Here is a 214,070-nt window from a genome sequence, read left to right as displayed (position 1 = left end):
ACAACAAAGCTTGGGACAGGGTGGGGAGGGGGACGGAGGAGGGAATCAGTGGGGGAAAAAGGAGAAACATCTGTAACAAAAATAAATTAATTAATAAAATTAAATAAAGAAAAATAAAAAATACAGTCTATTAAAATGTTTTTAAAAAAGAAATGATATATGTATTTGCCATTACTTTTTCCCAATAAATTTAAACTTTGTATGGCAGTTGTGTTTGTTACGTACTTAAAATTAAGTCCAACAATTTGTAAGTACATATAAATTTTTTAAATATCTAACAGGAAGCACAGAGTTAAATTCTGCCACCAGAGTTACTTTAACTCCTAGGATGGAGTTAACTCCTAGCTCCTAGCTGCTCTTTTTCAGCTTTCAATGGCCCTGTTTCATTATCTGAGGTGTTGTGATATAATAATAAATACATATTTGGTGTTCGCCCTGGTTCTGAGGTAGGCAGTTAGACAAGATCAGAGCAAGGACGATAGGCCAGGTACAGAACCTCACCAGTAGGAAATCCTTGGGTACCTAGCAGATGGCAACACTGAGAAAGTAAGGACATCGCCCCTAGCATTACCTCCCCTAGAATTTCGCTGTGGTTTACACCCCCTGACCTTTCATATCACTGGTCATGCGGTTCGGACCCTCCCCTGACCTTTTCTCCCACGTTGCTAGTCATGCGCATTAGATCCCCTTCGAGGGGAAACCAACAAGGGAGCCAGAGAATTGCCCTTAAGCATTAAGCCCCCAGGTCATTGAGGTTCTGACCTACATCAAATACATCTAGGCCTCAATTGTACTTCGGCTCCAGGTCCAGAAAAGCAACAAAATCAGACAAGGACCCCATGGCTGACCTCAGGACCAGCTGCATTGACTAATGACACCTTGCTCTGGCACCCACCAATCGCTGGGGACCACAAACTTGAAATGACACACCTAGAAAGCTGATGAATATTCCATTGAGATCCTCGCCTGGGACCTCCCCTAAAATCCCTGCCCTTAAAGCCCTTAGGATGGAGGACCACTTGTTCTCCCTCCTGGGGAGATGTATTTGATGCAGGTCAGAACCTCAGTGACCTGGGGGCTTAATCTTCAGGGCTATTCTCTGGGAGCAATCCTGTGCCTTTCCCCTCCCCCACCTCTTCCCGCCCAGGCACAGTTTCTTTGCTTCTGTCTTTCTCCAAACTCCAAGGGCCCTGCTTTTGCCTCTGTAAATTGTTTCCTGGGCCCATTTCTTCTACTACTACTCACTTCTTCTACCTCTGTGGCTTTCTAAATAAACTTTCTCTTATAGTTTGAGTCTTGGCTCTGAATTCTTTCCTGGCCAGAACTCAAGGACTGAGGTTGCTGAACAGAAGTCCTGTCTGACCCCACCAGTCTAGCACCTGGTGTTGTTTTCTCGCTGACAACAAGTCCTGGCACAGAGCTCCTAATCCCTTGTAATTTCCTGAATGCTAAGGGTGAGAGGAGGAGCATCTTTTGTTATTCATAAGAAGCCCCTTTCAACCATACCTGAGTTTAGGTTAATGAGGTCACTCTTGAGGAGGCCTAGATAGCTCCTCCCTGGGGTTGGTTGGCAGAGGAAAGAACTCCATCACAGAGGCCTGACTATGACTACTCGCTTTCAATAAAATTTTATAGTCGAAATGAACCTAACCACATCCTTAAAAGAAAGAATGTAGCACAATAGCATCCTTTCTTAACATCATGTTCTGCAAAATAGTTGTTTTGTTAATTAAAAGGTAATGAGAATATTTGCTCAGGCATTAATTCACAGGCCCTTTGAGGGGTCCAGTGGCCATGGAAAACATGTTGTGACGACCCCAGAATCAACTGCCACCAGATGTTGATCATGGGGCAACTGACCTCATCCTTATTCCCAAGTCCTACACCCACCCTAAGGCCCCCATGTACACCATCCCATCCACAAGAACCCCTTAGGGAGCTCAACTTCTCTTTTCTGGTCGACCAGTTTCTTGTGCACAAACTCTTTGGATAAACTCCATCTGCTTGATCTTGTACCGAGTTCAGTGTTTATTTCTATGACATTGAGACTCAAGAACCTGGCATCCAAGGTCCAGTAACACACGAGCCAGGAGGATGGTGGTCTGGAGAGGGCATGGAAGCTCTTTGCCCCTTCCCGCATGTGTTGACCTCTCCATCTCTTACACTGGCTGTGTCTGAATTGTACCCCTTCCAATAAACTGGTACTAGTAAGTATTTCCCTGAATTCTGTAGCCATTCTAGCAAGTATTGAACCTAAAGAGACAATTGCGGGAACCCCTGATTTATAGCTGGTCAGTCAGAAGGACCAGTTGACAATCTGGGGCTTGTGACTGGTGTCTGAAGTGGGAGAAGTCTTATGGGACTGAGTCTAACTTGTGGGTCTGCACTAACTTCCGGCAGCTGGTGTCATAACAGTCTAATCATAGGACACCCAGCCTGTGTCTGTAGAGACGGGGAAGATTACTAGGTACAGAAACCCCACACATTCGGTGTCAGAAGTGTAAAATAGTTAGACATCAAGTTTTATTATTCTTATTTTATCATTTGTTGATGTTTTTCTCAAGTCCATTTTGGAAAGAAGCAGAGCTAAAGTAAATTCAATAAAAAGATAAAATGATCGTCTCCCAACTATTAATATTTAGGCTTGATCTAAAAGCTGTGGTTCAGTTGTTTGTTGTTTTAGTATTTTGCATCAAGGTTTTTTTGTTTTCTGCTTCTAACATTGAGTTCTGTTCTCCAGAAAACCTTGAAATTTCTAATGGTACTATTTTTCCTATATATATTTAATTTGCATTCTTTTTTATCCTCACCCGAGGACTTTTTTTCCCCAGTTTTTGTTCAGACAGAGTAGAAGAGAGAGAGAGAGAGGAAGAGAGAGGGATGGAGAGAGAAACAGCGACATGAAACAGACACCTCGAGTGGCTGCCTCCCCCATGATCCCAACCAGGGCCAGGGACGAACCACTACCAAGGTACATGCCCTTGGCCAGAATCGTACCCACGACTCATTGGTCTGGTCCATGGGGCTGAAGCTCTAACCGCTGAGCAAAACTGGCCAGGGCTTAATTTACATTCTTTATGACAGTTCACTTCCGCCTCCTCTGTTCAAACAATAAAAAGCATGTCCCATAGAATAGCCTTTTCTTAAATGAAGATGCGAAATATAATTCCAAGACCTCACAACTCCTTGTTGGAAAGTTTCTAATGTATAAGTTAAATCAGTTAAGACTACATTTACTTGTTTTGTCCCAGGTAGAAAAACAAAACCTCACACTATATAGAGCTTAAGTTATATGTTTTACTGAACGGGCAAGGCCTTGCTTCCCACTGCAGATAACCTGAAATGTGAAAATGCTTTGAAATTGGACAGTTGGAGGATATTGGTAGATTAATGTGTTTGATTATAGAGAGTCTTCAACTCTGATAAATGTGCATATTAACTAAAATTGATCTGCAAAATAATCCTACAAGAAATTAAATCACGTTAGAAGTATTATCTCATTTTTGTAAATGCATGTCTAGGGATACAGCATGATTTGGAAGAATTTAGGTGTCAGTCAGACTTCAAATTTAATTCCACTCTGATAAATACCATCTGAGCTCTGATCAAATCTCCCTGAACCTCAGTTTCCATTTCTGTTATACAGGAATACTAATGTATTATGTAATATAATTTTCTATATATTATGATGTTTGGAATTATAAAAAACATCTTGCTGGAGAGAGTCTACTCCCTCCTGGGCTAGATGATTCTCAAAGCAAAGGGCCCAGCCTGGGGCAAGATTTTGATATGCAAATTAACCAATCCCGAGCCAGATCTCTTCTATCAGGCCTGTGCATCTCAGAGGCAATACTCCTCTGTCTTCATTATCCCAGGGTCAGGGGGCAGACAACTAGGGAACAGTGCTATAGGACAAGGACAAAAAAGCACACAACAAAAAAGATACAAAGTAGCCAATCCTAAACTATTTACCCTGCCCTGCCTTGCCTTTCCCAGGGAAACCTGTGCCCTCCACCCACCCCACCTGTATCCTGCCTCCTGCCCACCCTGTTGTTCTCCTCGTAGCCCTCCATGGTGTGTGTGCCTCTGTCGTTAGGAACTATGAGTATAATAAACTTTGTTACTTTCTGAGTTTCTCCTCCGACTCCTCTTATGGCCACATCCAACCGATCATCTCATAAAAGGACATAAAACAACCAACATGTGCCTTGAAGAGTCACTATGAAATATAGCGAGTTAAAATATAATGCCATCATTATAGTGCCTGGTATGAAGAAAACATTCCGGTAATGGCATTTGTTAGGAAAAGTAAATCTAACTTAAGAGGAGGTATAACTCCAGCATTTATGATTCGGGTAGCAGCCCATGTTCTGGTGTATCTGCATATAGAGCTTTGGAGTGTCTGTACCTCTGTCTCTTTCTGCAGCATCTGAGATAGGAAGGAATGCTGGACCATTGCTGTGTTCTTACGAACAATTTTTTTTTGCCAGAGGGATTTCCTGCCTCTTACTGTGATAGAGGCTGGAAGCAGAGATTCCCATCTTTTGTCGGCAGGTAAGAATTCTGCCAACAGAAGAGCCAATTATAGCTTCTAGAGAGGGTGGGATTCACCTGGACTCGAGACATAAAGAGTTTATTATTTTTAATGAAATAAAGATGAAAGTGACACAAGCCAACTCAAAAGAAGGAAAAGGAACCCCTGACTGGGTTGATGCCGAGGGAGCAGTCTGATTTCTGGGAGCAGTGCCAAGGGCTCCCGGTCCAGTGGGAGGCGAGTCCTCAGCTCAAGTCAACCCTCAGTGCAATCAGCTCAGATTTCTTTACAGACTAGAAGAGAGATTTACTTCTTTCCATAAATAATTTAACAGGTATCTGTTGCATAACTCTATGTTTTTTGTACCGTATGACATCTCAGTCCTAGTCAACCTTCCCAGCTGTGATTAAAGCCAATGTCAGCCCTTGTAGTCATTTAATTTGCTTTGGTTTCTTTTATTTTTTAAAAAATATATTTTTATTGATTTTTTAGAGAGAGAGGAAGGGAGAAAGAGATAGAAACGTTGATGTCAGAGAGATACATCAACGGGCTGCCTCCTGCACGCCCCCTACTGGGGATGGAGCCTGCAAGCCCCAGTATGTGCCCTGACCAGGAATCAAACCAGGACCTCTCAGTTCATGGGACGGTGCTCAATCCACTGAGCCACACTGGCTGGGCTGGTTTTGGTTTCTTAAAAACAAAACATAAAACAGATTATTGTCACCTTGCAACTTTGCAGTTGCCTTTTTAAGGGTAATGAATCAATCTTTTTCACTTATCAAAAGTAACCCTAGGATGGGCTGGAAGAAAGGAGATAAAAGTTCCAAAATAAAGGCTCCCAAAGATTATAGAAACATCCTGGAAACTGAAGGGTCACTGAAAAGATTCCTCAAAGTATTGATAATATGATCTATAACATGAAAGAATATGTTGGCCTTGCCATCTGTGGTCAAGATTTGGAACTCCGTAGAGACTGACCTTTCCCACTGACCTACCCGTGTCTTTAAAACCCATTTTCCCACTAAAAGTTTGCTTTGCAATCTCTTTGAAAATCACTTATTTCTATAGAAATCTGCGTGCTGTTTAAAATCTGAAAAGTAAGGTCATCAGATATACAACAGAAACATGGGCAAGAGTTCTGCTTCTAGAGATGATGGATGTGGATATTTTGAACTAACCCTCTCGTTGAGAACCAGAAAAGCTAGCTAGGTGGTAAGAAACTGGGTTCGTGGGTACCAGATGTGGAAACACAGGGGAGCCCAAAGAAGTGAGCCTGAAATTGTGCTGCTTTTCTTCTTCAGGAAACTGCCAATCTAAACGTGGGGCCGAGGGGTAGGATCCTGAGCAGAGCTTTCAACAGATGGGTCAGGGGAAGGACAAGTAAAGTCCAGAGTGTGCCCAGGAGGATGGGACCTGGTAGACTCCGCAGGGGTTCAGCTGGAGTCCTAAGGGGGTAAGCCCAAGGAGGAAGAGCCTGCTGGACACGGACCAGCCCTATGAACACCAGGGCCCGATGACCTGTGCCTGCTACTGCTCTAGCCCAGCTGCTTGTCACCGGCAGAACGAACGCTCGCTGAAGGAAGGCGCCATCACCTGTGGCCACAAATGATCTCTGAGTGTTTTATATCAAAGTCTGGCAATCAGTTAAAAAGTTTTGAGCACATAAAATGAAACTGAAAGGAAAACAGGATAATAGAAACAGGCTCATAGGGAATTTAGATACTGGGGTTATTTCAACAAAATTTTTAGAAGTTATGATTAATACATTTAAGAAATCAGAAGTCAAGACTGAGAATTTGGGCAGAGAATAGGAAATTAAAATTTAAAAGAATAAAAATGAATTTCTAGAATTGAAAGCAACTAATATTAGAAATTCAATGAATGGTTTTTTTTTTTAATTTTTTTTCTGTTTATTAATATTAGAGAGTGAGAGGAAGGGCAAGGGAGAGAGAGATAGAAACATCCATGCGAGAGAACATGTATTGGCCGCCTCCTGCATGCCCCTCACTGGGGATCAGGCCTACAACCTGGGCATGTGTCCTGACCGGGGTTCAAACCAGCGACCTCTCGGTGCCTGGCTCAATGCTCAACCACTGAGCCACACCAGCGGGGCCAATGAATGGGTTTAAAGCAGATTAAACACAGTTGAAAAAGAATCAGGTTAAGTCAGAATAATATATCTAGGTTGAATCATGCAGAGGCAAAAAACAAACAAACAAACAAGAAAACACAAAAGAGTGTAAGATACACATGGGACAGGTGAAAACACCTAATATATATGTAAGTGTAAAAGGGAGTGATCAAGACAGAGAAAATGGGACATAAGAAAGGTATAAAGAAATAACGACTGAGAATTTTCCAAAATTTTTGAAAAATATTAAACCACTAATTTAAAAAGCATCATGAACCCAAGCAAGATGTCTACAGAGAAAACCACACCTAGACAATACTGGGAAAACCGAAAACAAAACCTTAGAGCAAGCAAAAGAAAAAGACAAAAACTGTTGGCTCGTCCCCTCCCTTTGCCAGAGGAGGGAAGTGTTGGGTGGGAACCTGTGTAGAACACGGGCAATCGGACTGGCGTTTGCTTTACTCTGCATGTCTGTCTATTGCCAGTTACTTTGGGGATATTGAGGCAGCATTCCTTATTTTCAAAATACTTAGAGCATTTACTTAATGACAATATGTATTCATGTGGTACTTAAGCCTCCTATGCACTGTATACATAACTAACTGAGTGCTTGTGATATGGTAGGCCATTACTGTGCCCAACTTTAGATAAGCAAGGCAAAGGCTTCGAGAGGTTGAATAATTTGGCTGAGGTCATGAGGCTAGTAGGAACTAAAGCCTGACTTCATGGCATTGCTTCTGACCCTCTGTCATCCAGTGGACATTATCTGCCTGTGGAAGAATTGTGACTCAACTTTCTACCAACCCTCCTACTGCCAAGCCTAATGCCTAGAGACTTGCTCAAATAATACAAACAACACAACCCTAACAATAACAGCTGACTTTACGGAGCACATATAATATATCAGGACTCATTACTTTACACATCCTTCTTGTGAGGTTGGGACTCGTCTTATTCCATTTTTACATATTAAAACACTGAGGCACAGAGAGGTTAAGAAACTTGCAAGGTCACACAGCTTTTAAGCGATGGAGCTGGAATCCAACAGTAGGCAGTTTGGTTTCAGAACCTGTTTGTAGCCATCACATTCATGGCTCTTGCTCTATTATTGTTCATTAACAGGAGAGATCAAGGGAGAGAGAGTGGTCTGTGTCCTCCAGGACAAGCTTGTGACTGTTAAACAGCACACACCTTGGCTATGAAAGACCATATTGATAGAGATGCCAGGAAAAGGCAAATGATCACATAGGAAATTTTGAACTATTCCATTTGGCTCTAAGGACATTTTTCAGAACCTATACAGTCCCTTGCCCCCCGCCCCCCAAGGTAAATTCCTAACTCCTCTATTTACCCCATTGCTTTTACCAGATATTTTTCATTACCCTATTTTTGCATCCCGTCAAATTCATTGTGTGCTTTCCTTATTCCTTAGGTAACAAGGTAAACGAATTGGCTTTATATCAGAAATAGCCCTTTGCTGGGTCCCACAAAAGTCGACGCTTGGCAAAAATGCGAAAGTCACCAGAGCTTGTTTAGCCAAGTTTAGGAGAGAAGCCCCGTGAAAAGTACAGGCCTCCTGCTGGGGGGAGGTGGTAAGTGTCAACACATGCCAGAAAGAAAGTAGAGCTCTTCAACTGCTACTATACTTTTTCAGCAAGAAAACGAAGCATCTTCACATTGAAAAGAGTAGGCTGAATGTTAAACGAGTCATAAATCTTACAACTCACTCTCTACAAAGGAATTGAATTACAAAATATGATGGTCTGACTTTCTCTAAGGCCATATATATCTAATCCAATACTGTAATTAACACCCGGTTTTAAATGTCGGTAGTCTCCGAAGAATGAATCCACAAATCTTGGTGGCAGTATTTCAAAGATGACATTATCAACTACTTCCTTGCTTTGAATGGAATTAAACATGTAGAATTTCTAAAAAAAAAAAATATATATATATATATATATATATATATATATATAGTTTCACTCTGCCTATGGCTCATTCAGTTATAAGAAGCAGAAATCCACTCTGGATACTTCCAGTAAAAGAGGATTTAATGATACAGTAGCTCCTCGTTGAATCCAAGAGAGGAAGGACAGCCAAGTCCCACGGGAAATTAACCTGGAAACTGAAAAGTCTTCAGGAGCTACTCAGCTTTTTTCTGGGGCTGCATGTTCTCTTGTGTACATGATTCCATGTTCCCTGCCTTGTTAGCTCCCCCACCCCGCAGAAGGACTGTCTTTGTGCTCTCACATGGGTGGCCATCAATAGCTGTCACAGTCTCTTGTTCTACAGAACCTTGCAGCTCTAGGAACCACCACCACCTGACTCATAGCCTATGTCTCTCAGTTAAAATCTCAAGAGAAAAATAATCAGATTGGTCTGGTTTATGGATCCAGTGTCCACCTTTTTTTCTAATTAGGAGGGTTGGGGTGTTTGGTATAAACATGGGAAGCAGGACTCACACCTAATGCTCAAGTCAGGCGAAGGAGAAGGGTGTTCTTGAAAAAAAGAAAACTGGGAAGAAATCTGGACCCAGTTCTTCAGTGTCCTGGAATTTTCAGAATATCTTAAATAATTACCGAGGACAAGTTCAAATACTAGACAGACTTTGGGAGAAAGCCATTAAAAGGAAAAAATGGACAGTTAATATACATGTAAATTATACTCTACTCAGTAAGGTCGAAGCTCATAAATTACTCTTCACCAATGAAGTGAAATTCAAAAACTGAAGTAAAAACTTTTAGCAACACATTTGAACATTAACCAAAGATTTTTTAGGGCAAACACCAATAAAGTTGCATCTAAGATCATAATGCAATACATTAGCCAGAGAATACTCAATTCAGGTATATGCAATAAATAATTATCAATACATGATTTTAAAGCAAAATGCCTCTTTATTGTGTTGTAGCTTGACTGAGACAGTATGAAAAATTTCAGGAGAGTCAGCAGAGAAGTAGCATTTTACATTTTTTTCTCTGACACATTCACCTAACTGGGTTAGAATTGGCTTCTAAATCGAAGCAGGTTCTAGATCAAGTTTCTAGATATCCAAGAAGGCAATAGCTGGATGTTAAACCCAGTTCATCCCGGGGAGAAACTAGAATTACAACTAAAATATAGAACAAACAACCTGAGTAACCAACTGAAGACTCGCTGAACGAAAGTCTTATAGCCAAGGATTTGCAGAAGAAGCCACATTGAGACAGACAGAAAGGGTGAAGATGTGAAAAGGGTTGGACCAGCTCCCCACAGGCAGTAGCTGAAATTCCACAGGGATATCTCAGCTGCAAAGACTCCCCGAAAGGAGCATGGGATCTCAACCCCAAGCCAGGCTCCCCAGCCCAGAGCACCAGAGCTGACAAAAGGCACCCAAACAACACCTGATTGTGAAAAGCAGTGGAAATTCTGTCCACCAGAAAGAGATGGGAATCTTCGGGAGAAACAGGTGCTCTCTTAAAGGGGCAACAGACAACATCTTGTTCAAAGCCACTCACCCTGAGCTCCGGCAGAGGGAAGACAGAGTGTACTAGAGTCATGTGAGGAAAGACTGGGGCTTGTGGCTCTGGAAAGAGAGCTGAAGGGACAGCTGCCAGAATTCCCGTGGATCACTTGCCTCCACGAGGCATCAGCCTGGGGGAATGCAATAGCCTCACCCTCTGGACTTCCTGTCACCCCACCCTGTGGAGCTCGCACCCTGCTGAGGAGTCAGCTGCCTGGTCCAGGGCATAGAGGTTCCAGAAGACTCAGTTGCTGTCAGTGACTAAGTTGTGTAGCTTTGGAGTGGGGCCATTCCCCCTACTTCACCATGACCCTGCCTGGTGGTGCCTCCTTTGAACAGGAGATCTACTAGCCCCACCCTCCTGACTCCTAGCACCCTGCCCTGCTGAGCTCAGGCTCCCAGCAGAATCTGAGACAGACTGATTGTGTGGCTCTAGGACAGGGGCCATTATTGCTTTGCATACCTCACCAGAGCAAACCTCCCTTCACATGGCCAAATCTTGGTCTGTTTTGGCCTGATAAACTCTGCTGACCTCACCCTGATGACTCCCTCAGACTCTGTCCCACCACAAAGGTCTGTGGGCACTGGGCAGGAGGCAACTAAGATTGGTATACACTGGGACTTTGGCTGAGTGGCCTGAGACCCAGCACTGGCATCAAGTTTGAACCTGTATGAAGCTAGTGAACACTATTCACCCCTACCTGGTGACTCACTGAGAACCTATCTCATGCAAGTCGAGTACTGCCAGAGATGCTTTTGTCAGCTGAGACTAACAGGCAACCTGCAAGAGAAGGCAGACAGAGGTGGATCTCAGGTGCCTTGGGCCTTTTGCTGACTAGCCTCGAGGCTCTCTGCTGGTAGAGTTGGCCTTAGTGTGTAGCTTGGTCCTTCGCAAGCACTCAGGCCCAGCAGAGGGCCAGTCATGGGCAGCGTCTGACATTGACCTGCACCCTCCCAAGACACCCCAGAACAGCGGACAGCTTTAGACAACATCAGAGCAGGATCCAATTAGCTTCACCGGTGGCATATTATAAAGGAGATCTTGGCAGGCTGACCAGACCCTGCTGGGGCAAAATCCACTCTGTGTGGTCAGCACCTGCAAAGCAGCTCATACACTGTGGTTGGAGTTGATCCTCACGGTCAACCAGCCTGAGGGTCCTCCCCACAAACAAATGGGCCAATAGCAACCAAAACTCAATTACAATAGCGGGGCTCACATAAACCGCCTGAGGGACGTTCCTGGAGCACCCAGCTCAGGTGATCAAAGAGACTGCTCCACTGGGACCCACAGGACACCTACTATGTAAGGCCATCCTACCAAGACTGGGAGACATAACAGATGTACCTAATACATAGAAACAAACACAAAGAGGCAGCTAACATGGGGAGACAAGAAATATGATCCAAATGAAAGAACAGGAGAAATCTCAGGAAAAGAGCTAAATGAAATGGAGGCAAGCAATTTATCAGATACAGAGTTCAAACAAGATCAAAGCTTGGAACCAAATCCTCACTCTGTTCAGATTTTGGAGCCAGACAGAGGTAGTGTCAAGGGTTGTAATCAACTGGCTTGACTTTACCTTTCGAGGGCTATCTTTCCAGGATTAGAATTTATCTCTGGCAGTGGAATCGTTTAATAGCAAAATATTCTCATTTTCATAAAATATTGAGATATTTTAATAGTTAATTTTTAAATGAAAATGTAGGCTATGCAAAGTTTTAAATATTAGAATATTTACATCAATTTTTTTCATGTTTATTTTTTTTATTTTTTTATTTTTTTTAAAATCCTCACCCGAGGACATTTTTCCATTTTTTGTTCAGATAGAGCAGGAGGGAGAGAGAGGAAGAGAGAGAGAGAGAAACATCGATGTGAAGGGACACATCGAGTGGCCGCCACCCGCACGACCAACCAGGGCCGGGGACAAACTGCAACCGAGGTACGCGCCCTTAGCGGAACCGAACCCGGGTCTCTCTGTACCGCAGGCTGACGCTCTAACCGCTGAGCCAAACCGGCCATGGCTCATGTTTATTTTTAAATCCTTACCCAAAGACATGATTTTTTAAATTTATTTTTTATTGATTTGAGAGAGAGAGAAAGAGAGAAGAACATCGATGTGAGATAGAAATATCTATCAGCTGCCTCCCATCTGTGCCCCAAGCCAGGATTGAACCTGCAACCTAGGTCAGTGCCCTGACCTGGAATCCCACCTGCAGCCTCTTGGTGTACTTGACGACACTCCAACCAGCCACACTTGCCAGAGCTGTTTACATCAATTTTAAAAATAAATGGTATTTAACCTATTCAAGAAAAAAAATCATTTGTTTGATTACATAGTCGCAAATATTTTTTGAAGGTTTTGAAATTTGGATTTTTTTTCGTTAGTTTCTCAGGTGTAATTAAAACTAAAATTTTAATGTTTGCTGTTATTTTGATTAAGTATTCTGTCTGAAGCATGTGCTTTGTGTTTTTTCTTTTGAAATCCAGTTTCCATGTCACTACGTCACTGTATTGTTTTAAGTTTGAATCCTTTAATGTTAAACTTTTGTACTTGATTGTCATTTTAAGCAAAAAGTTAAAAAATAGATATTTTATATGGTTCCCAAACTTGAGGATATCTTTTTTAAATCTAACTATAGTTTTTAGTTAAAGACAAAATTTTTCAAGAGGGGAAAGAAAATGTATCTGTAATTGATTGGACATTAACACTTAGCATACACTTATTCCTTGGCTTTTATTTGCACAGGTCAAGAAACTTGGACAAATAAGCAGCATTTTTCATTTGCTTTTCCAGGAAAAACAACAACCCCAGTAAGTCAGTATTATTTCTGGTTTTCAGATGAGGAACCTGAGACCTAGAAAGGTTAAGTAGCTCACCCGAGGTCACACACAGTCTGGTAAGGGCAGAGTCTGGTTTCTAGTTCAGGTATGTCTGATGCCCAAATCCATGTGTTTGTCACACCCCATCACCTGACGGTTTCACAGACTAGGTTTACAGCATGTATCACCAGGCCAGAAGAAAATGTTTGTTAGAATTAGTTATAGTGCAATTCAACTTAATAGCTGCATTTTGAGGAGCAGTCTGGGATGCTGGGTGGGGAAAGAGATTATCTCACCCTGTCATTACAAAATTATACTCTCTGTTACTTTATAACAACCCACTTTCTCCTGTAAAAGAGGAGAAAGCAGCTGATAATATATGGGTGACAGAGCCTTGTGCACTAAACTCTCATGAGATTTGAATTATTATAGCTAAAGGAGACACATAGATGTTGTGTGATTACATGATTGTAGCAACATAAAGGCTATTATTTTACTTCTCCGTGTTCTAAGGTTGGTATTATTAAAGTTATGATAAAAGAAGCACTGTTTTATATGTAGGGGATCTTGGAAATTTTACTGGGAAAAGGCCTCAAAGTCATTTATTAGTCAGCTGACCAGGTAAAGACAGAAGCTAAGAATAGATATGTTACAGCATCTCCTATAAGTTAAGGTAAAGAGTCATGACTGGAACTAGGTAAAATCAGAACAGTCAAATGGCTTCTCAACCACAATGTAACATGTAAGTCACAATGAATAGTGTGAGATCCAGGGCTGACGTCAGGAGATGCCTTGCACCTTGCGGTGGGCACAGAAAGGCTCTGGAACTGGAGAACCAGGTTCTCCTTTCTGATCTCACCTCAGAGCCTAGCTCCCGGTTCTCTCCCTTACCTTCTTCCTCTCAAGTAAAATCCCCCAGAGAGAGAGAGAGCACATGTACATCTGCTTTTAGAGGACAAAACATGGCTTTAAAGATGATGAAGACGCTGATGTAGCTGCTGTGTTGGAAGAGTTTAAATCATTCTTTTCCTTTAATGTTGACAAACATAAATGTTTCAAAGTTAATCTATAATTTTAGATTTGTGATTTTTAAGTAGCGAGGGTATCTGAATTAATAAATCAAATATTCTAAATGTATTTTTAGCTATTTTCATCTAAATCCCTAGAAGTTTATTGGTACAAGTGGGAAGAAGAAGAAGAAGAAGAAGAAGAAGAAGGAGAAGGAGAAGGAGAAGGAGAAGGAGAAGGAGAAGGAGAAGGAGAAGGAGAAGGAGAAGGAGAAGGAGAAGGAGAAGGAGAAGGAGAAGGAGAAGGAGAAGGAGAAGGAGAAGGAGAAGAAGAAGAAGAAGAAGAAGAAGAAGAAGAAGAAGAAGAAGAAGAAGAAGAAGAATCTCATGGAAACATGGGATCTCATTATTTGTCATTAAATGATTGATTTTTAAAATCTATTTGTTCAAATGTTTGCTTCTATCAGTAAATCTTAGGGAGGGAATAATATGATGAGAAGGGTCTCTAAGAAAGATGATTACGAGTGTAAATAAATGAATTGGAGAAGTGGAGATCTGGAAGGAAGGGTAGTGTGGTACATGGAATTTTTAAAAATGTGAGGTTTTCAGGAACTTTAGCCAAGAAAAACTCAACGGGTCTTGGTGATGAGAGCGGTGTGGAGGATGGCATTATAAGTCCATGAAGAAAGTGTGACCCTGGATTTGGGGATTGTCCCGAGAAGGTTCGCAGGGGTGGGTACAAAGACCCACTGAGCTCTAACTGTCTTGACCCTGGTTCTTGGCTGCGGGTCTGACTGACACCGCTGATGAGGACGGGTGTCCGCTGTTCGTGATGGTTTGTCTTCTCCATGCGGTGGTGTCACGGTGCCAACTTCTGCTTAATTCCTTTACCCTCACACAAGGGGGACGAGCAGCCCGAGACATTCCGGCTCTAAGGAGACCTGGGAAGGAGATGGGGGATTCCCTGGCAAGCCCCGGCTCCAGAAATCCCGCACCAACACATCCCGAATGAGCACTGTAACCTTTCCCATCAGGGACCGTCGTTACATCGGTGGTAGAGCATCGACTGGGTTGTACGAAGATAACGGTCCTTTTAGGAGGAAGCTCAGCACATCAGCCGACGTTCTCTGGCGCCTCCGCCCTGCTTCCCCGTCGCGGTCAACAGGTCTACGCGGAGCAGTGGCTCCCGACTAGGTCAGCGGCTGGGGAAGCGGCTCTTCGTCCTCCCAGCTGCCGGGGCGCAGCCGCGGACCGCAGGGCGCACGCGGGGGCCCCACACGCTGCTGGTGGGGCTCATCCGACCCTTACATTGTTCGCGAGGCGCATGAATAACGTGAGAAGAAACATTTGACGTTAAAATTCAAAATTAGCTAACTGCTCGAATATTCCCAGTGACGGTATATACGAATGTATATTGGTGGAAAGAGTACCTGGGTGTGAACTGGGGCTGATGGGTTAAGGTAATACGGGAAATAGTATGGCTCGTAGCCCTCCTCAGGGAATATAGCAGTTTTTCAGAAATGCAATTTAAAATGAAATTAGTTGCCTTATAATTTGGAAAGCATTGCTTATGTATCGTAAAACAAATTAAAGCAGCACTAAAAGATACACAATTAAAAGGAAGACACTCTTCTCTCTTCCTTCAGTGCACCCTCAGTCCACTCCCCAGAAGTGACTGTCAGTCATGAGTGCTTTGCCTACAACTTACCAAGAACCCCCACTAATGGTGGCAATTGTTAATTTACACGAAGTTCAAAGGTTGGTGTTGTCACGTTGGTTCTGTGGTTTGAACATAATCCAGAAGCCACCCTCCGTGGACAACATGCAGCAGTGTCACACCTCATGTTCACAAGGCAGCTAACAGCTCTCGGCAGTACATTTTGAAATAAAAGGTCCCGAAGCTGGAGGAAAAGAGGTACGCGCAAAAAGAGCTTTCCCCTCATGCACATCTTTACCTTCTGGGAAGGGAAAGCCCCCCAGAGTACTAGGCAGACTTCCTTGATCTCTCATTTCTCAGGCAAGAACTGAATTTGATCCCTAGCCCCACCACGGGCAAAGGAGAATGCGACTGTCATGACTGGTTTAGTAGATCATAACTCATCCGCTGGGGCCAGGCATGTGGCTGCCTAAACAAAACGAGTGTTCTGTTGGCGGGAATGGCTATGGGTTGGCAACCGCCAGTGATGGACATGATAAAAATGAGTAACTCTGTCTTAATGAGTGCCCAGAAATTTTCTGTATATACTTAAGTAAATGTATAGTACTATTAAATGTATCATATACATTGATATGCCATATATATGCTCAAATTATGTATACATGCAAATACACACAGGTATTCACACATGCTACTTGACTAAGCATATTTTTTTAGATAAATAAAGTACTGTGTGCATAATGCTCAGCACATAACCACCACATAGTAAGTTTTTTTTTATCAATGCTAATTGCCATTATTATTTTGTTATAATTATTATTTCAGTCTGTGAGACAGGATACACCATTTTTAAAAAAGAATGAGGATCATTTTCTAGCAGATACTGTACCAATACTTTAAAAAATTATGCCAGCAGTTTTATATTGGGCTATTGAATACTCTTGAAAATACTGGCTTCATAACTCCTTTAAAGAGAGATAAGAATTACTGTGGTCAGCATTAAATTCCATTTAAACATAGTGAAATAATTTTGTGAATAACAGCTAGGTGACTAAATGTTTACTTTCTGATGACTATCTAGCCACAAATATTTTCTAATCATGTTAATATGCAGGCAGAAGGAAGAAGGTTAGGTATTAAACATTTTTGGTGTGTTTGGACAAAATATCATGTTAGCAAGAGAATTTTATATTATTGACAGACTTTTTAGAAGAAAAAATAACTTCTCTACTCTTTGCCTAATTTATGCTGCACAGAGAAGATGAGGGTTGTTTGAGAAATTCCCCTGGAAGAGAAGACCAATACAGATATTTCAAGTAGAAGCAATGCACTTTTCTCAAGTATTTGACATAATTGGATAAAAGCTGGTGGGAGAGAAAGGGGGTGAAGGAGGGAAGTCCCTTTAGTTATCCCTGAAATAGGATTGGGACAAGGGTCTAAGGTAGGTGACTGTCCAGGTAAGTCTGCTTCAGATTGCCTCTCAGCCTATGTGAGCTGACCTCTCATAGTCCTTACAGCCAAGCTGTAAAATGGCTTGTCTTTAAGGTAAAAACTCTATCTTTTAGTCCCCCCTTCTATTGTTACTCATCATTTGTCCTAAAATGTGGTGCTAAATATGAAAATATTAGGATTATATACAAGTTATTTAATCTCTCAAACTTCATGTTCTTCCATTTTTAACACAAGTGGGTTCAATTTGATGATGGCTCAAGTTTCCAGATCTAAAATTCTAACATAAAGATCAGTGTTTACAGAAGTGATTAGTCATCAGCATTACCTGGAGACACTTCTAAAAATAGTTTCCCGAACCCGACTCATTCTGATTCATTCATTCAACTAATGATTACTGAGGAACTTTCGTTGGAGTCTGAGTATACAGTGGACCAAAACAGACATAATCCCATCCTACCCCAGCCTCTACAGGACCGAGAGTGAACCCAGTAATGTGTTCTTGACTCTCAAGGCAATTTTGATAACTAGACAGTTCAGAGAAACAATATTTTAGACCAAATGCAAACATGAGACATTTCTGAGGGACAGCTTTCATTTCACTTGGGATGAACACAGCTTTACATTCTACAAATGCATCTGTTTTTCACTGAAAAAAATTTTAAATAGCTTCTCTAAATCATACACAGGGTGGGGAAAAGTAGGTTTGTAGTTGTTTGTATGGAAAATAATACAATAATTAACAAATAGTACAAGAAAAATAAGTGGCTCAGTGATTAGAGCGTCAGCCTTCAGAACAGAGTCTAGGGTTCAATTGCGGCCAAGGGCACGTACCTCAGTTGTGGTTTATCCCCTGCTCTGCTTGGGGTCATATGGGAGGCAACCAATTGGTGTGTCTGTCTCACATCGATGTTTATCTCTTTCTTCCTCCCTCCCACTCTATCTGAAGATAAATGGAAAAATATCCTCGAGTGAGGATTAAAAAAAAAAAAACAAAAGAATAAATTGTTTTGTGTACTCACAACTGTAAACCTACTTTTGTCCCACCTCATATATATGTGCATATATATATATATATATATATATATATACACACACACATTTCTGTGTATGTAAACCAGACACTCTCTCAAAAGACAATTTGTATAACACTCTCTAGGTCCCTCTATGCTGTCAAAGAAAGTATCACATGATCTCACTTATATGTGGAAGCTAATGAACAAAATAAACTGATGAACAAAATAGACCCAGAGACTCGGAAGCAAGGGAACCTCAGAGGGAAGGAGGAGGGGGGACCAGAAGAGATAAACCAAAGAACTTATATGCATGTATGCATTACCCATGGATACAGAAAATAGTGGGGTGAAGGTGGGGGTGGGGTAGGGCTGTAAGAGTGGATTGGAGGGGTCAATGGGAGAAAAAAAGGAGGGTCATCTGTAATACTTCAACAATAAAGATAAATTTAAATTTAATTTAATTTTAAAAAGACAATTTGTAGTGGGCTTTTAAAACTATGCTCCATTCTTTATACAGAGACTATATAATTTGTGGATCCATGACTATTTTCAAATCTAAACTCTGTTTTTGGTTGCAAACAAGTTTTAATTTTCTATGTTTTTACTAAATTCTAGCTGCAAGAATTATGTGCTTTTCTGATGTCTCCTCCTCCTCCAATCAGTTCTTATAATAAGAGTAGTAAATTGTAAGCAAGGAGCCAAATCTAATACTAAAAAAAGATATTTGGGATTAGCTGTGAATTGCTCCTCGACTTTAATAAGGATAATCCAGAATTTGACTCAGTGATTAAAATAATAGGATTAAAAGAGGATTCAGCTTATTCGCGCATTCCCTCTCGTTCCGGGAGCTGGCTGTGTAGTTACAGGACCTCTATCATTAGCGTGGGTGTGGGTGGGAGTCAACACTCGCATGGCAGCTGGTCTTCTTGAATACTTGGGTAATTGAAAATGCCAAAATGCATTTCATAAATTCAGCAAGAAAAAGAGTAATCGTTGTCAATGCTGCTGAAAAACTGGAGGAATAGTTGGCTCTGAGGTGCCGACTATGAAGAAGATAGCAGCTCAGATTTCATGGGCGAAAGGAGGACACCAGTGTGAGGCTACCTGCCGTTCACGTTCGTGTGATTTCACAGCCGGTCACCCAGAAGGGATGTCACCCACTACAAGACGCACAAATGCTCTTGCCAGGTCCTTACATTTTTCAAATACAGTGATACAAAAGGACCAAAGGCAATTTGACCCAGAGTGATAGATTGAGCATCGTGTGAATGATTTGTATATCCAGAGAGCAGAATGCCTTTGCCAAGAAAAACACTTGAAAAGAGAGCGTTGGAACATCCGTATCACGAAGAGATACACTAGTGAGTAGTTTTCCAAGGGTGCTTACTAAGTTCATGGCTTTACAGTAGAAGAGCTAAATTTTCCAATTTTCATTTATTTTTCTCACATGTAAAAGTCAGCAAAGGTGTAAGCAGAGGATGGACAGTAAGAAAGTCCATTCAATTCCATTATATTTGCAAGTTACAATTTAAGGTAAATGTTGGCGATTTGTATATTTGTTATTATTTTCAAGTAATGTAAGTAAACTTTATTTTATAATAATTTCAGCATTAAGTTTGGGTAGTCTGAGGATTAAGAAGAGACTGTTTATTGAAACGGAGTGTAAAATATGCCCCATTAGGTTCCTCCTCTGCCCTTACCATCCCTGATGCCTAATGAAGTCCCCAGGTCCAGGCAGGGATATTGATTCCCTAATCTGTTTTACTAGTTTTAATTGGCTTCCAGCCACCTATTCCAGCCACAGATGGCAAGATCTCTGGAAACACCGGGACAACGTGGGAGGTAGGCTACCCCTACTCTGCTGTGAGATGGCCAAGTCTTGATTCTAGGTTTGCAGCGAATACACAGGAGTTTCCTATTTGTTTAAACAAGGTTTCCATTGTCACTCTCCTCTACAAAGATCCGAATGGCTTCTCGCTGCCAGTGAGACTGCAGCAAGATACTACTTTTAGAATCTCATCTGTGGTTTGCTTTTGGTTCCCTTTACCCCTCTAGCCACCTCCATGTGATGCCCTCCTCACTCACCCCGAGCTAGCTTTTTGTTTGTTTGTTTGTTTTCTTTTTTGGCATCAGGGTCTAATCATGGTCTAAAACAGAAGCAACTTGAAAACAAACCTCTGTCTTTTTTGAAAGTCTGAAGTCATTGCTAAGGCAAGGGTATGTATCAAGAACAGGAAGGAAAGAGAAAGGGATTACTTTGAGGAAGTCATCAGTGAGAGGAAAATTTCCCCCAGACTGAAGAAAGTCATGAATTATTTATTTATTTTTATTTAGATTTTTTTTAAATACTCACCCAAGGACATTTTTGCATTTATCTTCAGATAGAGTGGGAGGGAGACAGGAAGGAAGAGAGAGAGAAACATCGATGTGAGAGAGACACATCAAGTGGCTGCCACCCACACAACCCCAACCAGGGCCGGGGCTGGGGACAAACTGCATCCGTGGTATGTGCCCACAGAGGGAACTGAACCCGGGACTCTCTGGACTGCAGTCCGGTGCTCTAACCACTGAGAAAACCGGCCAGGGCAGGTCATGAATTCTTTGAAGAGAGGAGCCCCATACTCCCCTGTGTGGAGGTACCCGAGTTCGGAGGGAGGAGCTGTGCAACGTGCCTTGTGAGAATGGACCTTGAGCACTGGTGCTCCAGTGGAGCAGCAACGGAAGGTTTTCCTCCATTTAAAACTGACATGAAGTTCTTGAATTACACATCATAGACAGCTTCTGGTAACTTGTGAGTCTTCGGGAGGAGGGTGTGCGATGCACGGTCTTTGGATTTGCACTCCACTTCAATTCTTGACAATTGTTAGCTATTGTTTAGGAGGGATGATGGCTCCTCAATGAGCCTTATTTCATGCATCTCTAAAATCAGGGGTTAATATCCATCAAGCAGTGTTGTAAAAATAAGACATATGAACAATATGTGACACACAGTCAATGGAAATAAATGACTTGAAGTTAACTCTGGAGAGTTATACGATATTTTCACACACAAAGACTTCCCTTAGCAACAGTATTTACCAACTTTCCCATCCTTTCAAAAAAAAAAAAAAAACCAAAACAAAACCCTTTGGGTCAATATTCTTTGTTTGTTTTTTAAATTGTGGTGAGATCACAAACTGAAATCTGTCCTTTTAACAAATATTAAGTACACAACACAATATTAAGTATAAGCACAATATTCTGCAGCGGATCTCTAGAGCTTATTTATCCTGTATAATCGAAACGTTGTACCTGTTGAATAGTAACACCCCTCTCTCCCTTGCCCCAGCCCCTGACAACCACCATTCTGCTTTCTGTTTCTGTGAGTTTGACTATTTTAGAGACCCATATAAGTGGAATCTTTCAGTATTTCTCCTCTTGTGACTGGCTTGTTTCCACTTAGCACAGTGTCATGAGATCCATCACATCACAAATCACAAGTTTTCCTTCTTTTTTAAGACTGAATTATATGCCATTATATATACACTACATCTTCTATATTCATTCATAGTGCTATTTTAATTTTTTGAGGAACCACTGCACTGTTTCCCATAAGGGCTGAATCATTTTACATTTCCACCAATAGTGTACAAGGGTTTCAATTTTTCCACATCTTCTCCGACACATCTTTTCTCTCTCTCTCTTTTTTTTAACAATGACCATTCTAACAGGTATGGTGTGATATCTCATGGTGTTAGGTATGTTTTGTAAACTGTTTATTCTTCTAACAGTCCAGTGGTTCTCAACCTTCCTAATGCCATAACCCTTTAATACAGTTCCTCATGTTGTGGTGACCCCCAACCATAAAATTATTTTCATTTCTACTTCATAACTGTAATTTTGCTACTGTTATGTCTTAGGCGACCCCTGTGAAAGGGTCATTCGACCCACAAAGGGGTTGCAACCCACAGGTTGAGAACCTCTGTAACCCATTCCACAAGTCTTTAAAAGAGCAATAAAGGGTATTCACCTAAAACATTAGTTCTTAACACGTTTTGGGTCACAATACCCATTGGAGAATCTAATAAAAGCCAGGGAACTCTCCTACCAGTAAAATGTATACACACAATATATAACACAAATTGTTTCCTGGAATGATGGACCCCATATGCCTATTTTAAGATGACTTGCCCTAGATCAAGCTATTCTTGCCACCCACTGATTTAATTCAGGGATTGGCAAGCTTTTTCTGTAAAAAGCAAGACAGCACATATTTTCATTCTGTGGGCCAGACTATCAAAACCACAACTCTGCATTTGTAGCACAAAACCAGCCATAGAAAATAACATTTAGAAAAATGAGCATGGCTATGTTCCAATAAAACTTTATTTGCAAAAATAGGCTGCAGGCTGGCTTTGGCCCTTGGGCTATAGTTTGGCAATCCATGAATTAATTCTTTCAAAAGGATTAAGTGGATTGCAGTAGTTATGAACTTGGAAACTTGCGCGTACACACACACACACAGACACACACATTATGACGGCCCTACAAATCTACTGTAAAGGGGTAGCAGCTCTTAGATCTCCTTTCCTATGGAATGCCTGGGATGAGAAACCATGGAGATAATCCTTCCCCGCCCATCACATGTGATAATAATCTTTTAATTTGCATTTGATGTCTTTTGTCAGCTGTTTTAGGACCTCGTCAGAGCCATCCATTAGTGCTTCTTACCAGTGACATAAATTTATAGTGCATTTTAATTTATGCCTGGGAAGAGAGGGAAACACTCAGGATGCAGTATGCATTTCTCTGTACTTACATTCCATCATGTCTTCTTTTTTTTTCTTTTAAGTTTTTTTTTATTTTTTATTTTTATTGATTTTTAGAGAGAGGAGAAGGGAGAGAGATAGAAACAGCAATGAGAGACAACATCGATTGGCCGCCTCCTGCATGCCCCCCACCAGGGATCAGGCCCACAACCTGGGCAGTGCCCTGACTGGGATTTGAACCAGCAACCTTTTGATGCACAGGTGGATGCTCAGCCACCGAGCCATACTGGCCGGGCCCACCATGTCTTCTTTAGAACAACATGCCTCCTTAAAGAACCTGTTCAAGGTTCCATCTATTGTTTATTTTCTATTACTGTGCTTCTAAAGTTTGTTCTTAGAAAGCACACTTGATGGTATTCACAGTAAAAACTTCCAAAAACTACAGCAATATAAGTATAAATTCTATGTAGTAAATGTGTGTACATTTAAAAATGATTAGAAAAAAAACAACAACAACTTTCAAGCACCTTGCTGATAGCTGCCAGCAAGTTTTCATGAAGAATAAACACTGTCAGACTAACCTGATTTATTAGGATAAAAGTCCCAGGCAGATCAAGAAAATGAGTCCTAATTTATCTGGGTCTAGGAAGGTGAGACGATTCAGTTATATGAGGCTATAAATTCAGAAAACATGGTCCAGACAGTATAATTTTTAGGTGAGAATAAAAATTGCCAGAGGGTCAAAAAATAATACAAGGTGTTTTTCAAAGTCAGTTAGGAGCCTAGATTAAAAAAAAAAAAAAGTTTTTATCACCAGCTCAGATAAAGAAATAAAAAAGTCAACCCAGACAATGCCTTAGAAAAATACACCTTAGAAAAGCAATTCAAGAAGAAATAGAGAATCTGAATATACCGATAATTATCAAAGATGTTTAATAAGCAGCCTAAAATTGAACTATTGCCCTGTCCCCAAATATACTACATGGTTTAACAGGCCAGTGAACCAAGCATTTGAGAAAGACAGTTTCTGTCTTATAAAAACAGTTTGAGAGAATGGAAAAAAACAGTTTTCATGTTGTCAGCATAAGTAGCTAGTTAGTTATAAAGGAAGAGAGCAATAGAATTGGACATTGGTCCGTTCACAGGCTCCTCAGGGGGGCAGCTGCAGCCTCCATGGACAGGACCTAATCCCTGAAGAGGGCAGGAAGAATCAGTGGCCGGTCATTAGCCGGATTACCGGATTTCTGGATTTCCGAGGGAGAGACTACCATCAGAAGAAATGCCTCTGCCCAGGCATGCCCAGTGGGAGCTAAAATGGCAACCATAAAGGGGAAGGGCCTAATCTGGGAAAAGGATCAAACTGGATAAGGGACAAAGAACCCCAGACGATCTAGGAAATGGATTGGTTAGGGCGGGCCCAGCACAAGCTCTCCAAGGACTGGGAGAGAGATTGGTTAGTCCAAACGTCCAAGGTGATATAATCAAAGCTTAACACGTTTGGTAGCACACGCTCACCCTTTCTTCGTCCATTCTCTCTGTGTCACAGCCATGGGGGTCCAAGTGTGGGTCTTGTTGTAACCCAGGAGAGTCATCCTCACTCAGACATCAAGTAATTTTGAATATTAGGAGCTTTATTACCTGCGCAGGGACTGCAGCCAACCTACACAGAGGAGACCTGCAGCCCCGAGCTCAGGGGAAGGGTTGCTTATATAGGACAGGGGTTACTCAAGAGTTTAGCAGAGCAAGCAAGTCACGTGTACAGAAGCAGATATCAGCAGTTAGTAACTGCACAAGTTGTTTGTTTTGTATTTCTTAACATTTACTAAACCCTAGCCTTGAATGCCTCATCGCCCCGTCTGGCATCTCCTGATTAGTTAAGCTCATGGTCAATACCCTTGTGGTCATGGCTGATGCATACCTTCCTCTTCAAGAATTTTTGCAAAAACAACTCGGGTTCAAGGAACCCAGGAGAAGTTCCTTCTTCTAGCAGATGGAGAATTACTGGGTTATAACATTGTTAGGACAATCCAGCACTGGAACAGAGACTAAGCCAGCCGGAGGGGAACAGAGACTGAGCTTGCCTAAGCTCTGGCACGGACGGAACTGAACAACGCCCTGCCAATGCTGGCCCATGGCACAGGATGTCCGGACCCTGGCCCTACTTCTGGGCTTGGGGAAGACAAGACCAGATGTCTTCCACGGGGGGACAGAACTGAGCCATCTGGTTGTGAATGAAACGCGGAGCACCTGGATGCAGTCATGTATTTCTACCCCAATACATCCTACCACTACACCTCGTCCTCGCATGTGTGGGTCCCAGAAATCCTTTTCTTGTTACTCCATGGAAGAACCCCATTCCCACTGGCAACATCGTCAGTGAATGGTGCTGGAATAGTCTGGATCTTGATCCCTAAATCAGATGAGGGTAAGTTCAGAAAGTGACAATCACAGGACAATAACACTTATGAACAAAGATGATAAAATAAAAATAAAACATGAGTATCTAGAAAAAAAAAACTTACCTTGAGCAATTTAAGTTTTTCCCAGGAATACAGTATAAGGACATTTTAACATTAGAAAATATATTAATGTAATTAGCCTCATTAAAATATAAAAAGAGAAAAACTAAGTGATCACCTCTGGATGTAGAAAAAGCTTTTGCTAAAATCAGCAATCTATACATGATAAAGTTGGAATTGCAGGGAACTACGTAGTTCACATACACCATGTTCAGGAATAAAAGTGATACCATTGTAATAACCTGGTTATTGAGCACCAGGAAAGGAGTAAGGGAAGGCCAGTTCGTACAGGCACGCCATTTGTGCCAGGAAGCTGCAGCTTGATTCTCTCCAGGTCTATTCCCAGATCCGTGGGGGAAGGGCCTGGACAGAGGCAGTTTAGATGTGTGCCCAGGATGGTCTGGGTGGCATGGGAAGATGCTTACCTGTCAGTCACACCTGGAAGCAAGTCATTGGCCACCGCAAGCATGGGAAATATGAGGTACTTAAACTCCTAAACAAAGGCAGTTCTCCCCTTTTTTTTTGCTCTCTTGCTGCTCACGCCGGGCTCCTGGCTTGCGGGCTCTCATGCTCTGCACTCACCCACACGGCTCACAGCTGTGGGGACCCCACACAACAGATCAATGAACTGCAACTAGTCTGATGCTACCAGGACCCAGCTCCACCATGGAATGGAAACTTTGGACACTGGCTTTGCTTCCAGTTCCTCTAAACCCCCAACTGCATACTTTCCAGGACTAGTTTAAGTGAAATGGAACTTTGCAAACCGAGAGATACAACTTCACACAAATGAAGCTTTTTACCACATCTCATCCTTCTGTGGGGGCCTCCAGAAAGCCTTGGTCCAGTGGCTCCCCAAAATCCCACCTCCACTAGCAATGGAGAAAGGTCATCCACGCAATTTTCCAATAACAAAAGGACTGGAAACATTGTTGAAATGTTACTTCTTCCCTAAGTGACCTCTCAATTCAATGCAGCTCCAATAAAGGATTTTTCATGGAACATGACAAGGAGATCTTAACTTTTAGATGGAAGAGTAAAAGAACAGGAATAGCCAAGGCTGTTTTCAGGGTGAACGAGGTAGTCTTCTCTCTGCCAGACATAAAAACTTAGAGTGCTTTAAGTAATTAAGAGTAATTGGCATTAATTATTCTGTTCAGATCACTCACTTCTCTCATGCATCCATGATTACGGCCCAGGAGGGGGTGGGAATTGGGCTAGGTTTGGAAGGGAGTCTTAGAAATATAGAAAGACTTAGGAAATAAGACTCAAAAGGTTATATTAGAAGTCTTCAGTCTGATGATAATTCTAACAATACTATATAAACAATCATAAAGAAAACACTGGTTAAAAGTAATACTTTTGCAGTTCATTCTAACTGAAAACAAGAAAAGTCCATTCATAGCTGTTGTTCCCTTTCGCTGACATAAGCACCTGAGATGCATTTTATTTATTATTAAAATAAATTTTTTTTGCCTTTATTGATTTTTAGAGAGAGAGGAAGGGACAGGGAGAGAGAGATAGAAACATTGATGAGAGAGAACATCGATTGGCTGCCTTCTGCATGCTCCCCACTGGGGATAGGGCCCACAACCTGGACATGTGCCCTTACCCGGTAACCAACTGGCTGGCAACCTCTTGGTGCATGGGTCGATGCTCAACCACTAAGCCACATTGGCCTGGTGAGATGCATTTTAAATGTAGCATGAAAAACCCGGCCGGTGTGGCTCACTAACCCTGACAAGCTCGGGGGAGGCCTGAATGGCAGCCTTACCAATCAGAGAGCTATAGCAACTACACAGAATGGTCTGAAATAAAAACTTTCTAGCTAAAGGCAGGTCATGGTGGGTAATCATGTCCTCAGCTAGAATCTTATATGACAAAAGTCCACCTTTATCTTAACTGAGCCCGTCTGTTGTCTTTTTGCATCTAGGATAACATACCTTTGGAATGTCAAGGCAATTTCCCTTTTTTTCCAGACCCCTCACTGCAGGAGAGCAGAGACCACAAAACCCCTCATTGTTACAGTTATCGTGTTGGTGACTGTTAGCTATCCTATACCCACCAATGTAAAGATGCATGTGCCTTTGTTTTACTCTCTATCCAATCCCAGAGATTTCCCCAGTTTGCTTTCTCCCGCCTCCCTAGTCTGTCACCAGTGGATTTCATGTAAGCCCCTTCTGTCTTCCTTTTTGACTGTGACATATAAAACAAGGTGCAAAACTGCCACTTTCTGGAGCATTTTCTCAATCCGTTGTGATTTTGCTTCCCAGCAATTGTCCTTAGTTTGGCTCAAATAAACTCATAAAAACTCATAGGTTTAAACGTTTCTTATGTGGACAAATCCTAGAAAAACTGTGAAGATGCTCTCTTATGGTGAAACCAAGGTGGAAAACGAGCTATATTAATTTATATGCATTGTTATCTCTCTCTGCACAACCGTCTTTCACTTTCCCAAACACACACAGATGCTGTCCCAAAGTAACTGTCTGCTCTTAATTCAGCAGCAAACATGCCAAACATGTAGTCAGTTAAAAGCCTACTCAGAGTACCCTTGTCATCACTCTGGGTTGTGGTCATTCTAAACTCAAAATACAACAAGGGAAGAACAGTTGCCATTTACCCAGGAATGTACTTATGTATTTTTAGTCTCATTGAATGCAAAGGAAATTGTGGAATGATGTATGAAGGATCTAATACAAATGATGGGTTTGAATAAAAGACATAACTGAGAAGACTATTTAAAATTTGCAGTGACATCAATGTGATCATGAATCAAATTCACCTTTATTACTACTATAGGTATATAGTCTCCTCCTACTTGGTTATTTGTATAAACCATGTTTTTTTTCCTAATTACTGAGAACATCTTCAGGGATATGATTGTTGCTCTCAATGAAATGTGTGTTGCATTTCAAAATGACACTGAGCTCTCTATCACTATTCTCAGATAATTGAGCTAGTTTATGCAAAGAAGAAAGCAACATACAGGAAACAGAGTCTGCGGGACTCCGGGGCTCTGCACACGCTCCCCTCCTGACGGAAATGCAGGCAGATGGTGGGAAATGGCCTGTGGCTGGGCCCAGTTGTCAGACATGTGAAGAGCAAGCTTTTCTTTCCTCACTGAAGCAGCTCTGGTGACAGAAAAATGGAAACTTCCTATGGATTGCACCTTCTACAATCATTTCTTTAACTGTCATTCAGGGTCAATTATTCAACAGATTATTTATTAAGCACCTCATCTGAGCCATGCTCTACACTGGGACAAGTGTGCAATGGTAGATATCAAACTAACATTTGTTGAGTACATTCTTTTCTTACTCTCACTTAAGCATTTTGCCCTTTCCTCCATGAAAAGGAACAATCATTTGCCATTACTGTCTTCATGAGAACTATTTAGCCTGGCTGGTATGGCTCAGTGGTTGAGCATCGACCAATGTATCAAGAGGTCGCTGGTTCGATTCCCAGTCAGGGCACATGTCCAGGTTGTGGGCCAAATCCCCAGTGGGGGGCATGCAGGAGGTGGCCAATCAATGTCCTCTCTCATCAATGTTTCTATCTCTCTCCCTCTCCATTCCTCTGTCTCTAAAATCAATAAAGAAAAAAAAAATTAAAACAAACAAACAAACTACTCAGAGGACATAGGCAGTAACTGTCACATCTTAGTCTTCTTCAGCATTGGATTTGCTAAGTATATTTAAGAACATTAATCAAAATAAAAACAACAAAAACCTAAACAGTACAAAAATTCCACATGCTTGATACTTGAGTATATGTCTACAGAGGGAAAAGGGAACACTCATACGTATTTTTTCCCCACGTGGGAAGTGTTGAAATATATTATTAGCCCTGGCAGATGTGGTCCAGTGGTTAGAGTGTTGGCCTGAAATCCAAAGCATTGTGGGTTTGGTTCCTGGTCAAGGGCATGTACCTGGGTTGCAGGTTTGATCCCCAGCCCCAGTTGGGCACCTATGGAAGGCAATCAATTGATGTCTCTCTCTCACATTGATGTTTCTCTCTCTCTTATCCAACCCCCGCCCCCACCTCAACTGGATTAAGTACTGAAAGTGTAATGGAGGATAAAAGTCGGCTTGGAGCTTAAATTCTACTGAGGAACGTGTAATAAACACACACAAATGAATTGTGGGGAGAGACTAAGTCAGGTGCCACTTTAGTTGGGCAGAAGCCTTCTTCCTGGAGGTGACAGCCAACACTGAATCTGACTCATGAAGAAAATTTTCAGGAATGCAGATCAGTCATCCAGTAAATATTACCCTGTTTGCTGCTGAATTTTGCTTCCTTACTTGATAGTATACTGTTGTTATTTGATCAGATAAACTAGACCTTAAAGCAAACAAACACAATGAACAAAGCCTGGCTCCTTGTGAAAAAGGAGTGGTGCAAAAACAAATGCTCCTTCACTGTAAATATTAGAACAAGATCATAGTACTTGGCCAACTTTTTAGTGCAGAACATTGATTTCTACTACAATAGTTCCACTTTCTTCAGATCAGTGATACTTACTGTTACTCGGACTCATGGATTCTTTTGACAATCTAAACTATGGTCCCTCTCTAGAAAAATGCATGTCCATAGGAACAAGTGGAGACAATTTCAGGAGAGGTTTACACATTTTAAGTCTCAAGCCACAAACTTCTTACATTATTATAAAACATAAAAGTGACCCTGTTAGATGTCAAAATATATTTTAAAGCTGCAATAATTTAGCCTGACTATGATTCTGGTAAAACAATTCAACAGAACAGAATAAAAGTGAAGAAAGTCTCAAGTGTATTGAGTGTACTAAAGACATCTTAAATTAATGGGAAAAAGTTGAATTTTTATAATGATGTGGTAAAATAACTATGTGAAACAAATTTTAGATTTCTACTTCAAACCACCCACCAAGAAAAAAATTGTGCTGGGTTAAAGATTAAAATGTAAAAACTAAAACTATTAAAAATGTTAGAGGTGGCAGAGTGAATAGGAGCTACGCAGATGATCTCCCAGGGCCAAATAGAAATTACAACTAAAATAAAGACAAATCCTCAGGAAAAAAGCAACAGAAAAGCAGCAGGACAGGACCATATAACCAGAAACACTGGTAGGATCTGTGGAGGCATGAGAGGGTAGCGGGCTGGGAGCCCATGGACAGCAGCAGTCTTAGCTATGAGCAGCTACCTTGGGGAATAAAGACCAAGCCCACTCCACAGTGCAGAGAGCTGGGACAGAGCGCTGAAATAGCCACAGCCACTCACCTGGGGGCTACGGCAGAGGGAGGGAAGACTGGGCTGGAACTCTGTGGGAACACCCAGGATTTGGAGGGCACTCAGAGTTTTTGCTGAGTTGTGGCTACAAAGGACGGTGGCCAGTGTGCTCCTTCCCCAAGCTGTGGGGAAAAGCAGCAGCCACCTCCCCACCTCCGAGATTCAGCCTTTCCCAGGTGAGGCAAAGAAATGCAAATTGAGGCTCATTAACAACAAGCATCTATCCCACCCTCTGGAAATCCTCTTAGGCAGAACACCAGGGCTACATTCCAAGGCACTGTATAACTGAGACTACTAGCCACCAGGAAAAAGCTGGAGGATAACAGAACCTTTCCTGGCTTACAAATTTACCCAGGAAAGTAAGACTTGATAGTGGTGTTCAACGTGGGCCCACCCAGGCTCATCCAAACCCAGGAGAGGGAGCCACAAACAGCAGACCACCAACACCCACAGGGAATATCTGTCAGGCTCCAGAACCCACTGAGATAGCCAAAATGGTGAAACAAAAAAACAAATGCCAAATAAACGAACAAGAGAACTCTCTCAAAGATGAGATCAATGAAATGCAGCTAAGCAAATTATCAGAGGTAGAGTTTAGAGCCATGATCTTGAGGAAACTCAACAGCATGAGTAAGGACATCAGCACCATGAGTAAACATATAGAAACATTGAAAACCAGCCAAGTGGAAATGAAGAATGAAATAGAAATTAAGAATACATTGGAAGGACTAACAGGCAGAGTAGAGGAAGCTGAGGACTGGATCAGTGAATTAGAAGACAGGGTAGAAAAAAAAAACAACCAATCAGAAAACCAAAAGAAAAAAACAATTAAAAAAAGGAAGACAGCTTAAGAGAACTGTGGGACAACTGGAAACATAATAACATTGGCATCATGGGAGTCCCCGAAGAGGAAGAAAATGGGCAAGGGTTAGAGAATATATTTGAAGAAATAGTGACAGAAAACTTCCCTAACTTGGTGAAGGAAGAATGCATTCAAGTTCAAGAAGCACTGAGAGCCCCAAATAAGAAGAACCAAAACAGGCCCACACCAAGACACATAGTAATTGAAATGCCAAAAATTAAAGACAAAGAGAGAATCCTAAAGGCAGCAAGAAATAAGTAACAAGTTACCTACAAAGGAAACCCCATAAGGCTCTTAGCTGACTTCTCAATGGAAACACTACAGGCCAGAAGGGAGTGGGATGAAGTAATCAAGGTCATGAAAAACAAGAATCTGAATCCAAGACTACTCTATCTAGCAAGGCTATCATTCAAAATAGAGGGTCAGCCCTGGCCAGTTTGGCTCAGTGGTTAGAGCATTGGCCTGTGGTCTGGAGAGACCCGGCTTCAGTTCCGCTAAGGGCACGTACCTCAGTTGCAGTTAGTCCCTGGCCCTGGTTGGGTTGTGTGGGTGGCAACTACTCGATGTGTCCCTTTCATGTTGATGGCTCTCTCTCTCTCTCTCTCTTTCTCTCTTTCCCTCCCACTCTATCTGAACAAAATATCAGAAAAATGTCCTCAGGTGAGGATAAAAAAAAAAAAAAAAGGTCAAATAAAGAGCTTCCCAGACAAAAAAGGCTAAGGGAATATATTAACACCAAACCAGCACCGCAAGATATGCTAAAAGAACTGCTGTAACTAGTAGAAGAAATAGGAAGAAAAATAGAACCACACTAAACAAAAATGGCAATAAATAAGTACATATCAAATATCACCTTAAATGTGAATGGTATGAATGATCCGATAAAAAGACACAGAGTAGCTGACTGGATATGAAAGCATGACTCACATATATGTTGTTTATGAGAGATCCACCTCACAACAAAAGACTCACATAGGTTGAAAGTGAAGACATGGAAAAAAATCTTTCAATCAAATGAAAAGCAAAAAAAAAAAAAAGCTGGGGTAGCAATACTCACATCTGATAAAGTAGATTTCAAAATGAAGGACATAACTAGAGACAAAGAAGGCCACTATATAATATTCAAAGGGTCTATCCAACAGGAAGATGTAACCTTGGTAAACATATATACACCCAATATAGGAGCACAAACATATATTAAAAATCTTTTGGAGGACTTCACAGGAGAAATCAACAGCAGTACAATCATAGCAGGGGACTTCAATACACTGCTGACATCACTAGATAGATCTTCTAGAAAAAAAAATTAACAAGGAAACACAGACTCTAAATGAAGTGCTAGACCAAATGGATTTCATAGATATCTACAGAGAATTACACCCCAAAACTGCAGAATTCACATTCTCCTCAAGTGCACATGGGACATTCTCAAAGATAGACCAAATGTTAGGGCTCAAACTAAGTCTCTACAAGTTCAAGAAGATTGAAATCCTATCAAACATCTTCTCAGATCACAATGCCATGAAACTGGAAATCAATTGCAACAAGAACATGCAAAGACATTTGAAAATATGGAGGCTAAATAGCATGTTATTGAACAATGGATGGGTTACCGTGGAGATCAAGGAAGAAATTAAAACCTTCCTGGAGACTTCCGGTCAAGATGGTGGCGTAGGTAAACGCGGTATCGCGTCCTCCCACAACCACATCAAAGTTACAACTAAACTAAAGAACAACCTCATTCAAAACCGCCTGAAATCAAGCTGAATGGAAGTCGTACAACTACGGAACTAAGGGGAAAAAAAAGCAGCTACATCCAGACCGGTAGGACGGGCGGCAGCGAGAGGGGGGCGGCGGCGCGAGGGGGGCGGCGGTGCAGCGGCGGCGCAGCGGCGAGACGGGCTGGTCCCACACCCCAGCGTGGTGGATAAAAATCAGGAGGATCCCGCGGCTGGGAAGGTCCTTCCTGAGGACTGAGGGGTCCCCGTCCCACACCAGGTGCCCCGTTCAGGGTTCCAGTGCCAGGAAGAGAGTCCCCATAACTTCTGGCTGGAAAAACCAGCGGGAACAGAGGCTCAGGGAGGCTGAAGCGGCTGGAGCCCCAGGCAGCTCCCAAAAGGGCCCGCGCACGGACTTATCGGACTCTCTCCCTCTAAGCTTGGAGGGGAGGCAGCTCGAGGGGCACCAGAGACATACAGGGAAGAACTGAGCGGTTTGGCACTGGAGCGAGCGCTGGAGAGGGGGCTTCCTCGGGGACAAATGTGCTGTCAGAGGCCTTTGTTCCTTTGGTGAGCCCTTCTCAGGGGCGGCAGACAGAAGCCATATCTGGGACTCCAGCAACCTGGCTCACACTGGTAGCCACGCCCTGCTGACTCCCTGAGGCCCCGCCCCGCCCCACACAACTTTCAAGCTGTTGTCACTTGCTTAACCATAGGATTGGCCGGTCTTGGATCCTGCTTCAGGTTTTTTCTAAATTCTTTCAAACGAGCAGCACCGGGTCTCAGCGAGCCCCATACCTCTCATTAAGTAATACACAGAAACAAACACAGGGAGGCAGCCAAAATGAGGATACAAAGAAACGGGTCCCAAATGAAAGAACAGAACAAAACCCCAATAAAAGAACTAAGCGAAAGGGAGATCAGCAACCTAACAGATACTGAGTTCAAAATACTGCTTATAAGGATGCTCAGTGAACTTAGTGAGAACCTCAGTGAACTTAGGGAGGGCCTCAAGAGCATAAAAAAGTACCAGTTAGAAATCATGGATACACAGTTAGAATTAAAGGAGGCATTAACTGAAATAAAGAATAATTTACACAGCTTCAATAATAGAGTATGTAGATCCAAGGAGCAAACCATCGATTTGGAATATAAGGAAGCAAAAAATCCCCAATCAGAACAGCAAAAAGAAAAAAGAATCCAAAAAAATGAGGATAGAGTAAGGAGCCTCTGGGATAACTTCAAGCGTGCCAACATTCGCATCTTGGGGGTGCCCGAAGGAGAAGAGAGAGAATAAGAAATCGAAAACCTGTTTGAAACAATAATGGCAGAAAACTTTCGTAACTTGGTGAAGGAAACAGACATACAAGTCCAGGAAGCACAGAGACTCCCAAACAAGATGAACCCCAAGAGGCACACACCAAGACACATCATCATCAAAATGCAAAAGGTTCAAGACAAAGAGAGAATATTAAAAGCAGCAAGAGAAAGGCAGCTAGTTACCTACAAGGGAGTACCCATTAGGCTGTCAGCTGATTTCTCAAAAGAAACTTTGCAGGCCAGAAGGGAGTGGCAAGAAATATTCAGAGTGATGAAAACCAAGAACCTACAACCAAAATTACTCTATCCTGCAAAGCTGTCATTTAGAATCGATGGACATACAAAAACTTTCCCAGACAAGAAAAAGTTAAAGGAGTTCATCACCACCAAACCGTTATTATATGAAATGATGAAGGGTCTTTTTGAAGAAAAAGATAAAATGTATGAACAAACAAAATGGCAATGAATACATATCTATCAACAATGGAATCTACAAACAAAATGAACAGGAAGAACAGAAACATTCTCATAGATACAGAGAACATTTTGTTGGTTGCCAGTTGGGAAGGGGGTTGGGGGAATGGGTGAAAAAGGTGAAGGGATTAAGAAGCACAAATTCATTGCTAGACTGACAAACCTCAAAGGGAAAGGGGTTGGGGGGGGGGGAAGAAATAAACCAAAGAACTTATATGCATAACCAATGGACACGACAATAATGTGGGAAAAGGTGGGAGGGGGGCGGGAGCGGGGAGGAGGGGGTCAATGGGGGAAAAATGTGGAACATCTGTAATACATTTTACATCCAACAATAAAGATTTGGGGAAAAAAAAAAAAAAAAAAAACCTTCCTGGAAACCAATGAAAATGAACACACAACAATACAAAATCTATGGGATGCAGCGAAAGCAGTTTTGAGAGGTAAGGTCGTAGCACTACAGGCCTACCTCAAGAAGCAAGAAGAATTTCTAATAGACTATCTAACCTCACAACTTAAAGAACTAGAAAGCAAACAAAAAGAAAATAAATCCCAGAGCAAGTAGAAGGAAGGAAATAGTAAAGATCAGAGCAGAAATAAATGACATGGAGACCAAAAAAACAAACAAACAAACAAAACAATTCAAAAGATCAGTGAAACAAAGAGCTGGTTCTTTGAAAAGATAAACACGATTGATGGACCCTTAGCGAGACTCACCAAGAAATAAAAAGAGAGAACCCAAATACAGAAAATCAGACATGAAAGAGGAGAAATAATAACTGACACCACGGAAATACAAAGGGTTGTTAACAAATGTTATGAACAATGATACGGCAACAAATTTGACAATCTAAGCCAAATGGACAAATTTCTAGAAACACAGTCTCCCAAAACTGAACCAGGAAGAGATAGAAAACTTGAACAGACCAATAACAACAAAAGAAATTAAAGATGTAATCAAGAATCTCCCAGCAAACAAAAGCCCTGGCCTGGACAGCTTCACTGGGGAGTTTTACTGAACATTCAAAGAAGAACTAATACCCATTCTCCTTAAACTATTACAAAAAATTTAAAAAGAAGGAAGACTTGCAAACTCATTTTATGATGAGGCCAACATAATTCTAATTCCAAAACCAAAAAAAAGACACTACAAAGAAAGAAAACTACAGACCAATATCCCTGATGAACATAGATGCAAAAATCCTACACAAAATACTAGCAAATCGAATCCAGCAATACATCAAAAAAATGATTCACCATGACCAAGTGGAATTCATCTCAGGGATGCAAGGCTGGCACAATATTTGCAAATCAGTAAATGTGGTACACCACAAAACCAAAATGAAAGATAAAAATCATATGATCATATCAATAGATGCTGAAAAAGCATTCAACAAAATCCAGCACCCATTTCTGATAAAAACGCTTAGTAATCTGGGAATAGAGGGATCATATCTCAACATAATAAAGGCCATATATGAAAGACTTACAGCCAACAAGAATTAAAAGCATTTTCCTTAAGAACAGGAACAAGACAAGGATGCCTAACTTTGCCACTCTTATTTAACATAGTACTGGAAGTCTTAGCCACAGCAATCAGACAGGAACTAAAAATAAAAGAGATCCAAATTGGAAAGGAGGAAGTGAAACTGTCATTTTTTGCAGATGACATGATACTATACGTAGAAAACCCCAAAGACTCTATCAAAAATATGCTAGACTTAATAAATGAATTTGGCAATGTAGCAGGATACAAAATTAACGTCAAGAAATCGATGGCATTCTTATACACCAATGATGAACTCAGAAAGAGAAACTAACAAAACAATCCCATTTACCATCATGGCAAAAAAATTAAGATACCTAGAAATATACTTAACCAAAGAAATAAAGCACCTATTTGCAGAAAACTATAGGTCATTGACAAAAGAAATAGAGAAAGATATAAAAAAGTGAAAGTATATAACTTGTTCATGGATTAGAAGAATTAATATCATTAAAATGTCCATACTACCCAAAGCAATCTATAGATTCAAAGCAATTCCCATCAAAATACCAATGACATACTTCACAGAACTAGAGCAAATACTTCAAAAGTTCATATGGAACCAAAAAAGATCTCGAATAGCCACAGCAATCTTGAAAAAGAAGAACAAAGTTGGAGGGATCACATTACCAGATTTCAGGTTATACTACAAAGCCACTGAAATCAAAACAGCTTGGTACTGGCACAAGAACAGGAATATAGGCCAGTGGAAGAGAACAGAGATCCCAGATATGGACCCAAGGCAATATGCTCAATTAGTATTTGACAAAGGTGGCAAGAGCATACAGTAGAGTAAAGACAGCCTCTTTAATAAATGGTGTTGGGAAAATTGGACAGCTACATGCAAAAAGTGAAACTAGACCATCAACTTACACCATACCCAAGAATAAACTCAAAATGGATCAAATGTGGCTCATGAATCCATAAAAATCCTAGAAGAAAATGTAGGCAACAAAATTTCAGACATCATACGCAGCAGAATTTTCACTGATACATCACCTAAGGCAACAGAAACCAAGAAAATGAACACATGGGACTGCATGAAACTCAAAAGCTTCTGCACAGCAAAAGAAACAACCACCAACATGGAAAGGCAACCCACTGTATGGGAGAGCATAATTGACAATGATACATCAGATGAGGGGTTAATTTCCAAAATATATGGAGTGCTCATACAGCTCAACAAAAGGAAGACAAAGAACCCAATTAAAAAATGGGCTGAGGAACTAAATAGACACCTCTCCAAACAGGACATACAAATGGCTAAGAGACATATGAAGAAATGCTCAACATCACTAATCATCAGAGAGGTGCAAATTAAAACAACACTGAGGTATCACCTCACACCTGTCAGAATGGCTGCCATCAACAAATCATCAAGCAACAAGTGTTGGCGAGGGTGTGGAGAAAAGGGGACTGTAGTGCACTGCTGGTGGGAATGCAGACTGGAGCAGCCACTATGGAAACAATATGGTGTTACCTCAAAAAACTAAATATTGAACTGCCATTTGACCCAGTGATCCCACTTCTAGGAATATACCCTAAGAGTGCTGACACATCAATCAGAAGCAATATGTGTACCCCCATGTTTGTAGCAGCACTATTTACATTAGCTAAGATTTGGAAACAGCCCAAGTGTCCATCAGTAGACAAATGGATAAAAAAGTGTGATACATATACACAATGGAGTACTATGCAGCTGTAAGAAAGAAAGATCTCTTATCCTTTGAGACGACATGGGGGGACTGGGAAAGTATTATCCTAAGCGAAACAAGCCAAACAGAGAAAGACAAGTATCATATGATCTCACTTATTTGTGGAATATAATAAACATAACAGTCTGAGGAACGGGGTAGTTCCGGAGACGTGGAAGTGGGATACAGACTGACAATCCCCAGCAGAGGGTATGGTGGGGGAGAGATAAACCACAGAACTTATATGCATGTGTGCATAAACAATGGACATGGACAACAAAGCTGGGGACAGGGCAGGGTTGGGGGGAGGGGGAGATCAGTGGGGGGAAAAGGAGAACGATCTGTAACAAAAATAAGTAAATTAATTTAAAAGAAATAAAATTGGAACACCCAAACTATAGGTGAATTTTTTTTAGTCACTGGGTGGAAAAACAAATCTTTCCAAGCAGAAATCACAAGGAAAAGAGTAACATGTAGAATTAAATGTGTATTTTAAAGTTTGTAACAGCGAAAGAAAAACAATACCTTCCTTCATAGAATTCAACTTAAAAAAAAGTAATATAATTTTAAATAAAGTCTTCAATCCTTAAATAAAATTTCACTAATCTTTATATAAAAGACAAAATTACCAGATAAAAAATAAGTGAGAAATGTGAACATAATAAATGGCTTCAAAGCAAGGGCTCAGTAGAGGGATTGATTAGATGAATAAATTGATAGGCAATTCACAGAATATACATGGCCAATAAATAGATAAAAATGTAATCATATGCTTCACTTCAGAATGAATATCAAAACAAAATCAAATTCTTGCCCATGAGATTGGTGAAGATTTAAACAAAAACTTGAAAATGCCTGTATTGGTTAAGGGATGTAAATAATTATATATTCCTGATTATAAACACAGAGTTTCCGAAGGACTGTTTGTCATTACAGGTCAAGCACTTGGATCTATCAGGCAGAATTCGCCACTTTGAAACTCCATTTAATAGACGTTTCTCCAACCTTCTATAGTAATAAAAACACACCCTTTGAGTGTTTTTCTGGAAAATTTCTTTCCAAAAGTGTGAAAAGTCCACGGAGCAATGTCAGAAAATGGTTGTGGCACTTCCTTCCCTGTCTTTGATGAGTCCAATAAAATGCCCTACCCAGGACTTGAGCATTCAGAGTCTCCATTTCTAAACTGGAACAGCAGTGGCCATTTCTTTCTGCCCTCTTCTTCCTTCTCTTCCTCTCCTCTTCCATTTTTAACTACATTCCTGGTGGCATATTTTATTATTGCAATTATCTGCAACCCATTCCCCCAATGTGTGAAGTAGGGTTGATACCATTGTAATTAAACCAGTTATTAATAACAGGAAAGGAGCAAAGGGAAGGCCACATTTTATAGGCATGTCATGTGGGCGCCACCAGTCTATTCCCTGCAGATCGCTGGGGGAAGGACTGGACATGGGGAGAATAGATGCATGCCTAGTAGAGTTGCAGTGACATTGGGAAGGTACTTGCTAGTCAGTCACACCTGGGAACAGGTCATTGGCCAGAATGGATGCGGCCGCTACCAGTGCGTGGACATTGGGTGTACTTAACTTCCTGAACGAAGAAGTTGGCCCTCCGGGTTTCTCTGCACACGGTGTGTGACTTGGGCTTGCAGGGCTCTCTCACTCCTGCTTCCTGTATTCGCCCACAGGCCGTGGCCATGTGGACCCCCACGCACAGTGGACTGCAACTAGCCTGATGCTGCATTGGATCCAGCTCCAAAATGGAATGGAAACTGGACACTGGCTTTGCCTCTAGCCGTATTGAAACTCCAGCTACACGTTTATGATTGGAATGGGACTTTGAAAACCCAGGGATGTAATTCTAAACACAAATCACTCATCCTCCTATGTGAGTCTCAAAAAATTATTTTTCCCAAGATATCGTAAGGACCCCACCCCCAGCACTCAGTAGGGAAGAGGATATCCCAATTTCTCCAATAACAGACCAATAGCTAACTTGGATGGATATATATTGTATGAGTGAGAAAAATACATCTTTCTGTGTAGAACTTCAAAAGGCGCAGAGATTTTGTTACCATGGCATGTCCCATCAAGGCTGCTATTGAGCCTGAATTCAAATATTGGCTGTGGCAATTACTGGCTGAGTTCAGATCTGAGTCTGCTCTTTCTGTGAAACTTTGGCTTTCGTTTCTGTAAAATGAATTACCAATGGTATCCAGTTCTTAGGGACATTATGAGGATTCAATGGCTTAAAAGGGCTAAATGAGTTATTATTTATAAAGGGGTTAGAATAGTACCTAGCAAGTACTAAAAACTGTATTAGTGTTTGTTAAATAAATGCATGTGTGTGTTTGTGTGTATATTTTTATAGAACAAATTCTAGGAAAGTATACAAGAAAGTAGTAACAGTGACTTAAATCTCTTATTTTTTTAGCCACATATTCTAGTTTTTCTTCAACAGACATGTATTTCTGCTGCATTAAAAAAAAATCGATTAGCCCTGGCCGGTTTGGCTCAGCGGTTAGAGCGTCGGCCTGCGGTCCTGAGAGACCCGGGTTCGGTTCCCGCTAAGGGCGCGTACCTCGGTTGCAGTTTGTCCCCGGCCCTGGTCGGTTGTGCGGGTGGCAGCCACTCGATGTGTTCCTTTCACATCGATGTTTCTCTCTCTCTCTCTGTTCCTCTCTCTCCCTCCCACTCTACCTGAACAAAAAATAGAAAAATGTCCTCAGGTGAGGATTAAAAAAAAAAAAAAAAAATCGATTAAACAACTCAAGTACTTTGCACTGAGAGTCTGTTTTTGTTTTTGTTTTTTTAAATGTAATTTAAAAAATGTATTGCTGGTTTCTCTCAAATTTTATTAATTTTTGTTACAGATGTTTCTCCCTTTTCCCCCCCCAGACACCCTCCTCCCCATCCTGTCCCCCAACCCCCCAGCATTGTTGTCTATGTCTACTGGTTACACATACATGTATATAAGGTCTTTGGTTTATTATGATTTCATTATATCACTTCCACAGGAACATAACTGTAATTTTATTATAAAAGTCAATAGAAAAAAACAGGTAACAGTGTGTGGAAGTTCTATTAATGGCAATTTTCTTGAACCATGGAGTGGGTGACACATGTAGCCAAAATCTTGAGAATGAGATTGAATGTTTAATTATAATTATTCATATGTTATTTTGTATGTGTGCTCTGAAAACGTTTTGATTTCTAATATCACTGGAATTTGTCTCCCTAAATAAAATAAAGTTGTTTAGTCATTAATGATTACACCCTGCTTCTCTCGGCCAGGCTCAAAACTCAGTGAAAGATGAGCTCTGGCTCTAATATTACAGCCTTGGGGGAGCCAGACCAGGGAGGAGCAGCTTTGCTTTTGATGGACAAGGGTAGGGGTGAGACCAGGTCATTTGCTGGGACTGTTGTCATTGCAACAAACTTTTTGCTGTCTGCATCCGACACCTTTTATTTGCCCTGCTGGGAAGAAGCCTTGGCAAGGATTTACACAGAAAAACATGACCCAAGAGCAAGCAGTAACCTCTGTATCTGTGCCTAGCCATAGCCGCTACAGCTGGAGAACTCCATGCCTGAGAACCAGGACAGGAGAACAACGGGACATTTCCTTTTTTATTCTCTATACTCATCATATGGGCTTTTTGGGGTGGGGTTCTTTGAGTCACTTGGGGAGGATGCAGAAGACTCCTATGAATGGTGCAGATTCTATAACAAGGAGGTCAGAAAAGGCTTTCCCTAGGAGGTAAAGTCTAAAAACAAATGATTGAATGAAATTAAGCTTGTGTGTGTGTGTATGTGTGTGTGTGGGGGTGTGTGTGTGGAGGGGCTTATTCCGGATAGTGGAAACCGCATGCAAAAAAAGCTCAAAGTAATAGCATCAAAACTATCAAATAATAACAAATAAAAGATCTACACTGAAAATGATAAAACATTGCTGAGAATAATTAAAGAATTAAGTACATTGTAAGATATATCATGTTCATGGATTTTAAGATTCAATATTGTTACATTTACTAAATGTAAAAAGCTAGAACCATAAAGCTTCTAAAAGAAAACATAAGAATCTTCATAACCTTAGAGTGGGTAGAAATTTATTAGAGAGGACACACAAAATATTAACCATAAAAAAATATAAATTAGGCTTTATGAAAATTCAAAGATTCATTATGAAAATGAGTAGGTAAGCCACAGAATGAGAAAAACATTCTCAATGCATACATCTGACAAGGACTCAAAGCTAGAACATATAATGAACTCTTATAAATCAACAATAAAAAACCGCAATTGACCTAATTTTACAAATGAGCAAGACTTGACCAGAAACTTTATAAAATGATGCTTAACATCACTAGTCAGCAGAGAAATGAAAATTAAAACCATGACGGAACACCAATTCACACCCACAGAATGATTAAAATCAAAAAGACTGACAATATCAAATGCTAGAGAACTAGAACTTTCTTATATTGCTGGTGGGAATATAAAATAGTAAAGCCACTTTGAAAAACTGTTTGGCAACTGACATTCATTTATTTAATGACCCAGTAGTTCCACTACTAGGTATTTATTCAAGAGACATAAAAACAGATATCCACAAGAAAGACTATACAAGAATATTTGTAGGCCTCCTTTATAGTATCCTCAACATTGAAACATTCCAAATAAATACCAATAGGAGAATGGATAAACACATTTTGATATATTTATATAATGGAACACTATGTAGGTATAAGAAGAAACCTGATACCCATAACAATGAATATTTTTCGAAAAATTCTGTTTAGCAAAAGAAGCCAGACACAAAAGACTACATACTAAATGACTTGATTTATTTGAAGGACAAAAATAGGCCAGACAAATGTAGGGTGAAGGGTATTGAACTGAACGGGACATGAGGGGACTTTCTAGGCTGATGGAAATCTTCTATATCTCATTTCTGGTGGTGGTTGCATGGGTGTATACAGTGGTCAAAACCTCTCACACTGAACACTTCACTCTGTTATTTTATTGTCTGTAAATTATACCTTAATTTAAAAGCATGGTGTGTTTATAGGTGCAAATGACTAAAAGACTTAGGGCTGATCATTAATTCTTTTCTTATATTTTATCCCAGAAAACAAGAGTTCAACTCCGCCTCCCCCCCATTTTTCCTGCATTTTAATCCACAGTGATGAAAGAGTTATGTATTCAAATCCTTTCTCCTCATGGCATGTCATACAGGGTTGAAACCATCAAAATTGATTAAATAAATCTTATCTCAAATGGAATAACCTAGGATCTGTAAAAATCAACTTGCAGATCGTGAGAAAGAACATGCCATCTGTCTTTAAAAATTCTGGCTGATGGAATAAGAATCTGGGTAGAGGCAACTATTCAATCAGCTTATATAGTCTGTACTCCTCTTACCTCTGATTTACACTCAGTAAGTTATTACCCTCACAAAATATGACTAATATGTGAAAAACAAATCCTGTGACCATACGTTATATTATCATATAAAGAACTTAACTCATTCATTAATCCTTCTCTTCTGGCTGATTTCCTTTAGGCAAGGTGTCTATTGCAAATTCATCTTTGAATCCTTAGAAGAACCTGGGCCAGGGTCTTGAAAATAATGGATCCTCAATAATTATTTAATCAACGTATTTACTGATTAGCTGGAATTTATGTCCAAATTACATGTGCCCATAATGGGAACTATACCACAATTATTTTATAATGTCTTCATATAAAATGTTTGAGCCAGAGATGATCTCGTTAGGTGATTTATAGGAGGTATAGTTAAATGGACCACATGAAATATTACACAAGTCCAATTCACCCCAGCTTAAAAGTTTAACCATAATGTAATTACCCGATTAGATTTTTTTTAATGATAGAAAAAGTACAATTATTAGAAATATAAAAAACAAACAAACCCCACCGAGTCTAGTTTTGGTCCCCGCTTGGGTATCTCAATGATTATAAAGGCTGCAAGTACACTGTTTTGAATTGAACACATTGGCCAGATCAGAAAAGCTGTGAACTGAGAAGGAAATTGTTATTCTAGTGATGGAGCCTCAAGTAGAGAGTGTTACTCTGCTGGCAGCTGAGACTTCAGGAGATTCTCACTATGAAAACCAGTGGTCTTTTAATCACACATTATAAAAGCATTTGCAATGCGTTGCAGGCAGCCTGTCTTCAAAGATTTCCCTGCTGCTTTCCTTCCTGAGCACAATAGGTTCAAGATGGCTAATGCTGTTTCCTACTTTGCCAAGAACCTCCTAAATGCCACTGGGCTTTCATCATGAAGACAAATGGCAAAACAGCCAATGGGAGTATCTCATTCTAAATGGGGACTCCCACGATCATGTTATTTTTGGGAGAGCAGCTCTCGGGCTCCATGGATATCACTTGAACAGAGTAGCCACGTTCTTCCGCAGCTCTGGCTCGGTCCAGATCCACCAGACACATGCACTGTTTTCCTGAAAGAGAGTCAATGGCATCATGAGACACGGTTCAGCTAACAGTGTCATTTCAACTCGTTCAAGGGACTCTGTACGGTGACAAAATCGATAGGTCTACGGAGACTGCTGTTTGCCCCCGAGTCCTGTTTAGTGTCTTTCAATTTCATTCTTGATCAGTATGGAGAGGAAACAATTACAAATATATAATATTTCAAAGATTTGTTTCTGCTAATAATTTAAAGAATGTTAACCTCCTGAAATGTATTTGTCAACAAATCTCAAAACTACAGATTCTTTTTCCCACTTTGGTTGAAAATCCATGTAAAGACCTTTTCTCTTCATGCACTCTGAGAATACATTATCTGTAATATTGTGAAAAAAAATAATGTGTCTTTAGGAATATCTAAAATCACATGCAAACCAAGGGACACCTGCAAGAATGTTGCATTTTGCACCTGGAGTTTTCAGGACACTAGGAAGTGAGAAATAGAAAATATTTGTGAAAACTCTCCATTGTGTGCTGATTATTTCAGGGGAATGTGTAATGTTGTGTGTAAGACAGTCTTAATTTTCAGAGCTCCTTCACCCATATGAAACAGTGGTATTCAATTTCCTTTGTAATCTTCGGAAAACAAGAGAAAACCTGACTGGCAAGCAAAGCAGCAAATCTGTGTTTGTTTGGCCAACTTCTATTTCCAAAGCAGCTCAGGGAAAAAAAACGGCTTGGGGTTGAATGCATTCAAAGTTATGGCCTTTACACTTCCAATTTCTTTAAATTTAACATATAAACTTCTTCATTCTCTTGGAAAAGGGTTCCTGACTCCATAGAACTTCATTCATTCCATTTTCCTCAATAATTATGATAATACCTAAGCATTATTTCTCAGTGATTTATTTAAATATACAGCAGATACTGCTAAACAAACACAGCTTCAGAAGTGAAGACAGAACACTGAAATAGAAAAGTTCTTCTGTGGAAGAAGAATCCTCACAGAAAAACAGTGGAATGTGAAATCAGTAGGTGAGAGTTGGCAGAGAGACATTCAGATTTAAAATATTTTGTATATTTTCCTTCAAACGCTCATGCCAAAAAAAGATGAACTGTGTTAGAGTGATATAAAAAGAAGATGTCAAGAATTCCATTTAGGCTAAATCACCCTCTCTTCATCAACAGCCATATGGCTAACATTTTTTTCCCCCTTAAACTACTGTTCCTCCTTTAAGAAGTCTGCAAATGACCCCCCCACCCACACCCCCATCTACTTTTCAATTTAAAAGGAAACATTCTCTGTCAGATGGGATGCTCTACATTCCTTCAGTACCCACCCTGGGTTCACCCCACAGCTCATTTAGCCTTGGCTTTGATCCCAGTCCAGCTAATTTCTCCTTTTCCATTGTGCAGAAGAATCTCATGTTTTCACATGTTGAAGCAGTATCTTTACAACTGCAATCCAGTTGCGAGTCTACCTTTTGGGGTCTGGGAAGCTTCCTAAAATGTTCCCAGAACAAAAGCATGACCTGTGCTAAGCACAGATGTAGACACTTGATGAAGCCTCACTTTGAACCCAACGCCCTTCCTGCCAGTGATCCTACTGAAGGCTTCTCGGCCTCAACCTTCCAGCCACTCCTCCTGCTTCAAAGCCTGAAACATCAACCATGTGCACCCCTGTCCACCACACCAATTATGTCTTGGAGTCTAGGGCAGGGATAGCAATTGTAATTAGATGTATACGTAAATTATACCTCAGTATGTAAATTAGACTGTGCATCAAAGGTACATTCAACTAACTCAAAGTGTTGGGAATGGGAAGAGGAGGAGGAAGAGGGAAAGAGAATGAGAGAGAGAGAGAGAGAGAGGCAGAGAGAGAGAGAGAGAGAGAGAGAGAGAGAGAGAGGCGGCAGGCAGGAAGGAGCAAGCTTCTCCCATAAGTTAATGCCCCAGCGTGTGAGGAAGAGAAGGGAACCACTTGTTCCTTCAGCCTCAGGTCTCAAACGCCTCTCCAGTGTTAAGTATCTTGCTATGCTGACTTTGATTTTAGAGTTGAAAGGTAACTAGTTCTCATATAACATGGTCCCTGAATGAAAGCTAATGACTACATCTGGCGCTCAAAGAAACAGCAATCTGTTTTCCAGACCAGGATGGTTTCCAATGTGGGGCTTTTCTAAATAAGTTTTAAGACTAGTTTGGACTCCACTCTATGATATTAAGCCCTAATTTTGGGACCTAGTCTCCCAGTGGTGTGACTCTGTCACTGGCGGGCACTGCAAATGTAGGTAAGAGCTTCGTGTGTGGGATCAAATAATTAAGGTTCATAGTGTGACTGTCATCTACCAGCTGAAGGATCCTGGGCAAGTTTTTGTCCCAGTTCTTGTCTATAAAATATAAATACAGTAATAGTATGTTATTTATAACATAATGGTTATGTTATAAATAATACCCCATAAGTATTTTTATAAGAATTTACTGAGATAATGGGTGGAGGGCGTTCGGCTCAGTGTGTAAATGTTCACTGACTCTTAGCTGCTATTATCCTTCTAAATGGTATTTGTTTTTCTAACGCAACGTCTTGGATATATTTATTACTTAAACTTGAAATGCTATTGTAGTTTCAATTTAGGTAACTATGATTAATAATATACAAGTGTACTTTTTTCCAAGAAAGACATTATCATCCTTGTTTATACATTTTAATGCTTCAGTTTTGTCATGCATAGTTGATTTTCTCATCTTTATTATTTGTTTATGTGGCTTTTGATAGCACCTTCAGTTTGTTCACAATAGTAAGGAAGACCTAACCTAGTAATTCTACTCAATGTACAAATATTGAAGATGTGTTTAATTTGAAAGTATTGTTAACAAAAATGAGATAAAGTGTTGCAATTGTTACAAAGCCATTTTCAATATGAATTAAGTTTTCTGGGAAAAATAAACTTGAATTTCTTGTTGATAAATGAAGAAGTTTCCCTATACAGAGCCGCTCCGTTCATTCCTAGGTCTCTTGCACATAATCTACTCAACAGCTGCAGTGGAAACACATACCTATGAGCCTTCGTTGGGGTGGGAGCTGGACAGCTGTCTGATCTGCAAATCGGCACAGAATCATGTGTTCCTAAAAGAACAAGCAATAGAATGTGGGTTCGTTTTAATCTTTGGCTTCAAAATTAGAAAATTTTTTTTTAAATGACCTAATTTTCCTGGAGTCTATATTCTTTAATTGAGTAAAGTGCTGTACAAATAGTACTTTTGAAATGAGCAAATTTTCAGCAAATGGTGCTCAGTAACTTCTTCCCCTTCAAGTAGACAGCTCTTTAGACGTAGTTCTTACGAAGAGATGCACAAAAGATCCTCAAGGCCATTGAACAGTTGCTTTTAGCAGGGACGTAGTTGCAGTGGGTGATTCTAACATGGTAAACTCAAAGACCTCAAATTCATTTACATTTTTCCTTGAATAAAATTTGAATCCCAGAGATGTGGCTCCAAGAAGACATTCGAAGTGGCTCTTCTCCCCACTGTAGAGGATCACGGCGGTGCTCCTGTGGTTAGTTCTCTGGATACCCACAGAGAGCTGGCTCCTCCTGTCTTTCCCTGCTCTTCCCTTCGCTCAGTCCTTGCGAAGGAGGGGAAGCTGGCCCTCCTCTCCCTCCAAGAGACTGCCTAACAATGCTGGGGAAGGCTGCATTGATGAAAACAGAAGAAGGCTTTAAAGGGATGAGAGTGGACGAGTCTGCACGGCACTCTCGTATCCACAAGTAGCCGAAGGTGAGTGATTTGTTGTAGTGGTGATGCCTGCAGTGCTCCCATGACAACTGTTCATTCAGAACAGCTGCAGTTTCTAAGTGTGTACATGATCTCACCTGTCAGCTGAGCCACCGGGTTGAACTCAGCTTCATCACTTGTCTCCTTGGTTTGCTGCGCATTCAGTTTGCAGCTTCCATTTTCAATAAGGTAACTGCAATGAGTGTGCAGCGCTGGTTCTTTCTGAAGGGCCAGCTTTTCCTCACCTCCAGTGCGTTTAAACAATCACGTCAATGCTCACTATAAAATTTAGTGGCAATGTGAAGGGTACTAATAAAGTGGTTCAAATAAATAACTCATGTTATTTATTATGTTAAGCTTCCATAAATTGGTATCAAGAAGGGGCAGAAGAATAACTTAGAATTATATAATATGAAGAAAAGGCCTCATGGTGTTTGTAATTTAGATTCCTTTTAATACAGGTAATATTGAGGCAATCACAACTTCAGATAAAGTTGCTTCTCTTGTCCTAATAAATCCCACCCACAGAGAAATTATTGGAATTATCTGTGTATGTGTTTTCCCTTGTAGAAGTTAAATTCTGAGAGGGGGAGGCCCACAGTAGGTATTCAGTAAAGGTTTTCTGGCTACCTGAACATGGAGAAAAACATTTCCAAAGTGACTCTCATAATATCTGGGCACTAAATCCATGTAGTTCTGTCTGCCAGCCCACCCATCATGGTTAAGTGAGGAAATACTGAGAGCATCTTGCTGCAGTATTCAAGAAGACTTCTCTAGAGAGCATTTACATCTGAGACCTTCTAAAAGGCTGGTGGCCAAGCAGCTTTCGGGGGTGTGGGAGAAGGAGGAGGTAAAGATGAACTGGGTACCAGAGAGTTCTCTGTTCTCTGGAAGAGCCTGGGTGCCCCATCTCTTTTGACTTTAGAAATTTTTCTTTCTTTTCTAGGCAGTGAGACTACAGCACCCAACTTCATAACCTAGGTCTTTTCCATACATTCTCTCAGTTTGCTTTACCTAGCATCACTCAAGGAGGGATTAAAAACAAGGGTCCAGTTTTTGTTTATTTTTCAATTCATTTTCTATTTATTAGCAGGGCCTTGAGAGAGAAATGTGAGCTGTTTTGAATCTTACAAAAATAAAGTTCCTGGGATCCTAATGTTTCCCCCAAAACCTTGTAGTTCCCTAGGATATGAAAACTTAAATCCACTAGGCAAGGATGAGAAAAAGTTCTGACTCTGAATAAAAGCATGAACAGGGAAGTTTCTCTCCCCTCCACAGGTTCTGTCTGTTCATGGATGGGTGCAGGTCGGGGGTGGGGAGAGGTGAGAGGTGAGAGGTGCGAGGTGAGGGTAGGACACAGAATTGGAGCTGGGCATTTAAGAGGTAGAGGTGAAGGAGATGCAGGTGCCAAGGTGGTAGAATGAACATTTTTTTGGTCACTGTACCTATTCCACTGTTACAAAAAGAAGGTAAAATGCCTAGAAGGCAGGGGCTGGTATATAAAATAATACTATATATTTTTAGTGAGTCCATGCAAGAAGTCAAATTAACCAAACTAAAAATCCAATCTAATTTATTAATTTTTAATATAATTATTTATGTATTTCTCTCAAATATAATAATTTCTTAAGTCATTTCATGTCATTTTATTAGTCATTTAATTAGTTAATAGTGATGTTCAGAAAGCTGGAAACTGGGGATTCTGGTCAAGATGGTGACGTAGGTAAATGGGGTATTTGCACCTTCCTACAACCCCATCAAAATTACAACTAAACTGCAGAACAATGATCATTCAGAACCACCTGAAATCTAGCTGAATGAAAGCCTTAAAACTAAAGATATAAGAACAAGCCACATTGAGACTGGGAGGAGTGGCTGGTTCCATACCCACAGTGTGGTGGATAAAAGCTGAGAAGTGGGCACCATATCTGAGTCTCCATCAACCTGGCTATCGCTGTTCATCCTGCCCTGGTGAATGCCTGCGATATCCCCCACCGCCAACTTGTTTCCAGTGGCTTTTCCATAGGAATGGCCTGTCTTGGATCATGCTTCAGACTTTCCTAAAATCTCTCAAAACAGCAGCATCTGGCCTCAGTGTGCCCCATAGCTCTTGCTACATGGCCCCAGGTCAACAGGAGTAGCAGTCATCTGTAGATAGTTTTGTACCTCATGCCAGTGGCTCCAGAAAGAACACAGGTTGTTTCTGACCTTGGCCTGCTCCTCCTGGGGGACCCCAGAGCCAGTGTACCCTGTGAACAGTTTCAGACCATATTGAAGCACCATCCAACTGCCTCCACAAGCAACACACTTAAGAGGCAGACTCAGCAGGCACCAGAGCCTTGCTGAAGTAAGTGCTGCTCTGTGGGGCAAGCCCTTGAGCAGCTGATCCTCCACAGTGGTCACAGCCAGTCCTTGCAGTTAATTGCTTGGGGGTAAATTCCTCCCATTGATGTGCCAACAGTGATCAGGACTCAACAACAACAGAAGGGTATACAAAGCCCACATGGGGGTTCGAGGTACACCTGAAGTACCCAGCTTAGGTGAATGGGTAGGCTGTGCCACTGGACCCTACAGGAGACCTACTATATTAGGCCACTCTACCAAGCCTGGGAGATGATACATAGAAACAAACATGGGGAGGCTGCCAAAATGAGTAGACAAAGAAAAATGTGCCAAATAAAAGAACAGAACAAAATTCCAGAAAAAGAACTAAACAAAATGGAGACAAGCAATTTACTAGATACAGAGTTCAAAACACTGGTTATAAGGATGCTCAATGAATTTAGGGGAAGAGTAGATGAACTTAGAGATAAATTTAACAGCAATAAAAAAGATAAGGAAACCATAAAAAAGAACCAGTCAGAAATGAAGGATACACTAACTGAAATGGAGAATAATTTACAGGGAATCAACAGCCCCGAGTTGATGAAGTTGAGAAGCAAAACAGTGTGTTGAAATATAAGGAAGCAAAAAACACCCAGTGAGCAGCAAAAAAAAAAGAATAAAAAATAAATGAGGATAGTGTAAGGAGCTTCTGGGACAACTTCAAGTGTACCAATGTTTCCATTATGGGCATGATGAGATGAGAGAGAGTAAGAAATTAAAAACCTATTAAAAAAATAATAGAAAACTTCCCTAACCTGGTGAGGGAAATAAACATATAAGTCTAGGAAGTGCAGAGAGTCTCAAGCAAGATGAACTGAAAGAGGCCCACACCAAGACACATTGTTGTAACGTGTCAGCGAGATAATCAGAGACGCACAGTTGAATTGTAAAGGAGCACTTCATTGCACCGGTGGGCTGAGGGGGTACAGCTTCCCCAGATCCTCAGCCCCAATTCTTCTCGAACACATGGGGCAGCTATAACCTTAGGCAAAATTCCTTTACTTCTAGGGGTGATTAACCTATTATTGGAAAAATATTGAGGAAGGTCCATTAATGATAAAAATGGAGTAATTTAGTCGCCTTAGCCAAGAGGCCTACATAAGAATGGAATCTAGTCACCTTACCTTGGGGCCCAGGTCAACATCATAATTAAAATGAAAAAGGTTAAAGACAAAGAGAGAATCTTTTTTTTTTTTTTTTTTTTTTTTTAATCCTCACCCGAGGACACTTTTCCATTTTTTGTTCAGGTAGAGTGGGAGGGAGAGAGAGGAACAGAGAGAGAGAGAAACATCGATGTGAAAGGAACACATCGAGTGGCCGCCACCCGCACGACCGACCAGGGCCGGGGACAAACTGCAACCAAGGTACGTGCCCTTAGCGGGAACCGAACCCGGGTCTCTCCAGACCGCAGGCCGACGCTCTAACCGCTGAGCCAAACCGGCCAGGGCCAAAGAGAGAATCTTAAAAGCAGCAAGAGAAAAGCAGTTAGTTACCTACAATGGAGCTCCCATAAAACTGATTTCTCAAAAGAAACTTTTCAGGGCAGAAGGGAGTGGCAAGAAATATTCAAAGTGATGAAAAGCAAGGACTTACAACCAAGATTACTCTACCCAGCAAAGCTATTATTTAGAATCAAAGGACATATAAAGAGTTTCCCAGACAAATAAAAGCTAAAGGAGTTCATCACCACCAAACCACTTTATTAAACAATAAAGTGGCAATAAATACATATCTATCAACAATTGAATCTAAAAAACAAAATAAACAAGCAGAATAGAAACAGACTCATAGATACAGAGAACATTTTTGCAGTTGACAGACGAGACGGGTTGGGTGGTCGATAGGGTGAAAAAGTGAAGGAATTATGAAGTACAAATTGGTAGTAACAGCATAGTCATGGGGATGTAAAATACAGCACAAGGAATATAGTCAATAATATCCTAGTAACTGTTTATGGTGTTAGATGGGTACAAGATTTATCAGGATGATTATTTAGTAAGTTATATAATATCTAATCATGCAGTTGTACACCTGAAACTAATATAATATTGTATGTCAACTATAATTAAAAAATAAAATATGATAAAAAAAAAAAAAGAAAAGAAAGCTGAAAACTGTTTTGCTCATGTTGGCAACTGAAAACTGTATAATGTGCTGACTACACTGGGAGATCGTTCTCCGTGGGGCTCTTGTGTTTCTTCATTTCTGTGAGCAGAGACACCACCTTTGTTTCAGACCAGGGGCTGGCAAACTACAGCCCCCAGACCCAACCCAGCCTATGACCCGATTTTGCATGGCTCAAAAGTTAAGATTGTTTTTGCAGTTTTAAAGGGGTGTAAATCTACAACAAAGACAAAGACAATGTAGAATATGTGGGAGATTTGTTAAGTGGCAAAACGTAAAATATTTCCTATCTTACCTATTACTGAAAATGTTGCCTCTCTTCCAGATTATCCTCTCAAAGATGTTTGTATAGTCAACAGCTTTGGAAACTACATAGTGTCTCCCTCCGGAGCAAAGCGCAGGCATGCTTACTTAAAGATTAAATCTTAAAACATTTGGGTTTCCTAAGCTCAGGTTTCCTCTCCTGTAATGCATCTCGTTGAGTAAGTAGGTAGTGGCTCTTCTTGCGCTGCCCGGTGGGAACTGAGCCTCAGGAAGTCGGTGCAGAAATGAGAGTCTGGCTACTCCTATCACTGTGTTCATCTCACACAGGAGTCTCCTGCCTTCTGTCAGTATCCATGAAACTGTGGCAGGCTACCTAGTTGGCTTGCAAGTAGGGTAAATGCTCAGACCCTTTATAAAATCTTGACAACTACTTAAAGATTAATCTTGATGTCGAAAAGAAAATCCATATTAGATGTTCATGAGTAACTGAAATATAACTATATATATTCATACATCTGAGAGGAAAAAATATTTAGAAAAGAGATAAAAAGTATATTAAGAACATATCTGGATCTTTAAAGGTTACCTTGTATGATAAAGTTTTCTTAAATTGTTCACTGAAATAGAAAAGAAATAAGAATTCATCACCATTTTTTAAATACCAAATATTACGAGTAGAAATATTTATAATTTAGAAGAAGCTAAATTATCAACAAAAAATACGTATTTTATCTGGAGTATGTAATACTATCCCGAAGTAAAAACTACGCCAGTTTGAAATGTCTTTATAAAAAGACAAAAGCATGCCATCAATATGTTATCAATTAAAAAACAATTATTTCAAAGTGTTTACACTATTAGGGAAGCACAATCTTTTTTTTTTTTTTTGTCTTCCCTGCATCAGTGCACACAGATTCAATCTGTTTTAAAATGTAGGTTTTATTATTCAGGGGCAGAGGGCCCAACAAATCAGGAGGGGACTGCCATTAGAAAGTTTGTGCCCTGGCCAGTTTGGCTCAGCAGTTAGAGCGTGGGCCCAAGGTCTGAGGGGTCGCTAGTTTGGATTCCTGGTCACTTACCTGGGCACTTACCTGGGTTGCAGATTTGATCCCTTGCCCCAGTTGGGGTCATCTGGGAGGTAAGCAATCAATGTGTCTCTCTCTCATCGCTGTTTCTCTCTCTCTCCCTTCATTCTATCTAGAAATCAATGGAAAAATGTCCTCGAATGAAGACTCTAAAAAAAAAAAAGGCAGTTTGTTCCTCACAGACCCAAGAGGAGGGGCATGTGGTGCCAAGCAGGGCCACAGGAGGAAGCACCCGGGTCAGGAGGAGAGGGAGGCAGAGGGAGGCAGAGGGAGGCAGATCCCTGGGGAAGGCAGGGTGCACAAGCTTCGGGTTGGCTAGTAAGAATAATATGAGCAGTCTCTGGGGCATTGGGCCTGTCCTAGTTGTCTGGTACCTGTTCCTGGGATTCAGGCAGGGAGATAGTGACCCTGGAGATAGTTCCCCAAGGACAAAGGGGGCGAGTTTCAGTAAATCTAGAGATGTGATAAAGCTGGCAGATTTTATTTTATTTATTTATTTACTTTTTAAAATTTTTTTCCTTTATTGATTTTTTAGAGAGAGAGGAAGGGAAAGGGAGAGAGAGAGAGAGAGAGAGAAACATCGATGAGAGGAAACATCGACTGGCTGCCTCCTGCATGCTCCCCGCACTGGGGATCCAGGCCCACAACCTGGGCATGTGCCCCAACTGGGAATCAAACCAGCGACCTCTTGGTGCATGGGTCGACATTCAACCACTGAGCCACACTGGCTGGGCTGAAGCTGGCATATTTTAAATCAAGCTTTAAAATCAGTTAAGTGAGACTGCAGGCTGAATAACTCAAAATAGCATTCTTAAGAATCTTTCTTGTGCTAGACTTAAATTTCTTGGTGGGTTATAAAATATGTACTTTATCTAAATAGATTTAGAACAAAGTAAAATTTCAACTATTGAATAAGCCTCAAGTAATATTTTACTTTTGGCTTGTCTGTAGTTCCTTTGGTTTTTCTCTTACTAGTTGCAATTGTAGTAAAGAACAAAACAAGTCAAGACAAAGAATAAGACTATTATGTGTAGTAGTAACTTTAAGTTACTGAGATAGAAGCTTTTAAGTATAAATACTAATGAAGCATATGAAACATAAATTATAAGATTTCTTAGAAGTAATGATGGGAATGATCAAGAAGTCTTTTTTTTTTTATCCTCACCACCCGAGGACATTTTTCCATTTTTTGTACAGATAGAGTGGGAGGGAGAGAGAGGAAGAGAGAGAGAGGGAAACATCGATGTGAAAGGGACACATCGAGTGGCTGCCATCCGCACAACCAACCAGGGCCGGGGACAAACTGCAACCGAGGTACATGCCCTTAGCAGGAACCGAACCCGGGTCTCTCCGGATCGCAGGCGGACGCTCTAACCACTGAGCACACCGGCCAGGGCAAGAAGTCTTTTTTTTTAAAACACATTATAGGACATTATAGTTTTCCCAAACTAATGTATTTAATTTACTCTATAGTTAAAATGATCAGCACGATTCTCAATAACTATGGCTCAGAGAGTGAAATATCAGGTGAGTGGCCCTGCAGTGGGCTGAGTTAAAGTGATGAGAATTAAACTGTCACCCCCTTCTATGTGGGATAAGAAGGACAGTAAAAATGGCTGTCGAGCTTGCAGACTAATCATCACTACCACGGGCAGTCTTTAAATCTGCTACTACTGTAACTAGTTACTAAGTCTTAACTCTATGCCGCTTCTAAGGGCTTTACATATACATCATGCAATTTCCACAAAAACCTCGAGGTGATTTAGTATTATACCCCCATTCTGTAGACAAAAAGAGATTAGGTAAGTTGCTTGAGGTGAAACAACTTATAGAAGAATGCGGAGCCAATACCTGCACCTAGGAGAAATACTCCCGGATCCTAAGCCGTTAACTGCTATACCTGCTCCCTCTCATAGGGAGTGATTTCCGTTCAGAAGGTACACAGAGAAGTGCTGACACTGTTGACTTCTGGTTGTCTGACTCCCAGACAGACTTGCTTCTCAATTTCAGCAAGAGCTTGATCCAGGAGGAAAATCAAGGGCAGACATAGGGGAGATCCTCTCTTCCTTGTATAACTTATAAACAATACTTGCCATTGTGGAAAGAGGAAACGAGCTCAAAACTGTAATCTCACTGCAACTTTATATCAAAAGAGTTGTGTGCATTGGTTTAATCCCCACGTTGGTGCCTTAGGTAGAACACTGACTTTCACCTTTTTGGAAAGTTAAACTTGGAGGTGTTCTGAATGAAACCGTAACAGCAGGGACAGGAGACAAAGGAAGCCCGTGCTTCGATGCAGTGCTCAATCACCATGTCTGTTGCTACTCCACAAGCATGCAACGCCACCTGGAAAACAAGACCAGAGCTTAGCACTACATTCTTTCCTAACAGTGCTCTTTTTGTGCCCTTTTAAAAGATAATTTTTCTCGGGGACTGATCCCCAAGAGGTTTCAAGTTACCAGACTATTATTCCATAATAGTTTTCATTTGGACACACCAATGAACTAGAACCATTCATATTAATTAAGAAAATTAAGCAAGGTTGAAAAATTACAAAGGGAATATTGTAAATGAAGTATAAGATTCATCCGGTGGAAAATCTGAAGTGATGGAAAATACAATATGTATGCATGTTTAAACTTAGCGCTCTTGCTTTTGGGAATTTAGTTCAGTTGTAGCATTGTAATGAGAACACTAGATTGAAATCAGAATATTTTCTAGTCTAGAACTCTAGTAGGCTGTGTGACTCTGGGCCACTTAAAATTACATTTCTTGCCTGGCTGGTGTGGCTCAGTAGTTGAGCGTGAACCCATGCACCAAGAGGTCCCTGGTTCCACTCCTGGTCAGGGCACATGACCTGGTTTTAGGCTTGATCCCCAGTAGCGGGAGTGGAGGAGACAGCTGATCAGTGTTTCTCTCATCAATGTTTCTATCTCTCTCTCCCTTCCTCTCTAAGAATCAAATAAAAAAATCAAGTAAAAAAATCAATTTCGCCCTGACCGGTTTGGCTCAGTGGTTGGAGCGTCGGCCTGCGGTACACAGAGACCCAGGTTCGGTTCCCGCTAAGGGCACGTACCTCGGTTGCAGTTTGTCCCCGGCCCTGGTTGGTCGTGAGGGTGGCAGCCACTCGATGTGTCCCTTCACATCGATGTTTCTCTCTCTCTCTTCCTCTCTCTCCCTCCCGCTCTATCTGAACAAAAAATGGAAAAATGTCCTTGGGTGAGGATAAAAAATAAATAAAATAAAAAAATCAATTTCTTTGGGCCTTAGTATCCTCAGTTATGGTTATGACATATCATAATGCTGATGCAAGAATTAAATAGAAATATATTTTAAACATTTTTTCAAATGCTGCATAAATAATAATATAATCAGTGCAGTGTAAAACATATTGAATCATATTTATGTAGCATCTTTCCATATTCATATTATAACAGTTCTTAACACTGAATGATGAATTGCATAAACTACTTTCAATGGGTTTGTTGAAAATGAAACATACAATTACATATTAAAATCATGATTAAGGCTTCAATAATTCATGAAAAGAAAAATAACTTTAAAAATTTTTTTAACATTTTTTAAAAACAAATTCCTGAAGTATATCATACTGTATTATAACATAAAGTAGACAATTTTGAAAATTATTAGGCTAAACAAAGCAAAATAAGACTATATAAAAGAAAATCAGATGTAGGAATCTTGAAAGATAAAGCATTTTGTAAAAAAACCCAAAACAACACATTTCCACTTCATTCTGGACAGAGCAAATTGTATTACATTATAATTTCTTTTCTGGGGACATATCTCTCAACTGCAGGGTAGGCAGGGGTGTTTAGAGAAATATCATAAGCCAGATTCCTCTTTTGAATTGGAAAACCAAAAACCATGTTGTGTTAGGAAGAGAGAAGCAAGATCTTGCTCTTAATCCGTTACCTGAATTCGTCCTCCTTCTAAGCTTACATCAACTACGTACAAATCAACAATCCCTACGGTTGCTGTCAACCCACGTTTTCTGTTTCACTCCGAAAACAGAGCCCAGGAAGGCTGCCGTCTAGTGAAGGCAACAAAAACGACAGAGTAATTGGGAGAGTAAAAATCTTGATTTTCCATCTGCCCCTTTTATTTCATTAGCTTTGCAGAGCAAAAATAAGGCTAGTTCTTATTTTCAGGAGTAGCTGGAGAAATCTCATAGTAAAAATTATAGATGCATTTCTCCCTGAAGTAAGAGGAAGAGAACCAACACCCGCTGAGTGCCCTTTACGTACTGGCTCCATGCTGAGCGAGTGCACGCAAATCTTTCTGTGCCCGAAAGACTGTATTATCTCCATGTTAGAAGCAGGGAAACGGAGGCTCTGGAAGTTAAGACAGGGCCCACAACAAGCTCCTGAGGGGCTGGATCCTGACCCCATGGCATTAAGTACATCAGGCTGCTTCCCCACAAAATCCTTTTAAGGTTGTTAAAGAAAAGTTTAGACTATTTCCTTTTATATATCTCTCTTATGTTCACACCTCCATTGCTACATGCAAAAGAGTGCGTTTATTTCCCTCGTTTAAACAAAACAACTAAATCTAAGCACTATTTACATGATGGATTTTAGGTCCAAAAGGTTTTATTGCATCACATGCTCCTAATTTCCACTGCTGTCAAATGCAGGTCAGAAATAACAGGCAAATAATGAAGAGATATTGATCAATGGAACCATGTGAATATGGACATTTAGCATACAACAAAGGAGGCACTTCCTGCCACTAGGAGAAAGATGGACTTCTTAAAGAAGTGATGTTGTTGGGTTATCCTGATAGCTATAAAAAATAAAATTAGATCCTTTCCTTTCATTGCACATAATAAATTTCAAATAAATTAGAGTTTAAAATAAAATTTAAAAAAGATATGAATTCCTCTGTAACTTAGGGGAGTGTGAAATACTTTCCTAACTATGTCTGAAAATCCACATGCAACAGGAGGAAGGTTAATAAATTTGACAAAGTAAAAATTAAATTGAAAAAAAAACCCTCTTAAATGGCAAACCCAATAAGCTGACAGTAAAGTGGGCAAGAGATTTGGAGAGTTCACAAACAAAAATAGACAAATAGGCCTTAAACCAAAATAGTTAACTACTGCTCAAAATAAGAGAAATAAACTTTATTAAGATACTACTTATCACCTATTAAAATAACAAAAATCCTAAAAATTGATGCCAATCTATGGGCCAGGCTATGGAGAAACAAAAATGTCACAGCCCTATGGAGGAGGAATTCAGCAATATTCAGCAAAATTGCACATGTAATTTGCTCTCTCACTTCCAAAACTTTGTTCAAGGGACACATTGGCAAAAATATGAAAAAAGATTTATTTATTGAGGCAACATGTGAAATAACAACAAAATAGAAACTAGTCAATTTGCCACAAATGGAAGACTGATGAATAAAGTATTCTGCAGCTCTAAAAAGAAATGAGGAATATCTCTATACATGGCCGTGGAAGATCTTATTAAATGAAAAACAATGTTAAAAAATTCTCAAACTATTTTCAGTAATCATAGTGCTTTTTAAAAGAACTCTAATGGGTATATCGGGAGATAAAATATGAAATATACGTACATCATTAGGAATCAGATTTTATTTTAGCATAAAAGAAGAGATATATGAGATAAATGATGCTAAGTTCAAATCCCATCATCCTGAATTTAAATTGGAAGTATTAGTATGAACCCATGATGATTTTGTTAAAAAGAAAAAAAGTACTGCCTAGCTCAGACCACTGAGAAGCCTAGAAATAAAGGTCAAACCAGTATCAATGACCATTCCTAGTACCTAGAGTGTGGTAATCTTAATATTATTTTCCTTTCAAAGCATTTAGAGCTCCATGGACAAAGAGCTGATAAGGCAGGAAATACACAAGATGAGCTGGAACAGCCTGTTATTCGAAAGCATGGATGTTACAGGACTACTGAAGCCTTATCAAAAAGATTCAGGGCCCAACTCTAAGAGGCTCCCACTGAACAAAGACTGGAATATTTGGGTATCAATGACAATAACTGCAATGGATTGAAGTATTTGAAATATTAAATCGATGAGACAATAATCATACTGAATAAAACTCACTGGTTACTTTTGGTAGACAACCAACTCACTTTGAAAACTGGAAAATAAAAGAAACAATTTTATCTGGTATTTTCTTTCCGAACTACATCTCATTGTAACCAAATAGGGATTAAGCAAGCAAGCAAAAGAAAAAGCCTCATAGACACAGTCAACAGTATGGTGATTACCAGAGGAAAAAGGGGTTGGGGAAGGTAGAACAGGGTAATGGGGTGAAAAATGGTGATGGAAGGAGACTTGACTTGGGGTGGTGAACGCACGATACAATGATAGGTGATATGTTGTAGAATTGTGCACCTGAAACCTGTATAATTTTATTAAACAATGTCACCTCAATAAATTCAATTAAAAAAGTCAAAGAAGGCAGAATGATAAATTAGAATAGCATCATTTCATAATTCTTATTGAAATAATAGAGCTAGGGCCAATGGTCATGGGTGCTGCTGATGTCACACAGAGGCAGCCAGATGTAAGGGCCTGCAGACAGAACACACCACCACCTCTGAGGCAGCCTTACCCAAAAGTGATCCTGAGCTGATTATGCTGCTATAATCAAGATCTAACGTCCAATTCCTGGACAATATAAGGAACAAGGTAATATGCGAAGCAACACCAGGGGGATGTGATCAGCAAAATCCACACTGTGGAAAACTCTAAAGGAGAAATGGCACGGTTACAGAAACAAATAAACTGCAAGGAAAAATAAAAAGAGACAGGGATGGTGTGATAAGCAGAATGATCACTCAAAGATGTTCACATCCTAATACCTAGAACCTGTCAACATGGCAAAAAAGGATTTTTTGCAAATGTAATTAAGATTAAGCATCTTAAGATAGCAAGATTTTTCTGGATTACATGGGTAAACTCAAATCTAATCACGAGGCCACAGAATAGAGAACTTTCTCAGACAGGGAGAACGAGAGATGAGATAGAAGGAAAAGTCAGAGATTTGAAGCCTGAGAGAGACCTGACCCACCACTGCTGCCTCAGGGTGAGGAGGCCTGAGCCAGGGAACGCTGGTAGCGCTAAAGAAACTGACAAGGATCCCAGCTGAGCCAGCAAGGAACAGGGACCTTAGTCCCACAAGTGCTTGGAGGTGAGTTTTACCAATAATCTGAATGATCCTGGAAGTGGATTCTCTCTCCAGAAAAAAGCCAAACCAAGCCAATGCCTGACGTTGATCTAATGATGCCTGGAGCCAGAGACTAATTGAGCCCACCTGGATTTCTGACCTATAGAACTGTGAGATAATAAATTTGTGTTATTTTAAGCTGCCAAGTATTTGGTAATTTGTTACAACAGAAATAGAAAACTAATGCAGATAAAAACCTATACATTTTAAGCCTTAAAATTCATATTAGCACCCTGGCCAGTATGGCTCAGTTGGCTGGAGCATTGTCCATACACGAAAAGATGGTGGAGTCAAGTCACCGGCAGGACACACACCCAGGTTTCGGGTTCCATCCCCAGTCGGGCAAGTGCAGGAGGCCACCGATCATTGTTTCTCTCTCACACTGATGTTTCTCTCTCTCCTGCTCTCCTTCCCTTCCTGTCTCTAAGATTATTTTTTTTAAAGGTTCATATTAGCTATTTCAATTTTTGTATCTTATTTTAATTCTCATTAAAAGTAATATGCTATAAAAAAAATCATGAAATGCCTGCTTCTACAGGAACATGAATTTGAGTGATTTTGTTGAAGAATTTGTTATTCTTTCTCCTTAGTCACTAATGTCTATAATTACTACTTACAGTTCTAGAAGCTGCACAATTCATTCATTCATCATTCATTCTTTAATTCATTCAACAATCAGCGTGCATTTCCTATGTATCAGTATTATAGTAGTGGCTGGGATTACAAGTCAAAATACGGTTCCTTTTCTATGCTCTGTCAATAGTAACAACTGAATCCAAAGTATTTACTACATTATTAACTCAGTGTGGGAATCGTATATGTTTAAACAACTCAAAGTTATTTTATGTGTCTAAGGTGTGTGACTCACGGGGATATAAAGAAGAGTAAACCACTACATACCATTCTACTTTCTGCTTCTATGTGTATGACTAGCTTAGATACCTCATATAAATGGAATCATACAATATTCATCTTTTTGTGACTAGCTTATTTCTCTTACCATGTCTATAAGCTTCTTTCATGTTGTGGCATATGACGGTGTTTCCTTCCTTTTAAAGGCTGAATAATATCCATATGTCTACTACATTTTGTTTATCCATTCATCTGTCCGTGGACATTTGGGTTGTTCCCACCTCTAGGCACCTGTGCATAGTGCTGCTATAAACATGGGTGTGCAAGTATCTATTTTAAGATAAGGAAATTGAGGCCCAGAGAGGTTAAGTAACCTGTTCCAGCTCACACAACAAATTAATGATCCTAACTCAGACAGCGTGCGGCCTACGTCCTAAATAACTACTCTTCACAAATACACGCCCTCTCCTTTTATTCATCTCACGGGTCCAACTATCTTCTGACATTAAAGTCCCATAGGGAATGAGTAAGTATTCAGGATCTGTTAGTAGAAATTTTACATATTTTTTTTCTTGATTTCATCATTTAATTTTTTCCCCTTGATTTACTATTTCAAGTAGCTCTTATTATCTCCATTTGCAATAACATGTCCAAGGTCACCTAGCCAGCAAGCATTCCAAGTCTGGCTGCAAAGCTCACACTCTTCCCATCATGCCATGCATGCCATGACTTTCAACCAGCATCTTTGGAGCTGAAATGAACCTTGAGAACATCTTTTGTTAATGAAGGATTTCTGGATATCAGTCTTAGGATCAGCATTGACTTATGAGAAAAAGAAATGGAATATGTGCTGATCACACATAAAGGAAGTGACAAAGAAAAAAATAATAAAGATAAATACATTATTTTCTTAAAATATTCTTATCCAGAGTAATGTATGAAATCTAATTTCTAATTACATTTCAAGCATCTGTCCCAGAGAGTTTGTAATATAATGCACACATGATAGATTAATTAATAAGACACACCAGATAGATTTGACGACTGTATGAAGAACATCAAAACATCAACTATGAGTATCTAATGAAGACTAGTGTGATAGGGGAAAACACATTTAATCAATGTTTAGCTGACATCAGAGCAAACATGTATTTCACCGACTGACTCAAAAGAATTCGGAATTGTGGCCTCAAATAACGAATTTCTCAGTATCTACCCCTTTCTCTGTATGTCCACCAAATTCTAATAAAAGATAAAAATTGAAGCTATAAACTTATCGATTGGCCAAGGTCATGCATATTCCAAAGTAAATGTAAATATTTCCTATCCAAATACATGCTGCAGAATTCATGGACTATAAATTAAGGGCCTTCCTCTTACATTTTCTTCCTTCAATCAATCTCTACATCATAAAAGTTCTAAGTATAATAAAACTATCATGTAAGTTAGCAAAATAAAACTGAACAGCCAAGAAACTTCAATGCACATCTTTGCTATATGTAGTAGTAAATAAATGAAATTAATCATCACTCTTCTCATGTCTTTCAAGTGGCAGCCTCTAGACAAGGCAAAACTCTAGATAAATTGATACAATATCTTTTCATTCTTAGGGAATGCAAAAAATAGATGTTGATTATTCTCTAAGAGAATATATATATATTAATAAACATATTCTAAGGGAATATATGTTGACAATGAGTATATGCTATTTTTAATATAAGACCTTTTTAAGTATAATAGGCCTATTCTTTATTCATACCCAAAAAACAGCTTGTGTTAGACATATTTATGACTCTTTTTTGAGATCTAGTTAACATTTATTACCCTCTTCCTAGCCCAAAGCATGCACATAGGTGTTATTATTCCCCATTTCACAAACTGGCTAGGTGGCTGGTCCAAGGTCACAAGTGATGAAGCCAAGATTTACACTCAGTCTGTCTGACACCAAGCCTCATTCTAGTTATGTTCCCAATTACTCCTTTTGTTAGACGTGGGGAGTCAAAAGAAAGTCACTGGCTGGACTCTAGTGCCACCTCTCACATTGACTAGCTATGTTCCTGTTCCCCTCCTGGAGCCTCTGTTCTCTATCTGTACAATGAGAAGATTGAACTGAATGATTTCTAAATTTGCCCAGCTCAATCATGCTCTGAGCCCTTGCTTCTCAAAGGAAGATTCTTAACCAGATATCTGAGACAAAAGCAGGCCTGGTCCCAAGTGTGCAATCCTGTTCCTCCTCTTTAAAAACTTCCATGTAGCCCAGCCCCTGTGGCTCAGTGGTTGAGCATCAACCCATGCACCAAGAGGTCGCTGGTTCAATTCCTGGTCAGGGCACATGCCCAGGTTGTGGGCCAAATCCCCAGTGAGGGGCATGCAGGAGGCGGCCGATTGATGTTTTTGCACATCAATGTTTCTATTTTTCTCTCCCTCTCCCTTTCTCTCTCTCCAAAATCAATGAAGAAAAAACCCAAAAACTTTCATGTAATTATATTAGAGGTATTTGCCTTTAAAATTCAAATAACACTAAAAGGCATGTATAATTACAAAAAGGGTCTCTTGCTCTGTATGCACTCTTCTGTCCCTAAAAGAAAATCTGGTGACTGAAGCTAATGCTTTTCAATTCAGTTTTATTTCCTGAAATCCATCTGTTTTTCTACTATCATAAATATATATTTCTATCTCTTTGTTTATAAACATCAGACATTATTGATGTTTTGTAATGGGAAAAGAGGATTTTTTTTTGCACATTTATACACTCTTTTTCTTTTTTTTATTCCCTTAATATTACCATCTCTAATTTTTAGTTGTAGTCATGCAATGTTTTTATTGTTGTTTTGTATATACTGTTCACTACTGAGTTAAGTGTACTGTACCTTTTTTTTTTTTTAAATATCCAAAACTTTCCCTACCTCCTCTTGTATAGGATATCATTTACTCTCTTGAGGCAAATCTTCTAGTAGCTTCCTGGTGTACATCTTCTATTACTTTCATACATGATGGGCTGACTAGGTATAGAATATTAGACTGGAGATTTTCCTTTAGAGTTCTAGAGCCTCTGCCTCCCTCTTCCACATTGCTGTTGAGAACTGTGATGGCATTTTGATTGCAAATTGTTTGTATATGGACTTCTTCCCCTTCTCTGGACACTGTTAGGAACTACTTTTCACCCTTGGTGTTCTGAAATTTCACAACAGTTCGCCTTGGTATAGGTCATTTTTCAACTGAGCTTTTCAATCAAAAGAAACATATTATTTTTGCACCTTTTCTTCTATTAGTTCTTTGATATTTTCCTCCCCACCATTTTATCTGTTTTCTTTTTCTGGTTGTCCTACTTTTTTAGTTCGGTTAATATATGTTTAATTTCCAAGAAGTCTTCTGATGTTTCATTTCTCTCTCTCTCCCTTCCTCTCTCTCTCTGGTTAATCCTCACCCGAGGATATTTTTTCCATTGATTTTTAGACGGAGTGGAAGGAAGGGAAGGGGTGGGGAGAGCGAGAGGGAGAAACATTGATGTGAGAGAAATATGTCCATTGGTTGCCTCGCACATGTGCTCCCACCGGGGCAGGGATAGATCCCGCAATGCTCTACCCACTGAGCAATAACGGCCAGGGTGGTTCCTTTCTTTTTTATTTTATCCTTGTTTTATCAAAGGTGTTTTAAACACCTTTATCCTTGTTTTCTTGAATCAGATCCTTTGTCACGTTTGTTTTTTGGTTTCAGTATTCTATTGTGGAAGTTTTCCACGTTTTATATTCCTTGGCTGTCGGCTCTTACTAAAGAGCAAGTCGCTAAAAGCTGATTGGAAGGTCTGAACGGAAGGCTGGAAGGCTGGAGGGTGATTGGGTGATCAGCTGACCAGCTGGTTTTTGTTTGTTTGAATTACAGCTATGGTACCTGCAATTATTTTTTTCTGGGAACAGTTCTGACTCTGCAGAGGAGGATCTTTTAATCCCTTTGATTGAGGAGATGATTCTAGCTTCTGAAGTTCTGGAATGAAGGGCAAACGGCGGGTGGAGGAGGGAGAAGTTTTCCATCAGTCGGTATGCAGTCTCACTTAGTTCTTGTTCTCAGTGTGGCACGTCACCTTGCCCCCCTCTGTGCCTCACATCCCTACGCTTAGAGCGTCTCTGATTCAGTTTCTTCATCGGATACACTTCCAGTCTCTTGCAGGAGTCGGGGAAAAATAGTTACCTGGCCACACAAGATGGGGGTGAGAATCTGGGTCCCTAAATATTTTTAAATTACACATGATTTCAGCCCCTCTCTCTCTCCTCTCTGAGGTTTCTGGTAGCCCGAATTCCTAGTTTTCTGGGATTCTGTGAGAGCAAAGAGACATGCTTCCTGAGAGCCTCTTGCCAGTCCCTCTCCCCAGGCATTTGAGTTTGATCTTCCTCTTCTCTACTCAATGATTTATAATTTTTCTTCCATATGCTTGCTGCCTTCATATATTGTGGTTCAAGTTTACAGAATGCCGGACATAATTTCATTCATGATGGAGTACGATTTTTCTGGTTCTTGTTATTTGGGGTGTGATCTATCTTGGGGAGAAGGGGTTTGGAATACCTCTATCTGCCCTCTTCACATGAAAGTCTTCCATTTTGCCTTAATGATTTTTCTAAATTGTGTTTGTAGAATAATTTCTCAAGTTACTTATCTTTTAAAAAAAGATTATATAAATTACTTACCAAAATTGTTCCTGAATTACATTCTATAATTGCATTAGCATCTTTTAATTGTATATAAACATATAACTAGAAATGAGCTAGTAATTAAGCACTCAGCTCTGATAAATCATAATCATATTAAAATTTATGAGTTAAATAGAAAAAAAATCAGATAATTTGAAAATAACTTGTTCTGAGATTTTGATATATATTGACAAATAAAAAAGAATCACCCTACTGTTAAAAATCACTACCTTATTCCCTGGTTGAGATGACTGCATTTTATTTCTGGCATTATTCAGCTAAAACACTTTGGAGAGCAGGTTGCTTAGCATTGACAGTTTTTGTTTTTTAAATGTAAGTGTGTTTTTCCATAGTAATTGCCCTTTCAATAATATATATATATATTTTTTTTTCATCCTCACCCGGACATTTTTTTGTTTGTTTTTTGTTCAGATAGAGTGGGAGGGAGAGAGAGGAAGAGAGAGAGAGAAACATTGACATGAAAGGGACACATCGAGTGGCTGCCACCCGCACGACTCAACCAGGGCTGGGGACAAACTGCAACCGAGGTACGTGCCCTTAGCGGGAACTGAACCCGGGTCTCTCTGGACCGCAGGCCGATGCTCTAACCACTGAGAAAAACCGGCCAGGGCCAGTAATATTGTTTGACAACATTTCTGTTATACTGAGAGCAGAGCTATTAACTCACATTGTAAATTAGGTCTTAAAAATATAATTCAGTAAAATAAGTTTTCATAATAATGAGGATTATTTATCTCACAGTAGGCAAGAAGGCAATAATAAATCTTTTTTTTAAAAAAAGAGCCTTAAAAAGTCCACTTTTTTTTTTTTATCCCTCCACCCTCTGCTCCTCTGGCAACCATCAGTTTGTTCTATGTGTCTATGAATCTCTTTCTGTTTTGTTTTGTTAGTTCATTTATTTTGTTTTTTAGATTCCACATATAAGTCAAATCATATGGTATTTGACTTTCTCTGTCTGAATTATTTCACTTAGCATACCCCCTAGTTCCAACTGTGTTGTCACAAATGGCAAGATTTCATTCTTTTTTATAGCTGGATAATACTCCATTTTATATATACCAAATTTCTATCATTTCATCAATTGATGGACACTTAGGTTGCTTCCATGTCTTGACTATTGTAAATAATGCTGCAATAAATATAGATGTACATATATCTCTTTAAATTAGTGTTTTGGATTTCTTCAAATAAATGCCCGAAAGTGGGATTGCAGGATGGTATGGTAGTTCTATTTTCAGGTTTTTGAGGAATCTGCATACTGTTTTCCATAGTGGTTGTACCAATGTGCATTCCCAGCAACAGTGCATGAGTGTTAACTTTTCTCCACACCCTCACCAACACCGCTTATTTGTTGTCTTTTTTATAATAGCCAGTTGGACAGGAGTGAGGTAATATCTCATTGTGGTTTTGATTTGCATTTCTTTTATTTTTATCCTCATCCCAGGACACTTTTCTATTCTTGTTCAGATAGAGTGGGAGGGAGGGAGAGGAACAGAGAGAGAGAAAGAGAAACATCGACGTGAAAGGGACATATCAAGTGGCTGCCTCCTGCATGACCCCAACCAGGGCCAGGGACTAATTGCAACTGAGGTACGTGCCCTTGACCGGAATTGAACCCATGACTCATTGGTCATAGGGCTGACGCTCTAACCGCTGAGCCAAACCAGTCAGAGCTTGATTTGCATTTCCCTGATTAGTGATGTTCAGCATCTTTTTGCATACCTGTTGGTCATCTGTATGTTTTCTTTGGAGAAATGACTATTCAGGTTCTCTGCCCATTTTTTTAAATTGGATTGTTTATTTCTTTGATATTCAGTTGTACGAGCTCTTTATATATTTTGGATATTAACCCCTTATCTGATACATCTGTTGCAAATATCTTCTATTTAGTAGGTCGTCTTTTTGTTTTTGGTTTCCTTCACTGTGCAAAACAATTTAGTCTGATTTAGTCCCATTTGTTTATTTTTTTCTTTTGTTTCGCTTGCCTGAAAAGACAGATCCAAAATATACTGCTAAGTCCAATGTCAAAGTGTTTACAGTGTATGCTTTCTTCTACGAGTTTTATGACTTCTGGTCTCACATTTAAGCCTTTTTGAGTTTATTTTTGTACATTGTGTAAGAAGGTGCTCCAGTTTCATTCTTTTGCATGTAGCTGTCCAGTTTTCCCAGTACCACATAAAAAAAGATTGTCTTTTCCCCATTGTATATTCTTGACTCCGTTGTCATGGATTGATTGAGCATATAAGCATGGGTTTATACCTGAGCTCTCTATTCTCTCCCATCAATTTATGTGTCTGTATTTGTGCCAATATCATACTATTTTAATTACTCTTACTATATAGCATAGTTTAAAATCAGAAGGCATGATGCTTCTGGCTTTGTTCTTCTCACTCGAGATAACTTGATCTATTTAGAATCTTTGTGGTTCCATATAAATTTTAGGATTGTTTGTTCTAATTCTGTAAAAACTGTCATTGGTATTTTGATAAGAATTGCATTGAATCTGTAGATTGCTTTGTGGTATAGACATCTTAATAATATTAATTATTTTATTCCATGACCACAAGGTATATCTTTCCATTTATTTGTGTTGTGTTTAATTTCTTTAATCAATGTCTTATATTTTTCAGCGTACAGGTCTTTCACCTCCTTGGTTAAAGGGTTGTTGTACTAATGGAGACTCAACAAGTAATTAGTGTTTTTTTTCTCCTATATATATTATTTGTTTAAAGTTCCCAAAGATAGTTGGATCTAAGACTTTAAAATTCTCTCTTTAAAATTTTGTTTACATCATTAATTTTTATATCTAAAGAAAAATAGTAAAAAAAAAAAAAAAAAGCATTTACTAAACAAACATAAACATCAACTAAACCCTTATTTGAAATATCACAAAATCAGGGATTAATACAGCTTTAATGCCTTTCCAATACCTGGCTATTTCTGATTTTCTCCCTAGCTACATTACTTTCACTGGAATCAATCTAATACAAACACTGATGCATTTCGTTTGATATATCTAGTGATAATATAAATCTAATTTTGGTTTAATCCTCCCCCAAGTAACTTTAAATCATTTTCTATGTCTTGACAAAGGTAATTATAAAGGTTAAAAGAAAAACCATTATGGATATATTATTATGAAATGTAGAGAAAGTATCATCACTTCCAAATAGACATATACATTATTTAGTTGGTGTTAGTAAATTATGACCTTGGAAGTTACAAGAATATGCCACAATAATTTAGCACCTAAGCCTTAGAAGGATAAAGAGACATACGCGGATAGGCTCAGAATTTTGTGAACTGAGGGCGGAGTAAATGGGCAGCAATGTCTTGCTACCTTAAACATTCTGCCTGCTGCACTGGTAACATAGGCACTGTCTCAATGACTCATTTCATGGGAGAAGCTTTAATCTTTACCTCAACGTTTATGTACAATTTAAACTGCACATAAATATATATTTAATTTGAATTTACTGAATCAGATGTCTACATTACCCTGAATTTCCTTATGAACAGTTTTCTTAAAGTTTATTTCACTTTTTATAGGCTTGAGAGAACCAGTCTAGACTGTATCTGCAAAGGAAACAAATGGCATGCTTTTTAGGCTGTAAAAAATAACAACAAACCCCACAAATTTTCAGTAGTTGATATTTAAGAAATTACCATCATTGGAAAAAATTGGAAATACTACAAAATTGGACAAGAGTTCCACCTAGACAAGCCCATTGGGTATGTTATGAGAACATATACAGCTAGAAATACACAGTTGCACAACCTTCCTGGAAAGTAATTTGGCAAATGTATCAAAAGTCTAGACGTCTTGATGAATAAGATATTCATCATAGTAATAATTATATTACAACAACATGAAAAAAAAAGAAACATGATTAATTAGTAGGGAAAAGATTTGTGACAATGTTCAGTTAAAGCAGGATCAATGTAGTATAATCTCAATTATGTTAACATATGTGTAAATATACATTTGTGTGTGTGCATACATATAAAAAGAGTGAAGTTTTTAGCAAGTATTTATCTCTCAGTAATAGAAATACTGATGATTCTTCTTCTTATTATGTATTTTTCTCTATTGAGCATAGTCTTATAAAAATCAGGAAAAAATTATTTAAAACAAACACAAGAAATAGCAGCAACACTAACATCTTAATGAAATTCAAATTCCACTAGAGCACACAATCTTGGGTTTAAAAGAGCTGGTAGAATCACATAGCTTAGGTTTTTTTCTTCTTTATTGATATTAGAGAGAGAGATGAAAGAAGAGAGAGATAGAAACATCGATGAGTGAGAACATTGATTGGCCGCTTTCTGTATGCCCCCCACTGGGGATCGGGCCTACAATCTGGGCATGTGCCCTGACCGGAAATTGAACTGGTGACCTCTTAGTGCATGGGTTGATGCTCAAACACTGAGGTACACTGGCTGGGCTATCTAAGGTCTTTTTAGTAAAATCAAATAATAATTTAGTGTTAAGGTTTTACAAACATGAGCAATATATTTTCTGTCTCTTGGAAGCTAAAAATATATGTAGATATCAAATCCCAGCTAAAGTAAATATTACCTAAAAGTCACTTGAGAATTTATAGGTTACTAGCAAGCTATGATTTTCAATTATCTTCTTTGTTTTTTCTTTCTTTCATTATCTCCTAAAAATGTAGAATGAATCAAGGAAAGTCATCTTCATTAGAATTTACTCATTTTATTCATTCAAGTTATAGCTATTTTTAAGCATTTGCTGTGTGTTAAACATTGTTTTTAGGTACTGAGGATTCTGCAGTGAAGAAAAAGTTCTTATCTGGTTGAGAAGCAAACATTATCTCTATCATGTAGTGATAAAATATTATGAATAAAATAATATTCATTAGTATGCTATATTATATAGATAGAAGTTATAAATGTCTTCATTTAGCAAAGAATATAAAAGTATCTCCTTTATTTACTCTAAGGCATATAATTTTTTTTATTTATTTAACTAAAGAAATTGAAATGGTTTCATTACTTACCCCAATATTAAACATTCCTGTAAAATACTCCATATTTGCTTGAATAAACCAAATGTTGCTTAGACCTAGTTCATCGCTTCTCTTCTTAGCACGGATTAATGATAATTCCTTGTTTTCTATCAATGTAACCTAGATTTCATTCAGGAAACAAAGTATATTCAGGAACATAATTCAGACATTAGGACAAAGTATTAGGACTATATTTCATAGTTTTAATAATATAGAATATATATTGATCCTTATCTTGTGCCAGGAAGTAAGCCGGATAATATGGTACAAAAAGGACCGAGGTCCTTGAACTCTTGAAGCTTACAGTTGTTGTGATATAAGTGAAACTGGCAATTATAATACAGTGATAAGTGCTTACCAAAAAGCATATAATGTGTTATTAGAGCACCTAGACTTGATGACTAAGCAGGTTTTAGTCATTTAATATGAAAAAGTAACATATGAACTGAGGCCCGAACAATGAATAGAAATTAGCTGGGGCAATGCAGTAGTGTTTCAGGCAGAGGGAGAAACAGGTATGAAGGCCCAAGGTGAGACATATACTGCACGTGTGAAGAACTGAGAACACTGGTTTAGCTGGGCAGTGTGTGATGGTGATGGTGGGGGTGGAGGATGGAACTCGGGCTGGAGAGGCAACAGCAGCCAGAGCATGGGTGATGAAGTTTCGGTTGCTGTGATGTACAGTACGGATTGGTGGGGGGAGACAGAACAGTGCAACCACCTGGGAGTCTCCCAGTAATCTAAGCCAAGGAAGATGGGAGAGGATCAGGGGTTCGCATGGAGAAAAGTGGGCAGAATTAAGTCAGTTTCATCACTATCGTTCCTAGTTTTATGCTGATTTTTGTCCTCATGCTTGTCTTCATGGCAAAATGCTGGATCCCTTTGTATAAATAAACCTTTCAGTATTATTGGTGTCAAAGGTTTTCCGCTCTTTACTTTAGCCAAGACTTCCCATTTTCAAGTTAGATGTCTCTGTCCCAGGAGAACTGTTAGGGAGGGGGAAAAAAAGAGGCCACGTCCCTGACTCTTTTTCAGGATTTTCCCCTATGAACTGCCTTCTTCTTTTTTTTTTTTTTTTATCCTCACCCGAGGATATTTTTCCATTTTTTGTACAGATAGAATGGGAGGGAGAGAGCGGAAGGGAGAGAGAGAGAGAGAGAGAAACATCGACGTGAAGGGACACATCGAGTGGCTGCCACCTGCACGACCAACCAGGGCCGGGGACAAACTGCAACCGAGGTACATGCCCTTAGCGGGAACCGAACCCGGGTCTCTGGGGACCGCAGGCTGACGCTCTAACCGCTGAGCCAAACTGGCCAGGGCTGAACTGCCTTCTTCTTATTTCAACCATAAATTGTAGCTTTTCTAAATACTAAAACAGATCTCTGCCCGTTTCTCCCAGGAGCCTTATGTATTTTACTCCTTACTTACTAAGAAGGTAGAAGAATAATACCACCCCTCCAACTACCATCATTCTGTTATATGTCATCCATGCCAGTCTATGAGTTCTTCCACATTTTTTCCTTCTGGGAGTGGAATAATCACTGTAATTATTCTGCATCTTCTAGAGAGCTCACAAGCTAATTATATGCTCCAGTTCAACTGTATTTTTTGAAAAATGACATAAAATTCTACTTTTATGTTAAAAGATGGTCACTGTGAGGAAATGATTTAATATGGCAGAAAACTAAAAATAGCTCGCTGCTAATAAATGGTGGCAATGATTGCATAAATAATGGTACATGTTCTTAAAAACGTGAAGTCACATTTTAGTAATATTTTAATGAAAATATGTACAACTATTTGCAATAGGGAAAACATTTATGATATAATATTGAGTGAAAACAGATAACTAAAATTATATTTGCATTATTAGAATTTGCAACAATAAGCATCCTCAAGGACTTACTGAGACCATGGGGAGAAAATCTTTCATGGGTCAGTGTGCTAGATTGTTTTTTGTTTTTGTTTGTTCCTTAAAAAATTTTGTTATTGTTGTTACAATATGGATATGATGAACAAAAATCAAGTTACCAAAAGAATGTGCTCAACAAGTTTCATAAGCTAGTATTTCCTGAGTAAAATTATGTTGACACTTAAACCAGTTTTATGGCGGTTATATTTAGCAATGGGATATTTATTTATTTATTTATTTATTTATTTATTTATTTATTTATTTTTATCCTCACCTGAAGACATTTTTCCATTTTGTGTTCAGATAGGGGGTGGGGGAAGAGTGAGAGAGAGAGAGAGAGGGCGAGAGAAACATTGATGTGAAAGGGATACATCGAGTGGTTGCCACCCACACAGCTGAACCAGGGCCGGGGACAAACTGCAACCGAGGTACGTGCCCTTAGGAGGAACCGAACCCAGGTCTCTCTGGACTGTAGGTCAATGCTCTAACCACTGAGCAAAACCGGCCAGGGCTAGTTATTTATTTTTTAAATTATCTGAAAACATAACTCTTTTATAAAAGTTGAAAACGACTGTGGTCCTACTTTACATATTTTCCCTTAAGATTCTGAATCTCAGAAGTTTAGTTCAAAGAAAAAGAAAATGCTGGTGTCACATATTTGACCCCGGTGAATGATTATAAACTCGGAGAGCAAGGATAAGCAGACGCAGCTAACTGAGTCGTGTAGCTCTCCAGTGTGTCCTTTTGTCCACTGTTCAGACCTTACCTGGCACAATGGCAGCATGTGAGCAAGCACAATCCCAACGTGACCCTGAAAGAGACAGGAAGAAACAAGTTCAAGTTGGTCCCGAAGGCTTCAGCTCACCTGGAGATAACAATCTTGCCAAATAAAAGCATGCCCTTGAAGGTCTTACAAAGTCGCATGGTCTTGGGAAGGCTAAAGAGATGCATGAAGAGATAACATACCCCACCGCTGCAGAAATCCACAATTTTGTCCCCGGGTTTGGCCTGACTTGTCACCACATACACAAGGTTGTTTAACTGTTGCTGCTTCCTCAAAGCTCGATCACTGGACATTTTACCTGGGAAAGACAAGAGGTGAAGAAAATGAGAGGTGTATTGTGTGGGACTAAGAAGGCACCTAATAGAACAAACTACCAACATACAGGAGGAGAGGTGAATAGATAAATAAATTCCAAATTCCTTGTAATCCACTAGGAGAAGACTAGAGAACTGGAACCCTGAGATGAACTCTATTTTTACTTGTTTTTAATTTTAGTCTTATCCAACTTTTCTTTCAATAGCCACTGGCTAAAAATCTATGAAAAGAAAATGTCTTCTAAAGAGAGAAAATAGTAAATCGAAACATTAAGTTCAGAGTCATAAACAAAGCAATTATTCAATAAATACTTACTAGATGAGTCTCTTCCCTATATGCTTCTCAGAGACCTATTGTAAAAATTACCTAATTTCAGCACATTGCTTAAATCTCCTTGGAGAAAGGAGAGCACTAATAAATAATCACATTTTTTAATTTAACTGACACATCCTTCACCTCAATCCTTCTGGTTAGGACACTTGAAACATAGTTGTCACATTGTCTGAAATACGTCAGTCGTTATTATATTTAGAGAGAAATTGGATTTTCCCTTCTCTGCTTTGAAGCTTTTTCCTCATGAGTCAGACACAGAGATTTAATGCAACTAGAGATTAAAGATAGGGCACTTCCAAGTATGAAATGCCTTGGGCCTAGCGGCATGAAAACATCTGAACTCTGAAAAACCATTAGTCAAGCCCACAAATACATCTTCAGACGAATGAATGAAATTATTTGTTTTTACATGTTTCAGATGTACTTATTTTTTTTATAAGAGCAAGATTAAGAAAATGTAAGAGAGCAGATTTGAGTGATATAGATTAAAAATCCAGATAATGTTTTTCGCTTGATCAAATTGTATTTACAGATACCAAGGTTTCCTTGCCCCATTTCCACAAAAAATCGCATGTTTTTTGTTTTTCTGTTTTTCTTCTTTTTAATTTAGAAACACTGGAAAACTTTTATTTTAGAAAAAAAAGAAGAAGAAAATATGGAAAAAAAAGATCTATGTAAGAGAACAAGAACCATAATCTCATACTTCAGAGGTAATATTTTTATATTTATGTTCTAGTCATGTCCATAAATTCATAATTTTCTAGACAGCACATAAAATATTAAAAATCTTTCCACATCTGAGCATTTGTTTTTATAATATATGTTTTAGTAGTTGCACAGTATTTCATTCACTATATATACCATACTTAAGTAACCAATTTTCTGTCATAATAATGTGGTAATCATTCTACAGCTGAATTGTTGGACACATCTTAATTATTTATTAATTATTAATTATTAATTATTAATTAATTATTTCAAACATGAAGAGCCTTTATTTATTTATTTATTTTGACTAAAGAAGGAATGAACACATTTTTTTATTTTATTTCATTTCTTCCATCACCATTTAGCCCCTCTATGCCCTCTTCCACCTCCGCCCCCTCTCCTCCCAATCACCACACTGTTGTGCATACCCATGAATTCTCTCTTTTTCTCAATCCTTCTACCACCTCCAGAGCTGTCTGCCTGCTCTCTGTCTATGAGTCAGTTTGTCTCTATTTTGCTTGGTAGTTCAGTTTGTTCATTAAATTCCACATAGGAGTGAAATCATATGATATTTGTCTTTCTCTCTGACTGGCTTATTTCACTTAGCATAATGTTCTCCAGGTCTATCCATGCTGTTGCAACGGGTAAAAATTTCTTCCTTTTTATGGCAGAGTAGTTTTCCATTGTATAAATGTACCACATCTTTTTTTTTTATCCTCACCTGAGGACATTTTTGCATTTATCTTCAGATAGAGTGGGAGGGAGAGAGAGAGGAAGAGAGAGAGAGAAACATCTATGTGAGAGAGACACATCGAGTGGTTGCCACCTGCATGACCCCGACCAGGGCCGGGGACAAACTGCAACCAAGGTATGTGTCCTTAGTGGGAACTGAGCCTAGGTCTCTCTGGACCGTGGGCTGATGCTCTAACCACTGAGATAAATTGGCCAGGGCTGTACCACATCTTTTTAATCCACTCATCTACTGATGGACACTTGGGGTGCTTCCAAATCTTGGCTATTGTAAATAATGCTGCAATGAACATAGGGGTACATATATTCTCTTGAATTAGTGTTTTGGGTTTCTTTGGGTAAATTACCAAGCTTTTAAGTCAATAGTTTGATGACTCTATTTGTGAAGATAATTTCATGTAGCTCTAAATGAAATTATTTTAATTTTTATGTAATAATATAATTGTAAAAAAAAAAAATTAAACACAGAGTAAGTGAAAGCCTCTGTCATCCTACCCTTTGTGGATAACCAGAGATTTTATGACAATCTTCAGACACACAGGAAAGTTGACAGAATCTTACAATGAATACCTCTATAAATTCCACCTAAGTTCCACTGTTAATAGCTTACTGTACTTGGTTGATTACACTTGTATTCATCTATCCATCCCTCTATCCATCTGTTCATAAATCTGACTTTTTTTTTAATGGCAATGCAGTCTTGATTTGGATGAAAAAGAATAAGAACAAGGAGGAGGAGGAGGAAGAGAGGGTCAGAATACAAAAGTGGAAAAGTACTGTTGAGCCACTTGGGAGGGCTAGAGTCACAAATGCTATTCGATGGAGCCACCGCACAGCGAGGAGTGAGCCCATGCATGCATCTTTGTTCTGTTTGTAGATTTCTTCACAAATCTTTGCCAAAGGATTTTCATAATAGAAAGTCAAGGGAAATTATTTGTCCTTAAGGACAAGGAGACAAGAAAAGAAAAGTTACTTAGTGAAATATCTAATAGCAAGTTCTCTGTGATATTTCTTTTGTTCCTTAGGAAATAAGTTTCTTAGGTCTGTTTCAAGAGCAAATGTTGATGAAGACCTGTGTTTCTTGCTAAGACCGCATCTTCCCATATAAAGAATCTGGGCTGAAATGAAGGTTGAAGGCAAAGCGTACTTTTCAGGGTTGTGTTTAAATAGAGAGACCATGAAGCTGCACGTATTATTCAGAGTAAGCTAAAAATGGTGCCCAGATGCTTTATGGGAAACTGCCTCTAAAAAGCATTCCTCCTCCCCATTCCTGTTTTATAAATGTTATGAAGCTCCTAGAAACATGAACAGGATCTCGAATACACTGAACAAGGTTAGACAGCGATATTTTAAGATAAGGCATTCATTAAAAAATCAAATCCTGCTTTTGATTTACATCCAATATTCTTGTGCCCAGACACCATTTACAAGCATAAATTAGAATCTATTTTTAGCTTGACTAAAAATCATGATTCTTTAGATGTCACCATGAAAACACAACCCCTCCAGAGTCACGTTTCAATACCAGTGACTCCATTGTTCTGTGATGTAATTCTCCCACACTGGGGTCTCCCTGCCTGATTCCAAAAACAGAGTACAAAGGGAAAGGAACCGGTTTTTAAGCTAAGGAAGAGCCACACTAGAAGACTAGCATTTTTGATCAGTCCAAAGCACTCAATAAGGCAAAACAAAACAAAGACAAAAACCATGGGTGGAAAATGTGCACTTATGCAGCCAGGACACCTGCTCAGTCTAGTAAATTATGCTCGAGATCAGCCTCTTACGTGTTTGATTCTTAGTCTGAAACACCAAGGTACCAGGCATGTTATAACTTACTAAGGAAAAGGAAAGTGTTGGGTGTTTGTATGTAAGTTAGACTTCTATATTAAGGGCTCCTCTCTGCCTTAAGAAAGAACTTTTGACTTCTTGGCAAAAAAACAAAAACAAGCAAGCAAAACAAGGCCTCTCATGCTCTGGGCCCTCTGAGTTCACCAGCCTTGTCTTCTGCCCCTTGTATTTGTACCCTTGTGTTCCCGCCTTTCTGAATAATGGTCAGAGAAAGGCAAACACCATATCATCTCACTGACATGTGGCATCTAAGAGAACAGATGGGTGGTTGTCAGAGAGGCGAGGTGAGGGGTGGGAGAAATGAGTGAAGGGAGTCAAAGGTATAAACTTTCAGTTATAAAATCAGAAAGTAATGGGGATATAATAATATTGTAAGAAAGTAGATTTTAGGTTCTCATAAGGGATGAGAATGAGCTATTGGCTCCCAGGTGGAAACCAGAGACTGAAAAAAAAAATTCTCATAAGAAGAAAAATAATTCTGTAACTATGTATGGTGACAGATGTTAACTAGACTTATTATGTTGATAATTTAAAAATATATACAAATATCCAATCACTGTATGGTAAAATGAAACTAACATAATCTATGTCAATTATACCTCAATAAAAAATAAGAAAATTAAAATAACACCTAGGAATAATTAATTGTAATATACCCAAATTATAACCATTAGCTAAAATTGCTTCCATCTCTCTGAAATAGATATAGATGATTTTTCCTGAAACTACAAAAACTTGGGTCCAATTAAATGGAAACTGTATTAGGAAGCTGATAGCCACTCAACAAGTGTTCAATGAAAATTTAAGGAGTGAACTTTGTCTCCAATTATGACTTAAACTACATTTTAAGGCAGTATGCTAACTCGTACAGGTACTTAGCATGAAGCTAGTTGGATACCAATGCTATGCTGGTATTTGTTGAACTAGTTAAAAAAATATAAAAGAATCAGCTGTGAAATAGTGTTTTAGGTGGGGATGTAAAAGTTTCTGATAATGTTTGTGAAGAAATGTCAAAGCAGCCATTTAGAAAGCTACATCAAAAGCTAGAAAGGCAGAAACAAAATTCCCAAAGGAATTCCTGAGAAGATGCATGGAGAAGCAGCAGCATAAAGAAGTTTACATTTTAAATTAGGGCATCTTTGTTTTAAACTTTGGAGATGAGTGGTTGGAAAGACTAAAAATTGATAATAGTTCTTTCGGTTTTCCTTCTTTAAAGCTAGCTGCAGGCTAGCATCACTAATTCTCTTTGCCGGGCTGATGTCACAGTGACAATATTCTTGCAACAGCAGATGCTCATCATCTGATACGTTTTCCTCTCTTCCCCCTTCCCCCCCAGCCCATTCACACACCCCACAGTGCTGTCTATGACATCAACAACAGTGTAATGGTGTGATGGTATTTTTACCCTGATAGTTTTGTTACATATACTACTTGAGCATTCAATAAGTTTTAACTGCAAACTCAAAATGTTTAAAAGGCCAGTTTGTTCCTTGTAAATTAAAGAATAATGACTTCATAAATATCATTCTCAATCATCCAACCAAGCAATCAACCAATGAACTTGACTTACACAGAACTATTCTAGATAGTCATAGGAACACAAAGATGTATAACCCTGGTTTCTGTCCTTAATGAAGTTACCTTGTTAAAATAGTACAAGACATTATGTTGGAGCTTAGAAAATGTATCTTATTAAATACACTGTACAATGTATTTATAATGAAATTTTAATAACCATAACCTGCAAAAATCCATGTATTTTCATCCAAGCTTCTAAAACGACTGATACTACTTCCTGTTTATATGATGCTCTGAAATGTATTAAGCACTTGCAGAATTGATACACCATCTAGCCTCAGAATCTATCAGGTTGCCACAGTGGATGACACTTTCTTTATTCTACAAATGAGGACACTGAACAGTAGAGGGGCTGCTCAAACGACACTTGCTCAGAGACACACATAGCTGGAATGTGGCAAAGCTGGAACTCTAATCAAGAATGTCCAACTTCTGGTTCAGTCTTCTTTCTGATATGACCTGCTATTTCTTTCTCTTTTTTTTTTCTAATTTTTTTTCTTTATTGATTTTAGAGAGAAAGGAAGGGAGAGGGAGAGAGATAGAAACATCGATGAGAGAGAACATCAACTGGCCACCTCCTGCATGCCCCCCACTGGGGATTGGGCCCACAACCTGGGCATGTGCCCCGACCAGGAATCGAACTGATGACTTCTTGGTGCATGGGCCAATGCTCAACAACTGAGCCAAACTGGCCGGGCTGCAATCTCCTATGCCTTAAAAAGATGACTGACTAATTGCGATTTCAGAATTTCAGTGCTGGTGCCTTTCTTACATGTGAGAGTTCAAGGAAATGAGATGTTTTCTAGTAGAAAGTGAGCAATCTCCCTGTTAATTACATCTTGGGGGGAAAAAAAATAATCCTTCAGAGCCAGTCATAAAATACCTTTTATTTCAGTCTTCCCTCTAAATAAAATTTCCTGGAGCAGGCCTCTCAGTAAAAAGCATCAATTTAAATTTTGAACTCTTCAACATTTTGGAATATATCACTAAGGCATTATTTGGAGGTCTCATAGGTCACTCTGTTTAATGGACTGACCTTTGAGTGTCACCCTTTCCAGAAAGAGACAATTTCCCACCTTGGGACTATAAGCAACCTTTTTGATTTTATAGAAATGTGACATGGAGAGGTCGAGCAATCACTTTGTTGCAAAATTGGATTACCCAGGAGGAAAGAAATGAAAATAGATTGGGAAGATCCCTCATGTTACAGCACTGCAGATGCTGACTAGAAATAGCACGCACCTTCACCCTTCATATCTAATTCTAGAGCAGATTTTGCAAAGCCGATAACTAAAAAATATTTAGGCAAAAAGGGGGACAAAACTTGAGGAAAGTATAGTCACATTATTTGCCAAATCAAAACTTTTGCTTTGTTTGTTTATTTGTTTTGGAAATATTTTATTAGAAGGTGTCCCAGAAGGCAACATTTTAAAATCAGGTGATCAGTAATCACAACTAAATACAAAATTTCAGGTACACTTGTCTTTCGAAACAAATAAGACTCCTGCGACAGAAGGGCCAAGAAGTTTTTTCCTGTACAAAAACAACGCCACTTTGTAAAAGGCATACAAAAATACAGTTATATATATTTAAAAGACTGCTCCCAGCATACTACTCAACAGCAGCTTGTAAAACACGAGCTGGTCAGGTGAGGCATCAGTAACCTACTTCCCACCCAGTCTCCAAAGACAGTTCCAGAAGTCAGTTGGCTCCCAAAATCCATGCTCTAAAAGGTAGGGAATTTTGGAAAACGTCTTTCTGCTTTGTTTATAGAAGAATTTAGATACGGTGAATAGTGAAAAATTTTAAATTCTTACTATTTTTTTTCTAAGATGAATTAAAGATTCTGACCTCAGAATACCAGATCCCAGAGTTAATTGAATACATATATTTTCATTTCATTCAAATACTATTTATGTCACGAGTAAATATTACTTTGCACTGGAATTCGTTTTTTTTTTTTTTTTTTTAATATATGTTTTTTAATTGACGTGAGATTGAAACATAGACAGGTGTTCCCTGCACACCCCCTAATGGGGATTGAGCCCACAGCCCAGGCATGTGCCCTGATTGGAATCAAACCGGAGACCACTGAGCCACATCAACCAGGGCTGGAATTCAGTGTTTTTAAAAAGTTCAAAATATCTTCCAAGTCGCCCACAAGACCAAATTGAAATACTTTAGAACAAAAATGTTAACTATAGAAAATAGTGTAGGTACACTGGAACCTCAGTTCTTGAACTTAATTCATTCCAGAAGGCTGCTCAAGAAGTGAATTGTTTTGAAAACGAAATCATTTTTTCCCATTAGAAATAATGTAAACTGAATGAATCTGTTTCAGACCCCTAAATGATTCCCTGTTTTAACCTTTCTTATAAACAGTATATTAGACATGTACTGTTTAATCTAGAAACAAACACTTTTCTTAAATTGATTGAGCCATGCTGCACGAGCACTGGTCCCACGGGTGTCTTTCAGGAGGTCAGTAAGCAGTGTTTCTCCTTTTTCATGTATCACTGCCTCCAAAATGCTGTCACCAGCTAACTGCTCTTTCTTTATCAGAGTCAACAACAGTTTTTCTGCCTGTTCAATTGCCTGTGATCTTTGTTTTGTTTTCTAAGCACTTTTACACCCTTAGCAAAAACAAAACAAAACAAAAAAACTCAAAAAGCAAAGAAAAAAACACACAAAAATATGTCCTGAGGTGTGAACAATGCAAGGTTTAGAGGTAACTGATTCCCATTCTCTCCTTAGTTTGTGGCCTGAGATGCTTTTTGTCCTGCTGCTGTATCAGCTCATAAGGATTGTCAGGTCTAGAACTGAAGCTTAGTCCCAAAACAGGGACATGTTTTCCATGAACAACTTGGCCAGGAACTGAACTGTTCGAGATGGGAGATGTTTGAGAACAGAGGTTTGGCTGTATTTATTTCTTCCTCCTTTTCAAAAGCTTGAGTTAACAATACTAAGGTATTTTAGCAGTTTCATTAACTTTTTGAGATCATTCAAGTAATCCTCAATTTGACTTCCAATGTGGTGTGTTTCACAGTATTTAGGCTAAAGGATATATCTAATAGCTAGAAGTGGCAAGTGCTAGCTTTTCCAGAGTCAAGTAATTTTTTTATTTTTTATCCTCACCCAAGGACAATTTTTTCCATTTTTTGTTCAGATAGAGTGGGAGGGAGAGAGAGGAAGAGAGAGAGAGAAACATCAATGTGAAAGGGGCACATTGAGTGGCTGCCACCCACACGACCCAGCCAGGGCCGGGGACAAACTGCAACCAAAGTATATGCCCTTAGCGGGAACCGAACCCAAGTCTCTCTGGACCACAGGCCGATGCTCTAACTGCTGAGCCAAACTGGCCAGGGCAGACTCAAGTAATTTTTAAAAGTGGATTTCTTTGTGAATAGTGTTCTCATTTCTACTATGATGTGACCCTCAGGTTTCTTTCTTTTTTTTTTTTTTTATCCTCACCCGAGGACATTTTTCCATTTTTTGTTCAGATAGAGTGGGAGGGAGGGAGAGGAAGAGAGAGAGAGAGAAACATCGATGTGAAGGGACACATCGAGTGGCTGCCACCCGCATGACCAACCAGGGCCGGGGACAAACTGCAACCAAGGTACATGCCCTTAGCGGGAACCGAACCCGGGACTCTCTGGACCGCAGGCCAACGCTCCAACCGCTGAGCCAAACCGGCCAGGGCCCCACAGGTTTCTTGTTTGATTTTTTTTTATATATATATTTTAAAATTTTTTTTCTTTATTGATTTTAGAGAGAGGAAAGGAAGAGAGATAGAAACATTGATAAGAGAGAACATCGACTGGCCGCCTCCTGCATGCCCTCCACTTGGTATCAGGCCCACAACCTGGGCATGTGCTCTGACAGGAATCAAACCGGTGACCTCTTGGTGCATGGGTCAATGCTCAACCACTGAGCCACACTGGCTGGGCTGATTTTTTTTTTTTTAATGTATTTTAATTAAGTAAAAATGGTGACTATCGAAAGTGACATGGCCCCACGTTCTTTGATAATATTAATACTGTTAATTTATGGTATGCCCATCAAGAGCCATGTCTGTTCCCTCGAATCTGAGCTCTAGGAGCACTTGAGTAACACAGAGCAACACTGCCTGCTTCTGGCAGCTTCCACTTCCTGTCTTTTGAGACACTGGCTCTGAGAACACACACCATGTGAGGAAGCCGAGCTTCCCCAGCCGATGCTGTGTGGATAGACAAGCTTTCCCACCAAGCCCTACCCAAGCTGCAGATTTGTGAATAAAAGCAATGATCGCTATTTAAAGCAACTAAGCTTTGCAGAGGTTATTTATGCAGCAGTAGATCATCAGAACGATATCCTAACATTGGGCTTGTAAGGATTATCATCCTGAAGTAGTATTTATTGGGGTGCCTACCTATATAGAAGTGGTGCTGGATACTATGACAATAACCAAAACAGAATAGTTATTATCCTGAGAGTTGACACTCCCAGGCAGTGGTATTCATTACAAGTTACCTAGGTACTGCATACACCTTGAAGGCAGTCTTGAATTCCAGTCCTACTGTTCCTTTTCTCTCTTTAATGGTCCTAAACCTTGTGGGCCTAACTGGAAAGAATGTTGGGATCTCCGCAGCAAGGAATGGTGGAAAGAAAAAGACTGTGGGAACTAATCCAGCTATAGGAATGGGTAGGGATGGGGACAGGAATCCAAATTAGCATTCAGAAGGGACTGAGTTGGGTCAAGTATTGATACCCACACAGGTCCAGCAATAGTGGTCTTTGGCAATGGTCCAGCCAGTAGGGTTGAGGAAAAAGGAGAACCACAAAGCACTAGGAAAAGGAAGCTTGTACCTCCAGGGACATGTAGGTAGGTAGCCAGGGCTTATCCTAGGTCACAAGAGATGACAGTCCTAAAAGAGCAAGAGGCTACACTGAAATGGCACTGAGGTCTGAGTCGCCTGATACATGGATACGTTGCTTCGGGGCCTGGATAGGGCAGGTGAAGGCAGGAACCAACACTTTCTCCTCAGCTGGAATTCCGAATCTCCCTCCCTTTCTCTGATCCTTTCATTATAACCTCTGCAGAGTAATTCATTAAATTAGCAAATATTTCTTAAGCACTTACATGTCTGGCCTTGATCAAGGTGCTGGGACACAATGGAGAACAAGGGAGATTCTTATATTCCAGTGAAGGAAATTTAACAACGAAAAATAAATCAAGTGATAAATTATATAGAGAAAATTCAAATAGAATTATATGGCTGAAATCGACTGAATATTTTAGATCAGGTATTCAGAAAAAACCTCATTGAGCAGGTAACAAAACAGATCTGAATAGGAAGTTAGCCAGGGGGAACGAGGAAAAAGGACTCCATACCAAGTGAACTGCCTAGGCTGTCTCCAGTTGGAGAGGAGCTAGTGAAGGTTGAGGAAGAAAATTATAATTACAGCCCTGGCCAGTTTGGCTCAGCGGTTAGAGCATCCTCCTGCGGTCGGGAGAGACCTGGGTTCGGTTCCCGCTAAGGGCACGTACTTTGGTTGCAGTTTGTCCCTGGCCCTGGTTGGTCGTGCGGGTGGCAGCCACTCGATGTGTCCCTTTCACATCGATGTTTCTCTCTCTCTCTCTCCCTTCCTCTCTCTCCCTCCCACTCTATCTGTACAAAAAAAAAAGGAAAAATATCCTTGGGTGAGGATAAAAAAAATATATATATATATATATAATTACATACATTTTTCCTCATCACTAATATATACAAAGTCACCGAATGGATATCCTTGTTTGCTGGCATCAGCACTACTGAGTGATCTTTGTGTACACGGCATGTTTCATTTATTGTTTCAATGCTTGGTCCCGAGGTGGGTGCTTTACTGCACTGTCAGACGAATTGCCTTGGTCACATGGTTACTCCACTGGGGAGCCAGGGTTAGAATCTTGCCAGTCTTACTCCAGGGCTTGTGTTCCTATCTACCATCCCAGGAAGCACAAGTCCTTATTGGTAAAATTTAAAAAAAAATTATTTCTTTATTGATTTTAGAGAGAGAGGAAAGGAGAGGAAGAGAGCGACAGAAACATCAATGAGAAAGAACATAGAATGGCCGCCTCCTGCATGCCCCCCACTGGGGATCTGGCCCACAACCTGGGCATGTGCCCTGACTGCGAATCAGACTGGTGACCTCTTGGTGCATGGGTTGATGGTCAACCACTGAGCCACACCAGCTGGGTGGTAAAATATTTTTGAAGAGGACCAGAATATATATAGGAATATCAATTTTTCTGTTAAATATTAGTAAAGTTTACTGTCCTTTTTAGAAAAAAGTAACAGACTTTTTCTATTTTAGGATGTACTATGCTCCTCCTTGTGTGGTACAGATGTATGTTTCTAAAACCAGAGAAATTTTCATCACTACTGAACATCACTGTTTTATATTTTTTGTAATGTACTTAGTTATTATCTCAGCATCAGCATGAAAGGCATGCTAAAGTCAAATTTCCAGGGCAGTGTCACGTGGTGGGAGTGCTGGAGCTGAAGCATGTGTGTATAAATGACTTTGATCTTAGTGGTTGTTATATGTTCAGGGCAAGTGCTCCTTTGGGTCACAACTAAAGTTCACTTAATACTATAGAAACAAAGGAAAAAATGAGCACATGGGACTACATCAAACTAAAAAGCTTCTGCACAGCAAAAAAAACAACCATCAAAATGGAAAGGAAACTCACTGTATGGGAGAACATCATTGCCAATGATTCATCAGATAAGGGGTTAATTTCCAATATATATAGAGTGCTCATACAGCTCAACAAAAGGAAGACAAAGAACCCAATTAAAAAATGGGCAGAGGAACTAAATAGACACCTCTCCAAATAGGACATACAAATGGCTAAGAGACATATGAAGAAATGCTCATCATCACTAATCGTCAGAGAGATGCAAATTAAAACAACAATGAGGTATCACCTCACACCTGTCAGAATGGCCCCCATCAACAAATCATCAAACAACAAGTGTTGGCGAGGGTGTGGAGAAAAGGGGACTCTAGTACACTGCTGGTCAGAATGCAGACTGGTACAGCCACTATGAAAACCAATATGGTGTTACCTCAAAAAATTAAAAATCGAACTGCCATTTGACCCAGTGATCCCAATTCTAGGAATATACCCTAAGAAACCTAAAACACCAATCAGAAAGAATATATGTACCCCCATGTTCATAGAAGCACTATTTACAATAGCTAAGATCTGGAAACAGCCCAAGTGTCCATCAGTAGACGAATGGATAAAAAAGCTGTGGTACATATACACAATGGAGTACTATGCAGCTGTAAGAAAGAAAGACCTTTTATCCTTTGAGACGACATGGAGGAACCTGGAAAGGATTATCCTAAGCAAAACAAGCCAAGCAGAAAAAGACAAATACCACATGATCTCACTTATTTTGTGGAACATAATGAACATAACAGTCTGAGGAATACGGTAGACCCAGAGACGTGGAAGTAACGTACAGACTGACAATCCCATCCCCAGAAGAGGGCGTGGGGGGGGGGGGAGAGATAAACCACAGAACTTATACCCATGTATATGCATAACCAATAGACATGGATAACAAAGCCAGGGATGGGGTGGGGGGGATGGGGAGGAGGGTGTCAATGGAGTAAAAAAGGAGAAACATTTGTAACAAAAATAAAATTAAAAAATATAATTAAGAAAATAAATAAAGTTCACTTAGTACTAATATTCCTATGTCTTCACTGCTTAGATTTTAAAGTGCTAAAGTAATGGTCAATAGCTTATTAAAAACTGTAGTGTGTGACCCAGCTGGTGTGGCTCAGTGGTTGAGCAACGACCCATGCACTAAGAGGTCAGGGCACATGCCCAGGTTGTGGGCCCAATCCCCAGTGGGGGCCATGCAGGAGGCGGACAATCAATGTTTCAATCTCTCTCTACCTGTCCCTTCCTCTCTCTCTCAAACCAATAAAGAAAAACAAACAAACAAAAAACTATACTATGTGGTATGCAAAAATGTACATATGCACAACCAACCAAACACACACCAAAATAATCATAGCACTGTTGACATTTACTTGTTAAAGGAATGCTTCCCAGATTCAGGCGATTATTAAAAAGAATTTTCAGGATCTAGAACAGAAGAACCTGGAAGTAAATGTGAAGTCAGTTAGAATGGTAAATTTTCCTATTAGAAAGATGTGTCTCATCTCCCCACTCTCTACGCCCCCTCTTACAGTTAGAAATACCATATCTACACCAATGACAATCGAATCTATAGTTCAGCTAACACTGCTCTCGGGAACTCCACCTCAGATGCAGATCAATCAGGTTTTCCCAACTGCATCCTTGACATCTCTGTTGGTGCCGCGCAGGGACCTCAAACTCCCGTCTAAAAAAACCAAACTCATTTATCTTGGATCATGAAACATGTTTCTTTTTTGGTACTGTTTCTATTTGTTAACGGTGCAGTCTCTAGTCATCATCCTCTACCCAAAGCCATGTGTTCAGTTCACATTCTTATTATTTCTCACTTTGATTACTGCAATAGTCTTTGAATCAAACACTCTGCTCTATAGTCTCACCCCTTCATGCCCCTTCTCTTAAAAAAGAAATGTGTTCATGCAGCTTCCCTTCCTAGAAGTCTTCAATGGCTTCCCACTTCTGGTAGAATAGATTTTAAACACAGAGACTCCATTGTGTGGCCCAGCTCAGTTCTTGCCAACCCTTTACTCTCATATTCTCGCCATCCTCTGGCCAGAATAACCACACCATTGCTCTGTCTCTTTCTGATGTTTTTAACATTGCTTTGTCCTGAAAACCATTATCCCAGGAATTCCAAACTCTCTGTGAAACACTTGTCCCTCAAAATATTAAGAGATATTGGGAGGGGAAAAAAGAATCAGTGTAGAAACACAGTATTTTCTAAAATTGCTTGGCAACTAAATGTTATTAATTCTCTTTAGGAAACACTTTAGGAATTCACTTTAGGAATCATTGCTTTATCCTATCATACAAATGTCTACTTAGCCTTCCAATTCAGTTCCAAGTAATGAAGTGAGTTAACAAAGACATAGACCAGATTCTTTAGACTACAACCATTTCACCCCAGGACAACTGTATTTCCCAGGGACCTCCAGAAAGTACTTACCATAAAAACCCAGTCACATGCTGGTTAGGCTGGTTAAGTCACTGACTCAGCAACAAAAAGAAACAAGAGGCACCAAAAACATTTTTTCTTGACAGTGAGTTATAAAAGCTATGTTTAAAAGCTCAAAGACAGCCGGCTGGTGTGGCTCAGTGGTTGAGCATCAACCCAGGCACCAAGAAGTTGCTAGTTTGATTCCCAGTTAGGGCACATGCACAGGTTGTGGGCCAAATCTCCTGTGGGGGGCATGCGGGAGGCAGCAAATCGATGTTCTCTCTCATCAATGTTTCTATCTCTCTCCCCCTCTCCCTTTCTCTCTAAAATCAATAAAGAAAAAAAAAAGCTTAAAGACATTAACTAATATTTCTTCTTGAATACTGCATTAGTCCCTCGTTATCCATGGGGGTGTTTCAAGACCCCCATTGGAAGCTAAAACCTCAGATAGTACCAAACCCTATATATACTATGTTTTTTCCTATACATACATATCTATGATAAAGTTTAATTTATATAGTTGGCACAATAAGAGATGAACAACACTAAGTATAATAAAACAGAATAATTATAACAATATATTGTAAGAAAAGTGATATGAATGTGGTGTCTGTCTTGCTCTCAAAACATCATCTTTCACAGGTAGAAAATTCATTCTTGGTAACCTCAGCACATGATTTTTTTTTCTTTCCTTATTAAGTTAGGAACTTTCACCTTTTCACATAAAAGAAGCACTTTGTGGCTTCTCTTTGGCATATATGAATTGCCAGCATCACTAATCTTATGCGTTGGGGCCATTATTAAGTAAAATAAGGATGACTTGAACACAAGCATTTAGATACCACACAGTTGATCTCATAAGCGAGCTGGCTACCAAGTGACTAACGACTAATGGGTGGGTAGCACATACAGTCCCATACGTGGGACCAAGGGGTGGTTCGCACGCCAGGGAGGATGGAGCAGGACAGCATGAGATTGCATCATGCTATTCAGAATGGTGTACAATTGAGAACTTATGAATTGTTTATTTCTAGAACTGTCCGTTTAATATTTTTGGACTACAGTTGACCCATGGGTAACTGGAACCACAGAAAGTGAAACCACAGATAAGGGTGGACCTACTATCAGAAAAAACAAAAAATCAAATGGTATATTTAATGTAAACTTTTGAAATATTCTGAGAAAACAAAGACATAGGTAGTGTTTTCCACAGTTCATTTAGATGCAATGTTTAATTATATACTGATACAGCTAATTGCTTATGAGAACTCTTGAGGATAATGTTTAAAATTTCACATTTATGCAATGAAGTATAAAATATAAGCTAATATAGAATATAATCTACATATCTTCACATGATTAGCCCTACACTCCATCATGTGATGTTCAGGAAATAGACAGAGTAGCACAGGGCATTTATGAGTAATACCTACATGTCTGCCTCACCACAAAACACACATGAAAATGCCTTCAATATTTAAAACAGAAATGCAGCCCTAGCCAGTTTGGCTCAGCGGTTAGAGCGTCGGCCTGTGGTCCGGAGAGACCCGGGTTCGGTTCCCGCTAAGGGCACGTACTTCGGTTGCAGTTTGTCCCCGGCCCTGGTTGGTCGTGCGGGTGGCAGCCACTCGATGTGTCCCTTCACGTCGATGTTTCTCACTCTCTCTCGCTTCCTCTCTCTCCCTCCCATTCTATCTGTACAAAAAAAACCCCACAAAAAAAACAAAAAAAAACAAACAGAAATGCATATCTTGGTCACTTCCAAGAACTGCTAAAATCAGATATGAAGTCTTATATATTTCCTCTCATTATATAAATCCCGCAAAATGATACATAAAAAAACCAACACATATATACAAAAAATTCCAGGAGATAGTAGTCAACATTTTCATTAGTTTACCCTAATCTTATAAACATGTGATTATTTTTTAATTTCAAGTTAAGAAAAGAATCCAGAACTTTTTCCCTTCATAAGCTAATGGAAACCAGGTAGACTTCCTAGAGAATTATGTAGGACGTTCAAATAAATACCGTTGTATTGACAGGCTTTAAAATTCATAAATGGATGATTTAGTAAAATACTTTGTACTTTTTATTTATAATAAAAAAATACTAGATTAAGATATGTGAATTTTGTTTGCCTTTTCAGGAATCATATCCAAACATCGAGAAAAACACACTGGGATTAGTGATAAGCAGCAACACTATTAATACCACAGTAATTTATACAACCCACAACACCAGTTTTTTTGTTTTGTTTTTTTTGCTGAAGTATACTGTAAAACAATGTTTCAAGAGGAAAGAAGAGTTATAAACTAAAACTTTCACTGGTATTGGAAAAAAAATCATTTTCTTTTCATCATTAATAGAAAATAAGAGGAATTCCAACAGCCAGTTAACACATATTTATTCGGTGCCCACTATGTGCTAAGCTCTGCTTAAGGGCTGGAGCACAGCCATCCTGCTGCCACGGAATACATATTCTAGCACAGTGGTTAGATGATACACACAAAAATCAATGTACACTACAGAGGCTAAGGAAAAAGAAACAGACCAGGGACATAAAGGGTGAGGAAGAGGAGAATTCTTTTTGATAGGATAATCTGAAAAGGTCTTTCTGATAAAGTGACATTTGAGATCTGAATGAAGTGATGTATATGGATTATCTTGAAAAAGAGTTTTCTAGACAAAGAGTGTTATAACCAACAGAGTTAGTAAAAAGGAAACTGGAAGAAGAGGTCAAAGGAGTAGCCAGAGGTCAGAGTACGCAAGGCTTTAGAATCAATGTAAGAACTTTGTATTTTATTTTTAGATTTTTAGATTTTGTAACATTATTTGACTTTTATAGAGTATTTCTATAAGCAAGCAAGGGTAAAAGTGGGGAGTCCGACTAGGACACTGCAGTAGTCAAGGCCAGACAAGAGAGCTGCTCAGACTAGATAAAGCGAATGAAAGTTGTGAGAAGTGGATAGATTTAGTATATATTTTATTTATTTATTTTTAAAATATTTTTTCTTTATTGATTTGAGAGAGAGAGGAAAGAAGAGAGAGAGAGAGAAATATCGATGAGCAAGAACATTGATTGGCTGCCTCCTGCCTGCCCCCCACTGAGGATTGACCCCACATCCTGGGCATGTGCCCTGACCAGGAATCAAACCAGCGACCTCTTGGTGCATGGGTCAATGCTCAACCACTGAGCCACACCGGCCAGATAAGATTTAGTATATATTTTAAGAGTAAAGCTGATGGAATTTTCTGATGAACTGGATATAGAGAGTAGAGAGAAGCCAAATATGACTCCAGAGTTTTGGGCCTGAGCAGCTAGAAGAATCCAAGTGCTCCATGTTGACTTGTAGAGGTATGAAGACTAAATCCTGAGGATTTTCCATGTTTAGAGATTTGGGAGCTGAAGGAGAACCAACAAAGGAGACCAGTAAGGAGTCATTCTATTGGTTTGTCAGAGGCCAACTAAAGAATTTCAAGGAGACTAGAATGATTAATTTTGTTAAATGCAGTTGATACATGTAGGAAAATAAGGACTGAGATTTGTCCATTAGATTTAGTAAATGGCAGTCTTTGATGACTTTGACAACAGCAGTTTTATTGGAGTGATGGAGAAGCCTGATTATTATGGGTCCAAGACAAAAGAACAACTAATAAATGTACAAGGCATAACAGAAATAGAAAATCACCATTTTATAAAGACCATAGTAAAAATTGCTTAGAGTAGGAATCAGCAATGGATGCTATAACCATTGATGAAAAACTACTGGGGAACAAGACAGTGTTAGAATAACTTACCCGAGATTATTTATTATTACAAGGAAAATCAGTATCTTTACACTGGAGAAATCTGAGAGGCACCATTTAAACCAAGTGATCAAACTTACCACAGATAATGTGTCAAACTGACATCTTGTGGTAGCTGCTAAGGTATAATCAGAAGTGTACACCAATTTTGTAGTATGCGTGCCAAAAATGTTTTGGAGTGCCCCGGCTGGTTTGGCTCAGCGGTTAGAGCGCCGGCCTCCAGACCAGAGAGTTCCGAGTTTGTTTCCCGCTAAAGGCACGTACCTCGGTTGCAGTTTGTCCCCAGCCCTGGTTGGGGTCGTGTGGGTGGCAGCCAGTCGATGTGTCTCTCTCACATCAATGTTTCTTTTTCTCTTTTCACCCCCCTCTCCTTCCTGCAAAAATGTCCTCAGGTGAGGATAAAAATATATATATATTTTGGAGTAATTTTATTTTAGACATGCCAACAGTTTAAAATTTGTCTAATGGGGGGGGGGGGGACCAAATTGAGGATATTCTGCCAAATATTCAGCCTAGATTCTTAAAAAAAAAGTCAATGTCATAAAAGAAAAAATAAAGGCCAGGAGTCTAGATTAAAGGAGACTAAACATATATGATAAATAAAAGCAATGTGTCATCCTTAATAGAACCTAGATAATAAAAGAGAAAGGGTATTATTGAATAATAAAGAGAAATTAAATATGGTCAGTAAATTTGACAATAGTATTATATATTAATGTAAAATTCCCTGTAATTATTGAATTGTGGTTTACAGTAGAATGCCCTTGTTCTTAGGACATACATGAGGAATTATGTTGGAGTGAAATGTCTGCAAGGAACTCTCAAATGACTCAGGAAAATAAATGTATTAAAGAGAAAAAGTAAGTATAACAAATTAGTAAAATTTGGTGAATCTATATGGATACAATTGGTAGCCATTCTATATTTATGCAATTTAAAAAAATAGTTTTACAATTTTTTAATTTGATTTTTTAGAGAGAAAGAAAGGGAGAGAGAGAGATAGAAACATCTATGTGAGAGAAATATCGATCGGCTGCCTCTTGCACACCCCCCACCAGGGATCAAGCCTGCAACCTGGGCACATGCCCTGACTGGGAATCGAACTGGGACTGCTCAGTCCATGGGATGATGCTCAATCCACTGAGCCACACGGGCCAAGAGGTTTGTAAATTTTTAACAAAAAAACTGGGCGAAGAGTGGAGAAAGGAAGATGAAAGCATAGACTTGTAAGATCCACTGTTCTACAGGGGAGCAGGTAAATGGAATGGCCGCTACAGGACTAAGAATGCTGTATATATTATTGCCTACACTGAAACTTATATAAAATGATATAAAAGGTATATCTTTTATCTTTCTTTTTTCATATGAGGTTCCCCAAATTTAGATACCATCCCCAAAGTCACATAGCTATTTTCATGAATGGACAAAATTTACACTTACACTGCAGTTATCACAGCCTTATTTTAAGGGATTCTCAATGAGACGTCACACTTGTACATCTTATCCGAGTCTAACTGACTCTGTAGCTCCTTGTACCTAGTACATTTTCAAATATGTTTATCGAATCAAACACTTCTGGAACCTGAAGCCTATTAAGAGCCCTAAAACTATCCAGGGCACAGAGCTGATCGGCTGTTTAAGGAAAAAGCGGAGGTGAATGCAGAAGGAAGGGCAGCAGACACTGAGGACGTGAACAGTAGGCAAAGTCATCCTACGTCTCTTCATCCATTAGAAACACATGAAGCAAACTGGACTCAGTGCTGATTGGTATGAACATACTTCTAACAGACGCAATGGGAACATTTCTAAGAAAGCATTTCATACATTTATGAACAGTAAGGACTTTTACATACTAGGAGGCAAGGCAGAGGAGGCAAAAAAAGGTCTGAATGAACTGGTATTTTATAAATTCTCACATAACAAGGGAGAGCTTAAAAGTAAAACTTTCATTGCCTCACTTTAGTGCGGTGCCAGCCTTTTAATCCCTTCCTGACCTATTTTTATTCAGCACTAAAAAGGGCACATTGTTTGATTTGGGTATTAGCTTTTAAGGGGATTAGTTTCCAGGAAAAGGAAAGCATTTCTCATATATAGAGGGTCCCTCAGACAAGGCATCAGAGTGTACTGTTCCCAAGCCACCTGTTAAAAAAGTAGATATGTAGAATCTAATGAAGAAAATAAACTTATGAACAAAATAGGTCCAGAGAAGCATGGAACAGACTATAGATTATCAGAAGAAAGGGTGGGGGGTGGGGGTTAACCAAAGAACGTATATGCATGTAGGCGTAGCCCATGGATACGAACAATAGTGCATAGTGTGGTGAAGGCCTGGAGTGGGGTGGGAAACAGATGTAGGGGGCAGGGGTGGGGGTGGGGGTGAGATGGAGGACATCTGTAATAATCTCAAAATAATTTTTTTTTAATGAAGTAAAAAACAAAACAGAACCCCATATTTATTCCCTCCCAAAATTACAGATGAAATGAAAAATCATTTCATATGAAAAAATATTTCTCAATGAGAAATATTTGTCTTCTAGATTTTTAACCACAGGGAAGATAAATACATTTATTTATAACAAGAAATAAAAATTAATAGATTTTTCTTCTTAATCGTAGATGTCAATCTGCATTAGATGATTAATTATGGATTATAATGCAATTAAAATAACAACAATGGGCAAATACATCAAACTTCTTAAATCTTCACTTAATTTGATTTTTCTTAGAGGCTTCTGGCTTGAACTTAACCCTTCAGAAAAATCTGTCTATTTATTCCAAGTGGGTACAGATATTTTTGTCAGCCCTAATAGTTCTAACACTTCTTTTATAACAGATGTTTTGTAATATTCTCCTTAACTATACTGAAATAAAATTCAAGGCAATACCTCTTACCTACCTATATAATCTAAATAAAAATAAACAGCTATAATATAAAAATAATTTTATAATTGAACAGTACTGTGATATACTTAGTTATGACTACTAGAGAATGAAAACGTTTTCGCTGTTTTCCAAAACAGCCTCAGGGCTTAACATTAAATATAATGGCATGTAAACTTTCATTCTCTCTAGAATTTAAAGCAATGTTTTGTTACTAAAATTTTGCTTTTATTAACCCATAAAGTACCATAAACTTTAGAAGACAGGTTTTCACAGAACATATCATAATTTATGGGATTTGACTTCGATTTCAAAAATTCTCCATTATAAAAATCATCTCACGTACACTAGTACCCAACATTCCAACATAAAGGGATTTATTTAGGAAAATAAACAAATATTGTTTAAAAATAAGCTCCTGGATGCAGTCATCAGGTTATTTTTGTGTTTCTTTTGTAATAGTAACAATAACGACTCATCTGTCTGATATCTCCGGATATTTTTCTCATACCTAAACACTTCTAGATCACTGAAAATAACTCTCTTAACAATCCACATTTTTTGTTATTTAATATTTCATACATACAAATTTATTTTATATATGTTATAAATAATAATATTGATGATAAATGAATACAGGGCATCCAATACCCAGCTTAAGAACTTGAACATCACTAATACTTTTGAAGTCCCTGTGTGTATGTGTCCTTGTCCAGTTTTACCACCTTTACCTCTCCCTGCCTTGAGACAAGTACAATTCTGAATTATATGTTTACCATTATATTGCTTTTCTTTATAGTTTTACCATACAGATATCTATCGCTAATACTATATTATTTACTTTTGAATATTTCTGTGATAAAAGAAATTACATTGTATACTTTGTGTTGCAACTTGCATTTTTCACTGTTTGTAAGATCCATCCACCTAGATATATGGATCTCTATTTTTACTACTGTAAGTATTTCACTGTAGAGCTATAATATAATTTATCTCTTTTCCTGTTGATAGTCATTTGGAATGCTTCAAGTTTTTTTGGGTTTTTTTTTTTTTTTTTGCAATTACAAACAACTGAAAACATTTCTATAATTTTGAAATTTCTTAAGTTGGGTGCATATTTGTTAGCCTTCTTTTAAAAACTTGAATGCAATGTAATCATTCCTTAATGAATCCAAAGAATGTTTATGAATTATATACAATACAGCATTATAATAATGCCCTTGGAGGTTATAGAGATATACATTTTAATTTTTACTGGGATTAGTAAATGTAGTCTGTTTTTTACAGTTCTCTCTCTCTCTCTCCAGCTATTGGCAAGAAACTTCTTGCTGCTACACTGTTTATTCTAACATTTTCTATTTTCAATTTCTTCCCTGCAGACCAGGAGCCCAGCCAATGAAATCTGAGTATAGTGCCAACAAGGAGAAAAATAGATTATGACTGAAAGACCAAGTGGGAGCTTTTCTAGGGGGAATGTGTACTACCATGAGATAAAATGGTATCATGGAAGAAACAAAGGTTTTGGTATTTCAAGTCTGGCTCAGGCATTTATTAGCTGTCTGACCTTGTGAAGTTACCCAATCTTTCTGAGCACTTGCTTTCTCATCTGTAAAATGCACATAATAATCCTATCTGATAGACTATTGTGGGAAATAAGTAGCACAGTAGCAGAGTCCCAGGTAAGCCACTGGCCTTCAGTAAATGGAGGCTGCTGTTTCTTCATATCTACTCAGTTCACATTAGAGGGTGGCATTTGCCCAACTATTCAAGAGACCACAGACTTTGGGGCTGACCTCCTCGTTCACAGGTGTGTTCTACATGGTTCCAGACACATGACTTTCATGGAAGGGAGGCATTATTATAGCATTAAAAATCACAGCAAGTACCTCATCATACATGTTAGGAAGCAGAATTACTACTGGCGAAACACTGAATTTTAGCTTAAGAAAACTTCTCAAGTGAAAAAAGGAAAGGCAATGAAAAACAGAGTTAAAAAGAAAGATGTGAAGAATGTGGTGAAGAGACCATGAAAAGTCCATTTATGGATAACCAGTGTTCCTGAAGAGACGACCAGAATAAGTGGAATGGAAGTTTTATTCCAGGAAATATTGTCTTGAGGGAACAACACTTTCCTAGACAGAAAACAGAACTCATCTGCTATGGCAAAATAATGAAAAGACTACTGCCTTTCCTGAGGAAAAAAAAATTGAACTTATATATACAAATTTTGATCAGATGCAAAAGGCAGGATAACTGGCTATCTACTTATATAGAAAACACAGGTTGGCCTCAGATGACAGCATTACGTGTTGCGTATGGAGCAATATTCGAAGAGTTTTGACAGAAGTCAGTTGTGGCTTAACAATTCTTTACACGGCTACATTTACCTATAAAGTCAATAGATACACCAGCACTAGTATGCAAGTCTTTAGAAAATATCTTCCCCCTCTCTGGGGAAATGAAGAAACAATGCAAACAATATCATTATATGTCCGGCGCTTGCTAGTCTAAATAGTTCATATATATTTTCTCATTTTGTCCTCATAACATTTTCACCCTCTACAACTGAGAAAATTACACCTTTCATTATCCCCATTTTACAATTGAGGAAATTATATGTTCAGAAATGTTTATTAACTTGCCCAAAGTCACACAGCTAGTAAGTGTGAAAAAGAGGAACGAGAAACCATGTCTGTCAGACTTCATAAATTTGCTTCATAAATACTCATGGAATGGTTCATGAAAGAGAATGTTTTTTAATAAAAGAGAAGATAGTTTGGCTGGTGTGGCTCATTGGTTGAGCGTTGACCCATGCACCAGGAGGTCGCCGGTTCAATTTCCCAGTCAGGGCACATGCCCAGGTTGTGGGCCTGATCCCCAGTGGGGGGCATGCAGGAGGTGGCCAATCAATGTTCTCTCTCATTGATGTTTCTATCTCTCCCTCTCTCCTCCTGTCTCTAAAATCAATAAAGAAAAAAAAAAGAGAGAAGATAGAAAAGTAAACATAAACTCTTACAAGGAAGTGATAGCTAGTTTTACATAATCTTTGTGTGGATAGCCTTTCTAAATCTGACATCAAAAGCATTCTTTGAATTTTACTTACTTAAAATTTTTATTCCCTACATAATTACCCATTTTTCTCTTTGTTTAAAGGAAGATCAGAGAACACTGCAGGCTCTCTATAGCAGAAGGGTGAATCAAATAACATATTGATGAACTTCATACAGAAGCCCTATTACCCATACCATGTAACTATTTACTTCTTAATTCAATTTTATAAAATTAGAGTCATTGTCATTTGACATTGTCATTTTATGGTATTAAAGGAATTTCAAGAAAAAAAAAACCACCTTTTATTCTTTTACCCAAAAATCCTACACAATTGCTTTAACAAGGCTTGCGCTCATTCATCTTGATATCTCTGAGACCTAGAGAAGAGGAAAAATGAAACAGTCTATTTCATCATTCCCAGATTCTGTATCTGCACATTTCCTTACTCACTCAAATGTATTTGTAACCTCAAAATCAATACTTGTGGCGTTTCTGTGGTCATCTGTGGACATGCCCAGAGCCGCAAACAATAGGAGTGGCCTGACACACCTGTCCCCGCGAGCTCAAGCAGGCCATGCTTTGCCTTCCAGTTTTAGCTCGCGTACCATAGACGAGTGTTCTTTTCATGGTCTATTTGTGCCATACTTTTGCATATTTCTGTGCTATTTTGTTGGTGATTTTGCTGTTTATAGTGGCTCCCAAGCGTATTGCTGAAGTGCTGTCTAGTGTTCTTAAGTGTAAGAAGGTTGTGATGTATCTCAGAGTAAAAATATATTGTGTTAGCCCTGGCCAGTGTGGCTCAGTGGTTGGCCCACACACCAAAGGATTGCAGGTGTGATCCCTGGTGCCAGTAAGACTGTGAGTAGGAAGCAACCAATCAAAGTGTTTCTCTCACATCAAAATTTTTCTCTCTCCACTCCCACTCTCTCTAAAAAATAAAAATAAAAAATCAATGGAAAAAGATATCCTTGGGTGAGGATTAACAAAGTAATTAAAAATATATACGTATATGTGTGTGTGTGTGTGTGTGTGTGTGTGTGTTGCCCAGCTGGTGTGGCTCAGTGGCTGAGCATCGACACATGCACCAAGAAGTCGCTGGTTTGGTTCCCAGTCAGGGCACATGTCCCAGTTGTGGGCCAAATCCCCACAGTGGGGGCATGCAGGAGGTAGCCTATCGATGTTCTTTCTCATCGATGTTTCTATCTCTCCCTTTCTCTTCCTCTCTCTCTAAAATCAATAAAGAAAAAAAAAAATGTGTTAGATAAGCTTCAGTTAAGTGTGCATGACCATGCTATTTGCTGTGAGTTAATGTTAGTGTATCAACAATATATATTACATAAAATGTCTTTCAACAGAAACATCAAACATTAGCATCAATCAGTTGTCAAAATGTGACTAGAGTCTCACTGGAACCAAAGCCTATATTTTCTCAGGAGCAAAGGTGCCGTACTTGCCAATTCAGTGTTCTCAATGATTTTATAGAACAAAGATACTAGGAATAATGAAATTAACCATATTTATTGGGAAACTCTTATGTATCAATAGCAATGCACATAATTTTTACTTTATTTTTAATCCTCACCTGAAGGCACTTTTCATCTTCAGATAGAGTGAGAGGGGGAGAGAGAGAGAGAAACATCAATGCAAGAGAGACATATTGATTGGTTGCTTCCCACACAACCCTGACCAAGGCTAGGGACTAAAATACAACTGACATCATTTTTATTTATTTTTTTATTATTTATTTATTTATTTTGGACATCATTTTAAAATATTCCTTTCCATACTTTGCTTTTATGTGGAATAATTTAAAATACTTGAGCAGTTGTGTCATGTGAATTTATAAAAATCATTATTTTACTTTATAAGACTAAAACTGATATTTATCATTTTTCTTCAGGTTTATACCTAGAAAACATTTCACTCAAGATTCTTTTAAAAAATATAATTTTTAAATTTATGTTTATTGTTGAAAGTTTATAGATGTCCCTCCTTTTTTCCCCCATGACACCCTCCTCCCACTCCAGCCTGCCCCACCATTCACCACCTGTAGTCTGTGTCTATTGGTTGTGCACACATGCATATAAGTTCTTGGGTTTATCTTTTCACGTCCCCTCAAACTCAAGATTCTTAAAGCCTAGAAATGTCATCAGTGACATCAAGCAAAACTGCCTAAGTGGTAGTTGTAAATTTTTATATAAGGTCACAAGGGAGGATTTTACAACTTTCTGTGAAACCCATTTCAATTGTTAATCTCTCTTGCTTCTGATTGAAATGTATTCCATAAGCATTTATTTTCCTTCTACTATGAACCAAGTACTGTGCTATAATGTCCAAGAAGTCAAAAAAGATGAACATGACACAGTCACTACGCGTGGGGATCTCAAAGCGATAGGAAGGCAGTACATAGGAACAAGCAAGTAAACAGATCATTGCACTACGCTGTGAGAAGTCCTAAAACACAGCAGCACACGAGTGTTGGGAAAGCACTCCTCTGTGTGTGTGTGTGTGTTGGGAAAGCACTCCTCTGTGTGTGTGTGTGTGTGTGTGTGTGTGTGTGTGTGTTGGGGTGGGGTAGTAAGGGATGAGAAGAAGAGGGAAATCTGGGATTTACTTATGAGGGTGAGTAAACCTGAGCAATTGACATCTGGAAAGAAAAGTGGTTGAGAGTACAGAGAAGACACAGAGAATTTGTGAAATCTTTAGAAAGTAGAATGGTTAAAAGAAATTGAGGGAGAAGGAAGAACTGAACATGACACCCATGTTTCTAACTCGGGAAATTAAGGAAATGTTAACACTGAACACTCAATTAAGATAGAAAAGAAAGATCTGGGAGGAAGGATGGAGCACAGGAAGGGAACCGAGCATATGGGAAGAGGAAAGGATGAACTCTGCTTTGGGTATGTCCGATTTTTGGTACAATGGGACCTCCAGCTAAAGGACTTTCAACACACTCTTGGAAATGTAGGTCAGGAGCTCATAAGAGAAATAAATTTTTGGGGGAGTCATCAGTCCATATGTGGTGACCGAAGCCACGGAAAATAAAGAGGCCTGGGGAGAAGGTGGGATTTAGAGGAGAAGAGAGCGGAAGACAGACCCTAGGGATACAGATATTTAAAGAGCCGGGGGAGGAAGAGAAGTCACCACAGGAGACCAAGCAAAGTCGCAACCAGGTGAGCAGGCTGCCACAGGTGCAAGGGCCAGGGCTGGGAGAGTTGTCCAGTGGGGCCCGAACAACAGCGTGAGTATTGCAGGGAGCTTTAGTGACTCAGGGACTGAAATGTGTTCGGTGAATTTGACTGAGGGGAGCTCACTCCAGAGATGACTCTAGGCATCTTAGTGTCCGTAAAGTAACACAGAAAGCAGGCAGATTGTAGAGTGTGAGTAAATGAAACATGAGAAAGTAGAGACCGAGTAGATCCCACTTTCACAGAGCTAAGCTTTGACGCCAAAGGGGAGTCATGGGAGAGAAGAGGTCTGATGGTCTAGACCCAGGAAATGACAGGGAAGGCATCGTGAGCCTTGATGGGACTGGCCTGGAACAGGAAAGACACTTCCTTTTTGAGCTGGGGATGACAGGAAGTTGAGGGAGTTCCTGTTTTCAATGTGTTAACCTCATGCTCTGTACTCTTAGCAGACTTTCTTTAGAATGCCATTCCTTTCTAAAGTACAGCACACTGAGCCCACTCCCTCATGTGGCATTACCTCAGTTACTTTTTAACACATAAAAAGATAAAAAATGAAAAGAGAGAGAGGAAAGTAAAAGGCTAAAAGTAAGTTGAAGTAGCGGGAAAGCATGAGTTACACTCTCTAGCAAACCACCTAATGCATGTGCACGAGTACCGAACTCCTGAGAGATGTGCTGCTGTCTGTGAACCCACACGGACAAACGAGGCCCCCTTCACGCACGCACACACACATTCACAACACTGATCAAGCGCTGGATTAGACATGCCAATCACAGTTCAGTAAAAACTGTCATAAAGCCATCAAAACAAACAAATACTAAACACAGAAATTTCAAGTGCGCCATACATAACTCTAGGATGAAAATGTTCATCAAACTGAACTACTTACGATTAAAAAATGACTGACAATAAGAGCGCTATATCAAAACTCATTAGATACAGCTAAAGCGGGTCTCGGAACAAAGTCTAGAGCCTTTGTTAGAAATACATCTATTGAAAAACAAGAAGCCTGGAAATATAAAAGACCTAAACACTTGATAAAAAAAATCAAGTAATTAACAGTCACAATATATAAGTAAGAAAATAACAAGATAAGAGCAGGCATAATAAACTCAAAAACCAAACATGGTAGAAATAAAAAAAAAAAAATTCCAACTTAAATTTTGGAAATGTGAAAGATTCTAATAAAATTTTTTTTAATATATGACTGTACTTTGCTGGTGAGGATATATTGAACAATAGAAGACATTCTGTAGTCCACAGAGTTTTTAAACATTTGAGCACTTCAGGAAAAAGCACACTAAAGATAATAAGTTGTATTTTGTTTTTAGTTGACTATTTTTTTTTTTTTTGAGCAGTGTTATAGTCTCGACAGATTGAGCAGAACCCACAAAGTTCCCATATACCCTCTGCACCCACATGCACATGTCCCCCACCATCAGCATCCACCACCAAGTGGTACCTTTGTTCCAGCCGATGGGCCTGCACTGACACAATCATCATCACCACAGTCCATAGTTGACATCAGGGTTCCCTCTGAGTTGTATGTTCTATGGGTGGTGACAAATGTATGAGGACATATCCACAGTGGTACTACACAGAGTAGTTTCATGCCCTAAACATCCTCTGTGCTCCACCTGCTCATCCCTCCCTCCCCGAAGCACCCCTTGTCGACCACTGATCTCCTTACTGTCTCAGCAGGTTCACCTTTTCCAGAATGTCATCCAGTTAAGATATGTTTTTAATGTGATGCAGTATTTCATGAACATGACTAAGAAAACATTATTATATAGATTAATAAGGATTAAAATACTTCATGGACTCCTAGTTTTCTGTATAGTTCCCAAATCCCCAGAGTATAAACAAACAAATCATTTTTGGACATCGAGGGTAAAACAGCTAATTTCTTTCCACACCAAATTAACCCACAAACCTAGTTTCACGGGAATTAAACATATGTTCTCAAATTCTGTCACTGTACAGCTAATTCTATTAAAATCCCAAATAAAGGCAGTACATGTTTCCAGAATTCAAGCTTTACAACATTATAATTTAATGAGCACCCCCTGCTTAGTGAGCCCTTAATTTAACTTCAAAACCAAAAATAAAAATAAAAGAGCACAGCATAGCTCTGTCAGGGTGGGCTTCATGCTACACTCACATAATTCATACAGATCAAAACAATCCAGAAATCCAATAACCCCTTTTACTGGCTTGTGGGAAAGAGACTTAGATTTTTTTCTGGGGTGAATGGGGTTGGGGACGGAAAGCAAGATTATGTAGTGTGCTGAGATTTGGGATAGAAGCTGAATATGGTCAAGTGCATCCCCTTAATTATGCATGTAAAACACAGGCATTGTGCTAGGAATAGTAAACAGGAAATAGAAGTTGAATTTAAAATCCAGGCAAACATTTATTTGCACTCAATTCAATTCAGTAACAGCAAAGTAGAGCACGTGTTAAGATGCATTCCACTGGTTCTCCCTTCTCCTTTAAATTTCCCCTCCAATATTTAAGCTCCTAACCAGTAAGACAACCACAGTCCCGGACCAAGGTGCTTACAGTTTAATTAAAATACATTGTACTAAGAACTAGAATAACAGAAATACAACCAAGAACCAACGGAGCTCCTAGGAGATTCAACACCCAAGGAGAGGGTGAAGGAGGAGGAGGGATGTTTCAGGCAGTGAAGCCCAGAAAAGTTCTTTACAGGTGAAACAGAGAGAGTGCAGGTAATGGTGAGAAAGGCAGGAGCACACACAGAAGCCGTGTCAAGGAAGTAGGACGTTAGCTAAAGGCAATGGGGAAGGCACGGAGGAATCCTTTTTTTTAACCTCACTCAAGGACATTTTTGCATTTATCTTCAGGTAGAGTGGAAGGGAGAGGGGGGAAGAGAGAGAAACATTGACGTGCGAGACAAACACAGACTGGTTGCCAACCACACGACCCCAACTGTGGCTGGGGATGAACTGCAACTGATGTACATGCCCGTAGTGGGAACTGAACCCAGGACTCTCTGGTCCGTGGGCCCATGCTCTAACTGCTGAGCCAAACCGGCCAGGGCGCATGGAGGAATCTGAAAGCAGAAGAATGACACATCCAGGTTTGTGTTTCTGAGTCATTCCAGGTGTAAAGTAGAGAATGGACCTGTTGCAATAATCCACGTGTGAGGCGATGATGGCCTGCAACAGGGGAGTGACCAAAGACACGGGTGTGAAAGCGTTTGAGAGATACAACTCAAGAAATCAAGGATAACAGCTACCATTTCCTTAGCATCACCATGTGCCAAGAGCAACCTGATGAGGTGGCTGCGATGCCTAATCCCATTTTTCAGAGGCCCCCAACTTGTCTGAGACGTGGCAGGGCCCAGGGGGAAAAGTGGTTTACAGAATTTAGGAGTCACAAAAGAGTGGTTTGAGTAGATCAGTGAGAAAGTTGGTGTGAGGGGCCAGCGCTGTGGCAACTGGACATTTGGTCCAGAGTTCAAACATCTTGTTGAAAATATGAACTTGAGAGATTCATGAATCGAAGTCATGAAAGTGAAGACAGAGAGAAAGCAGGTGGAGAAGCGAAGAGGACCAAGGACAGCAGGTGAAGAGCCAGCAAGAGACATATAGAAGGAGCCACCAGGTAGGTACTAAAAAATCAGAAAAATGTGGCAGCACCAGCACTAAGGGACAAAGCCGTTCTAATGACTCACATGTTTCTGAAAGGTCAGGTTTCCTATTTATTTTTTTGGTCTTGGTGAGAATGTTTTTGGGACAAATTCTTGTTGCTAGATGAAATGTCTATTAAAGAAAAGGGAAAACAACCTTTATAAGGTGGCCCTAGATATAAGAAATCTGTGTTTTGGCTTATATATTTGTAATCCAGTTCTCATGAGACTAATTTTAATGACAGGTCCTTTTGAAGCGGGCTGATGTATCACCTTGAGGTGTGAATAGGTATGCAGTGCAGAGTTTTTCTCTGAGGGTTTGGCAAGTTAAGCTTATGATAGAATATCTCATTTAGACGTTTTAATCAAGACAAAACAACCTATGTCTTTAAAACCATAATGAGGATTGGTATGAGAGTTACAATGCTTATAAGTCGGAGCCAAACTTAGTATGAGAAGACAAATCATTTTGTCTTTAATTTTTTTCCATATAATTTCTACTTCCTCTTTTGCACCTTCCTGGGCAGTGATCACTACTTAAATATTTTTGTGTTCTTAGACTGAATAAGTAATGCTCCAAAGATGAGACTAGCAGCTGTCTGTCTTTAACATGAAAAGTAGAATGGTTGCTTCTGTGGAGAATGTACCTTCTTCAGAGTTTACCAGGGCAAATCTCATAGGTGGATCACTGAGTTACGTATGACTGCATCATATGCAAATAAAAAGACAAATGAGATAAGTTGTTTGATGTGCATAGTATTTTCTCTTTTCAGAAAGCCTTTTGCTATACTATTATGTCACTTTTATAATTTTAAAATAAAATAAAACCTGAAATATATTTTTTAAAAGAATATATTTCTTTTTGGAAGGGATACAAAATAGCTGCTAAGCTTAATTTCTTTTTTTAAACCCTCACTCGAGGATATTTTTCTATTTATCTTCAGATAGAGTGAGAGGAAGAGAGAGAAACACTGATGTGAGAGAGACACATTGACTGGTTGCCTCCCACATGACCCCGACCAGGGCTAGGGATGAACTGCAATTGAGTTCCGTGCCCTTGTCTGGAATCAAAGCCGAGACTCATTGATCCCCGGGCCAACGCTCTACTGCTGAGCCAAACCACCCAGGGCTAAGCTTAATATTTCAGTTGAGTGAAAGTCTTTGGATAAATATTTCTACAATGTTTTTATCATGTGTCTACCAATTTTACTATGTATGAAATTAGCCCCCTCTTGAGAATTTTCTCACCTGGAAATAGTCACATCTGGTCTGGGTCAGTGATACCTTGTGCAATTTAATTCCCTTTGACCATGCATTCCCATATGTTCTTGCTCTTCCCTCCCCATGTTAACTAAGATTTTGTCTATTCTCTGCTTTATCTTGTTCTAGTTTATCTAAAATTAACTTGGAAAAAAAAAAAAGACTACACACAGAAAGCTTTTGTAAAGTTACTTAACAGGTGGGAGGTCATTTCCATATAGAGTTGATAGTCAGGATTTTGATTCTATTATCTAGCAAGAGATGGGGGTTTGTCAAAGAGAAACTAGACATTTCTACAACAGAATACTGCAGAGAAGCTGAGGCAAGACTATAACTCTGAAACCATCCAATTAACTTTGCAACTAAAACCACCAACAACCATGACATTTTTTTGTTTGTTTCTATAATTTTTTTGGGGGGGGGGGGATAGTGAGCATTGTTTCTCTTACTTTTTTTCAATTTAATATGAAAATTTAAAGACATACAAAATTAGAGAGAATAGCATATTAAAATTATATGTTATTAATCACCAAGTTTTAATAAATAGCACTATTTTTCAAATCTTATTCTATCTATCCCTAACCTGAATTTCTCCCCTGAGGTGATCTTAAAGAAAATCCCAATCATATTATTTCACCTCTAAATATTTCAGTATGTATCTCTAATAGATAAGGGCTTTTAAAAAGTATAATCAATAGTATGTTCAATAAAATTAGCAATAATTTCTTAACCCAGTTTGTGTGCAATTACCTGAACTATCTCAAAAATATCTTCTTGCAGTTGATTTACTTGAATGAAGATCTAAATGAGTTCTTTATGTTGATCAAGTCAATATATACCTCTTACCTGTTTTATTTAGTAACAATTACCACTTGCCCCATTTCAATTTTTTTGCTCACAAAAGCGGCTTTTACTGTTCACTTTTCTTCTGGATACTTTTGACTGATCTCTAAGAAAAGTGAATTATAGTTGGCCCTCTGTAGGGACTTGAGCATTCTCGGATGTTGGTACGAGCAGGGAAGATATGTTGTCCTGGAAACCTAGGGATGCCTGTACCCTGCGCTAGAGGAATCAGTTGACAATAACGTCTCTTGCTGTTGCCATGCAGGGTTTCTAGTTCCTTACCTCTTCTAGTTCTAGTTTGTTGATCAGTTGGCACCCAACTGATTTGTCATCTAGAAAAGAAATCAAGGCAAAATTTCACCATATTATCAAATTCTCTCTTTTTGTTCTCCAGAGGATGACAGTGGAGGTACCTGCTGTTCAGAAATTTTCTCAACAGACAGTGGAGTTGGGGCAAAGCTCTGAATTCCCAAGTATAAAAAAATATGTGGAGGAAAGCTGCTACTTGTCAACCTCTCGCCATCTTCTCTCGCCTATTTTACCAAGGCTAGGCAGTTTGAAAGAGGAACGTTCAGGGACCCATGTGAGAAACACATTCAAAATATATTTGTATCCTTGTGTACATTTTGATCAGAAATAAAGTTTAGTAAGTAAGCTACCAAAATACAAGGAACCCTTACTAAGATTTTGGCAAAAATCACGGAAGTCTGGAGTAAGTGTATTTTATTGCAGGCACCTTATTGCTATTGGTTGTTACAGGTTAGTGATGTTTTACCTCCAATTAATTGGTAGTGGCTGATTATAAGACGACAGAGAATTTGATAACAACTGTAAAACCTAACATATAAGAAATAAACACATATCAGTATTACTCTTATGTATTTATACAAAATATTGATAAGCTTAACTATTTTAACAGATTTTAATTTAGAATTACATACTTTAAGATTACAGATTTTATTACATCTTCGATCTGAACATTAAAAAGTTTTATCTTATGAAAACTGTAGGCTTTTCTCATTCATAAAAATAAGCTTTTGAGTTTCAGTATGCTTGTTTCTCCTTTGCACTTAAAACTGACTGGTGGGCTAAGCGTCAATATAACTAGAACAATGTAGAAGAAAGATGATACAATGTTGAAGGAGATTTCTCAGTTTCATTCTTGTACTAAAGGTTCACAAGTCTAAAAATCATTGCTCCATTATGTAGATCACTTCACAAGAGATTCACAAGGCATCTTGTGGACCATCTGGCCGAATCTCATTTTCAGTGCCGGGGAAACCTTGCTCAAAATGATAATAATACCTTCTACTTGGGACTGCAGCCTTGATACTAAAATCAGTTCATGTTAGCTTAGTTTGTTACAGTTCACAGGGCATTATCTTGGTTGATATTCCCAGCAGTTCTAGAACAGTATTAGCTTGCCCCTTTTACAGATGTGAATCAGGCTAAGAAAAACAGTGGCTAGCCTGATAGCACAGTGCATTCACACAGTGGAGAAGAATGTCATGTCTCAAGTTCTTCCAGATTCATATGCTATGTTCTTTGTACAACGCAGCTGCAACTTTTACAAAGGAATCACACCAATCGTGTAAAGTCACCTATGTAAAGACTATGGTCAAGAAGAATTATGCAGGTTTACAGCCTTGTCCAAGGTTATGCCACTAATGAACAGCGGAGCTGGGGTAGGACAGGGATTTTCTGTCTGCGACATTCTTTCTACCATGCCAGTGTGCATCTGGCTGAAAGTTCTAATTTTGGAAGTTCTTTTTTTCCTAGCAAAAACATATTGAGTACTTGACTCTGGGAAAGAGTTAAAATTATTTCACTTGCCTTGACTCATGCAACTGAGTCTTTAAAATACTACATATTTATAAGTCATATTTTAGCTTTAGAAAAGTTAAGATACCCATTAACTTTTAAGTTAATATAGACATTAAGATACACACTAATACGGCCATTAAAGACACTTCAGCGATTCAACTGTTGGAAGGGAAAGAAATGAAACTATAAATAGACTAACGTGCTTTGAGTACAAAACAGAAAATTTATTTGACATTTTATTAAAACCTGAAAACCGAACAGAGGCAAAAACATCTTGAAATGCATTTGGTGTTGCAGAGTGTTTAGAAATAGAAGCTATTTAATCCTATATTTTGTAAACAAGCTTAATCTGTATCTATCTTAATCCTTATCCTAAAGCACGATCCTGAGCAAAGCCAGGGGGGTAAACACTCTGGGGTAAACTATCCAGGGAACAGAGACCCCACTAGGAGGTGAAATGCCAGGCACTCCTCTTAGTTGCTGATTGGAAAATCAGGTCAGACCAGAATTCTCTTTGTTATGCAAAACCCAGTGAGTTTTCACCCCAACCTATCAAATACCCCAAATTATGGTGTTTCAGGTATTTCTTGATCTGACTTTGAGGTTCTTGACCTTGTTTAGCAGCTTGACTGGGTTTCAGTCTTCTTTAATATGCCCTTGGTCTAAATTCTTAAGTCTTTGCTGTAAATGGTTCCTCCAGTAGGTGCTTCTGACTCTGAAGAGATTGCAGAGCTTCAGAGGAAGAGACTGAGCCTCTTCCCTGAAAATCCGGCTTTCGATTTACAGCATTAAAAAAATAAGATAAGCCAACTTACAGGGGCACTGTAGGATACGTTAATGTTTTGAAGGAAGCACTGAGTGTGTATTCATTGGATCCTACACAAACTACTCATGAGCTACTTCACAACTTCAATAGTAGATCACACTATAGGTATCTCATTGGCCTAGGGGTGCTGTGAAGGAAATTACAGACACACTGAAGCTGAGAGTTTGGAAGGCTCTGACACAGATCCTTTTGCTGTATGTGTTTGGAAAACTGTATTGATTCATTCACCCAGTAAGTATTGAAACACCTACAATGCTTCAGGAACGTTTTAAGTTCTGGGAATCCAAAAGTGAAGAGACAATATCTGTTCTCATGGCGCACAAGTTTTTATTGGGAAGAAGTAAAGATAATAGGCTATTTTAAAAATGGACAAAGGCTATGAAAAATGACACAGGGAAGAGCAAGTTTAGACAGGGTAGTTGGGGAATGCCTCTCTGAAGTAATTTTTGCACTGAGACATATCAATGACAACAGGGAGCCATTCAAAGTATTTTTAGCCCAGCTGATGTGGCCCGTGGATTGAGCATGGTCCCATGGACTGAGAGGCCCCATTCAATTCCTAATCAGGGCACATGCCTGGGTCGTGGGCTTGATCCCGAGTGGGGGCATGCAGGAGGCAGCCGATTGGTATTTCTCTCTCACATCGATGATGCTATCTCTCTCTTCCTTCCTCTCTCTAAAATATCAATAAAAACATATTAAAAATAAAACACATTTTACTCACCAATCAAAATAATTTTCTCTCTTAATATTTCTTCCTTTTATTTTAAAAGCAGACGTCATAAATCTTTATCACAGTGATACTGTTGTAATTAGTTAGTTATTAGAAATAGGAAAGGAGCAAAAGGAAAGCCAGCTGTTCTGAGCATGGTCAATCTGAAGCTTCGCCAGGAAGCTGCAACTTTACACTCCCCAGGAAACCAGTGGTCCATTCCCTGCAGATCACTGGGGGAAGGGGTCCAACAAAGGGGGATGAACAAACGTGCAGTCAAGTCAGTGTGATGTAGGGATAGGTGCCTGTTAGTCAAACCTGGAAACAGTGATCACTGGCCAGAGGGGGCACGGTCATGGCAAGCCCACAAATATTAATTTGGGGATACATAATCCCCCAGAGAAATGAACTTGCTCTCATGGCTCTGGGCTCTTGTGGCTCTCTTGCGTTTTCCCATGCTCCCTCCATAGTCATGTGGCCCTGTGGACCCCACATGTAGTGGACTGATGAGCTACAGCAGGAATACAAACTAACCTAGCCTGGGCTGGATTGGACTGTGCCCCAACATGGAACAGAAACTCTGGGCAATGGCTTTGGCCCCAGATCTGTTGAAAGCAAAGTGGGACTTCTTCCTTGGTGGCACAAAGGAAAATGGGACCTTGGAAACTCAGGGGTTTAATTCCACAGAAATAAAACTTTCTACAATATCTCATCCCCCTTTGTGAATATTGGAAAATTCTTTTGTGACATGGCAAGAAACCCACACCCCCCAGCAATAGGTGGGGACGAGGAGTGCTCCGTACTGATGACAACAGGAACGGCTGCCTTCTACTTTTGTCATGGACTGGTTTTTAGGTTGCAAGAAAAATCACCTCACTTTCTAAAATGAGAAAACGGTACTTGAGTACAGACGTAACTGACCATTGTCTACTAGGTGTATATTAGCTAGTCATGCTTTATTACAGGGGTAAAACAATAAGAATGATGGGATGTTGATACTTCTCACTTCCTTTTGAACTAATGACTGCTCAAGAACATAAAATTAAGAAAGCAGGGGTGATCATTTGTGATCTTATTTGCTGACACATCTTTTTACAAAGCACAAATCGGTGTCTCTCTCTGTACTCCCCTCTCCACCAGTCTCTAGGGTTCACTCCCCAGCATTTGATAACAAGAGCACCACCACTAGACCCGAGCACACTATCACTGCTGCCTTCCTCATTTCAAATCATATTAACACCTCTGCGGGGCTTCAACGTATTTCATTCGTACCATCGTGTTAATTTATGTAAGGACTTGTGAAGTATACTAATGTTCATATCTATCATTTTCTTTCAAAATGGCAGTTTATGATAGAAGTACCCAACCAAGAAGTCCAGGTCTAGTCATGCACTTTGAAGGCTTAGTTGGGGCAGTGCTGAGTTCCCCTTACATCCCTGCTTCTACACTTGGCACAGGCTTCCCTGAGTGGGAACACAAAATCCGTAATGATGTTAGGCTACACTCCCCTCTGGATCTTTCCCCTCTTGCAGTGTGAGGACTCTCACGGGCTGGAGAAAACCAGAAGTAATTTCTCCTCTCAAAGAGAAAGGGTTATCACGTTCACCAATTCCCTCTTAATAACTAAAATGCAAAAGCACAGTGGGCTGGGAATTGAGAAGTCAGAGAGCTGACCCTGCTTTGCCACTAACAGACTGCATGGCTTTGGGTACCTCACTTACCCGGGTCTCTGAGGGGGGCAGCTTCCAAGATGGCTCCCTGGGGTCCCCTCCTCTGCACAGTCACTGTTCTGTGATCCCTTCCCCCGGACTGTGGACTGCAACAAGTGACTCACTTCCAATGAACACAATCTAGTAAAGGTACAGGATGTAACTTCAAAGTCTAACAGACCGTGGTTCCCTCCAGCCTACTTTCTCCCTGGCTCACTCTGAGGGAAGCCAGCGGCTGTGCTGCAAGCAGCCCTATGAAGACTGCTTCCAGCCAAGAGCCTGAGGACCTGAGACCCTCCTGACAGTGTTGAGAACTTAATCTGGCAACAGACATACAAATGGACTTGGAAGTCAAACTCTCAGAGTCTAGCTTGAGGTAAAACCAGGACCTTGCTAACAGGGGATTGCAGCCTGTGAGAGGCTCTGAGCCGGGGGACCCAGCTTCCAAGGACTCCTGAACCATAGAAAGTGAGCAAATAATAAATGGGTATTATTTTAAGACATTAAGTTTTGGGGTGCAGTAATTAATAACTAGTACAATCTGTTTTCTTCTTTGTTAAAAATGTTTAGATTAATTTTTTTGAGCATCTTTCTAGCTCTAAGTGGTAACGACTATGTAGCAAACATATAAAGAGAAATCATACACAGACATGAAAACTGCAATTCTGTGTTGTTACAGGAAAATTCACAGTTCAAGCCTCCATGGTAGTTTTGAAGATTCAAGATGTGTCTATTTGCCCATGCTATGGCCCAAGTCTGCTTTATTAGCAACACTGTAATTAAGAAGAAAAACTTAAAAAACATTTTCCTTATAAAGTATATATCATTAATGGGAAAATCTATAAAGGCTAATTAAATATCCCAAATTCACATTTGTTGGCTTCAAGAATTTTACAAGTTTGGGTGAAAGAATACAACAGGTTTGATAGCCACTGCATTTAAAAAATTTAGAAATGATATAAGAAATATACTTATTTTATTATTATAAATGTACAAAATATCTTATAGCTGTGCTAAATCAATAAGATGCATTTGTTAAAACTAAGTGTCTATTATGTATCTGAATTTTTTTATTCTAAAGCACTTTCTGAAAACAGTATTTACATTTAGACTGTGATAAACTAAAAATGTACATTTTAAATTTAAAAAAACTATTAAAAAAAATTTTTAAGTAGGTATAACCATCAATAGCAGAGATCAAATTAAATCATAAAAAAAAAACAAACCAAAAAAACCCTCAAAATATCCAAAAGCAGATAGAAAAAGGAAAAAGAGAAACAAAGACCAGACGGGACAGACAGAAAACAACTCAGCAAAGCAGCAGATTTAAGTGTAACACTCTGGTCAACCATAAAATACTTCGAGAAAACAGCATAACATAGTGAAATAATCACTAGAACAGATGGGAGAAAATGGGCATTAGCCCTCTCTCTGCCACATTTTAACTTGGTGACTTTGGAAAGTCAGTTTAATTATCTGTGAAACAGGAAAATTGAAACTTTCAATTATAATACTGGGCAACTTCCAATTATAATATTCTATGGAGCTAATGAAAATATGTGAACTGTAACCCCTAAATACCTAAAAAATATAAAATAAATGATGGTACAATTACAATTCAATAGCTTATTCTTATGAAGTATACATAAAGCCATGAGGACATTATTTTTGACAAATAACTCAGGGGAAAAAATAAAACAAAACTGCACAAACAGTATCATCACTGGTACGAAACAAGGAAAGCAAGGAACCAAATAACAACAATAATATAACTCTGCACACACAGAAACCACAACGCACAGTCAAGAAATTCATAAATTTTACAATAGTGAGACCAATGACACATCTTTTTCTTCTTTCTATTTTGCCAAGATTTTGTCAATACATACTTGTATGTGATTCTATCCCAATGAAAAAGGAATAGTTTTAAATGCTTAGTTTTTAATATGTAATAATGGTGTAGAAAAAGAACACTTTACATAATATCTGTAGTCCTGAAAATATGTTTGCAAACAAAATTTAAATATATATCTAGCTCCTAAGGAAAAAGAGCAGCTTCCAAATATTCCTATCTTATTGAATTCTTTTCACTCACTCATGCTTTTTCTATCATTGTCCTTCAAGAGGAAATCTGAGGAGAATTTTCCTGACTGTGAATTTATTCCCAGCTTGCGAGAGTATCTGGACAGTTTCCCAATTCACCCAAGGGACCATGCGGCTCCCGCATGCCTGACACCTGGCATCTCATCGCTGTGTTCTGTAAGCCCCAAGGCAGAACTTCTCAGAAAGTGATGATCCGCAGGCCCACTGAGTCAAAATCACCTAGGGTCACCTGTGTTCATGCAAAATCTGAAGCCAAATCTTGGCCTACCAATTCATAATGTGGAAGAAAGAGGCCTGAACATACGTACTTTAGCAATCCTCCTAGGTAAGCTTTAGCATAACGAGGGAAACAAACAAAGTTCTCAGAGCATAGTCCCTGGAGCAGTCACAGGACATCACCTGGAAACCCGTTAGATGCAAACCTTCAGGCCCCTTCCGAGACCTACTGAACCAGACACTCTGGGGTTGGGAACCCAGACCTCTGTTTTAACACAAACCCTTGTTGAACCTAGTGCACGAAAAAGTAAGAGTACCATTGCTCCAAGGCCACTGTCTCCAAACCTGTTCGAACACTTATTCCTCATCAGCAAAAAAAAAAATATTTTGAGCATGTTTCCAGTTCTCAACATATATATATTACTGATGATTCATATATCACATAAACCACAGATGAACATTCATCGTTCATAAGTTTTTATGTGAATATATGTTTTCATTTCTTGTGGGGATATAGGAAAGAGTGAAATTGCTGGGTCATATTATTAAGTTTATCTTTTTTTTTTTTTTTTTGGTTAATCCTCACCTGAGGATATTTTTCCATTGCTTTTTTTTTTTTTTTTTAAGAGAGAGTGGGAAGGAGGGTGGGGGGAGAGAGAGGGAGAGAGAGGGAGAGAGAGAGAGAGACATTGATTGGTTGCCTCTTGCACGACCTCAACCGGGACCATTGAATCCAGGGATTGAATCCAGTACGTGCCCTTGACCCAAATAGAACCCGAGACCCTTTGGTCTGTGGGCCAGTGCTCTAACTGCTCACCAAACCGGCCAAGGCTCACATTTAACCTTTTGAGGAACTAACATACCTCTTATCAGAGTGGGTACACTATTTTACATTCCCAACAGCAGTGTATGAGAATGCCAATTTCTCCATATACTCGCCAACACTTGGTATTATGTGTCATTTTTGTTTGTAGCCATTTTATTAGGTGGGAAGTGGCATATTGTTGTGGTTTTTATCTCCATTTCCCTAATGGCTAATGATGTAATCATACTTTCATGTGTTTACTTAAGAAATGTCTACTGAGATCCTTTGCTTATTTTTTCTTTGCATGTTTTAAATTGGATATTTGTCATTTTAATACTGATTTAATAGTTATGTACATATTCGAGACACAAGTTCCTTATCAGATATATTATTTGCAGTATTATTCTTCCAACATGTAGGTTGTCTTTAGAACTCTTTTGATGAGTTCTAAAATGAACACAAGTTTTTAAATTTTGATTATGCACAATTTATCTTTTTTGTTTTGTTTGTTTTTGTTGCCTATGATTTTGGTGGTGTATCTTATAAGGCTTTGTGTATTTCAGGGTCACAAATGTTGACACCTATGTTTTCTACTTAGAGTTTTATAGTTTTAGGTCTTACTTTTATACCTTTGCTCCATTTTGAGTTAGTTTGAACATGGTGTGGTATAGGGGTTATTTTATTTTTATCGTGGAATTGTTTTTTTAATTCTATTTTCAGGTTGTTTATTACTAGTATGTAAAAATATAACTGACTTTTAATATTGCTTTATACCCAACAATATTGGTGAAATTGTTTATCAGTTCTAATCATTTTTTAGTGGATTTAAAAAATTTTTCTGTGTATAAGATCATGTCATTTGTGAAAAGAGATAGTTTTTCTTCTTCCTTTCCAGTCTGGGTGTCTTTTTAGTTATTTTTCTTCCTAATTGTCCTGTAAGAGAAGACTTCTTTGTCTTATTTCCGATCTTAAGGGAAAAGCATTCAGACTTTCACCATTATGTATGATGTTGATGGCAAGTTTTTTTGTGGAAGTCCTTTAATAGGTTGAGAAAGTTCCTTTCTTTTCCTTGTTTGCTGAGTGTATTTATCATGAAAGTGTGTTTAATTTTGTCAAATGTCTTGAAAAAATCTTTTTTTCCCTTTTATTGATTTTAGAGAGAGAAGAAGGGGGAGGGAGAGAGAGATAGAAACATTGTTGAGAGAGAACATCAATTGGCTGCCTCCTGCCACTGGGGATCAAACCCACAACCTGGGCATGTGCCCTGACTGGGAATTGAACTGGCGACCTCTTGGTACATGGGTCAATGCTTAACCACTGAGCCACACTGGCTGGGCTGTCAAATGCCTTTTTGTGAGTGTGTCTATTGGTACAATTTGAGTATCAAAGTAAATAATGACAGTAATGGAATACAATCCATTGAATAAAATGTAAATCTAAAATCCATACTGATATAAATAAATGTGATTATTGTGCTGTATTCTATTGATATAGTATATTACATCCATTGACTTTTAGATGTTAAATCAACCTTGCCTTCTCATGGGGCAGGTTAGGGGGTGAGGTGAACCCATTTGGTTATGACATATAATTCTTTTTAAAATCTGTTGTTGGTTTTGGCTAGCTGTTATTTTCATATATTTTTTTTTACTATTATATCCTTAAGAGATATTGGTCTGCTTTCTTGCTTGTGATGACTCCATAGTATGTTTGCTCTAAAAGTGTGTTATGAGTTAGCAATTTTGAAGCTAATTTCTGTGTATTCTATGAATGAGCAAATGACTATATTAAGCATAATGGCATTCTCAATATTTTTACTGTTGGAGAAAGGAAATACAAACACACAGGTAGAAATACGAAAGAATTAGAATGAATTAGAATCTACAACTAGAATCCTGCTGCTAGATTAGAATTGGCGCCACATTTGTTTGATCTGACACACACACACACACACACACACACACACACACACACGTATCCTAGCTGTATCCACCGAAAAGGCCTAGAAGCAGTGGTATCTCAGTATTAATTATTATGTAGCATCAAGTTCTTAGAATAAAGGCTACTTCCAGAGTAAGGTTAGAAAAATGAGAAGATAACTTTGGAACATTTTTTTTTATCCTCACCCGAGGACATTTTTCCACTTTTTTGTTAAGATAGAGCAGAAGGGAGAAAGAGGGAGGGAGGGAGGGAGGGAGGGAGAGAGAGAGAGAGAGAGAGAGAGAGAGAGAGAGAGAGAAACATCGATGTGAAAGGGACACGTTGAGTGGCTGCCACCCGCACGACCAGCCAGGGTCGGGGACAAACTGCAACCAAGGTACATGCCCTTAGCGGGAACCCAACCCAGGTCTCTCTGGACCGCAGGCCGACGCTCTAACCGCTGAGCCAAACTAGCCAGGGCTGGAACATTTTATAGTACCATGAATTCATAAAGTGTTCACAGAATAATGGAGAAATGTCAGGAATTAGAAACCAATTTGAAGGGATTCCTATTGGCCAACTCTGAGACAACTGAGTATCAAATCAGTAAAGATAATAATGGAATGCAACCAATTAAAAAACACCCTGGCCGGTTTGGCTCAGCGGTTAGAGCATCTGCCTGCGGTCCGGAGAGACCCGGGTTCCGTTCCCACTAAGGTCATGTACCTCGGTTGCAGTTTGTCCCTGGCCCTGGTTGATCGTGTGGGTGGCAGCCACTCGATGTGTCCCTTTCACATCGATGTTTCCCTCTCTCTCTCTCCCTCTCTCTCCCTCCCACTCTGTGCAAAAAATGGAAAAATGTCCTCGGATGAGGATTAAAAAATAAAAAAATAAATAAAAAACAATAATCTAGGAACCCATATTAATATAAAAAGAGGATAATAAATACATAAATAAATGGGTGAGGGCAAAGGAAAGCTTTTTCTTAATTTATCAATTAATAAATCTGAAAAAATTAATAAATGCTAGAAAAATAACCATTTCATACACATTAGAGTATTTAATAGTAATTGATTCAGACAAGAATTTATCAATGACTGCTAAATAAAATGTGCTGAGAAAATGAGGAATAAGATATATAGTCACAAAGTAGTGCCCCACAAAACATTTATTACTTACAAAGGGAAAAAACAGTAACTTTACAGTAGAGAAATCTGGTATGTTCCATCTTAACCAGGTAATCAATATCACCATTACAATAATGGGAAAAACAGATTTCTGTGGCACATTACTTCTAGAATACTCCTGCCCCAAATCTACAATTGGTATCTAATTATGAAGAAATGTCAAACAAACCTAAATTTATGAAACTATTCCTCAAACTAACTTGCCTGATATCTTCAAAAATGCCTCTTCAAAAAAATGTTAAGTCTGGCCAGTGGCTCACTGATTGACCATGCACTATGAAGTCACCAGTTCAATTCCCAGTCAGGACACATGCCCAGGTTGTGGGCCTAATCCCCAGTGGGGGGCATGCAGGAGGCGGCCAATCGATGTTCTCTCTCATCGATGTTTCTATCTCTCTCTCCCTCTCACTTCGTCTCTCTCTAAAATGAATAAAGGAAAAAAAAAATGTTAAGGTCATAAATGGCAAAGAAGAGCCTAGTATTCCTTCCAGATTAAAGGAAACTAAAGAAACATGAATACTAAATACATCATGATCCCAGACAGCATCCTGAACCAAATAAAAAATAAGTACAAAAGACATTATTGGGACAATGAATGAAATCTGAATACAGATCGTGGAGATATAGTATTATATCAGAGTAAAAATTCCTGATTTTGACTTTTGTACTGTAATTATAAGAGAGAATGTAAGGACTAAAAGGGCAACATGTCTACAACTTACTGTAGCCAGTTCAGGGAAAAAAAAAATCCATATGTGTACAAACAGATACAGATGGGGAGAAAGAAAGGGAGAAAAAAGTGAGCATGAATTATAAAGCAAATGTGGCAAAATGTAAGCAATTTGTGAATCTGTATATTTTTTGCACTATTTTTGAAGGTTTCTGCAAGATTGAATTTTATGTCAACAATACAAACACTGAATTTTATCAAAAACATACCAAGACTTTTAGTTCCACAAACTGTACATATCACCTTGCTAAAGCCATAGGAAGCTACTTTTTCTTTTTGTAAAACCGAAAGATTCTATGTAACCGAGTGGAGTTAAAAAAAAAGAGAAAGAAATAAAAACGCTAACACTATCCCCATTTCAGAAAGCTGTTTGTTCTAAAGGGTAAACAGAAAGAGTTCCATTTCCCGAAGGCGAAACCTAGTATCACCCACACCAGGTGCAATCTCCTATCTTATCCAAATATATCAGCCCAAATTTGTGCCTCTGAATGCAAGAAAGGTCAGAATTCTAACAGATTGTCCACCTCAAACAGAAAGGAAGACTGTGAGAAGTGCTCTGTGGAACAAGGTGGATTTATGTTCTGACACCGTCGCTATTAAAAGCGAGACGGCTTTGACATGAAGGAAAACACTACTTGAGGATAGGCCAAATTGGTAGTTATAGTTATTTATACACAGCATATACACAGAAACATAATAATTTTCATATAACTTAAAATATCTTAAACTAATTCTTCGTATATTCACCAGAACAAAAGATCAGAGGTGAATATCAAGAATTCTGAAGCAATCAGAACGCCCAAGTCTCCTGAAGCTCTGAATGACTTTGTCTGTCTTCTTTTTTTTTCTTCCCTTCTCTTTCCGTTTGTCATATTTTTTTCCTTTTTTTTTTTTTTTAGCATTGCCAGTGACAATCAGAGCCACTGAGGTGGCCGACCTTGTACAAGGCAGGCATAAGAATTGGCACATTTATTCTGACAGGGCATTTCGATGAGGCAAAGCACCTTTCAAAGCATCTGCCTGACAAACAGATCTTGCGGGGAAGCGTCTGGACTGCAGACGGTGACCGACCCCACACCTTCGCCAATACTCCAGCAATCTCTGACAGCCCTGGGAAAGGTGACTTTTCACTCATAGCTGCTTTCCCTAAACTGGTCTCGGCAATGAATAATTTAAACAGTGTAAGGAACTATGAGATAGGGTTATAAAAGAAAGAAGAAAATCTAAAAATTTATATTTTCATCTTTAACCATCTTACCAAAAATATATTTGTTTTTGTTCTTCCAGAAATATTTTTACCTTGCCCTGTTTGTTCTACTTCTATTCTGCTGCAAAATACTCCCCAAGAATGCTAGTAGATCTACAGAGCCATTTTTATTTCAAAAGAAAGGAAATTCAATTTAAGAAATTCAAACAAAGATAAAATCTCATGAGGAAATAAATTACCATGTAATGTTAACATTTCTCTTCCATTCTCTGTCTCAAAAAATATCGAAGTATTGGCCGAGAGGAGAAAATAAAGTTAGGTGGGTTGCAAGGTACCTTACATATTATTTTACTTAATGATGTGATATAAATGTTATGCATCTCTGAATTGAGAAATCTCAGGTTTGGAGAAATTAGGTAATTTGCCCAAGATTACAGAGATAGAAAACAGCCTGCTTAAAAACCAAATTTCCACTTGCATGTCTCTCTCCTGCCTCCCTTGAATTTTTTCACTAATACTACAGTAACATAATAGCTTGACTTTTCATACAAACTAGGAGGAAATAAGTCTAGAAATAAATAAAAATTTCTAAAATGAACTTTAGAGACATATAGTCTACTTTTAGACTCTGCCACATTAATCTATATGTAGTCTGACCAATTTTGTAAGTCAAAAAATTATAAATGAAAAATAAAAATTACTGAAAAAGAATGTTCAGACTTGTGTTAACTGTATGATCACTAACAAATTAATTTGTAAAAGTGTTTTTAAAAAGGGTGGGAGGTGATAACAGTACAACATTTTCTCCTCTGATGTCTACGATATCTTCTTTGGTGATAGCTATGCACACTCAAATATTTCACCCACTTTCCTTGGCCCAATCAGCTTTTATATGGCTCAGTCTTCTTGTTACCAGCTGGGTAGCAGGACATAGAAAAATTTCCTAGAAGCTTTATCCCAGCAATCTGGTTGCTCGCCAGATACAGTAGTAGCACATATGTTCACTTAGCCAGGAAAAATTTTCCAGAGTCTCATGAAGAGAGGCCTTGGGGGAAACCAGTGTGCCAATGAACACAGCCCTCAAATATTGTCAGATAGCTCTTCCCCAGCCTGGACAGCTCAGACCAGATCCCCTGCGGGGCCCATCAATTTCACACTTCATCATCTAGAACAGGTTGCTGTTAATAAGCCAGGGGCCACCACTGTGGTAAGGACACGTCTTGGAAGCACCCCTGGGTCTATCCATCATGGGAAATGTCAGAAACACATCGTGTGCTGCTCTTGTTAAGCAAGGTTGATTATTCATTATTATTAACATGTATTTGTTGGCAAGGGAAAATAAGAACATGTAATTAGATACAACATCTGTGCAGCAGGCTTTGTGTTCAGGCAACACTTTTTTCTCTTTAGAGTGAAAAATAAGTAAAAAAGAAAGATCAGGTTCAGAGTCTGAATATTATGTATTTAACTATATAAAGAGCACCACCGATTTAAAATGAATTCTGACCTAATGAAAAACTGCCCTTGAATGTCTTTGAAAAGCTAATCGATACTAAGGGAACATTAATAGAAGATGCCTCCGTTCTGTCCCTGTCAGTGGCCCCAGATGCCAGTGGCAAAATTTAGCAAAAGTAAATCTCTCAAACCAGTTACTTAGTTCAAGCTCTTTCTTTGTATCTGTCAAAAACAAAGGAAAAAAAAAATTGGCCTAAAGCTCTGTATCTCAAACCCATGTCACCATTTATTGCCACAGATACTAAATATTTTACTAAAGACTCTTTTCTGTATTTACTTTCTTTGAGCAATAAATATACTAGACAAACTGCCATAATTTGACAGAGAACATGGCAGGGAAAGTGCTATTCTATGCTGAAGAGGCTAAAAGTGGAAAAAACAACAACATGACAATAAATAATAGAATTTAGAAATATAAATTTGCAAATATTCTAAAGAATTATAAGAGTATTTGTTCCAAACTAAAATTCATCTTTTAGGATTTTTGTTGTCCTCTTGACATAATGCACTAAGAAGAAAATAATATTCCTGCTCTAAGTACATCACCTGAATCTAATTATTATGGAGTACTATGCAGCTCTAAGAAAGAAAGATCTCTTACCCTTTGAGATGACATTGGAGGGGCCTAGAGAGTATTATGGTAAGTGAAATAAGCCAATCAGAGAAAGATAAGTATCACATGACCTCACCTATTTGTATAAAAAATGAACACAATAAGCTGTCAAACAAAATAGATCCAGAGACATGGAAGCAGAGAACAGACTGACAAGCCTCAGAGGAAATGAGGTGGGGAGAGGCAGGGAGAGATAAACCAGAGAACGTGTTTGCATATAGACATAACTTCACTATGGACACAGACGACAATGTGGTGAAGGGGGAAGCGAGGAGGGAAATGTCCGTGGTGGGGGAGAAAAGGAGGGACATCTGTAATACTTTCAACAATAAAGATATATTTTAAAAATATCAGATAAATCTAAATTGAGGGATATTTTTCAAAGTCACTGGCCTGTGTTCTTAAAAAATGTCAAGATCAGGAAGGACTAAGGCTGAGGAAGTGTTCCAGATTAAAGGAGAAATAGAAAGGTATGAAAACTAAATGCAATCTATAATATGGGATTTTTCTGTTGCTATCAAGAATGTTATTGGGATAAGTGGGAAAAATCTTACTAAGGACTGAAGTATTGTATCAATGGTAAGTTTCTAATTTTGATAATTATTTTTTGGTGATTTAAGGAAGTGTCCTTGTTTTTTCCTTGTTTGTAGGAAGCACACTCTAAAGTACTAGGAGTAAATAATGGGCATCCTAGGGGGAAAGGGGATATGAGAATTCTTAGTACCATTCTTGCAACTTTTCCAAGTCTGGAAAGTATATCAAAATAAAAATTTTAAAGAAAACATGACAAAAAAATCTTAGTTATATTGCTATAGAATATACTACTATAATTCAAAACATATCTTTAATTCCAATAAAGTAATCTTGGGCTTCACATAATATCTATGCTTTGACTGTTTTCACATATCAAGCAGCTGCAGCTGTTGTAAGCTGTCACTTAAATAGCTTTCTCTCAAATTTAGCTAAACCAACGGGGAACAATAGCACGATAATCTTTAACAGCTGATAATTTAAAAACCATTTGCAAAGTATTGTCTCACAAATTCAAACAAACAGGAAGAATAATATACAGTGGAAATGAACATTTTAAAATAAATGCTACCTTGTTACTTTATAAAAGGTATTGCAAGCAAAAGTATTAAGGAAACATTGCCATACAGAGGTCATTCAAGCCAATGTGAAAATATATGTGACACACACACACACACATTTTTGTTATTATTCAACATGTAGTCAATATATATTAGTTGTTAAAGTAACAGCTAATATTTACTGCATTCTTACTGTGCCAGTACTTTAAATGTATTTATTCTGCAAAACAAGTCAGGAAGTAGGTTCTATTATTAATGTTAAGATAGCACTTCTCTTGAAACTGCACGCTGTTCCCTTACTTCAAATACCCTTTTTTGCTCATTTCTACCCATCAAAACCATAGCGTAGATGTGAACATTCAAATGCCTACTATAACCAAATCTTCCTCAATCTCAGAATGAATCACTCCCTCTCCAGAGTTTCTGTAAATCTTTAAGCAACAATATTCCATTAAAACTTGTCTAAAATGCCCTGGCTGGTTTGGTTCAGCGGTTAGAGCATCGGCCTGCGGTCCAGAGAGACCCGGGTTCAGTTCCCGCTAAGAGCATGTACCTCGGTTGCAGTTTGTCCCTGGACCTGGTTGGGTCGTGCAGGTGGCAGCCACTTGATGTGTCCCTTTCACATCAATGTTTCTCTCTCTCTCCCTCCCACTCTATCTGAACAAAAAAATGGAAAAAAATGTCCTTGGTAAGAATTAAAAAAAAAAAAAAAAAAACTTGTCTAAAAGTTAAACACTTAGTATATCCAAAACACTGGGTTATTTGCGAAAGGTCACGTGGTAGAGAAGAGATTATGAAAATGATTTTAATTATATAATTTTAAAAAACAGTATTTTTAAGAAGACCTTGAATAGACTGGACACTTATCAATGTGGCAAGCAAGGTACTAAGTACTTCACAAACATTATCTCATTTAAACCTTACAATCACCCTATAAAGAAGTCATTGCTAACATTCCCCTTCTGCAGATGAGAAAACCAAGACATAGAGGAAACAAGTAACTTGCCTAAGTGGACACACCTGGTAGAATGACAGAGCCTGGTCCATCTCACTCTAAAGCATATGCTTTGAACTACTTCCTGCTCTTGAGGGCGACAGTCTAATGGAGGAGAAAACATACCTCTAAATAATTATAGTATAAGGTGAAAAAGTAGTGTTTCATAAAAAGAGAAGGAAGAGGTTGAGAATAGATTTCTAGGTAACACCTGTGCTGAGTATTAAAAGATAAACAGATATGTGAGAGAGAAAGGCAGTGATGGAGCAGTATTAGGAATTCTGGGAATGAACATGAGGAATAGAATCTAGTTATGCTTGGAAGGTCCATATTCTGCATAAGGGAAATTAACATTAGAAAGATAAGTACGTTTACCAGTTAAGGTGGTTAAATGCAAAATTATAGGACTTTGTGTGAGATGCAAACATTCCAAATCAATTCAGTATCTCTAGTTCTAAGAATATATCAGGCACAAAAATCTATCAATACATTTTTGTTGAACAAGTATTTTGTAGGCTTTTAGTAAATGGTAATCCACAATAATCCCAATGCATGCAGAAAGCCACTAACATTTTAGTCTCTTCCAATTCCAGAACAGAGAATAGATTTGATCAGAGTTATATATTATGAAGATTAATCTGGTAAGAACCTTAGAGTGGGTTGGAGGGAAAGAAAGAACCAAGACTGGGGGAGCAATTATAAAGTGATATGACTCCCTAATTTATACTGTAGCATATTAGAAATGGATGAGACCCGATGAAGACAACATTTCCATAACCTAGAGATGAAGAAACCAAGCAAGATAAATAAAACTAGAATCTTTAAGATTATAAACGGCAGATGGTTCATTTTCTTGTCAAGTAAGTCTCAGAAAGATACTATGTGGGCAAATGCTAAAACAGAATGACACTCTGTAGAAGAAAAATATAAGAAAGAGAACAGAGAAAGCACACGTGTGAACTTTTAAGACCTGCCTGGGCTTCAAATTCAGCTCAATTTGCCTCTCTGAGGGTAAGTTAAAATGGACACAAGCTTTTTACCCTGGCAATCCCTGCTCTGCCCTATAAAAATAAAGATGATGTATATAAACAAACAGATAAAATCTGTTCTCTGATTGTAAAAGTCACATATACACACCAATGGTAGAAAATATGAAAAACCAACCAACCAAGCAACCAACCAGCCAAACAAACAAACAAATGGACAAATGAAAAAATCAACTATAACATTCACCAGCCAGAGACAGCTACTATTAAAAATTTGGATTGGCCCTGGCCGGTTTGGCTCAGTGGTTAGAACGTTGGCCTGCGGTCCCGAGAGACCCGGGTTTGGTTCCCGCTAGGGGCATGTACCTTGGTTACAGTTTGTCCCCGCCCTGGTTGGGTCGTGTGGGTGCCAGCCACTTGATGTGTCCCTTTCACGTCGATGTTTCTCTCTCTCTCTCCTTCCCACTCTATCTGAACAAAAAAATGAAAAAAATGAAAAAAATGTGCTCCCGTGAGGATAACAACAACAAAAAAATTTGGATCGACAAATTGATAACAAGTCTGGCCCTTCTACCAAGAGAAAACAGCATCAGCAAAGGCACAGAGGCAAGTAATCACATGGGAACTTCAGGGATCTGAGACCACAACCTGAAATACAAATCTGGGGAAGACGGGGAAGGTTGCCTCAGATAACATCCTCCAACTGTGGATTCATAAAATGTGGTCACCAAGGGCATGCTTATTTTACCCACGTATCCCTGGCTGCTTCCTTCATCATCAAAAGCCCATTAGTTCACAGACTGCCTCTCTGTGGACCTTAATATAGGATGATTCTCTGTCCTTATGGCAGGGAGTAACAGAAGGATGTATATAATGTATTTAAAAAATAACCTTTTTCTCTAATTAAATAGAAATGATTGATAACAAAATCTTGTTTAATATTGAATGAAACTGATTTTTAATTAGTTGGCATATCTTTAGTAAATTTAAAATAATTTCCTCAAACAAAACCAGTTAGGGAATATGTGTATTTTTATACTTTGTGCTTTTTTTGTTCCATACTTGTTTTATAGGTTATATGAGCATAATATAAATCCTTAAAAATTTTCTCAAAAGGAGAATAAGTCATAAAAAAATCTTTATAACAGCAAATAGTAGGAAAAAAGTCTTAACCATGTTAACTTTTAAATAAAAATCAGCATTTTATATATTTTATATATCTTATGAATTTTAATTAAATAATTATTGTAAATTCAGTTTAAAGCTTACTATCTAATTCTTTCAAAGGAAAGAAATTAAAGCACTTAGAGAAAGATCAATTAAACCTTTTATTAGTTTAAGTCTTGAGTATAAAAAAGATGTTTGATTTTGCTTTAAAAACTCTTAAGATATTTCTCCCTGTTAGTAAATGTGAAAAAATAAATAAATAAATAAATAAATAAATAAATAAATAAATAAATAAATAAGACAGGAGTCCTGATCACTTCTAAGATCCTTCCTAACTCTAAAAGAAAAATGTCACAGCTACAGAATGCTAAGAAGTAATTTTCAAAACCATAATAAAGCAATAACCTCTACTATGTATAAAAATGCATACTGACTTAAGCATATAAAAACTATTATGCTATTTTCTGTCAAAAATTACACAATTTTTTATATGTAAATAAATGTTTTAAGTTATTTTTTAAAAGTAAGAGCTATAGTATTCGCTCATGAAAAAGAAAAACTTATCATTTTCTCTAATCTCATAAGATATTAAAGTTTTTATAAAATATAAGACCAAACTTTAAGAAATTAACTGCTTGGTGTTTGAAAGAGTGACACCCCACCCCTTAGTTCTACAGGTACAGAGAAAAACACAGGATGTTGTTATTGTGAACTGTCAAGGGAACCAGTCAGGCTGGATGGTTTAGGAAATATTCTTTAGAGGATCTTTCAGAATATTTTATTCTAGTCAACCACCTAGGCTACAGGACCTAAGGACAGACACAAGGCTTGTAGCTTTTGCTTTTTTTTTTTTCATATTAAATTGTTTTCTGGCTTTGTCAAACCACAGTCTTGGCAAACTTGTTAGAAGAATACTCAAGAATGCAAATAAACTACTCATGAAAGAAAAAAATGCATCTAGTCAAAAAACATGTGAAAAATATATTCACCATACTGATAACTGAAGAGCCAAAAACTGAATTGGGCAACAAGATTTTTAGTGAAACTCTTCTGACACAGACAAAAGTCATTAAAATTGATTCTATAGTATGTTGGTACTAGTATATTGGAACAATGTTGTACAAAGCAATCTGGTAGTAAATAAGAGCCATAAATCTGTTCGTGCTTTTGGCACAATAATCCATTTTCTAGGTATATAAATTTTAAAATAATAATTAAAACAATATGGGAGAAAGGGCATATGCATGAACCTAGTCACTGCAGGGTAATTAATAATAGCAAACTATCAAATGCAACCTCAACATTCAACAAGAAGAAAACAGTTAAATAAATTAAGGCACATCTATTCAATGACAACATGAGAAGAAAAGGGAGGTTTTTAAAAGCCTAAAATTTATTGTATGAACCCATATGCATAAATGTTGTTTATAACAGTGCATCATTCTATGCGTGTCATGAATAAAATGAAATTAATCAAGTAAGAATAAACCGATGTCTTAGTATCTGAGCCAAGCATTTGCTAATTTGGTCTTAGATCCATTCCCTGCCTATTGGCTCTACTCTCTATCGCGGGGAATTACATTGGTTTCCCGTGGTCTCTGGCTCTAGTGTTTTGACCGAGAGGTATTGGCGGAAGACTGGGTGGTAGGAGGAGGGAGAAGCCAGAGTATTGCTCCTCTCCCTTCTCCGTTTCTGGTTGTGTCTCCAGCAGCAGCTGAATCTCCCCTGTGGCTTTAGCTCACCCAGGTAGACCTCTCTATGTTCCGGCTTTTGCCAGGTGACCCCAGCTCCTGGGTTCTAGCAACACTGCCTCCCCCCATCAGCTTCCTGTTATTGCTGTTCTCTGGGACAAGCCACCACCCCCTTGTTTGGCTTCTAGAGCTTAACTAATACCCTGTATTAAATTATCTGTTTTAAACAAGGTAGTTTGGCCCTGGCCGGTTTGGCTCAGCGGTTAGAGCATCGGTCTGCGGTCCGGAGAGACCCGGGTTCGGTTCCCGCTAAGGGCATGTACCTCGGTTGCAGTTTGTCCCCGGCCCTGGGTGGTCGTGCGGGTGGCAGCCACTCGATGTGTCCCTTTCACATCGATGTTTCTCTCTCTCTCTCTCTCTCTCTCTCTCTCTCTTCCTCTCTCTCCCTCCCACTCTATCTGTGCGAAAAATGTCCTCGGGTGAGGATAAAAAATAAATAAATAAATAAAAATAAACAAGGTAGTTTGTTTTCTGAAAGGATCTTGAATAAAACAGTATCTCCAATTAATGTAAAAGGGACAAACATGTGATAGTTTGTATCAACTGTTTGTTTGCATCTGATCCACATAGGACTCTGGCTTTCAAGGAGGCCAATCCCAACATATAACAAATCACCCGGATTCCGTATTTGAGCTGTTTCAAGATTTGGAAGAAAATGTCTCAACCTGTCAATGGTTCTCAACCTGTGGGTCACGACCCCTTTGGGGGTCGAATGACCCTTTCACAGGGGTTGACTAAGACATAACAGTAGCAAAATTACAGTTATGAAGTAGCAACGAAAATAATTTTATGGTTGGGGGTCACCACAACATGAGAACTGTATTAAAGGGTCATGGCATTAGGAAGGTTGAGAACCATTTAGTAAATGAAGGCAAATATTTTCTAGAGAGTTTTCTGTTAGTCTTTGAGTACTTGGGAGTGGTCAACACTTCATAGCAAAACTCTGCTAAAAATACAATATGGAGTTATAGTCTAAGTAAATTATTAGAAATGCACACACAACATTGCCACCTTCAGAAATAACACTGGTCAAACAAGAGTTTTTACTTCTTTTTTTTTTTAAATCTCACATGAGGACATGCTTAGAGAGAGGAAGGGGGGGAGAGAGAGAGAAGAGAAGAGAATGAGAAAGAGAGAGAGAGAGAAACATCAACTGGTTGCCTTCCATGCCCCAATGGGGGTTGGAACCCAAAACCAGGTATGTGCCCTGACTGGGAATCGAACTGGCAATTTTTCGGTGCACAGGATGGCCCTCAACCACCTGAGCCACTCCAGCTGGGTGAGTTTTTACTTCTTAAGCAAACAGTTTTTCAAACTGTCGGCAGCAACCCATGACTCAACTTAGTGGGTCATGATTACAATTAAAAATATAATACACAAGAGATCAAAATATAAGAATAGAAAAGAACAGAAAATATCGAGGTTCATTTCTTATAAGAAGGTAAGATTTGTAACATAAACACTTGTTTCAGTTACACAGTACATGTGTACAGTATGTGGTTGTGGTTGTGAATTGGTTTGTGACAGATAATCTAGTACTATATGTAGGTCACATTTTAAAATGTTTGAAAGCCGTCACGTTAGTATACCCCTTGCCTAAACTTAAGAGATACAAAATGATGACAAAACACCTCAGGGTTTTCTCTCAGTGGAATAAGTTAAAGAAAAATGCCTTCATTTGCTGCATAATGCTCTCTTGTTTAACAGTAAAATGAAGGGACTATGATGAGTAGAATCTGACAGATGACCCATATCACTGATACTAAATGTTATATTTTAATTGTGTCCTCCCCACCTTCATACGCTGAAGGCCTAACACCAAATGTGACTGTATTTAGAGACAGGGCCTTCAAAGAGGTGATTCAGGTTAGAGGAGGTAATACAGGCGGCCCTAACCCTGTAGGACAGGTGTCAGACCAGAGGAGGAAGAAACGCTAGGGGCTGCAGGCACAGAGGAAGAGCCATGTGAGAGCACAGGGGAGAAGAGGTTCTCTATGGAAGAAGAGGTTGTCTACAGGCCGGAAGGAAGGCTTCACCAGAAACCCACCCTGCTGGCACCGTGAGCTTGGGCCAATAGTCCCCAGAAATCTGAGAATGTAAATTCTGTTACTAAAGCCATCCAGTCTGTGGTATTTGGTTATGGCACCCTGAGAAGACTGATACACTAATCATCCCATATTTTTCTCTGAACCTGTTATACCCACTAATGAATGAGCAAATTGTTACACAGTTTATTTATTTATTTTATTCCTCACCCAAGAATATTTTTCTATTTATCATCAGATAGAGTGGGAGGGGGGGAAAGAGAGAGAGACAGAGAGAAACATCGATGTAATAGAGCCACATCGACTGGTTGCCTCTGTGTCACACGACCGGACCAGGGCTGGGGACAAACTGCAACTGAGGTACATGCCCTTGACTGGAATCAAACCCACGACTCATTGGTCCACGGGCCGACACTCTAACCACTGAGCAAAACTGGCCAGGGCCGTTACACAATTTAAAATAAGTACTGTCAACCGGAGAGGTGTGCAATAGTATAAATTAGCAGTTGTAAATGATTACATTTAGTATATCTGAGTTACATGTATAATAGTAACAAAATATTTCAAAGATATTAAAATTTTGCATTTACTTTCTGATACATTGTTTTTTATTTTTCTATAAAACTTGTTTCCCTTTTTCACTTGCTAATGAATACTCACACATATAAGTAAGTAATTGGGTAACTGATACTATGTGTATAATTTCGAGGCACATTGTTAAACTCAATGTGATTCCTGCCCTAGTTTTGTTTTTATCATAGCCCACCCCTTTTTATTTTTACCAATTCCAGAGAAGTTTTTTTGAGTGATATAAAGAAATATGTAAAAAAGAATGCAACCAAATCCAAATGACGACTCTGACATGTGAAGGCTTCTTTGTTTTTTTGGCAATAATGATTCCAAGATGACTTTAATCAGTGGCCCCTGGAAGTAAAGGAGTCACAACTAACTCTGAGGAAAATCAATACTAAACATGTATTTTTAATTCCATGAGAATGAAAGCATAAAAGCCTTGGAATGGTTTGAAATGGAAGAAATGTGGTCAGCACACTCAAAAGAGTGCAACTTTGATTCTAAATTTTAATGCAACGTATAGCTCTCTGGTACATCTCAGATTGTGTATTTTGGACTTCTAAAAATACCCAAATAACTGCGGTATGTTTGTAACTGCCCCTTTGGTGATGCACGGTGGAATGCATCACACAGCACACACCGAAAGCTGGTCTCTCACAGAGAGCGGCGTGGGAGACTGGTGGTGACAGTCCAGCTCCAGAGGCCGTGCTTCTGTCACTGTCTGCTCCAGTGCCAGCTCTGCATTTCCCCGGCTGTGGGACCTGGTACAGAGAACCTAATTCCCTGGTACTTGAGCTTCGCCATCTGGATATTGGGGATAATAGTAGTACACACAGCGCTGAGTTGTTATATGGATTATATAATATTAACACATGGTCTTGCACACACTACTTTATAAATGTTCTTTAGAAGACATGTATAAATGCTGAGAGGCAGGTGCTCAGCTCTTAAATTCTGAAGTATAATTATTCCCTTTCCATTTTACTTACTTCTGTTTTGCTTCTTCCTAATAGAGATGTCTTTCATGGTGAACTAACGGTGAAGGGCTTCATAAAAACAAAATTTTAGGAGGAATCTTAATATCCTCTGTACTATCAAATACTAATCTGCTTATGTAAAATCGTCAAGTGGAGCCGCCTTCTACGACAAAAGGGGAAATTGTGGCAGGTTTGATATTGTAGCAACATTTTGATGTTGGTTCATAGGTTTATCTTATTCATCATGTAAATAGGAAGATATCATGTTAGGAATTTTTAGTTATTCTTAATCTCACTTAACTTTAGAACAGATATGTATTTTATATATATATTTATTGAGGTATAATTAACACATAACATTATATTAGTTTTAGGGATATAACATAATGATTTGATATTTGTATATGCGGCAAAATGATGACTACAATCAATTTATTAACATCTGCCATGATAGTTACAAAAACTGTTTTCTTACCGTGATGAGAACTTTTAACATCTACTCTTAGAAACTTTCAAATATGCAATGCGGTATTATTAACTACAGTCACCACGCTGTACATTAAATCCCCGTGACATTTATTTTATAACTGCAAGTTTGTACCTAGAATATATTTTTTAATAAGACTGATTATGCTTGTCTGGGATGAATTAAGCCTGTTCATAAGTGGAAACAGCTGAATTGCCTAACTGACCTTTTAAAATCTAAAATTCCTTTTTACTGAGAAATGAAAGACATTGCTCAATAGACAGTACACTCAAGAATAAAAATATTCAGGCAAACTCAAACAACCTTATCTGAAATAAAGGCATGAGTCCATTTAAAACTGAGAATTCTTTAAAGCGTCTGTGTGTCTATACGCAAAAAAAGCAGAGTTCGTCAACAGAAACTGGTGACTGTAAAGGGACTGGAGCTCTGCAATGCCAATTTCACACTGCACTAAGCACATCCTACAGACATGGCCAGGCTGCTGTTTGGAAAAATACCAGCACCTGCTACTACCCTCCTTGAAGTAACACATTAGCTAGGTCAGGTAGGAAACTGTGTCTACTTGGACCTACCCACTTCAGAATCGCTTCCCACCTCTCACTGTTTATCGCTTTTCAATCAGATGTGTTAACTGATCTAGAAAAAAACCAGCTAACTCCAAATAAACTTAGTTTGACTTTATAAGTAGGTGCTCAGACTATCCTAAAAAAAGTAGGTAGGGGGAAACTTGAGTTAGAAAATAGTACTTAAACTGACCACTAAAATACGTAACCTATTGCCGCCATCCGCCACTCACGTGTCCTCTTCAGTCAGGTGCCCCACACAGTGCTGACAGAACCAACTGGCATCACTGATTAGTTGATAAAAATTATTCAGGAGAAGACTGACTATTTTCCATATGAAAAATCCTTTTGGAAAAACACTTGAAATGTGGCGGTGACTGACGACACTTCAATCTGCCCTGCGGGGAGGAGGCTCCAGGCGCAGCACTACCCAGCCCCTCCCTGACACGAGTACGTATTGGGGTCTGTCAGTCATTGCAAGTAGAGAGCAACTCCAGAAATACTTTCAAATCCAGGCAGGTTTAATTGAAGGTGAGTAAGCATACAGACACAAATAGGTGATTTAGATTTAAAGCACACAAAGAGCCTAATAAATGCTTAAAAAAGTAACAGGTGGAATTCTTTCCAGGTGTTTTTGGTCAAGTTTCGTTCCATGGTATAGGCCCACTGCTACACTCCAGAAAGAAATGGTAGAAAAGCCAGCCAGCCATCAACTGCACATAAATATCAGGCTCTTATTATATCATGAACAAAACAGTGGTCAAGACAGAGTCCATAAAATGCTGTGGCCCTTAGGTCAAAGACAAGAGGCAGAGTCAAACAAAAGTTTGCTGAATCAAGAAGCCAGACAAACATCACATTGTATTCAATAAATATAGCAAACAGAGTAAATTTGCTATGGCCTTCTATCAAGGAAAGGTGATCTATACTATTGTGTGTGTGTGTGTGTGTGTGTGTGTTTCTTTAATAGACAAGTCACTAGTCTCTCACTCATAACTAGAATGTCACTAATGTCCACAGGGCCAGAAAATTAATGAATTTTTGTCAGTGCTGATGTTCTCTTCAGGAAGTCCATTTTTGGGAAGTAACATGTACAAGTAGAAAGGGATATATAAAATTATTAGTTGCTGTTTATCCTTATGAAGATTTCTGAAATCACTGAAAATATTTTTAAATCAAAAGAGCAACCCAGTGCCCCCCTCCCCAAATGCTACAAAACATTGGCCTTTATTTTGAAGGAAAAACAAAACAAAACACCAAAATTATGAAGTTAAAGACTCTCAATGAGCCGATCCCCCTTTACCAAGCCATCCATAGCTGGCATTACTTACTAAAACACGTTTTTTCCCATTTGAAATTCCCTTTCCATACCCATTCTCTCTAGTTTTACTAATGCTGTTCCCTCTCACTAAAGTACTTTGCATTCTGCATTCTTTTAATCTAATGTTTACTCAGTTTCAAACCCAAATTTAGGACTTGCTTGACATCTTTCCCAACCAAAAATCAATCTCTTTCCTTTTTGGCCTTTTACAACACCTACTGCTTCAGTCTTTCCAACTCAGTAATCTCTTAAACCACAGAAATCATGTTCCTAAAATGTAAGATAGTTGCCAAAACCTAGCTGGTAAGATAAAAGTTTCATAGAAAATAGGGGATTTTTAAAAATGATGCCTTTAAATCTGTTTTCCTTTAAAAGAATGCTCTAGAAGCAGCCCTTACTGCTTTAGAAGTCACTGCATGTTGTACCTGGATCCTAGCCCTCCCCAGTCTCCACGCCCTATCTTCTTTTTTTTTTTTCTTTTTGCATTAGTTTCTGAACTGGTCTTCTTCATTCTGTGAAGGTAGGGGACCCAAGGTTCCTGTCTCAGCACTGCCTCCCAGACCCAGTGAGAGGATGGGCAACATCTATGATGTTCTGTTGTTCTAGGACATGAGTATGAGGATGAGTTAACTCAAAACACTGGTTTTGATGAATTCATGTATTGCATTTCACTGACCATTCCGTTAGAGAATAAATAAGTCTCACTGTAATAATAATAATAATAAAAGAAATAGTCCACTTTTGTTCTAACTTCATATGGCTGTTTGCAGACATGATTATTTTCAGTAAACTTTAAAAAATCAGTTCTGAGAGATAATTCTCAATTTATTTTCTTCCCCTAGGACGCTCAGTGGTCAGTTTCAGTATTGTATTTTCGACTCCCATGGCCTCTCCTGTTTTCACCCTGCAGTTCGCTCGCTATTCAAGCCTTCGTTCATGCCTTCTGTGTGCTGGTCGCTCAGCCAGGCGTACGATCTCTGTGCCCTCAAAAAGAAGTCTGTTGGGGAAGGGGTGGGGTAGGAGGGTAGCATCTGGTAAGGGAATCTTCTTTAATGAAACTGAAAACAACTAACATTCAACCCTCCAGGAGTACGAGACAACTGGACCAAGTGGCCTCTACTCTGGCCCGGTAAGCTTTACCTTTCCAGTGGGGTCGACTTGAATGACCACACCCACCTTCATGCTGCCTTCTTGGGGTGTGTTACTTTCTCTCCATAAATCTTTCTTGGGCTTCTATTGGCACAATAGAGACGGGCTGGTATTTTAAAAAGACTTTGCTAAATAGTTCCAGTAGAACAAATAGGAAATTAAATGCATGCCGCTTAAAAATAATGCCAGAGTTCTGGCCTGGCCATCGCTAGCTGACTCCCGGAGCTTACAGGCTCTGTGCTGTTGCAGATGTCCGACACGGTCACCCCTGGAGAACCACAGAAGCTGTCCCTTCTCCTGCAGCTTTGCATACGGAGTGGTACTGAAACCTGGACCCTGTAGAATGTCTCAGCTTTAAGAAAAACATGTTGCTAACCAACAATATTCTGAGAAAAATATCTTTAGCAAATAAACATAAGATTAATATATTTATTTTATTATGGAAGTCACTCAAATGGACAAGAAACAGATGTGAAGCAAAATCAATGCAAATAGTCAACCCTGCTATGACAAAATAGCACACTGATAAAAGTTCTATCACACTGATAAAAGAAAGTATATTAAAAAATCCAATGAAATAATTCATAAAGCTAGAATACTTTTACTAATTACAGTTTATTGCTTTCTACAAAAATGCTACATTTTTGTTGAAATAGTTTTCTTTTAAAGTCAGAACCTTTTATATTCTATTGGATTCAAACTTAACACTATTAGAAAGTCAAGAGAATATATCTTCTTGTGAAATAGGTTGGGCGCAATGCAGCATTTAAAATGAAATATTACAATCACAGATGCAGCAGAAAAGCCTGGCTGACATTGCTTATTCCTGCTCCTCAATACAGAAATATAAAAGACCTTACCAATAACCTACATGAAGCCCTGGCCAGGTTGGCTCAGCTCTTAGAGAATTGGCCCGTGGACTGATTCCGGGTCAAGAGCCTGTACCTCAGTTTCGGGTTGGATCCCTGGCCCTGGTGGGGGTCATGTGAGAGGCAGCCAATTGATTTGTCTCTCTCACATTGATGTTTATCTCTCTCTCTCCCTAAATAATAATAATAATAATAACTGACATAAATACAACTCTTTTGGTTTAAGAGTCTACTTATAGCTAACAACAGAAGCTATATGAGAAAGGAGAAAGAGACCTAGAATGCAAGGAGACCATTTGTGTGAGAAATGCACAAAATTTGCTGTTCACAAGCAAGATTTTAAATTTCAGAGCAAGCATTGTGATCACGAGTTCCCAGAGTGTGAGCAGAATGTGGAGAGTGCAATCCACAGGTGAACAATTGGTGTAATACAACCAGATGGTATTAACAGCAGAGTGAAAGAAGAAGGTAAGAAAACAGCTGAACATTTTTGAAAGTAACTATTCCTACAATGAAGGGTAGAATTCACCTTGAGAATGGAAATTCTTCATCTGAGTTATATATGCTGCTTTTAATTGTAATCATATAAGTTCCAAATTTTAAGCCTCCTCATCAGACTCCATTAATTAGAGGGCAACTCTAGGACTTAAGAAAAATCACATTAAACAGCAATCTTCTATAATAGGTGTGATCACTGAAAGTAATTTTCAGGCAATTACAGCATGGTCTGAAATAAGTTTTGGGGTTTGGGGGACAAACTACTATTCCAAAATATCTCTTCTAGTATGGAAAAACCCCACCCTTTGGGTCAATACATTTCAAACTTTATTAACTTTGCTAAGACAATACCAATGCAAATCAGTGCAACTTCACCCCCAGGATCTGCGCAGGTGCTGGACGCGGTGACTGCAGCATAATCACAAAGCACGATGATTGCAGGGCTCAGGTTCTGGGCTCAGCTGACTGACAACGTGTCCTGATTGTGTTTTTCACCATACGTGTTGCTTAACTGCTCCATGTGCCTCTAATTGTCATATCGTAGATGATCTCTAATTTTCAAAATTACTTTGCCAGATATTTTAGGTCTGCCGCCTCTCTGTCCTGGAAGTTGACCAGCATGGCTTCCATCAGCGGGCCCTTTGCCCTCTGGCATCGGGAAGGGACTGGTCAGTGAGAAGCCCCAGCAGGAGAGGGCGGGGTATTTTCCCTCCCATCCTCACCCCATATTTCCCACAAATAAGTATGTAAAATTCATATCTAGAAAAACGATGCTACTGATTGCTAATATTGCATATATTTATGCAATTTAAAGAATGACAGTTTTCTGTTTATGACTACACTTTTGTCCTATGGTTAAGCATAATTCATTTTTAATTCTTAAGATGATTCCATCGTGAACGACTGTATTGTTGCGGAACTTGTGAACTATTGTGATTGCACAGCTGCTGGAGGAACTTCCTTGCTTCAGGTAGCTCTGCAACGTGTTAGGCCTAATTAGATAAAAATAATGAATGGGTTTGGGTGCTGAAAGAAGCTGGTTCAAAGCCCTGAATAAAATGATTCACTGTGCAGTCAAGCTTATTTTAATCATAACTGTCTTGAATAGCATACAGAATGTCAATTTAAATTGAAATGAAGAACACTAATTAGTTTCCATTAGCAGAAAAATAAGGATCCACATCATTAGTTTTCCCTCTGTCTCCTACCTGTGATTCCAAACACTTCTAATTTTTAAAAAATAATTCCTGAAAGTTTAGCAATATCAAGAGTTTTTAAGCTTAAAAACTAACAAAAGTAGTCTGGAAAGGCAGTCCAGGAGCTAAATTATACGAGGAAATACCTCTTCACAAATGTATGAAATGAAATCTCTACAGGGCTGCTTTTGCACTAATTATAAACAGAAGCCATCTTTCAGAGCAGTTACATATAGTTTCTACATAATTCTGCAAACAGCCACAAATGTTTTGGGTTGTTTGTCCATTTGTCTTCATTAGAAATGACTTTGAAGGCTGGAACTAAATACTTGCCTGCAGATATCTTTGTTTTAGAGCAAAGGTTCTTTCCCATTCTTCATTGCTACTGGATGACACAAACTAAGTTTTGTTCCACTTAAAATGGGTACTTATTAGAAATTCACCCTGTTATTATGTCACCCATTGCCTGTGATCTGGGGGGGGCTTGGGAAAACTGATAAAAGAACTAGATGAAAGGAAGTCTTAGGGAAAGTGTTGTCTTGAACTGGACGCACATCTCCAGCCCTCAGCGACCACAGAGCTGTTAGAAACTGAGCAGTGAACTAGAATGACGCTCCAGACCCAGTCTCCAGAAAGGTCTTGCTGAATTCAAGTGGTCCCATCCCAACTACATTTCAATACAAACTGATGAAGTTAGCACCCTTGCTTGATGCTGGTTTTCAGAAATGAGTGCTGTGTTACATAAATTCTATTTCAAGCCTTTGAAACAATTCAATCTCTGAGATATACTAATACTTAATGGTGTTCACTCTTGAATGAATAATTTGAGGTTTCTTATTAGTAAATTAATACTATTCCTAAAAGTAGACTATGGTAACTTTCCAACTTGTCTAGTGATATAATAAATGACTTAGCAGAGTCAGGAACAGAACCAACTCTCCTTGATTGTTCAATAAATTCTCAATTTTTTCATTTGTATACAGATAAAAATATTCCAAATAATTATTACACCCTATATATAACCTAATTGAAATAAACTTCAGACAAATTTGTATAATCACATAGATGCTCCTTATGTCAAATACTTTTATTTTGTTTTAAAAAGCAATACTCTTAGCAGACTGTATGTAATCCACCCTAGATAAACTAGCCATTAAAATCTTTCTTGGTAATCAGTCATCTAGGGCTCTGCTTGCAAAGTACTTAAAAACATGGTCTATAAATAGGGTTCTTGAAGTCTAACCCTAGAGGGTAGAACAAAGCATAACATATTACTGGGAAGCATTATAGCAAATCTAACTCCAAGAGGAAAAAAAAAAAAAAAGACTTTTAACTTTTTTCTTTAATCACATGCCACAGTTAAGTACACTTAAAAAAAAAGGAAAGAAAAGAAAAAAGGCATTTTCCAAAGAAGACAATCTAGTCCCATGGCTTAAAAACAGAAGAAACGTGGAAAGATAAGAAACCCAGTAAGCCCAATGCTATGTGGGTTTAAGGTGCCAAAGCTGAATGCATTTCACCAGTGCTCCCTCGTTAAAGAACTGCTGCCTCTGTAAACACAGGCCCTGCACTTCCTTTTGTCCTGAGGGCTTTGAAATAATTAAATTTGAATTTAATTACGATACTCTTTTTTTTCAGGTCTTGTCTACAGCAAAGTAGGTTCCAGATGATTTAGTTAGCCATACAATGTTGTACAACTGTGTGATTTCCACACCTGAGCTGATTTAAAGTTCAAAATAAACTCATTCACTCAACCATTTGGGCAGTCAAAACAAAATACTCAGTCCCACTTTCCAGTACTTTGAAATGCAAACATATAATTGAAATTGGACACTGCTAAGCTTTCAGTATGACAGAATTTTCTTAACTTCTCATGAACACGACATCCATAGCACACAATATACAGGGTGGGCAAAGTAGGTTTACAGTGGTTTGTATGGAAAATAATACAAGAATAAACTGTTTCGCATATTCACATCATAAACCTACTTTTGCCCACCCCTGTGAATATCACCTTGACATTCTCAAGAAACCATAAAGTTTTCTGTGTCAGGGCAGGAGCCCTAGTACAAACTATCAGCCAGGATTAATACTTGAACTATTCCTAGACCACACTAGTCACTATTTTGAAACAATGTTGATATAAAGAAACTGAAGTGTTGTTATGTCAATTTGACTTTCTTAATTTCTCTGGGAGTTTGAGAATGGCAACCTGTGAAATGGAATATCAAAAGTAAAAGTCAATGTTTATCTGTGTATATTAGCATTGCATTGCTATTCCTTTGTTTGTTTGTTTTGTTTTGTTTTGATTAAGATGTCTTTGTAGTTCTTGCCTTGGACCAACTATCTTTTAACTTATAAATAATCTCCAGTTTTCTGATAAACAGTTTTGAAAAGAGCTGAGAAAAAGTTCAACATTCTTTATGTATTTGATCTTTTCCAATATTTGTACTTAAATGATATTTTTAAACTTTTTATTTTGAAATCATTAAAAAGTCACAGAAAGTTGCAAGAATAGTATGTAGAGTCCCGCAAAACCTTCACCTAGCTTCCCTGATGGTGATATTTCATCTAACTGTACAATGCAATATAAAACTTAGATAATTATTGTTAGTACATTATACGACAATTAACTAAAGAACTTGCTCAGTTTTCACACGCATTCATTTGTGAGTATATGCAGTTTTATGCAATTTGATCCTGTGTATAGATTCACATAACCACCTCATCATCACAAAGGAACTCCCTTTACAGTAGCACCCTGCCATCTCCATCCCTGTTCCCTGCTAACCATTACTGTTTTCCATCTCTCTAGTTTTATTATTTTGAGAATGTTAAATAAATGCAACCAAACAGTATAGGTAATCGTTTGAGACATCTTTTTTCTTTATCTTTATCGTTGAGAGTATTACAGATGATCCCCCCTTTTTCCTCCATTGACCTCCTCCCCCCACCTTTTTTTCATTAATCATAATGCCCTTGAGATCCACCCAAGTTGTTTCAAGTATCAATAGTCCATTGATTTTTATTGCTGAGTAGTATTTTATAGCATAGACACATCAGAATTTGTTTAATCATTCACCCATAAAGGACATTGGGTTGTTTCTAGTTTGGGGCTATTAAGAATAAAGTTTCCATGAACATTCCTGAGCAGGTTTTTATATGAATGTAAGTTTTCACTTCTCTGGGATAAATGCCCAATGGTGCAATTGCTGAGTCTTGTGGAAATTTCTTAGTTTTGTAAGAAAGTGCCAAACAGTTTTCCAGAGTGTTTGTAGTGTTTTACATTCCTATCAGCAATACATCAATGATTCAGTTTCTCCACATTCTTGTCAACATTTGGTTTGTCACTTTTTTATTTTAGCTATCCTAACAGGTGTGTAGTGATATCTCATTGTAGTTGAATTTACATTTCCCAGATAGTTAAATAGAAAATGTTTCATGTGCATATATCCAATGTATATCTTCTTTGGCATAACGTCTATTCATGTCTTTTGCCCCTTTTCAAATTGGCTTCTTTGTTTTTCATTGTCAACTCTTGAGAGCTCTTCATATAGTCCAGATTCTAGCAAGTTCTGCTTCAGATGTACATACATTTATGATTTGAAAATATTTTCCTCTAGTCTTTAGCTTGTTTTATCATTCTCTTAACAGAGTCTTGGTGAGCAAACATTTTTAATTTTTATCAAATCCAATTTATCAAAACAAATTTTTTGTGGATTATAGTTTTGGCATCATATGTAAAATCTCTTTTTTTCTATCCCCAGCTCTCAAAGCTTTTCTGCATTTTTTCACATTTTCTTCTAAAATTTTATAATTTTAAATTTTACATTTAAATCCATTATCCATTTTGAGTTAGCTTTTATATGAGGTGTACAATTTAGATATTCATTTTCTTTGCTTGTGGGTCCAGTTGATCCAGAAACATTTGTAGAAAAGACTATCTTTCTTTCCTCTGTTAAGTTGCTTTAATGCCTCTATTTATTTATTTTTAATATGTCTTTACTGATTTTTTTAGAGAGAGAGAGGAACGAAGAGAGAGATAGAAATATCACTGTGAGAGAGAAACATCGATCGCCTGCCTCTTGCACGACCCCCACCAGGGATCAAGCCTGTAACCTGGGCATGTGCCCTAGACAGGAATCGAACCGGGACCTCTCAGTCCATGGGAAGATGCTCAATCCACTGAAGCACACTGGCCAGACTTTTATGCCTTTTTGTTGGCTCTATTAATCTAAGTCCATTTCTTCAGTTACTGTAACTATACAGTAAGTCTTAACATTGAGTAGAGTGGTTCTACTTTATTATTCTTTTCTAAAATTATTTTTCCATATAAAATTTAGAATAAACTTGTCCATATCTACAAACATATCTTGTTGAGCCCTGGCTGATTTGGCTCAGCAGTTAGAGCATCGGCCTGCGGTCCAGAGAGACCCAGGTTTGGTTCCTGCAACAGGCATTTACCTCGGTTGCAGTTTGTCCCCGGCCCTGGTTGGTTGTGCGGGTGGCAGCCACTCGATGTGTCCCTTTCACGTCGATGTTTCTCTCTCTCTCTCTCTTCCTCTCTCTCCCTCCCACTCCATCTGAGCAAAAAATGGAAAAATGTCCTCGTGTTAAGATAAAAAAAACAAAAACAAAACATATCTTGTTGAGATTTTTATAAAGATTGTGTTAAACCTATAGATAAATTTGAGAATTTTATTATAAATTACTTAAGTGCTACTTTATGTGAAATTTTAAGTTTTCAATTAAAAAAAAGTTTTCAAATTTTTATGGTTGAAATTTTAAAAAGGCTTAAAAACATCAATGTATTATTTCTATACAATTAAAAGAAAATGGTGCATTTTATGTGTGTTTTTTTTAATTTAACATTTAACATTTCACATGAAGAAACTTCACACCTTTAAAAATTTTACATGAATAATGTAACACTGAGAAATAAAAATACAAACTACAAAACTTCTGCACAGCAAAAGAAATCATCCAGAAAACAATAAGGCAACCAACCAAATGGGAGAAGATATTTGCAAATGACATCTCATATAAGGAGTTAATATCCAAAATATATAAAAAACATACATCTTAACAACAACAACAAAACAATCCTACTAAAAAGTGGGCAGAGGACATGACCAGATACATCTCCCAAGAAGACATACAAATGGCCAGCAGATATATAAAAATATGCTCAACCTCACTAAGCTATAAGAGAAATGCATATGAAAATCACAATGAGATACCACCTCACACCTGTTAGAATGGCTGTTATCAATAAGGTAAGAAATAACAACTGTTAGAGAGGTTGTGGAGAAAAAGGAACCCTCATTCACTGCTGGTAGGAATATAAATTCGTACAGCCACTTTGGAAACAGTATGGAGGCTCCTCAAAAAATTTAAAATAGAACTACCATATGACCCAACATACCCTCTTCTGGGTATCTACCCGCCCCTGAAAAATTGCAAACATTTTGTGATCACTGATGCAGTATACAGTGGCCAAGACATGAAAACAACCAAAATGTCCTTTGATAGATGATTAGATAAAGAAGTGGTACATATAGCCCTGGCTGGTTTTGCTCAGTGGTTAGAGCAATGGCCCGCGGACCGGAGAGTCCCGGGTTTGGTTCCTACTAATGGCGCATACCTAGGTTGCAGTTTGTCCCCAGCTCCGGTTGGGGCTGTGTAGGTGGCAGCCACTCGATGTGTCTCTCTCACATTAGTGTTTCTTGCTCTCTCTTCCCACTCCCTCCCTCCCGCTCTGTCTGAAGATAAATGCAAATATGTCCTGGGGTGAGGATTAAAAAAAATACAGTTCCTCATGTTGTGGTGACCCCCAACCATAAAAATAAAAAGAAGTGGTACCTATATACAATGGCACACTACTCAGTTATAAAAAAGGATGAGATATTGCCATTTGTGACAACATGGATGGATTTTTTAAAACATTGATGAGAGAGAGAGAAACATTGATTTTGTTGTTTTACTTTTTTATACATTCATTGATTGCTTCTTGTATGTGCCCTGACTGGAGATTGAACTCACAACCTTGGCATATCGAGAGGGCGCTCTAACCAACTGAGCCACCTGCCCCAGGCCACATGGATGGATCTTGAAAGTATGAGAGTATGAGGCTAAGTGAAATAAGTCAGACAGAAAAAGACAAGAACCATGTGATTTCACTCATATGTGGGACATAAAACAGAAAGCAACAAAGGAATAAACAAGACAAATAAACTCACAGACCCAGATAACAGAGGATGGTTACCAGACGGGAAGGGTAGTTGGAGAGAAAATGAAGAAGATAAAGGGGGTCAAATTTACAGTGTTGGAGAGAGACTAGACTTTAGGTGGTAAGCACACAATTCAAGGTACAGATGATGTACTATAGAATTGTACACTTGAAACTTATATAATGTTATTGACTAACGTCATCCCAGTAAATTTAATAAAAATACCTTTCTACTAGTTTTCTACCTCTTTATTTAACCTTCCTCTACAATAAAGATCACAATATAGTACCTTACTTTCTTTAATAAAAAAATTCATCCAAAACCTATATAAAAATATTCTTACCACCAATGCTGTATCTCTTGATTTCTAAGTATAATTAATTAGAAATTTATAAAACACCAACATTTTTATATAAGGAATGTCTAATGCTACAGTAATTAGAAGAATTTGCCCAGTAAAATTTGACCCACCTCTCTGTCAGTTTCAATTCCTTTTACTATTATCCTCACTGACTTCTCTAACTTTCTACTAGAAAAGGAAATGAATTTAACGCATGGTCTGCTCTATATCGTTCATATACATAATATAATAATATGCATCTATCTATCTATCTATCTATCTATCTATCTATCTATCTATCATCTATCTACCTATTTATCTATCATCGATGTATGTGTGTATTTTGGCACTAAATCAAGAGTCCCATTAAGCCTATTAACAAATTTGTTCTTTGTATTCTTCTTATATTTTAAACCATTATTATAAATTCTGTCTATATATACTATCTTTTAGAGGCGTTTAGCTTCAGATTAAAATGCAGTTTAAATAAAAAGATTATATTACTTTTTGGTAAAGTACCAAAATGCTTGTTGAGAACCTCACCCTTGAAAAAAGGGAGAGTAGTTATAAATTTTCAGAGTTTTGAGTCAAATATGGTCAGGTTTTGGATTTCACAGCTAAGTATAACTTAGAGAAATGAAAAACATTTATATTTGGATTTTTTCCCCCAGAAAAGTAAAAAAAAAACAAAACCACCCAACTTTGATCTCATTCTCTTTGTGCGCTTTTGGTATTTTAAATGCCAAAATATTCAAAATACGAGATCTTATAAAGTTATTCAATATAAACAACAAAAAAAAATGTTGCGGAGATTACATCCTTATATTTCTTACCAGAGAACAATTTTTTAAAAGCAAGAAAACACATATGTTATTTTTGAGTCTTGTCTAGTGTGGTAAACTGGAAAAAAAAAAAAGAATCTGAGATCTGTATTTCAGAGAAAAATATTTCTTGAGAGTTATTTTTATTTTATATTATCAATATACTTCTACTTCCATACATATTTGCTAATATAATTAGTTTAAAATAGAAGTTTTCATTGTTACCAAATGGTTCAGAAGTATACATGAGCTTTTATATTAGATGTACTCCATGCTAAAGCAAAAATAGCCCGGCTGGTGTGGCTCAGTGGACTGAGCATCATCCCATGGATGGAGAGGTCCCAGTTCGATTCCTTGTGGAGACAGTAAATATAGGTTGTATAAGCAAAACAATGGAAAGCTTAGGAAATGGTATGTAAGATGTGGACAGAGAAATGGGTGAGAACAGAGGATAGAAGATTAGACAAGCTTAAGAAATATATTAGACTCCATAATGAGTATTAATACAAACTTTGTTAGTAAAGAGAATGAGTTTTATATGTTTCACTTGATGTAATTCCATGAATTCAGTATGAGTCAGTCTTTGCAACATCCAAATGACCAAATGTTAAGAATAACTTATTACAATTCACTCTCAAAAACAAACAAAAAAAGAGGTACCAGAACACAAATGACTTTCACAGTGACCTCCACACCCCTAAGTATAATAATTTTATTTCACATAAATCTTATTAACCATGTAATATTGAAATTACCAGACCTGAAAACAGGAAATCAAAATGCCACAACTCTGGCTTAGTTTAACAAGACTACAAACTTTTTAAGAAACAGTAAATGAAATGTGAGTATACCATGTATCTCTTCTGTGATAACTCCATCTTTGTCATAATACTTATGTAAACAAGGCGATCCATTTGTAAGAATATAATAAGTGATAAATTCCATAAACTCCATTAGGTATGCACTCTAACCAGTAAAACAACCAGATATGAATGCTTAATGTCAGTTTTCTGAGCTGGTAATTGATTGCTTATATAAATAAGCAAAAATGTTATTTTGGCCTCATAGTAAATTAATTATGGATAAGCAAACCATGTGGTACTTTTAAACATTGATTTCATTTCTTGCCCTGGCCAGTTTGGCTCAGTGGTTAGAGTGTCAGGCCCACAGACCAGAGAGTCCCTGGTTTGGTTCCCGCTAAGGGCATGTACCTTGGCTGCAGTTCGTCCCCGGCCCTGGTTGGGGTTGTGTGGGTGGCAGCCAGTCGATGTGTCTTTCTCACATTGATGTTTCTCTCTCTCTTCCTCACTCTCTCCCTCCCACTCTATCTGAAGATAAATGCAAAAAACAAACAAACAAAAAACATTGATTTCATTTCTTGATAGATATTAATAAAAATCTGATTTTTATTTAGTAAACTATAGGTTTAATCTATTCAAAATCTATAATGTAATCAAAGAGTATGCAAAACTCAATTACAAGTAGAATAAAAACACTTAAACTTTTCAAAATGTTTTCAAACATTTAAATTTTTCAAAATCTCAAAAAAAATTATAATTAAAATATTAATGTCATTCATTACTATTTTTAATATATTTTTTAAAAGACCAAAAAGTGAACTTTATTTTATTTATTTTTTAATCCTCACCTTAGGACATTTTTTAAATTTACCTTCAGATAAAGTGGGAGGGAGGAAGAGAGAGAAAGAAATATTGATGTGAGAAAGATACATTGATTGGTCGCCTCCTGCATGACCCCAACCAGGGCTGGGGACGAACCATAACCGAGGTACATGCCCTTGACCAGAATTGAACCCGTGACTCTTTGTTCTTAGGGCCAACATTCTAACTGCTGAGCCAAACTGGCCAGGGTGTGAATTTTATTTTTACATAATGTCTCTGATGCAGTTTTTAACTGCCCAACACAATTTTTTTCCATTCTAGAAGAATCCTAAAATATTTCCTTTTTTGACAGAACACAATTGATAAGTGAGATACAGGCAATATTGGGAAGCATCACAGAAGAAAATATGAAAAAGAAAGGCACGTGACTTAAAAAAAACATTTGAAAATCAAGTTATATTTGGCTTAGTATAAAACTAAAGAACCCATGAACAATTAAAGAAATAGAACATTGAGCTATTAAAAACTTCCCCACATAAAAATACCTAAAGTGACATTTAAAATTCAGCAGTCATCCTCTACATGTCTAACTGAATTTCTGGGAGTAGGAAAAATCCATAAGGCCTTTAAAAGGGGTTAAGGAACTGAAAAGCAGTGCAATAATCTTGAACTGATACCATAGCTGCCTGGAGGGTAGTTGCTAAAAATAGGAATCTAGGCTTTCACAGTAAGACAAGGAAGAGAGGCTGCTCTTGGATCCCTACCCAGCATGGTAAAGAACTAATATCAATTCATGAAAGCAGAAACCTTGAAAATCTACCTTCCCTGTGAAAAGATACATTAAAAAAAAAAGTCTGCTCAACAGCAAAGGAAAATAATAGGTAACTTGTTTGTTTAAACCTCATCTCCTGACAGAAAAGTTTGACGGAATCTCAAGCTGAAAAATTAATTCTAGATGGTCTTAAATTCTAATACCTTGAGATGTCCAGCAGAGCAAATATAGATCCTTTCTATGAGAATTTACTCTTAATACCACAAAGCACCACAAGATTCAGACAGATTTAAGTACCTAAAGATGAATTCACAATCTAAAATTATAAAACTAACAGGAACATAAGAAACCAGGAGTAAATCAACAGAAATAACAAATAGCAGAATTAGATCTCTATTGACATCAGCTATAAGAAATAACAAAAACATACTAAAAAAACAGCTACGTTTAAAAACTATGAAAAGAGGAAATTAAAACATAAGTAAGGAAAACATTCTAAAAATCAAACCAAATATAATTTCTAGCAATGAAAAATATATTTAACTAAAAACCTAAATATATACTTTTCAAATAATATTTTAAATAATTAGGGGAAATAATTATGGACTAACTATTAGATGATCAAGACATTTTTATTATGTGTCATAATGACATGGTCATTATTTAAGATGTCAATATATTTTAGCTGTGTGTACTATAATATGAAATGTTCTCTGGGATTTGCTTCAAAATACTTCAGGGGAAAAAATTAGGCAAATGTTAGAAAAATGTAGGAAATATTAAATCTGAGTCATGTATGCACGTGAAAATGTTATAATAAAAATAAAATGAAAACTGAATGGATAAAATAATTAATTTTAGATATAGCCAAAAAGAAAATTAGAGAATTTGAAGATGGATCTGAAGTGGTTTTCCAGATTATGAGTAAAATTTAAAGAGGAGAAACAACACTCACCTTCCTTAGGGCTCACTGCCGCAGGAAGACTATCCCAGTCAAGGGTCCAAGTAGGGCAAGGGTGAGGAGAAAACATCACTTCAATGCCTTTTTCCTAGAAAAGGAAATAGGCCCTTTCCAAATTAATGAATTAATACAAATCCTAATAAGTACTATAAGGCCAAATTTCTATTTTCTGTACTAGCAAGGAAGAACATAAATATCAACAATCATCAAGTTTTCCTCAATATATTTGGTTACATAAGAAATATAACACATTGAGGTTTTTTTGACAGTAGTTACTTTCCTATTATTTTTTATACAGATATAATAAAAAGTAATATTTAAAAATTATTACATGAAAATACATATAGAAGTAAGGAACTACCCAGAAATATACCAAGTGTCAAAGAGAAAAGTTATCTGAGGTTAAAATTTTATCTAAAACAATCCATACATGAACATCACAGTCTAAGGAATAGTGTAGACCCAGAAACATGGAAGTAGGGTACAGACTGACAACCCTCAGAAGAGGGGGTGGTGAGGGGTGGGAAGAGTTAAACCACAGAACTTATATGCATGTATGCATAACCAATGGACATGGACAACAAAGCCGGGGACGGGGCAGAGGGGGATGGGGAGGAGGGTGTCGATGGGATAAAAAATGAGAAACATCTGTAACAAAAATAAAATAAAAAATAAATAAAATGCAAAAATGAATAAATAAATATATATATCAATAAAAACCATATTTAAAAATAAATAAACAAACAATCCACACAGAGATGATCAAAAACTGACTCGCATATGTCCATCAATATGTCCATCAATATATGAAAAATGCCACAACCTAGGAGCTATATTTACAGGACTAAAAAGCCCCCTTCAACATAGCCCAAAGAATACCCTCCATACCAGTCTTTCACAAGCACCAGCAATGTCTCTAGGAAAGGATTCCTCTGGTTTATCCAAGCAGTTCCCAACATTTTCAAGAATGAGCACCACTTTTCAATATATCAAAAAAATTCTCAGGCTTCTTTCCCATGTTAAAAGTTGTATGTTTATTTATTGATCAACAGACAGTGGCATGGCATACACATGGATTCCCAGACTCTTCCCAATCAAATTCTGGGTCTACAGCCCATAGAATAAATATCCATGGTTCATATGTATATTTATCTCCAGTAATATTCTATTCAAAAGAAAAATCCTTGAGAATCTATTATTAACCTGTTTATATCAGTTAGTTCATGAGGATGCTTTCCATGATTAAAATTAGCAAAATTGCCATCCTAAAGGAAATAGTATAAAGATTCTTTTTGTTGGGATGAAGGTATAGCTATATAGGTCTAGAGCACTCCCTTGTTTCCAGAAAGATAAAGACATTTATCTCTGACATCATTTTTCTCTCTCTCATCTTCCTTATCTAGTCTAGCCATATTGAACTTCTGGCTATTCTTCATTTCACCAAACTCATTCCTATTCTAGTGTTTTAAAGAATGCAATTATATTGACATATAATTTATGCCCTAAAATTTACCCTTTTAAAGCACACAATTCAGTGGTTTTTAGACTACTCACAGTTGGGCAACCATCATCATCATCTATTTTGAGAACATTTTCATTACCTCAAAAAGAAGCCCCATACCAATTACCAGACACTCTCCATCTCCCTGCCCCCCCCATCTCCCTGACCTAGGCAACGACTGATTCACTTTGCCTCTACAGATTTTCTCAGGGTCTTTTTACTTGTGGAATCCATTGCTTAGAACTTTCTCCAAATCTTCAATTCATTCAGATTATTTGCTCAATGTCTTCACCTAATCAGATATGCCTTGACCATCCTACCTAAATGAACTACTACCCCAATCACCTCTACTCTCTATCCCACATTATTATTGTTTTTACAGCACTTATCTTTACCTAATATTTATTTTTATTTACTTCCCCCACCAGAATGTAAGTACCATGAAAACAGTCCAGTTGGTTTTTCATATATCCAATATTCAGACCAGTGTATATTTTTTAAATTAAATAAATAAATTTAAAACTTCTGGAAAATTGTGGAGATAAGACTGTGCCAAAAAATACAGAAGGGGAAAAAAAAGGTGAGATGTGAGTATTCCTAAGAAATGCTTTATTATATTATACTTCCATTATTAGCATCTGTTTTATATGTCCTCGTATAATTGGTACAAAATACCATGACTATGCAGAAATGAAGTTACTGTATAATTAAAATCAATATATTCTCATAATATATTAATTTGATATAGTATTTACTGCCTTCCAAAAATATGTCAACAGAGAAATCCACTGGTAATAAGAAAAACAATGCCCTATTGAAAAAAAAGAAAAAAGATTGTATCTACATCAAGTTTGAATTAAATGAAAATAAAAAGTTTAACTTATTTTCAGATGAGCATTTCTTTTTCTTTAATTATTAAAAAAAATTTTTTTTTCTTTATTGATTTCAGAGAGAGAGGAACTGAGAGGAGAGAGAGATAGAAACATCGATGAGAGAGAACATTAATTGGCCGCCTCCTGCATGCCTCGCAATGGGGATCGGGCCCACAACCTGGGCATGTGTCCTGACCAGGAATTGAACCAGCGACCTCTTGGTGCACGGGTCGACACTCAACTACTGAGCCACACTGGCCAGACTAATCATTCCTTTTTAAAAATTATAAATTTTCCCTGGCCGGTTTAGTTCAGCGGTTAGAGCGTCGGCCTGCGGTCCGGAGAGACCCGGCTTCAGTTCCCGCTAAGGGCATGTACCTGGGTTGCAGTTTGTCCCCGGCCCTGGTTGGTCGTGCGGGTGGCAGCCATTTGATGCGTCTCTTTCACGTCGATGTTTCTCTCTCTCTCTCTCTCTCTCCCACTCTCTCTGTACAAAAAATGGAAAAATGTCCTTGGGTGAGGATAAAAAATAAAATAAGTAAATAAATAAAAATTATAAATTTAATGTTCCATTCAACTTTTATATAACCATAAGATTTAAAATAAAAAATCATACAGAATGTCTACTGTACTCTCCTAATTTATAAATGCAGAAAATGATATTTTTTAGTTAAATGACTTACACAGAGTCACAATGTCAGCTTAGTTACAAAGCTGAGACTAGAATCCAAGTCACCTGATCACTAGTACAGTCTTCTCATGGACTGCTCCCAAGTCAACAGCTGAGAGCAGCAGAGATCTTAAGGCAGACCCATTCCTGAGAAATATGAAACTCTCTGACGGCTGGTTCAGGCTCACGGAATCCCCATTGGCTTGCCAGACTTTCTTAGAACTGCACTTAAGTGTAGGAATTTTCAGACCAGTCCTTCCTTCCTTTCCTGTCTCATGCACAAGGGTCAAACCTGCATCATGATTGAAGGTTCTGCCAGCCTCCTCGGGCTCCTTCTCTCACAGATGTTTTCCTCAGTAGGCCTCCTGCATATCTAACCCTATCATGGAGTCCAACCCTTCTTGGAGGATGTGAACTAACAAAGCCTTGTAAATTAAAAATGCAATATTCCTTTGTATTGTTATGTCATGACAAAAGGGCTTATTTTTATAAATGTTTATTAACTTTTTCTGAACTTAAATTTTAGTTATTTTTCTCCCTTTGTTTAAAATATTTTTATGTATAAAATGCAAATGTCTTTCCTAATGTCATTTTATTATTGGAAAAGCACAGATAGAAAAATCTGAATTACTAATCTTTTAAGACTCTGGACAAGTATAAATTAAGAGCACAAATTTTTGGTTTGTTAAATTAAAATTTTTTTTTTAATTTAGTATTTTAATACAAAGCAGATTATTCGCCTAATGATTATTTATTTAAGAGCTTTCAGGAGGTGAACAGTATAACCATCTGATCAAGGCACATCAAACTTTGGACATGCCTTAATAACTTTTAAAATCAACTCTATAATCTTATTTCATTGTTTCATCACTAGGCTAACAAAGCTTAGCTGAAGAAATAGGGACTAGTGCGATTACTAAAATCTTCTCATGCTTTTTTAAATCCGCAAACATCCTGCTAACTATAAACTCAAATGATTCCTAACTCAAGTAGAAAAATATAATGAATAGTTTTTCCAGTACAATGCGGATGAATAGCTCAAATTACTTCATGAATTCTCTATCCAAATAAATCTTCAAATAGTCTCAGTTAAAAGCAAAACATTTTTGTAGATTGTCTTTAATGGCAGTGAAAAGAAAGCCTATTAGTGAAAACTATTACAATTAGAACTATTAGAAACAAATTATGCTGCAAAGAGAGAAAACTATAAATGTATTATTATATAAAATAGCATTGTAATCAAATATTAATGTAAAAACAAAATTGAAAGAGTTAAAAAATCTTAAATTCAGAAAAAAATCTTAGTAAATTGAGATATTCATCTTCATATTTCTTTAGTTTAAATCATCTCAAAATTTAAAAAAACAACAACAACTTGAAACCAAATCCTTGCAACAACAAAAAAATCAGATTACATAATAAATTTGATCAGGTAAGATATGACCTTGGTGTCTTAAATTTTAAAAAGAAGTTTTGAGAAAAATACTGTTTACAGACCCACGGGTGTGGCCCAGTGGATTGAGCACTGTCTCACTGACTGGGCACATGCCTGGACTGTGGGCTTGATCCCCAGTAGGGGGCGTGCAGGAGGCAGCCCACTGTTTCTCTCTCACATCAATGTTTCTATCTCTCTCTTTCCTAATAATCAATAAAAACTTTTTTTTTTTTTATCCTCACTCAAAGACATTTTTACATTTACCTTTAGATAGAACGGGAGGGAGAGAGGGAGGTAGAAAGAGAGAGAAGCATTGACTGGTTGCCACTGCACAACCCCAACTGCGGCGGGGACAAACTGCAAACAAGGTACATGTCCTTAGCGGGAACAAACCCGAGTCTTTCTCTGGTCCATGGGCCGATGCTCTAACCGCTGAGCAAAACCATCCAAGGCAATAAAAACATATTAAAAAAAAAATACTGCTTATAAATACATATTGTGACTTATTTGGCTCCAAAGACACATAATATTAAAAATCTTCAACTTACTATATCTCACTTAAATGCAAAAGGCTAGTCAAAATATTAATCAGTCAAAAGTGATATAAGATAGCTACAAATCAAATTTTTAACAAATAACGTAGACACATGAATACAAGTTAGGGTAACATTATCACATGGAATTTTTCAAAGAAAATTTTAATGAAAACAATTTAAGTACCATTAACTTGGTCATAGTGGGTCTTGGTCCTCCTATAAATGAAGGATCATTTTGTTCCTCGACACCTGGGGCCTCACTGAAGCTTGGATGCTGTTCATTTGAGGTGGCCACCAATTCTGGTAAATGGAAAAAGTGGATCCCACACTGAGAAGCTGCTGTTCTCACTCGTGGCACTTCCTGAATCCTCCGGTACCAAGTGGCCAGCAGTGGAAATTCTACCAGCTTTTCAGTAAGTTCTTTGCAGATAATTAACTAAGCAGGAAAAGAACAATACACATTATTATATATTTTTTGTTTATGACAGCTATATCGAAGTAACTTTAGATATTATAAAATTTACACACATTTAGTGTACAGGTCAAATGAGTTTCAGATTTACAGTTGTGCAACTACCACTATAATCTAGTACTAGAACACTTAAGTCACACCAAAAAGTTCTCTGGTGACCATTTACAGTAAATCTCTGCTCTCTCGGTCAGTTGCATGTAACCATGCTTCTACTTTCCATGTGTATAATTTTCCCTTTTCTGGAATTTCATATAATTGAAATAATCAAATGTATCCTTTTTTTCACTTAGCATTATATTTCTGAGAGTCATACAGGTAGTTGAATTTATTAGTATTTTGTTAGCACTTGAAGGCTTTTATTTATTCAAATTGCTCAGATGCTTTCTCCCTAGCACCACCACCAAACTTCAGTTTCTTTAAAAATTGGTTGGTTCATGTTTCTTTGTGAGGCACTGAATGTTGTTTCCATAGAAACAGCTATAATGTCACAGATTATGACTTATGATTATGAACAGATAAGTAAGTATAAAGGTCAAGTTACAGAAAATTTCTACAACTATATCTAGTAATAATCAGTACCAAAGCAGGAGCCAAAAAAGCACAAAAAATTAATTTAAAAATGCACAGGTGTGTGTGTATGTGTATATAAACTACACTTTAAGGTTAAATAAGCACACATAATTTATTATAAGGGCAGGGTTTATGCTCAACTCTGTACTGCAACACTTAAAATACTTAAAATACTGCCTTGCAAAAAGTACAAACTGTTTAGTGAGTGAACAGTGATTGAGGAATCATTACCTTCAAAGAATAATGATCAATTTTTCAAACTGCTGTTTATAACCCATTAGGATGTTATGAAATCAATGTAAATTTTTAAAAAATGAAATAACATATCAAGTAGAAGACAAGCATGCCCACTTTCACTACTTCTATTGAATATACTATTGGAAATCCGAGCCACATCAATCATACAAGACAAAGAAATAAAAGGCATACACACTGGAAAGAAAGAAATAAAATTCTCATTATTTGCAGATGACATGGTACTATATGTAGAAAACCCTAAAGACTCTACCAAAAAAGTAGAGTTATTATACAACTAATAAATGACTTCAGTAAAGTTGCAGGATACAGAATCAATATATAGATATCTGTTGTGTTTTTATACACCAGTAACAAATGATTAGAAGAAAAATTTTTAAAAATAATTCCATTTACATTCATTTACATTACATCAAAAAAGTATAAAATAAGAATAAACTTAACCAAAGAGGTGAAAGACCTGTACTCTGAAAGTCATAAGACATTGAAGAAGGATATTGAATAATATACAAATAAATGGAAGGGTATACATTGCTCATGTATTAGAAATATTAATAGTTAAAATGTCATTACTACCTAAAGTAATATACAGATTCAATGCAATCTCTATGAAAATACTAATGATAATCTTCTTAAAATTAGAATAACTAATCCTAACATTTATATGGAATCACAAAAGACTCTGAATAGCCAAACAAATCCTGAGAAAGAACAAAGTAATAGGTATTATGCCTCCTGATATTACACTATATTACAAAGGTACAATAATCAAAAGAGTATGATAGATCAATGGAATAGGATAGAGACCCCAGAAATAAATCCTCACTTATATGGTCAATCAATGTAGGAAAAAGAAGGCAAAAATATACAATGAGATAAAGACAGTCTCTTTAATAAGTGGTGTAAGCAAAACTGGACAAATACATGCAAAAAAAATGAAATTGGACCACTCCCGTACACCATTTAAAAAATAAACTTAAAATGGGTTAAAGACTTAAATGTTAGACCTGAAACAATAAAACTTCTAGAAGAAAACATAGGAAATAAGTGCTTTGACATCCCTTTTACTAACATCTTTTTGGATATATCTCTTCAAGCAACAGAAACAAAAGAAAAAAATAAACAAACAGGACTAGATCAAACTAAAAAAAATTTGCACAGAGAAGGAAACCATCAAGAAAATAACTGCCCAGCTGGAGTGGCTTAGTTGGCTGAGCATCGTCCTGTGCACTGAAAGGTTGCCGGTTAGATTCCTGATCAGGGCACATACCCAGGTTGTGGGTTTGATCCCCGTTTGGGGCTCATACAAAGGACAAGCAATCGATGTCTCTCTCTCACATCCATGCCTCTCTCTCTCCATGCATGTCCTCAGGTGAGGATTAAAAAAAAGAAAACAAGATAACCTACTGAATGGGAGAAAATATTCACAAGTGATACAGTGATATAGGGCTAATATCCAAAATGTATAAATAATTCATATCACACACACACACACACACACACACACACACACACACACAGAGCAAGCAGTCCAATTAAAAAAATAGGCACAACTCCTGAATAGACATTTCTCTCAAGAAGACATAGAGAGGACCAACAGACACACAAAAAAATGCTTGGCATCACTAATATTCAGGAAAATGTAAATAGAAACCACAATGAGTTATCACTTCCCACTTATCAGAATGGCTATCATCAATAGATCAACAAATAACAAGTGCTGGTAAGAATGTGGAGAAAAGGGAACCCTTGTACTCTGTTGGTGGGAATGTTAATTAGTGCAGCCACTATGGAAAACTGTATGGAGAGTCCTCAAAAAATTAAAATTAGAGTTGCCATATGACCCAGCAATTCCACTTCTGGGTATTTATCTGAAGAAAACAAAAACACTACCTCCAAAAGATATATATACCACTATGTTCATTGTACCATTACTAATAATAGACAAGATATGGAAGCAACCTAGCTGTCCATTGTTCGAATGGATAAAGAAGGTGGTTTAATGGAATATTATGCAGTAATAATAAAAAAAAATGAAATCCTGCCATTTTCAAAAACATGGATGGACCTAGAGGTATTTTGCTAAGTGAAATAAATCAGACAGAAAGATAATTACCATATTATCTCACTTATATGTGGAGTCTAAAAAAAGCTAATAAATTAATAAACAGAAACAAACTCATAGATATAGAGAACAAGCTGTTAATTGCCAAGGGAAGGAGATGGGGAGATAGGAATAAAAAAAGATAAAATAAAATAGAAAATCTGAGAGTATACAGCATGTAGTAACATGGATTATTTTGTAAATTATTTATATATAATATAGAGATGTATATTTGTATTTACATGCTCAATCACCTTGGAAAATGCATTATCTACTATGGAAGTAAAGTTTAGAAAACACTGTCCAAATTGTGCTCTAGGGGCCAAAAAAAGTTTATAATTCTCACCAAAATTCTTAATAGCCCAGAAGTAAATTATGTGCTAAGGGAATTGAGCTTAAGCTCTGATTAATTAATCAAATAAAAAATGTTCTCATTTGCTCACCTTTCTTTTACTCTCCTTGGTAGTGATATATTCTTATTTGTTCGATGTATATAGTATCTTTTCTTCTTTTTGAAAATATGTTGTTATAATGTAACAATAATTCATATTTAAAAGAAATTGAGGAGTTTCATTCTGCATGACAGATCATCCATCCCATTTAGTCAACATGCCAGGTTGCTCTGCAATGTCCAGATAGCTCAGGGTACAGAACCTCATTCATTACACTCTAAAAGATATATTTAAGGAAATGACTAATGAAAAATGTGTGAAATAAAAATTAAATTTCTTCCTAAAAAAGGTATTTTAAAAAATTTACCTGGCTGGCCCTGGCTAGTTTGGAGTGTCTGCCTGTGGACCAAAGAGTCTTGGGTTCGATTCTGGGTCAGGGGCATGTACCTCAGTTATGGTTTGTCCCTGGCCCCAGTCAGGGTCGTGCCAGAGGCAACCAGTCCATGTGTCTCTCTCACATCGATGTTTCTCTCCCTCTCTCTCCCCCTCCTACTCTCTCTGAAGATAAAATGGAGCAATATCTTCTGGTGAGGATTAAAAAAAATTTTTTTTTTACCTGGCCGCTAAGATCAAAACCATTATAAATATCACAGAGTTACTGAAGGACAAGAAAACAAGATAATTTATTCTTAAAACAATAGTAAAAATTATACTACCAAGAGCACAAAATGAAACCCTAGTGGCTTTGTAATAGGGGCAGAAAAACTTGTTTGAATAAAAAGAGACTCAAGATGTTACATCTATCCAAAGTATCTCCTCCTCTGCATTACTTTCCAATCACTTATTATATAAAACACTTTGTAGTTATTTCATATAATTTTCCTAGTCCTGTCTACGCTTTCAAAACATGAAACATCTGTAACAAAAATAAAATTAAAAATAAAATAAAATAATAAAACAAAAACAAAACAAACAAACAAAAAAACATGTCATAAGTAACATATGTTTAGGTGAGCAGCGTGATAAGCAGGGTGAAAAACTGATTGCTCTTCTATATTCTTGGCCTTATTCCTGCGACTCAATATCCTGGCTTAAGGCTCAGCTCTGTTTCTGATCCACACCTGGTAACGACCTTGATTCCTAACCAGGAACTTGATCCTGACTATTAGCACTGCTGCTCCGTCACTCCAGTGGGTGCTAATGCAAGCATATAGGCTCAGCATCACACACATTGCCTGAACAAAAAGGACTGCTTCATAACCCAAGATGACTTAAAAGAGGAAAATAAATATAGCAGAAATAACATCAAGGCTTTGGCAAAGAAAGATTAATTCCTGAAAGAAAAAGTCCAGGTCCAGGAAAAATACAAACAAACTAAAGAAAATATTTTGAGAATTAGTTTACATATAAATGCCAGGAGAAGAATTTAATCATAGAATACATGTAATACAAACGGCTGAGTGTCCAAGTTTTCCACTATTTAAAATTGGGATGAAAACAAATTCCCCTTTGTAGTATTAAGTAGACTGTATCAGTAGTAGTCAGTAGATGTACTGCCTGATTACAGAGGAGGAAGAAACCCTCTCAGTAGGGAATACTTCAACCTCAATTGACCCTAATCAGGTAAATAATATTTAAATTAAGCTAAAATCAAAAGCAAACTGGCTGAAAATGGATGTCTGGATAAAGACCTAAAATTACTTTCATGCAGGTGAATCCAGTTTTTAATGTTTTGTTGAGTTTGCACGCAAATACTCATCTTCTCTATTACCTGGTTTTATTTTCTTTGTAGAAATTACATTATTTAAATATATATTATTTCTTTGTTTACTTGTTCATTTCTATCTCATCCTACTAGACTATTAACTCCATGAGGGCTGGACCTTATCCGACTTGCTCATCAATGTATCCCTGGTGCCCACACAGTGCCTGGCATATACAGTACGCTTTCAACACATTTCTCAAATGAATGAATGACTTCATGGATGAGCCATGTTGGTTCAATTCTTATAACATTAGAAATAAGTATAGTTTTCAAGAAGACCATCAACAGTATTTCATGACACGTATCAAATGACTTCCTAATGACTGAAGTTGATAAGAGAGAAGAGAAATGAGTCATAAGAGAATTTAGATTGACAAGAAACAAAAACAGAGATTTTTTTCCCCCACCCAGCTTGATGGACAATATGAATACATGTGACATTTGAAATACTAATCAACAACTAAGAAATTCCTGAATCTTTTACTGTCCTTTAATTCTGAGGTTCTTTTGGTTTCCAATCTTGTTTTATTTCCATTTCGAAGAAAAGAAAAAGGTTCTTTAAGAAAATACCAATTGATTAATACCGCCTAACTCAGTGAAGCTCCGGCCTTCAAATACATAGATTTTCCTAAAAGTCATTTCTTATCTGTCAGTAGAGATATCTGAACTGTGGGTAATATATAATGAGGATAAAATCTGGTCCTTGAGTCCTTAGTAGGGAAAAAGGTGAAATACTTCAAAGCAGGAAAACACAGCTCTTGAAGCCAGCTGGAAAGCTGCAGAGAGCTATAGCTTCCCATGCTCACTCTTGTGTTCTTTTCACCTCTTTCTTTTTGCCTCCATACAAGGAGGGGGTGGGAGATGGGGGAATGTACATATCTCCATCACTCTGCTAGGAAAGAAAACTTTCCATGTAATCTTATGGACAACAGAGAGGCATTCTGACTTGATAACACCTAACATAATTAAACTAGTATTTGAAGTAACTACTTAATTATAAAATAGAGCGGACAAGATTTTTTAGTGCTTAAAGGTGGACCCTCTAATATTAGAAGGTAATCACACTAGTAATTTGAAATTATTATAACAATTGATAACATTTTAGCAACTCAAAATTAAAAGTTATAATAATTACTAACATTTGAAAGCTTACTATGTGCCAAACACTGTTGTTCATAATTTACACGTTATCATTTATTCCTCACACGGGTCCTATTAGATAGGTACCACTATTATCCCTATTCTACAGATAAGAAAGTAGAGACAGCTATTAATACTTGCTCAGGAGCATAACGATAGTAAGAAGTGGAATTGGGATTCAAACCTAAGCAATTTTACACACTGAAACTTATAATAATGTATCCACTCCAGATGAACCTTACCAAAAAATGATGGATGCAGGGCAAGAGCACGATGTCTGTCAAGGTGAAATAAAGACCTTCTGCAAACACATGCTCTAGAGGTGGAAGGTCAGAGGCCTTTGCTTTTCTGATGCGAGCCGGTTCCCTGTTGGCAGTCGCTGGCTCTTCCTGCGCCCTGAGCTTTGAGAATGCCACCGTCAGTTCCAGGCTCTCGGCCCAAGGGTCCAACTCGTCAGGCGTTTCCTGTCCATGTACCCTGCCGTTTGGTTTGTCCTTGGCGAGGGAAGGCCCCGCTCTGGCAGCCTTCTGTTGCTTTAGCTTCTGTCGCCGGAGTTTGTCATCGTTGTGCACTCTGACAGGCTCACCGAACTTTTTCTCTAGCTGCAGTATTTCTGCAGGGATGGGTGGGCGCTGGCCGGAAGGTTTGCTGAGAAAATTCTCAATAGCTAAAGGGATGGTGAGTTCACATAGCCTGGTCCACTGACTAACCTACAACACAAAACAAGACATGAAATAACTCCTTACTTCAACATAGCTTGAAGAAAAAGAACTTCCTGTTGGGAAAAGGAGACTGGTTTTAAGAATTTGTCTTTACCTAAACCATCCCTGGGCTAGGCTACTATGCTATATCAAGACATATTTACAGTGCTTCAGAAGTGATAAATTCAAACAATGGAGGTTTATTAACCGTGTATTTGAAATACATAGTATCCACCAATATCCTTTTACTGAATAAATCCTTACTTCCCAAAGCCTACAAAGCACTCACCGTCCCCCCCTCCAGCCCCTGAGACACACACACACACACACACACACACACTCACCCAAAGGTTCCTGTTCATATCTAAAAGTTCCCTTAAAACAACCCCAGTGTCAGGCTGGTGTGGCTCAGTGGTTGAGGATCAACCCATGCATCAAGAGGTCGCCAGTTCGAATCCCAGTCAGGACACATGCCCAGGTTTCGGGCTAAATTCCCAGTGGGTGGCATGCAGGAGGTGGCCAATTGATGTTCTCTCTCATAGATGTTTCTATCTCTCTCTCCCTCTCACTTCCTCTCTATCTAAAATCAATAAAGGAAAAAAAACTAAAAAAAAAACAACCCCCATGTAATTAAAAGATAAAAAAAGAAGTCATTCTGTAAAATAATATCTCCAAACCACATAAATTAAATCTTAAATTTTTATTTTTCAATATTGCACTGAAATATTGGCATATGTGATGGGCTACTTTATTTCATCGGTCACTGTAGGATTTTTTAAGGAAATGAAATTCTAGTTTTCAGCTGGAAATTAAAATAAATGTTTAAGTGAATGTGTCATCACTATGTGGCTTTAAATAACAAAAAAGAGACATACTTACTTCAGCACAGGCTTTCAAACAAGTCTTTTTAAAACCCAGAAGCTCCAGAATTTCCTTCCTTGAGGGGTCTGCTTCATATGTTTTCTGGATCATGTGTCTCAGGACAACAGCAAGACCTGCTCTACAGAAATTGTCCGGTCTCTCTACTGCGGCAGGTAAACGGCAGTTCTGGACTATCGGTGGAAGCTCCTGCCTTGGAATAATCTGTACTTCCCCGTCCTGTGACAGTACATTCTTCAGTAGTGAAACATCGGTATTTTCTCCAGTGAGGACTAAGCAAACTTTAAAGATTTTGCAGTCACAGTATGATAACAAAAATAAAGCTACAGATGTATGAAGTGGAAAAATGCATCCTTCCGTTTGGTGAGAAAAGTCCAGGTATAGATATTCTTCCGTGAGACTTTTCTTAATAATACCTTTCATTTTCTTCTCTCATTGAATCACCTGAAGCATAAATTGAAGTAGTTATAGGCCTTAGAATATCATAATCTAGAAGCTAAAAGATGAATATTTTAAAAGCACGTTCTAAAACTCAGCAAGGATGTGTGATAGATAAGATTCTAGATGATTTTGTTCCTGGACTGAATAAATGGCTTCCAAAACAAAGATGTCCACCCTGTGCAATCAACTAGTCTTAGGGGTGATTTTATACCCTGCTCTTTTAAAATTAGCAAACTCAGGTGCTTTGCAGTAGAGTCCTCCCCATCAAGTACTTTGAGGTCTCACTATGGGTAGGAACAAGAAATGAATAGAATGGAAAATAAGAAATCACCAAGAATACTGAGAGTTGTCTGGGGATAATTACCTTTTGAAGCTTTGACAGTGCTGGTCCTCCCACACTGTTTCTGATTTATGACCCTACAACATAATAATCAGTGGTGGTGGGGGTGGGGTGGGGGGGAGGATATATTTACTTCCTTATGAGAAATGGATTCTCCTAAAGTAAGTGGGTTTAGATATGTGATGAGCTATTGCATGCTGTATCACAAGAGAAAAACAATTGAACTTCCCCATAACGTACATGTTGATAACTGCGATAGCTCCAATATCAAGTCCCTTATTTCCCCCATCCCCAAATCTGGCCCTCATGTATCTTTCCTGTCTCAGGTAGTAGAACACCATTCTTCTAGCTGTTCAGGCCAAAAACCTGGGAGTCATTGTCAATTCTCTTTTCTTTCACACCTCTATAACCAGTCTATTAAAAGTTATTTTGGCTCTACCTACAACATAGATATATAATCTAACCATTTCAAACCACCTTCATTGCTTCCACTGCAATCCAAGGCACCACCTCCTCTCTTCTTCTGAATGACAGTGTTGCCTCCTAACATTGCTTCCCATCCTACCTCCGCCTCTAGTCTGTTCCCAACATAGTGGCCAAAGTGATCCTGTTAAAAACAAAGTAAGATTATGTCACTACTCTGCACAAACTCTCCAATAGCTTTCCATCCTACTCAGGGAAAAGACAAAATTTCTACAATGGCTTACAAAGATCTCTTTGATCTAATCCTCTTTTTATGTCTCCAAGTTCATTTCAACTCTACCCATTGCTCACTGCTCCAGCCAAAGTGCCTTGTTATTCCTCTAAAATACTAGGTACATTCCCACCTCAGGGCCTTTTCACTTGATGTTCCCAGTGCCTGGAACACTTCATCTCCTTCAGGCACTTACTCAAATGTGAACTTCCGAGATCTTTCCTGGCTACTATATTTTTTTCCCTGGAAAAAAAAACAAACACCTTTCATCTTCTAAGCTTTTCTTCATAGCTCTTATCACTGTTGGAACATGCTTTATATTTATTTTGTCTACCCAAACTAAAATGTTCCATAACTAGAAATTTTGTTTTGTTCACTGCTGCTTAAAATGGGCTTGCTATATATATGAAATCAAGAAGTATTTGTTGAATGAATGCATGAGTGAGTATACACATTCATTATTTTAAAGATACAAACACACAATTTTGAGGTCTAATTATTGATGGTATTTTCAACTCATCAATATATAACTTTGGTTTGATTCATACCTTTCCTGTGTCTAAAATTCCACATGTTCTTATCCATAAATCACAATTCAAAAATTGACACTAGATGGCACTCTTTAAAAGCATTCCCCATGGAAGCATGTACTAGTAGGAAGATGGTATTATTAGAGGGAAATTAATGTAAAAGTCTTTTAAAAGTATACATGCAACTCTTTCTTTTAAGTCTATTTGAAATATTAGTGTACCCTAAATTTTAAGAAACTTTCAACATACAAAATTTCCTTTAATGTTCTAAATTCCTTAATTTTTTTTTTTTTAAGCAAGAGCAAAATAGTCAAATACTCTTAAGTTTTTTGGTTCTCAACCTTTTTATTAAAGAGATAATAATCCACTATGACAAAGGTATATAGTTAGTAAGATACTAGCTTAGAAAAACTTGATAATGCAAGTAATCACTACTGTTTTATGTTTCTTTTATTAAAACAACACATATGCACCATGGTTTGTTACTTCTTTAAAAGATTATCTAGAAGAAAAGTATTTCATGTAATTTAAAAGCAACAACTTTTATTTTATTTATTTATTTACTGGTACGTGTCCCTAGCGGGAACTGAACCCAGGACTCTCTGGTCCGCAAGCGGACGCTCCAACCACTGAGGTAAACTGGCCAGGGCAAAAAGCAACAATTTTTAACCCATGGAAACCATTCTTCCCTAAGCTTAATTGTCTTTTCTTTCTTTTTCTCTTTCTCTTTCTTTCTTCTTTTTTTTTGTAATAAGATTTATTTTAATATTGTTCCTTTCCCATTGCTTCCAAACTTTATTTTTTTAAATTAATTATTTTTGTTACAGATGTTTCTCCTTTTTCTCCCACTGATACCCTCCTACCCCTCCCTCCCCGCCCTGTCCCCGGCTTTGTTGTCCATGTCCATTGTTCATGCATACATGCATGTAAATTCTGTGGTTTATCTCTCCCCACCACCCCCTCCGCTGGGGATTGTCAGTCTGTACCCCACTTCCACATCTCTGGGACTACCCCGTTCCTCAGACTATTATGTTCATTATACTCCACAAATAAGTGAGATCACATGATATTTGTCCTTCTCTGCTTGGCTTGTTTCGCTTAGGATAACACTCTTCAGGTCCCCCCATGTCGTCTCAAAGGATAAGAGATCTTTCTTTCTTACAGCTGCATAGTACTCCATTGTGTATATGTACCACAGCTTTTTTATCCATTCGTCTACTGGTGGACACTTGGGCTGTTTCCAGATCTTAGCTATTGTAAATAATGCTTCTATGAACATGGGGGTATATGTGTTCTTTCTGATTGGTGTTTCAGGCTTCTTAGGGATATTCCTAGAATGCTCATACAGCTCAACAAAAGGAAGACAAAGAACCCAATTAAAAAATGGGCAGAGGAACTAAATAGACACCTCTCCAAACAGGACATACAAATGGCTAAGAGACATATGAAGAAATGCTCAACATCACTAAGCATCAGAGAGGTGCAAATTAAAACAACAATGAGGTATCACCTCACACCTGTCAGAATGGCCGCCATCAACAAATCATCAAACAAGCGTTGGCGAGGGTGTGGAGAAAAGGGGACTCTAGTACACTGCTGGTGGGAATGCAGACTGGTGCAGCCACTATGGAAAACAATATGGTGTTACCTCAAAAAGTTAAAAATTGAACTGCCATTTGACCCAGTAATTATCTTTTCTTAAACTACAGCTGATTTAAATATATATATAAAAGCCCACAGGCAACAGAAACCAATATTTTCTAGAAAATTGACAGTCTCTTTGAAAAGTTTGCCCCTACAAATCTATTACTGACCAATTTACCAATCCTCTTAACTCTTCTGACAGTGGGATACTATCAAGAAGATCCCTAAGTGCTTCAAGAACCAGACTTGAAATGAAACATGATCAATTGCATTTGCACAGCAATCTAGAAAACAATAATTATGGGACTGGTCCTAATGCTTAAAACAAAATAAAACAAAAATCTGAAGACAGTGTCATGCTATGTTACAGCTTGATTTAGGAAATGTACAAATTTTTTTTAAAAATTAAGGTTCATGTATATTTGTCACATTCTAAGGCACATAAGAACCTTGAGAATAGGATTTTACATATTATGTAAACTATTCTCTCTGTAAGCACTTATAAATGCTAAATGTCAATGAGATAGAATAGGAATAATCTGCCCATAGAGATATCTAAAAATTAATGAGATGCCTGAGAGAAAATGCAAAGTACTATTGATTCTTAACAAAATTTATTTTTTCCAGTATAGATGTTGACCTTTTTTTTCTAGGAGATTAAAAATGTTACTTAATGATCTTGGAGTTAAAAAAAAAATTACTCTCCCTGGGCAATTTCTCCTCATAAAGTCTTAATGTAATTCCTAAAGTATTAGCAAACTTGTATAAATTTTATGGTTTTGGCATGTAATGCCTCTTTAATTTTTCAACAGGGTAGAACACAGTTTTTGCTTAAAGTTTTTAAATATCACAGGCAAAGAAACTCCTCTTTTTCTTTTCCATTTCTACCTGGAGAATTCCTTTGTTCATTAATTCTATGTGATGAGCTTCAGAGCTAGGTAGGTCCTGTAGAATCATCTCCTGGGTCTCCAGAGCTTCTGGGACACAGCTACTGTTACTCCATATTATATCCCTGCCAAGCATAGAAGTGTCACTTGCTCTTTCTCAGCTTTGACACAGACCACCCTGCAACTACTCCTGAAATGAAGTGAGAATGCACCACACTAACCCACAAACTTTGGGAGCTGAACAGAGCTGATGGAGTATGCATCTCTTCCAGTTTGCTTGGGAATGTTGCAGAGGGAATAAATAAGTAAAAAGAATATACGTAAGCCTTGGTTTCATTATTCGAGAAACTTCAAAGATAGTTTGAACAACTAAAGTGGTCATAGTTTTAATATTTTAGGCATTCTCATTTTCATTAATATATCTTGGTGTTGATAAATTGAAAGATTTCACATATGAAAAGTGAAATGAGTTTTATAGGTGTTTTCTTATCTAACAGAGAGAGAGATACAATGAACATATGAAAATAAGCATATTTCTCCAGAAGCCAAAAAAAAGTTTTAAAGTTTTATGCTCAAAATTCAAGTCTGGATCTATGGCAACTAAATATTACATAATAGGTAAGTTATATATTATATAATAAAGAACAAAAGTGCATAATGCAACAAAATATTGACCAGTTGATTTGTTTTCAAATAAGAAAATATCACTGTTCCTGAAATTTGATAGCTTAGTATGTTAAATGAATAAACAAAGAAAACAATCCTAAATAATACTGTGTACATTTTATTTTCCACCCACTATGTGCCAAGCACAACGAACTTTTAGATATTACTTCTGATCTTCACAATCCTTAAAAGCACATTTTACTTCCATTACATGAATGAGAACTATATATCAATCCAAAAGAATTAACTGGATCTATAAAGCCATCTTATTTGAAAACATTCAGGAATTGGTATTTTTCTAATATAAATAGCACTATTTTATAAACTGAGACTTTCCTAAATTGAAGCACACTGAAATTTGATTGCGGCAGTAATTTCAGTTTCCTATAGGCAACAGTGTCAGAAAAGGGTGCATTCTATCTCTCTGTTTAATCTCCACACAGAACATATAGGAAAAACTGGGCTAGACTCAAAGGAAGGAGGAGTGAACACTGGTGGAAGAAATATCAGAAAGCAGCAATGATTGAACCAGCTTCCGATGAATGTGAAAGAAGTGACAAAGCAGGACTGACTGCACTTGAACATCAGGAAGACAAAAATCATGACTCCAGAATAAATACACCACTTTAACAAAGAAAATTAAAACTGAAATTGTTGTAGATTTTACTTACCTGGTTCAATCAACAATTCAAATGAAGACTGCAGCCAAGAAATCAAGAGAAGGCAGGGATTTGGAATTGCAACAATGGGATAATGAAAGATCACCAAGAGCAAAGATGTGTCTTTAGAGACCAAGGCTAAGATCATCCACTCCCTCGATTCCCAATTACTATGTAAGGATGTGAGAGTTGGGCAGTGAAGAAGGCAAATAGGAAAGGAAAAAAAGGGGGGTGGTTCATTTGAAATATGGTGTTGGAGAAGACCTCTATGGATACTCTGAAGTGCAAGGAAGATGAAAAAGTGGGTTCTAGAGCACATTAAGACTGAAATATCACTGGAGATAAAAATGACAAAACTAAAACTGTCCTACTTGGGGACATCATGAGGCAGGATTCTTTCCCCTGAACTTCAGACTCCTGTATCTACTTGACATCTCAACTTGGACATTTTTCTAAACCTCTTCCTTTTCCCTTGGTAGTCTAATGGTGGGAAAAATAGAAGGCAGCAAGGAAAGAGGAAGACCAAATATGAGATGGATTGACTCCATACAAGAAGTCTCAGGCATGAGTCTATGGGTATTGACTGGGTTGTTTAGGACAGGACACTTGTATGTCACGCATTTATAGAGTTGCCAGGAGTTGGAAGTGACTCAATGGCATATAACATACACAACAATTTTACCAAAGTAAAAATCCTTTGAAATTAAGTTATTCTAAGCAATCCTTTTGGGGGGCTAGGGGAAGCTCTGTTATAAAGGCAGGTTTATTTGACCATTCTTAGCACTGGGTTAAGTGCTTTGAAAGTTTCTTACTGATTCTCTTTATTGGATCCTCTTCAGACCTCCTAGGGACCCTTGGCTCAATCAATGCTTTGCCAATTCTCAGTCTACATTCACTCCCTTGAGTACTGGCTTCAACCTTTTTCTTTTCTTTTTTAATAATTTTTTGTTGTTGTTAGTTTTAGTGAGAGAGGAAGGGAAAGGGAGATAGAAACACCGATGAGCGAGAACATCGATTGGCCGCCTCCTGCATGCCCCCCCACTGGGGATCGGGCCCACAACCTGGACATGTTCCCTGACCAGGGTTCGAACCTGCGACCTCCTGGTGCATGGGTTGATGCTCAACCACTGAGCCACACCAGCCAGGCTGGCTTTCAAACTTTTAATCATGTCACACAATAAGAAATATATGTTATAATGCAACTCATTATACACTGAATAAAACTGAAGCAAAAGAATTATGAAGAAATATCTTATGTGCTGATAGTTTTTACTGTGCTTCTTCTTCCTGTTTTTTAGTGCTGGGTAGTACTCAGCAAATTGATTTCAAGACTCATTTATGAGCCAACAATTCACAATATAACAGTCCTGTTCCAGGTGATCTCCTATGCCAGAGGTTTAAATATCATCTATGACTCCTATATTTCTCATCTATACCCTTTCCCCTGAACTTCATACTCCTGTATCCTACTTGACATCTCAACTTGGACACTTTCTAAAACCAGTTTCTCTTCCCTTAGTAGTCTAGTCTCCTTCTTGGTAAAATGGTAATACCATTCACCCAGATGCTCAGGCCCATAACTCAATTCCTTTTATCCCCTCTCATAACTTTCTATTTCTACCTTTGAAGTATACGCTAAGTCCAATTTCTTAGCACTTCTACTACTATCACCTTAGTCAAAGTCATCATCAGCTCTTACAAAGACCTCTGCAAAAGACTAGTAACTATTTCCTCCACTCTCCACACAATAGTCAATGCTCCAACAATAGTCAGGTAGATCATTCGAAAAACAAATTTGATCATGTCCCCTGCTCACAACCATCCAATAGCTCCCCAGTACACTTAGAATAAAATCTAAATTTACTAACATGGTCTATATAGGGCCTAATGTGACCCCAGCTATCTTTCTTTTCTGATCTCATCTCCTAATCCTCTGCCCTCTTGTTCATTCCTCTCCAGCTAGTTCCCCTTGCTGTTCTTGGAAGATTCCAGGAATGCTCACATTTGAGAATTTTTATACCTGTTGTTCCCTCTGCCTAGAATGCTCTTCTTCAAGATACTCACATAATTTGCTCCTTCATTCCATTGTGGTCTCTGCATATTAACTCAGAGCAGCCTCCCCTGACAACCTGCATTGAAAAAACATTCCCGTCACTCACTAGTCCCTTATCTTGTTTGCTTTTACTTCACAGTAAAAGCTATTACATCACCAATGCTTAAATTAACAGTACTCAAAATTTAGTTCAAAGAATGAATGACTGAATATTAGTAATCACTGTAATGAGAGTACTATTGAGAATGTTGGTCTTTCTTTGTACAATATGAACCCTATTCTTGACACAATTCTTTCTCTTCCAAATCAATATATCTATTTTAAGAGCCTCCTATGTAGAAATTAAAATGAAGAAACAAGATTACCTCTGAGCAGAACTGGATAAAAGAATAACTAGAATCCACCCAAACATATAAAGCACAGCCCTGGCCAATGTGGCTCAGTTGGTTAGAGCCATCCCCTGCACTGAAGGGTCGCAGGTTCAATTCCTGGTCAGGGCACATACCCAGGTTGCGGGTCTGATCCCAGGTTGGGACTCCTCTGGGAGTCAACTGATCGATGTTTCTTTCACATCATTGTTTTTTTCTCTCTCCCTCTCTAAAATCAATAAAAACATATCCTCAGGTGAGGATTAAAACATAAATAAATAAAAGAAAGCATAAAAGCTTTTATGTACGTAGATTTTCAGACAAGAACTAGAAATCTAACTAGATTATATATACTGACTTAGCAAGTAGAATATTTATACACCAATATTTATCAAGTAATGGATAAGAGTCTAGACGCTGGAGTTGATTAACCAGGTTTAAATCCTGGTCTTGACATCTTGAAGCAATATAAAACTTTTCTGAGACTTAGTTTCCTCACTTATAAAGTGGGGACAATAATAACAGCACTTATCGTGTAGTGTGTTGTGAAAACAGAACAATGCTCATTACAGTAGTGAGCTAATATTACAAATATTAGCTATTATTATTCTTTTATAATTTATTCCAAAATTCCTTATCCATTGACACTACTAAAATACACAAATTTTCATGGGCAAGCCCCAAGTTATGCTTTCTATTTCCAAACTTCTTCTCAGGAAAGGTAAGAAGTTCATGTTGAATTGAAAAGGTATTCTCCCAAATATTCAAAAACTCTCTTTGTTAATGAGGCTGAAAACCAAGAAGTCACAAAATGGTAGACTATAAATGTGATACCCTAAGTTCACATGTATATTAACTGCTAATGCTGTACAAAATAAATAGCTCATCAAGAGTTTACAATTATGAAAAAATTACAAACTTACTTTTCTTAGAAATTAAAACAAATTTAAATTCCTTGCTACAGCAAATGCTCAACATTATGAATGTTTTATATATTTCACGAAATAACACCATTTGGTTGCAAAGTTCACCCTATTTTCTTAAAGTAATACAGATTTTAAAAAGCAAACAAGACAATTTGCCCCTACAGAGTTAGTTAGCAGCTAATTAAAGGCTAACAAAAGAAAAAAACAAAAAAACAGCTATTTCAGTGCTCATTATATTTTGTAATGTGGGAATGCACATAGTTAAGTCCTAGAAAACAAAATCCTATAATTAAAATAAGCTGTTTTCTTATCTGGGCAAGAAGTGGGGGGGGGGGGGAGTTTACAAATAAAAAACTTTACTGTAACCTCAGCCATAAGGGAAGTGTGTCATAGTCTCTCTGGAGAATCAGGGAATCATCTGTTGCCAGAGAATAGTAATGCCTCTAGCTAAGCCTGGCCTCATAATTAATAGGGATTCACAGCACGAAATGCTAACATGTTAGAAACATCAGCAAGCATGAAATAAAATTACTAAGTCTCTACAGGAAACAATACCTGTGCTTGTTATGATCTAAATGGTTTCAATCTTTGCATTTTAAATACTAATCATAACAGAATTCAGGAGGCTACCTTGAATACTTGAAGATAAAAACATGTACTGGAGAACTGTGTATACTACAGATGTTTTTGTTGACTAGTCTCAGAATTTGTGAGTTTCAAGTTCTGCTAAATTGTTGCTGTTAGAAAAGCCAACTGGATACTCAGTATTTATTCATATTTCAAATCACTGGTCATATAGAAGCTATAAAGATAAACACAGGTTTAAAAATAAAAGTAAAAAACCTGATAGGCCCACTACTACAGAAGTTTGAGCTTTGTTTAAAGCAGGCAAACAAGTGTATTCTCAAATCTCACTGATTTTTTCACAAACCTATTTTTGAAGTGAGACCTACTAAAATGCCTTCAGGTATAACTCAAGCACAATTTCAAATAATGAGCATTCTTAAGGCAATCCTGAATAGTGTATATTCTCCACCAGGCAGTTTATAAAAAAAAACAACTCACATAGCTTAATGTTTTATTAAATATGACAGCAAACCACTCGGTTGTATTTATAACAGATAATTTATTTTTACAATATTTAAATGATCATGTTTACATGTTTAAAACTGTCACATCATTAGTTCTTGCCAGATTTTGCATTCTTCTCCTTTGAACACTTTCTATAGATAAAGTTAAGAAAAGTAGAAGTATTCTACCTTCGTTATCAATAATTTGGCACAAGATATATTATGAAATGCTGACATTTCCTTGACATTCAAGAACATACGACAGGAGTGGGATGGTGGCATTAGGGATCCTGGCCTGAAGCATAAAAGGGAACAAACAAGTGGTCTAGGCCCAAAACCAGCTAGAGTTGGGGATGGGAAGTACCTGTATTAGTAGACGTTTTTAAGCCAAAGCAACTTTCAGGCAAGTTAAACCCAAACTTTCTACAGAAGATTAAAATGGAAGTGAAACACTGGTGTGCAGAAGCAAATGTCCCCAAATGAAACAAGTCCTTTGGAGCAAGTGGTAAGCAGTATGCCCAAAGAACTGCTTTCTCCAATCAGGAAGGGCTGGGGTAGAAAACTTAGTGCCAAAGGAGGAAAAAACAGTCAAAGCGTGATGAAAGAGGTCTTAAAAGTATACTTAGCAGCCAACTGCAAACGACCTCACTGACTCCTCCAACTAGGAGCTGCTCCATACCCCGCACCAGCAGAGGTAGCCTGGGCCCCCCCACCGCACCCCCAGAAGCTGCGGGCAATGAGAGGCCAGAGAGATCCGGAACACGAATGCCAAGCCCTGGCCCTTCCCGCGCGTGGTCGGCCCTGTCGCCCCCGAAGCAGAGCAGGCACTGGGGTTGGCGGGGACTGCGGAGCCGGCGGCCCGAGCGCCCTCTTTACCTGGTCGCAGAGGAGCGGCCAGGCAGGGAGGGTACGAGGACGAGTCGGCGACACGGGCCGCCTGCGCCTTCCCGCCCGCCCGAGCCGAGATTCCGAGGCCGCTTCCGGAGTCTTCGCCAGCGGACCACTCGCGGCCAGAAAGAACGCGGGATCAATAACACACAGCGTGTCTCGGAAACTGCCGAGCCGGCCGTCATTCATAATCCGGCGGACCGGAAGACGGGGCGTGACGTCACTTCCCGCGTGGCGCAGCGAAAACGTTCCCCCCTCAGCCGTGCTGCGGGAACCTTTGTTCCCGCTCTCCGAGGCGGCTGGTGCCGGGACCAGTTCGGAAGGGGCTACCGGGAAAGGACGGAGTAGCGGGGCGGAGCGGTGAGTTGTGACGAGCGACCCCCGCCGCCCCTGGGAGGCTCAAGACCTCCGCGAGGGACGAGGTGGGAGAGCAGTTCCCTGGGGTCTTCGTTTCCTCGCTTCTGCTGGGGAAACCTAATTTGCGGGCGGTCGCGTGCCGCAGGCTGACCGCTCCCTCTTTCAATGAGGGCTCGGCTGCCTGCGAGGGTGCTGTGGCTGAGGCGCGGGGGCGCAGGACCGGCCCCAGGCCGAGCCGGGGACCCCGACCCGGACCTTCCTCCGGAGGCTTTGGCCACTTCTCTGTCCAGCTCCCGCTTTCCGTGTCTGTCACCTTCTCTCAGCCTCCCCTTCGAGGGTCTTCCCCCCTGCTAGGCCTTGGTGTGCCGGGCTGTGAGCGCAGGAGGGACACTCCTGCCGAGTGTCTGCTGTCGCTTCTCAGCTTCTTTGTCACTTGGTTGTTTGGAATCGGCGTTCTTCGGCCTCCCCAGACATGTCCCTCGGGTGTCCATATAGCCCAGGGCCAAGAATGCAGTGGAAGATGAAAAGGGCAGCATCTTTACAAGGATGCTTGTTAGAAAGGGTTGCACCTTGCAAAGACATAAAGGACACAGCTTCCTAGAGCCATTACGAGACGGCGGTCCTAAAGTACTGTTGTTGCACTGCACTCGAGGAGGTTCAGTTTCCTTCGTGTCACGTCCATGCAGATGATCAACCATGGACTTCTTTTAAGATTGGCGTGTAGGGTGGGAAACGAGATCTAGGAGAAAGCATGTATTTATGTGTGCACACCCAATTTAGGTTGGAGCGGTCACAGAACCCCTAGAAGGCATTACTTCAATAAAGACCCAGTAGTTCATTCAATAAATATATTTGAGTACCTTTCCAAGCACTAGGTATGTAATGTGAATAAAAAAGCCCCTGCTCTCATGGAATTTACAGTTCAGTGGGGTTAATGAATTTAGGCCACATGAGGATTGGGAAGAGAGTATTTCAGATAGGAACATTGTACAAGTCCTCAGTCATGAAAAGGTGTTTTGGTTTCACTTTTACTTTATTGATATTTAGGGGGTTTTTTTTTGGGGGGGGGGTGATAGGTTTGAGTTTCTTTTTTGTGAAGGGGCTTTGGAAATAATTAGAATTGTATAGGATCGCTTAATAATTCTATAGCCATTGTTTTGTGGTACTTTGCAAAGTAAAAAATTAAATGTAAACTCTCCCCTTAAAGTACTCAGACTTTTATAGAGACTATAACACTTATTGGCCCTGGGGGGAGAGGAGTATGGTTCAAGGTAGAAAGTCCCAGTACCATGAGAAAGCACTACAAGACATATTATTGGTAGTATTTGGGGTAGAGTCCCCATGAGAAGTAGAGTTTAAAATGGGTTTTGATAGGATCTGGAGATCTAAAAATGGTTAAAAAGCTTCCTAGACAGAAAAAAATGAGAATTGGCAAGGCTAACTACTGGCTCTGCTGTATGGAAAATTAAGATGAAGAATTAAAGTTTTTGTGCCAGTTAATGAATCTTCTTAAATGCTAAGCCAAGGAATTGGGCTTTATTTTGAAGGCAGTGGGAAGCCTTCATTTTTGAAAAAGATTTTTTTTTTTGTTTTTAATTGAAAGATGTGTTTCAGGAACATTAATATGGCAACAGTCTTAAAGTCAAGAAGAATAACTACATTATTGCTATAGTACAAAAATAGCTAAGAAAGATATGAATTTGAGTAGTAGCAGAAGTGAAAAACAGAAAATGTAAGAAATGTTATAGACTCAGAGTCTACAGGAAAGGCCTGTATATAAGGAGTAGGGGGAGGACTCAGTGAGGGAGAGATTTAGGCCTCAGACCTGATTAATGGAGAGTTGTGTCATTTATTGAAAGATATTGCAGGACAAGAAACTTTTGGGGAAGACAGCCATAATCTAAATTTTACTCATAACAACTTGAGATACTATTAGTATAATCAGGCAGACATGTCTAGGAAGCAATTGGAAATGTGAAATTTGAGCTGAAGAAAGACTGAAGTGGGGATAAACATATGAAATCATCTGTCTAGAGATGATAGAGATGAAAACATAATATACAGGGATAGGCAAAAGTAGGTTTATAGTTGTGAGTACAAGAAACACAGAGTTAATACAGCTGTTGTAATAATCATAACCTGTATGCTTTTTCCATGGAAACAACTGTCAACCTGCTTTTGCCAAGCCCTCTGTACATAAGGTTACCAAGGAAGAAATTGGTACTGGAACTAATGAAGACAGACACTTACAGATACTTGAGCATTACCAAGAACAACAGGGATAAGATGAGCCAGAGAATGAGTAATCAGAGATAAAAGAAGAAAACCAGAAAAGCTGGATATAGTAGAAGTCAAGGAGGAGAATTTTTTTTTTAAAGGAAGTAGATAATGCATACACTTGGCCAGCATTTCCTGAGTACCTGTTATCTGTAAGGCACAATGCTAGACATGCAGTTACAGCAGTAGGTAAGACCAATCTAGTGCTGACCCTTATGGAATTTACATTCTAGTGAGAATGACAAACATCGTTTACATGATTAACAGTGTAATAACTATTACAAATAAGTACAGGATGTTTGGGGACCAGTAAGAATGTGTACAGAAATTGAGACTTGAAGGATGAATAAGATGGGGAGTGGGACACTCTACTAAAGTGCTGAGGTAAAAAAGATGTTAAATATTTTAGATAAGTCAAATGGATACCACAGAGTGGGGATAGCTTGAGATACTAGGTGACATTTAATTAGCATGTACTTTGTGCCAGGTACTGTTGTAACTGCTCTACATGTACTATCAGGTCATGCTGAGAATTGGAGACCTTGTTGAGAATTTTGTTCTTTTTAACTTTTGGACAGTGTGAAGTTTAAGGAGCATTTTAAGCATGCAAGTGAGTGATATGAAAAGATTTGGAGAGTGACCAGAGTGGTTGTGGGGAGACCTGATAAAGGATGGAGGTGGTCGCTTGGTCTAGGGTGGTGGTCGCTTGGTCTAGGCTGGTGGTAATAAGGGTTGATGAATTTGAGATGTATTTAAGAAGTTTGGTGAGTGAATAGGGTGGGGGATTGAGGAAGTGGGAGGAGGTAAAGCTGATTGTCAGATGTCTGGCTGGAGCATGGTAGGTATCATTTGAGAAAGAGAGTATTAGAGGAAGAACTGGTTGGGAGACAGAAAAGAGTTTATGAGTGGCTCTGTTAGTTATATTGCGTAGGAGGTACCAGTGACCTATCCAAGTCAAACTGGCAATTAAATCTTGGAAGAAACACACGAACTGGAGAGATAAATTTATAATCACTGGCAAAAGAGTATAGATCAAATTATCTAAGGCAGTAACTTTCAAACTTCAGAGTGGGTCACAACATCTGGAAAGTTAAGTGCAGATTTCTGGGCCCCACTGCCAGGATTTTTTCTTCAGTGGGTCCAGTGTGGAGACCAACAGTTTGCATTTCTAACAGGTTCCTAGGTAAAGCCTGTGCGCTGATGCAGAGGATACATTTTGAGAAGGTTTAGAGTGAGACAAGAAGAGAGTTTGAAGAACTCACTTTTGTTTAAGTGGAATAGGAGGAACCAAGGAAGACTGAAAAAAATATTATATTTACTTGACTTCGGCTCTGAATGCTTTGGTGAGAGCATTTTCATGGAATGGTGGAACAGAGGCCAAATTGCATAACATGCAACGTAAGTAGAAGAAATAAAGAGAAAGACTATAAAATATAGATGACTTTTTGAAGAAGATGTTTTGCTATAAAATGAGGAAGATAGGATAGAAGAGGCCTGAATATATTTAAATGTCAATGAAAGGATGCCAGTAGAAAGGGGACTGTGAAGGTGGGGATAGAGAAGATAGTAAATAATGCATAGCTCAGTGTTCCAGAAAGGGAAGGGAGAGAGAGATCCAGGTATGTGTGGCATTACACGGAGAGCCACACCCTTATTATCAGCCGGGAAATAGGAAAGGATGGTTGCAGGTAAGTGTGTAGATGTGGTGGCAGGAAGTTAATTTAGTTCCTCTCTGACAGGTTATGTTTTCTTGTTGGGTAAGTGAGGCCATCTACTGAGCTAGAGAAGCAGTTTCAAGGAAAATGGAGAGAGAGTACTACTGGTCCTTGTGCATGATTGGATTGCTAAATTGTATCTAATACCTAGCTGAGACTGGTAACTCCTAAGCTTCAGAGTGTATTCCTCTCAGCTGTGCTGAGAGTCTGGCTGCAGGCAAAGAAGGTAGAGAGGCTGTAAAGTAGATGAAGCTATAGGGCTATGGGACACGGGTGCTTGGAGTACTAAAAGAGTCTATAAAAGGTGAACCATGACATGTAAGCTGCATAGGAAGTAAAATGGCATACTATAAGTAATTTGAGAAGGATAAAAAGAGATGGAGGAAAAAAGATCATTTTTTACTAATGATAATTTCTGTGTTACTTATGTGCATTTGCCATAGAATGTCCTCCTGTGAGCTAGGAATTCACTCTCACTAACTCCACTACTACCACTTTGTTAAGTCATTGACATTTTTTAAAGTAGTAATTATTAATTTTCTGACATTCCTTTTTTAAAGCAATACCTAGATTTTAAATTAAGCCTGCATTTAAAGCATCAAATTTCTTTCATTTATCTATCCCTCTATCTGTCTATACATACTTCCCCATCTTTCCCTCCCAGGACTTTGTTTTCTGGAATTCTAATCTACAGTGAGAACTTTTACAGTCCATTTTCATCATGGGTTGTGGAATATACAGGAAAGGAATTGTATAAAAGTAACATGGTTTGGTGTGACTCCAGGAAAACGAAAATATTTTTGGAAATGATAAAGGAGGTAAATTGACAGAGTCACATCACAGTTGCTGACCTCTTTAGGACTTCAGTAAAAGGAAAATGAATTTCTTTCACTACAAGTACATTTGCAGTAGCAAAGGAGAAGTAATAGAAAGCAGGGAAGTTGGTAGAAAATGGAGAGGAAAAGTAAGATAAAAAAATTACAATATAGAGGATAAAACAAATAACCATGAGTGTTTTATTTTAGGACCAACAACTGTTTTCTGAAAAAAGTTGGGGCAAGAATGGGCCAATAAGGAGAAAACAGGGAGAACAAGAAACTGGAGGCCTCTATAGTTCAAAGTATAGGTGGAATGGGAGCAAAGAAATGAAAAAAAAGAAAGAAAGAAAGATTGACCCAGCACCCTGAAAAGGCTCCTGGGTCAAAGCTTTGGAGAGATGGAACAATGGAAGATTGTAGTAAATACTGAGAATCGATTATAGTCAAAGAGAATAGTTGTGGCAAGTTTCAAGTTTTATTGCCTGAAGATGAAGCTCCTTGAGGTTGAAGATCTAAACTGAGTAGAGGAAGTTGGAGAAGATAACAGCAAAGATGCTAAAATTGTCAAAGATGATGGCGGGGATGGGGGTGGGGAAGATGAGCCTGGTGCAAATATTGTACACATTAGCAACAATGAAAATGCAGGTGTGAATTTCAAAAGAAGATGTAGAAAAATGGTGGTCATGGGATATTTTTCCCAAAGCAGCAATATAGAGGAAGGTCTCTGTAGCCCTTTGCTTTTTGAGTAGGAACAAGTCAAAGGATCACTTCTTGCAGGAAGGTTGTAAGAGAGATGACTAGTGATGTTAAAGGTAAACATAAAAGGCGTGCTTGAGAAAAAAGTGAAAAATATGTGTTGGTGATGAGCGGGGTCTAGTAGATGATGGCCAACCAGCAGTGAAGTTAATGTGGAGAGGAAGAAGGGCTGAGATGAATGAGAATACTGGAGGGATTTGCAGGGGGAAGGTAGTTTGTACCTTAAAACAATCATGATTTATGAATAATAGGGAAAGAGAAACAGGAATTTGCTAGGTAGGCTAAAGCAGTCAACTCCAGGCTTTTCTCATCATTTAGTAAAAATAATTTAACATAACTTTGGCCGATTTTGCTCAGTGGTTAGAGCGTCGGCCTGCGGACCAGAAAGTCCCAGGTTCAGTTCCCGCTAGGGGCACGTACCAAAAAAAAAAATAATTGAACATACTTTATCAATTATATCCATATATTACTATAACTATATGCATAGTTTATTTTTAATAAAAAAATTAAATTTTAATATTCTTCTCCTTTTCCACTGTGGAAACCACTGAGCTAGAGGGACATGTTAATAATTTAGGGTAGGGGTACAAAGCCTGTTCGGTTTTATGATTGCAGAATCTTATAGAAAGAACTGACTCCAGGGTTCCGGTTGGATATTGGTGTTGATGACACGACTTCTGTAGTCTTGTAATGTAGTTGTTGACTCTTGCCACTAGTCCACAATGTAAACCTTTAATCTCTGCTTATGGAAATATATAACAGTTATACTTTGCTTCTGTTTTTCAGCATAGAATTTCAAGTAATGGTTTTTCTAGTATATTATAAGGATTCTTCTAAGTATCAACCCTTTGCTTAATATCTCATAAAACATTGTTCTGGTTAAGTAAACTACTATGCTCTTTTGCTGTAAAAAGTTAGGTCAGTAGAAAGACTGGGCTGTGGCCCTGGCCGGTTTGGCTCAGCGGTTGGAGCCTCGGCCTGCGGTACAGAGAGACCCGGGTTCGGTTCCCGCTAAGGGCACGTACCTCGGTTGCAGTTTGTCCCTGGCCCTGGTTGGGTCGTGTGGGTGGCGGCCACTCGATGTGTCCCTTTCACATCGATGTTTCTCTCTCTTCCTCTCTCTCCTTCCCGCTCTATCTGAGTAAAAAATGGAAAAATGTCCTCGGGTGAGGATAAAAAAAAAAAAAAAAGAAAGATAGGCTGTGTTTCCCTTGTATACTCAGGAAGAGTGACAATGTGACCTTTTCATCATGGACATTTTAATGAGAGGCTGTTTTCTCCTCAGAATATGTATGGTGACCAGCCCCATGAATAAATTTAAAAATAACCTTTCTGTATTTAAAAATGACAGGTTGCTTCTCAATTTTTTTAAAAAATTCTTATTACTATAACTGAGGTAGGTTATTTTCCTTCTGGTATTTACCTTTGGATTTCTTCTTCTGGGTGATTCAGATATTTTAGTAGAGCACAGAATTGGACAATAATTTCAAGGCTATCAAATAGATAACTAATACCTTCTTGGAAACTTAAAAAAAAAAAAGCCTAGGGTGTGTGTTTCCTGTCAAAGTTGGAGCGGGCTTAGGGAGGAAGTAGATAGGGAAAGAACAAATAAAATCCATTTCCAGGGTGAGCTTTCATATGCTAAAATTCAACCTACAACAAGTTTTAATGGCTTTATAAACCCTTGAAAATGAGAGATTACTGTGGAATTGCTGACAGATCCTTAACTCTAACAGTGAAAGTGTGTTGCATTATTATAATAGTAACCTCAAGGATAGAAGATTTCTAGCCATAGAATGTTGATCAAAGGATTGAACACAAAGTATACCATTTTATTTTAACAATTCCTTTCCTGGAAAAATATTTGAAAAAGTGACAACCAGAAGTAGAACCACTCGATAGCATTGGTATTAGTGGAAAACAAAACTTTTTAATGTTTTTGAATTTCATTAGTCTTTGATGCTCCTTTGGGACACAGATCATTATCATAGGCACTATGGGATGGAGATACATATGTATATTTGTATTTATATTTTAGGTAGATATGGCACCATCCCTCAGAGACCTTGCTTTTTAAAAATAGGGCAAGGCATGAGATACCACAATCTAAATGTGATCCAATAAGATTAGCATTACTATGTGGGGTTTTTTTGTTTTTTGTTTTGATGTTTATTTACTTTTTGAGGCATTTAAGATTGGGGATGAGAACTAAGGAGACAGATAGCTGAGGCAAAAGCTGCAGTAATGTATCCTCTAACCATTGCCCTCCTGTGATACCCTACTCCCACACTAAATCTTTTTTCCCCCTTTCATGTAGATAAGGTTTCAGAAGACATTTTGATATAGAGTAAACTATGTAAACACATCAAGTTCATATGTACTGAACTCTAAATGTACATTTTATTAGATGTATTAGATGTTTTATGTGTCTTATTAACAATACCAAATTACAGAAAAAAAGTCATCTCTAAGTTATGAAAACAGCTTGAAAATGGCAAGTACAAGTCAGGAATATGTTCCTGGGTTTTCAGAAAGATAACATTTTTATGCTAAAGGAAGGCTAGTTACTTAGTCCCAGTAAAACTTTTTAATAACACCAAAAAAGAATTTAAAGAGTAGTGGTTTAATTTTTTTACAAAGCTAGTCACAACATTGTGTTTTAACAAAATGGCTCTTATTGCTAAGTAGATCATAAAAATTGAAAGTCATACCTTAACATTTTTCTTAGTATATATTTTCACAAATTTAGATATAATTTTCTTCACTGGTTCTTATTTGTGTTGTAGGGGTGTTGTCATTGACCTTTTGAAAAACAAGAGCTACTATGTTCTTTCTCCCCAGAAAAAAAAATTTGCATATATGTAAGTATATATTTTAAAATTGAGTTAGGAGAGGGGGTCTTTGTGACAGGGAGGAGCTTATCTGGATTTAAAACTTGAATATGGTGCACGGAAAACTGATAACACTCTTGCTTCAGGGGTAAAGCACTAGATATGCCCATCATTATTCAGAAGGAAATTTACTTCTATCTTTTGGATATTTTAAATTTTGTATTCTGTGCACAGCATTACTTGATATAAACAAAATGAATTATAGATAAACTACTCATTGTCTCTATATCACCCCCTCTTTTTTTCTTTCAGGTGTTTGCAATGGCTGCTGCTGTGAACTTGGAACTTGATCCCATTTTTTTGAAAGCACTAGGCTTCTTACATTCAAAGAGTAAGGATTCTGCTGAAAAGCTAAAAGCATTGCTTGATGAATCTTTGGCTCGGGGCACTGATTCAAGTTACCGTCCATCTCAAAAGGTACCTGCTTGAATAAAAAAGTTAGAGGGAGTTTTGTAAGGACTGTAGTAGTACAGCGTTAACATTTAGATCATCTTAAAACACTTCTCTCTCAAAATAATCTTTCCTGTGGCATGAATTACGGTCTTTAATTTTGTTTTCTTCAAGCTTTTAGGGAACTGTTATCCTACACAGACAAGTTAGCTGGGTGTAGGGATATTCTGTTCTACTACTTTATGTGTATAGAAACCAACTTGCTTGTGATACATTTTATTATTATTAATTTTAATCCTCACCCGAGGATAGTTTTCACTGATTTTTTTTTTTTTTTCAGATTGAGTGGGAGGGTTGGGGGGAGAGAGAAACATTCATATGAGAGACACATTGATTGGTTGCCTCCCACACAACCCTGATTGGGGCTGGGGATCGAACCCACAATCAAGGTATATACCTTTGATCAAGAATCGAACCCTTAACTCTTCAGTCCCAAGACCGACTCTCTAACCGCTGAGCCAAACTGACCAGAGCTACATTTTAGTTTATGATCCAAATGTTTTTTGTTTGTTTTTTTAAGCTGCTGAGTGAAACTGTACCTTGTAATTATCTTCTAATGTTTTAGGGGCAAAAAAAATCATGAAATAGAATGACGGGATTTTCACTGAAGTGAAGTGAATTGAATATGTATAGGACAATTTAAGGGGGGGAAAGAGGTATGGATGAACTGTGAGAATTAAGGAGCTCCAATCCTGATAATAACAAAGTGACCAAGCAGCATTGTATGAAAAGAATCGACATTTTGGAACTGGACACACCTGTTTTAAATCCCAGCTTGCCTCTTACTAATTGTGTGGTAATAGATAACATGTCCTGAACACTTGCTGTGTCCCAGGTACTTTTCTGAGTGGTGTGTATATATAATTAATTTTAATTGTGATAACTGTCGTCTGAGATAGATATTATTTATTTCCCTAATTTTACAGTAAGGAAACTGAGGTATATAATAGCTTCATTTCATTAGCCTTTGTTTCTTATTAGTAAAATAGGGATAATAAGAACTACCTTGCAAAGTTGTGAAAATAAAAGATATACTATATAAGTCACCTAGTGTAGTAGTTTCAAGGTTCACAATAAGCTCTCAGTGAATGATACTTCTTATTATATTCTCTGATGCCTTCTAAGACTTTCTTTCAAACCCTTCTAAACCTTTAGGAAGCCTGAAACTCCAAGTCATCCAGGTCTGTGAACCTAGATACCAAACTGAAAAGTGGGGGACAACTAGACTAGCTCAGTCTAATCCAGAATCTCAAACTCAACACAGGGCCAAGTGTCAGGCTCAGGACCCAAGTAAACTGTGGTGTTTTGTCCCTAGCCCTCTTTTAACATTAGCTCTACTATTCTCAAGACTTTTGTGACCTCATTTTTCTACCATTCTCATCCTGGTAGGTTCAATGAGTTCAAACCAATAAAGTTAAAACAACTCTACCAAGTTTATTCTGCTCTAAGTATTGATGTTTTCCAAATAGGAAAATCCTATTACTAAAGAAGCAGTATTTTGAGATTTTAAAACAAAAGAAAGTTTATTTATTAAAATACAGGAAAAGTTGTAATTAAAAAGCTTGCGGTCCTTAGGTTTCTAAATGGAAGTTACTTCTCTTGGTCGTTCAGAGAAAATACTGTGAGGGAAGGGGTATTTAAAAAGCACAGGTTCATTTCATTTTAGCCTTCACTTGAGCATTTCCATCTCTAGAATTGTGTGAGAATGATTTATACCAGAGTTTTTCAAGCGTTAGCACACCTAAGAGTCACCTGGAGGCAGTGGTGTGCTTATAAACACTAACAGCTGGTTCTTTGCATATAATTCCAACATGAAAATTGGTTGATATTTTCATTTACATCACTGAGTGAGTCAGATGTGAAATAATGAAGTTAGAACTTAAGTCATCTATTGATGACCTGGGCAACTTTGCTGAATTAGATGATAGTTTTCAAAGAGTGCAAGACTGTATCCTCAATTTTTTATGTTGCTGACACAGTACACTTTTAAGTTTAATCTGCATTACTGACATTTTCTTCATCACTCTTTTAAATCTACATGAGTAGTCACCAAACTTTCTAAAAAGAGTCAAATAGTAAATATTTTCGGTTTTGTGAGCAGATGGTGTTTGTCACAACTATCTAATTCTGCCATGATAGCATGAAGGCAGCCATAGATAATACATAAATGTGTGGTGAGTATTGCTGTGATCTAATGTAGCTTTATTTATAAAAACAGGCAGTGGGCCAAATTTATTCCACAGGCTTTAGTTTGCCAATCCCCAGTCTAGACAATCAACCCAAAAGTAAATCAAGCCTTGCTACCAATAAGTCTAAAGCCCATTTCTCATTCCTCCTTCTTCCCTTCCTCTGCAGAGTCACCACTATTCTGAAGATGACAAGTAGCATTCCCATTTATATTTTTATACTTTTATGTATTATCATAGAAAACTAGACCACATTCAGATGTTTTACTTAGAATAGTAGGGCAATGCCCTCCTTTGGTGGGAAGGGGTGATTCTAAGGAACTACTATATACATAAATGTTTTATACTGTTAATAACAAAGATACCACATATATATATCAGCAAAGCTTTAGTGTAAGAACAAGGATTAGAAGTTTAAATCAAAATGAAAGACAAGTCACAGACTGGAAGGAATATTTGCAAATCATGTATCTGATAAAGAACTTGTATCCAGAATCAATTAAGAACTCTTTAGATTCAATAATAAAACAACCCCAGTTTTTAAAATGGGCCAAAAATTTTAACACTTTACCAAAGAAGATATATGTATGGCAAATAAGCACTTTAAATGCTCAACATTATAAGTCATTAGGGAAATGTAGATTAAAATCACAATAATATACTAGTATATACCTATTAGAATGTCTATACCTAAAAAGATTAGCCATACCAAGTGTTGGTGAGGATGTGAAGAAACTGGGACTCTTATGTAGCCATGTTGGAAATGTAAAATGGTTACCACTGTGGAACATGGTTTGGCAGTTTCTTAAAAAGTTAATAGACTCAGTGGTTTGACTGAGTGGTTAGAGTGTCGGCCTGCAGACCAAAGGGTCATGGGTTCAATTCATTGTCATGGGCATATATCTGGGTTGCAGGTTCGATTCCTGGTCCTGGTCCGGGTTGTGCAGGAGGCAACCAATCAATGTATCTCTATCACATTGATGTTTCTCTCTTTCTCCCTCCCTCCCTTTTACTCTATCTAAAATTCAATGGAAAAATATCCCTTGGTGAGGATTAACAACAACAAGAAAAGTTAAAACCATACACCTACCACATGATTCATACATTCCACTACAAGACATTTATTCCAGAGAAATGAAAGTATATGCCTACAAAAGACTTGTACTTGAATGTTCATAACAACTTATTTGTACTAACCCCAAACTTTATACAACCCAAATTTCCATCAGTTGGTAGGTAAATGGATAAACAAATTGTGGTGTATCCACCAAATGGACTACTATTCAGCATATAAATTCCTAGGAAATACAAACTAAGTCATAGTTAAAGGAAGGAGATCAGTGGTCTGAGGATGGGAGGGCATGATTTCTCTAGGGCGATACTTCTAGGAGTGATTACAAAGGGCCACAAGGAAACTTTGGAGGCTGATGATATTGCTTATGGTGATGGTTTCACAGGTATGACTTATCCAGTTTTACACTTTAAATAGGTGCAGTTTATATATAAATTATTTATCAATAAAGCTGTTTAAAGAAAAGGACATTACATTGATCACAACACAATGTCTTAATTTTTACTTGAAAATTGTTTAGATTTATGATCTATTTCTTTATGATGTGTTAGTCTAAATATTTAATTATGGGCATCCTTATATTTTACCTTTTAGGATGTGGAGCCACCCAAAATTGCAAGCACAAAAACTATTTCTGTTAAGCCAGAACCCAAAGCATCAACGAGTCTTCCTTCTGGCAATAATAATGGGAAGGTTCCCTCAACTGAAAAGGTGAAGAAGGAAGCTGAAAAGAGACCTGCTGATAAAGTAAGATTTTATTTTAATCTAATAAAACAACAACAATGTAAATCAGTCCTTTATAGGTAGAAACCATGTTTTGTGCTTACTTCTTTTAATAATATTGTTTTAAAAGTACATAATAATCATTTAGTAAGTATATTTTAATAATTATAGATGTTGATTTTTTTTCTAAATGAGTAAAATTTGGAAATATTTTTAACCATTTACTGAAGTCATTATCAACACATATTTGCACCTCAGGGGATGTACTAATTTCAAGTATAAACTCTAATCTACAGCTCAAATATTCTAGATAGAACAGTTGACAAGGAAAGATATAGAGGAAAGAATAAAGAGTAAAGGCATAAATAAAAATGAAAGACTAAAGATATAAATGATTAAATGTGAAATTTGTTACAAAATGGCATGTACCTTAACAAGGCTACAAATAATTCTTAGATTGTTTATTTTGAATGATTTATGCACATAGTTAATTTTAAGATTTTAGGCTTAGTAGTGTATATTTAAAACAAATCTTTAATAACCCCTGCTTTCAAGGTGAGGTATATTAGTCCCATATGTTTTCATACTTTTTAAAGTATTTTTGCTATTCATAAACTATATTGTATTGTCTGCTGTGCCTTTAAATTTATATAAATGCTGTACTCTATGTATATATGTATGTGTGTGTGTATATCTCCATCCTTTGCAACTTACATTTTCCTCCACTTAACAATATGATTTTGAAATTTACCTATGTTGATACATGTAGATCTAAATATTACAGCTACTATATAATATTCACTTCATGAATAAACCAGTTTATCCATTTCCCAATTAACGAATAATTAGCTTATTTCTCTTTTTCTCTATTATAGTGGAGCTTCAATAAGCTGTTCTATACTTATTTCTGCACACATGGTGATAGTTCCAATAGGATGTATACCTGTATAAAAGGATGTAATAGGACAGGTACATCTTCAAAATTGCTAAGCAAATTAAATTTATACTCTTACTAATAAATTATAAGAATTCCAAAATCTCCAGGTCTTACCACATTATTTAATTTTTGCCAATCTGACAGATATATCTATAACATTTATACCTTAAAGCCAGGAGACAGAATTTTCTTTGAAGCAAATATAGCAATGTGTTAAGTCTTGATGACTGGTAGAGCATTTTTTACTTCTTTTAAATATATTTATTTTTTCAATTACAGTTTATATTTAATATTATTTATGTTAGTTTCAGGTGTAACAGTGTAGTGGTTAGACAATCATATACTTCATAAAGTGTTCCCCCTGATATTTCCAGTACCCACCTGATAACCATATATAGTACAATATTATTGACTATATTTCCTATGTTGTACTTTATGTCCCCAAGGCTATTTTGTAACTGCTAATCTGTATTCTATTTTGTAACTGCTAATCTGTATTTCCCAGTCCCAGTACTTTTTTTTACCCAATGCCTGTCCCCTCTGGCAATCAGGAATCTGTTTTCTATATCTATGAGTCTGTTTCTGTTTTATTTGTATATTTTTCTTTAGGTTCCACATATAAGGGAAATCATGTGGAATTTGTCTTTCTCTGATTGACTTATTTCATTTAGCCAAATACCCTCTAGGTCCATACATGCTGTCACAAATGGTAAGATTTTGTAGGGTTTTTTTTTCTTAATATGGCCAAGTAGTATATTATATATATGTACTACAGCTTTTTTATCCACTTGTTTATTGATGAGCACGTGGGGTTCTTCCATAGTTTGGCTATTATAAATAATATTACAATGAATATAGGGGTGAATATATTCTTTCAAATTCGTGTTTTAGGTTTCTTTGGATATATACCAAGAAGTAAAATTGCTGGGTCATAAAGCAGTTCCATTTTTAATTTTTTGAGGAACTTCCATACCGTTTTTCTTAGTGGTTGCACTATTCTGCATTCCTACCAATAGTGCACAAGGGTTCCCTTTTCTCCACAACCTCACCAGCACTTGTTGTTTGTTGATTTATTGATGATAGCTATTCTGACAGGTGTGAGGTGATATCTTATTGTGGTTTTAATTTGCATCTCTCTGATGATTAGTAATGTTGAACATCTTTTCATATGTTTATTGGCCATCTATATTATGTCCTCTTTGGAGAAGTGTCAGGTTCTTGGTGCATTTTACCCCTCATCAGATGTATCACTGGCAAATAATATTCTCCCATTTAGTGGGTTGTCTTTTCATTTTGTTTATAGTTTCCTTTGCTGTGCAAAAACTTTAGTTTGATGTAATCCCATTTGTTTATTTATTTTTTTGTTTGTTTTCCCTTACCTAAAGAGATATATTAGAAAAAATATTTAGTAATAGAAATGTCTGAGATTTTATTGTCTAGGGTTTTTATGGTTTTGAGTCTTACATTTAAGTCTTTAATCTGTTTTGACCTTATTCTTGTCTATGGTGTAAGAAGGAGGTCTGGTTTCATTTTTTCCACACATCTGTCCAATTTTTCCAACACCATTTATTAAATAGACTGTCTTTAACCCACTGTATATGTTTGCCTTTTTTGTCAAATACTAGTTGACCACATAGACGTGGATATATTGCTGGACTCTGCATTCTGTTTCATGTATCTAATGTCTGCTTTTATGCCAGTACTATGCTGTTTTGATTACTATGGCCTTATAGTATAGCTTATTTTAAAAAAATGTTTTATTGACTTTCTAGACAGAGAGTGGAAGGGAGAGAGAGAGAAACATCAACGTGAGAGAGAAACATTGATCATCTGCCTCCTGGACACCCCCTAAAGCGGATCGAGCCCGTAACCCAGGAATGTGCCCTGATCTGGAATGGAACTGGGACCTGTCAATCCATGGGATAGCGCTCAATCCACTGAGCCACACTGGCCAGGTGGCCTTCTAGTACAGTTTGATATCAGATAGTGTGATACCTCCAATTTTGTTCTTCTTTCTCAATATTGGTGAGACTATTTGGGGTCTTTTGTGGTTCCATATAAATTTCTTCGTTATTTGTTCTAGTTTGGTGAAATACTCCATTGATATTTTGATAAAAATTGCATTGAATCTATAGATGCCTTTGGGTAATATGGACATTTTAACAATGTTAATTCTTCCTATGCATGAGAATAGTATATGCTTCCATTTATTTGTATCTTCTTCAATGCCTTATAATTTTCTGAGTACAGAGCTTTTATATCCTTGGTTAAATTTATTCCTAGGTGTTTTTATTTTTATTTATTTTTATGCAATTATAAATGGGATTGTTTTTTTAGTTTCCCTTTCCAATGTATAAAAATGCAATTAATTTCTGGATATTTATTTTGTATCCTGTTACTTCACTGAATTTATCTTTCAGTTCTAGTAGTTTCTTAGTGGAATCTTTAGGGTTCTCTATATAAAGTATCATGTTATCTGCAAGTAATGACAGTTTAACATTTTTCTTTCCAATTTAGATGCCTTTTATTTCTTGTCTGATTTCTGTGTCTAGAACTTCGAGTACTATGTTAAATAAGAGTGATGAAAGTGGACATTCTTGTCTTGTTCTTGATCTTAAGGGAAATGCTTTTAGTTTTCCCTGTTGAGTATGATGTTAGCTGTGCATTTGTCATATATGGCCTTGTTGAGATATGTATTCTCTATTACTATTTACTGAGAGTTTTTATTATAAATGGATGCTGGATTTTGTCATATGTTTTTTCTGCATCTGTTGGTACAGTCTTATGATTTTTATCCTTTATTTTTTTTATGTTTAGTACTTCATAATTTAAAATATTTAAAGTGAAAAATAGCCTTATTAATGCTATGGCTTCTCAATTCAAAGCATATGGCAGGGGTTGGGGGAAAGTCAGTGTAAGTAAATTCATTGAACTTCCAGAATTATTTAATAGATAAAGGAATACAAAGAGAAATACAGATACATACTGAATTGTTCTGATTTATTTATTTCTATCTTGCGGGTTTCTATTAATATACTGACAGTGAATGCCTTTGGTATAAGTCTTCTACAGATCTTTAGTGTGTATGTCTGTACCTAACTATGTGAAAATATCTGTCAAGTGGATTTGGTCATTGGACACTGTCCATCTTACCTGTCTCTCACTGATTTAAAGTTCATTATAACATGCTACCTTCTGATTGTGTGCTTTTTATAGATGAAATCAGACACTGTTGAAGGAGTTGATATTCCAAAGAAACCCAGATTGGATAAACCAGAGACACGGTCCTCTCCCATTACTGTGCAAACCAGCAGGGATTTAGCTATGGCTGACCTTTCCAGTTTTGAGACCAGTGCTGATGATTTTGCTATGCAGATGGGATTGGCTTGTATTGTTTGCAGGTAAGTTGTACCTTGCCACCAATTCTTTTGTTTCTTTCTAAAGAGCAAACGACTAAACAAAAAAATGTCAGACCAATTATTGGGTGTTTTTGTTTTGTTTTTATTATTGTAGGTCGGTAGGAGATAAATAGAGTCTTCCCTATGAACTGCCTGTATAGCAATTTAACATCTTGAAAAGTATCCATTATTTTATTTTCCTGACTGTGGCATCTCTAATCTGTTATGTTATAGTAATATTTTATACATTCTTGGGTTCTAGAGAGAATGCAGTTACTGTTTTACTGTTTAGTGAGGAAGAGTCTGTTCAACAGACTCAGTTATGTCCTTTGTTGTTTTTAAGAAGTCTGTGTTGCTTTTTCTTTTCCCTGAATGGTTGATAGTACTTATAAAGTAAACTGTTACATATAATTTCTTTAAACACCTTTAAATCTTTTCCTAATGATAATGGAATGAAATCAGTGGGTCTTGTAGTTTATTCTGAGTGTTGTTTTAAAACTTGGATACATTGGTATAAAAACATAGATAATGATGTTTGTCTATAGTAGTATATATGTCTTTATGGATAAGTGTTTTCAAACTTTTTGGGTAGATACTCAGAAGAAAGACTTCTGGGCTGTACACCTGAAACTTATATAATGTTATTAACAGTCACCCCAATAAATTTAATTAAAAATTTTTTAAAACCGGAACAACTTAGATTTTAAACCTTTTTTTGTTTATTAATCCTCCCCGAGGATATCTTTCTCACTGATTTTTAGAGAGACTGGAAGGGAAGAAGGGGAGAGAAACTTGGATGTGAGAGACACATTGATTAGTTGCTTCCTGCACCCACCCTGACTGGGGCCAGGGATCGAACCTGAAACCTAGGTACAGGCCCTTGACTGGGAATTGAACCTGTAACCTTTTGGTGTGAGGGCCGATGTTCTAACCACTAACACAAGCCAGCCAGGGCTAGATAGTAAACTTTTTGATGCCATGGGCTATATTTTTAATTGCTAATGGCTTTCACTGCCTATCACTGCAGAAGAGATTGCCATCTTTTTTGCAGTTTCTTCATGAAAATGTTAAATTCTTCTGGTGTACTGGGACTTGAGTAAATTACTATAAACTTTTGTAAGTTTTAGACCCAACCATATTATATGTACTTCTGCATGGAATCATTTGTTAGAGCTTCATTGTTTTCACATACATTTATTGCAACCTTTATCTACCATGACTGTTATTATTTTAAATAAAGAAGTAAATCGTAAAGTAATAATGGGAAAAGAGAACTAGTAATTGTAACCTTCCATCAGGAGATTTATTATGTGATGATTGCTTTTTGTGCTACTGGAATTTATAGTGTTTTTAAAAAGTTCTTTTTAATCCTCACTCAATATTTCTTTCATTGATTTTTAGAGAGAGTGAGTGGGAGGGAGAGAAGGGGGGAAGAGAGACAGAGAGAGAAAAAGAAACATTGATGTGAGACAGACGCATCAATTGGTTGCCTCACACACACGCCTGACCAGGGGCAGGGATCGAACCCAAGACCCTTTGGTCTGTGAGCCGACCCTCTAACCACTGAGCCACACCAGACAGGGCAGGATTTATAGTTTTTTGATTACTGTATTGCTGTATTCTATTCAGCTGATGAGACACTTATTTATTGAACACCTTTGTCTGCACAGTAATGTGCTAGTCACTGTAGGTTGGGTCCAGTTCCCACCTTTAGGCAACTCATATATTATTGAAGATGATAGAACAACCTGTAGGTAACAAATAAAAATAAAGTTAATAGAGGTACAAAGAAGATGTTATGAGACTTTTGGAGGACTAGCCAAAGTCTACTACCTTCTGGGAGATATAAAATATTATAAGAGAAATACAAGGACAATGTAGCCAGATTTAGTTACTAAGATACCTTATATATTTATTAATGGTTGAACGTAAACTTTAAAAGAACATGAAGTGTTTGTGTAAGCTACATGTTGGGGTTTGCTATTTTGCTCTTTTGTTTTCTGGGATTTTTATTCATCTTTAATATATCAAAATTTCCCAGAACAACCCTAAAATGGCTTTAAATTGTTTCATACACTCAAATAAATGCAATGTTTAATGTTGTATTTTCTTAGGCAAATGACAGTGGCATCGGGTAATCAATTAGTAGAATGTCAAGAATGCCATAATCTCTACCACCAAGATTGCCATAAGCCCCAAGTGACAGACAAGGAGGTGAATGACCCTCGCCTTGTGTGGTACTGTGCCCGATGTACCAAACAAATGAAAAAAATGGTAGGAATCATTTTTGTCTGTTTAAACAGTGTCTTGTCAATAATATTGTTGATACGGCTTTTCAAAATAAGAATTTGAACTATTACAATATTGAAAAAAATGAAATCATATAAGCTGATTATTTAAATGTTTGTGTATATAGTATAAATGTTACATTTATGTATCTATGCTTAAAAACCAGACCATAATATATGCACTTTTCTCTGTTTAGCTTTTACCTTTTTCTAATATAGAAAAAACAAACAGGATTGGAGGCCCACAAAATGTGAATATTTCTTTTTATTTATTTATTTATTGTTTAATGAATTTATTTATTTTTGTTACAGATGTTTCTTTTTTTCACACTGTTTCCCCCCTGCCTCCCTGCCCTGTCCCCAGCTTTGTTGTCCATCTACATTGTTCATGCATACATGCATATAAATTCTGTGGTTTATCTCTTTCCCACCAACACCCCCTCTTCTGAGATTTGTCAGTCTGTACCACACGTCTATGTCTCTGGGTCAATTTTGTTCATCAGTTTCTTTAGTTTATTATATTCCACAAATAAGTGAGATCTTACGATACTTGTCTTACTCTGTTTGGCTTGTTTTGCTTAAGATTGATACTTTCCAGGTCCCTCCATGTCATCTCAAAGGATAAAAGATCTTTCTTTCTTACAGCTGCATAGTATTCCATTGTGTATATGTACCACACCTTTTTTATCCATTCATCTACTGATGGGCACTTGGGCTGTTTCCAGATCTTAGCTATTGTAAATAGTGCTGCTACGAACATGGGGGTACATATATTCTTTCTGACTGGTATTTCAGGCTTCTTAGGGTATATTCCTAGAAGTGGGATCACTGGGTAAATGGCAGTTCAATTTTTAATTTTTTGAGGTAATACCATACTGTTTTCCATAGTGGCTGCACCAGTCTGCATTCCCACCAGCAGTGTACTAGAGTCCCCTTTTCTCCACACCCTCACCAACACTTGTTGTTTGATGATTTGTTGATGGCAGCCATTCTGACAGGTGTGAGGTGATACCACATTGCTGTTTTAATTTGCATCTCTCTGATGATTAGTGATGATGAGCATTTCTTCATATGTCTCTTAGCCATTTGCACGTCCTGTTTGGAGAGGTGTCTATTTAGTTCCTCTGCCCATTTTTTCATTGGGTTCTTTGTCTTCCTTTTGTTGAGTTGTATGAGCACTCTATATATATTGGAAATTAACCCCCTATCTGATATATCATTGGCAATGATGTTCTCCCATACAGTGGGTTGCCTTTCCATTTTGATCATTGTATCCTTTGCTGTGCAGAAGCTTTTGAGTTTGATGTAGTCCCATGTGTTCATTTTCCCCTTTGTTTGTGTTGCCTTAGGTGATGTATCAGTGAAAATTCTGCTGGGTATGATGTCTGAAATTTTGTTGCCTACAGTTTCTTCTAGGATTTTTATGGATTCATGAGTCTCTTTTATCCATTTTGAGTTTATTCTTGTGTAGGGTATAAGTTGATGGTCTAGTTTCATTTTTTTGCATGTAGTTGTTCAATTTTTCCAACACCATTTATTAAAGAGGCTGTCTTTACTCCACTGTATGCTCTTGCCACCTTTGTCAAATATTAATTGAGCATATTGCCTTGGGTCCATTTCTGGCTTCTCTCTTCTGTTCCACTGGTCTATATGCCTGTTCTTGTGCCATTACCAGGCTGTTTTGATTTCAGTGGCTTTGTAGTATAACCTGAAATCTGGTATTGTGATCCCTCCAACTTTGTTCTTCTTTTTCAAGATTGCTGTGGCTATTCGAGGTCTTTTTTGGTTCCATATTAACTTTTGAAGTATTTTTCCTAGTTCTGTGAAGTATGTCGGTATTTTGATGGGGATTGCACTGAATCTATAGATTGCTTTGGGTAGTATGGACATTTTAATGATGTTAATTGTTCCAATCCATGAACAAGGTATGTGCTTCCACTTTTCATATCTTCCTCTATTTCTTTTTTCAGTGACCTGTAGTTTTCTACGAATAGGTCCTTTATGTCTTTGGTTAATTGTAGGTGTCTTAGTTTTTTTGCTGTGATGGTAAGTGGTATTGTTTTTTTAGTTTCTATTTCTGTGAGTTCATCATTGGTGTATAAGAATGCCATCGATTTCTTGACGTTAATTTTGTACCCTGCTACTTTGCCAAATTCATTTGTTATGTCTAGTAAAATTTTGATGGAGTCTGGGGTTTTCTATGTATAGTATCATGTCATCTGCAAATAATGACAGTTTCACTTCCTTCTTTCCAATTTGGACCCATTTTATTTATTTTTTTTCCTGTCTAATTGCTGTGGCTAAGACTTCCAGTACTATGTTAAATAAGAGTGGCGAAAGTGGGCATCCTGTCTTGTTCCTGTTAAGGGAAATGCTTTTAATTTCTGCCCATTGAGTATGATGTTGGCTGTAGGTCTTTCATATATGACCTTTATTATGTCGAGATATTATCCCTCTACTCCCAGATTTCTGAGCATTTTTATCAGAAATGGGTGCTGGATTTTGTCAAATGCTTTTTCAGCATCTATTGATATGATCATATGGTTTTTATCATTCATTTTGTTTATGTGGTGTATCACATTTGTTGATTTGCGAATACTGTACCAGCCTTGCATTCCTGGGATGAATCCCACTTGCTCAGGGTGAATAATTTTTTTGATGTATTGCTGAATTCGATTTGCTAATATTTTTTTTTCAGGATTTTGGCATTTGTGTTCATCAGGGTTATGGGCCTGTAGCTTGCTTTCTTTGTAGTGTCCTTTTCTGGATTTGGAATTAGAATTATGCTGGCCTCATAAAACAAGTTTGGAAGTCTTCCTTCTTGAATTTTTTGATATAGATTGAGTAGAATGGGTATTATTTCTTTTTTGAATGTTCAGTAAAATTCCCCTGTGAAGCCATCCGGGCCTGGGTTTTTGTTTGCTGGGAGAGTCTTTCTTTTGTTGTTATTGGTCTGTGCAAGTTTTCTATCTCTTCCTGATCCAGTTTTGGGAGACTATGTGTTTCTAGAAATTTTTCCATTTTGCTTAGATTTTCGAATTTGTTGCCATATAATTGTTCACAATATTTGTTAACAATCCTTTTTCTTTCTGTGGTGTCAGTTGTTACTTCTCCTCTTTCATTTCTGATTTTGTGTATTTGGGTGCTCTCTCTTTGTTTCTTGGTGAGTCTAGTTAAGGGTCCATCAATCTTGTTTATCTTTTTGAAAAACCAGCTTTTTGTTTTATTGATCCTCTGAATTGTTTTTTTGGTCACAATGTCATTTATTTCTGCTCTGATCTTTACTCTTTCCTTCCTTCTACTTGCTGTGGGTTTTTTTTGTTTGTTTGTTTTCTTTCTAGTTCTTTAACTTGGGAGGTTAAATAGTCTATTAGAAATTTTTCTTGCTTCTTGAGGTAGGCTTGTAGTGCTATGAACTTTCCTTTCAGAACTGCTTTTGCTGCATCCCATAGATTTTGTGTTGTTGTGTGTTCATTTTCATTGGTTTGCAGGAGGTTTTTAATTTCTTCCTTGATCTCCACAGTAACCCGTTCATTGTTCAATAATATGCTATTTAGCCTCCATGTTTTCAAATGTCTTTGCATGATCTTGTTGCAGTTGATTTCTAGTTTCATGCCATTGTGATCTGAGAAGATGCTTGATATGATTTCAATCTTCTTGAACTTGTAGAGACTTAGTTTGTGCCCTAACGTGTGGTCTATCTTTGAGAATGTCCCATGTGCACTTGAGAAGAATGTGAATTCTGTAGTTTTGGGGTGTAATTCTCTGTAGACATCTATTAAATCCATTTGTTCTAGCACTTATTTTAGAGTCTGTGTTTCCTTGTTAATTTTTTGTCTAGAAGATCTATCCAGTGATGTCAGCGTTGTATTGAAGTCCCCTGCTATGATTGTATTCCCATTGATTTCGCCTTTGAAGTCCTCCAAAAGATTTTTAATATATGTTGGTGCTCCTAAATTGTGTGCATATATGTTTACCAAGGTTATAAATTCCTGTTGGATAGATCCTTTCAATATTATGTAGTAGCCTCTTTACCTCTAGTTATATTCTTCATTTAGATATCTACTTTATCAGATATGAGTATTGCTACCCCAGCTTGTTTTGCTTTCCGTTTGCTTGAAAGATTTTTTTCCATCCCTTCACTTTCAAACTATGTGAGTCTTTTGTTGTGAGGTGGGTCTCTTTTATACAACATATATGTGAGTCATGCTTTCTTATCCAGTCAGCTACTCTGTGTCTTTTTGATCGGAGCATTCAAACCATTCACATTTAAGGTGATAATTGATGTGAACTTATTTATTGCCTTTTTTTTTAGTGTGATTCTGTTTTTCTTCCTATTTCTGCTACTAATTACAGCAGTCCTTTTAGCATATCTTGCAGTGTTTGTTTGGTATTAATATATATAAAAGTCCCTTAGCCTTATTTTTTTTTTTGTCTGGGAAGCTCTTTATTTGACCTTATATTTTGAATGATAGGCTGGCTGGATAGAGTAGTCTTGGATTGAGTACCTTGTTTTTCATGACCTTGATTACTTCATGCCACTCCCTTCTGGCCTGTAGTGTTTCTGTTGATAAGTCAGCTGAGAGCCTTATGGGGTTTCCTTTGTAGGTAACCTGTTGCTTATCTTTTGCTGCCTTTAGGATTCTCTCTTTGTCTTTAATTTTTGGCATTTTAATTACTATGTGTCTTGGTGTAGGTCTGTTTGGGTTCCTCTTACTTGGGGCACTCTGTGCTTCTTGAACTTGAATGCCTTCTTCCTTCACCAAGTTAGGAAAGTTTTCTGTCATTATTTCTTCAAATATATTCTCTAACCCTTGCCCATTTTGTTCCTCTTTGGGGACTCCTATGATGCAAATGTTATTAAGTTTCCAGTTGTGCCACAGTTCTCTTAAGCTGTCTTTCTGTTTTTTAATTGTTTTTTCCTTTTGTTTTTCTGATTAGTTGATTTATTTCTACCCTTCTAATTCAATGATCCAGTCCTCAGCTTCCTCTACTCTGGGCCTTCCAATGTGTTCTTAATTTCTGCTATGTCATTCTTCCTTTCCACTTGGTTGATTTTCAGTGTTTCTATATCTTTACTCATGGTGCTGATGTCCTTACTCATGCTGTTGAGTTTCCTGAAGATCATTGCTCTGAACCCTACCTCTGATAATTTGCTTAGCTGCATTTCATTGATCTCATCTTCGATAGAGTTCTCTTGTTCTTTCATTTGGGATTTGTTTCTTTGTTTCACCATTTTGGCTATCTCAGTGGGTTTTGGATCCTGACAGATATTCCCTGTGGGTGTTGGTGTTCTGCTGTTTGTGGCTCCCTCTGCTGGGTTTGGATGAGCTGGGCGGGCCCACGTTAAACACCACTGTCAAGTCTTACTTTCCTGGGTAGATTTGCAAGCCCAGCAAAGGTTCAATCATCCTCTAGCTTTTTCCTGGTGGCTAGTAGTCTCAGTTACTCAGGGCTTTGGAATGTAGCTCTGGTGTTCTGCCTAAGAGGATTTCCAGAGGGTGGGATAGATGGTGGTTATTAATGAGCTTCAATTTGCATTTCTTTGCCTCACCTTGGAAAGGCTGAATCTCCGAGGGGGAGCGCAGCTGCTTTCTCCCACAGCTTGGGGAAGGAGCACACTGGCCACCTTCTTTTGTAGCCACTACTCAGCAAAAACTGAGTGCCCTCCAAATACCGGGTGTCCCCACAGAGTTCCAGCCCAGTCTGCCTTTCCTCTGCCGTAGCCCCCAGGTGAGTGGCTGTGGCTATTTTAGTGCTCTGTTCAGGCTCTGTGCGCTGTGGAGCGGGCTTGGTCTTTATTCCCCAAGGTAGCTGCTCACAGCTAAGACTGCTGCTGTCTGTGGGCTACCAGCCTTCCACCTTCTCCTGCCTCCGCAGATCCATTGTCCCTGGTTATATGGTCCTGTCCTGCTGCTTTTCTGTTGGTTTTTTTCGAGGATTTGTCTTTATTTTAGTTATAATTCCTGTTTGGACCTGGGAGATCCTCTGTGTATCTTCTGTTCACTCTGCCTCCATTTTCATATCCTCTATGCCTATCTGTGTGCAGCTGGGTTGCACAGGCCTTTCTGGTGCCCCTGCACCCTGCAGGTTCTTCGGGTAACTGGATCACACAGTCCCTTTGGGGACCCGGGTCTATGCCTCTCTGTGTGCAGCTGGGTCACACAGGCCTCTCTGGTGCTTCAGCACCCCGCAGGTCCTGGGGGTAACTGGATGGCACAGACCCTGCTGGGTCGTACAGGCATCTCTGGTGCTTCAGCACTGGGCAGATTCTAGGGGTAACTAGATCGCACAGTCTCTGCTGGGTTTCACAGGCCTCTCTGGTGCCCCTGTACCCTGCAGTTCCAGAGGGCGGCCAGCTGGATGGCACCAGTCTCTGTGGGGCTTAGGCTTCCCATTGCTCTTGTGAGCTGCTGGAGGGCACAGGCCTCTGTGGAGTGCCAGGTCCCGCTGCTGGCGGCTGGGGAGTGCTGCTGCCCATTGGGTCTCAACTCCTGCTCAGCTTTTGCTGTAGTTTTTGGGGATGGGTCTCAGCTGCTGGTCTGTGCTTCTGTTGCCTGGGGATGGGTGTCTGTTCCCCAGCCTCTGTTGATGGGGGTATATCTCAACTCTGATAGGGCTGCTATTATGGGGGATGTGCTGGGCTCCCGGCTGTTCATGGCTTCCGCGACCAACACCTTAGGAGCTCCACTACTGTGCACAGGTCTTTGATGACACAGAGTGTCCACTGGCCCGATGGTGCCAGGTGCGCTGGTGGGCTCAGGTTGCTGGGCCCTAGCTGCTCCCACTGCCTCCTCCCAGGGAAGACTCGGGATCTTCCAAAATGATGGGACCTCCCCGGGGTGCAGGTAGAAGCGCCCTGAAGGGCAGCTTACCATGGAAGCTAGCTGCTCTCATCCACAGCACAGGAACTTTCTGCTCCATGGCTCTGCCCTGCTGGGGTTTGGTCGTCCACCTTCACGTCCACTCACACTCTCTCACACACTCGCTCACTCTCACACACTCACCCTCCCTCCCATCCTTCCTACTGCCATCTTTCCAAATATGAATATTTTTTAATAGTATCTCAGTGTACTTCTAAACATTTAAAAATACTATACAGTACTATTGTGCACTGTACTGTGGGAAGTGGTGAGATACAAAGCCTAAGTCTTTGGTGAGTCTGGTAGGGAAATATTGAAAATGCCTGTTCCTGAGTGAGCTTAAACCATCACTCTTGCAGTTGTGTACAAAGGCTGTGCTTGTATGTGCATCTCTTCTTTGCAGCTGTGTTTCTCTATCACTGGGTCTTTCCTTGTTGTCTTCAAGTGACCATTTACTCCGTTTTCCCAATGTACTTGCTCTGTGTACTGCTCGCTAACATAACTGCCTTTAATATCATATTGAAACATGATTTCATTTGTTATTTTGAATCGTTTTATTTATTTAAAAAATAGATAAATGAACTTTATCATTTTCCTTGTAAAGAAATCAAGTTGTGCCCTGGCCGGTTTGGCTCAGCGGTTAGAGCGTCGGCCTGTGGTCCGGAGAGACCCGGGTTTGGTTCCCGCTAAGGGCATGTACCTCGGTTGCAGTTTGTCCCCGGCCCTGGTTGGTCGTGTGGGTGGCAACCACTCGATGTGTCCCTTTCACATCGATGTTTCCCTCTTTCTCTCTTCCTCTCTCTCCCTCCCACTCTGTCTGTACAAAAACTGGAAAAATGTCCTCGGATGAGGATTAAAAAAAAAAGAAATCAAGTTGTTATGTACTTCAGTGACTTGTTTGATTCCCTATCCCTTCTCTCCTGCCTTAAATTAGGGACTCACAATGCAAGAATTCTCATGTCTGTTAATCAAATGAACTTCTACATATATGTTTTTGACCAAATATATTTTTATGTAATGTCAGAAGTACTTAGTTAAGAGTGAAAAATCCAGATATCTATTTTATTTTTTAATCAGTTAAATCAGGAATCAGAAATGATTTTATTTATTCCTATGAAAAGTAGTAAATTTTCATAGTAGTAGATAACTTTCTCTTTTTAATAGGAAATTTGTGACAAGGACAGTTTTTTCATGCTCAGTCTGGTTCTTATTTAGTTTATTATTTAAAATAACCCTTCAGGACCTCAAGCAAAATGATTATGGGTGTGCAGTATAGTGCATTCCAGAACACTGACAGATGTAGTCACTAAGAATTGGTAATGGTCAAAATAACTAATTTGTGATCTTAATCTATCTTTCTTTAGTATATCTTTAGAGTCTTATTATTTTTATTTCACTGTAAGTCTCTTAATAATATAAGCACTGTTCTCTCCCCATTTGTTATGACTTATTTTACACCAAATCTATATTTACATTTCTAACCTTTCTGGAGTGAATTTTGACAGCTGATCAGGTATCTTTCAATTACTTGAATGTCTTTAAAATTAGAATGTTCTCCTCTCACTCAATGTTCCCCACAATTACCTCAACTAGAAAACATTATCCTTTATATCTCTTTCAATTCCATATCCTATTGTTTACCAAATATTTAATTCTACTTTTTATATATTCCTCATATCTATTCATTTTTCTCTTATTACCCTATTCCATAAATCTCTCATTTCTTGTGTGTTGCTTTAGTCTCTTAAGAGGTCTTGCTTCCCTTCAATCCACGTTATTCACTACAGTTAGAACAAGTAGAATTATGCTTCTAAAATACTTAACTCTATCTGTTTAAATATACCAGTGGCTTTCGATTACTGAAAGAATATTATACTCATTAGCGTGGATATGTGTACCTTCTCTTTTTGATTCAAGCCTAGTTTTGTATCCTTTCTTCTACCACTTCTCCATATATCCCATTTATTCTTTCCATGGCAGAGTAAGAGTATCATTCCCTGAATATATGGTGAACTTCCATGTTCCCATTTGTTTTACTTATCAGATTTTCCTCATCTGGGATACCTTTTATTCGTTATCATTTTTGCAAATTAAGTGTCTAATTTATCAATAAGATCATGTCTTATTCATTGGCATAGCACCAGAGAAGAGCTCAGGGCTGGACATGTCTTACATTCTGTTATTCTCATTTTAAGATATGTATAATGGAGAAAAAGTAGAATAGTACCAGAAATCAGCAGTCAATATGTTTAGTCTGTGTGTCCAAGAATCAAAGTACTGAATGGGGAGCCATAACTAATATTAGAACATGATTGGAATACATCAAGAGTGGACCTGGGGAAAACAAAAAAAAACATGATCTGAAGTGAGCCTGAATATCTGGATCCAGTGAACACAAGGTTTATGAGAGAAAGATTTGGAAACAGTGGGGATGTTAAATCCATTCATTCTAACTATAATTGCTTTCGGTGAGGTCTTTATATGTGTGTTGGTTATTGCTTCATAGTATCACAATAATACTATAAATAGCATTTTATATTCTCCTCTTCCATGCACTAATTTCTTCAACTAGGGCAGGTTCTGCGGTACACATTATTATAGGAAGACCTAGATAAGAATGTTGTGATAGTGTGTGGCAGGGTCAAAAGTCATTCTTCAGTTCTAAAATTTTCTCTCTGCCAGGAAATGGGTTTTGCTTCAGTGCTAGCTAAGAGACTGATGTGACTTACTGCAGTGGTTCTCAATCTAAGGTAATAACACACACCTGCTCAGCAGCATTTAGACATTTGTGATGTCTGTGTTGCTGCTTTACTGGCAATCACTGCCTGAGTGGAAAATTACATACATTCTGCAGTGTGTCAGGCAGCCACCCAGTGAAAAAGTATAGTGCCTTTGTTGAGCAACGCTGAGTCAGTGATAATATCCTAATTCCCTAAACTAGTATTACTAACAAAGGACAAATGCTTCTGGGTATTTTTTATTCCACTTCTAAGATGGCTAGGTGAAATAGAGGAAGCAGAAGATCTAAACATATCTTCTAGGCAGGTCCTTACTGGGCTTCATTGTCATGAATCTTCATCTGCTAAAGCATGTTAAGTCGGTCTCAGAGTCTAACCTCTGTAACAGTAGATGTGGATGGAGGGATGTGTAGAATGGAAAGCCATGGGTACAGAGCCATGTATTTTCAATTTACTCTGGGAGCTGCATTCTCATAATACGGTTTTGCAGTAAAGGGGGAGATGGCCCTCCTTTCCTGTAGGTAGGACATATTCTACCACAGATAGTCTTCCAGCATTCTTAATGATATTCTTGATCTGAACGTTACTTTATGAATGATGTTTGAAAGTATGTGCACTTTCATGTGGAAAGTATATAATATAAAAAATGGGATGAATCTCCAGCTTAAGGACAAAAAATTTATATAATACAGCAAACCATAATACAAGAAGATGCCACAAGATGATCTGAACAAGGATGAAACATTCTGTATTCAAACTTCTATAAATGGGAACGAAGTATTAATAAATTCCCTGGTATAGTCCTGTATGACCTTATTAGGATTGTCAAAGACAATGGAATGCTGAGAGAATTTTTCTTCTTTTAGGATGGATGGGTTCTTTCAAATTCCTTTTTCTTTGCACATAATTATGGTGAACAAATAGTAACTAATATTGTCAGCTCAACGTATTCCATGCACTGTGCTAAACTCTTAGATAATCATAATTCTTCCCCATAACCCACATTTGAAATAGACAGTAAAATACCTAGTTATAAAGTAATAAAACATTAATTAATGGTCAAAATAAAACTGAATATACTTGTAAAGGAACAATGGATGCAACTTTCTCTTTGATAACATAGAAATTTGTATTTGTGAACTTTCTCTGAATTCAGTGTCTAGTTCTACCATGTAGAAAAACCTCAAAAAGCTTTATTTATCACTGATAGTTTTTACTTCCCAGTCTTTATTTAAAACCATATAATTGATCTGAACTACCTTTTAACTCACTCTCAGTTACTTATGCCCGAACCCCAAGAAGAAAACTCCAAAGTCTTTACCCAGCCACAATAAGAAATAAATGTACTTCATTATGGTTACAAAGAGTTTGTGATTTTTCCTTTTTTTAAAAAAAAAAAGTGATTTGTCTTGTTAAAATGATATTTAATTAACCCTAATCTGCATGATTTTTAAAACTTTTATTACTATTTAGAAACTTAATAAAATGTATAAGAGCATTACTGTGATGATAAAAATAATTTGTCTGAGTCCATACTTTTAGTACGATCACGATATTTTTCATCTTTTAAGGCTCTTAAATTTTATTTTATTTTTTTCCATCACCATTTATCCCTGATCACAGTATTTTTTAAAATGTTCAACTATGTTTCAACTCAGTGAGTACTGTGATAGATTTTTTTGTCATCTTTTTGTGCATTCAACTAAGATTTTGTAGCTAATTTAATCTTAACATTGATTTTTACAGGCTCAAAAAACTCAGAAACCACCACAGAAACCTGCCCCCACAGTTGTTTCTGTGGCTCCCGCTGTCAAAGATCCGTTGGTTAAGAAACCAGAAACTAAACTCAAACAAGAGCCAACTTTTCTAGCATTTAAGAGAACAGAAGTCAAGGTATAGTACATTTTATATTTGTCTAAGATTATCTACAATGAAATTTTAACTTAGTTGAGTAAACAATAGTTACTTTAAAAAATGAGTGAGGAACTATTATATACTAAATGACTATTGGAAATTAAGATTGCATTACCGTTCGCATTAGCTAGAAAGGGAACATTATCACAGTTAGGAACTGTCTATCTGCATTCCAAGTTGACATTCTTTACTATTTCTGTGTAGTCAGACACTTATCTCCACCAGGAATTTGCTTTAATATCTAAATACCTCTGCCCTCAGTAGCAACAGTTTTGCTCCTCATATTACTTGTGCTGATTAACCCCATAGCTTTTTTTCTCCGTACCTATCGGCTATTGAAGAAGTTTTCTTGCTTTGCCTTTTTTATTTTTCCTTTGAGTATCATGAACTTTCATGGTACCTACATCTATACTAAGGGGCTAGGTTGTTTAGTGAGAGTATCACCTTTCTCATTCCTACGTTTGCATCCTTGAACACATTATATTATTATTAGTATCTGGCATTTTGATATCATGGAATAAAATACTTTTCTAATCTAATTTTATAACAGAATGAATGATTATACTGAGTTACACATTCTGGTTTTAAGCAGAGTACTAAAGACTAAAGAAAAAAAACATTACCCCAAATTTTCAAAAGTTGACCCCAGAAAATTCTAAAGTTGACTGTATGATTCCAAATGAGTAATGTAGATCCAGAACCTTGGGATTATGATAAAGAATGTAAATATAAAATACTCTGAGAAAGATACCAATAATTTTACTTATAGATCATTTATTAAATTTAACTTACTAAAGGGGAAGAGTTGATATCCAAGGGATATATATCTATTATTGATTTGTCACATAGAAACTTGGTAAATTGGAGTAGAAGTAAGAAGAATTTATTGAAAGTAATTAGAGTTGCTGTATTCTATATTTAAGTTGCTTTTAGGTAGATTTTTATACTAAAGTTTAGTTTTGGGAAATTTAGTATGAAATCACTTTATGGCAAATTAGTTAAGGCCTTAGCTGTCATGTGTTCTCTGCTTAAGAAATTTTGGTGTGTTTATGATAAAAGTGGGTAAATTTTTGCTATGAAAAAAAAGTTGTTCTCATTCTTATATAAAGAGCAAATGGCTTTCTAACTAGGATAATGGGCAAGAAAATATTTATAGTTAAAAACAGTTGAGAAATGTATACACTAAAGTATTAAGAAATTGTTTGATATCACTGTTTGTGATTTTTACATTTGGGTGTCCTCATAGTGTTGTAAGCCATCTGTCCATCAGTTAAAAAGCAATACCAGTAGCAGCAAGCCATTAAAATAAAACGCCATATACACAGAACTTGCTTTCTCATTTGTACTTCATAAGCGTTGGTCTTTTTAATTACTTCAGATGGGTTTTCTTTTATGAAGTTTGTTGAAAGATCATTTAGCCATATGGCAGACAGTTTTATGTTTAACAGAAGGAAGAAGGAAAAAAATTAGATGTTTCAGAAATGAAAATTAAAAGTTTATGACACCTGTGTCCTTTTGCTTCCTTGAGTAACTTTTTCTCATTAACTGTATGCATTTCTCTAGGAATTTATAATTTATGTAGTTTATCTTCTCTGGGTAAACTTATGAGATAGTCATCTTGTGATGTTATTGTAAAAAAAGTACCATTTCTCAGAATATGTAAACAAAAATCTAGACTCCTCCTCTTAAAAAGTAAAGATCTCAGCATTCTATTTTGATTCTTTTTCATATTGGTTAAAAATATTTACATGTAGACAGTATTGAAGGATACTTTTGTAAGAACTAAAATCATTTTTATCAACTCTTTCGGAGTTCAGTTCTAAAATACAACTGGATATATTTTAGACATGATAACTACCATATTTTTAAGTGAGATTCTATTTGTAATGCTTTATCTTTTACCTTTGTGTAAATTTAACACTTTTTTGAATCTTCTTAAGATTATGAACATCGCCATGGCTTGGTGGCTCAGTTGGTTGGAGCATTATCTATACACCAAAAGTTTGCAGGTTCAATTCCTAGTCAGGGCACATACCTAGGTTACGGGTTCAGTCCCTAGTCAGGATGCATATGGGAGGCAACCAATCAATGTTTCTCTCTCATCTCTCTCTCTCTCTCTTTCTTTCTTCCCCTCCCCTCCCTCCCTCTCTCTCTTTTCCCCTTCATGTCTCTAAAGTCAATAAAACAAAAACAAAAAACATACCCTTGGGTGAGGATTTTAATAAAAGAAGAATATGAAGGTAGAAAGAGTGCCAATGAGAAGTTCAATTCATAATTAGTTTGAACAGCCCAAATGTGAAGATGAAAGATATCTGTGCTTGTGTGAATAAGAGCAATCTTATTTATATAGTGACTTTGTTATCGCTGTTAGCTGTTGACTGGCCAAGGAAGTTAGAGGAGTTCAATTAACCTTCATGAGATACATTGAGGAGTAAGTCAGACCTACCCAAAGTTTTACTGTACAGCTTATGAGGCAGTTGATAAAATCCTTTATACGGGAGCAAGGATCTCTTGTGTGATTTCAGTGGAAACATAGGCACATAGTGAAAATAAAGTCATGAGCCCTTTTTAATGTATCACCAGAGTTGTACAATTCCAAGTAATCATTGTGTATCTGTATATATTTTACAATACCGTAATTATTTGCTTAAAATTTGAGGGGAACGTTTTTATAAAATGGGTTCAGAGTCTCATGCATTCACTCATTAAGTAATTATTGAGTGAATTTGAATCTCTTTACCTCAGACATCTAATATCTTGGGTGTAAACATTTTTATTCCTTGACAGACTCATGGATACAGAGAACAGACTAACAGCTGTCAGACGGGAGGGAGTTGGGGGTTTGGAGATGGGTGAGGAGGGTGAAGGAATTAAGCAAAGAAAAAAAGAAAGAAATACTCATGAACACAGACAAACAGGATTGTGATTGCCAGAGGCAAGGGGGTTGGAGGAAGGTAGAAGAAGGGAAAGGAGGATAAATGGTGATGGAAGGGGACTTGACTCAGGGTGGTGAACACACAGTACAATATACAGATGATGGGTTGTAGAATTGTACACCTGAAACTTGTATAATTAACAAATGTTACTCCAATAAATTCAAATGGCATCCTAAAATTTCTCTTTGGAAATAGTAGCACCCATTAGCTATGGATAAGATTTTTTGTGTTTTTTTTTTTTTTTTTCAGATCAGTTTTATATGAACTTAATTTTGGTGGTATGATTTAAATTTTCCAAGTCATTACTTTTGTATAAAAAGTCCAATTAAACTTGTTATATATCTCAGAATACTATATTAGGTATTTATTATACTTGGCTTTAAGTGATATTTATCTTCTTTTTTATTTTTATAGACATCCGGGGTTATTTCAGGAAATTCTTCTAGTACCAGTGTTTCCTCTTCAGTAACTAGTGGCCTAACTGGATGGGCAGCTTTTGCAGCCAAAACGACTTCTACTGGTCCTTCAACAGCAAAATTGAGTTCTACAACCCAAAACAATAGTGGGAAACCTGCTACTTCAGCAGCTAACCAGAAGCCTGTGGGTTTGACGGGTCTGGCAACATCATCCAAAGGTGGAATAGGTTCCAAATTAGGTTCTAATAATAACACGTCACCCACTGTACCATTGAAACCACCTCCATCTCTAACTTTGGGCAAAACTGGCCTCAGTCGCTCAGTTAGTTGTGACAATGTTAGCAAAGTAGGTCTTCCTAGTCCAAGTAGTTTAGTTCCAGGAAGCAGCAGCCAAGTAAGTGGAAATGGAAACAGTGGGACAGCAGGGCCGAGCGGAAGTGCCCCCAGCAAAACCACATCAGAACCAAGCAGCACTCCCTCAGCATCCCTTAAAGGTCCAACTTCACAAGAATCACAGCTCAATGCCATGAAGCGATTACAGATGGTCAAGAAGAAAGCTGCCCAAAAGAAACTCAAGAAGTGATGTGGCCAAGTAGGTTTTAATATCACAGTACCCTAAAGATTAAAATCTTATTATTAGGACATAAACTGTATTATACTATAATTTAATAAAAATCTTCGTAATGAAATTTCTAGTATTTCTTACCTTAAAATGCTAAATATTATTTAGAAAAATTTGGAAATCTTTGTTATTTTAAATGTGGCAGTTTTCACAATTCCCATTGTATGTGAAAACAGTGATTAGAATGACTAATTCTTGGTGAGAACTTCCAGAATCCCAGCAGAGTGGTAGCATATGTGAATTAAAACAAAAACACAGTAGTTTGTTCACCTTCTAACAAAGCCCCAAGTACTATCCTTCTGAATAAGGAACCTTACAGGGTGGCAGGGATGACCCACTATGAAGTTTTCTGCATTCCCCCCAATGTTATTCATAATCAGTGTCAATCCCCAGCTTCGTTCTCCCTATCCTCCTCAAATTCTTCATCTCTCCTTTTTCAAAATTCATTTTTTGTGATTTCTGATACCTCTATATTATATCTTTACCTTTTTATCACCTTATATCAATTATTTATCTCTGCCAATAGATTGTGATCGACTCTGTCCCTTTAATGCAGTACTTCTCTTACATTGCCTACATTTCCTTACATTGCCAATATAACATATGCACTAGTTAATAAATTTTGAGTTTTGATCTAGCCTGGTTACACACAGTTCTGAGAATTATTAAGAAAAATGCCCATCCCACAGTCTGTGGATGAATCATTTCTACTTGTTTACATACTGATAGTTCCTTCTTATTCTATGAAAAATAAGGCTGTTTTATTTTTACTGCCCCAAAATGTTTTAGCACTTTATCTAATTTTAATTAACTTTGCATGAAAGTAGCTCCTGTATAATTATTGAGATTGTTCTGAAGTATGTGTATATACACTGTGAGGTCAGAAAGAGTGAATAATCTTAGTTATTGCCTTATTTGCAAGATAACACATTAACCCGCCATTGTTTTACATATATAAACTGAAAGAAGACATGAGGCTTTCTGGATCGCAGAAACAGTTTATTACAGCAAAATGCAGCAGCCATTTTGTACTTCCTGAATACCTCCATTCATCCAAAACCAAGTCCAACAAATTCCCACATTCCTTCAACTGTGATGTGTGCCACTAAGACTTCACTCTGGCCTCTAAATTCAAATCCTTTCTCTTAATCCCTACATTTTTATAACATCACTATTCTAAAATATGTTAATAAGTGATTTCTGTGAAGATAAAACTTTTTAAATTAAGCTTTTTCTTTTTCTAAGGAAAGATTACTTTAAAACTACCTGTTAAATAATGGGACTAAGTTATTCATGATAATTTAGAATTCAAGATTGAGATAATCCCATCACTTGCAAACAGGAGTAAGCATCTATTTACATATTTAAAATCTGCCTGCTGATGTTTTTGTTTTGAGAAACAGATTGTTGTTCATTAAATATCAATTTGGCATCAACCTCAAATTCTCTGTAGGGTCAAAAGACCAAAAAAGATGCATGCACCCATTATTATTTGTTTATAGTTCAGGGTCAGTTAGGACTAAGCTGGACAAAATGACCCCACACAAGCTCAGCTCAACAACTGTAACAGCTCATGTAACCTCAGTGCGTCTGAAATCTTAAAACAGTAATGCACACCATTTGCACATGGGCACTTGAAATGGAAAATTTTATCCCATATGTGCTGGATAGACTTGAGAAGCAATTATTTTCATTTCTACAGTACTTCAGAGAGGACTTCATAAGATTCGGTTAAGAAGTCACTTATCTTCTGTTGAGCATAACTTTGTGCTTATAAATATACATTTAGAATCCACACATATGTGTCCGTACATACATCTAGTAATGTAAAACTCAGTTTGGTATTTTTACATCTGTATATTTGGTATGAGTTTAGCTCTTCAAGTAGCTACTTAGACCTTGATTTTTTCATATCATTAAGTAAGCTACAAGGCTTTTTAACTGAGCATGTGATGAAGTGGCCAGCTTTATATTAATAGTATTTATTATTTAACTTTCTTTGTTATATATAGTTTGCTTTTCTCACTAGAATTTGAGTTGCATGAGGTCAGGGATCTTGTCTTGCACACCATGGTATTACCACTGCAGCTCTCAATATTTATTGATTCAACGAATGGACAGACAATTACGTGAGCCAAGAAGTAGTTTTAGGATTGTAAGTTCAAATTCTATTTTAGTAGAAATGTGTTCAGTATCACTTTTCTGTTTTACGTATTGTGCTGAATCATAGATTTTAGTGACTTAAAAAAAAAAAGAAAAACATTGAAAGAATGTTGGTTTAAGATCAGGAGACGTAGTTTTGAATCCCTGTCCCTCCATGTATTAGCTGTGTGGTCCTGTTTTCTCCTCTATAAAACATAGATGATAATGAATGGGATAAAACTGAAGGCACCTAATATTCAAAGAGTAGGTGATGCTGACTCTTAACAGGGATGTAGTGCTGTTGTGATAACCATAGCTTATAGGAAATACACCATTTTAGAGAAATTTTTATTAATGCAATAATTATAAAAATTATATAATTAGAGAAAATCATAAATGCATTTACATACCATAGTATAGTTTTGTAAAGTAAAATATGTTTATTTAATATACTAAGAATATATCCTCTAGATTTTTTAAAACAAGAACATATCCCAGTGTATGCTAAAGTGGGACTTGTTTTCCCCAGCCAGTGTGGCTCAGTGGTTGAGCATTGACCCATGCACCAAGAGGTTACCAGTTTGATACCCAGTCAGGGCACATGCCCAGGTGGTGGGCCTGATCCCCAGTGGGGGGCATGCAGGAGGTGGCGAATCGATGTTCTCTCTCATCAATGTTTCTATTTCTCTCCCTCTCCCTCTCTCTCTAAAATCAATAAAGAAAAAAAAAAATACTAGCATTCTATAAATAGTTGAGTATCCTTAAAGAGTATAACATCTAGTGTTCTTCCAGTCATTGAAATTTAATTATTTCCTCATCAACTATAATGTAAACTTACATTAGCTTGAATTCGTGAGGTCTAGGTGTGTTTAGTATTGAGCAGTGCACCGAGTACCTTAAGATGCCATAGTTAACAACATAGGATTTAAATAAAGTGAGTGTTTGGGATTTTTTTTTTTTTTTTTTGCCATCTTAGAATATAAAGATTTTCTCTTTTTGTTCACATAGATTTAAAAGGTTTGTTCAATAAACAGAAGCTTATGGGAAAAATGAAAAGGTTTTGATTCTATGTTTTAGTAATGAAAACTTTAATTTTTGTAAATTATCTGAACTATTCATCAGTTCAGATAGTGACAGGCACTTAATAGCCATCTCTAAATGTTCAAATTATATTTCAGACAAAATATGGACTATACCAGCACTTAAAGCACTTTATACAGTGCTGCATTTGTGTGGTTAGCAATGTGCATTATATCTCTTCTGCACAACTGAACCTTCATAGAATTGTTTTATATTAATACTAAAACAAGATATTCTGAAATATAAGGAATGTTCAAATAGTGGCTTTGTGATCCCTCCCCCCATGATTTAAGCACCCATGGTAATTTTTATTACTGGGGTTTTTATAATTTCTAAATTTTATTATATATAATACTAATTTAAATAATCTATTTTAAAATAAATACTAGATCATACACATACACACACACACACACACACACACACACATATATATATACACACTTAATTTGTTTTACAAAGAAAAATAACCACAAGCATTTTCCCTTTGTTCTTGGTTTAAAAAAAAAACACACACCACAAAACTATTTTAGAGAATACTGTACAATAACATTTAATTTTAAAAACATAAAAAATAATTACATTAGCAATTAATTTAGAAATGCTAAATTACATTAGCATTTCTCACCAACAGTTTTATTTTTAAAAACTTTTTGAAATTTATATACATCTTAACTATCTTGGGATTTTATTTCTCTTAGACCCAAGAAAATAATGCCTGGCCCCCAAATTACAATTACTTGATTTTAAATAACATACTAAGTTAATGAGGGTATTGTATAATGAAAAAATAAAATAAAGCCTAAATGGCAAATAAAATATAGGTTGTGTTTTTAGAACAGCAACAACAGTTTTACAGGAGTACGTGTTCAGTACCACAGTGGGGGACTGCAGCCGGTGGCTTCATTACAACTCTTGCTCAGCTGACTGCAGCTATGGTTTATGGTGTGGTTCCTTCATAGGTCAGACAGGAAGTGTTCATCCTAGGACCACACAAGTAGACAAAGCTTCTCTGAAACTTCTCATATAC

At 37.9% G+C, this 214,070-nt stretch overlaps 2 protein-coding genes across 14 annotated transcripts; one reads left to right on the top strand and one right to left on the bottom strand.

Moving 5' to 3' along the window:
- Positions 1-28,492: 28,492 nt before the first annotated feature.
- On the bottom strand, positions 28,493-174,515 carry GSTCD (glutathione S-transferase C-terminal domain containing). 12 transcript variants are annotated; one of them, XM_036240350.1, is made up of 15 exons: positions 171,221-171,265; positions 164,904-165,013; positions 164,541-164,683; positions 164,101-164,153; positions 163,296-163,739; positions 161,958-162,425; positions 155,202-155,453; positions 149,998-150,091; positions 75,050-75,165; positions 74,850-74,894; positions 72,160-72,288; positions 56,556-56,689; positions 53,845-53,875; positions 47,769-47,838; positions 44,441-44,746 (listed from the first exon to the last, which is right to left on the bottom strand). In XM_036240350.1, exons 5-15 carry the CDS (start codon positions 163,716-163,718, stop codon positions 44,610-44,612), a joined length of 1,899 nt encoding a protein of 632 aa, XP_036096243.1. In that variant the 5' UTR covers positions 163,719-163,739; positions 164,101-164,153; positions 164,541-164,683; positions 164,904-165,013; positions 171,221-171,265; the 3' UTR covers positions 44,441-44,609. The 12 variants fall into 12 exon arrangements, with proteins under 12 accessions (XP_036096278.1, XP_036096243.1, XP_036096234.1 ...); XM_036240341.1 differs by having other exon boundaries at positions 164,554-164,683; positions 171,221-171,264; XM_036240328.1 differs by lacking the exons at positions 164,101-164,153; positions 164,904-165,013 and adding an exon at positions 174,450-174,513 and having other exon boundaries at positions 164,554-164,683; positions 171,221-171,285.
- A 230-nt stretch (positions 174,516-174,745) lies between these two features.
- INTS12 (integrator complex subunit 12) lies at positions 174,746-209,885 on the top strand. 2 transcript variants are annotated; one of them, XM_036268732.1, is made up of 9 exons: positions 174,746-174,821; positions 178,271-178,493; positions 183,171-183,245; positions 183,528-183,692; positions 187,578-187,730; positions 191,860-192,044; positions 194,156-194,315; positions 205,677-205,823; positions 209,195-209,829. In XM_036268732.1, the coding sequence occupies exons 4-9, from the start codon at positions 183,537-183,539 to the stop codon at positions 209,777-209,779; spliced, it is 1,386 nt and encodes a 461-aa protein (XP_036124625.1). In that variant the 5' UTR covers positions 174,746-174,821; positions 178,271-178,493; positions 183,171-183,245; positions 183,528-183,536; the 3' UTR covers positions 209,780-209,829. The 2 variants fall into 2 exon arrangements, with proteins under 2 accessions (XP_036124625.1, XP_036124634.1); XM_036268741.1 differs by lacking the exons at positions 178,271-178,493; positions 183,171-183,245 and having other exon boundaries at positions 209,195-209,885.
- Positions 209,886-214,070: the final 4,185 nt, after the last annotated feature.

The sequence above is a fragment of the Molossus molossus genome, unplaced genomic scaffold (genome assembly GCF_014108415.1).
Source record: "Molossus molossus isolate mMolMol1 unplaced genomic scaffold, mMolMol1.p scaffold_m16_p_1, whole genome shotgun sequence".
Taxonomy (NCBI): Eukaryota; Metazoa; Chordata; class Mammalia; order Chiroptera; family Molossidae; genus Molossus; species Molossus molossus.
This window is presented reverse-complemented; position numbering and strand designations above follow the sequence as displayed.

Bases quoted from the DNA above. Each gene is read 5' to 3' on its own strand.
- INTS12 (XM_036268741.1), top strand. From the start codon at position 183,537: ATGGCTGCTGCTGTGAACTTGGAACTTGATCCCATTTTTTTGAAAGCA. The intron at 194,316-205,676 runs GTAGGAATCATT...TGATTTTTACAG, and splicing joins CCAAACAAATGAAAAAAATG to GCTCAAAAAACTCAGAAACC. The intron at 205,824-209,194 runs GTATAGTACATT...TTATTTTTATAG, and splicing joins TTAAGAGAACAGAAGTCAAG to ACATCCGGGGTTATTTCAGG.
- GSTCD (XM_036240376.1), bottom strand. From the start codon at position 163,718: ATGAAAGGTATTATTAAGAAAAGTCTCACGGAAGAATATCTATACCTG. The intron at 150,092-155,201 runs GTACTTAAATTG...TTCCTTTTCTAG, and splicing joins CCACTATGACCAAGTTAATG to GAAAAAGGCATTGAAGTGAT. The intron at 44,747-47,768 runs GTATGTGTTTCC...ACTCTCTTTCAG, and splicing joins ACCCCAACGAAGGCTCATAG to GAAAACAGTGCATGTGTCTG.